This window comes from Engystomops pustulosus, chromosome 9 (genome assembly GCF_040894005.1).
Source record: "Engystomops pustulosus chromosome 9, aEngPut4.maternal, whole genome shotgun sequence".
NCBI lineage: Eukaryota > Metazoa > Chordata > Amphibia > Anura > Leptodactylidae > Engystomops > Engystomops pustulosus.
In genome coordinates, this window is record NC_092419.1 from 102958863 (window position 1) to 103213479 (window position 254617).

General features: G+C 44.8%; 9 protein-coding genes and 1 long non-coding RNA gene across 39 annotated transcripts; 6 read left to right on the forward strand and 4 right to left on the reverse strand.

Moving 5' to 3' along the window:
• Positions 1-9541: 9541 nt before the first annotated feature.
• On the reverse strand, positions 9542-20656 carry LOC140077673 (myosin-4-like). 2 transcript variants are annotated; one of them, XM_072125017.1, is made up of 40 exons: positions 20509-20656; positions 19268-19480; positions 18903-19046; positions 18663-18819; positions 18540-18567; positions 18341-18455; positions 18160-18252; positions 18007-18070; positions 17831-17929; positions 17571-17674; positions 17342-17480; positions 17102-17220; positions 16866-17015; positions 16610-16780; positions 16216-16522; positions 16065-16135; positions 15852-15939; positions 15652-15769; positions 15231-15354; positions 15020-15156; positions 14682-14937; positions 14351-14593; positions 14090-14266; positions 13857-14002; positions 13683-13773; positions 13202-13591; positions 12985-13111; positions 12743-12861; positions 12429-12625; positions 12163-12346; positions 11889-12054; positions 11607-11731; positions 11218-11526; positions 10920-11123; positions 10706-10831; positions 10450-10620; positions 10260-10364; positions 10085-10180; positions 9834-9968; positions 9542-9670 (listed from the first exon to the last, which is right to left on the reverse strand). In XM_072125017.1, exons 2-40 carry the CDS (start codon positions 19466-19468, stop codon positions 9653-9655), a joined length of 5814 nt encoding a protein of 1937 aa, XP_071981118.1. In that variant the 5' UTR covers positions 19469-19480; positions 20509-20656; the 3' UTR covers positions 9542-9652. The 2 variants fall into 2 exon arrangements, with proteins under 2 accessions (XP_071981118.1, XP_071981117.1); XM_072125016.1 differs by having other exon boundaries at positions 16065-16138.
• A 6866-nt stretch (positions 20657-27522) lies between these two features.
• LOC140077678 (uncharacterized) lies at positions 27523-122720 on the reverse strand. Of its 9 annotated transcripts, XR_011849815.1 has the most exons (11): positions 122477-122551; positions 119950-120127; positions 52217-52393; positions 29555-29647; positions 29191-29352; positions 28994-29091; positions 28486-28590; positions 28316-28411; positions 28066-28101; positions 27749-27879; positions 27523-27658 (listed from the first exon to the last, which is right to left on the reverse strand). It is a non-coding gene; the product is annotated as an uncharacterized lncRNA (long non-coding RNA). The 9 variants fall into 9 exon arrangements; XR_011849810.1 differs by lacking the exon at positions 28066-28101 and having other exon boundaries at positions 122551-122720; XR_011849813.1 differs by lacking the exons at positions 28066-28101; positions 52217-52393 and adding an exon at positions 30743-31115.
• SLC38A5 (solute carrier family 38 member 5) lies at positions 75939-110811 on the forward strand. 3 transcript variants are annotated; one of them, XM_072125015.1, is made up of 17 exons: positions 75939-75996; positions 94720-94800; positions 97211-97387; positions 97628-97709; positions 99368-99483; positions 101901-101974; positions 102401-102493; positions 104034-104115; positions 104208-104290; positions 104486-104544; positions 104864-104992; positions 105074-105153; positions 105823-105923; positions 106322-106446; positions 106525-106669; positions 109607-109710; positions 109828-110811. In XM_072125015.1, the coding sequence occupies exons 3-17, from the start codon at positions 97290-97292 to the stop codon at positions 109930-109932; spliced, it is 1476 nt and encodes a 491-aa protein (XP_071981116.1). In that variant the 5' UTR covers positions 75939-75996; positions 94720-94800; positions 97211-97289; the 3' UTR covers positions 109933-110811. The 3 variants fall into 3 exon arrangements, with proteins under 3 accessions (XP_071981116.1, XP_071981115.1, XP_071981114.1); XM_072125014.1 differs by lacking the exon at positions 75939-75996 and adding an exon at positions 76082-76226; XM_072125013.1 differs by lacking the exon at positions 75939-75996 and adding an exon at positions 90295-90441.
• WAS (WASP actin nucleation promoting factor) lies at positions 112281-120270 on the forward strand. 2 transcript variants are annotated; one of them, XM_072125018.1, is made up of 12 exons: positions 112282-112444; positions 115573-115707; positions 115892-115978; positions 116248-116344; positions 116686-116718; positions 116795-116845; positions 117081-117270; positions 117373-117415; positions 117609-117762; positions 117951-118366; positions 119689-119803; positions 119956-120270. In XM_072125018.1, exons 1-12 carry the CDS (start codon positions 112331-112333, stop codon positions 120009-120011), a joined length of 1491 nt encoding a protein of 496 aa, XP_071981119.1. In that variant the 5' UTR covers positions 112282-112330; the 3' UTR covers positions 120012-120270. The 2 variants fall into 2 exon arrangements, with proteins under 2 accessions (XP_071981120.1, XP_071981119.1); XM_072125019.1 differs by lacking the exon at positions 116686-116718 and having other exon boundaries at positions 112281-112444.
• Positions 122721-122736: 16 nt separating the features above from the next.
• Positions 122737-136909, forward strand: SUV39H1 (SUV39H1 histone lysine methyltransferase). 2 transcript variants are annotated; one of them, XM_072125022.1, is made up of 6 exons: positions 122737-122927; positions 131565-131710; positions 133224-133913; positions 135372-135518; positions 135782-135911; positions 136349-136909. In XM_072125022.1, the coding sequence occupies exons 1-6, from the start codon at positions 122900-122902 to the stop codon at positions 136480-136482; spliced, it is 1275 nt and encodes a 424-aa protein (XP_071981123.1). In that variant the 5' UTR covers positions 122737-122899; the 3' UTR covers positions 136483-136909. The 2 variants fall into 2 exon arrangements, with proteins under 2 accessions (XP_071981123.1, XP_071981124.1); XM_072125023.1 differs by lacking the exon at positions 122737-122927 and adding an exon at positions 122951-123004.
• A 1070-nt stretch (positions 136910-137979) lies between these two features.
• Positions 137980-143712, reverse strand: WDR13 (WD repeat domain 13). Of its 2 annotated transcripts, none has more exons than XM_072125020.1 (10): positions 143577-143712; positions 141462-141547; positions 141151-141388; positions 140929-141038; positions 140731-140861; positions 140318-140625; positions 139981-140161; positions 139647-139788; positions 138439-138557; positions 137980-138258 (listed from the first exon to the last, which is right to left on the reverse strand). In XM_072125020.1, the coding sequence occupies exons 2-10, from the start codon at positions 141500-141502 to the stop codon at positions 138074-138076; spliced, it is 1455 nt and encodes a 484-aa protein (XP_071981121.1). In that variant the 5' UTR covers positions 141503-141547; positions 143577-143712; the 3' UTR covers positions 137980-138073. The 2 variants fall into 2 exon arrangements, with proteins under 2 accessions (XP_071981121.1, XP_071981122.1); XM_072125021.1 differs by lacking the exon at positions 143577-143712 and adding an exon at positions 142812-142833.
• A 5734-nt stretch (positions 143713-149446) lies between these two features.
• ZWINT (ZW10 interacting kinetochore protein) lies at positions 149447-158664 on the forward strand. Of its 3 annotated transcripts, none has more exons than XM_072125026.1 (9): positions 149447-149547; positions 152343-152439; positions 153837-153954; positions 155048-155214; positions 156876-157021; positions 157234-157447; positions 157814-157953; positions 158176-158323; positions 158402-158664. In XM_072125026.1, exons 1-9 carry the CDS (start codon positions 149528-149530, stop codon positions 158471-158473), a joined length of 1122 nt encoding a protein of 373 aa, XP_071981127.1. In that variant the 5' UTR covers positions 149447-149527; the 3' UTR covers positions 158474-158664. The 3 variants fall into 3 exon arrangements, with proteins under 3 accessions (XP_071981127.1, XP_071981128.1, XP_071981129.1); XM_072125027.1 differs by having other exon boundaries at positions 157234-157396; XM_072125028.1 differs by lacking the exon at positions 149447-149547 and adding an exon at positions 149557-149642.
• A 6025-nt stretch (positions 158665-164689) lies between these two features.
• LOC140077685 (catechol O-methyltransferase A-like) lies at positions 164690-171881 on the forward strand. 3 transcript variants are annotated; one of them, XM_072125044.1, is made up of 7 exons: positions 164690-165027; positions 165241-165300; positions 166421-166731; positions 168151-168344; positions 168486-168740; positions 169695-169826; positions 171300-171881. In XM_072125044.1, exons 3-7 carry the CDS (start codon positions 166458-166460, stop codon positions 171477-171479), a joined length of 1035 nt encoding a protein of 344 aa, XP_071981145.1. In that variant the 5' UTR covers positions 164690-165027; positions 165241-165300; positions 166421-166457; the 3' UTR covers positions 171480-171881. The 3 variants fall into 3 exon arrangements, with proteins under 3 accessions (XP_071981145.1, XP_071981144.1, XP_071981147.1); XM_072125043.1 differs by lacking the exon at positions 165241-165300; XM_072125046.1 differs by lacking the exons at positions 165241-165300; positions 168486-168740 and having other exon boundaries at positions 164695-165027.
• Positions 171882-174145: 2264 nt separating this feature from the next.
• Positions 174146-178024, reverse strand: ABT1 (activator of basal transcription 1). 2 transcript variants are annotated; one of them, XM_072125047.1, is made up of 4 exons: positions 177871-178024; positions 176225-176671; positions 175459-175634; positions 174146-175377 (listed from the first exon to the last, which is right to left on the reverse strand). In XM_072125047.1, the coding sequence occupies exons 2-4, from the start codon at positions 176661-176663 to the stop codon at positions 175012-175014; spliced, it is 981 nt and encodes a 326-aa protein (XP_071981148.1). In that variant the 5' UTR covers positions 176664-176671; positions 177871-178024; the 3' UTR covers positions 174146-175011. The 2 variants fall into 2 exon arrangements, with proteins under 2 accessions (XP_071981148.1, XP_071981149.1); XM_072125048.1 differs by lacking the exon at positions 177871-178024 and adding an exon at positions 177792-177856.
• Positions 177974-241456, forward strand: LOC140077683 (metabotropic glutamate receptor 6-like). 11 transcript variants are annotated; one of them, XM_072125037.1, is made up of 12 exons: positions 177974-178031; positions 192096-192181; positions 199729-200300; positions 206413-206629; positions 206728-206863; positions 207398-207552; positions 207636-207776; positions 228181-228381; positions 229846-229985; positions 230190-231125; positions 231445-231698; positions 240224-241456. In XM_072125037.1, exons 3-11 carry the CDS (start codon positions 199818-199820, stop codon positions 231694-231696), a joined length of 2661 nt encoding a protein of 886 aa, XP_071981138.1. In that variant the 5' UTR covers positions 177974-178031; positions 192096-192181; positions 199729-199817; the 3' UTR covers positions 231697-231698; positions 240224-241456. The 11 variants fall into 11 exon arrangements, with proteins under 11 accessions (XP_071981138.1, XP_071981132.1, XP_071981135.1 ...); XM_072125031.1 differs by lacking the exon at positions 177974-178031 and adding an exon at positions 178081-178422; XM_072125034.1 differs by lacking the exon at positions 177974-178031 and adding an exon at positions 178081-178225.
• Positions 241457-254617: the final 13161 nt, after the last annotated feature.

The window sequence follows — 254617 nt, forward strand, 5'->3', positions numbered from 1 at the left end:
CATGAACCATGTTACACATGTTTTATCTATATATTGATGTGTTTCATGTCTACGGTGAATAACACTAATACTCCATCTGGAACAATACAAATGTAAGCCTCATTCTCTTCTCCCATAAACCTAACATTGGGGCCCCATTTACTTTACTCTAATGAGGTGCAGAATGTGGCCCCTGTCTCCTGATTTACTTTTGAACTAAGGCAATGCCCCACCATTCAGACTAGCTGGTGTTTGAGCAGAGAATAATTACAGGACCTGGCTGATGGTACAGTTATGTCATTACTCTGGGAGTCTCTTATTCCAGCCTTCCGCATGGTACGATTACATTCTACAGTGCACTTAGGACGTCAATAAGATAATCAGTCTGGTGATGACTATAGAACCTATCATCCTCCTCCTCCTGCAAAGATCAAAGAGTCCCAATCTGACCTTCACATTCCTCTCCACCCCGGGACCTGTCTGTAAGAAGACACGATGACCCTTCCTATGAACTTTCTATTCTCAGACTCTTAGAGGGCAGAAAAGGTTCCTTATGGGGTGGATGCAGACAATGTGGCGGTTGTGGGTAAGTGCGTTGTATTTGGACCTCTTGGTCCCAGCAATGTGATGTTACTGGGTTTGGCCTTTCCATGTTGCTCTATGGGAGCATACGTCATCACCATGAGAGCAGAGTATCGGCGATTTGCGCTCCTGACTATTACTCCATGTAAAACTATTTTAGTATTACAGGACCCTGTACAGGGATTCTTCTATGAAGCATAAGCTCAGTTTTTGTGACCTTATGATGTAAATAAACATTACTGAGGAAAGAATGTTGTGTCTGTATTTATTTCAGGCTAGTAGTATCAACCTATACCGCGGCGGAGTCTAGATGTAGAATATACACGGACAGTCGTGGAGCTCATGTCCTGTTATGTATTAAAGCTCCAGTTAAAGGGGTTAAAGTATTACATGGCATATCTGTAATCCATAAATAGCAGGTGCTACAGATATACTATATAATATTTTAATATTTTTTGAAGCATGTAAGTTGCCATTCAGCCAGAGGGTCCTGTATGTCCTTTGCTCTAGGATTAATGTGGGTCAGGACACATATACTAACGGGTACGCTGGCCTCCAAGCGCGATACTCTCAGGACCTGGAGCAAGAGAGGAGCCGCGTGGTGAGGACATGTCGGCTGTTCTGCACTCAGCATTGGGTTGGGTATTCGTTTTTTCAGGGGTAGATTTATCTGAAAAACATGACAACGCCGCCCTTCACGTCACTTATCTTAAAAGAGTGTGTGGCAGGACGAGACCTCTACTATAGTCTCCCTTTGCTTGCACCAGAATGAGTTGGCTGTATGTGCCAGTCTCAGGACCCAGGGTAGTGTTTATACTTTTTGGACCTGGACCTTTATAGAAACTGCAATGGGGTGGGGGAAGTCTGATGGTGAACATGGGGTGTGGTGACTGTTATTAGTCCTGTACCCCTTTATTTTGTGTTCTTGGTTTTTATCCAACAATAGTAGTAGAAGGGCAACTTTTGTGTTTGTCGGGTATGAATCATTATGTACCACTACCAGTAGAGGGTGCTAGTCCTGTGTGGGTAAGTACAATATTATTTCTAGTTGGAGGTGGAGGGGCAGATGACTGGCATACTGCTTATAGATATTATATATAATAATAATAATATAGAATATATATATTTTATTACAACAAATCTTGTATCCCTTTGGTACTCTGGGGTGCTGGTAGTGTTTGCAGGATATGCTCATCATGTCATCTGGCTTGTCTCCATCTGCTCCTGGGAGGGCATCCATATCCTCTCAGAGGGATAAGGTGTCCGCCACGTTCACACTCCGGCAGATAACTGCATTTGCAGATTTGTGCAGACTGGAAGCACATAGGGTAAATCCATCAGACAGTTTAGGTTCAGGGTCAGAGGTCGCCTTTGCTGGTTTTTGACAGATCCTATTGCCAGGACTGTTTTGCTGTTTTTGTAGCTGCATGTGCCAAAGTTATTTCTTGCCTTGACACGTGATTTATTGTAGCTAATAGTATAGTTACAAGATACTGTACAAGTACATTGTAGGTCTAGACTAGTCCAATAACACTACTACATTACACAATGAATTTTACAATGTTGGACTTTTTAAACTGGATATACAATGCATAGTGTGACATCCATGACACATCTGTGGTGCAAAGAATCACCTACACATGGACTGTCCTTTAGGCCTTGTTCACACTTGGGGGTAATAATAATGCCATTATTTATATAGCGCACACAGAGCTTGGCAAACCTGTCCAGATTGGCTCACAATCTAATCAACCTACCAGTATATTTTGAAGCGTGGGAGGAAACCGGAGGACCCGGAGGAAACCCATGCAAATACCGAGAGAACATACAAACTCTTTGCAGATGTTGACCTGGGTGGGACTTGAACCCAGGTCCCCAGCGATACAAGGCTGTAGTGCTACCAACTGAGCCTCCATGCTGCCCATGGTCTGTTTTGGTTTAAAAAAAAAAAAAAAAAAAAACTGATGCAAAACGGTGGTTTGGACTATGTTCACACCTGTGTTTGACAGACTCTGTTATTAGTAATGGAAAAGATAACGTAGCAGCCCATGTCTCTTCCGCTTTTAGTAATGCAGTCATCATACATTGAAGTCTATGGAGAATATTAGGTGGTGGTGGGTACAGAGGTTTGCACTGGGCAGGTGTTATTTTTAGTAGTTTATACCAGTGATCAGAGAAAACAGACTTCTGAGCAGAAAAGGGGCGCCATCCGGAGACTTCTATTGGAAATTGTAAACCAGGTCTGGCACAGAGCAGAAATATGGTGCAGCCTGCAAACCTTTTGAAGGTTCGCTAGCTGTAGCAAGGGCATGAACACCCCTTTCTGGCACCAGCCATGTCCCTCTGCATGCCCCTGCACGCACCCTTGGTGTGGAGGTAGTGTAAATAGAGAAATAATCCCAAACACTGGCATCCAATAGCTGATATATCTCCCCCCTGGTGTATACGTTGTAAGATATAAGCACTGGGATAAAAGTATTTCTTGTTATCTTAATATCAGGTAATATTCCACGTAACTAAAGAATGTACAGTACTTGTAAATGTAGCAGCTCTAAAATCCCACCACAAGTTAACCAGCATTGGGTAGGGCAACTTCATCATTTTTCAGATATAAATTTATCTGAAAAAAAAGTCACAACACTGCCCCTCACCACGCTAATATAAAAAGAGGGGGTGCTGCAGGGTAATGGCTAGGGGTTCAGCATAGGGGGGCAAAATCCACCCAAGTGGTCCCCCAACCCAGGGGGTCGCAAGACACGCACTTACATGCACCAGGAAGAAGAAGGTGAACTCCGGCGGACCTTGGCGGGGGAAGCGACAGATGCAGGAAATCGGTCGCACGATCTACGTGAATCACGCCGGACTTCATCTTCGTTGGACTTTCCCGGATTGGGGATCGTGACAGGACTGGGTAAGTAAATTTGCCCCATTTTTACCTCGCACATGTGCTCAGTTTTCCCTCAGCGGTGCTACATGAACAGGACCTTTTGATGACTGGCTCTGAGGTCCTTAAAGGTAAATAGTAGTACATGTGTGTCAGAAGCCAGCAGAGTATGTGTATAGAGAGCAGAGCAGGGCTAATCCTCAGTGGGCCCCTCAAAAGTCTAGGGCCCTTGACCACTAGGAGCTAAGCCTCTGGTGTAGTTTGACGGAGACACTTCAGCCCAATTTGTTCATTATAGCCCTAACATAGATTTCAATTTGGCACATAAGTGCTTCACCGGATTTTATTGGGTGCCAGAACCTCTTAGTATATCTGGCGCACAATGTGCCTGCTAGGTGGGAATAGTAAGACTGGGCATGATAAGTTCTCCCCGCTTTTTCAGTTTACCAGAGATCTGTCATTTTAGAGAAAAATCAGGCTTGTATGTCGTAGGTAAATGACATTGTGTACATTTTGCTGCAGTTACAAATGACTTTACCCCTCCAAGGTTACTGTCCTGTAAAATTTGCATGGAGGGGGTTTCTTAAGATGTCATATATATATATATATATATATCCTGGAAACCTGGAGGATCACACGTTTCAGTTGCTAAATTTAACCTTTTCTTTTCATAAATGATTTCCCAGCTGTCCTGAAACCCAACCCTCCACCCAAAGTGAGCAGTCCCACAGACCACAGCATATGGTGACTGGAATCAATTTTACAAGACGGGCTGGTATGGGTCCAGACATTACGTTATGGCTCAGCTGTTTACCTATAGATAGTAGATCAGTGACTGGTGTGATTTAAAGGAATCAGTATACATTATCTCAATGTCTGAATTGCCCTCTAGGCTATCTGCCTGCATTGCAGAATGGCTGATGGATTCATCCAGTTGTAATCCAATTGTTATTCTGCAAATATCAGAAACTATCCAAAATCTGTTGGATTCTGGTGTGTATAAGGCCGGTGACACGTGGAGTTTTGAAACCGTTTTTAGTCATGCGTTTTCAGATTGTAAAAAACGCATGCGTTATTGAAAACTCAGCCTTTTTTGTCTGTTTTTAATTAAGATAATTGGGAAAACCGGTATTTTCAAAGAACACATGCGGTTTTTACGATCTGAAAACGTACAACTAAAAACTGGTTCAAAATGCCACATGTGCCACCGGCCTAGTACCTCAAACTTTGTTTTCTGCACTAGGGTCCACACCAGTAAGTGACAGGTCAAAAGACTGCAATATGTTTATGGGATTGTCATAAATCGCATACACTACAATGCTACTGCATTACGCTGCGAAAATGCTGCACAGCAAATACGCCCATGATAGGTAATGTACATGAACATGGCAGGTAACATTGAGTGTAACTGTATGTAGTGAGCAGCACCCCAGTTCTGATAAATGTCTTTTTGCTGGAGATTTGGGCTGAATTGATCTATTTTGGTCACTTTATTCAATGCAGAACATTTATAATGGATGCTGACAGGGAAGGGGCGGAGCTTGCCTCAATCCTTATGTGATGAGGAAGCCAAGATGGCGGCAGTTGTGAGGTGAAGATAAGTAAGTACAGATTGTGACAGGAATTTTGTCAGATATGAGATCTAAAAGTTAAGTAACAGCCATTGGTGATAGTGGGGATATCTACCAGAGAGACCTACGCTTCCATTTTAATCAGAGTTGTGCTGTATTAACAAAAACAAAATGGCTGAGGTGAAATGAAGTAAAAATAGCCTGATACCAGAGCTGAGAAGTAAAATGTGACAGAAATTTATTGAGAATTGTTCTAGTTTTTTCCCCCAATATTGATGTAACAACTATATGGGAGCTTTACAGTGGTAGACACCCAGCTTTCTGGATGTACTGACAAGTAGGGCGGCCTGGTTATACTGTCACTTACTCTGCATGTTATTTGGCATATTTTATGTTTTGTGATAATGTCACAGTAGAAAATTCACAGCCAAAATCTTCCACTCCTTGAAATCAAGGGAGCATGTACGGATTCCACAAAAAATATAGGACATCTCAGTCAAAATCTGTTTTGAAGTTTCCTGGTGTGAACTAGCCCTAGTAGTCTATGCTCAATGCGGAAACTGGGAAAAGCTGGATTGTTAGTATACATTAAGGGTGCGATCACATGTTGCGTTTAAACCCCTTAACGCTGAAGCCACTTTTCACCTTCCTGACACGGCCCATTTTTTTAAATCTTCCCTGTGTCACTATAAGTGGTTATAACTTTCAAACGCTTTAACATATCCAAGTGATTTCGAAATTTTTTTCTTGTGACACTTTGTACTTCATGTTAGTTGAAATATTTTGGTGGTATGTTTTGCATTTATTTATGAGAAAATCAGATATTTGGTGAAAATTTGGAAAAATTCTCGATTTTCGAACTTCAAAATGTTCTACTTTTTCCACACATAGTCATAACCGTGGAAAGACTTAATAACTAACATTCATCGAATGTCTACTTTATGTGGACATGGTTTTTTATGCGTTCTCTCATTTTTGTAGGATGTTATGGGGCTTTTAACGTTAGGTGCACTGTTTCACATTTTCATAAAAAATGTAAAATCCTGCTACTGAGGGACCTGCTCAGGTTTCAAGTCACTTTCAAATAAAAGTAAAACCCCATAAATAACCCCTTTATATCAACTACACCCCTCAACGTACGTATAACAACTTTTAAAAATTTGACACCCAATCTCTCCCGAGTATAACAATACCCGATATGTGGTGGTGACCTGCTGTATGGGCACAGGCCAGGGCATGGAGGGGGAGCTGCGCCATTCAGAGCAGATTATGCATTGTCACTTTTTATTGGCTATACAATCTTTATTTTTTTGGAAATTTGGACACAAAGGCTTATTTTTTGTGACATGAGATGCACTTTACAAATATATCATTTTAGTGGGTCATTAGCTTATTGATGAGATTTTATTAAATCTTGAAGGTATGGGTGAAAAGAAAATTGTCAATTGTGGTTTCCTTTCATTTAGTATTTTTTGGGGGTCGTACACCGTACACTAAAAATACGGTAATACCTCATTTATATAGTTTTTCACTTATTTTTACAATTTTACTGGAAAAAAAACTAATATAAAGGAAATCTCATTTGAACGCATTGCAACAGCTGAAGAGAGAGTTGCCTAATTAGAAGAGAGATTTGCCTAATTAAACAGCTGTTAACACTTGCGTTTACAAAACGCAAATGTTAACACATTTGTCATATAAAACACCAAAAAGTTTCTGGAGCTACTGTACATTTAATAAAACTTACCAGATCCGACTTGCATACAAATTCGACTTAAGTACAAACCTACAGTCCCTATCTTGTACGTAACCCGGGGACTACCTGTATTGGGAAAAAATTCTAGGATAGCAAATTTGTATGAAATGGAAACCAGGCAGTTGTGATGAAATAAAATCTGTGCTTTTAAAGAGAAAAATAGAGCAGATAGAAGGGTCAGGAGTTTAGTAGAGGGACATCATATACTACATATCTGGGCACACTCCATTATGTTTGGCTACTGGTCCTGGATTATCAATTCTCTTTTTTTTCCCTAAATAAACTCATAAATAGAGCTGACATTCAATGCTACGTACAAGCTGTAGACAACTATGCCCTGGAGCCACGTCACACATAAGGAATACATCATTCCTGGGATGGAACCGAAATGCCCAAATTTGCTACATTGGTTTCCTAGAAAAATAAAAATGGTTTGTTGAAAAAAAATTGTGACCATCGCAACCAATGGGACAATTGCTTTGTTCTTATCAAGATGACAATTTGATTGTGATTGGTTGATGTGTGCAAAATCATCTACCGGTACTTTCCATTCAACCCACCATGCTGACCTAATAGCATCTTTCCAGGGGCAGTCTGGTATCTGGTGCCTGACATTGTTGCAATACTTAGAATAGAGCCATGTATCCATGGGTATGGAGGGCTTGATGCCTACTTAGATAACAATTTCATGCAGAGACTCCGCTTATATTGGAATTACCCTTTACAATAAGTTTCTCAGACTCAAACTAAAGCTATTCCTTTAAGAACTTTTTTTTTTTTAAACTGAACTGAGATTGGATCCAGACAGCGACTAGTATAAAGTTCCTTATGAGTCCTATAAAGCTCGCACATCCCAGCTATGTAGCTGCTTCTCATCTCCCAGTTTTATATGGTTTATTAGGTGGAATATTCTTGGAGATGTTTTGCGGCCCTCTATAATGATACTTAATTCTTACTATGCCAGATATTCCTGCCTGTGCTCTGCAGAAGGTCACATTTGGCAGCCGATGGGAATGCTAATAGCCCCACGCTAACGCCACATATCTGGATACTATTTCAATGAAATACTTTTATTTGGGGAGTGGTGCCATATATCGTTTATTATTATGGACAGCTCTGCCTGCGGTACAAGTTCTGTAATTAAGGCAATGAAAATGGGCATCATAATACATAACTCATCTTAGGGAGAAACTAGAGTTTTGTACAGTAAAATCCTCAATTTCCTAATTTTTTGACTATACTCTTGGATAATGTCGGTTTCACACTGACAGAGGATTTTTTTTTTTTTTTTTATATCTAGAGCAGTGGTTCTTAGCCGGGGTTCGGTGAGTCGGTCTCAGGGTTTTGGCGGAGCCTTCACCACGGAGGTCAAGACACACAAATATTTTATTTATCACTAAGGAAGGGTTCGGTGAATGTGCATATGAAACTGGTGGTTTCGGTACCTCAAACAAGGTTAAGAACCACTGATCTAGAGGCATTGTCACACCCAGGATGATAAGTGATAGTACAGAGGTAAGTACTGAAAAGCTGGGCTTTATATACAGGTGAACAGTGGTGTAACTAGAAGCTGATGGGCCCCCGTGCAAAGTCTGTGCCAGGCCCCCGACTATAATGTATGGTTTATAGTAATAGTCTTCTCATATGGGAAAGTGACACCATAAGGGCCCCCTAAACCTCTTGGCCCGAGAGCGATCGCAACCTCTGCACCCCCTCATGTTACACTCCTGCAGGTGAACTGTAAGGTACATTGTATAATAATGTGTGGTAGACCTTTTGAGAAGGCTCCATCAGCTTTCTTACTGAATCTAGTGTGTGACATCACTTACTAGACAGAGCACACAGCCGGTTATCCAAATGTCCACCTTTATATGCATATAAAGAAAAGTGGCAAAGGGCTATTTTCATTTTGTACCCTATGAATTACCTATTGGAAGAACAGGACCAATGAAGGTAGCAGTCGCCAGCTCAGAACAGATTGGGAAGATTTGTCAAATAAATAGTTTTAAAGTTGCATTTATCAGAATGTGTTTTGTAGAAATCCACGCAGAACCCTATTCATACATGAAAGGGATGTTGCCGTCACAAATATTGCTACATAAGATTTTACAAAAGGGAACTTTTCCTTGGTGGCTATGGAAATTCCCTCTCCTCTTATAGGACACTGCTTAGATAATTCCTAATCAAACTATATATATACCACTAAGAGGAATTGTTTTAGTTGATCTCTACACCATGTGCTGGAGAGTAGTTGGCCCCTTAAACATTATGAAGAAAGTAGCACTGTAAATACATTATAGTTATAGAATGTGAAACAAATAGAACTTTACTAAAAACTATGAGCCATATAGAGGAATAACGAGCCAGCAATTCGTTATTGTGTGTTAACTCTACCTATTAATGTGATACTTTCGAATTTATTTAAAGTCTGTTTTTTCAATAAATTTGGTTTTATACTCAAATGTTTGTGTTAATGTAGTCTTAGGACAACCTTGGGTGACCCGGAAAAGGTATTATATATGTGGAGATAATTTTTGGATAAATAACCAGATTCTGCATTGGGGCCCAGTTACATTCAGTATCACTTAGTATAAAACAGCGTGGATTAATATATTTGATAATACACTTTTCAGAATAAAATTAACCAACAAATAGGGGGTATAAACATACACCATAAACCTAAAAATGCACCCGTTTTTTAACCTGGGAAATCTTCCCTAATATATCTCTTTAAAGTAATAAACCACAAGATTAAACAAGACAGAGACATTTGTCAAAATCTTGCAATGGTTTATTTATACAGGTAAAGGGAAACGTAGGGGAAACTTTACAGATAAAAGAAATTTACATTTTGCAAATTTCCTAAACCTCGATTTGTCTTCATTCTTCACTGTCCTTCTGCAAAGCGGAAAAATAAACAACATATTAATATGTTATATGCAGAATTAGCATAAAGTTTACTGTATGACTGTTGATATAACTGATATTAATCTATTATAAATCTTCTATTTTCTTTTTTTTTATTAGACAACTTTTATTGAATAATTGTCAGGTCCTCTACCTTTCCACTGATGTCGCGGCTCTTGGCTCTGAGTTTGTTGACTTGAGACTCGGCAATGTCCGCTCTCTCCTCGGCTTCCTCCAACTCATGCTGGACCTTTCTGAATCGGGACAGATGGGCATTGGCCTGCTCCTCCTGTAATAAGTAGGTAACAAGTCAGATTGTTTAATAGAACAAGTTACTGTACATTTGCAGAATTAAAACTGATATTTCAGTTTGTACAAATGTCTGACGCCTCAACCCCAACTTACAGATTCCTCAGCCTGCCTCTTGTAAGCCTTGACCTTCAGCTGCAGCTTGTCTACCAGATCCTGAAGTCTCAAGACATTTTTCCTGTCCTCCTCAGTCTATGAAAAAAAAAAAGTTATTGATCATATTCCCTTTCCTCTTACACTATGAAGCTAAAGTAATGTCACAGACACTTACCTGGTAGGTGAGTTCCTTCACCCTTCTTTCATATTTGCGGATTCCCTTAATTGCTTCAGTACCACGCTTCTGTTCATTCTCCAGCTCATTTTCTAATTCTCGTACCTGTGAAAAATGTCATTCTTTAAAAGAAAATCTCTTAAAAAAAAAAAAAAAAATTAGTATGAACATAATGGAATAGAATCCTCACCCTTGCTTCCAGTTTCTGGAGCTGTTTCTTGCCACCCTTCATTGCCAGCTGTTCTGCTTCATCCAGACGGTGCTGCAGGTCCTTCACTGTCTGTTCCAGGTTCTTCTTCATTCTCTCTAGATGGGCGCTGGTGTCCTGCTCCTTCTTTAGCTCCTCTGCCATAAGTGCAGCCTTCAGGTATAAAGGAAGAATCAGAACCCAGGAATTCTAAAAGAACATATATTGTTGATATATTTACAAAACGTTCAATACGTACATCAGTGATTGCCTTCTTGGCTTTTTCTTCTGCATTTCTGGCTTCTTGTACTGCTTCCTCAACTTCATTCTGTAGTTGACTGGCATCATTCTCTAATTTCTTCTTGGTGTTGATAAGACTTGTGTTCTAAGGAGGAGAAGCATTTGCCTTATAATCCTCCGTCTTAATATTTTACACTTGATCTAGAATACAACATCCTCTTAGAAGGTTTTACCTGGGAGTGAAGAAGCTGGAGGCGTTCACTTGCATCTAGAAGCTCCTGCTCTGCCACCTTACGAGACCTTTCTGTCTGTTCCAGAGCTGAACGTATCTCCTCAATTTCAGCCTGTTGCAGGGTATTTCTACGTTCTACAACAGCCACTTGTTCCTTCAGGTCCTCCTGGCTCCTGATGGCATCATCAAGCTGGAGCTGGGCATCCTTCAAGTCAAAGGGATTGAAGGATTAAGTATGTTTAGGTTTTAACAATCTATAAGTTGTAAATCTATGCTGGAATGGGGACTCCTGGCATTACCTTCAGTTGTGCTTGTACATTTCTGAGCTGCTTCTGTGCCTCAGCTGCTTGACGATTGGCATGGCTGAGTTGGATCTCCAGCTCATTCAGGTCCCCTTCCATCTTCTTCTTGAGTCTCAGGGCATCATTCCTGCTCCTAATCTCAGACTCTAATGTGCTCTGCATGGTGTCAATAACTCTCTGGCTGTTTCTCTTCAACTGTTCAATCTCCTCGTCTTTCTCTGCAATTTTCCTGTCTACCTCAGATTTCACCTGGTTCAGCTCTAGCTGGATGCGGAGGATCTTTGCTTCTTCATGTTCCAGTGATCCCTATAAGAAGACAACATGATTTTTAGTATTCTACTTTTTAAAATGTTTACAACATTTCAAATTGCATTTTGTTTCAGTACCTCTGCTTCCTCCAAGGCGGCTTGCAGATCACTCTTCTCCTGTTCAACTTGTTTTTTGGCTTTCTCCAGCTCATTGATGGACTTGCCAGATTCACCAATCTGTTCAGTCAGATCTGAAATCTCCTCTGTAATGAAAGGGGTAGAGATTAATGTCATGAGAACCACCATTGACCATTGCTAAAGGTAAATGTTGGCTAATGAAGAATCTCCTAGAATCTCTAAGTAATTATTGGTGTATTCAGCTTGTACAATTAAACTATTCAGTTTCTGTAAAGCTCTTACGCTGCAAGTTCTTGTTTTCGCGTTTCAATGTTTCCACATGTTCTAAAGCTTCCTCATAGGCATTCTTCAGCTTAAAGATCTCTGTGCTCAGACTCCTGGCTTCTTTCTGAACTGCCTCCAACTCAGCCTGACCCTCTTCATACTTCTGTTTCCATTCAATAAGAACCTGCAGAAGAACAGATATTCAATCAGATATATAATATCTATACCAGAGTGGATGGAGCTTTCCCTTAAACATAATTCTTTTCATGTTAATTTTATTTAGAGGACTTACCTTATCAAAGTTTCTCTGTTTCTTATCAAGAGCAGCGGCTGCACTGTTCGCCCTCTCAACATCAACCATCAGGTCCTCAACTTCAGCCTGAAGCCTCTGTTTGGTTTTCTCCAGGGAGGCACATTTGGAGTTCACTGCCTCTACTTGCTCCTCAGCATCCTGGAGACGTTGGGCAAGCTTCTTCCTGTAGAGGAATAGTGGAAATGTTGTTGAACCTTTAGACACAGCATCATTTTTGTTCTATAATACTTTAGAATAGCACATACTTGGCTTCTTCCAGCTCCTCTGTGCGCTGAATGGCATCAGTTTCATATTTGGTTCTCCATTGGGCAACTTCACCATTGGCCTTGGACAAAGTTCTTTGGAGCTCAGCCTTTGCTTCTTGTTCCTCTTCATATTGCTCACGGAGCAGATCACAGTCATGGCGGGAGGATTGCAGAGCGTGGGCAAGAGCATTCTTGGCCTGTTAATGCAAAATTTTGGCTGATTTATTACTACATAGTTATGTGAATAACATCAATTTAAATCAAACGGAATCTTCAAGGGGAAAGTGGAATATCAAAATGATATTTTTATTAACCTTGGTTTCTTCCTCCAGCTGCCTCTTAAGTTCTTCAACTTGTTGTGTGAATCCTTGTTTGCCTCTGGTGAGTTGAGAAACCAGAGCTTCTTTCTCCTCTAGCTGGCGGGATTGTTCACCTGATAAGAGAAATAACAACAACCATCAGATAATAGTATAGTGTTGTGTTGAACAGTAATGTCTGTATATATCACATGTGTAAATTATGCTAAATTTAAAACTGCAACACTTTTATGATGTACCATTTTCTGTCTGGAAACGGGCTCTTTGGGCTGTGAGGTCATTGATAATACGTTGGTGTTCATCATCTTTGGTCTTAATTTCACTGAGCTGATCCTCAAGGACACGGCTCACCTTTTCAAGATTGGCCTGAAAGCAGAAGTTGTGATACAACTTTTATCCGTGTTCATTCCAGTTCTTCTCACCAATATTTTATATATCACTCGTTGTTTTTCAAACCTTAGATTTGGAGACATTCTCCAAGTTGCTAGCAAGGTCATCAATTTCCATCTTCAGCTCGCTCTTCTCCTTCTCCAGCTTCTGTTTAACTCTCTGGAGATTGTCAATCTGTTCTCCAAGTTCAGCCACACTGTCGGCATGCTTCTTGCGCAGGGCAGCGGAGGTGGCTTCATGCTGAAGAGTGGCTTCTTCCAAGTCACGTCTCAGTTTCTGGAACTCTGCCTCTCGCTTCTTGTTCAACTCGATCTGGGCTGATGTTGCTCCTCCAGCTTCTTCAAGCCTCTCACTGATCTCCTCAAGTTCTCTGGACAAGTCGGATCTTTGTTTCTCAACCTTGGCACGAGCAGCGCGTTCAGCTTCAATCTCTTCCTCCACTTCTTCAATGCGGGCCTGACATGAGATAACGGATTGTTTAATACTCAATGTATCTGATGCATGAGCCATGTTGTTACTCTAGTACTTTCCTGGTATTTCACTTTACCTGCAGCTCCTTGATCTTTTTCTGCAGTTGAGAACCCAGGGACTGCTCATCCTCAATCTTTCCTTGCAGCTGACTGATTTCAAAGTCCTTCCTGTATTCAAGAAACAACATGATTATATATGTACAATATAAATATAGGAGGGCTCCATGTTCACAATATAGAAGAACACTAACTTCTTTATTTTTTCCTCAGCTTGTTGTTTCTCATTTTCTAGATCCATAACGGATTCTTGGGACAATTTGAGATCTCCTTCAAGCTTTCTCTTGGCTCTTTCCAGATCAAGACGAAGTTTCTTCTCTTGTTCCAATGATCCTTCCAGCTATTTAACATGAATAATCATTTGAGATGACTGTACATAACTCTGTAGATATGTAAAAACATGACTTCTTTTCTGACATGGACTTACATCATCTACTTGCTGTTCCAGCTTGACCTTTGCTTTGCTCAAAGAATTGACTTTGTCCTCCTCAGCCTGCAGGTCATCGAGGGTTTGCTGGTGAGCCTCCTGGAGAGCTTTCTTTTCCTTGGAGATCTTGGCAATGTTTTCATCCAATGCAGCCATTTCCTCAGTAAGGTTTTTAACCTAAACAGAGAGGGAATTGAAATAATAAGTTTTCTATGGAGATGTATATTCATAGACTCACAGCATCGCCACAACGTTCCTTACCTTGTTTTCAGTGGCATGCTTTTCCTTCTCAACTTTGGCCAAGGTGAGCTCTAAGTCATCAATGTCTTTCTTCAGCTCCGAGCACTCGTCTTCCAGTTTCCTCTTCTTGGCTGTCAATTCAGCATTGCTTTCCTCTTCATCCTCAAGTCTCTCTGTGATCTCCTTAATCTTGGCTTCCAGTTGGATTTTGTTCTTGATGAGGCCTTCACATCTTTCCTCTGCATCAGCCAAGTTCTCTCCTTCCTATTGAAGTGAACATTTCCTATTATTAAACACCTGAATTTAAGAATACATTTAAAAACTAAAAGATTGCATAATAAAATATTCTTACGGATTGGACTTGCAGCGATAAGTCATTCTTTTCTTGCAGCATGACAACCATTTTTTCCTCCAGTTCTTTCCTCCTTGCCTCTGACTTAGCAAGAGCTTGTTTAGTTTTCTCAAACTCTTCCTTCATGTTGGCCATCTCCTTTTCAGTCTCGGCACTCTTCAGAAGAGGTTTGATCTTGAAGTACAGCTTCATCCATGGCCAGTGCTTAACATTCATGAATGACCTGACATTGTACTGGATGACAAATATAGCATCCCTAAAAAAAAAAGACATTTTTTTTTGGATAAGATAGAAAACATTTCTCTTAAGCATTAGAATTAACATTTAGAAGCAAATACCTTCTTTCTACCATTTTCTTGAACTCGACTCTTGATAAGAAACCTCTGCACAAGGCCTGAGTACGAGTGATGAGTTGTGCCAACTTTTCATCTCTCATTTCTTCCAGTGTACCCAGGAGACCGGCTTTGAAGAAAACCTAAAGAAGATTTACTTATAAGTAAGTCTATTTCTCGACCTACTTTTGTATAATGGAAAAAATTTATTTTTTACCTTTGTGTGGCCAAATTTGTACTGTGTGTGATCCACATCAATAGAGCCAAGCAGTTTCTCAGAGGCCTTCTTGCTGTCAATAAATTGTCCATCTGGGATGGCGCTAGCATTGAGCACCTTGTAACTGAAGACAGTCATAGAAAAATAATACTTAGTTTAACAGTTCAGGTATTCCAGATATTGCAACTGTTTTGAAGATATCTAATGGGCTTGTACTACTCATTTATCCCCTTTCCGTTGACTTTCCAGAAATTAATCTCTATGAGACCCAATTCATCTAATCTCAGAAACCCAATGCATACCGCCCTTTCCAACAATTTCATGGGTCACCACAGATACTGTATATACATTTTGAGTGACTTTCCTCTGAATAATAACTGCTGAAGAAATGGATATCTTAAGGAGATGAATAAGTATTTACCGTTGTTTGAAGTCAGCATAGAGGATCCTGCTGGGGAATCCCTTTCTGCAGATTCTAATACCCTCCAGCACACCGTTACATCTCAGCTGGTGGATGATCAGATGGTTCTCCATGGTACCTGGTAAGAGCAGCATAGTTTACTAAGAAATGCCAACCTTAAGTTAATTTGTTTTTCCATTATAGATTGCTGAGAATTTTACCTGGAGTCTTGGTCTCATTGGGGATCAGACAACGCACAAAGTGAGGGTGAGTGCTCCTCAGGTTAGTCATAAGCTTGTTCAGATTTTCCTTTGAAATTAAAAAAAAATTACTTGTTACTGGATTTCTCAGTCTAATCTTCATACATCTTGGGAAAGTATATTAGAATGCCCATATAACTATTTGTAGTTAGTTTAGGTAACAGCAGAACTCACTCTGAAAAGAGCAGACACGGTCTGGAAGGATGACCCCTTCTTCTTCTTTCCACCTTTTCCTCCAGCTTCAGCTGCTTTAAATGATATTGGGTAAGATTACATAAAATATATGACCCCAATGCAGGACAGGCTTTATCTGGTGTGTACTTACCATCATTCGCTGCATAACTGGAGTAGAGGAAGGAAAGCAGTTTCACAGAAGATTTCTGGTAGAGACCTACGACAGTCTCGTTCAGTGGGTCCTTATTCTTGTCCAGCCAGCCAGAGATGTTGTAATCCACAGTACCAGCATAATGCACCAGGGAGAAGTGAGCTTCTGCCTTTCCTTTGCCAGGTTTGGGCTTCTCAAAGTTCTTGCACTTGCCAAGATGCTGGTCATAGAGCTTGTTCTTGAAGGAAGTGTCGGTAGCTTTGGGGAACATGCACTCTTCCTCCAGGATGGAGAAGATGCCCATAGGCTATAATGCAGAAAGTGATAGGTCTTTAAATCCAGTGCTTATACAGAATAATCCTGAATCTCAGATTTCTATAGAACTAGTACCAACCTTCTCAATGAGCTCAATGCAAGCAGCCAAATCCATACCAAAGTCAATGAATTCCCAATCAATTCCTTCCTTCTTGTACTCTTCTTGTTCCAGGACAAACATGTGATGGTTGAAGAACTGCTGCAGCTTCTCGTTGGTGAAGTTGATGCAGAGCTGTTCCAGACTGTTGAACTGGATAAAGGAACACGATTGAGACTTTACATACTGTTGTATATAAAAAAAAGCCTAAAATATTGTCTCAGATAATTGTGCTTACATCAAAGATTTCAAAACCAGCAATATCCAGCACACCAATGAAGTACTGTCTTGGTTGTTTAGTGTCCAGCTGTTGGTTGATACGGGTGACCATCCACAAGAACAACTTCTCAAAGACGGACTTGCTGAGGGCACCAATGGAATTATAAACCTAGAAACAAGACCAATTGTTGTGGAAATTCCAGACCACTTATAGTATTATCGTAGCTTTCAATTTCACCTCTATCTAATGGATACCTGTTGAACGGTTTGTCCCTTGGTGACAAATTCATTACCGACTTTGACTCTGGGGTAGCACAAAGCCTTCAGAAGATCGGCAGAGTTGAGTCCCATCAGGTAGCCGATTTTATCAGCAACTACAAATTAAAGGCATGTCTTATTTATTCTAGGGGTAAATGTGATAGACATCCAATAGGTACAGTTTTTAGATGTCAACATGGTAAATATCGAGAACAATAAGGACTTCTGGTCAATCACCTTCAGTGCCATCGGGCTCAGCCTGCTCCTCTCTTTGCTTCTGCTTGAATTTCATGTTTCCGTGGTGCATGACTGCTCCAGTCATCTTGTAGATGCCGATCTTTTCATCTGGTGAGAATCCCAGGATGTCGATAGCTTGCTGTACATATATATATGTATGGGTTATTATCTGCTGTGAGCTTCTAACAATACACAAAGACATTAGAAAAACTAGTAATATTTATCTTACGTCTGTGGCCATCAGCTCCTCTTCATCATCAATACTCTTCACAGCAATTTCACCTTGGCTGATGAAGGGGAAGTCATAGGGGTTGGTAGTAATGAGCAGCATATCTAGGAACAAGAATACGTGTTTATTTAAAAAGGCCTCAGATTATTATTGAACTGCATTATACATGCATTAACAATTTACATAAATCTACAATTATAACTCTCTATAAGTCTCTGTTATGCTAATATCTATAATTTATATGGAAAATGCAAAGTTACCAATAAGTTCTGGCTTCTTGTTGGTCATGATCTGGTAGAAGATGTGGTAGCTTCTCTCAGCTGAAAGCTGGAAAGTTACTCTGGATTTTTCCAGCAGGTCTGTAGATGAGGGAAATCACAGGTCATTGATGAAAAGATAATAAGCAATTAACTGAAATGTTTCATCTACAACTTACAGGTCTCAATATCAGCGGAAGACAGTTTTCCTGTGGTTCCAAAGTGGATTCTGATGAATTTACCCTAAGGATTGTGTATATAAAGAAACATGGTAAGATTTCTTATATATTACAAACTAAGTATTGGTATTCTGAAATATCTTGGCCACTTACAAAACGCGAGGAGTTGTCATTTCTCACGGTTTTGGCGTTACCAAAGGCTTCCAGCAGAGGGTTAGCCTGGATGATTTGATCTTCCAATGTTCCCTGTAATGTGAAGGGATTGGGGAGTACAAGGTTAGTATATATAATGGAGTGTACTCTTGTATATAGGGCATAGACAGACACAGTTTACCTTTAGGCTGTTGCTTGGCTCCTTCTTCTTTCCTGAGTCCCCAATAGCTGCAATTGTTGCAAAGTACTGGATGACACGTTTGGTGTTCACAGTCTTTCCAGCACCAGATTCTCCACTGGTTATAACAGAGACACGTTAGTAAAACCTTGTAACGTTTATAAGAGCAATCACATTGGAATCATCTAAATCTTATACTTACGTAATCAGGATAGACTGGTTTTCACGATCTGAAATTTGAAAAGAATGTACAATATAAGTAATCAGATAATCCTTGCAGCAGAAGCCCTGAAAAGGTCGACATTTGTACCAAAATGAAAATGACCTGTTAACATGAACTGATAGGCGTTATCAGAGATGGAGAAGATGTGTGGGGGGGCTTCCATACGCTTCTTTCCTCTGTAGCCGGCAACAACTTCGGGGTTGTACACTGGCAGCCATTTGTAGGGATTGACAGTGACACAGAAAAGGCCGGAGTAGGTCTGGAATTAAAGAATTTTTTTTTTTTTTAAATCCTATGTAGCTTTACTATCTAAAATAATGTAAGAAAGGGAAAGAGACTTACGTAGATCATCCAGGCTGCGTAACGCTCTTTGAGGTTATACAGCACAGACGCCTCGTTCAAGTGGGTCATCATAGCCATATCTTCAATTTTATCAAACTTGGGGGGGTTCTGGGGGTACACCTGGCTGTCTTTAACAGTTACCTCCTGGAAACAATGAGGGGTTTGTTTAGTCAAATGTTACTTGCTGTATACCAGTAGTCTAGCATCCACTTTAGCAATGTGAGAAATATTGTGTCTATACCCTACCACAGACTATAAGTCAATAAAACTTTGATTATATAGAATCATGGTCATATGACTTGTATTTTGTGCCTGAGATGACCTATTATTTTGTAATGTAACACATGAATAATTGACATGTTTACCCGGCCATCATCGGTCTTCACAGTGACTTTACCACTGTCACGGGCGGTGATCAGACCCTTCACGTACAATTCTTTGGCATCATCTACAAAGCAATTGTTCTTGGCATCGAATGGCTTGTTCTGAGCCTCCAATCTCTCCTTCTCTGATTTCCGCAGGAAGGAAGCAGCTTCCCCAAAAACCGCCATTTCACCATCTCCCATGGCTGCGGCAGTCTGTATGAAAGGTAAGTTTAGTTATTAATTCTTGACAATCTGCAATCTGCATACTTGTGTTGTGCCATGTCTGGTAAGAAATTGTGTTGCTTTTAGGTGTTTGTTGATTTGTGGTCCAGGCATATAATGCATATTTTGGAGGGGTTGTCAGCAAATAGAAAGAACTGTTGTCCTCCAAAATGATATTTAAGTCCGATAAACCTTGTTTTTTCAAAGGAACTGATTCACTAGCTTATGTGTATGAGGGCCTCTTGCCCTCCTGTGACACATGATATTGGCATGTTACATCTTCATGCCAAAGGGGTCTACCATAAGGGGTCTTAGAGCTGCCTATTCCCAGGTCACCAATCCAAGCATGAATGTGTATGTGAGGGGGTTAGGAGGAATATCTGGTGTACTTTTGGTGAATAGTCTTTCCCTGATAGTGCTAAGATCACAGGGCGTCTTCCTACTGCTATAACCTGTGGTTTTTCTTAAGTTCGTTATCATGTAGGTGTTTGTTGGATAGGACTGTTGGTTATTACATGAATGTATGGTAAGCATATGGATTGCTACATGTGATAAACATAATGGGGGAGAATTATCAGCATTTTGAAGTAAAACTGTTCTAGTTGCCCGTGGCATCCAATCACAGCTCAGCTTTAATTTTATAGACTGCTGTGGGAAAATGAAAGCTGAGCTCTGATTGGTTGTCATGGGCAATTAGAACATTTCTGCTCTCAGGCACTTCTGATATATCTTCCCCAAATGTAACCTGGACTCATAGCACATGATATGGACATGTATAGGTGCCCAACACTGCCTTATAGTCACCATCTCAGGGACTGTAGTGACCAAGTGAATGACTACAGTAAAAGGTGCACTGTTAGGTGTGTGATAGCTACATGTACTGTACTGTAGGACCAAATTATTATACTGCATTTAGTGATCTGTAGATAGAGCAGCCATTCATGGATGTTATATATGAAATATATTGGGTTAATACCGGTATGTCATTACAGGGTATTAGTTTGTACACAGACACTTACCTCCTTGTGCTGTTTCTGATGGAAAAGATCTTATGTGCCCCTTTAAAGAAATGGAAATAGTCAGGTTATAGAAGTGAATTGATGACGCCTTATAATTCCAGTCTGGAGTCAGGGAGCAGGGAAGCCAGGACTTACCAAGAGATGACTAGTGAGGAGGCGGCTGGAGGGCTTATATACACCACTTGCTGCCCTCTCAGCAGTACTGCACTCCTGTTAAGGAATCGCCTCATTCCCATAAGTGTCCACAGAAACCCAACACTTTCTATTCTTCACATGTAAAAATAACTGGACAATTCCTGGGCATCAGTGTGTCCTTCAGTGTTATCTACTCAAGGAGGACTGAGCCATCACCAATCTCTTACAACTCAGCACACAGAGACAAAGCCTGAAGGTTTATTGCAGATTATCTATCGATCTCTATCTATCTATCTATCTATCCTTCTATCTCATATCCATCTATATCCTATCTATCTCATATCTATCTATCTATCTATCTATCTATCTATCTATCTATCTATCTATCTATCTCCTATCTCATATCTATCTATCTATCTATCTATCTCATATCTATCTATCTATCTATCTATCCATCTATCTATCTCATATCTATTTATCTATCTCATATCTATCTATCTCATATCTATCTATCTATCTCATATCTATTATTTTAGCTATCTTAGATATTTCTATCTCGTATCTATCTCTCTATCTTACATATTTCTCTAATAGCTATCTAATATCTATTATCTATATATCATATCTTTCCATCTATCAAATACATATTTAAAATCTATCTCTTTAAGCTATCTTATATCTTTCTATCTCATATATATCCCTCTATAGTATATATTTCTATCTTTCTATCTTTCCAATAGTTATTTCAAACTTTTTTATTTCATACTTTTTTATCTCGTATCTATCTTGTAACATTTTTGCTAAGTTAATCAAAAAACGACAGGTTTATTATAGAAATTATCTATCTAGATAGATAGAAATTTAGCTCATATCTATTTACCTATCCTATATCTTTCCGTCTGATGCAAGATAGATAGATAGATAGATAATAAACAAAAAAATCACAAAATCCAATTAATCACCGTGTAGTGTAATGTGTTTTGTGGTCAGCAAAACTTTACTGGTTATTCAGGATTTAAATATTGATAATCTTTATTGAGGATTAGCTGATCAATATCCAATCAGTGGGGTCTAACATCCAGAACCCCTCTGATCAGATGCGTGAAGGGACGTCAATGCACCACTTATTGCTGCTACCACTATATAGGCTAGTGACATCTTTCTGTTTGTCACATGAACTGTGTGTTGCCTATGACCCCGTTGATCCCCACGAGGAAGATTTTATTCACATATTTCAGTTGCCATCAATTTTTAATCCTCAAATCTGCATCACTTATAGCATGAGTTGTACTGATGAGTCAGTGCTGACAATGTATCCACAGCCTGCAATACTCAGTATACAGATAAATGTATAGTGATCAGTGCACTTATATATATACTACTGTACAGATATTCTCTACCTCCACATTAATATACATTGGAGCGCACTGATACTTTGCAGTTTAGTGATGTTGGTGCTAAAATGTTTTATTGTTGGCAAAAAACTGATTTTCTATAGTCGCCAAAATATAGCTGAGGATTAGGGTATTCAGATGTATAGGTGATGCTTGGGGTTAGCAGGGGTATAGCTGACTATGGGGGTCTCTAGAGTACTGTCCCCCACACCGATCACGAGATAAAGGCAGCGCTACACATGATAAATGCCCCCATCTTACATGAAAACTATACCCGTCATGTGCAATGTTATCCCGTCTAGGGCTTATTTTATCAGTGAGTTTCCTTACATAGCACTGCTGAGGACCAAGATGTGGAGCTACTACACTGTCCTCAAACACTGCACTAGAGTGAGTCCATGATCAGAGAAATGTATAAGTAATATATGTTGTGTCAGCGAGATTTCATCTCTTGTATAGCTTGGGGCGACCTTGTCAGAGGATTGTGAAACCAGGACACCTTGTTTGGAGCTTCATTAAAGATAATGTGACTCTCTCTTGTTAGACTATTATGTCTCGTCTTTAATAGTCTGAGTATTATTTCTGTACCATTATAGTAGATATCAATCATTGGCTGTGGACTGGGTTGCGCAGATTGAGTCTTTCTAGTGTGATATTGCTATAGTCATCTTCAGAAAATTCCAGTTCTTCAGTCATCATACAATGTGTGTTGCTGTTGTTTTATGTGATTTATCAGGTTGATGGATGTCTTATATTGGCATTATGGTCTGTTTTGAAACTTCCCAAGGCCATGTGTTGTAAAGTGTTCTCTTTTTGTGCTGTTTGTTTATTCATTTCCTGTGATCTCTTCCTAGTTTGGCATCACTGAAGCTTATGTCTGGTGCCAGATATTACCGACTCCTCACGATTATTATTCATGTTACGTGTTGTGAAGAGACTGCTTTACAGTTTTGGAAAATCTGCAGTGTAATGTGAATGTTATTTGGAAACAGTAATGTAGACCACCCCCCCCCCCCCCCGTTTTTTTTTTTTAACAGTGTTATTATATACTTTAACATTGTGTTTACACTATTTTGTAAATGCAAATGTTAAGAATAATGTAATTAGGCAAATCACCGCTCCTCAGCTGTAGTAATGCATTTCAAAACGCAATGGAAAGGCAACCTGTGACCGCGCCTTAAACTTCTCCAGATTTATCATCCAGCATCAGACACGCTGATAGATCTGGTGCAGCAGAAGACTGGTCTAGTCCTATGTGTGACACATAGTGCAGAAGCAGATGGAATTAATTTTCTGTAAGTTTTTGAGTTCAAATCTGTAAGACCTCTATGTTCAAGCTCCGGCTGGTGCCATATACAGGCAGTCCCAGAGTTACATACAAGATAGGGTCTGTAGGTTTGTTCTTAAGTTGAATTTGTATGCAAGTCGGAACTTTATATTTTATCATTGTAATCCCAGCCAGAACTTTTTTTTGACAATTGGATTTTAAAAATGTTTGGTTGTCATAGGAATCAGGATAAACACATCGGGGGACATTAATCATAGGGGGTCTCAGGTTCGCCTATTTTTGCGCCTGGTTTGCTCTTCTTTTTGGCTCCTGATCTATGATGGATCTAGTTCTGCCTTAGTAAATGCACTTTGGATTTGTCTCATGTCCCATTCATTTGCGCCTAAATTAGCGCCAAATTTGGCACAATTGTTAGATCTCATTTGTGAGCAATAATGAAAGGAGACTGAGAAAATGTGACAGAACGTTCAGGGCGTCATCTCTGCACAAAAAAAAACTATAATTATGATGCAAATGCGGGGACTAAAAGTTACAGGGTTTAAAAAAAAAAAAAAAAATTCTTGCTGAAATGAGTCTTTTCCTTTTTTTATTATAATTTACAGTAAATGGAGACTGATAATATTCTCAGATCTGTACAATAAGACAATAATCACTCACAGAGATGATCCCATGGAACATGATGAAGTCGTTACTGGAGAAATTTTACATTTTAAAACTGCTCCGAAGTATTTTCCATGTTGCATAGAGGTTATTCTTCATTTGGGAACCTAAAATGTATGTTTTTAGTAATGAAAAGGGAAGTTTTTTGGAAGTGCACCTGCTCAGAGGAGGTGCATTGTCTGCGACTATTTTGCGCCTTTTTAGGCACAATTTTGTGATAGATCCCGTGCAAACATCTGTATAGGACGCACTCACTATGTCAGATAAGGCGCAGGGACTCAAAACCACTAAGTGCCGAACTTTGCCGTGCGCCAGAAAATGGTGCGTAAATGCGCCTAATTAACGAGATGCGCCAGATTTTTGCGCTAAAAGACGCTCAAAACAGTCTAACAGACTATGATTAATGTCCCCCTAATGCTTCATTACAGGCGCCTTATATAACTGTTACAGCTGTTTATTGTAGTCTAGGACAATAAATTACCAATATCCAGAGGTCCGTTTGTAACTAGGGGTCGTATGTAAGTCGAGTGTTCTTAAGTAGGGGACCGCCTGTATACACAACCAATGCTTATATGGGGGAATACATTGCTATATAGGACATGGCATAGAGAATGGACTAGATCTTGACAGAATCCTGTCTCCTGTGCACATTGTGAAATCCAGTAGACCTATTACCCAATCCATTATCATCATAGGTGCTTATGATGCTGGGAGTTTGGGTGATCACAGAGTATTACATTAGTGTAAAGCTGGGGAGATCCTTTGAGCACTTCCAGAGAAGCAGCTGTGTTTTTATATTAACTTCTCAGCTGCTTATTTAGGACTCTGCCCATTCTGCTTCTCCTTTTGTCCTTTTTATCTATAAAAATGTAAGGCATCTGTAACGTAAAGTCTAAGGTTACACATGGACGGTCCTTCTGAATGTATTTCTAGTGAAAATGTGTTGTGCAGGGGATGGTTTGTGATTATTAGGCAACCATAATGGTAGCAAGCAGCGGCTATAATCCATAGAAAATCTCAGATCTGCGTTCAGTAAGGAACATGTAACAAAGTTTTTCCATCACCTGAGGGTGATGCCACACATGGCGTTTTTGGTCCGTTTTTGGCAGTTTACCATGCATTTGGCTGCTTACAACCTGTTTATCTATTAAGATAATTGGGAAAAACGGACCAAAAACACCATGGGGGACATTTACTTAAAGTGTCGGTGTCTGCATTGGCTTTGTTACCGACCTGCTCTCGGTAAGAAGATACACATGTAATATTGTAGAGCTGTGCAGAGACATTTCTGGCGCCGAGACTATTTTCTGTCCCTGGGACAAAATCTGTCCCGAGCACCAGAAATGTGTCCAACAGTCCCTGCTAGACCAGTTTTCTTTTGGTCTACTTTCCGTCAGTTTACGGCGCCCAAAAAGGGCTGCGACACATAGTAATTGTGTCTGAGTTTCCACTCCGCCAAAGCCACGCCCCTTTTCGGAGAACAGTCGGAGCAGACGGAAAAAGTCATTTTTTCTGGCGCCGCCAGATAATAAATAGGTCTGAGAGCAGAACATGTGGTGAGAGCGCCACAAAACTGGCGGAAACGCCATAGTAAATGTCCCCCCATGTGTGTCATCACCCACAGCCAAACCAGCTCCATACATTGTACTGACCCAATGTAATGGCATCAAAACAGTAATGTCTTCACTTGAATGTCTTTCCCTTTTGGAAGAAACTTAACATAACTCATTCACACGTTCCATCTGGATTTCCATCCAGACAGGACCGGAGGGGCTCAGTCTGATCGCATATGCGTTTCAGCAGAAAGGCATAGGACTGGTAGCTAGTGCCCTGCACGTGTAAATGCTTTCAGGTCACATCAGGCTTGTTGTTCTGTGAGCTACAGAACTGGAGATACAGGTAGTTACAGACATAGTTGTAAATGTGAGCTACAGATAAAAATTCAGTTGCCACTTATGTCTATGTCCCACCCTAGTAATTTAGTGGGGTAAAAGCTTGGGGCCCTTTAATGGTTTTCAGTTTATCCCAGGTCTTGTTACGCTTCCTGAAAGTCTGACTCTGATGTAGAGGGAGCAGCATGCTTGCTGTGGTGTGAACGGAGCAGTACCTTGCCTCTCACAATATTGTGCATGCCTTGAGCCGCTATAATGGAGGCTTATAAATAGCTATTTTCTGTGAGACGATTACCCTCTGCACAAATTCATTATTAATCTGTGGTGACAGCTGTGGATGGCTCTTTGGCTGGTGCAACAAGAGATCCTGAGACTTCACTATGTCATGTGTGTGTACAGCCGGTGTCAGCGCCTCAGTGTCAGATAGCTGGACAGATAGTGTAAAGGCCCCGTGCCTGTCAGTAATGGTAAAATACTCCTTGGCAGATCATGCACCTGTCTGCGTAGAGATTATCATCGGCCAACAACTCTTTCCAAGATGCTGGGGATAGGATTCCAAGGGCAGGAGCTGTCACTGTGGGCTCACACTCAGGTGATCACCAGCAGACCACTACCCCTCTAATCACATCCACTCTTTTGTGGACATTTATCAGTGACAATCCATTTGAGAGGATCAAACTATGGACATTCAGGCACAAGGTGGGAATGATATGAAGCTCCAAGCTCTTGGCGTTAAAAAGTTGCAAAGCAGAGAGTTTGACTTTTTGAACTTATTTCTACTAAAAATTTTTGATATTTACACTTTTCGCTTCATGGTTACCCTGTCTAGCTAGAGTTGTATAACATGTTAAAAATCAATTGCATTGAGAGGGTGGAGTACAATCTCAGGACACAAGTGACAGATTTATAATATACTCAGTAAACTCTTTCCTTGGAGCATACAATGATTCTCAGAGAAGTTGTATATTGAACATGATGGACATGATCCATAGCTCTCTGCTGCATATGGAGCAACATTTGAGGCCCCCCATAATGTGGCAAGTGGACCAGCATTGCTGTAAGGAAATTCTATACATAGAAAGTTGTTAAGGGCGAAGTCTTTTATGGAATGACATTTGTGTTTGCAGGAAGGAGGGGGGGCACAAATGGTTTCACAAGATCTAGATCTCAGACATAGAGATCTCTTATGAATGATACTGTAATTTACTTTTCTATATGTTCTCATCTACATAAGGCCTCTCATGTATAGCCGGTTTTCTGCCCTAATAATTATATCAGGGTGATTAATAGCTGGGAGTACTGAATAGGACTATACAGATGATGTTACTGGGGAAACACAGGCAGCAGTTTCCCCCTGCAGGGCTAATGTAACACTACATGGTGACTGCTCAGATGTACGTCTTGAGTCTGCCGGTACAAAGCAGTTTTTTGTCTTGGTTCACGGGGGAAAGAAGATGTTCTTCATATATGTATATAGATGAGGATTATCATAATAAGACAACTCGTGGAATTTATTAGTATTACACATTTGGTAATTTCTTCTCTCCTCCTCTTTCTTTCAGTTCCAATTCAGCAGATCACAACCTGAAGCTTATCTATCGCACAAGTGTGGACGATGGGTAATGTAATGAACTACAGACCCGGCTTTACTGACTGCATTTATTTATACAGGATGTTCTATGTAATAGACAAGACACTAAAGTGACAAGTCGCCAGGAAGAAAACTGCATTCTGCCGCCTTCCTCCTGAGGTTTGAGGTGAGATCAGTCGCTTTCTCCCTTCTGTAGAAGTAACAGAGGAGTTAGTATCTGTCTAGAATTGGAACAATATAATTAAACTAGTCGCATAAATATAATTAAAATTGTCTGTACCTTTCCACTAATATCACGGCTCTTTACTCTTTATTCACTCGAGACTCGGCAATGTCTGCTCTCTCCTCGGTTTCCTACAACTCTTGCTGTACCTTTCTGAATCGGGACAGATGGGCATTGGCCTGCTCCTCCTTTAAAGCAACAGAAAATAATTCATAGTCCATAACCGATATATTTTAGTAATTCTCTTGGAATAAATCATGACAAAGCTCTGATCATACAGGTATCAAGGCACAGATTCTCATGATAAGGACATACAGATCACTAGTCAGACCAAACATGGATCATCATGTACAGGTGCTAGGGGACATGCATACCACTCTGTATTTCATGACCACGATTCGGCGTCACACCTGCAAAATGAATGTCAAGTCTGTAGGCTGCTATAATCTACTTGTTAATGTGTGGCGTTACTGTATTCCTTCTAAGAAGGTTACACTAAATTAAGATCCTTGGCTCATTAAAACTATGGAAAACTTTAAGACGACATGTGTGATGTGTGTCACAGGATATATACAGAGGAATGTAGACTATGAACAAATAATACCCTTCATCTGTTCAACTTACAGATTCCTCAGCCTGCCTCTTGTAAGCCTTGACCTTCAGCTGTAGCTTGTCTACCAGATCCTGAAGTCTCAAGACAGTTTCCCTGTCCTCCTCACTCTGTGGAAAGAATTAGTGTCATTTTACTATAAGAGATCTTGTAATCACTTGTTGCTCCTCAGAGCTTCGTGTACCTGGTAGGTGAGCTCCTTTAGACGCCTCTCATATTTGCAAATGTCTTTGATGGACTCAGTTGAACGTTTCTGGTCAGCATGAAGCTCATTTTCTAGCTCACGAACCTAGAGACAAAAAATGATCATGTAACTAAACAAGAGCCATTGTTCATCTGCACATTGTGACATAATCTAGCCAGTATAACTTCTGATTGGCCCATAGTCCCTGCTGTATAGGTATAACTACTGTATTACCCCCTTCCTGCTGATGCCCTTTTTGTGTGTCCATTCTTTGCTCCCTTCCTTAAAAACAATAATTTTATTCTTCTGTGTACAGAGCTGTATGAGGCTTGTTTTCTGCATAACAAATAGTATCCTAGTGTCAGTATCCCATATCACTGAGGTGCTGGAAGATAAATATCAAACGTGGTGAAATTAACAAAACACATAAGCACCAGTTTCTTGTGGGCTCTGCTTTTAGGGCTTTAACTGTTTGCTCCAAATGAACAAATCTAGAAAAATGACTCACCCTTGCTTCCAGTTTCTGGAATGGTTTCTTGCCACTTATTCTCTATAGATGGGCGCTGGTGTCCTGCTCCTTCTTCAGCTCCTCTGCCATCATTGCATCTTATGGATATAGAAGTTTTAGAAGGTTTAGCTCTAGCTGGACAATGAAAAAAGGCATACAAGCATATATGATAACTTTCTGATGAGATGCCACCATACCTCAGCTGCTTCCAGGGCAGCTGCAGATCGCTCTTCTCCTGTTCCACTACTTTTTTTGGCTTTTTCAAACCTCTGGCTTCTTGTTGGTCATGATCTGGTAGAAGATGTGGTAGCTTCTCTCAGCTGAAAGCTGGAAAGTTACTCTGAACGTTTCCAGCAGGTCTGTAGATGGAACGATAATAAGCAAATAACTGACATAAATGTTTCATCTACAACTTACAGGTCTCAATGTCAGCGGAAGACAGTTTTCCTGTGGTCCCTAAGTGGATTCTGATGAATTTATCCTGATGATTGTGCATATAAAGAAACATGGTAAGATTGCTTATATATTACATTGGTGTTCTGAAATGTCTTGGCTACTTACAAAATGCGAGGAGTTGTCATTTCTCACTATTTTGGCGTTACCAAAGGCTTCCAGCAGAGGGTTAGGGAACATTGGAGGATCAAATCATCCAGGCTAAGAAAAAGCACATAATATGTCATCACGTGTTATATAAACTCCAAGAATAACATTTGGTGTTTCTTTTTCTAAGCGCTTTACTCCTTATTCATCAGCCTCTGTTCCCCAACCTGACTCGTCTGCTGACTACTGACATCATCCGAGGTGTGGACCACAGGTCAGTCTCTACGCAAGTCTATGAAGCACTCAATGTGAGCATTATAGAAACGACTTCTGGTCCAGACTAAAGACATTGTAGGACCAATGTATTAACACGCCAGTCTTCATAATCGGATCCCTGGTGCAACTTATTTGGTACAGGTTATAGTAAATTTGGCTGCTGCATAATTCAGGATACATTGGCCTCTGAATGCTTACAGAGTAAGAGGGCAGCAATGTGCTACAGCAGAGCAATGAAATCTAATAAAATACAAATAAAGCTCTAGGAAAAGAAATTTAACCTAAGAATAAGGGAGCAGTTCTCGCCCTGGATTAACTTAAATGAACTCTACCATTTGTTTTCATGCATTGTTAACCAAAAATATCTTGAGAAAACAAGAGCTACACTGATGCAGAAACATATCTTGTTTTTTTTTTAGCAAAACCACTCAGTTCAGGGATTAACCAATAGTAAAATTCAGGACCTTGGGAAAGCTGGGTGCTGCTGGCTGCAGTACATAAACACATTAATGATGGAGCTTTCTGAAATGTCCAGACAAGACTTGTCAACCTGAGTTGGATGACTCATATACATCGAAAAATCGATGGTGCAGCGATTGATCACTTCTGCCTGTCAGGGACCACACAGTGAATACAGTGTTATCTGAAGCAGTGCATAATTAGGGTAAGAGGAAAAGCACGGAGCAGCCACAGGAGTGAGAGAGCCTCATTATCATTAATTTATAATTGTTTTTTCAGCAAAACTTACAGCACAGGGATTAAACAAGATATGTTTCTGCATCAGTGTAGCTACAGCAGTCTCAAGGTATGTTTGCTTCATAATGCACAATAGCAAATGCTAGATATACATATTTATATACCAAATATGTTAAATAGTTCAAACTTTAACATCCGTGGTTGATCCAGCTCACAGAGGGTGATGATTATCCTCACCTGGTGCACAGGAAAAGCCTGAGGCTACTACAGGCTGCTACAGCAACTTCAAATGGAAAGAGGATCCGGCACTCAAAATTTAGGTGAAGAAATCCTTTTCTTTATTGGTTAAAATCCGACATAGCGATCACAAATACAGGTACATTGTAATATTAGCGATCGACGCGTTTCGGCGTATAGCCTTAGTCATGATCTCAGATGACTAAGGCTATACGCTGAAACGTGACGGCTTATTTTGAGCATATAATCTTTCTTTCTCAGATTTCCGCAGAAAGGGGGCGGCCTCCCCAAAAAACGCCATTTCTGAGTCGCCCTTGGTTACACTTCAATAAAAAATAAGAGGGATGAGATGAGAAGGGAAGAAGACATTTTTCTGTAATGCAAAAAACACAGTATAAAGGTCAGTGGGAAATACTACCTGATGACAAATTGTTCCCATAGTCTGTGATTATTTACTTAAAGGACATTTACCATCAGTTTTACATACTGGTGTTACATGTGTTCTACTAAGAAGTTACCAGGGAACATTGTTTCTCAGGACTTCTTTTATTATAACTATAAAGCAGGGATTGCACCAATATAGAGGTATACAATTATGCTAATCAATCTGGGGCGTTCTGGCAACATCACCGGGGGGTCACCTCAGAGCACCTTTTAATTTATACAATCCCCCTGTTCTTATACCTGCTCTTTGCACTGTGGGACCAGGCAGGACGGGGGAGAATTATTATACTATTAATTAGTAAGATTTCAGCTACAATGTGTGTTATTGCACACATTATAGTAAATCTGTCAGGCCGAGGCGTCCCTGTTCCGCTCAATAAAATGCATAATACTAAGAATCTGATGACAGGCCCATGGTACAGTCATCAGCACGTAGACATGTGGCCTCTAGGAAACTTGTGAAGAGTGAATTAACCTTCATCTGATATGTCCATGGTAGAAGAACCTACCTAGAGGAAGACCACCTTGCCCTACGCAGAGGCAGATGGGCCTCTTTTATAGCCACGTGTGGGTGAAGAGCAGCCAGTTGTTGCCCTATGTATGGCTGCTGCACGCTGAAGGCGGCGCATTATGATTTTACTTTTGTTTTATTGCTATATATAACTTGACTTTCTTAGACGGTGTGACCACTTAAAAGAACAATTTGGGATAGCTCAGTCACGTTCTTAGAGGAGTAGGTGTCTGTCCGATATGGTTAAAGCATTTCATGGGACATGTCAGGGAGATTCACGGATATCGAAATCACAAGTACTGTCTGTCTATGTGGGGGGAAAAGTCCACTCCAGGAACCTACCACTCGAATCAATGTACAAAATCATCAGCAGGGAACAAAGGAACAAACCTTGTCTGAGCTGATACTACCAGGGATGGTTTCAGCGATTGGATTCTGATCCAGTTTATATATAGAGGGTGAGAGTGAGCCGTCACACAAATAGGGCTTATCTGCATGTGCTGACCCATTGTGGCCTTACATGTAACAAGGTAGGACATTCATCATGGATCTGTCCCATGAATCCCCTGTACTAGATGTGTGTTGGCTTATATATAAGAAAAGTTAATAGCAGCACAAGACACAAGTATAGAAAAGCAATAGGGTGCACGTACAGGTTGACGTCCATCCAATGTATACTCCAGGAAAAAACAGCAATCCACAAAATTCCAAAGGGAAAAAATTGTGTTTTAAATCCATATTCAGTGCGACTTTCCAGCCCTTTGTGAGCCATTATCAAGCTAACAGTATATATCTGTTTACCAATATCACTGTTAGCTTGATAAAGGCCCACAATGGCCTAAACTTCGCATTGATTAAAACAAAATTTTTTAAAAATTTGTAATCTTTGGAGTGCTGTTTTTCTGCAACAACTGTGTTTAAAAGACATCTACAGATTTGCTGTTGGTTCTGTTTTCTAGGTGCTGGAACTTTTTTTTCTTAAATTCGGAGTCAGAGACACATGCCTCTAGGCTTCGCCACCTGATAATATATGCACGCCCCCACTATCTGAATTTTAGCCAGGTCCCAATGGTGACCCCACCTGGTTGAAAGTCTTGACTGGATACCAGTGCCGCAGTACAAGGAAAGTATGATTACACACGCAAAAGACTTGTAGACAGCCGGGTGACATCATCAATGGGATCTGGGGGTGTGCATATATACTTAGATGGTGGAGCCAAGAGATGTCCCTTTTGCTCATTTGCAGAATTTTATAAAATCTTTTTCGGAAGGATGCTAGCGTTCCAGAATATAATAAAAATAGGTTCTAGTAGCTAGAAAACAGAACCAACAAGTAAATCAGATGGTAGATGTCCTTTAAGGGGTTGTCCCGCAACAATATGTTATCAAAGGATAGGGGGATAACTTGATTGGTGGTGGCCCCGATGGTAAGACGCCCACAGATCATCAACAGCGCTATGAAGGCCCCATGTAAAGTGTCCATCCTGGATGATGCTTGTGTCCATCAGATGCCATAGCCCCTCTCATGCATCTGGTCGTGGCAGTGTCACAAGCTTATAGATTAATAATGACACCTCTGCGCAGAATAGTGTAAGGCTGGTCGTGATAATTACAAGAATATATTCTGCCTCCAGTAATCCCAGACTAGAGATGATACTCATTAGACAGATGAAGCCACAGCAGATAATCTACAGAGATCTCGGTTTCCCCAAGCCATGAGCTGTACATAAGCCTATAAGCTGTACATTAGCGACGCGTATTACACACCGCTGCCTCCTTATCAGCTCTCTGCTTGTCCCTGAGCCTGAAATTTAAAGGGAGTTTCTAGTTTCAATTACCGCACTTACAGTTAATTGTTGTATAATTGAATGTCATGCAAACTTCTAACATACCTTAATGTGTTGATGTTTTACAGTTTTCAAAGATCTCTACAAATATCAAAGGATTATCCCATTCAGCTGCGTGACCGTCATAGTCAGGTACTGTATGGACAGAGATACGCCTCATGAATAGCATAGCAAAACAGGGGCCCCTTACTATGTATGAAACAATCAGACAAAAAGTCAAAATGTACCAAAAACTAAAAGCCAACCATCAGGTCAGGTTTGGAGACCAACCCAAAATATGGTCTGAGAGATGTAACCTCCAAGAACAAAAAGCAATACAGCTATATGCCATGGTACTGGTACAACACAGATCTAAGAAAGAAGATGGTCTGGAACGCTCTCACTGGGAACACATTTACTAACTGAGGCATTTTGGATGGGTAAACTAACAATTATGGCACTGCTTTGTTCTTATACAGGGAGCAACTGTAAATACTACCACCATTGATGAATCACTCTGTGCTCTATAGATCTTTACAGGATTAACGGGAGAGCAAATTTTAGAAGTCTGAATAAATTTGGCCCCTTAAAGTAATCCTACCATCAGGGATCCACCTAATAAGGTAGATCCAATGGTAGGTTTCTTGTACCTGCCTCACCCCTATATAATCGCTGTCTAATCTAAGCATATTGCAGAATAACAGCAAAACATATCTTTATTTATGCTAATTATCAGCAGAGGCTAGTGGGGTGTGCAAGGGCTTCTCTACGCCCCCAGTAGCATTAGCCGATCCTGCCTACCAGCGTGTCCTCTCCTCGTTCCTTTCTTGACTTGCATGTGCAGGATCGGCTAAGACTACTGGGGTGTAGAGTAGCCTTTCCAAGCTGCCAAATAATTGTCATAAATAAAGAACGGGTTTTCTCTTATTCTGCAATATGCTTGGATTTGACAGGGACTGTACAGGTAGATCCGTACTGATAGGTTTCCTTTAAGTGATTAAGGAGTTGGACATTTCCCAAATTAGATCACTACTTAGTGGAGATGGGAATGCCAAGGACACTTCATAGTTGGACGCCAAGATCCTGTAATGATATTTTGCCAACAATGGTGATAGCTAGTGATAACACATGCAGAAAGCAGCCGGTGCAGTACTACTGCCCTCATTAGATTTGTATGGATTTGTCTGTGTGTGTTATAACTAAATCTTTGATCCCATTACAAGTATCATCATCACTGAGCGGATATGTCACATCTTGTGGAACGTGGCGGGGTAAGCTGGAGCAGCACACGAGTATCTTGTATCTTTCTTGGACAGTAGTCACACTGTGCTTAAACCCTGTGATTTGGGCCTGTTGGCAGCAGGACTCCATTTAATTATATAATACACAGGAACCTCAATCAAGTTCTTACCAGGAAACTAAAAACATCCTATGAAGTGTCCATGCCCTTGACGGTAAGATGCCCAGTTTTAGATCTCCTTGAAATTTAATCTGAAACGTGTGGGCTCCTTCCCCTCCTAGAACTGACACTAAGTAAATGCAAACAATCTTAAGCTGATAGCGGATACCCACCTCCCCTCCAGTGACATCTGGGCTCTATTCTTGGACTGGCATGCCTGGCAAAGAATTAAGGAAAATACTTAGCCGCCTTCTCGGCCCGTCTCATTTTATTAGAGACCTTCTTAAAACTAATCACATGTGAGATTTATGCCATGTGCCCAGGCCAGCAGGAGACCTGCACAGATATCAGGGGCTCTTCACAGCCCTGCTTCCTATTAAGAAGCCACGAAAGAAGAGTAACATCTGCTACCTGTAATGGGTAAGAAAAAGCGGAATTGGAGGTAATTAATTTCTCTTAATTAGAATTTAATATCCCCAGGCTTAGGAACAGAACGAAAACATCTGCTAGATTCCAATCACTGGCTGCACAAGACAGGATGGAGAACTACATTATATCAGTATAGTTACAGTAACAGTATAACAGAGTATAACACTTACAGGAAATCCTGACACAACCTGAACACTGGGTACCATGACCTCCAATCCCTACATTATGTTATGGAATCACACATATTGACATCTAATATTCAGATTGTTTTCTCTGCACCTTGTTTGTTTCCAGTGTGACCAGAGGTTTGGCTGTGAGACAGCAATTAGTATGGAGATTATCCCATGATACTAGGGGATTAAATGTACCTTGTATGCGGAGCCTCTTAGTGGTGCATTCCTATATTGTTCCCCAGTGGTCATCTCTAGTATTCTCTCATCACAGACACAAATACGTCTTATTCTGGAAGGAGATGTTGTGTATCTTGACTCGGTTCACACCCTCTGGAAGTGAAAACTGATCCATAAATAAACACGTAAACCTGAGAGGCTGCAGCCAGCAAAGTGCCAGCTTCTGTACTCGTCCTGTCTGCAGGGGCAGCTGCTGGGTCACTCTCCAGGAGAGGTCCCTTACTCTATGACAGATGTCACATACTAGTCTGCAGCAAAGAGAGGGTCATCACAACATAAGGTCTCATGTGACAGCCGCACTGTAAAGTGTAACCTCCGGGGGTCAAGTTGTTCTTCACCTGCAGGGGCTGTAAGGGCTCAGCTTAAAAATTATGGCCGTCAGTCACGGAGCGACAGGAGCTCAGGTCACACAATGTTTTCTTAGAGGTCACACCACACAGACCATCTAATGTAACTATTACAGAGAGATTCCACTAACCCGATACTAATACTCTGACCCGGGACATGACTGGCTGATAATCTTTAAACAAGAACAATGTTTCTTTTTTTTTAATTCTTAAATTGCATTTACATTGGAATGGTCCCAAATGGCTGACAGCAGTGGCCTAAAATATGACAGATCTGACACAAATCTCAAGGTACTTGCATCACACATTGCAACAAAAACCCAGCCTAAAATCCATTGTGAAATCCATTATTAATTATTATTATTTATAAACAATACTTTATAACTTGTTTGCATCACTGCCCCTTGCCTTACATTGACCTGCGGCTCAGAATCATTGGATAGAACATGTAATATTGGAACAATCCCTATTCTTGGGGCATGTGACATTTCAGCCCCTCTATATTGCCAGTGTCCTACAGACTATTATAGTCGTATAAGGAAGGGATTTCTGTAGAAACATTGTCATCTCCTCCATCGTATTCCTGGGCCTCCTGCGATCACACTGCTAATAATACATCAATCTGCAGTTTTATCTTTATTAGGATCTTGCCCGCTGGTCATCTGGTGTTTTCCCTGCCGCTTCCTGACATAGACAATGTGAATAAAGTAGACGGATGGAGTATTTTTAGCGAGGTATTTCCACGCTACCTTTAATGTTGTAGGATGTGTCACATAAGGTAACCAAATATTTTCACAGACTTTGTGTCACTTCTTTCCTCTTTCTAGGAATTGTACTTTGTGATTTGTATTAATGAAAATATCTGCCCTGAAATAATAAACAGTGTGATAATACCCGGCCGCTCATTCATGTGTGCAATGTAATGGATGATGCAAGTTACTGCACATGGGATGAAAGGACCTGCCTGTTATATTCATGTGCATGGGGAGTTGGGGATGATCTATGATATGGAGCAGGACTCCTGAGAGACTATGGGAGCCATGCTGACCCCCGGCCTATACACAACTCTCCTATCAATGTATGCTCATCAGGACATACTGTGCTATTCTCCACCATGCATAGAGACCTGCTAGCTTGTGTTTCAGAAAAGCACTTTTATCTATAGAGAGGGTGTAATAACTTCTTGTTTTATAAGAAAAAGACAAAAGAAAATGGTGAATCTCTGCCGTAAACTAAGACAACTAATAGGAAGTGTAAAGTGATACTAGACAGTCTTGGGGTACATTCACATGGCTTCGGGTCACGGTGCAGTGAGCACACGGTGAGTCGGGCAGCCGCGCTGTAAAGTATAGGACTTGTTCTACACTTTGGCCGATTAGAGGCGCTCACCCCTGCCGCCTCTACCCCCGGTCCTGTGCTCGCCTGGGATCTGGTTCGGGCGAGCACCTGGCCGTGTGAATGAGCCCGGATTTATCATTCAATATCGGGTGATAATTGTGGTGGAGCACAAGACTCTTCATCAAATTTAGATAAATCTGCCCCACTATGTATGGCAAGGTGTAGACCCTGCAGGGAAATATCACATGTCAGCTGGCCCTCCCTAATATGTGTGTGCTACCTATGAAGACTTTGTGTACACTTTATCCTATCAAATGGAGAAGGCGCTGAATCCACCAAATTATCAATGTCCAATCTGTATGGTAAGGGTGCTGCTGCGTTCTTGGTGCATTTTTAAACGCACTGAAGATGCACAAGTTATAAAACATATGTTTTTCCATTTTTCCAAGCATTTAGCTGGTTTGAATCTGCTTCTCATCATTTGTGTAGTTTAAGCAGCTGTGAAAATGTTACTAGCCAGCCTAACGCATGGTTAACATCCAAAAACTGATGTGTTTTATTACTCCTGCATCTTCAGGGCGTTTAAAAATGCACCAAGAACGCATTGGATGTCAGCAGCCAAAGTGTCCTGACAGACGTGATGAGTAGGGACACCATGTGCAATACACCCAGTGCATTCACAGGACTCGGCTGAAAGAGTATATAAGTCTGCAGCATGGGGTCAGTGATGTGTTAATAGGTCCTGCTCATCCTAAGCCTCCTAGTTCACATTTTAAATTTGCACAATCTGAAAATATTGGCGGCATGTAAACAAAGATGATTATTATTATTATTATTATTATGAACTGGGTTGAAAATTACAAAAAACAAAACACTGCTGCTTCCTTTAAGGTTTAGCGCCACACTTGTCCAAAGGTTGTGTCTGGTATTGCACTAATAATCTACTCACTGCAGCAACAGTAATGACCAACACTAATAATGCAGCTGCATACATATGGTAGAGAGCATAAGTAATTTTAGTAGAATGGAGTTAGCAATTAGTCCAATATTACGGACAATCTCAAAAGAAAAAAATCTAACTGCATAAAACGTATACTCTACCTATAGTGCTCTGAATCTAGTTTTGCGGTATGGCTATAACTACATACAAGGCCTATCTAGAACAAAAAAAGCCACTTTACCCGACTTGTATGTGATAATGCATCTTTGGTGTTTCACCCCCAGATGAAGGCTTGCGCCGAAACGCACGTCGGGGACTTTCTTACACCAGACGTGGGTGGACAATTGATCATGGGTATGTGCAATATACTTCCTTTTGTATTATGTATTTAGACATGTAGCAATGATACTGGGCATGTGCAATATGTTATAGTACACTACTATGCAACAGGATTAGACTTGAACATGTGTTTCCGTTCACAAGTAACATATTAAATAGTGCAATACCAGTGGATGATATCTGGGAATCACACAATTCGTGCACTTTCTTAGCACTTGATATTTTTCTGATTAAACTACAATTGTGGTATCCCAGACATCCGTCCTCATATGCACCATGCACTTTCCAAGCTGTTTCTAATGTCTTGTACATCCATTTTTATTTTCTTAATAGTCCCATGTATCACCCCGGACCACCTGGTTGTAATTCTGTATTTTTTTGTGATGTCCTTGTTTCTCTTAACCAAAATCAGCCTGCCAGCAGTTTTTAAATGTTTGTTCAATATTTGTTATTCCAATAAAGATGCATTATCACATATAAGTCGGGTAAAGTGGCTTTTTCGTTCTAGATAGGCCTTGTAGCAACAGTAATGAACAGGATATATATTCCCAATATTTCCAGGTATTCCTGCTGGTTGAAGGATTAATGCTCACTACTTCTACAAACCTCACAACTCAATGGACTACAACTCCCAGCATATACAGTCCGGGCTTTCTGGGTGTTGTAGTGCACAGCAGGTGGAGACACACTTGACTTTCAAAGCCACTCACTGGTAGCAATAAAATCCCATAAAAACAAATAACCCCCGCAGTGATTTCTTCCCGTGTTCCTGTAATGAGCCCAGGCCTCATTGTCAGTATTTTTATCTGGTGACGATGGCTGGATGGTCGGGGCTCGGGCTGCACAGAGCGGCCGCCTACTGTGCACTTCTAACACATGGGGGAAGACAATTGAAATAGCAGGAACTTTGTTTTAAATCTGATTTCTTCTGCCTGCAGGACACGGCTAAATATAGTGGTGTGTACGGCGCCTGCTGGGAGCTGACCGGAGCAATCACGCAACAATCTCTGCTCTTATCTGCAGGGCACAGAGCACGCCAGGAGCAAAGGAACATATCAAATAGTCAATGATATCCGGCACACAGGATACAGGTTATCTATGGAATATACAACATTATCTTTCTATAAAAATACTGATATACTCTAGGCCAGAAGGTTTGGTTTAAAGGGAGTGTCCTTGGATTTATATGAACTGCCCATTCTCATAGCACACTGTACTCTATACTCCTTTCCACTACACTTATGGTATACAGCCACTTCATAGAGTATGGAGCTATCCTGCTCTGTGTTGTGCCAGGCTAGCCACACACCCAGAGGGCTGATTAATGTGAGGTCATATCCTGAGGCTAGACCTTAAAAGAGGGTATGGGGATGAGGCTATAACCAACAAAAGGCTCAACACCACGAGGGAGGAACACTGACCCCTCCATTACTTAGGGCACCCATTATGTGTGTATAATACAGCACACACCCCGAAGCCTGTACTCAGCAGCTGCAGCAGCCAGGAGCCTGCAGGGCAGAAGATGCTGCTCTCTGCTCCCTCCACTGCCACCTGCTGGCTACACCTGGAACAGACCCTAAGCCATGAGAAGTACAGACATGTACACAGACATTTTATCACCCTAGAGCAGTGGTTCTCAACCTTTCTAATGCTGTGACCCCACAATACAGTTCCTCATTGCTGTGGTGACCCCAAACCATGCAACTCACAGTAAAAACACAGTAAAATTGCGGCTCCGATGGCTTTAGGCGACCCCCGGTTTTGGTCGTTCGACCCCCACTGGGGTCCCGACCCACAGGTTGAGAACCACTGCCCTAGAGCCTTCCATAGCATCTTGAACCTGTGAGGGATTTGCGGTGGGTAATCTTTATTAACGTGATATCTTCACACTTTATTCTAGGGTGGTCACATCTTGCCAGCAATATTCCCAGCAGACTTACTATGTGAGTACAGAGATCCAGAGACCCCCCAGGACAGGTATATAACCATAAAGCCTTACAGTGACTGGACCTATAACATTGTGTGTGTGTTTCCAGTGGTGGGAGCAGGTGACACGTCCTTCACATCATGGAAACATTTTAAAGGAAAAGTTCAGAAGGTAAATAATAAAAAGTCAATAGATTGTAGCAGCAAAAACACACAGGAAAGTGAGGAGAGTTAAATAAAGAGCTTGGCATGACAAGGCCGGGGGCCTCTGAAGGTCACAGCTGTCTGTATATACAAGACAAGGCTCCTGCCATCTCCAGAGCCCGGAATAGGAGAAGCAGCTTTACCCCCCTATTCTTACTGCTGTGGTGAAGAATAGACCTCACATACCAAGAGCCATCGCTCAGCCCTGAGCCAAGGAGACTAAAATAGGGCTGGAGGGTCCGGACCACCAGGGTGGGAAGATGTAGGGGGGGTCTGTTCTGGATTAGGATGGGGTAACATCTTAAATTGTACTGTGTCCCAAATGAGACAACAAGGATTCTGGGGCCAAGGTGGTTCAGAAACATAGATCCCACTGGCCCCACGTGGCTCAGAGCTAAGGCAGGGAAGTATAAATGTCTGACACATATAAGCTCAAAAGCCAAAAGCACGACTCAAACTTGTCTGGGGCAGCAATTGTTCCCACTGAGATCAGTCACAAATGATAACGGGGCTCATTTACTAAGGACCCTGCGCCAATTTTCTGTCACACTTTGCACGTTGTATCATGTACAAACTGCTTACACGTGTCAGCGCCACATATGTGTCCCATGCGACCCTTTTGTGTCACGACAGCAATATTCTTCACGCAACACAAATTTCTGCACTGAAGGGGGCGCTCCAGTGCTCAGTCCGACTGTAACGCATTTATCATGCAAAATATGATAGAAATGTTATGTGTGATGTGCGATGCACTATCCATGTTAAAGGTGCACCCCAACAAAAAAGTGGTGCACTCTGTCAGAGCAGTGCAGGGGGTGCCAAATTCATGCAGAATGTGCGCCAGAAATCCTGAAGCTGGCGCCCCCTGAAGACTACACAGGACACTGCACACAGTACACACTGCACTGTTCTAAGTAAATGTGCCCCATTGTGTCCTATGCAAGAGTGAAATACTGCCAACCAGACGGACTGTGGATCATCCTACCCCCAGCATCATCTGTCACTACAGCACTTCTTCATGTAGCCTAGGGCACAGTGAGGAAATTATTATAATCAAAATAATCATTGCTATTATAATAACGTGCCATAACAGAAGACAGAAGGAAACACTAGAAGGTGACACTAGAGACAAAGTCATTATACATGTGGGTACATATAACCAACATAATACTGCCCCCTATGTACAGGAATATAACTACTATAATACTGTCCCCTATGTACAAGAATACAACTACTATAATACTGCCCCCTATGTACAAGTATATAACTACTATAATACTGCCCCCTATGTACAAGAATACAACTACTATAATACTGCCCCCTATGTACAAGAATACAACTACTATAATACTGCCCCCTATGTACAAGAATACAACTACTATAATACTGCCCCCTATGTACAAGAATATAACTACTATAATACTGCCCCCTATGTACAAGAATATAACTACAATAATACTGCCCCCTATGTACAAGAATATAACTACTATAATACTCCCCCCTATGTACAAGAATATAACTACTATAATACTCCCCCTATGTACAAGAATATAACTACTATAATACTCCCCCTATGTACAAGAATATAACTACTATAATACTGCCCCCTATGTACAAGAATATAACTACTATAATACTGCCCCCTATGTACAATAATATAACTACTATAATACTGCCCCCTATGTACAAGAATATAACTACTATAATACTGCCCCCTATGTACAAGAATATAACTACTATAATACTGCCCCTATGTACAGGAATATAACTACTATATAGTGTACATAGTGATATGTACCTTGCATGTTTCTAATACATTTCTCTCTTTGGATAGCGGGGCAGGGATGGTGAGTATATAGTGCAGTTCTCGGTTTCCGGTATACATGTAGGGATGATGTGTGTGTAGGTTTCTAGCTGCGGTGAGTAATCAGATTTCCCAGTGGGGACATCACACAAGCCTCTCTCTCCTCACTCCTGTATTTAGGTCGCGTCACCATACACCCACTGCCAGGTTAATTAAAGAAGCAGTGTCTGACATCACACCCACAGCCGGGACCTGACAAACCCGGCATCACCTTCTGGGAGTCATTGTTAACCCCTGATCTCAGGAGGGATGGATTATTACTGGGATATTCTATGATTTTCCTGATTATGGGGGTCCTGAGGATGGATACAGCACTGATTTAAAGCAACAAAGGTTTTATTTAATTGAATAGTCAGTGTTGCAGCTTCTTGATTCTCAGGATCCATAAGGATCTTATGATGAACTATACCCTATCATGTGTGCCACCACTTTATAAGATGTGAATACCCCTTTTTCAGGTATAATTGGCTTCCAGAGGTCCCTACCTCATAGCAGGGGCTGCTCTCTGCTGCAGAGACTGGTGGGGATAGCAGCTTCCCAGCTTACATAGTATCTGTTGCAGTTGCAGGATCTCCCACTAGATGGCGGCAGTGCACCATGTGTCTGTCCAGGGTTGCCATACACTGCACAGGTCTCCCTGCTATCACACTGAGCATTCCCGCACCTCTGTGTCACACAATCACAGCCCTCACCACATAACACCTTAAAATTATTCATTCATTCTTCCACCAGAGGAAACATGTAGCGTCTGGAGGAAGCAGAGGAGATCATGGAGGCCACCAGTATAAGAGATGGACAGAAAAGTCCATTGTGCTACAGAATGCATTTATATTTCTGGAATATGTAGAGGCCGATAGTGTTTTCTCACTATCTGACGTGAAATCAGAATACGCTTTTCCAGTTTTAAGTTAATTAGGATTGTCAAAATTAATTGCAAGAATAGTGAGTGAGAAAGGATTTTAATTTTTATAGTCAAAACTTGATATACACTAAGATAACTATGCCTTTAAGTAATTTAGGACAGCCCATGTGATTTCATGTCTTTGGAAGCTTCTGATTGGCAACATCAGAGTTAATTAGACACGCACACCTGTGCATGTATTTAAAGGAACACCTGAAACAGGCTGCTTATTTGTGTAACATCATGAGAAGTCTAAAGAAATCCGCCAAAATATCAGGAAGAGAATTGTGGACTTGCACAAGTCTGCTTCATCCTTGAGTGCAATATCCTGATACCTGAAGGTTCCTCATTCATCTGCACAATCCATTAATCGCAATTACAAACAAGATGGGTGCAGACATCATAGCACTCAGGTAGGAGACGGGTTCTATGTCCCTGAGATGAATATGCTTTGGTCCAGAACATGCACATTAGCCCAAAAACAAAAGCAAAACACCTTGTGTAGATGCTGGAGCTGGTAAGAGTCATATCCACAGTGACATGAGTTCTGCATCCACAGGGGCAGGGGGCCCTCTGCCAGGAAGAAGACACAGAAGAAATGATGAAAATAAAATCAAACTCTTTGGCCATAATTACGCTGGGAGGAAAAGGGCAACACTGAATATCATCCCAACTATGACACCCGGGGGCAGCATCATGTGGTGGGGGGACTGGGGCACATCACAGAATAGATGCATCATGTGGTGGGGGGACTGGGGCACATCACACAATAGATGCATCATGTGGTGGGGGGACTGGGGCACATCACACAATAGATGCATCATGTGGTGGGGGGACTGGGGCACATCACACAATAGGTGCATTATGTGGTGGGGGGACTGGGGCACATCACACAATAGATGCATCATGTGGTGGGGGGACTGGGGCACATCACACAATAGATGCATCATGTGGTGGGGGGACTGGGGCACATCACACAATAGGTGAATAATGTGGTCGGGGGACTGGGGCACATCACACAATAGATGCATCATGTGGTGGGAGGACTGGGGCACATCACACAATAGATGCATCATGTGGTGGGGGGACTGGGGCACATCACACAATAGGTGCATCATGTGGTGGGGGGACTGGGGCACATCACACAATAGATGCATCATGTGGTGGGGGGACTGGGGCACATCACACAATAGATGCACCATGTGGTGGGGGCCAGGGGCACATCACACAATAGATGCATCATGTGGTGGGGGGACTGGGGCACATCACACAATAGATGCATCATGTGGTGGGAGGACTGGGGCACATCACACAATAGATGCATCATGTGGTGGGGGGACTGGGGCACATCACACAATAGATGCATCATGTGGTGGGGGACTGGGGCACATCACAGAATAGATGCATCATGTGGTGGGGGGACTGGGGCACATCACAGAATAGATGCATCATGTGGTGGGGGGACTGGGGCACATCACAGAATAGATGCATCATGTGGTGGGGGGACTGGGGCACATCACACAATAGATGCATCATGTCGTGGGGGGACTGGGGCACATCACACAATAGATGCACCATGTGGTGGGGGGACTGGGGCACATCACAGAATAGATGCATCATGTGGTGGGGGGACTGGGGCACATCACAGAATAGATGCATCATGTGGTGAGAGGACTGGGGCACATCACACAATAGATGCATCATGTGGTGGGGGGACTGGGGCACATCACACAATAGATGCATCATGTGGTGGGGGGACTGGGGCACATCACACAATAGATGCATCATGTGGTGGGGGACTGGGGCACATCACACAATAGGTGAATCATGTGGTCGGGGGACTGGGGCACATCACACAATAGGTGCATCATGTGGTGGGGGACTGGGGCACATCACAGAATAGATGCATCATGTGGTGAGAGGACTGGGGCACATCACACAATAGATGCATCATGTGGTGGGGGGACTGGGGAACATCACACAATAGATGCATCATGTGGTGGGGGACTGGGGCGCATCACACAATAGGTGCATCATGTGGTGGGGGACTGGGGCACATCACAGAATAGATGCATCATGTGGTGAGAGGACTGGGGCACATCACACAATAGATGCATCATGTGGTGGGGGGACTGGGGCACATCACACAATAGATGCATCATGTGGTGGGGGACTGGGGCGCATCACACAATAGGTGCATCATGTAGTGGGGGACTGGGGCACATCACACAATAGATGCATCATGTGGTGGGGGGGCTGGGGCACATCACACAATAGATGCATCATGTGGTGGGGGGACTGGGGCACATCACACAATAGATGCATCATGTGGTGGGGGACTGGGGCACATCACACAATAGGTGAATCATGTGGTCGGGGGACTGGGGCACATCACACAATAGGTGCATCATGTGGTGGGGGACTGGGGCACATCACACAATAGGTGAATCATGTGGTCGGGGGACTGGGACACATCACACAATAGGTGCATCATGTGGTGGGGGACTGGGGCACATCACACAATAGGTGAATCATGTGGTCGGGGGACTGGGGCACATCACACAATAGATGCATCATGTGGTGGGGGGACTGGGGCACATCACACAATAGATGCACCATGTGGTGGGGGGACTGGGGCACATCACACAATAGATGCATCATGTGGTGGGGGGACTGGGGCACATCACACAATAGGTGAATCATGTGGTCGGGGGACTGGGGCACATCACACAATAGATGCATCATGTGGTGGGGGGACTGGGGCACATCACACAATAGATGCACCATGTGGTGGGGGGACTGGGGCACATCACACAATAGATGCATCATGTGGTGGGGGGACTGGGGCACATCACACAATAGATGCATCATGTGGTGGGGGACTGGGGCACATCACACAATAGATGCATCATGTGGTGGGGGGACTGGGGCACATCACACAATAGATGCATCATGTGGTGGGGGGACTGGGGCACATCACACAATAGATGCATCATGTGGTGGGGGGACTGGGGCACATCACACAATAGGTGCATCACGTGGTGGGGGACTGGGGCACATCACACAATAGGTGCATCATGTGGTGGGGGGACTGGGGCACATCACACAATAGGTGCATCATGTGGGAGGACTGGGGCACATCACACAGAGGAATCATGTGGTGGGGGGACTGGGGCACATCACACAATAGATGCATCATGTGGTGGGGGACTGGGGCACATCACACAATAGATGCATCATGTGGTGGGGGGACTGGGGCACATCACACAATAGATGCATCATGTGGTGGGGGGACTGGGGCACATCACACAATAGATGCATCACGTGGTGGGGGACTGGGGCACATCACACAATAGGTGCATCATGTGGTGGGGGGACTGGGGCACATCACACAATAGATGCATCATGTGGTGGGGGGACTGGGGCACATCACACAATAGATGCATCACGTGGTGGGGGACTGGGGCACATCACACAATAGGTGCATCATGTGGTGGGGGGACTGGGGCACATCACACAATAGGTGCATCATGTGGGAGGACTGGGGCACATCACACAGAGGAATCATGTGGTGGGGGACTGGGGCACATCACACAATAGATGCATCATGTGGTGGGGGGACTGGGGCACATCACACAATAGATGCATCATGTGGTGGGGGGACTGGGGCACATCACACAATAGATGCATCATGTGGTGGGGGTACTGGGGCACATCACACAATAGATGCATTATGTGGTGGGGGGACTGGGGCACATCACACAATAGATGCATCATGTGGTGGGGGGACTGGGGCACATCACACAATAGATGCATCATGTGGTGGGGGGACTGAGGCACGCCACACAATAGATGCATCATGTGGTGGGGGGACTGGGGCACCCCACACAATAGATGCATCATGTGGTGGGGGGACTGGGGCACGTCACACAATAGATGCATCATGTGGTGGGAGGACTGGGGCACATCACACAATAGATGCATCATGTGGTGGGGGGACTGGGGCACGCCACACAATAGATGCATCATGTGGTGGGGGGACTGGGGCACCCCACACAATAGATGCATCATGTGGTGGGGGGACTGGGGCACCCCACACAATAGATGCATCATGTGGTGGGAGGACTGGGGCACATCACACAATAGATGCATCATGTGGTGGGGGGACTGGGGCACATCACACAATAGATGCATCATGTGGTGGGGGGACTGAGGCACATCACAGAATAGATGCATCATGTGGTGGGGGACTGGGGCACATCACACAATAGATGCATCATGTGGTGGGGGGACTGGGGCACATCACACAATAGATGCATCATGTGGTGGGGGGACTGGGGCAAATCACACAATAGATGCATCATGTGGTGGGGGGACTGGGGCACATCACAGAATAGATGCATCATGTGGTGGGGGGACTGGGGCACATCACACAATAGATGCATCATGTGGTGGGAGGACTGGGGCACATCACAGAATAGATGCATCATGTGGTGGGGGGACTGGGGCACATCACACAATAGATGCATCATGTGGTGGGGGGACTGAGGCACATCACAGAATAGATGCATCATGTGGTGGGAGGACTGGGGCACATCACAGAATAGATGCATCATGTGGTGGGGGGACTGGGGCACATCACACAATAGATGCATCATGTGGTGGGGGGACTGGGGCACATCACACAATAGATGCATCATGTGGTGGGGGGACTGGGGCACATCACACAATAGATGCATCATGTGGTGGGGGGACTGGGGCACGTCACACAATAGATGCATCATGTGGTGGGAGGACTGGGGCACATCACACAATAGATGCATCATGTGGTGGGGGGACTGGGGCACATCACACAATAGATGCATCATGTGGTGGGGGGACTGGGGCACATCACACAATAGATGCATCATGTGGTGGGGGGACTGAGGCACATCACAGAATAGATGCATCATGTGGTGGGGGACTGGGGCACATCACACAATAGATGCATCATGTGGTGGGGGGACTGGGGCACATCACAGAATAGATGCATCATGTGGTGGGGGGACTGAGGCACATCACACAATAGATGCATCATGTGGTGGGAGGACTGGGGCACATCACAGAATAGATGCATCATGTGGTGGGGGGACTGGGGCACATCACACAATAGATGCATCATGTGGTGGGGGGACTGGGGCACATCACACAATAGATGCATCATGTGGTGGGGGGACTGGGGCACATCACACAATAGATGCATCATGTGGTGGGGGGACTGGGGCACATCACACAATAGATGCATCATGTGGTGGGGGGACTGGGGCACATCACACAATAGATGCATCATGTGGTGGGGGGACTGGGGCACATCACACAATAGATGCATCATGTGGTGGGGGGACTGGGGCACATCACACAATAGATGCATCATGTGGTGGGGGGACTGGGGCACATCACACAATAGATGCATCATGTGGTGGGGGGACTGGGGCACATCACAGAATAGATGCATCATGTGGTGGGGGGACTGAGGCACATCACAGAATAGATGCATCATGTGGTGGGGGACTGGGGCACATCACACAATAGATGCATCATGTGGTGGGGGACTGGGGCACATCACACAATAGATGCATCATGTGGTGGGGGGACTGGGGCAAATCACACAATAGATGCATCATGTGGGGGGACTGGGGCACATCACACAATAGATGCATCATGTGGTGGGGGGACTGGGGCACATCACACAATAGATGCATCATGTGGTGGGAGGACTGGGGCACATCACAGAATAGATGCATCATGTGGTGGGGGGACTGGGGCACATCACACAATAGATGCATCATGTGGTGGGGGGACTGAGGCACATCACAGAATAGCTGCATCATGTGGTGGGAGGACTGGGGCACATCACAGAATAGATGCATCATGTGGTGGGGGGACTGGGGCACATCACACAATAGATGCATCATGTGGTGGGGGGACTGGGGCACATCACACAATAGATGCATCATGTGGTGGGGGGACTGGGGCACATCACACAATAGATGCATCATGTGGTGGGGGGACTGGGGCACGTCACACAATAGATGCATCATGTGGTGGGAGGACTGGGGCACATCACACAATAGATGCATCATGTGGTGGGGGACTGGGGCACATCACACAATAGATGCATCATGTGGTGGGGGGACTGGGGCACATCACACAATAGATGCATCATGTGGTGGGGGGACTGAGGCACATCACAGAATAGATGCATCATGTGGTGGGGGACTGGGGCACATCACACAATAGATGCATCATGTGGTGGGGGGACTGGGGCACATCACAGAATAGATGCATCATGTGGTGGGGGGACTGGGGCACATCACACAATAGATGCATCATGTGGTGGGAGGACTGGGGCACATCACAGAATAGATGCATCATGTGGTGGGGGGACTGGGGCACATCACACAATAGATGCATCATGTGGTGGGGGGACTGAGGCACATCACAGAATAGATGCATCATGTGGTGGGAGGACTGGGGCACATCACAGAATAGATGCATCATGTGGTGGGGGGACTGGGGCACATCACACAATAGATGCATCATGTGGTGGGGGGACTGGGGCACATCACACAATAGATGCATCATGTGGTGGGGGGACTGGGGCACATCACACAATAGATGCATCATGTGGTGGGGGGACTGGGGCACATCACACAATAGATGCATCATGTGGTGGGGGGACTGGGGCACATCACACAATAGATGCATCATGTGGTGGGGGGACTGGGGCACATCACACAATAGATGCATCATGTGGTGGGGGGACTGGGGCACATCACACAATAGATGCATCATGTGGTGGGGGGACTGGGGCACATCACACAATAGATGCATCATGTGGTGGGGGGACTGGGGCACATCACACAATAGATGCATCATGTGGTGGGGGGACTGGGGCACCATAGATGGATCATGAGGCAAATACTGAAGAACATCTCCAGACATCAGGAAGGTAAAGCTTTGGCTCTTCCAGATGGACAATGACCAGAAGCTGCTGCCAAACAGGTTACAGGAGAACAAAGTCAATGTTTTGGAGGGACCACCACAAAGTCCTGATCTCAATCCTATGGAAAATTTATGGGCAAAGCTGGAAAAGCCGTAGGGAGCACACAACAGCTACAAACACGGATCAGCTACACCAATTCTGTCCGTAGGAATTAACCCAAATTCCGACCAACTATTGTGAGAAAAACAGTTTAACCGTTTGAGGACCAAGCCATTTTGTTTTTTTTGCATTCAATTTTTCACTTCCGTCTTTACAAAATCTTTTTTATTTTTTGCTTATCAGAGCTGTTGTTTCCTGTCTAAAAAAATTTAACTTACTAGTGTCCACACTTCACGTTCCTTGCTGGTGACTGGGAAGCTTGAAACATTTCCAAATGTGATGGAATTGGAGAAAAAATACATTTGTGCCATTTTTACGTGGACATAGTTTCTACGGCTTTTATACTGTGCTCCAAATGTCAATTCCCCATTATTCTTTGAATTTACAATTGTGGGAATACAAAATTACTGCAATACTAAAATCTTGCAGTATATGTGGAATTTTCCAGTGTACAATGTTGTAGATCGTCGCTTCCCAATGACATCACGGGGAGCAATGATCCAAAATGGCTTTGCTTTCAGGTAATTGGTTAACACCTGAAATTGTTGTCAGAGGTGAGTACTTTCATACATAGTGGGTGTTTGCTGCATTATGTAGCAGAGGCTTTAGCCAGTGAAACTTCTGCATACATCCTTATGACCCTTACTGACCTAAAAAGGGAAAGGTTTATTCCACCAAAATAAGAATGAGAGTACAATACAACTTTAATACATCCTGGCATAAAACATAGAATAAATTCCTAGTTATATCCCATAGCTGCGCCCAGTGTGTTCCTATTTTTGTGTGTGCTGGTGTGCAACCAACAGGGATATTTTAATTGGTGTATTTTTCCTTTTTTGGATAACTAAATCTGGGGTGAGTCATATATAGTCCAATAATACGGTAAATGCATCTTAAAGGGAACCTGTCACTAGCTTTTTCACCACTAAATTATTTACCCCATCAGGTAGGATATGAAAGCTGAAAATTACATTTATCAGTAATTAGATTTCCCCCTTAACCAGGGTTACACTGAGATGCAGCCATAGCCTTGGTAGAATGAGCCTTTAATCCAGTAGGGACGGGAATGTGTATTTCTTGGCATCACAAGGAAATACAGGCGGTCCCATACTTGAGAACACCCGACTTACAGACGACCGCTAGTTACAAACGGACCTCTGGATGTTGGTAACTTACTGTATGTTAGCATTTGGCTAAACAGTTATTAAAATGTCTGTAATTAAGATTTATTGTTAATCCTGGTTCCTATGACAATCCAACATTTTTAAGATCCAATTGTCACAAAGACCAAAAAAAAATTTGTCTGGAGCTGCAATTATAAAGTTAACAGTTCCGACTTACATACAAATTCAACTTAAGAACAAACCTACAGAACCTATCTTGTACATAACCCGGGGACTGCCTGCAGCCATCTTAATCCAGCGGCAATTGTAGTTTTACTTGCTGCCTTACCTTTGTTTGCTCCCTGAAATTGTAGAAGTTGATGATCAGAGCCCCTAAACTCCTCTGTATGCTGAACATATATTAAAATGCACCTACGGACACCTGGAGTACAGTATGAAATCCCTTTCTTTCTCCGAAGTAGAGTTTGGGCAGAAGGAAGGGAGACTCACTTCTTGCTGGCACAACCTTTGGTAAAAAAAAGAAGGATGATGCTGTAGGATTAAAATTACAATCTTCTAGAATCTTACAATATGGGGCAGGAAAAAGCTTGAATCTCCCCGACTCTTCTAGAGGTAGATATAGCTAGAAGGAAGGACGTTTTAAGACTAAGAAAAGGGAGAGACACCTGTGAAGGAGGTTCAAATGGGACACTAGTTAAAACTGATGACACTACATTGAGATCCAATGGAGGAACAGAAGCTTGAACTGGAGGGTGGACTCTGTAAGCTCTAAAAACGGCAATTGGCCAATTTATAATCCAGAAAAGCACTATGGGCCGCAATAGGGTCTCTACCCCGAAGGTCCATAAGTCCCATGTCAAGTCCATTTCGCAAAATGTCCAACAACAAACTAATGTTCGGCAGGAAGGCTCGGTCCCATCTATCTTTGGAAAACTTAAGGAACACATTCCAAATTCTATTATACATTATAGAAGTTATAACCTTACAACTTGACAAGAGGGAAGATCTTACCTTCCCTGAGAATACCTTGCTTTTTAGCAAGTCATATTCAGTCCCCATGCTGCCAGATGAAGTTGGTGGACCACAGGATGAAGGACAGGACCCTGGCACAGGAGATCTTGGCACACTGCTTAATCCATGTAGTCCCCTTTCGCCATCTCCATCAGAAAAACAGGATCTCTACGGCCAAAATGGAGCGACCAGGATAACCTGAGATCAGGACTCCTTCATTCTTGAAATCACCACAGCTGACACAGAACATCTACCCCACAGAAGGAGTCTGCCCAATAAAAAAAGCGGAATCAAGATCTGCCTCAGTCTTGCTTCTTATGCCCCTGTCGATGTACATAATTGTTGCAATATTGTCAGAAATAATTTTGACATGGTTGTCCTTTTCGGTCGGTTCTAGGACTCAAAGGGCCTGGCAAACTGCATAGAGCTCAAAGATTGATCCCATCCCCCTGGGACAAGTTTTCCTTCTGAATGTGCACCCAAGCCATAGCTGCCGGCATCTGTTGTAGCTTATCTGAGGTGATGGTCTCCATGATACTCCAATCCGGGATTTTTTTGTCAATCCTTTACCAACAATGAGAACTGTTCACACTTTGGTATGGTAACCATCCTGTCCAAGGAACGACGTGACCTTTCCCAGGAAGATAGTAGGAACCCCTGAAGTATTCTGGAGTGAGCCTGCACCCATTGGACTGCCGGAAAGCTGGAAGTTAGCAGACCCAGCAAGCTCAGGGTAAGAAGCAGTAACAAAAAACAAAAAAACTGAGACAAATTCTGAGACTGATATTATCTCCCTTTCAGGAAAAATTAGCCACCCCAGATCCAGCAAGGTGTCCCACATTCAGCAGATATCGGACAAGAGCTTTCGGAGGTAGCAGTAATCACCAGACCATCCAGATACAGAATCATCTGGAGACCTTTCAGATTAAAGGAAGCAGAAACCTCGGCCATGATTTTTGTAAATATTGTGGGGGCCGATGATAGGCCAAAGGGTAATGCTGTGTTTGTATTTAGACAACCTCTATAAATACTGGATACCTCTGGAAGTGTCTGTGTATTAGCACATGATAATGTCGCCGAGATCCAGTGTCCAGGCTCCTTTCCTCTGCTCGCCCCACTACCTGCATCAGTGACCCCATCCCCTCACATCTCGTATGATACTTCTCACTAAAATCTTCAATGTCTCTTCTGGTGTCGTCCCCTCTTCTTTCAAGCATGCCGTTGTTACCCCATTACTAAAGAAACCTTCCCTGGACCCATCCAGTGCTACTAAATACAGACCAGTTTCTAATCTGTCATCTCCAAACTCCTGGGACGCCTGGTCTATTCTCTATAACCCGCTAAATCTCAGCTAACTCCCTCCTTGACCCCCTACAATCTAATTTCCGCTCTATGTATTCCACTGAATCTGCTGTAAAGTCTCCAATGATCTCCTCACTAAATCCAAAGGTGACTGTTCTCTCCTTGTTCTTCTGGATCTCTCGGAAGCGTTCGATACTGTGGACCACCATCTCCTCCTCAGGGGATTCGCTCCCATGGCCTAAAGGACCCTGCACTCTCGGTTTTCCTCCCATCTCTCTGACCGCACTTTCAGTGTCTCCTTCTCTGGAACTTTCTTCTTCTGTTCCTCTCTCTGTCGGGGTTCCTCAGGGCTCAGTCCTAGGTCCTCTCCTCTCAGTGTCGGGGTTCCTCAGGGCTCAGTCCTAGCTCCTCTCCTCTCAGTGTCGTGGTTCCTCAGGGCTCAGTCCTAGGTCCTCTCCTCAGTGTCGGCGTTCCTCAGGGCTCAGTCCTAGGTACTCTGCTCTCAGTGTCGGTGTTCCTCAGGGCTCAGTCCTAGGTCCTCTGCTCTCAGTGTCGGGGTTCCTCAGGGCTCAGTCCTAGGTCCTCTCCTCTCAGTGTCGGGGTTCCTCAGGGCTCAGTCCTAGGTCCTCTCCTCCCAGTGTTGGGGTTCCTCAGGGCTCAGTCCTAGCTCCTCTCCTCTCAGTGTCGTGGTTCCTCAGGGCTCAGTCCTAGGTCCTCTCCTCAGTGTCGGCGTTCCTCAGGGCTCAGTCCTAGGTACTCTGCTCTCAGTGTCGGTGTTCCTCAGGGCTCAGTCCTAGGTCCTCTGCTCTCAGTGTCGGGGTTCCTCAGGGCTCAGTCCTAGGTCCTCTCCTCTCAGTGTCGGGGTTCCTCAGAGCCCAGTCCTAGCTCCTCTCCTCTCAGTGTCGGGGTCCTCAGGGCTCAGTTCTAGGTCCTCTCCTCTCAGTGTCGTGGTTCCTCAGGGCTCAGTCCTAGCTCCTCTCCTCTCAGTGTCGGGGTTCCTCAGGGCTCAGTCCTAGGTCCTCTCCTCTCAGTGTCGGGTTCCTCAGGGCTCAGTCCTAGGTCCTCTCCTCTCAGTGTCGGGGTTCCTCAGGGCTCAGTCCTAGGTCCTCTCCTCTCAGTGTCGGGGTTCCTCAGGGCTCAGTCCTAGGTCCTCTCCTCTGTGTCGGGGTCCTCAGGGCTCAGTCCTAGCTCCTCTCCTCTCAGTGTCGTGGTTCCTCAGGGCTCAGTCCTAGGTCCTCTCCTCTGTGTCGGGGTTCCTCAGGGCTCAGTCCTAGGTCCTCTCCTCTCAGTGTCGGGGTTCCTCAGGGTTCAGTCCTAGCTCCTCTCCTCTCAGTGTCGTGGTTCCTCAGGGCTCAGTCCTAGGTCCTCTCCTCAGTGTCGGCGTTCCTCAGGGCTCAGTCCTAGGTACTCTGCTCTCAGTGTCGGTGTTCCTCAGGGCTCAGTCCTAGGTCCTCTGCTCTCAGTGTCGGGGTTCCTCAGGGCTCAGTCCTAGGTCCTCTCCTCTCAGTGTCGGGGTTCCTCAGGGCTCAGTCCTAGGTCCTCTCCTCCCAGTGTTGGGGTTCCTCAGGGCTCAGTCCTAGCTCCTCTCCTCTCAGTGTCGTGGTTCCTCAGGGCTCAGTCCTAGGTCCTCTCCTCAGTGTCGGCGTTCCTCAGGGCTCAGTCCTAGGTACTCTGCTCTCAGTGTCGGTGTTCCTCAGGGCTCAGTCCTAGGTCCTCTGCTCTCAGTGTCGGGGTTCCTCAGGGCTCAGTCCTAGGTCCTCTCCTCTCAGTGTCGGGGTTCCTCAGAGCCCAGTCCTAGCTCCTCTCCTCTCAGTGTCGGGGTCCTCAGGGCTCAGTTCTAGGTCCTCTCCTCTCAGTGTCGTGGTTCCTCAGGGCTCAGTCCTAGCTCCTCTCCTCTCAGTGTCGGGGTTCCTCAGGGCTCAGTCCTAGGTCCTCTCCTCTCAGTGTCGGGGTTCCTCAGGGCTCAGTCCTAGGTCCTCTCCTCTCAGTTTCGGGGTTCCTCAAGGCTCAGTCCTAGGTCCTCTCCTCTGTGTCGGGGTTCCTCAGGGCTCAGTCCTAGGTCCTCTCCTCTCAGTGTCGGGGTTCCCCAGGGCTCAGTCCTAGGTCCTCTCCTCTCAGTGTCGGGGTTCCTCAGGGCTCAGTCCTAGGTCCTCTCCTCTGTGTCGGGGTCCTCAGGGCTCAGTCCTAGGTCCTCTCCTCTCAGTGTCGGGGTCCTCAGGCCTCAGTCCTAGGTCCTCTCCTCTCAGTGTCGTGGTTCCTCAGGGCTCAGTCCTAGCTCCTCTCCTCTCAGTGTCGGGGTTCCTCAGGGCTCAGTCCTAGGTCCTCTCCTCTCAGTGTCGGGGTTCCCCAGGGCTCAGTCCTAGGTCCTCTCCTCTCAGTGTCGGGGTTCCTCAGGGCTCAGTCCTAGGTCCTCTGCTCTCAGTGTCGGGGTTCCTCAGGGCTCAGTCCTAGGTCCTCTCCTCTGTGTCGGGGTTCCTCAGGGCTCAGTCCTAGGTCCTCTGCTCTCAGTGTCGGGGTTCCTCAGGGCTCAGTTCTAGGTCCTCTCCTCTCAGTGTCGGGGTTCCTCAGAGCCCAGTCCTAGCTCCTCTCCTCTCAGTGTCGGGGTTCCTCAGGGCCCAGTCCTAGCTCCTCTCCTCTCAGTGTCGGGGTTCCTCAGGGCTCAGTCCTAGGTCCTCTCCTCTCAGTGTCGGGGTCCTCAGGGCTCAGTCCTAGCTCCTCTCCTCAGTGTCGGCGTTCCTCAGGGCTCAGTCCTAGGTACTCTGCTCTCAGTGTCGGGGTTCCTCAGGGCTCAGTCCTAGGTACTCTCCTCTCAGTGTCGTGGTTCCTCAGGGCTCAGTCCTAGGTCCTCTCCTCTCAGTGTCGTGGTTCCTCAGGGCTCAGTCCTAGCTCCTCTCCTCTGTGTCGGGGTTCCTCAGGGCTCAGTCCTAGGTCCTCTCCTCTCAGTGTCGGGGTCCTCAGGGCTCAGTCCTAGGTCCTCTCCTCTCAGTGTCGGGGTTCCTCAGGGCTCAGTCCTAGGTCCTCTCCTCTCAGTGTCGTGGTTCCTCAGGGCTCAGTCCTAGGTCCTCTCCTCTGTGTCGGGGTTCCTCAGGGCTCAGTCCTAGGTCCTCTCCTCTCAATGTCGGGGTTCCTCAGGGCTCAGTCCTAGGTCCTCTCCTCTGTGTCGGGGTTCCTCAGGGCTCAGTCCTAGGTCCTCTCCTCTCAGTGTCGGGGTTCCCCAGGGCTCAGTCCTAGGTCCTCTCCTCTCAGTGTCGGGGTCCTCAGGGCTCAGTCCTAGGTCCTCTCCTCTCAGTGTCGGGGTTCCTCAGGGCTCAGTCCTAGGTCCTCTCCTCTGTGTCGGGGTTCCTCAGGGCTCAGTCCTAGGTCCTCTCCTCTGTGTCGGGGTTCCTCAGGGCTCAGTCCTAGGTCCTCTCCTCTGTGTCGGGGTTCCTCAGGGCTCAGTCCTAGGTCCTCTCCTCTCAGTGTCGGGGTTCCCCAGGGCTCAGTCCTAGGTCCTCTCCTCTCAGTGTCGGGGTTCCCCAGGGCTCAGTCCTAGGTCCTCTCCTCTCAGTGTCGGGGTTCCTCAGAGCCCAGTCCTAGCTCCTCTCCTCTCAGTGTCGGGGTTCCCCAGGGCTCAGTCCTAGCTCCTCTCCTCTCAGTGTCGGGGTTCCCCAGGGCTCAGTCCTAGGTCCTCTCCTCTCAGTGTCGGGGTTCCTCAGAGCCCAGTCCTAGCTCCTCTCCTCTCAGTGTCGGGGTTCCTCAGGGCTCAGTCCTAGGTCCTCTCCTCTCAGTGTCGGGGTTCCCCAGGGCTCAGTCCTAGGTCCTCTCCTCTCAGTGTCGGGGTTCCCCAGGGCTCAGTCCTAGGTCCTCTCCTCTCAGTGTCGGGGTTCCTCAGAGCCCAGTCCTAGCTCCTCTCCTCTCAGTGTCGGGGTCCTCAGGGCTCAGTCCTAGGTCCTCTCCTCTCAGTGTCGGGGTTCCTCAGGGCTCAGTCCTAGCTCCTCTCCTCTCAGTGTCGGGGTTCCTCAGGGCTCAGTCCTAGGTCCTCTCCTCTCAGTGTCGGGGTTCCTCAGGGCTCAGTCCTAGGTCCTCTCCTCTCAGTGTCGGGGTTCCTCAGGGCTCAGTCCTAGGTCCTCTCCTGTGTCGGGGTTCCTCAGAGCCCAGTCCTAGCTCCTCTCCTCTCAGTGTCGGGGTTCCTCAGGGCTCAGTCCTAGGTCCTCTCCTCTCAGTGTCGGGTTCCTCAGGGCTCAGTCCTAGCTCCTCTCCTCTCAGTGTCGGGGTTCCCCAGGGCTCAGTCCTAGGTCCTCTCCTCTCAGTGTCGGGGTCCTCAGGGCTCAGTCCTAGGTCCTCTCCTCTCAGTGTCGGGGTTCCTCAGGGCTCAGTCCTAGCTCCTCTCCTCTCAGTGTCGGGGTCCTCAGGGCTCAGTCCAAGGTCCTCTCCTCTCAGTGTCGGGGTTCCTCAGGGCTCAGTCCTAGGTCCTCTCCTCTCAGTGTTGTGGTTCCTCAGGGCTCAGTCCTAGGTCCTCTCCTCTGTGTCGGGGTTCCTCAGGGCTCAGTCCTAGGTCCTCTCCTCTCAGTGTCGGGGTTCCTCAGGGCTCAGTCCTAGGTCCTCTCCTCTCAGTGTCGGGGTTCCTCAGGGCTCAGTCCTAGGTCCTCTCCTGTGTCGGGGTTCCTCAGAGCCCAGTCCTAGCTCCTCTCCTCTCAGTGTCGGGGTTCCTCAGGGCTCAGTCCTAGGTCCTCTCCTCTCAGTGTCGGGTTCCTCAGGGCTCAGTCCTAGCTCCTCTCCTCTCAGTGTCGGGGTTCCTCAGGGCTCAGTCCTAGGTCCTCTCCTCTCAGTGTCGGGGTTCCTCAGGGCTCAGTCCTAGCTCCTCTCCTCTCAGTGTCGGGGTTCCCCAGGGCTCAGTCCTAGGTCCTCTCCTCTCAGTGTCGCGGTCCTCAGGGCTCAGTCCTAGGTCCTCTTCTCTTCTCCCTCTATACAGCCCACATTGGACAAACCATCAGCAGATTTGGTTTCCAGTATCATCTCTCTGCTGATGACACCCAGCTGTATACTTCTGCACGTAACATCAGCCCGGCCTTACTCCAGAACACTAGTGACTGTCTCTCTGCTGTCTCTAACATCATGTCCTCTCTCTTCTTGAAACTTAATCTTTCCATATTTCTTGTCTTTGCACCATCCACTAACAGAGTCTATCCTGACCTCTCCATCTCGGTCTGTGGGATCACTATAGCACCGGGGCAGCAGGCCCGCTGTCCTGAGGTTGTGCTGGACTCCGTCCTCTCCTTTTCACCGCATATTCAATCTCTTGCTCACCATTGCCGCATGCATCTCAGAAACATCTCCAGATTACACCCACCTTATATTCCTATACACTTTCTCCCATCCTACAGGTGATTTTTGCATCTACCACCGGTTTCCATTTTTTGGGTGATTTGTGTTGAATGTTTATTGAAAACCCTTTGACTAAATGTTTATACACCTTACAAATTATATTCCTAGTGTTATCATTATCCAATACTAAATCTATACATTCGTGTGATTAGACCCTCAAACCTGACCCTTTTTCTTTTGATGTTCTCTAAGTGCATGTGCAACTTGGAATCAGGAATCCCCATTACCTCTGGTATCTGATAATTACCCCATAATTATGAATATTCAACATTTTCTTTAACATTGCCCAACTTTTAAACAATAGTTTAGAAAGTCCCCACTTCCTCTACCTCCCGCTGCCAAAAACCCACTCTCTAAAACCTCAAATATTGATTGAATTGAACCCGCAGTGGGGTTCATCAGCCTCCCAATCACGTGATTACTTTCACACTTTACCAATCTACTTATTTGTGCGGCCATTAAGTACACAAAAAAGGAAAAGTACTCCCCCCCAACCCCCCTCCCTCCAAAGAACGATATAAATAACTTACCTTCATGCGAGCCTTTTTTCACCCCCACATTAAATCGTTGAGCATTGCCCCAATCTCCCTGAACATTGATTCCTCTATCACATTGCTCCGGCTGATAACATTTGTGGGAGGAAGATGATTTTCTGTCTGACCTACATAACGGCAGCCTATCCTAGCAGTGAATTCTTTCTCTATTGCCCTACAATAGGGGTATCAGATTAAGTTCCAAAAACATGTACAGTTCTTTTGCTATTTGTATCCCTAAATATCTAAAGCTATTCTCGCATATAGTTACCTTTTGATCTACAAGTTTGCCCCTGACCCCTGGGTCCAGGGAAAGTTAATTTGATAACCCGACCATTTCCCAAATTCTTCTATAACCTCCATCTGCCAGCGATCTTAGATTAATCTCTACTATAATTCAAACCTCTCCCACATGTCTCCTAGACTTCTCCAGAGCTGCACCAATTCTCTGGAATGCCCTGCCCTGGACTATCAGAATAACAACCAGTCTCAACAGTTTAGGCAGCCCATAACACTCGCTAACTGCATGAAGTTTCAACTCTCTTTACTACCCCGTCCTGTGTCCTCCTCCCATCTGTTATCCAGCAATCACCAAGCTCCAGGATCGTCTGAAGTCCCATTCACCTAGGATTCTTGTATATATGATGACGGCTGATGACTGGTTGAAGCAGCAACACCTTCATTTATTATATTTTATCCTATTCCCTTATGAAGAATGGCTGCCCACATTCGCCCACATGAGGAAGAGCTGATGCAGCAGAGGAGACGCTCCCTATGACCTCCTAGCGCCTCCTATGACCTGCAATAACATCTATGACCCAGGCACAAACGGTATGTATGGAAGTGGAATAGCAGCAGTAAGATAATAGATTAGTGACATTTTTTTGTATATTATATAGATCAGAATTGTAAGTACTGCAAATTACAATAATTAGTGTCTATCAATGCTATTACCGGGCTGAATTACATTCCCAATCTAAACAGCAGCTTTCACTATAGGTCCACCCACTATCAGTACTTATCCAAGGTATATGGGGCGGATAAGTCTGATTGTTATTAGTAAAGTGACCACTAGATGGAAGCAGATTACCACCACATAGAGATCATACAGAACATCACTGTGTGCAGGTCATGGGACAAAAAGGCATATTTGACAATATGTCACAATGTAGTGAACATCATCCACATCCACACAGGACATGGCAGCTCGCTGTGTATGGGGGGTGTAGTAACAGAGAGGTCAGAGCGCCCATGCTGACCCCTGACCACTGCTGGCTATTATAGGAAGGTGTCAGGACACACAGGACATGGCAGCTCGCTGTGTATGGGGGGTGTAGTCACAGAGGGGTCAGAGCGCCCACCCATGCTGACCCATGACCACTGCTGGCTATGATAGAAAGGTGTCAGGACACACAGGACATGGCAGCTCGCTGTGTATGGGGGGTGTAGTCACAGAGGGGTCAGAGCCCCCATGCTCACCCCTGACCACTGCTGGCTATGATAGAAAGGTGTCAGGACACACAGGACATGGCAGCTCGCTGTGTATGGGGGGTGTAGTCACAGAGGGGTCAGAGCGCCCATGCTGACCCCTGACCACTGCTGGCTATGATAGAAAGGTGTCAGGACACACAGGACATGGCAGCTCGCTGTGTATGGGGGGTGTAGTCACAGAGGGGTCAGAGCACCCATGCTGACCCATGACCACTGCTGGCTATGATAGAAAGGTGTCAGGACACACAGGACATGGCAGCTCGCTGTGTATGGGGGGTGTAGTCACAGAGGGGTCAGAGCCCCCATGCTCACCCCTGACCACTGCTGGCTATGATAGAAAGGTGTCAGGACACACAGGACATGGCAGCTCGCTGTGTATGGGGGGTGTAGTCACAGAGAGGTCAGAGCACCCATGCTGACCCCTGACTACTGCTGGCTATGATAGAAAGGTGTCAGGACACACAGGACATGGCAGCTCGCTGTGTATGGGGGGTGTAGTCACAGAGGGGTCAGAGCGCCCATGCTGACCCCTGACCACTGCTGGCTATGATAGAAAGGTGTCAGGACACAGGACATGGCAGCTCGCTGTGTATGGGGGGTGTAGTCACAGAGGGGTCAGAGCGCCCACCCATGCTGACCCCTGACCACTGCTGGCTATGATAGAAAGGTGTCAGGACACAGGACATAGCAGCTCGCTGTGTATGGGGGGTGTAGTCACAGAGAGGTCAGAGCACCCATGCTGACCCCTGACCTCTGCTGGCTATGATAGAAAGGTGTCAGGACACACAGGACATGGCAGCTCGCTGTGTATGGGGGGTGTAGTCACAGAGGGGTCAGAGCACCCATGCTGACCCCTGACCACTGCTGACTATGATAGAAAGGTGTCAGGACACAGAACATGGCAGCTCACTGTGTATGGGGGCCCTGACCACTGCTGGCTATGATAGAAAGGTGTCAGGACACACAGGACATGGCAGCTCGCTGTGTTTGGGGGGTGTAGTCACAGAGAGGTCAGAGCACCCATGCTGACCCCTGACCACTGATGGCTATGATAGAAAGGTGTCAGGACACACAGGACATGACAGCTCGCTGTGTATGGGGGGTGTAGACACAGAGGGGTCAGAGCACCCATGCTGACCCCTGACCACTGCTGGCTATGATAGAAAGGTGTCAGGACACACAGGACATGACAGCTCGCTGTGTATGGGGGATGTAGTCACAGAGGGGTCAGAGCACCCATGCTGACCCCTGACCACTGCTGACTATGATAGAAAGGTGTCAGGACACAGAACATGGCAGCTCACTGTGTATGGGGGCCCTGACCACTGCTGGCTATGATAGAAAGGTGTCAGGACACACAGGACATGGCAGCTCGCTGTGTATGGGGGGTGTAGTCACAGAGAGGTCAGAGCGTCTATGCTGACCCCTGACCACTGCTGGCTATGATAGAAAGGTGTCAGGACACACAGGACATGGCAGCTCGCTGTGTATGGTGGGTGTAGTCACAGAGGGGTCAGAGCACCCATGCTGACCCCTGACCACTGCTGGCTATGATAGAAAGGTGTCAGGACACACAGGACATGGCAGCTCGCTGTGTATGGGGGGTGTAGTCACAGAGGGGTCAGAGCACCCATGCTGACCCCTGACCACTGCTGGCTATGATAGAAAGGTGTCAGGACACACAGGACATGGCAGCTCGCTGTGTATGGGGGGGTGTAGTCACAGAGGGGTCAGAGCACCCATGCTGACCCCTGACCACTGCTGACTATGATAGAAAGGTGTCAGGACATGGCAGCTCGCTGTGTATGAGGGGGTGTAGTCACAGAGAGGTCAGAGCGCCCATGCTGACCCCTGACCACTGCTGGCTATGATAGAAAGGTGTCAGGACACAGGACATGGCAGCTCCCTGTGTATGTGGGGGTGTAGTCACAGAGGGGTGAGAGCGCCCATGCTGACCCCTGACCACTGCTGGCTATGATAGAAAGGTGTCAGGACACAGGACATGGCAGCTCGCTGTGTATGGGGGGTGTAGTCACAGAGGGGTCAGAGCGCCCATGCTGACCCCTGACCACTGCTGGCTATGATAGAAAGGTGTCAGGACACACAGGACATGGCAGCTCGCTGTGTATGGGGGGTGTAGTCACAGAGGGGTCAGAGCGCCCATGCTGACCCCTGACCACTGCTGGCTATGATAGAAAGGTGTCAGGACACACAGGACATGGCAGCTCGCTGTGTATGGGGGGTGTAGTCACAGAGGGGTCAGAGCCCCCATGCTGACCCCTGACCACCGCTGGCTATGATAGAAAGGTGTCAGGACACAAGACATGGCAGCTCGTTGTGTATGGGGGGGTGTAGTCACAGAGGGGTCAGAGCACCCATGCTGACCCCTGACCACTGCTGGCTATGATAGAAAGGTGTCAGGACACAGGACATGGCAGCTCCCTGTGTATGTGGGGTGTAGTCACTGAGGGTTCAGAGCGCCCATGCTGACCCCTGACCACTGCTGGCTATGATATAAAGGTGTCAGGACACACAGGACATGGCAGCTCGCTGTGCATGGGGGGTGTAGTCACAGAGGGGTCAGAACGCCCATGCTGACCCCTGACCACTGCTGGCTATGATAGAAAGGTGTCAGGACACACAGGACATGGCAGCTCGCTGTGTATGGGGGGTGTAGTCACAAAGGGGTCAGAGCCCCCATGCTGACCCCTGACCACTGCTGGCTATGATAGAAAGGTGTCAGGACACAAGACATGGCAGCTCGTTGTGTATGGGGGGTGTAGTCACAGAGGGGTCAGAGCGCCCATGCTGACCCCTGACCACTGCTGGCTATGATAGAAAGGTGTCAGGACACAGGACATGGCAGCTCGCTGTGTATGGGGGGTGTAGTCACAGAGGGGTCAGAGCGCCCACCCATGCTGACCCCTGACCACTGCTGGCTATGATAGAAAGGTGTCAGGACACAAGACATGGCAGCTCGTTGTGTATGGGGGGTGTAGTCACAGAGGGGTCAGAGCGCCCATGCTGACCCCTGACCACTGCTGGCTATGATAGAAAGGTGTCAGGACACACAGGACATGGCAGCTCGCTGTGTATGGGGGGTGTAGTCACAGAGGGGTCAGAGCCCCCATGCTGACCCCTGACCACTGCTGGCTATGATGGAAAGGTGTCAGGACACACAGGACATGGCAGCTTGCTGTGTATGGGGGGGTGTAGTCACAGAGAGATCAGAGCGCCCATGATGACCTCTGACCACTGCTGGCTATGATAGGAGGTGTCAGGACAAAGTACATGGCAGCTCCCTGTGTATGTGGGGGTGTAGTCACAGAGAGGTCAGAGCACCCATGCTGACCCCTGACCACTGCTGGCTATGATGGAAAGGTGTCAGGATACACAGGACATGGCAGCTCGCTGTGTATGGGGGGTGTAGTCACAGAGGGGTCAGAGCGCCCATGCTGACCCCTGACCACTGCTGGCTATGATAGAAAGGTATCAGGACACAGGACATGGCAGCTCGCTGTGTATGGGGGGTGTAGTCACAGAGGGGTCAGAGCGCCCATGCTGACCCCTGACCACTGCTGGCTATGATAGAAAGGTGTCAGGACACACAGGACATGGCAGCTCGCTGTGTATGGGGGGTGTAGTCACAGAGGGATCAGAGCACCGATGCAGACCCCTATCACTGCTGGCTATGATAGAAAGGTGTCAGGACACAAGACATGGCAGCTCGTTGTGTATGGGGGGTGTAGTCACAGAGGGGTCAGAGCGCCCATGCTGACCCCTGACCACTGCTGGCTATGATAGAAAGGTGTCAGGACACACAGGACATGGCAGCTCGCTGTGTATGGGGGGTGTAGTCACAGAGGGGTCAGAGCACCCATGCTGACCCCTGACCACTGCTGGCTATGATAGAAAGGTGTCAGGACACACAGGACATGGCAGCTCGCTGTGCATGGGGGGTGTAGTCACAGAGTGGGTCAGAACGCCCATGCTGACCCCTGACCACTGCTGGCTATGATAGAAAGGTGTCAGGACACACAGGACATGGCAGCTCGCTGTGTATGGGGGGTGTAGTCACAGAGGGGTCAGAGCCCCCATGCTGACCCCTGACCACTGCTGGCTATGATAGAAAGGTGTCAGGACACAAGACATGGCAGCTCGTTGTGTATGGAGGGTGTAGTCACAGAGGGGTCAGAGCGCCCATGCTGACCCCTGACCACTGCTGGCTATGATGGAAAGGTGTCAGGACACACAGGACATGGCAGCTTGCTGTGTATGGGGGGGTGTAGTCACAGAGAGATCAGAGCGCCCATGATGACCTCTGACCACTGCTGGCTATGATAGGAGGTGTCAGGACAAAGGACATGGCAGCTCCCTGTGTATGTGGGGGTGTAGTCACAGAGGGGTCAGAGCGCCCATGCTGACCCCTGACCACTGCTGGCTATGATAGAAAGGTATCAGGACACAGGACATGGCAGGTCGCTGTGTATGGGGGGTGTAGTTACAGAGGGGTCAGAGCGCCCATGCTGACCCCTGACCACTGCTGGCTATGATAGAAAGGTGTCAGGACACACAGGACATGGCAGCTCGCTGTGTATGGGGGGTGTAGTCACAGAGGGATCAGAGCTCCGATGCAGACCCCTATCACTGCTGGCTATGATAGAAAGGTGTCAGGACACAAGACATGGCAGCTCGTTGTGTATGGGGGGTGTAGTCACAGAGGGGTCAGAGCGCCCATGCTGACCCCTGACCACTGCTGGCTATGATAGAAAGGTGTCAGGACACACAGGACATGGCAGCTCGCTGTGTATGGGGGGTGTAGTCACAGAGGGGTCAGAGCGCCCATGATGACCTCTGACCACTGCTGGCTATGATAGAAAGGTGTCAGGACACAAGACATGGCAGCTCGTTGTGCATGGGGGGTGTAGTCACAGAGGGGTCAGAGCACCCATGCTGACCCCTGACCACTGCTGGCTATGATAGGAGGTGTCAGGACAAAGGACATGGCAGCTCCCTGTGTATGTGGGGGTGTAGTCACAGAGAGGTCAGAGCGCCCATGCTGACCCCTGACCACTGCTGGCTATGATAGAAAGGTGTCAGGACACAGGACATGGCAGCTCCCTGTGTATGTGGTGGTGTAGTCACAGAGGGTTCAGAGCGCCCATGCTGACCCCTGACCAATGCTGGCTATGATAGAAAGGTGTCAGGACACACAGGACATGGCAGCTCGCTGTGCATGGGGGGTGTAGTCACAGAGGGGTCAGAACGCCCATGCTGACCCCTGACCACTGCTGGCTATGATAGAAAGGTGTCAGGACACACAGGACATGGCAGCTCGCTGTGTATGGGGGGTGTAGTCACAGAGGGGTCAGAGCCCCCATGCTCACCCCTGACCCCTGCTGGCTATGATAGGAGGTGTCAGGACAAAGGACATGGCAGCTCCCTGTGTATGTGGGGGTGTAGTCACAGAGGGGTCAGAGCGCCCATGCTGACCCCTGACCACTGCTGGCTATGATAGAAAGGTATCAGGACACGGGACATGGCAGCTCGCTGTGTATGGGGGGTGTAGTCACAGAGGGGTCAGAGCGCCCATGCTGACCCCTGACCACTGCTGGCTATTATAGAAAGGTATCAGGACACAGGACATGGCAGCTCGCTGTGTATGGGGGGTGTAGTCACAGAGGGGTCAGAGCCCCCATGCTGACCCCTGACCACTGCTGGCTATGATAGAAAGGTGTCAGGACACAAGCCATGGCAGCTCGTTGTGTATGGGGGGTGTAGTCACAGAGGGGTCAGAGCCCCCATGCTGACCCCTGACCACTGCTGGCTATGATAGAAAGGTGTCAGGACACACAGGACATGGCAGCTCGCTGTGTATGGGGGGTGTAGTCACAGAGGGGTCAGAGCACCCATGCTGACCCCTGACCACTGCTGGCTATGATGGAAAGGTGTCAGGACACACAGGACATGGCAGCTTGCTGTGTATGGGGGGGGTGTAGTCACAGAGAGATCAGAGCGCCCATGATGACCTCTGACCACTGCTGGCTATGATAGGAGGTGTCAGGACAAAGTACATGGCAGCTCCCTGTGTATGTGGGGGTGTAGTCACAGAGAGGTCAGAGCGCCCAAGCTGACCCCTGACCACTGCTGGCTATGATAGAAAGGTGTCAGGACACACAGGACATGGCAGCTCCCTATGTATGTGGGGGTGTAGTCACAGAGGGTTCAGAGCGCCCATGCTGACCCCTGACCACTGCTGGCTATGATAGAAAGGTGTCAGGACACACAGGACATGGCAGCTCGCTGTGCATGGGGGGTGTAGTCACAGAGGGGTAAGAGCCCCCATGCTGACCCCTGACCACTGCTGGCTATGATAGAAAGGTGTCAGGACACAAGACATGGCAGCTCGTTGTGTATGGGGGGTGTAGTCACAGAGGGGTCAGAGCGCCCATGCTGACCCCTGACCACTGCTGGCTATGATAGAAAGGTGTCAGGACACACAGGACATGGCAGCTCGCTGTGTATGGGGGGTGTAGTCACAGAGGGGTCAGAGCACCCATGCTGACCCCTGACCACTGCTGGCTATGATGGAAAGGTGTCAGGACACACAGGACATGGCAGCTTGCTGTGTATGTGGGGGTGTAGTCACAGAGAGATCAGAGCGCCCATGATGACCTCTGACCACTGCTGGCTATGATAGGAGGTGTCAGGACAAAGGACATGGCAGCTCCCTGTGTATGTGGGGGTGTAGTCACAGAGGGGTCAGAGCGCCCATGCTGACCCCTGACCACTGCTGGCTATGAAAGAAAGGTATCAGGACACGGGACATGGCAGCTCGCTGTGTATGGGGGGTGTAGTCACAGAGGGGTCAGAGCGCCCATGCTGACCCCTGACCACTGCTGGCTATTATAGAAAGGTATCAGGACACAGGACATGGCAGCTCGCTGTGTATGGGGGGTGTAGTCACAGAGGGGTCAGAGCACCCATGCTGACCCCTGACCACTGCTGGCTATGATGGAAAGGTGTCAGGACACACAGGACATGGCAGCTTGCTGTGTATGGGGGGGGGTGTAGTCACAGAGAGATCAGAGCGCCCATGATGACCTCTGACCACTGCTGGCTATGATAGGAGGTGTCAGGACAAAGTACATGGCAGCTCCCTGTGTATGTGGGGGTGTAGTCACAGAGAGGTCAGAGCGCCCAAGCTGACCCCTGACCACTGCTGGCTATGATAGAAAGATGTCAGGACACACAGGACATGGCAGCTCCCTGTGTATGTGGGGGTGTAGTCACAGAGGGTTCAGAGCGCCCATGCTGACCCCTGACCACTGCTGGCTATGATAGAAAGGTGTCAGGACACACAGGACATGGCAGCTCGCTGTGCATGGGGGGTGTAGTCACAGAGGGGTCAGAGCCCCCATGCTGACCCCTGACCACTGCTGGCTATGATAGAAAGGTGTCAGGACACAAGACATGGCAGCTCGTTGTGTATGGGGGGTGTAGTCACAGAGGGGTCAGAGCGCCCATGCTGACCCCTGACCACTGCTGGCTACGATAGGAGGTGTCAGGACAAAGGACATGGCAGCTCCCTGTGTATGTGGGGGTGTAGTCACAGAGAGGTCAGAGCGCCCATGCTGACCCCTGACCACTGCTGGCTATGATAGAAAGGTGTCAGGACACACAGGACATGGCAGCACCCTGTGTATGGGGGGTGTAGTCACAGAGGGGTCAGAGCGCCCATGCTGACCCCTGCTGGCTATGATAGAAAGGTATCAGGACACACAGGACATGGCAGCTCGCTGTGCATGGGGGGTGTAGTCACAGAGGGGTCAGAACGCCCATGCTGACCCCTGACCACTGCTGGCTATGATAGAAAGGTGTCAGGACACACAGGACATGGCAGCTCGCTATGTATGGGGGGTGTAGTCACAGAGGGGTCAGAGCCCCTATGCTGACCCCTGACCACTGCTGGCTATGATAGAAAGGTGTCAGGACCACTGCTGAAAGCTCTGACAACAGCACCCTAGAGCCATAGTAGGCGGCATTTTGTCAGACGGATCATGTTTAACAAGGGTGTGTATTCATATCTTACCTGGGAACATGTGGTAACAGGAGTCACTATAGGCGCTGCTGCATAATGTGGGTGACACTCTGCAGGTTGCCTTGTATCCCGGCATCATGAGAATTGTCTGTGACCAATATGATGCACCATAACATTGTAAAGACCATCAATCCCCTTAACATCAGCGGCCCCTTTCAGCAGGATGATGTCCTCTGACTACATGGCCAATGTGGGCGATATAATCACATTAAATATAATAGTGAGGAAACCCTGTAAATAATCTGCTTCCAGCTGGGATCCCCCACAGCTAGGGGGGGTCCATGACAGGGCTGCACGGTCCTAGCAGGGGGATGTGATACACTATGGCTGCAGTAGACCCCCGTCCTACACACAGGACATACAGTAGTATTAGGCTGGGGCGGTGCGGCCGCTCCAGGGACACCTGAGTTCATCTGCATTGTTTCACATTTCCTTGCTCTTATGCCAAGTCTATAAATGGGAAGAAGCAAAACTACAGGAGGTGGCGCCACAACCTGCGGAGCCCCCACACACAGGGTCACAATATTATACAGCCCCCGCTGTGCTATAATGTCCTGTACTGCAGAGCGGACTGGGTCACAGTATCATACAGCCCCCGCTGTGCTATAATGTCCTGTACTGCAGAGCGGACTGGGTCACAGTATTATACAGCCCCCGCTGTGCTATAATGTCCTGTACTGCAGAGCGGACTGGGTCACAGTATTATACTGCCCCCGCTGTGCTGTAATGTCCTGTACTGCAGAGCGGACTGGGTCATAGTATTATACAGCCCCCGCTGTGCTATAATGTCCTGTACTGCAGAGCGGACTGGGTCACAGTATTATTCAGCCCCCGCTGTGCTATAATGTCCTGTACTGCAGAGCGGACTGGGTCACAGTATCATACAGCCCCCGCTGTGCTATAATGTCCTGTACTGCAGAGCGGACTGGGTCACAGTATTATACAGCCCCCGCTGTGCTATAATGTCCTGTACTGCAGAGCGGAGTGGGTCACAGTATCATACAGCCCCCGCTGTGCTGTAATGTCCTGTACTGCAGAGCGGACTGGGTCACAGTATTATACTGCCCCCGCTGTGCTGTAATGTCCTGTACTGCAGAGCGGACTGGGTCATAGTATTATACAGCCCCCGCTGTGCTGTAATGTCCTGTACTGCAGAGCGGACTGGGTCACAGTATTATACAGCCCCCGCTGTGCTATAATGTCCTGTACTGCAGAGCGGACTGGGTCACAGTATCATACAGCCCCCGCTGTGCTATAATGTCCTGTACTGCAGAGCGGACTGGGTCACAGTATCATACAGCCCCCGCTGTGCTATAATGTCCTGTACTGCAGAGCGGACTGGGTCACAGTATTATACTGCCCCCGCTGTGCTGTAATGTCCTGTACTGCAGAGCGGACTGGGTCATAGTATTATACAGCCCCCGCTGTGCTATAATGTCCTGTACTGCAGAGCGGACTGGGTCACAGTATTATACTGCCCCCGCTGTGCTGTAATGTCCTGTACTGCAGAGCGGACTGGGTCACAGTATCATACAGCCCCCGCTGTGCTATAATGTCCTGTACTGCAGAGCGGACTGGGTCACAGTATTATACAGCCCCCGCTGTGCTATAATGTCCTGTACTGCAGAGCGGACTGGGTCACAGTATTATACTGCCCCCGCTGTGCTGTAATGTCCTGTACTGCAGAGCGGACTGGGTCATAGTATTATACAGCCCCCGCTGTGCTATAATGTCCTGTACTGCAGAGCGGACTGGGTCACAGTATTATACTGCCCCCGCTGTGCTGTAATGTCCTGTACTGCAGAGCGGACTGGGTCACAGTATCATACAGCCCCCGCTGTGCTATAATGTCCTGTACTGCAGAGCGGACTGGGTCACAGTATCATACAGCCCCCGCTGTGCTATAATGTCCTGTACTGCAGAGCGGACTGGGTCACAGTATTATACAGCCCCCGCTGTGCTATAATGTCCTGTACTGCAGAGCGGACTGGGTCACAGTATTATACTGCCCCCGCTGTGCTGTAATGTCCTGTACTGCAGAGCGGACTGGGTCATAGTATTATACAGCCCCCGCTGTGCTATAATGTCCTGTACTGCAGAGCGGACTGGGTCACAGTATTATACTGCCCCCGCTGTGCTGTAATGTCCTGTACTGCAGAGCGGACTGGGTCACAGTATCATACAGCCCCCGCTGTGCTATAATGTCCTGTACTGCAGAGCGGACTGGGTCACAGTATTATACAGCCCCCGCTGTGCTATAATGTCCTGTACTGCAGAGCGGACTGGGTCACAGTATTATACTGCCCCCGCTGTGCTGTAATGTCCTGTACTGCAGAGCGGACTGGGTCATAGTATTATACAGCCCCCGCTGTGCTATAATGTCCTGTACTGCAGAGCGGACTGGGTCACAGTATTATACTGCCCCCGCTGTGCTGTAATGTCCTGTACTGCAGAGCGGACTGGGTCACAGTATCATACAGCCCCCGCTGTGCTATAATGTCCTGTACTGCAGAGCGGACTGGGTCACAGTATCATACAGCCCCCGCTGTGCTATAATGTCCTGTACTGCAGAGCGGACTGGGTCACAGTATTATACAGCCCCCGCTGTGCTATAATGTCCTGTACTGCAGAGCGGACTGGGTCACAGTATTATACTGCCCCCGCTGTGCTGTAATGTCCTGTACTGCAGAGCGGACTGGGTCATAGTATTATACAGCCCCCGCTGTGCTATAATGTCCTGTACTGCAGAGCGGACTGGGTCACAGTATTATACTGCCCCCGCTGTGCTGTAATGTCCTGTACTGCAGAGCGGAGTGGGTCACAGTATCATACAGCCCCCGCTGTGCTGTAATGTCCTGTACTGCAGAGCGGACTGGGTCACAGTATTATACTGCCCCCGCTGTGCTGTAATGTCCTGTACTGCAGAGCGGACTGGGTCACAGTATTATACTGCCCCCGCTGTGCTGTAATGTCCTGTACTGCAGAGCGGACTGGGTCACAGTATTATACTGCCCCCGCTGTGCTGTAATGTCCTGTACTGCAGAGCGGACTGGGTCACAGTATTATACTGCCCCCGCTGTGCTGTAATGTCCTGTACTGCAGAGCGGAGTGGGTCACAGTATTATACAGCCCCCGCTGTGCTATAATGTCCTGTACTGCAGAGCGGACTGGGTCACAGTATTATACTGCCCCCGCTGTGCTGTAATGTCCTGTACTGCAGAGCGGACTGGGTCATAGTATTATACAGCCCCCGCTGTGCTATAATGTCCTGTACTGCAGAGCGGACTGGGTCACAGTATTATACTGCCCCCGCTGTGCTGTAATGTCCTGTACTGCAGAGCGGAGTGGGTCACAGTATCATACAGCCCCCGCTGTGCTGTAATGTCCTGTACTGCAGAGCGGACTGGGTCACAGTATTATACTGCCCCCGCTGTGCTGTAATGTCCTGTACTGCAGAGCGGACTGGGTCACAGTATTATACTGCCCCCGCTGTGCTGTAATGTCCTGTACTGCAGAGCGGACTGGGTCACAGTATTATACTGCCCCCGCTGTGCTGTAATGTCCTGTACTGCAGAGCGGACTGGGTCACAGTATTATACTGCCCCCACTGTGCTATAATGTCCTGTACTGCAGAGCGGTCGAGTTGAATCTCATAATTAGAAACAAGTAAGTTGTTCAGTTTCTATTGACATCCATGATGATAACAGTACAGAGCATGCTGGGAGTAGTAGTTCTCCTAAGATAAACATTGCACATGGCAGTAGTGCTGGCATAATGGGGATTTCCTTGGTGTTCCAGTAAAAAAAAAAAAATAATTTCATTACCTTTGCCCCACTGCCGGTGCCCCTCCCGGACTAAAAGTGGGAGTATTAGGGTGTACCTGGGCACACCTGGCACTGTACCCTATCCAGCTCCAGCTTCATCTTATATTTTACCCTCCCCCTTAGAAGTGTCTTCTGTGCGTCTTCGGTTTACAGTGAGGCCGTTAACGTCTGATGTCAAGGGGAGATAAGGAAGAAGTGGACAAACTGGTCCCAGCAGACTGTATACACACGGGTGCACTGGTCCCAGCAGACTGTATACACACGGGTGCACTGGTCCCAGCAGACTGTATACACACGGGTGCACTGGTCCCAGCAGACTGTATATACATGGGTGCACTGGTCCCAGCAGACTGTATACACATGGGTGCACTGGTCCCAGCAGACTATATACACATGGGTGCACTGGTCCCAGCAGACTGTATACACATGGGTGCACTGGTCCCAGCAGACTGTATACACATGGGTGCACTGGTCCCAGCAGACTGTATACACATGGGTGCACTGGTCCCAGCAGACTGTATACACATGGGTGCACTGGTCCCAGCAGACTGTATACACATGGGCGCACTGGTCCCAGCAGACTGTATATACACGGGTGCACTGGTCCCAGCAGACTGTATATACACGTGTGCACTTGTCCCAGCAGACTGTATATACACGGGCGCACTGGTCCCAGCAGACTGTATATACACGTGTGCACTGGTCCCAGCAGACTGTATATACACGTGTGCACTGGTCCCAGCAGACTGTATATACACGTGTGCACTGGTCCCAGCAGACTGTATACACATGGGTGCACTGGTCCCAGCAGACTGTATACACACGGGTGCACTGGTCCCAGCAGACTGTATACACATGGGTGCACTGGTCCCAGCAGACTGTATACACACGGGTGCACTGGTCCCAGCAGACTGTATACACACGGGTGCACTGGTCCCAGCAGACTGTATACACATGGGTGCACTGGTCCCAGCAGACTGTATACACATGGGTGCACTGGTCCCAGCAGACTGTATACACATGGGTGCACTGGTCCCAGCAGACTGTATACACATGGGTGCACTGGTCCCAGCAGACTGTATACACATGGGTGCACTGGTCCCAGCAGACTGTATACACATGGGTGCACTGGTCCCAGCAGACTGTATACACATGGGTGCACTGGTCCCAGCAGACTGTATACACATGGGTGCACTGGTCCCAGCAGACTGTATACACATGGGTGCACTGGTCCCAGCAGACTATATACACATGGGTGCACTGGTCCCAGCAGACTGTATACACATGGGTGCACTGGTCCCAGCAGACTGTATACACATGGGTGCACTGGTCCCAGCAGACTGTATACACATGGGTGCACTGGTCCCAGCAGACTGTATACACATGGGTGCACTGGTCCCAGCAGACTGTATATACACGTGTGCACTGGTCCCAGCAGACTGTATATACACGGGTGCACTGGTCCCAGCAGACTGTATATACACGTGTGCACTGGTCCCAGCAGACTGTATATACACGTGTGCACTGGTCCCAGCAGACTGTATATACACATACATACACATATATATATATATGTGTGTATGTATAGTCTGCTGGGACCAGTGCACACGTGTGTATAATATATATATATATACATACCTATAAACATACACACACACAGGTGCACTGGTCCCAGCAGACGGGTGCACTAGTGGACAAATTATGAGGATACTGACTAGTCACCGGTGTGTTCCTCCTTCATGTATGTTATAGAACACTGCCTGATTCTCAGTCATCTGTGTGATTATTATGTCAAATCCTGGGAACATCCCTAACAATGCCCAGGACACGGCTGCAGCGCGCGCACAACACACTCAGCTCTACTATGCCGCAGCAATGTGACAACGCCCGCAGCCTAAACGCTTTCTCACAGGGTCCAGAACAGGTTAGGTGACTGCATGTGGATACAGTAACACAGGATGAAAGAATGCCGCTACTTACATCAATACTGAGGAGAATGCGGCTGCAGGGGGTGTGAGATCAGACACAGCTCCACCCTTGTCCACAGGTTGTGGCTGGTACTGCAGCTCTGTCTGAATGAAGTGAAAAGCAGACAACATATCATCAATCCTAAACAGAAAAAGACTGCAAAATTGATACAGAAATGACAGATGAAGATCCCTTCCATCAGTATGAATGGGTTTGTGTTGATGGGAACTACTTAGATTACTGGATATGGAAATATAACCTCTGCAATTTATCTGCCATGTGCGACTCTCCAATTGGCTTTAAAGGATCAAAAAAATTCTAATAATTTGCCCGTATTTTGTGCGCTTTGGCGGCCTATAAGCTGGGCTGTCCGTGCTCGGCCCCTTCCCCTATGTCACTGTGATGACATCATCATTATAAGAGGTGGCCTCAGCTATAAGTGCGCCTCAGTCTAGACTGGACGGTATCACTGGGATCTGGACCAGGGACAGCTGGGGACTTCGCCTTGATAATGGTCAGTACCTTATACCTGTAGAGATTATAGCTGTAATTGGGGAGGGGGTAGAGGTTCCTCTGTACGAGTTGCTGGTTCTCTGTAAGTCCCTCCCATGTGATCAGAGCTGCGAGCACCGGTGTCACATCTGCACATACACGTATCCCCTTCTCCGGATTACTAGCATATAACTGGGAGCAGCAACATCAAGATCTGAGGCAGCAGGAGTCCAGCCCAACATCTACCTGCAGGTATTTCCTATGGGGGGAGGAGGGGGCTTATATTTAGCATCGGCTTGTATAGTCTGTGTATGTAAAGTTATGGGGAAGCTCCCAACTTCAGTTCTGTTCATTTCCACATGCACCTGCAAATCTGTGGACCTGGGGGGGGAAGTGGCAGTAAACATGGGGGTCCACGTATTTCATGCAAAAATGTTGGCGCTGCATGTGAATCCACCATTTTTCTGTCCCTTTTATTTTCCCCCAACATGTTTTTAGTGTAAAAATAGCGCAGCTAAAAGCAAGTCTAGGGAAATGTAAATCTTTTAGTCCGTACGCCAATTCCTGAATCCCTTGCATCACAAACCTACATCCCACTGAAAAATATAGCATGGCTATAGCACCACCCTGCGCCAAAATTATTAAGTGCCCCACTTGTGTATCATGATGAGCGATCAGAGGGAAAGGGTCACACAGTGAGGATTCGGGGTCCTTCATCCTCCTGTCACATGCTCTATACGGGAACTCACTGTGGCTCCTACAGTCTCAGGATCAGAGGGGTAGAAGATCCAGGTCCCCCATCAGTGGAGCCGTACCCTACTAACATACACTATAGGATCAGTCCCATGTACAGACTAGATACTATAAGATTCTGAAAACTTCTAACAAACCTTTGAGATTAAGCCCATTTCCCCAATTTCTCCTTGTGCGTAATAAATGGATACACCTTCCCTACATCCATCTAACATTACAATAATAATCTGATACAATGTATTCCCAGCAGCAGAAGCTGCAGCTGTGTGCATGTAGGAGGGGGGTGTATGGGATAGAAACAAGATTATCACACCTTAAAAGTCACTAAAAAAGTCTGTAAATGGCCGACTCCAATGGCAAAGCTTTACGTTCCTACCACGGGATAGCCCCCACATTACTCCTACTGGTAATAGACTAAGCCCACGCTCCAGGGCACAACCAAGTGCAGGAGAGATGGATAACTTTTTCTGGTGTTTTAATACATATTATACAGACTTGGAAATACATTTTTTGATATTTTTCTATACATTTAGGGAACCTGTTTAACCCCTTTGTACCCAGGGGTCATTGGTGCCAAAATCCAGTTTGCACTTCTGTTCTGCTCTTCTATCTTTGGAGCAACTTTACATTTCAAAACCATTTTTAATTTGTTTTTATGATGACATGAATCTTTCACTTTCTAGAGCCATTTTATTAACATGTTTTATAAACTTAGCAAACGAATAACTAGAAATGTGAAAATATAGGCTCTTTTGTCATTTTTTTTCTCTTGATAATTTTTTTTTAAAAAGCGGTAAAATTGTATAAACCTTTACCAAAATATGTGCAGGGTCAATCCATCACCATTTCCCAGGTTCGGAGGGTGCAAATTGCCAAGTGTCTCCTGCAGCTCCTTCAGCTCAAATGGTCATATGTCCGGTGTGGCACCTAGAAACACTAGGACAATTCTGGTGTCCTATTTAAAAGGAACCTGTCAGGAGCAGGAGCCCATCACACATGCATTACAAATGGATTTTCTGCCTTCTATAAGCACTTGCAGTACAATATAATTGAGTTACAGCTTACCTTGCACCCTGACAGAGTCATCTGTGTAGTCCCAGGGGTTGGGCTTTGGTTTGGATGCATTTCAAAAAACAACATGTGACTTGTCCATGCTGCAGACTCCTCAGCTCTCGCCTCCCACCTCTGTGCTCCTGTACAGCTCCTCCCTTCCCCACTATGGTGACCTCTGTGAAGGAGCAGGAGGGAGGAGCTATACAGGAGCACAAAGATGGGGGCTGAGAGCTGAGGAGTCTGCAGCAGAGACAAGTCACATGTTTTTTGAAATGCATCCAAACCAAAGCCCAACGTCTGGGACTACACAGAGGATTCTGTCAGGGTGCAAGGTAAGGTTATAACACACAATTATATTGCAATGCAAATACTTAGAGAGAGCAGAAAGGCAGATGTGCACTGCAGGTATAAAAGGCTTCTGTAACCCGTCTTTAGTGAAAATTAGGTCCCTGGTGACAGGTTCCCTTTAAAGAGGAGAATCTCCCCTTAAGTATAGTCATACAGAACCGGAGGTTTGTGTAAATAGGACGTATATAGCCTAAAGGCATTCGTGAAGGGGTAAAGGAAATGCTCCATAGACAACTGCTGGGCATAAGGGTGGGAATACAAGGACCACAAGAACCCATGTGTCATGCCTCACCCCCTCAAGCACAGAGTCTTTTGAGCCCAGAGGCTTCCTCCCTAATGTTTATTTTCCTGGACGTCAATGCGGTGGATGTTTGTATTTCCAGGACATTATACATCACTGCTCTGACCTGTTCCGCATGGCTGGGTGTCATGCACTGCTAGAAGAATGTGATGTATGTGAGTATGAGGATCACTCACCATCACATGTGAGAGGACAGTGTCAGGTGTCTTATCCTGAATACACATGCACCCTCAGCCAAGCATGCGTGTGGACGCAGGACATGACGTCTCAGTCCTCCCATGGTGAAGTATCTGTATGTGACAATATTGGCCACTGAGATTTGGGTCTGGATGGTGACATGCATGGTGCCTCTATACAGAGCCATAGTATGCGCCTATAGTCAGATGTATATATCAGATAATCCGTATACCATTGGAAAGCTGTAGTGTGCACCGAGGCGGACAATGGCGTCCTCCGAGGGGCCACCTCCATGGATGACATCTTGATGGTTACCTGGGCGGTTCAGCTGTATTTGATGGCTCACAGATGAGAGCACAGCCGAGTGTAAGATACACATCACCAGGATCCTCTAAATAACACATGGCATTGTCCGGAGATTGTCTATGGAGACGCACACTGGATACACTGACCTTTCTCCAGCGCTCGTCTATTAATATCCAACTATTTCAGGGAATGAAAGGCCCAAAGGATTCAGTATAAAAAATAAAACCCTCAAACTACTCAGATTCCCTTAACCCTTATTCTTCCAAAGATCCAAAATCTAAATATTAAAAATCTAAATTAATACATTTAGTGTATCTATTAAATAATCTCTTGCTACAATAGAATTGTAAACTGCACATTATCAACTTTTCATATAACATTCTTGAATTTCCACAAAATTGTGGTCTGTTATGTGCAACAAGTCTCTTCACAATCAGGTATGTGGTGCAAGACTTACATGCTGTATTATTCTTCAGAGCTGCACTCACTATTCTGCTGGTGCAGTCACTGTGTACATACATGACATTACTTATCCTGTACTGATCCTGAGTTACATCCTGTATTATACCCCAGAGCTGCACTCACTATTCTGCTGCTGGTGCAGTCACTGTGTACATACATGACATTACTTATCCTGTACTGATCCTGAGTTACATCCTGTATTATACCCCAGAGCTGCACTCACTATTCTGCTGCTAGTGCAGTCACTGTGTACATACATGACATTACTTATCCTGTACTGACCCTGAGTTACATCCTGTATTATACCCCAGAGCTGCACTCACTATTCTGCTGCTGGTGCAGTCACTGTGTACATACATGACATTACTTATCCTGTACTGATCCTTAGTTACATCCTGTATTATACCCCAGAGCTGCACTCACTATTCTGCTGCTAGTGCAGTCACTGTGTACATACATAACATTACTTATACTGTACTGATCCTTAGTTACATCCTGTATTATACCCCAGAGCTGCACTCACTATTCTGCTGTTGGTGTAGTCACTCTGTACATACATGACATTACTTATCCTGTACTGATCCTGAGTTACATCCTGTATTATACCCCAGAGCTGCACTCACTATTCTGCTGCTGGTGTAGTCACTCTGTACATACATGACATTACTTATCCTGTACTGATCCTGAGTTACATCCTGTATTATACCCCAGAGCTGTACGCACTATTCTGCTGCTGGTGCAGTCACTGTGTACATACATGACATTACTTATACTGTACTGATCCTTAGTTACATCCTGTATTATACCCCAGGGCTGCACTCACTATTCTGCCGGTGCAGTCATTGTGTACATACATGACATTACTTATCCTGTACTGATCCTGAGTTACATCCTGTATTATACCCCAGAGCTGCACTCACTATTCTGCTGCTGGTGCAGTCACTGTGTACATACATGACATTACTTATCCTGTACTGATCCTGAGTTACATCCTGTATTATACCCCAGAGCTGCACTCACTATTCTGCTGCTAGTGCAGTCACTGTGTACATACATGACATTACTTATCCTGTACTGACCCTGAGTTACATCCTGTATTATACTCCAGAGCTGCACTCACTATTCTGCTGCTGGTGCAGTCACTGTGTACATACATGACATTACTTATCCTGTACTGATCCTTAGTTACATCCTGTATTATACCCCAGAGCTGCACTCACTATTCTGCTGCTAGTGCAGTCACTGTGTACATACATGACATTACTTATACTGTACTGATCCTTAGTTACATCCTGTATTATACCCCAGAGCTGCACTCACTATTCTGCTGCTAGTGCAGTCACTGTGTACATACATGACATTACTTATCCTGTACTGACCCTGAGTTACATCCTGTATTATACCCCAGAGCTGCACTCACTATTCTGCTGCTGGTGCAGTCACTGTGTACATACATGACATTACTTATCCTGTACTGATCCTTAGTTACATCCTGTATTATACCCCAGAGCTGCACTCACTATTCTGCTGCTAGTGCAGTCACTGTGTACATACATGACATTACTTATACTGTACTGATCCTTAGTTACATCCTGTATTATACCCCAGAGCTGCACTCACTATTCTGCTGTTGGTGTAGTCACTCTGTACATACATGACATTACTTATCCTGTACTGATCCTGAGTTACATCCTGTATTATACCCCAGAGCTGCACTCACTATTCTGCTGCTGGTGTAGTCACTCTGTACATACATGACATTACTTATCCTGTACTGATCCTGAGTTACATCCTGTATTATACCCCAGAGCTGTACGCACTATTCTGCTGCTGGTGCAGTCACTGTGTACATACATGACATTACTTATACTGTACTGATCCTTAGTTACATCCTGTATTATACCCCAGGGCTGCACTCACTATTCTGCCGGTGCAGTCATTGTGTACATACATGACATTACTTATCCTGTACTGATCCTGAGTTACATCCTGTATTATACCCCAGAGCTGCACTCACTATTCTGCTGCTGGTGCAGTCACTGTGTACATACATGACATTACTTATCCTGTACTGATCCTGAGTTACATCCTGTATTATACCCCAGAGCTGCACTCACTATTCTGCTGCTAGTGCAGTCACTGTGTACATACATGACATTACTTATCCTGTACTGACCCTGAGTTACATCCTGTATTATACTCCAGAGCTGCACTCACTATTCTGCTGCTGGTGCAGTCACTGTGTACATACATGACATTACTTATACTGTACTGATCCTTAGTTACATCCTGTATTATACCCCAGAGCTGCACTCACTATTCTGCTGCTAGTGCAGTCACTGTGTACATACATGACATTACTTATCCTGTACTGATCCTGAGTTACATCCTGTATTATACCCCAGAGCTGCACTCACTATTCTGCTGCTGGTGTAGTCACTCTGTACATACATGACATTACTTATCCTGTACTGATCCTGAGTTACATCCTGTATTATACCCCAGAGCTGTACGCACTATTCTGCTGCTGGTGCAGTCACTGTGTACATACATGACATTACTTATACTGTACTGATCCTTAGTTACATCCTGTATTATACCCCAGGGCTGCACTCACTATTCTGCCGGTGCAGTCACTGTGTACATACATGACATTACTTATCCTGTACTGATCCTGAGTTACATCCTGTATTATACCCCAGAGCTGCACTCACTATTCTGCTGCTGGTGCAGTCACTGTGTACATACATGACATTACTTATCCTGTACTGATCCTGAGTTACATCCTGTATTATACTCCAGAGCTGCACTCACTATTCTGCTGCTGGTGCAGTCACTGTGTACACACATGACATTACTTATCCTGTACTGATTCTGAGTTACATCTTGTATTATACCCCAGAGCTGCACTCACTATTCTGCTGCTGGTGCAGTCACTGTGTACATACATGACATTACTTATCCTGTACTGATCCCGAGTTACATCCTGTATTATACTCCAGAGCTGCACTCACTATTCTGCTGCTGGTGCAGTCACTGTGTACACACATGACATTACTTATCCTGTACTGATTCTGAGTTACATCTTGTATTATACCCCAGAGCTGCACTCACTATTCTGCTGCTGGTGCAGTCACTGTGTACATACATGACATTACTTATCCTGTACTGATCCTGAGTTACATCCTGTATTATACCCCAGAGCTGCACTCACTATTCTGCTGCTGGGGCAGTCACTGTGTACATACATGACATTACTTATCCTGTACTGATCCTGAGTTACATCCTGTATTATACCCCAGAGCTGCACTCACTATTCTGCTGCTGGTGCAGTCACTGTGTACATACATGACATTACTTATCCTGTACTGATCCTGAGTTACATCCTGTATTATACCCCAGAGCTCCACTCACTATTCTGCTGCTGGTGCAGTCACTGTGTACATACATGACATTACTCATCCTGTACTGACCCTTAGTTACATCCTGTATTATACTCCAGAGCTGCACTCACTATTCTGCTGCTGGTGCAGTCACTGTGTACATACATGACATTACTTATCCTGTACTGATCCTGAGTTCCGTCCTGTATTATACTCCAGAGCTGCACTCACTATTCTTCTGCTGGTGCAGTCACTGTGTGCACACATGACATTACTTATCCTGTACTGATCCTGAGTTACATCCTATATTATACTCCAGAGCTGCACTCACTATTCTGCTGCTGGTGCAGTCACTGTGTACATACATGACATTACTTATCCTGTACTGATCCTTAGTTACATCCTGTATTATACCCCAGAGCTGCACTCACTATTCTGCTGTTGGTGTAGTCACTCTGTACATACATGACATTACTTATCCTGTACTGATCCTGAGTTACATCCTGTATTATACCCCAGAGCTGTACGCACTATTCTGCTGCTGGTGCAGTCACTGTGTACATACATGACATTACTTATACTGTACTGATCCTTAGTTACATCCTGTATTATACCCCAGGGCTGCACTCACTATTCTGCCGGTGCAGTCATTGTGTACATACATGACATTACTTATCCTGTACTGATCCTGAGTTACATCCTGTATTATACCCCAGAGCTGCACTCACTATTCTGCTGCTGGTGCAGTCACTGTGTACATACATGACATTACTTATCCTGTACTGATCCTGAGTTACATCCTGTATTATACCCCAGAGCTGCACTCACTATTCTGCTGCTAGTGCAGTCACTGTGTACATACATGACATTACTTATCCTGTACTGACCCTGAGTTACATCCTGTATTATACTCCAGAGCTGCACTCACTATTCTGCTGCTGGTGCAGTCACTGTGTACATACATGACATTACTTATCCTGTACTGATCCTTAGTTACATCCTGTATTATACCCCAGAGCTGCACTCACTATTCTGCTGCTAGTGCAGTCACTGTGTACATACATGACATTACTTATACTGTACTGATCCTTAGTTACATCCTGTATTATACCCCAGAGCTGCACTCACTATTCTGCTGTTGGTGTAGTCACTCTGTACATACATGACATTACTTATCCTGTACTGATCCTGAGTTACATCCTGTATTATACCCCAGAGCTGCACTCACTATTCTGCTGCTGGTGTAGTCACTCTGTACATACATGACATTACTTATCCTGTACTGATCCTGAGTTACATCCTGTATTATACCCCAGAGCTGTACGCACTATTCTGCTGCTGGTGCAGTCACTGTGTACATACATGACATTACTTATACTGTACTGATCCTTAGTTACATCCTGTATTATACCCCAGGGCTGCACTCACTATTCTGCCGGTGCAGTCACTGTGTACATACATGACATTACTTATCCTGTACTGATCCTGAGTTACATCCTGTATTATACCCCAGAGCTGCACTCACTATTCTGCTGCTGGTGCAGTCACTGTGTACATACATGACATTACTTATCCTGTACTGATCCTGAGTTACATCCTGTATTATAGTCCAGAGCTGCACTCACTATTCTGCTGCTGGTGCAGTCACTGTGTACACACATGACATTACTTATCCTGTACTGATTCTGAGTTACATCTTGTATTATACCCCAGAGCTGCACTCACTATTCTGCTGCTGGTGCAGTCACTGTGTACATACATGACATTACTTATCCTGTACTGATCCCGAGTTACATCCTGTATTATACTCCAGAGCTGCACTCACTATTCTGCTGCTGGTGCAGTCACTGTGTACACACATGACATTACTTATCCTGTACTGATCCTGAGTTACATCCTGTATTATACCCCAGAGCTCCACTCACTATTCTGCTGCTGGTGCAGTCACTGTGTACATACATGACATTACTCATCCTGTACTGACCCTTAGTTACATCCTGTATTATACTCCAGAGCTGCACTCACTATTCTGCTGCTGGTGCAGTCACTGTGTACATACATGACATTACTTATCCTGTACTGATCCTGAGTTCCGTCCTGTATTATACTCCAGAGCTGCACTCACTATTCTTCTGCTGGTGCAGTCACTGTGTACACACATGACATTACTTATCCTGTACTGATCCTGAGTTCCGTCCTGTATTATACTCCAGAGCTGCACTCACTATTCTGCTGCTGGTGCAGTCACTGTGTACACACATGACATTACTTATCCTGTACTGATCCTGAGTTACATCTTGTATTATACCCCAGAGCTGCACTCACTATTCTGCTGCTGGTGCAGTCACTGTGTACATACATGACATTACTTATCCTGTACTGATCCTGAGTTACATCCTGTATTATACCCCAGAGCTGCACTCACTATTCTGCTGCTGGTGCAGTCACTGTGTACATACATGACATTACTTATCCTGTACTGATCCTGAGTTACATCCTGTATTATACTCCAGAGCTGCACTCACAATGGTTCCACTTAGCAGCATGACATATGGGAAGTTTATGTACACTCAGCCTTGCAGTGCTATTAGATACAGTGGCTTGTATCACACGTTATATACTTAGATACACCAGGTGTAGTGTGTGCACTTTACATGTTGACTCTGCTCACACTACAATATTTTCCGGCTAAGGTTGTGTTGACACTGGGGTTGTATTTTTCCTTGGGTTGTCATGGCCTGATGACGTGCAGTGTTTTCATCCCTTCTCGCTGTCATCCCCTATGGCAGATCCCAGCCGCGGCGCAGAGGGAGGAGGCCGCACACCTGTTACATGGGGCTGATAGCACCCGGGACCTGATAACACTATATACAAGGCCACCGGAGTGCAAAACCCATGGAAAATCTACTGCAAAAATATCAGGCCTCCCCTTGTCCTCCCCTGCCAAACATTTATCTGTTCCTGGGAAAGCAGGGGACAAGCAGTCGTATTATCTACAGAGGAGGAGCAGAAAACTATGGAGCCGCAACTATATTGACCTTGCAGACAAATCCTCCTACAAATAGAATTGTAGTTACATGTATTGAGTAGATTTCGGTTGGTATATACAACTATGTGCCCCTCCCCCAAATTATTCCCCCCTCCCCCCTGCTTGGTCTCTAGGCTGTAATATGACGACTCTCGGCTCGCCTGAAACACGACAGGGGCAACAGGAGACAGAAGCAATGTCATACTGCGGCTCCCTGCTGTCTGGACAGGCCTATGGTGAACTCACACGTAGCCTGGGGGAGATGGTCTGCAGATTCCACAATAAGGAGATGCTCTGCAGATTTCCATAAATGATCACTATATACAAGGATTAGAAGAAATCGGAGGCTGATAAACTGTAAAAAAAAGTTTCCAGCCACCTGTGCAAACACGTCTGCCATGCCTTATGGCGGTGTTATGTGAGGAGATGTACAGTGCGGCACATGCTCTGCATGGGGTCCAAAAATCTGCAGAAAAAACAACTGGCCTTGTAGTCAGGAGTGTATCATAGACTGAGTAATATGGCGCCATAATAGAGCACATATCAAGGAAGGACATGCTGCTATATGGGGCACGTGTTAGGACTATGACTGTGTATAAGACTCCGCCATGTTCCACAGATATCACAGAAGGAAACTTATGTAGGTGAAGATGGAGAGAGTTATCTTTATACAATGTAAGTAGACGGTGGCCGGTGTATGTAATACAGAACACAATACAATTGTACTGTGATAATCCCCTGTATATTACACGCAGGGATCACAGGCTTCCTACCGGGCAGCCGCAGAGTATTACAGGTCACCTGGAGACACCGCTCTTATACAGAGCTTATCCCATAGTATTCCTCCCAGCAGGACATGGGTTACACTTGGCTCCTGGTTGGGGTGTTATGTACACCCCATCAGCAGATTGTACCTGAGTTGTAGTGAACACCTTCATGTAACGCGGAGGTGACCTTCTGGAATTGTTACTTTCGGTGACATTGTACATATTTTCTCGTTGTTTTGATCATAAACAAGTAAAAGATCTGAATGACGGATACTCTGTACATGTTCAAGAGGGGCCGGGATGTCTTTATATATCACATATACATGTTATAGGAATAAAACAAATGTGTTAACTTGTTATTCCAGGGAGTTATTCTAAATATTCCCTAATTTTACCTTCCTCTGGATCCACACTGCAGGATTTTAAGGTTATACTTAAAGACCAGAGTCTTTTTCCGACCTCATATACAATAAGACCTTCTCATAGTTATACATCAGCCTTCAGGTGCAATGGGGGTGGAGTTTTTATGCCTACAATACAGTACAATGTTATAAATGCCATTGATATGCTAGGTACAGGGGCGGACACTGTGCACTTGTTCTCCGATTTGCATTTAGTTCTGAATTGCTTCATTGCACTATACACAGATATCTTTCTGCTGATACAGATCAAGACTAAGGCTTTTTAGCCGAAACGCGTAGATCAGAACCTATTGTGTTTTACCCGATGCACGTCTATGCTGTATGCTGAATAAAGAAAAGTTGATTTTATAGACCAAGGAGCCTGCGCTGGAGTTTTCTTCCATTTTCTTCTTTCTGCTAATACAGGTCCTTACATTTAAACCAAGGCCTCCCTTTAATGTTGTCCCATAATATATCTATACAGGGAATAGATCTCCATGTTCTGATGCAGAACAGTTAAATGATACAATTCTGTGTGTCCGCACTGTCCACTAGGGGGAGGTGTAGAGGTAGAAGCATTTTATATATATTTGTATATTTCTATTCCCACACTTTGAGGATACAGCCGCTGCCTGAATCTTGCACTGGGCTCCTTATATTTGACTAGTCCGGAGCACTGGCAGTAGTAGTAATGTGGACAGGAGCCATAAAACCAGACTCGCTGACGTAGAGACACACAGGCCTCACCAGGGAACAGAGGCGCATGTATAAATCTGGTACAGAAAGTCCCCCATACAGTATAATGGCTGCAGACCCCTTCCTTATATCACTTGGATAAACTTGTTTTTCTTGTATAGGGGAGACCTGGTCTAGACAACTATTCTGTTACTTATGTGGGGTCCTATTGTTAATGTCAGGAAGTAGCAGATGTAATGTATAAGCGGTGTCCCCAGGATAACACTTCCTGTACTATGACAACACTGAAGCTCCATAAGGTCCCCCATATACATATATACTGTACATAGATTGGATACAGACATAGTGATTGGATCTAGACAATGACCTCATGACAACAATGAGCAGAACACAGCAGGAAGTGTTGTCATGAGGACGCTGTACATTTATTCCTTATTCGGGATGTGACAATGCTCTCAGAATTCTCCGATACTAAAGCAAAATTATATCATAATCCAAAAATATTCAAGAATGAAAGATGTTCTCTAAAATCCTCTGGAAAGTGATGACATGGATGGAAATACTCTGTGGGGTGTTTTATTCTCCGGGAATAGCTCACAGACCATCTGGAGATGTTAGAAGGATTTCCTATTCCTACTGGGAGTCCGGTCCAGAGAATTTAATGGGATCGTTTGTGATCAAAGAACCTTTACTTAAAGGGACAGTAACATTTAGACTGGGTCCTGGTGGAAGGCGCTGCATCTATGAGACATATGTCTGTGCCATAAATGTCTTAGATGTGATTGATCCACACTTGGTATACACAAAGAGGGTATAAGCCCCTGGGTCCGTGTCTGCCTCACCCAAATGTTAATGTTTCTTCTATGAAGAATAACAAAATAGCTATTCAGAGTGTCGCCCAATGTCTAGTCCGCACATAGAAGTGAAAACCCATTTCCCCTCCTAGTAGTAGGTGCACACAGGAGGAGGCAGGACAGGCCGCAATAGTTGTTACTACACATGAATGTCACCCAGGACAGGTCTGATCTTTGCTACAAGTCATGGGAACTGGAATTCTAGAGGTGAAAGGTTGATCCAGGGATTATTGGGATTGGCACATTTGGAGTCAGGGAAGGAATTTTCCCCATTATACGAGATAATTGGCATCCATCCTGTAGGGGCTTTTGCCTTCCTCTGGATTAACAGTGTGGATTTACAGGTTGGGTTTGATGGACTGGAAATACTTATCAACCATGTAGGTATTTCTGAGTATGGGACTGCACACAGATCCACTGGACTGTCTGTAGGTTTCACACAGACCCTTTAAAGGAAATCTACCATCAGCATCCATAATAAAGCAGGGACACTTGCTCATAGATCCAGGCACCGTGACTGTGGTAATCATCTTGTATATGTTATAAATGGCCTCCTTCCTAAAATCAACTTTTAACATTATGCTAATGAGGCAAAAGGGCTCTGGGATGTGTTAACAGAGTCCCTCCTGCTGTAGCTTCACATGCCGTTACACCACTCACCCCCACTCCCTCTGGTAGAGGGGGAAGTCCTTCTGCACAGTGCAATAGCCTGTGAAGCTGAAACACGGAGGAGCTCTGGTAATATCCCCAGGAACCCTTCTGTCTCATTAGCATCATTATAAAAGTTGATATTAGAAGGCAGGAGGCGATGGATAAGAAATATAAGAAGATACCACAGTGACAGTGCCTGGATCTATGAGTAATGTCCCTTCAAGTCCTCAGGTAAAACATGTCCTGTTCGGCTCCATTTTTCCCCAGACAGAAATAGCACATTTTTAAATTGCAGCCCTTAGATTTCCTTGGCCGACACACAGAGCTCCTCAGTTCTGTACATCGATGGATCATCTCACTTTCACTGGATCTCTCCCTTTAAGCTCCACTCCTTATAATGTCCATTGAAAAAGTGTTGCTTATCCTTCAGGTGCACATACGCCTTCAAGTCTGCATGATTATTCCTCTGACAGCTATTCCTCCAGGCGCCTGTATACACTTGTACACTTGGTCTAGCTGAGCATGCATGTTCCCATGGGTGGGTATAAGCCACTGACAAAATGCCTGTAACTACTTGATCCAACATGCCCAAAACTCTGTAGTCCTGGGAGAAGGATATGTCAGGACAACTGCAATAGATTTTTCCACCAAAATCCGTTCCTGATCCGTGTTCTTTGGGTAGAGAAGCCACTGCTACTTTACGTGTTCCCATTGTGTACAAGGGGTCAGGAGGAATAGCTATTGAATGTTTATGGCCATCCTTACAGCTCTACTGCTGAGTCTTGTAGTTCCACATAGGACATAACCTGTAGCCTCTCCCTGTAGATTAGGATTAAGCCTCTCTCTGCTCTCGCTGCATCATATTACTACATTTTTGCATTGAAACCATTAATCGGAGTGTGAAACCAGTTAAGAATCCTCTATGTATAACTACTTCTTCATGGTGAGAATGGCCGTCTATATAATTACAGGAATCCTGGCCGTGACTGGACACGGTGTATGTGACTGGGAGGAATTCTTAAAGGAGAACAGTGCAGCCTCTCTTCTCAGGGGCCCCCACCCACCTCCAGGGGACGATGTGAATGCTCTCTTTCCATTGCAGACCTTATTGGCAGTAAGGGGCGGTGCTGCCTGGATGTGTCACTAGCTTTGGGTTGGCCAGGGTGGGCCTTTCTGCTGTGTGTATGTGTGTGCAGGGTGACAGCATTGATCCTCCGTCCCGTGAATTCCAGCTGCAAGTAAAAATCCCCCCAAGAGTGGAGCACCCCTTTCCCTGTGATGTGTTGGGTGAGTGCTGGGCTGAGGTGGGGTGTGACTGAGGCGGAGCAGGGGGATCAGAAACCCACAATCTATGACTTCCAGATCAGCCTCGATGCAACCCCATGCTTCTCTTGCATCAGACGACACTTGATCTTCTCTCTCAAGCCGCCAGCCAACTTCAAGTGCAAGGGCCCCTCCCATTAGTATCCTGGGGGTGGGGGGGGGGAGTCCTGTAGGGAGCTGGGGTCCCCATTTAATAAGTGGAGGTAGCCCTGGTGGGTGGTGGACAAAAAAAAAAAAAAAAAAAAGGAAGAAGCTGCATTACCTACCATCTTGATGGCAGAAAGAGAAGAACACGTGTCAGGGAGGAAACATTTCTCGTCTTTCCTGCATGACTACTCTGCTCTTCGCTTTATCCCCCTATATGTGACCCGGGTAGCACTACAGGACCCAGCCGGACAGGCTGACACGGACACGTTAGGACTACTCTACTATGCAGCCCTATGAGATGCACTGCACAACAAGACCAGCTCTGCTACATCGCCACCTCCACAACAGCTGGAAACTTGCGTTGTGGGTAGGAAATGGTTAAACCTGTGTTTTGGGTAGAAACTTTCCACATCTGGCAGCAATAGGTTGCCCCCCCTTCCCTCTAGCTGCATTCATTTTTAACTATTTCATTACCAAACACTCCCCCCTCCGCCCGGTCAGGTTTTTTGTTTGGTCTTTCGCTTTGTTGAAAACGTGGCCAAAAGGAAAATACGGAAACGAAGTAAATGTAGAAGAAACAGAGAGGCTGACAGCGTTCCTTCCGCTGTAATAACACAGGCTTACAATGGCACAGACGCGGCGGGTTATATCTCCCCATACAATAAGTAGACCCCCCATCCCCCACGCACACCATGAAACATAAGGACGCTTCTTCCTAATAAGACGAACAAAAGAGCCTTTCCCTCCAGTGCTGCGCTCTCACATTCTCAGTGCTGGCAGGATATAAACTTGTTACATTGTTGCTTGTTTTATATAAATAACTATAACTAAACGACTTTTAGAAACACGTTCTTTATACATGTGTGAGGCCTACAGCAGGACGCAGGCAACATACATGGTGGTATCATCATGTCTGTAGTGGGATAAGGATCTATAGGGTCCCAGTCTTCCATAAGAGGCCGGAGAGACATCCTAGGGCCAGTATGCCGCAAACATGGGACAGACTGCTACATACAGTATACATGTATTGTATGGGATACGTCACAGGTATACGCAGGGACATTTTCCTGGCACATACATCAAATACAAACTAATATTATGTAATTATGACCTTGCTGTCAGACACAGGTCAACACACACTGGTCCCATCACAGTTTTCCCTCTAAACAATCTAAATTACCCAAAATTATAAAGTGGAAGGAGTTTGCATTGTGTCAAATTGTTATCCATACTACAACCTCATGAGTAGAGAACAAAAAACATATGTTAGTTATGTTAAATGAAATCTATCATCAAATTCCATCATGATAAACCAGGGACACTTACTCATAGATCCAGGCGCTGTGACGGTGGGCTAATGTTTGTTATCCATGGCCTCCTTCCCTCTAAAATCAACCTTCAAGATTATGCTAATGAGGCTGAAAGGCTCCTGGGGGTGTTACCAGAGCCCCTCAGTGCTGCATATTAGCAGAGAGGGGTTCTGGTAACACCTCCAGGAGCCCTTCAGGCTTAAAAGCACCATTTTAAAAGTTGATATTACAAGGAAGAGACCATGGATAACATATATAAGAAGATTACCAGTGTCACGGTGTCTGGATCTATGAGTAAGTGCGGTTTATCACAATAGATTTTGATGATAGATTTCCTTTTAAAAGGGCCTCCCTTCAGGACAATCATTTTGTTATTAAAGTTCATCCAAATTAATAAATCGAGGACATGGTCACCAACGGCTGGCACCTTCAGAGATCAACTATGATCTAAACAGAGCCATGCATCTGGTAATTCCCTGCAGTGCCCCTGCAGGAGAAAGGAAGTATTACATCGAAATTAGAGTGAGGGCGGTCACTATATGAAGCGATGGCTGATAGATAAGGGTCCTGTATGGAGCCTAGCCCTAGATCAGTGATGGCTAACCTATGACACGCGTGTCAGTGCTGACACACATAGCCATTTTCACTGACACGCGGCTGCCTGAGAGTTAAGTTTCATCCTACATGATCAGGTGCAGTAGCCGGGAGGCTGAGAGATTGCACTGAGCTTCCAGCACTCCCCCCTCTTCCCCCGGGCCGGCCCCTCCCCATGTGTGAGCTGTGCCTAGTGTCTCCAGTCAGCACAGGTATCAGCACAGGGCACAGCAGGAGAGGTGACCCGGCCGTAAACCAGGGAGACTCCTCTGCAGCTCCTGATAGTTGTGGTGGGGGTAGGGTGGCAGCACAGTCAGAGGCCACATCGCTGCTGCCCTGTGTGATGTCCCAGCAGCTGCCACCTCTACAATGACCATCTCCACAGCAGGGACCAGGGAGGACAACCACTCCCATCATACAGTGAGTAAGGTCAGTGCACTGTATGATAGAAGACAGTCATCAGGGCTTGTGTGTCAGTTTTGTGACGTACAAGCCATGAAATAATTGCAACTCCTTGCAAATCGCCAGACATTGTGATTATTTTGCTCCGCACACCTTCTCCATGCCAAGAGGGCATGAAGGAAATGCGGACAGCGGCGCCTGCGACCTTGTTATAACTTGTGAACTTTCATGACTGAAAGTTTGCAGGTTACTAAGCAATTTCACACCTGTCTGATTGTATGGCAGTACATGGTAGGATCAATCAGACAATCCACGGTTAAAGTACCCTAGAAGTTAAATAGTATACATATTTGTTATTTAAACTATAAATATCACAAAAATATGTTTTTTGTCAAGGTGACACACCACCCGAGTTATGCTCGGTTTTTTGGCGAATTTTGACACTCCAAGCTCAAAAGGTTGCCCATCACTGCCCTAGATTATTTCACAGTAACACTATTAATACTTAAACTGGTTCAGTTTCCCAACAAAACCAGTTCATCCGCTCCTTTCTGTTTGGAGGGTCTGTTCTCTTCTGAGTCTTCCCTATACACGTGCACACTCAGCTCAGCCTGCATACTCTATGGGGAGAAGTGAAGAGGGGACTTACCTCCCAACTCACTATTGTTCCAAATATCTGGCATCCAGGTAGGGGCTCGTATACCTTTTGGATGGTCACCCGTCTCCTGGTGGGTCTAATGGGTACAGCCGGTTCTATCGTAGTAAGGCTACAAGATGGAGCAGAGAACATCACTACTAGCCGTGACCTGTATGTGGCCTGTAAAGCTGGAGAAGATGTCCTCATAGTCCCCATCCAGGACCCTACGTGACAATGTGATCCATCTTTCAACAACTTCACACAATCTTTTAAATGAATCTATTTAGGAACATGTCCAGGTGTCCGAATATCTCTTTACTTTGTCACACAGCCAACAATCCCATCAGATGTGACATATTATGAGAGAAATAGATGTTGGTCAGATGAGTCATGATGTGTCTTTCTCCCAATCAGAGATTTGTTATATTGGGGAAATGGATTGGTAACTTGAGTTTTATACCAAAGATGTGGATGGCTCCCAATACTCTGCGTCAGCTCTGTAGTCACATCCATTGGCTTCCTATTACACGTATGGCAGGTCATTTGTCTATGTACTGTGTCTGCTGAGGTCATCATGAGAAAAGGCCGGCTATGTAACGCCTTGATCACATGATGCACTTAAATTGCGCTTGAGACTGGCAAAATCTGTTTTATTGGCAAACAATGCAAAATTTGCACCGCTCCATCCCAAACGGAAACATTGAGGGTGCCGTCACTCAATAGCGTTTTGATTTTGTTTTGGAAACAGACGCACGGGGGCAGATCTAAAAGCAAAATACCGGCTCCCAATTGCCTATCTTACACGTTTGCCATGGCCCACCCCTGCACTATTGTGTGACAGCACCCTAAGGTCCGAGCAGCGTGTACCCTTATTACTGGGACGTAATATAAAATCTGATACCTGGAGCACCATAATATCTCTCTGTAAATTATGTTATTGAGGGGGATGCTATCTGGACCAACAGATTTTAGGTAAAATGTATAGAAACGTAAAAAAAAAAAATCTTTCAATAGGAGGCAATAATTTTTGCACAAATCTCCTCCAGTGTCAGTAGACGTGGGCCGAGGTGTCGTATGTGTGTGACATTCGTGGACGACATGGGGATTTCACATATGCACACAAGGTGCTGACTTTACTGTTGTGTCTCACAGGATAGGATGGAAAGAGTCACCGTCTGCTGTAGAACATTGTAACGCACCCTCAGCACATCACCAGCCGGACTTCCACCACAGGTAAATACATTTCATCCTTTTCTGGGAAAGCTGGGTGACTACCAATTCCCACCAGGGTGGTCATACAAGTTTTCTAAAGCCCTTATACATCAATAGTCATACAGGCGCACGGGACACTCAACTGGGCCAATGCCCTTCAGGGGCCTAAGAAAGCTGGATGACAATATTGTATATTTCACCAAGTAATGCCCTGTTTGCAGTTAAGAAGAGGGTAACTCAAGGGCTCTCCATGAATGCACAAGCAGCGGTGATGGCTGATGAAGGCCTCCATTGACATGACAGGGTAATTGGCATCTCTGAAGACACGAGGCTTCTCCCTCCCCCTGACCGCAACACGCCCGCTGCTCCGCACATATCTTCTGTAAATGTTTATGTCTATGGCAGTGATGGCTAACCTATGGCACTGGTGCCAGAGGTGGCACTCGGAGCCCTTTCTGTGGGCACCCAGGCCATCACCAGAGATGACTCCAGGTATCTTCCTGCAGTCCCAGAGAGACCAGGACTTGCTGTGCACAGAGCTATTTTAAAGTGACAGCTCTACCTGGGACTATTTTCTGCTTTATTTGTGTCCTCAGAGCACTGGTATCAATGAAAACTGTGACAGAGAAGGGAGTATAAATCACAAATTACATTTCTGTGTTGGCACTTTGCGATAAATAGGCGGGTCTTTGTTGTAGTTTGGGCACTCGGTCTCTAAAAGGTTTGCCATCACTGGTCTATGGAATATTTCTGTGTCTTCTTGTGCAAAACTTTTGTTAAAGGGACCCTAAACCTAAAATCTGATAGAAGCAAAGCAAATGGACATTGGCTGATAACAGAGAAAAAAAGCCAATATTGCCAGAATCACCCAAACCCAGGAGAGGCAGTAAGTGAGGCCCCCTTCTAGTGGTAAGAATGGGGGTCCTGTGCACCCCGTAGAATCAGTCACTATGATTATAAGAAGCGCGGTAATAATGTAACATGTCTTAGGGATAAGTAAAGAGTGAGCGCTCACGTGCTACACATCACGCGCCAGCTTACCGTCATACACCAGGATAACACGGCCCTGTGCACCAGGATACCGTGACATCTCTTTATACGTCTCTGTCAGATGTGCTTCCAAATAGGGTTAGTGGGTCAGACGTGTTACATAAGCCGGGGCCGGACCTTTGTATCTGGACACAGCCGCTCTGTATATACCAGATTGTAATCTGCTCACTTGCAGCCTGATGCCTATAATGCCACAATGCTGTGATATAATCTGGATTTATACGATTTACTATAGTTGCTTGGATGAAAATCCTAATCTGCACCAGTGATAGAACAACTATGTGTCTGAAGGATACAATTCTCTGGTCTGTATCTGGAGGCAGCATAGGATAGAGGAAGAGATGTGGAATATGAGGATACCAGGTTTTATAGCATTTGATTTAGCATTTCCGTGTAAAAATATGCTTAGACTTGCAAACTTGTGAGTCCTGCTTCCTCCGCCCACACAGAATGATTGACAGCCCTACGTGTACCCACTCTCATACTAGGAAAGCTGCCAATCACTGCGTGTGGGCGGGGACAGAGCACGACTCACAGGCTTTTACTGCGGCAGCTCTTTACATTGAAAGCTATACATCCCTGAGCTCAGCGCCTCCTCCATCATCCCATGGTATCAGATTAGTTACTGTTACTAGTTATATGGCCGCCATGACGGTTTACACAATCTCAGCAGCATCTTATTACAAGTGGAATGGCGGCCATACTGGACGTCTACTAGAAATCCACATAGAAGTTTGGAAAATTAGAAATAGCCTGTGCTGAGTATTAGGGGATTTCAGGACACACTCTGTGGATGTGCATATGACTTCGGTATAGACCCTAAAGCCGCCGAGCAGCCTTTCTGGGAATGGTATCATGTTGTTTAACGTCTGGTTAAAAAAGTCCATGCATCGACGCAAGGGTTTATTTATAGGCGTGTAACCGTATACAGCCAGCCCGTCCTCTCAGTACATGGAGGGTAATAAGCCTCACAGAAAGCTCATGTCGCACGGCATAGATAACCACAAGAGACTCCTTCATGAACTGTGCACCCCACTGGGACCCCAGGTGCTTCTCAACTACAACTCCCAGTATCCCCCAAGAACAATTCTAGTCTTCTTGTATAAAAGGACTTAGCTATACAAAGTTGTCCGTGCTTGGAAATCATCAAGCAGGTTTGTTGCTGATGAGGGATATTATTATGGGTTGTAATACTAGCCGAGAACATCCCGAATGTCTAACAATGACTACATAATATCATGGGATATTCACAAGTTTATAAACCCAATAGTTGTAAGATCCATCTCATTGATCCATATTACACTTTGGACAGGGTAATCTAATCATTTTTGCGATAAAAAGGCATAAATAATGTTTATTCACCTCTCTCTTCGCCCTATAGGGTCCCTGCTCTACTCCTTCTGCTCTAGATTCCCACTTTGCATCATCAGTTCATAAATAAAAGGTGCCGTGGGCTCATTATGGAAATGGAGAAATTGGGGGACGGCGAAGATTCCCTGATGTTGAACGGGAGCGTGTCTGAAAGCCTGAACACAGATAGAGTGACGCTGGAGGATGGGTAAGAGAAGAGTGCGGGTTATTTTATGATATGCCACTAGTTTTCTATACAAAAGGAGAGTCAAAGGCAACAAAGTATCTGGAAGATCATTTACGGATCTCCTCCCATTGGGCTCTAACGGGCCGATCTTGTGATATTATTGGGTTGGGTCAGTGTGCTTGTTATACATGACGTGTTGGTAATGTGACATGTGTGTTGATCAGAACAGGTAAAGTCACGCACGTTTATATTTTATTTGAGGTATGATGCAGAGGAACCGTGCAGCCAGGAGCAGGAGGGCTTCCTACAACATGTCTCCAGCCAGAAAACCCAATTCACTGATGTAAGTATCAAACTCCAAACAAAATCATGCATGAAAAGTCTGCAGAAGAGCCAGATGGAAATGACATGGTTATTGCTGTGTATCCTCTTCCATGGGAGGGCTCAGGTCTTCATCCAATGGCCATGAGATAATGGCTGCTACATAGACTAGACAGCTACCAACTCCCCTGTATTGTCTAAAAGGACAATAGCTTATGGTCAGACGGGGTCCCTTCTGTAGCCTTCTTTCCATTAAGCTTGTGGGACCATACCATTAGATGGTTGGCCGATTCCACTGGCAAAGAATGATCAATATTTATCTAAAAAGTGATAAAACGCATCTCTAGAAGTCCAATTCTCCTCGGCAGAAGGGAATGTGTGACCGGAGGTTGCTCATATACTTGCCATCATTGTGGGAGCCAAATCTGTAAACCACCTACCTCACATTGTACAATCATGGACTGCTGCTGGTTTCTAATACTAATACTAATCCAATCCATTATTCATCGACATTTTCTAAAGATATTTCATGTCCTCTATTGTCTACGTCTGGCTGATCACATCACAAGCTCAAAACGTGACTAATGTCCTTGCTCTTCTAAAATGTTGTTAGATAGTAAGGACCTGCCGTATATACTCATGTTTTCAGGAATTTCATCCAAAATAGTTGCCATAAGTAGTCAGGGAATGACAGTATGATAGGGAACCCAGGTTTATCAGATGTATGGTAACAAAACTAACTTTGGGTCCTCTAAGGAAATCTTAACCAGCGGTGTAGACATTCACAGCTTCTTCTGTTATTTCATGACGTCTAAAAGTTTCCACCACTTTCAACTTTGTCAGCTAAGAATTTGAGCAGATAAGAGATGACAGCCTGACTCTATATCACATAGAAGAGTTTATAGCCATCGATTGGCGTTTTCTCGAGATGCTCCAATGGAGAAACCTCAGAGACTTGTAAATGGTATCGTTATTTCTTCATGGCCATCTTCTCCGGCTATTGAGGCTCTCAGTGTGTTACCTTCAACATCAATAAGAATATAACGACGTCTTATATCATTGTGTTATAGCTCCGCTCAGCTTGTCTCCAGGCAACTGAGGAGAAAGACATAAAGCGGCTGCTTTGCTTTGTTCCTTCTCTGAACAGCAGGCAGTAAAGGAGCATAATCCAATTTGTCTATGGCTCCCAATTCCTGCGACTACCTAGAAAGCCAGGACACTGCTATATGATGCTATATGGCGCCTCTCCTCTTGTTACACTGCTTGGGTTGGGTTGGGTTGGGTTGGGTTGGGTTGGGTCCCCCCCCCCCCCCCCGGAGCTAAGATATAGGAAGCCCTATGACGGGACCTCACAACGTAGAGTAGATCCAGCAGCTTGTTATATACAGGGGGCTCCGTGGTCACTGTCCACGTACCCCCAACAGAAGAGTCAATGCCCAGGATACTGTAGGTTATACACAGGTTTTATAGATATAGGAATCAGTTCACTAGCGATTAGCCCAAGTGTTGAGTCATGTTACGCGGTGCAGATAAATGTTTGGATTAACCCTCGCTGATTGCTATAACGACCTGATATGTACGCAATTACCTCCTATACCCATTGCTATGTATGAGCCTTCTGTAGGTATATAAATAAAACACACATATTGATCGCTGGCGTCTCCGCTGTTTCTTCCACAGTTTGAAGGAAAGACGTCTTTTGGGATGTCAGTGTTTAACCTCAGCAATGCCATCATGGGCAGTGGAATCCTGGGTCTTGCTTTTGCCATGTCTAACACAGGCGTCATTCTGTTTGTGTAAGTATTTGCTCCCCCCCAAGACTATAGACGGTCTCCTGGCTCCGGTCCAGCTCGCTATCAGTTTGGGAAAGTCTTTTCCATGAACAGCTTCTGCAAGTGGATGAGAGCGAGCAGCTGCATGCGGACAGATTGCAGGCTCACATTCCCACAGTCCTTGCTATACACGACCCGCCTCCTATAACCGGCCTGTACGAGACCCTATATATACAGGGCCCGGCCTCCTGTACGAGACCCTATATATACAGGGCCCGGCCTCCTGTACGAGACCCTATATATACAGGGCCCGGCCTCCTGTACGAGACCCTATATATACAGGGCCCGGCCTCCTGTACGAGACCCTATATATATAGGACCCGGCCTCCTGTACGAGACCCTATATATACAGGGCCCGGCCTCCTGCACGAGACCCTATATATACAGGGCCCGGCCTCCTGTACGAGACCCTATATATACAGGGCCCGGCCTCCTGTACGAGACCCTATATATATATAGGACCCGGCCTCCTGTACGAGACCCTATATATACAGGGCCCGGCCTCCTGTACGAGACCCTATATATACAGGGCCCGGCCTCCTGTACGAGACCCTATATATATAGGACCCGGCCTCCTGTACGAGACCCTATATATACAGGGCCCGGCCTCCTGTACGAGACCCTATATATACAGGGCCCGGCCTCCTGTACGAGACCCTATATATACAGGGCCCGGCCTCCTGTACGAGACCCTATATATACAGGGCCCGGCCTCCTGTACGAGACCCTATATATACAGGGCCCGGCCTCCTGTACGAGACCCTATATATACAGGGCCCGGCCTCCTGTACGAGACCCTATATATACAGGGCCCGGCCTCCTGTACGAGACCCTATATATACAGGGCCCGGCCTCCTGTACGAGACCCTATATATACAGGGCCCGGCCTCCTGTACGAGACCCTATATATACAGGGCCCGGCCTCCTGTACGAGACCCTATATATACAGGGCCCGGCCTCCTGTACGAGACCCTATATATACAGGGCCCGGCCTCCTGTACGAGACCCTATATATACAGGGCCCGGCCTCCTGTACGAGACCCTATATATACAGGGCCCGGCCTCCTGTACGAGACCCTATATATACAGGGCCCGGCCTCCTGTACGAGACCCTATATATACAGGGCCCGGCCTCCTGTACGAGACCCTATATATACAGGGCCCGGCCTCCTGTACGAGACCCTATATATACAGGGCCCGGCCTCCTGTACGAGACCCTATATATACAGGGCCCGGCCTCCTGTACGAGACCCTATATATACAGGGCCCGGCCTCCTGTACGAGACCCTATATATACAGGGCCCGGCCTCCTGTACGAGACCCTATATATACAGGGCCCGGCCTCCTGTACGAGACCCTATATATACAGGGCCCGGCCTCCTGTACGAGACCCTATATATACAGGGCCCGGCCTCCTGTACGAGACCCTATATATACAGGGCCCGGCCTCCTGTACGAGACCCTATATATATAGGACCCGGCCTCCTGTACGAGACCCTATATATACAGGGCCCGGCCTCCTGTACGAGACCCTATATATACAGGGCCCGGCCTCCTGTATGAGACCCTATATATACAGGGCCCGGCCTCCTGTACGAGACCCTATATATATATAGGACCCGGCCTCCTGTATGAGACCCTATATATACAGGGCCCGGCCTCCTGTACGAGCTCCTACATACAGGGCCCGGCCTCCTGTACGAGCTCCTACATATAGGGCCCGGCCTCCTGTACGAGCTCCTACATATAGGGCCCGGCCTCCTGTACGAGCCCCTACATATAGGGACCGGCCTCCTGTACGAGCCCCTACATATAGGGCCCGGCCTCCTGTACGAGCTCCTACATATAGGGCCCGGCCTCCTGTACGAGCCCCTACATATAGGGCCCGGCCTCCTGTACGAGCCCCTACATATAGGGCCCGGCCTCCTGTACGAGCTCCTACATATAGGGCCCAGCCTCCTGTACGAGCTCCTACATACAGGGCCCGGCCTCCTGTACGAGCTCCTACATATAGGGCACGGCCTCCTGTATAGAGAACAGTATGTTGATCTACAAGACCTGTGCACTATAAATATATATTCCTCCGATGAGGGTACACATAATCTAATGCACAAGGGGCTTACTACGTTATTTATACAGAGATACATAATTATATGTACAATATCACCCAATGTATTGTATGCAATGACTTGTTACCTAAAGAGGCAGCTGTCATCCTTCAGCATTGGCGCCAGTTTCCATCCTTTTTCCCAGAAGACACTGCCTCACATAACTGCCCAAGCCATAGGAAGTGTCCATTATGAGCAATGTCTATACATTGGAATGAATGAGACTTCAGCCACATGATTCCCCCTTATCCTGTGATTTCATCCCGTTTGTAGGATCCTTCTGATATCCATCGCTTTACTGTCCTCTTACTCCATCCACCTCCTCCTAAAGTGCTCCGGGGTTGTTGGTAAGTGACCATTGTTCCTCTTTTTTTGGTGTTTGGCATTTATTTTTGTCTCTTGATTCTGTAACCAGTAGCCAGGAGGCAAACATTGCACTTCCTATCCTATTAACCCTTCCCATATGCAGCACATACAGTGTAAAGTCAATGCACTACAATGGTGCAGCGCCTTATAATACCTCTTGTCCCAAGATATCAGGTTATCCCTTATCCATAGGAAGCGGCTTAAACCCCCATTAATCAGTAAAATCGGGGGTCCCATTCCCCGTTTGCCCCCTCGAACAGTGTCATAGACAATGAATGGAATGGAAAAGCACATCACCAAGAGGAAGGATAATGTAGAGATTGTCTCCTGTGCTCACTGCTGCCCCCTGTATGTAGTAACCAGATAACTCATAACCTGTTGGTTTTGTTCACGCTTCTCCCCGGCAGGTATCCGGGCCTATGAACAGCTGGGGCAAAGAGCATTTGGATCTGTAGGAAAGATTCTTGCAGCACTTATTATAACAATTCATAATGTGGGAGGTGAGTGTACATTTCATTCGCTCAGTTCCTGACTGTTACTTCCACATACTGAAACATTAGATAAGTTAGCAAAAATCACTTTTGTGCTGTGCTGAACCATTGGTGGTGTACTGGATAAAAGGAAAGGGAACAATCATGACAACAATGCAATCTTATCTGCTGGTAGTATGTTATAGAGCAGGACAAGCTTGAGCTGTACATAGTGTCTTATCTGCTGGTAGTATGTTATAGAGCAGGACAAGCTTGAGCTGTACATAGTGTTCTATCTGCAGACAGCACATTGTAGAGCAGGACAAGCTTGAGCTGTACATAGTGTCCTATCTGCCGGTAGTATGTTATAGAGCAGGACAAGCTTGAGCTGTACATAGTGTCCTATCTGCCGGTAGTATGTTATAGAGCAGGACAAGCTTGAGCTGTACATAGTGTCCTATCTGCCGGTAGTATGTTATAGAGCAGGACAAGCTTGAGCTGTACATAGTGTCCTATCTGCAGACAGCACATTGTAGAGCAGGACAAGCTTGAGCTGTACATAGTGTTATCTGCTGGTAGTATGTTATAGAGCAGGACAAGCTTGAGCTGTACATAGTGTCCTATCTGCCGGTAGTATGTTATAGAGCAGGACAAGCTTGAGCTGTACATAGTGTCCTATCTGCCGGTAGTATGTTATAGAGCAGGACAAGCTTGAGCTGTACATAGTGTCCTATCTGCAGGTAGTATGTTATAGAGCAGGACAAGCTTGAGCTGTAAATAGTGTCCTATCTGTAGGTAGCACATTGTAGAGCAGGAGGAGCTGAGCAGATTGTACATAGTGTCCTATCTGCAGGCTGCATGTTATAGAGTAGAAGTTGCTGAGCAGATTGTATACAGTGTCCTATATGTAGGCAGCAGGTTATAGATCAGAAGGAGCTGAGCAGATTGTATACAGTGTCCTATATGTAGGCAGCAGGTTATAGATCAGGAGGAGCTGAGCAGATTGTACACAGTGTCCTATCTGCAGGCTGCATGTTATAGAGTAGAAGTTGCTGAGCAGATTGTATACAGTGTCCTATATGTAGGCAGCAGGTTATAGATCAGAAGGAGCTGAGCAGATTGTACACAGTGTCCTATCTGCAGGCAGCATGTTATAGAGCAGGAGGAGCGGAGCAGATTGTACACAGTGTCCTATCTGCAGGCTGCATGTTATAGAGTAGAAGTTGCTGAGCAGATTGTATACAGTGTCCTATATGCAGGCAGCATGTTATAGATCAGGAGGAGCTGAGCAGATTGTACACAGTGTCCTATCTGCAGGCAGCATGTTATAGAGCAGGAGGATATAGTGTTGTATCTGCAGCCAGCATATAGGCAGTCCCCGGGTTACATACAAAATAGGTTCTGTAGGTTTGTTCTTGAATTTGTACACAAGTCGGAACTGTATATTTTATCATTGTTTCCCCAGCCAAATATTTTTTTTTAGTCTCTGTGACAATTGGCTTTTAAAACTTTTGATACTGATAGTGTGTAGGATTGGAGTAGTTACACTATATTGTTTTCCCTTTTCCAGCGATGTCCAGTTATTTATATATTATTAAATATGAGCTTCCCCTTGTGATACAAGCTTTCCTAGGACTGACCGAACCGACCGGGTAAGATAAGAAAGGTTGTACAGCCACCTGTGTGTATGTGCCCTAAGGGTCAATGCCATCGCCCCATCATATGTTCCAATTCTTCTCCGCAGGGACTGGTATCTCAATGGTAACATTCTCATCATCATTGTCAGCATCCTCATCATTCTGCCCCTCGCACTCATGAAACATCTGGGTAAGACCATTCATCATACCTAACGAGGAGGGAAATTCACAACCTTTTTAGGTTGTAATAAACAGTAGGGCTTCAAGACTCTCAGCATGAACTAGCATGAGGATACAGTAGTAAATGTGGAGCTACTGGTTGGTAGTAAAACATGCCCTGCTTTATTATGTAAAGACTGTGTCTATGTGTCACAATGTCTTTCAGGTTATTTGGGATACACAAGCGGCTTCTCTCTCAGCTGTATGGTGTTCTTCCTGTGTGCGGTAAGTTGTAAGACACAAGTTCAAGTATGGCTTTAAGGGCACGTCTGGCTGATGTTCTCCTTCCTATACACATCCTGTGGATCACATCTTCTAGGAAACAGTAATACCAGTGACGGCCCACAGATGGCACCGCAACAAATTGTACAGTTATAAGGTTGCAGATACTGTGATCATTAATAATCTGGGGTGACCTCATGACAATGGGGCCGTAGCATTTATTCAGGGATACATCCCCTACACAATAACAGCAGCCAAGTGTCAGTCTCATGTAGAGGTCACTATTTTTGTATTGTTTACCCGACACTTGGTCCTTGTCTAGGTGATCTATAAGAAAACGGTGATCTCCTGTCCTCTGAACGCCACACACACAGAGCACCACGTCTACACCAATGGTAACAGCACCACAGAGGAAAGCTGCACCCCAAAGTTATTCACCGTCAACACGCAGGTGTGTATGTGCCCGATCTACAGCGGGGGGTCCCATGCACTTCCCACTGTCAACATCTAGTGACTTGTACTTTTTATTTAGACCGCATATGCCATCCCCATCATTGCATTTGCTTTTGTGTGCCATCCCGAGGTCCTGCCCATATACACAGAGCTGCGCAGGTATGAATCGTATATATAAAGAGACCATGTCATGTGATGTCTGGTGTAAAAGATAAAAAAGAATGCAACCTTGCATGATTACATATCTCCATGGTAACAGACTACAAACAAACTGGTGTAGTCTGATCCTATTACATTAATAAATGTAAAGCCATTTAATAATGTCACTTAAATGCTGCTTAAAGGGGTTATCCGGGTTTTAAAAATTACTGAGGGTTGGGCTGGGGTGGACTAGTTAAACATAACAAACATGTACTTACCTCCACCGGCGCCGCCGATGTCCCGCGCCGCGGTCCCTTCGATCCGTACCCCTGTTTGTTTACAGGGGCACAGAAGCCGCGCACAGAGAGCTTCCGGTCCGCGATGTGGCCGGCTCCTCCCATCCATCCCTATCTCTCAGCGCTGTAAGCTCTGGGAGAGCATGTTTATAATTTTTAAATAGCCCTCCCCAGCCCGGCCCCCAGTAATTATTAACACCTGGATAACCCCTTTAAGTATCTGGCTTCCAGGGCTTTTCACTGGTGTCCAGAAAGTTACATTAGTTGTTGTCCCCAAGAAGTCTTTCCAAAAACGTGCTTGTATACGAGTCCATACCCCATCATTATTACATCAGTGCAGATGAGACGGCACAACTCACGTAACATACTTATGTCTCCTTTATGTATCCAGAGCCACCAAGAAGCGCATGCAGAACGTGGCCAATGTCTCCATCTTTGCCATGTTTGTCATGTACCTGATGACCGCTCTGTTCGGCTACCTCACTTTCTATGGTAAGGGTCACACAAAGCCTGGCGTCCTAAAATATGGCAGAGTAACATCCCACAGGAATCATAGCATAGCATATCATACAGTCAAGCAAATGTCTAAAAATTCTGGCTGCATGCAGCCACCACTAGAGGGAGCTGACTACAACCTTATATAAACACGTATGCAGTTTGCAATAAGGCTCCCACTTATCACGGTCCCTTTAAGCAACAACAATTTCTTCCTTCAAAGAAATTAATAGGAATTTACTGCTTCTACTCATCCTGTACTGTATAGCACATAGAGCTGCACTATATTACATTACTACCGGGGTCACAGTGTACACAGTTTAAATGTAATGTAGTAATGTATTGTGTCCTACTACCCGATAATGATGTGTATATATACATGCCCCTTCTGTTAGGTGAAGTGGACTCGGAGATGTTGCACACTTACAACAAGGTGGACCCTCTGGACAAGCTCGTGCTGAGTGTGCGTCTTGCAGTCTTAGTCGCAGTTACACTCACTGTGCCGGTTGTTCTATTCCCGGTAAGTGATTGAACTGAACATGAATGTTTTTGTTTTTCATACTTTGTCTGAATTTTTATGTCCTCTCTGTGTCTTCAGATCCGTAGAGCTATTCAGCAGCTCCTCTGCCCCGGACAGGACTTTCGGTGGTGGCGGCACATCCTTATTGCTGTGTGTTTGCTGATAACGGTTAACCTGCTGGTCATCTTTATCCCCAACATCAAGGATATCTTTGGCGTTATTGGTAAGAAAGTCTTCAGATGTGATTCATCTAATCAAATGCAGATATACTTCATTTATAATACAGGACGGAACTCAGGATCAGTACAGGTTAAGTAATGTCATGTATGTACACAGTGACTGCACCAGCAGCAGAATAGTGAGTGCAGCTCTGGAGTATAATACAGGATGTAACTCAGGATCAGTACAGGATAAGTAATGTCATGTATGTACACAGTGACTGCACCAGCAGCAGAATAGTGAGTGCAGCTCTGGGGTATAATACAGGATGTAACTCAGGATCTGTACAGGATAAGTAATGTCATGTATGTACACAGTGACTGCACCAGCAGCAGAATAGTGAGTGCAGCTCTGGGGTATAATACAGGATGTAACTCAGGATCAGTACAGGAGAAGTAATGTCATGTATGTACACAGTGACTGCACCAGCAGCAGAATAGTGAGTGCAGCTCTGGGGTATAATACAGGATGTAACTCAGGATCAGTACAGAATAAGTAATGTCATGTATGTACACAGTGACTGCACCAGCAGCAGAATAGTGAGTGCAGCTCTGGAGTATAATACAGGATGTAACTCAGGATCAGTACAGGATAAGTAATGTCATGTATGTACACAGTGACTGCACCAGCAGCAGAATAGTGAGTGCAGCTCTGGAGTATAATACAGGATGTAACTCAGGATCAGTACAGGAGAAGTAATGTCATGTATGTACACAGTGACTGCACCAGCAGCAGAATAGTGAGTGCAGCTCTGGGGTATAATACAGGATGTAACTCAGGATCAGTACAGGATAAGTAATGTCATGTATGTACACAGTGACTGCACCAGCAGCAGAATAGTGAGTGCAGCTCTGGGGTATAATACAGGATGTAACTCAGGATCAGTACAGAATAAGTAATGTCATGTATGTACACAGTGACTGCACCAGCAGCAGAATAGTGAGTGCAGCTCTGGAGTATAATACAGGATGTAACTCAGGATCAGTACAGGATAAGTAATGTCATGTATGTACACAGTGACTGCACCAGCAGCAGAATAGTGAGTGCAGCTCTGGAGTATAATACAGGATGTAACTCAGGATCAGTACAGGAGAAGTAATGTCATGTATGTACACAGTGACTGCACCAGCAGCAGAATAGTGAGTGCAGCTCTGGGGTATAATACAGGATGTAACTCAGGATCAGTACAGGATAAGTAATGTCATGTATGTACACAGTGACTGCACCAGCAGCAGAATAGTGAGTGCAGCTCTGGGGTATAATACAGGGTGTAACTCAGGATCAGTACAGGATAAGTAATGTATGTACACAGTGACTGCACCAGCAGCAGAATAGTGAGTGCAGCTCTGGAGTATATGCAGGATGTAACTCCGGATCAGTACAGGATGAGTAATGTCATGTATGTACACAGTGACTGCACCAGCAGCAGAATAGTGAGTGCAGCTCTGGAGTATAATACAGGATGTAACTCAGGATCAGTACAGGATAAGTAATGTCATGTATGTACACAGTGACTGCACCAGCAGCAGAATAGTGAGTGCAGCTCTGGGGTATAATACAGGATGTAACTCAGGATTAGTACAGGATAAGTAATGTCATGTATGTACACAGTGACTGCACCAGCAGCAGAATATTGAGTGCAGCTCTGGGGTATAATACAGGGTGTAACTCAGGATCAGTACAGGATAAGTAATGTATGTACACAGTGACTGCACCAGCAGCAGAATAGTGAGTGCAGCTCTGGAGTATATGCAGGATGTAACTCAGGATCAGTACAGGATGAGTAATGTCATGTATGTACACAGTGACTGCACCAGCAGCAGAATAGTGAGTGCAGCTCTGGAGTATAATACAGGATGTAACTCAGGATCAGTACAGGATAAGTAATGTCATGTATGTACACAGTGACTGCACCAGCAGCAGAATAGTGAGTGCAGCTCTGGGGTATAATACAGGATGTAACTCAGGATCAGTACAGGATAAGTAATGTCATGTATGTACACAGTGACTGCACCAGCAGCAGAATAGTGAGTGCAGCTCTGGGGTATGATACAGGATGTAACTCAGGATCAGTACAGGATAAGTAATGTCATGTATGTACACAGTGACTGCACCAGCAGCAGAATAGTGAGTGCAGCTCTGGGGTATAATACAGGGTGTAACTCAGGATCAGTACAGGATAAGTAATGTATGTACACAGTGACTGCACCAGCAGCAGAATAGTGAGTGCAGCTCTGGAGTATAATACAGGATGTAACTCAGGATCAGTACAGGATAAGTAATGTCATGTATGTACACAGTGACTGCACCAGCAGCAGAATAGTGAGTGCAGCTCTGGGGTATAATACAGGATGTAACTCAGGATCAGTACAGGATAAGTAATGTCATGTATGTACACAGTGACTGCACCAGCAGCAGAATAGTGAGTGCAGCTCTGGGGTATAATACAGGGATGTAACTCAGGATCAGTACAGGATAAGTAATGTCATGTATGTACACAGTGACTGCACCAGCAGCAGAATAGTGAGTGCAGCTCTGGAGTATAACACAGGATGTAACTCAGGATCAGTACAGGATAAGTAATGTCATGTATGTACACAGTGACTGCACCAGCAGCAGAATAGTGAGTGCAGCTCTGGAGTATAATACAGGATGTAACTCAGGATCAGTACAGGATAAGTAATGTCATGTATGTACACAGTGGCTGCACCAGCAGCAGAATAGTGAGTGCAGCTCTGGAGTATAACACAGGATGTAACTCAGGATCAGTACAGGATAAGTAATGTCATGTATGTACACAGTGACTGCACCAGCAGCAGAATAGTGAGTGCAGCTCTGGAGTATAATACAGGCTCAGTACAGGATAAGTAATGTCATGTATGTACACAGTGACATAAATAATTTATGGAGTGACATATTGGTTTCTATTTATTCGTTATAGGATCTACTTCGGCACCTAGTCTGATTTTTATCCTTCCGAGTATTTTCTACATAAGAATTGTTCCCAAAGAGAAAGAGCCTCTGTTTTCACGAACAAAGATTCAGGTTTGTATTTCCTTATGTCTTGCACCCATATATTTCCCTGGTGGGTGGTAAGTAGAGTACACTCATGGTCCACACCCCTCCTCTATGTCTTACCTGTCTCCATCCCTCTCTCCGCAGGCTGCCCTCTTTGCCACACTGGGTTTCGTGTTTATGATAATGAGTCTGAGCTTCATGATCGTTGACTGGGTAACCACAGGAAGAAGTAACATGGGGGGGCACTAGCCTGCCCTTGGCTCCCTCTCCCATGGTTAAGGACAATAGGCCAGAGCTCCCGAGACCTGTGCACAACACAAAGGACAGTCGCTGCTGACACAGGAATTTGGGGAGTAACTGGCCGAGGGGAGAGTGGGCCTACCAACCAATGCTGGACAGGATGTTCTAAGCCATAAGTGCCCCCCCAGACAGTCCCACGCCCCCCAGCTGCTGCAAGGCCTCACATCAATCACCTGACGCATTTGCTTTATTTTTGTCTTGATCATCGGAGGCCGTTTTCCTCGTCATCGGTTCTTGGGACAATCAATGGTTTTCCTTATATCTTATCAGGTGCCTCTTCCCTGAACACTACCAAAATGTCAATGAATCACAGTGTATCTACCTCAGCGCCCCCTGCTCAGCAGGGGTATCAGTGTGCTGCACTCAGGGGGTCAGGTAACCTCTAGAAGAGAGGACACGGCAGCAGCAGAGCATTACAAGGTGCCATGTTGCACTGTAGAAAGTATCTTTACATGTTACAACCTGGCATCTTCACTAAGCAGCTCGACACAGACTCGCTGTGTTACCCCTAGACGGATGCAAAGCATTAGGTCAGTATAGGGCCCCCCGCTCTACGGTTGCTTAATGTGCCCTACACTCACTGTTACATGGCTGTAGTCAGGGCTTTCTAATGGTTCCCTAATAGAAACACTGTGATCAGCCAGGTCACTTCTGTCTGTTATGTTTCCCTCCATCCTGATGGCTGTGAATTGTGCGGGACCCCTCCCTATTATCTGCCGTCACTGCGGTGACCCTCCTGGCATGTTACATGTGTGGAGAGCAAGGCATGGGTTATATGTGTGCAACAAAAAACATGGAATGAATATTTTAATAAATTTTTAAACAATGTTTCCCCTTTCCTTACACTATGTTGCTGCTGGGTGAGCGTCCTGTTACCCAGCTAGATTAATGGCCATAACAAGTGCAGATCAATGAGTTATTAAAGCTCATTCTCTCCCTTTTACATACGGCAATCGTGGGATTATACACTTGATGTCAATGGCAGGTGATGTCCTTAGGAAAGAAGTTACCATAATTATTTTGTACGCGAGGTTTAGACTTAAGAGCAAAGGCAAGTTGCCATTGTGTCGCAACATTGTATCCTCTGCATTAGATTTATACAAGTTATTATTACATATCACTTTGTATAAGTCACCAAAGAGGGACTGGACCTTCTTAAGGTGTAAGTGACTGGACCTTCTTAAGGTGTGAAGCAAATATGGCCACATGTTTTGTAGAAGAGAACTATGCAACATCTTCCTACAAAAGAAACTGGAAATGGTGGTGTCATTGTATTTGAAGAGATCAGCTGCGTCCCTCATCTCGCTTCATTGCTGCGTCTGTAAGACAACTGGCTGCAGCAGGACCCCCCTCAGTGTACTGAGCTGGCTATAAGACAACTGGCTGCAGCAGGACCCCCCTCAGTGTACTGAGCTGGCTATAAGACAACTGGCTGCAGCAGGACCCCCCTCAGTGTATTGAGCTGGCTATAAGACAACTGGCTGCAGCAGGACCCCCCCCCCCCCCTCGTAGTCTTGAGCTGGCTATAAGACAACTGGCTGCAGCAGGACCTCCCCCCTCATAGTCTTGAGCTGGCTATAAGACAACTGGCTGCAGCAGGACCCCCCCCCCCCCCTCATAGTCTTGAGCTGGCTATAAGACAACTGGCTGCAGCAGGACCCCCCCCCCCCCCTCATTGTCTTGAGCTGGCTATAAGATAACTGGCTGCAGCAGGAGTCCCCGGTCACTGCCCGGTCTCTAATAGCTATAACTATTATAAATATTTATAATATTTAGCCCTGCTCCTTTCCATTTTGGCTACCAGCATTACGGACCTGTAACTTATTAAGCACACAGATGCCATTTAAGAATTGAACAACTTTGAGTAGATAATGTCAGTGACAATCTAGATGCGGCTGTGAGAAGCATGGTGCACATGATGGCCATATTTTCCATCTGATGCAGTTGGTCCAGCTCAGCCGGAGATGCCATCCCCCACACCACGGACCCCACATCATTCACGCCAATCTGAATAGGTCCTTCAGTCTTCCTCCTGGCTGTCTTGCCACTGAAATAGTTTGCTTATAAATTGTCTGCTCACAAGGAGGAAAATTTCTAGACACATGGCAAATTCCCTACAGTGAATATGTCTGACGCAGGGGAATCCTCCACAGGGAATCAGGGTAATTGTGGCACCTACATAACAACGGCTGGGGCAAGTCTTTACTCCCGCCCAGCACCTCAGCAGTCTGTATATCCTGGCTGCACTCTCTGGTGGTTTTTCTGCTTCCGTTCGCTGGTATCTATGTAGTGCGGAAGTTCCCTTTTTTAACTTCACACTCACGACGACGGCGGCTGGGTTCTTACAATGAGCAGAGGGCCCTCCAAAACCGGGGGCCGCGCCCAGGAGAATGTCCCCTCTGTCCTCCTCCAGGCGCAGGAGAATCAGAAGGTGTTCCAGATGCTGGGGAGAAAGTGCATGGTGAGAAGTCGGGTACCTGGGCGGGCGGGGGGTGTAGGGTCCATACTAGTGCAGCTCATCACTGCCACAAGCAAAACCGTATCCAGAGCACAGGATTAGCTCACGCCCCACAGTCCTGTACACGTATGTGCTCAGGCACTGAACATACATGTGCCACCACCTTGATCAGATGTTGCTGCACTTTAGCAGTCAAGTGGCAAAGCTAGAAGCTTAAAGGGGACATCCAGTTTTTAAAACCCAATTCCATACCCCCAGTTAGTTTATAGAGGGGGTGTCTTGTAGTCACAGTGGATTGCTGATAATGAAACGTACTATGAAGTTCTTCATTACAGCTTCACATGTAAATCACTGTGAGGTGGGTTCCCAATTACTGTGAAAAGCCACAAAATTGGTGCCACCAGACCAGATCTATACAAAGATCCCAATATTAAGTAACAATAAGGAGGCCATACACATTAGGCTGAATACTCTCATTTTCAAGGAAATCTGCCATCACATTCCCTCATGATAAACCAGGTCATTACTCATAGATCCAGGCCCCGTGACTGTAGTGATCTTCTTATATTTGGTATCCATGACCTCCTTACTTCCAAAATCAACTTTTAAAGGTATGTTAATGAGCCTGGCGGACTCCTGTAGTTGTTACCAGAGCCTCTACCTGCTGTAGCTTCACAGGCTGTTACACTGTCTCTTCTCCCTCTGCCTGATGTAATCTCACACAGTGGGAGGGGGTAGTGCTCCTGCACAGTGTAACAGTCTGTGAGACTAGCCCAGAGGGGCTCTGGTAACAAACCAAGGAGCCCTTCAGACTCATTGGCATATTTTAAATGTTTATTTAAAAAGGAGGAAGGTCAAGGAAACCAAATATAAAATGAGGAGAGAAGAGGTAATCGCTAAAATCATACTCAACTTATTCGACTATGATGGGGGTAAGGAATACAGTGTGGATGGGCCATTATTCAGCATGGGGGGGGGGGGGTCATCCGAGGAGGCATCATCCAGCATGGGGTGGGGGGTGTCATGCGAGGAGGCATCATCCAGAATGGGGTGTGGTGTGTCATGCGAGGAGGCATCATCCAGCATGGGGTGGGGGGTGTCATGCGAGGAAGCATCATCCAGCATGGGGTGTCATGCGAGGAGGCATCATCCAGCATGGGGTGTGGGGTGTCATGCGAGGAGGCATCATCCAGCATGGGGTGTGGGGTGTCATGCGAGGAGTCATCATCCAGCATGGGGTGTCATGCGAGGAGGCATCATCCAGCATGGGGTGTGGGGTGTCATGCGAGGAGTCATCATCCAGCATGGGGTGTCATGCGAGGAGGCATCATCCAGCATGGGGTGTCATGCGAGGAGGCATCATCCAGCATGGGGTGTGGGGTGTCATGCGAGGAGGCATCATCCAGCATGGGGTGTCATGCGAGGAGGCATCATCCAGCATGGGGTGGGGGGTGTCATGCGAGGAGGCATCATCCAGCATGGGGTGTCATGCGAGGAGGCATCATCCAGCATGGGGCGTGGGGTGTCATGCGAGGAGGCATCATCCAGCATGGGGTGTGGGGTGTCATGCGAGGAGGCATCATCCAGCATGGGGTGTCATGCGAGGAGGCATCATCCAGCATGGGGTGTGGGGTGTCATGCGAGGAGGCATCATCCAGCATGGGGTGTGGGGTGTCATGTGAGGAGGCATCATCCAGCATGGGGTGTCATGCGAGGAGGCATCATCCAGCATGGGGTGTGGGGTGTCATGCGAGGAGGCATCATCCAGCATGGGGTGTGGGGTGTCATGTGAGGAGGCATCATCCAGCATGGGGTGTGGGGTGTCATGCGAGGAGGCATCATCCAGCATGGGGTGTGGGCTGTCATGCGAGGAGGCATCATCCAGCATGGGGTGTGGGGTGTCATGCGAGGAGGCATCATCCAGCATGGGGGTCACAAGAGGAAGTATTATACAGCAAGGGGGGTCTTGAGAGGGGTCAGTACACAGGGTGGGAAAGGAGAAGATGAAGCTCTACACAATGTAAAGGCACCATAAAGTGAGGGAGTATTGAGCAATGTGGGGGCCATGTGAGGGAAGGCGCTGATGGGGAAGGTTAGGGGAATTATATGGTCATATGTATTGGCATACTGCACGCACTACGGGGTTTGTCCTTCTAGAAGTTGAGATGTAAGTGGCTATAAATGTGTTCATCTCCAGAGACATGTGACATAACTAATGGTTCTTGGGGCCTGTGAATATCTTGTCAATCCATCAATAGACATTAGCAATGTCATGGTGTGATATATCTAGTAAGAAGTGTAGATGATCTTACCAGCTCATCCCCTATGTTCTGTTACAGTGATGCTGTAGTATTCAATCAGAATACTGCTACACCTTTTACTCAGAGCAGATGGGTGGGGCATTGGAACAGTTCAATGCAGCCATTTAAGAGCGGTGTGAGGAGAAGCTCCCTGTGCACAGGGCAGCATGGTGGCTTAGTGGTTAGCATTACAGCCTTGCACCTGGGTTCAAGTCCCAGGGTCAACACCTGCAAAGAGTTTGTATGTTCTCCGTGTTTACCTCCGGGTCCTCCGGTTTCCTCCCACACTCCAAAACATACTGGTAGGTTGATTAAATTGTGAACCTCATGGGGACAGGGACCAATTTGGGAAGCTCTGAGCAGCATTGTGCAATCTGTGTGTGCTATATAAAGAATTATTACTATTATTATTACAGATCCTACACAAAGGTATGATTACACAGCTCTCCAGGGACAATGCCCAATACTGGCTACAGTCTTGCATTATCAAAACAGCTTACACATTTTCCTCAATTTACCTAAAAATCTAGCAAAACCCTACAACTGGAATAGAAACTGCATTCACTTCCTTCTGATAAATATAGAAGTGAATCTTAGTGTCTGCTCCAGTGCATAAAGCCTGGGGACAGACAGCAGTGCACTGAAACATACTACAGCGAGTCACACAAGGGGGAACCATAGAGGAGAAGTGGCCTATGTGTTATCCTGATCAGCAATCACTTACAGGGGTTGTCAAAGATGGGATAAACACTTTTCATTTGCAATAATAATAACTATATAAACGCCAATGTGTTTAACCCTATGCTTTGTTTTGTTTTTTTTAACTCTCAGACTTTGGCAACCACTGTGGCCCAGCTTCTTCTCTCCCCTAACAATGATCACTGGATAAAGCAGGGCTGTGGCGTTGTGTGCATAGTGAAAGACAATCCGAAACGCTCCTATTTTATCCGTTTCTATGACATCACGGTATGTATCACACAGAAGACTAGAATTGTTATTATTAACCTACACCAAAATGTAAGCTCATGTCTGATCTTTAGGGGTCTGACTGCTGTAACTCCACCAATCATATGATCCTTTACGGGCGCTCTGTACTCGGCAGCCTCATAGACTTTCAGGTTTTCAGCTGGTATCGCTTCTTATTTTGCAGGAAGAAAAGCTGGTCTGGGAGCAAGAGATATATCAGCAATTTGCGTATTCCTCTCCCCGTCCATATTTCCACACCTTCCCGTCAGATGTAAGTCAGCCTGATAACTAGTCTTGGCTGCTGTGATTGTAGGTAACTAGCACTGACACATGACCGCCTTCTGTAAGAGGCTCGGCAGCCACATATGACATGCCATCAGATGAAAGTCATCAGTGACTGGCATGTATACAGAAGGAGGATGTAGTTATAAGGATATACCCATCTCAGACTCCTGCACATGTCCCTTCTTGTACTTTACCAAGTGAAGCATAGCTTCATCCCAAATGTGACTAACCTAACATTGCCCTCTCTACTCCAAGGAATACCAGGCTGGTTTGAATTTTGCCAGTGAAGAGGAAGCTGAAAACTTTCGAGCTGTTGTTGAGGAAAAAATGCAAAAAAGACAACACAGACAAGGTATAAAGTCATTGTAATACCACTGCATAATATGTGTATACGACACATGTACCTGATCCATGCAGAATAAAGGTGATGGCAATGGGCGTCTAGTGGCACAGTAATGACTGGATAGACAGCAAGGGGTTATAACAGCATGGGTGCACACACAGACTAATTGCCATTGGTAGCACAACTGCCACCCTAGCACCCTAAAACAGAGACATATTGATTGCCTCCCATCCTTCATAATGTAATCACTATGGGTGGAGCTGGTTGGAGCTCCATTTAGTTCTTGTATATGGGGAGATGTATTTAGAACAATACAGTGCAGTTTACAATCATATTTCTTCTCCATTCAGAAAAGCGTCCACCGCCCCCACCAGTATCAGACGGTAAGTGGTCTTCATGTATCGGAGACTGTGAGCGTGCAGATAGCTACTAACAAATCACTTTTACTACTGTTTTCAGAAAGAAGAAGCACCCTCCCTCTGCCACCACCCCCAGGACAATTCACCAATGGTACGTTATATGGGGAAATATGAATAATATATTCCTGATATAAAGCAGATTATTTTATGACAAAGAGGTTTCATTTTGCAATATTAAGAAAATGGAAGAGGGTTTTAGGGTGTCGCTTTCACAGTCACAACTGCTGGAAAATAGGAAATGTTATATGGACTTCTCTACAACTATAGGTTACTACCGTATTATGTTGTGCCTTTCCGCGATAACACATACATGTAAATCCCAACAGGCCCTCCAAGCCCACAGACTCATCTACCAATACCCCATTCAGGTCTTAACATGCCGGCAGTCAGTATTCAAAACCCAGATATCACATCGGAAAGATACAGAGCCCTTCCTATTCCCAACGATAGGTCCAAGAGCAAAAAGGGAAAGAAGAAATTCTCCAAAGCGGATATCGGGGCACCGAGTGGCTTCAAGTATGAATTATACATCAGAAACTTTATCGTTATCAAAGCCATGGACTACATTCCCTTTACAATCACTGTACATAATATAACACACATCTTGCTTCATTACAGACACGTCTCTCACGTTGGTTGGGATCCAAATAATGGGTTTGATGTAAGTATCCTGAACAATACCCTTCACATCCCAAATATACATTTTCTTTATTTTCTAATAATTAAAGGGATGATCACTGTTGTGTCGATATAATATTGATGAAATGTCAGAGCCCCACTATTCTACAAGCCCTTTAAGGCTCTTGTCTACCTCTTCAGATAATGCTTTCCCCCATTCTTTGATTTAAAAATAGGTAAATGCATTGGACCCCGAACTCCGTGACCTTTTCAGCAAAGCAGGAATAAGCGATGCACAATTGAAAGACGCAGAAACCTCAAAACTGATCTATGACTTCATAGAGCAGCATGGAGGGGTGGAGGCGGTAAAAGAAGAATTAAGAATGGGAGGTGAGGATCTGGGAGGGGGTGTATTTGTCCATTATTTATGATCTCTTATACAGAGCTGACATTTTCTACTATGGCCTAAGGACAATGCCACTTGTTTCCAGTAAGGCAAGTCAGACAGAAAGGATCAGGAATATCTACTGAAAATAAGAAGCTATTCTTTGATTGCTAACCATATTTTCTCCCTGCAGATTCCTCTGCCCCACCACCACCACCACCTTCCCGCTATGCTCCATCTCCCACCCATCCAACACAGGGAAGAGGCAGATCAGGCCCCTTACCCCCACCACCAACCCGAGGTTCTAGTGTCCCTCCACCACCTCCTCCATCTCGCAGTTGCCCTGCTCCACCACCTCCCTCTGATTTCCACAGAGCTCCACCGCCTCCACGAAGTGCTGCTCCACCATCTCCACGAGGAGGAGTAGGTGGTCCACCTCCTCCCCCACCACCACCTCCACCACCACCAGCCCCAGAACACGCTCATGGTGGTCCTCGTCCTCCTCCCCCTCCAGCTTCATCATCAGGCCAAGTGCCACAGACCTCTTCTACTCCTGTTGGTCGTGGAGCCCTGCTAGACCAGATCAGACAGGGTATCCAACTCAATAAGGTGAGCCGTCAACAAATCAACCCTCAACATGACCAAACTATGATCCACCAATAGACATGATTCTGATAAAATTCTATTGCTGCTATTCAACTGGCTGTGACACATGTCGTGCAACCAAAGACTGTCAGATCGCAATTCAAAGCCGCAGCCAATGCAAATCAATAGGTCAAGTCACTTTAATTATTGTGACTCAGGGATCTGTGTAGCCCTAGCCTAATGCTCTATACCCATCTGTTAATATATTCTATCACACAGGCCCGGCGCCAGCACCCGGCCAACCCGGGCAAGTGCCGGGGCCCCGGGGTACTGGAGGGGCCCACTCGGGCCCCCGGATCAATTGTACCAGTGTCTCTATGAGACACTGGTACAATTGATCACCATCCGGATCGATCATTTTTCTGCCTCTATGCTGCGCTGGTCGGGAGCGCAGCATAGAGGCAGAATCTAAAACTCACCTGTCCCGGTTCCCACGATGCGGCGCTCCGCAGGGTATGCGACGGCTTTGAAGCCGGCGCACATGATGACGTCATCGGGTCACGTGTGCCGGCTTCAGAGCCGGCGCGTACGGGAGGCCCAGGCCGAAGACAGCTGCAGGTGCTGCGCCGGGGGAACCAGGACAGGTAAAATACTTCTTTCCCGGAGGGGGGGTTTCAGTGTGTCCGCAGGGGGAGGGGGGAGGGATGGGGTCAGTGTGTATACAGGGGGGAGAGGGGGGGGGTCAGTGTGTCCGCGGGGGTTGGGATGGGGTCAGTGTGTATACAGGGGGTGAGGGGGGGTCAGTGTCTCCGCGGGGGGAGGGATGGGGTCACTGTGTATACAGGGGGAGAAGGGGGTCAGTGTGTCAGCAGGGGGGGGGGGTTCAGTGTGTCCGCAGGGGGGGGGGGGTGAGGGGGTCAGTTTGTCCGCAGGGGGAGGTTGGGGGGGTCAGTGTGTCCGCAGGGGAGGGGGGGTGGTCAGTGTGTCCGCAGGGGAGGGGGGGTGGTCAGTGTGTGGGGAGGGGGGGGGAAGTGTGGCCACTGGAGGGCGGCCCACGGAGGGGCCCACTAAGGCTCTGTCGCCCAGGGGCCCACTAAAACCTGGAGCCGGCCCTGCTATCACATTATGATCTGGAAGTAACTACCTCACCCTTTTCTACCATCATAGTGGTGATGCAGGTCACCTTCATTTAAGATGGAGACTGGTCGCTGCACAGATGAATGGTCAGACATGTCACAGTACAAGATAAAACAGATCCTTATCATCAACAGTAGTTTTATGAAGACAAGACGCCCACTAATTCATAAAGTGAAGAGAACACTGCTTCAAATTATTTTGTTTTCCAGGTGACAGAGCAAGGTGATGTGCCCAGCTCCCCTCAGACTAGCGCCTGCTCAGAGGGGTTAGTGGGAGCTCTCATGCATGTCATGCAAAAGAGAAGCAAAGTCATCCATTCTTCAGGTAACTCTCCCCATCCAGAAGCCCCTCATTACATCCACTGACCGCAATTATGTATTTTTTTTTGGGGGGGGAGGGGGTGCATTCATATTTAGCAACATTTCCCATGCTTTGTACATTGTTGTTGATACTCCCTGTGTCTACTGTACCTGTAGATGAGGATGAAGATGACGGAGGAGATGAGGATGATGATGATGAGTGGGATGACTGAGACGTCTTCGGTACCCTGGATCTTCTATCCCAGCGCCTGCTCATTACTCTGCAGTAAATGTGAACGGTTTGCTGGTTTTGACGTCCGATGGATACAATCTTTGGATTTCATGTTCCCTGATATAAACAGATAAAAGAGAAAAGTTATTTGTTATGGAAATAAATTATGAGACTGTCATTATTTTCTATACATGGCACATGATGTTCTTACACAGTTTGCCTCCAGAGAGAAAACAATAAAAAAAAAAGTCAAATTTTAACATTTTTATTGCAATGTTTATGCTGGTTGATGAGATACTGCTACCAGGAGATTCTTCTAGATTGGTTAGAGCCTAAAATCTAACGTCTAATCATCCATCACTTTACTGTGCAGCTGAATACAAACTATTGTTCTCTGTTATCAGTTTCAGGAAGTTTAATGAAAGTCTGCAATGACTGGTTTACAGTCCTATCATCTCTACATTTGCACAGTTGTCCCATGACTAGACATAGGAGTGACCGAGATCCACGGTGGCCCCCAATACACATTAGATAACTTTTGGACAATGTATTCCTTACATATACAGAAGTGACACATGCTGACTAATGGTGATTGCCCAAATCCATAAAACAAACTCGTACACAACCAGGACGATACTGGAACTATAAAAACGGACGGTCGGATAGGAATTTTTGCCACTTCAGGGGATTTCAGCATTGTTCAGTGGAGGAGAGGCCTAATGATTGGATACTTAAGACACATTTGGGAAAACTTCTTAGGCCGGTGCCACACGTGGCGCTTTTGTCGGCGCTTGCAAACGCAGACAAAGTCGCGCCCACCGGGGCGGGCCTCGGCCCGATCGCATCGGCGTTTCTATGGAAACGCGAAACACCGGCGGCTCGTTCCCGATCGGTCCGAGGCCCGCCCCGGTGGGCGCGACTTTGTCTGCGTTTGCAAGCGCAGACAAAAGCGCCACGTATGGCGCCGGCCTTAGGGTGAAGACACACATGGCGTTTTTGGGCCGTTTTTAGTTAGTGCGTTTTCAGATCGTTAAAAACGCATGCGTTAAAAAACGCATCCGTTTTTGACAGTTTTTCCGAAATTGCGCAATGAAAAACGGTTTTTAGCGCATGCGTTTTTAACGATCTGAAAACGCACTTAGTAAAAACGGCCCAAAAACGCCATGTTTGTCTTCGACCTTAGGGTGAAGACACACTTGGCGCTTTTGGGCCGTTTTTAGTTTGCACGTTTTCAGATCGTTAAAAACGCATGCGTTTTTGACAGGTTTGACCAATTATCTTAATCCAAACTGGTCAAAAACGCATGCGTTTTTAACGATCTGAAAACGTGCTAACAAAAAACGGCCCAAAAACGCCAAGTGTGTCTTCACCCTTAGGCCGGCGCCACACAGGGCGCTTTGTCTGCGCTTGCAAACGCAAACAAAGTCGCGCCCACCGGGGCGGGCCTCGGCCCGATCGCATCGGCGTTTCTATGGAACGCAGACAAAGCGCCCTGTGTGGCGCCGGCCTCAGGGTGATGGCACACGTTCAGTTTTTCAGATGCAGTTTTTGATGCCAAAAGCAGGTGTGGATCATAATGGCTGAGACAAATAATTGTAAGCTGCTGCTCCTCCTCCTACTTATACTACATTCCTGGTTTGGGCATCAAAAACTGCATCCAAAAAAATTGAACGTGTGACATCACCCTTAGGGTGAAAACACATGTGGCGTTTTTAAGCCGTTTTTAGTTAGTGCGTTTTCACATCGTTAAAAAACACATGCGTTTTTGGCAGGTTTGACCAATTATCTTAATTCAAACTGGTCAACAACGCATGCGTTTTTAACAATGTGAAAACGCACTAACTAAAAACGGCCCAAAAACGCCACGTGTGTCTTCACCCTTTGGCTGCGTCCATACGTGATGTTTACAACACCTAAGGAGAGGAGTGACCATGTGGTAACATTACGCTGTGTAAACACAAATGTTAACCGTAGAAATGAGCGGACCCTGTGGGTTCCACTCATCTCCTCTGGTTAGCTATTCTACTTCTTTTCAATACACAATGTGAACAATGTCTAAGGCTGGAGGTTAACAACATTATTGGTCGGGCAACGACTGTGGTACACTCATGACGCTATTGATCGCCCTGCCGCTAAATCTATTACAGGGCAAGTGACCCGCCATTTTGGTTGGGACTCTCACCCATCAGCTTCTTGATTTTCCTCCATTTATGTAAAAACTGGTGGCCATTTTTTCCGTCCTCACCACCTGCGACAAGCATTTTTCTAGCATTTTGTGTATTTATACAGCCTCGGCACCACTTTCTCCATCAGACCCATTGTGTAAGGCTTGACATAACCCTGCGGCCTGGTGGTTGGCACAATCCAATGCACTTTATGTAATAACAATTAAAACAACAACAATTAATAGAATTGGATTAACAAAGTGACAAGTTCATCTCCAACATCAGGACCCTGAGCACTTACTGCAGCTCACACCCTAGCAGCCAGTAATAGCCACAGGCCAGAAACTATGAACTGACAGAAAGTCCTACATTTACCTCACACGCACTAGAGGGTAATACGTATCATTACATTGATTTCCAAAACGTCCTCAGCAGCGGATATAGAATATACACTTTATTAGCAAAAGACCTCAGTAAAATGGCCGCCGCGGCTGAGACAGTGCGACCTCTTGTAACCACGTGAGGTAAATGCCGAGCACACACGCCCACTACCCCGAGTTTATTGAGAAATGGCGCGCAATTTTAGGATCCAACCTAGAGGCTGACGTCAGGCCGCTCTCAACCAATCCCGGTATCGCCATGCTGCCCGCGCCGGGTCTGTCCGGCCAATCAGAATAGAGCCATCAGGAGAGAATTCCAGAGCTCTTCACCTATCCCGCGCAACATGGCGGAGAATTTAAACTCTGTGCGAGGTAAGTGACCCGATCCGGGTGAGAGGGAGATAATCCGGGGGTGAATAGCGCAGGAAGGAGCAGAGAGCTGATGACAGGTGCAGAGAGACAGAGGAGAGGCCGCCCGGAGATCAATCACTGCCTGCTCCAGATAGACTGTCATACAGACAGTGCGGTTTATGTTATGTATCCTGTTTTATACTCCAGAGCTGCAGTCACTGTGTACATACATGACATTACTTATCCTGTACTGATCCTGAGTTACATCCTGTATTATACTCCAGAGCTGCACTCACTATTCTGCTGCTGGTGCAGTCACTGTGTACATACATGACATTACTTATCCTGTACTGATCCTGAGTTACATCCTCTATTATACCCCAGAGCTGCATTCACTATTCTGCTGCTGGTGCAGTCACTGTGTACATACATGACATTACTTATCCTGTACTGATCCTGAGTTACATCCTGTATTATACCCCAGAGCTGCACTTACTATTCTGCTGCTGGTGCAGTCACTGTGTACATACATGACATTACTTATCCTGTACTGATCCTGAGTTACATCCTGTATTATACCCCAGAGCTGCACTCACTATTCTGCTGCTGGTGCAGTCACTGTGTACATACATGACATTACTTATCCGGTACTGATCCTGAGTTACATCCGGTATTATACTCCAGAGCTGCACTCACTATTCTGCTGCTGGTGCAGTCACTGTGTACATACATGACATTACTTATCCTGTACTGATCCTGAGTTACATCCTGTATTATACCCCAGAGCTGCACTTACTATTCTGCTGCTGGTGCAGTCACTGTGTACATACATGACATTACTTATCCTGTACTGATCCTGAGTTACACTGTGTATTATACCCCAGAGCTGCACTCACTATTCTGCTGCTGGTGCAGTCACTGTGTACATACATGACATTACTTATCCTGTACTGATCCTGAGTTACATCCTGTATTATACTCCAGAGCTGCACTCACTATCTGCTGCTGGTGCAGTCACTGTGTACATACATGACATTACTTATCCTGTACTGATCCTGAGTTACACTGTGTATTATACCCCAGAGCTGCACTCACTATTCTGCTGCTGGTGCAGTCACTGTGTACATACATGACATTACTTATCCTGTACTGATCCTGAGTTACATCCTGTATCATACCCCAGAGCTGCACTCACTATTCTGCTGCTGGTGCAGTCACTGTGTACATACATGACATTACTTATCCTGTACTGATCCTGAGTTACATCCTGTATTATACTCCAGAGCTGCACTCACTATCTGCTGCTGGTGCAGTCACTGTGTACATACATGACATTACTTATCCTGTACTGATCCTGAGTTACATCCTGTATTATACTCCAGAGCTGCACTCACTATTCTGCTGCTGGTGCAGTCACTGTGTACATACATGACATTACTTATCCTGTACTGATCCTGAGTTACATCCTGTATTATACTCCAGAGCTGCACTCACTATTCTGCTGCTGGTGCAGTCACTGTAAACATACATGACATTACTTATCCTGTACTGATCCTTAGTTACATCCTGTATTATACTCCAGAGCTGCACTCACTATTCTGCTGCTGGTGCAGTCACTGTGTACATACATGACATTACTTATCATGTACTGATCCTGAGTTACATCCTGTATTATACCCCAGAGCTGCACTCACTATTCTGCTGCTGGTGCAGTCACTGTGTACATACATGACATTACTTATCCTGTACTGAGCCTGTATTATACTCCAGAGCTGCACTCACTATTCTGCTGCTGGTGCAGTCACTGTGTACATACATGACATTACTTATCCTGTACTGATCCTTAGTTACATCCTGTATTATACTCCAGAGCTGCACTCACTATTCTGCTGCTGCTGGTGCAGTCACTGTGTACATACATGACATTACTTATCCTGTACTGATCCTGAGTTACATCCTGTATTATACCCCAGAACTGCACTCACTATTCTGCTGCTGGTGCAGTCACTGTGTACATACATGACATTACTTATCCTGTACTGATCCTGAGTTACATCCTGTATTATACCCCAGAGCTGCACTCACTATTCTGCTGCTGGTGCAGTCACTGTGTACATACATGACATTACTTATCCTGTACTGATCCTGAGTTACATCCTGTATTATACCCCAGAACTGCACTCACTATTCTGCTGCTGGTGCAGTCACTGTGTACATACATGACATTACTTATCCTGTACTGATCCTGAGTTACATCCTGTATTATACCCCAGAGCTGCACTCACTATTCTGCTTCTGGTGCAGTCATTGTGTACATACATGACATTACTTATCCTGTACTGATCCTGAGTTACATCCTGTATTATACTCCAGAGCTGCACTCACTATTCTGCTGCTGGTGCAGTCACTGTGTACATACATGACATTACTTATCCTGTACTGATCCTGAGTTACATCCTGTGTTATACTCCAGAGCTGCACTCACTATTCTGCTGCTGGTGCAGTCACTGTGTACATACATGACATTACTTATCCTGTACTGATCCTGAGTTACATCCTGTATTATACTCCAGAGCTGCACTCACTATTCTGCTGCTGGTGCAGTCGCTGTGTACATACATGACATTACTTATCCTGTACTGATCCTGAGTTACATCCTGTATTATACCCCAGAGCTGCACTCACTATTCTGCTGGTGCAGTCACTTTGTACATACATGACATTACTTATCCTGTACTGATCCTGAGTTACATCCTGTATTATACCCCAGAGCTGCACTCACTGTTCTGCTGCTAGTGCAGTCACTGTGTACATACATGACATTACTTATCCTGTACTGATCCTAAGTTACATCCTGTATTATACCCCAGAGCTGCACTCACTATTCTGCTGCTGGTGCAGTCACTGTGTACATACATGACATTACTTATCCTGTACTGATCCTGAGTTACCTCCTGTATTATACTCCAGAGCTGCACTCACTATTCTGCTGCTGGTGCAGTCACTGTAAACATACATGACATTACTTATCCTGTACTGATCCTTAGTTACATCCTGTATTATACTCCAGAGCTGCACTCACTATTCTGCTGCTGGTGCAGTCACAGTGTACATACATGACATTACTTATCATGTACTGATCCTGAGTTACATCCTGTATTATACCCCAGAGCTGCACTCACTATTCTGCTGCTGGTGCAGTCACTGTGTACATACATGACATTACTTATCCTGTACTGAGCCTGTATTATACTCCAGAGCTGCACTCACTATTCTGCTGCTGGTGCAGTCACTGTGTACATACATGACATTACTTATCCTGTACTGATCCTTAGTTACATCCTGTATTATACTCCAGAGCTGCACTCACTATTCTGCTGCTGCTGGTGCAGTCACTGTGTACATACATGACATTACTTATCCTGTACTGATCCTGAGTTACATCCTGTATTATACCCCAGAGCTGCACTCACTATTCTGCTGCTGGTGCAGTCACTGTGTACATACATGACATTACTTATCCTGTACTGATCCTGAGTTACATCCTGTATTATACCCCAGAGCTGCACTCACTATTCTGCTGCTGGTGCAGTCATTGTGTACATACATGACATTACTTATCCTGTACTGATCCTGAGTTACATCCTGTATTATACTCCAGAGCTGCACTCACTATCTGCTGCTGGTGCAGTCACTGTGTACATACATGACATTACTTATCCTGTACTGATCCTGAGTTACATCCTGTGTTATACTCCAGAGCTGCACTCACTATTCTGCTGCTGGTGCAGTCACTGTGTACATACATGACATTACTTATCCTGTACTGATCCTGAGTTACATCCTGTATTATACCCCAGAGCTGCACTCACTGTAATGCTGCTAGTGCAGTCACTGTGTACATACATGACATTACTTATCCTGTACTGATCCTAAGTTACATCCTGTATTATACCCCAGAGCTGCACTCACTATTCTGCTGCTGGTGCAGTCACTGTGTACATACATGACATTACTTATCCTGTACTGATCCTGAGTTACATCCTGTATTATACCCCAGAGCTGCGCTCACTATTCTGCTGGTGCAGTCACTGTGTACATACATGACATTACTTATCCTGTACTGATCCTGAGTTACCTCCTGTATTATACTCCAGAGCTGCACTCACTATTCTGCTGCTGGTGCAGTCACTGTGTACATACATGACATTACTTATCCTGTACTGATCCTGAGTTACATCCTGTATTATACCCCAGAGCTGCACTCACTATTCTGCTGCTGGTGCAGTCACTGTGTACATACATGACATTGCTTATCCTGTACTGATCCTGAGTTACACTGTGTATTATACCCCAGAGCTGCACTCACTATTCTGCTGCTGGTGCAGTCACTGTGTACATACATGACATTGCTTATCCTGTACTGATCCTGAGTTACACTGTGTATTATACCCCAGAGCTGCACTCACTATTCTGCTGCTGGTGCAGTCACTGTGTACATACATGACATTACTTATCCTGTACTGATCCTGAGTTACACTGTGTATTATACCCCAGAGCTGCACTCACTATTCTGCTGCTGGTGCAGTCACTGTAAACATACATGACATTACTTATCCTGTACTGATCCCGAGTTACATCCTGTATTTTACTCCAGAGCTGCACTCACTATTCTGCTGCTGGTACAGTCACTGTGTACATACATGACATTACTTATCCTGTACTGATCCCGAGTTACATCCTGTATTATACTCCAGAGCTGCACTCACTATTCTGCTGCGGGTGCAGTCGCTGTGTACATACATGACATTACTTATCCTGTACTGATCCTGAGTTACATCCTGTATTATACTCCAGAGCTGCACTCACTATTCTGCTGCTGGTGCAGTCACTGTGTACATACATGACATTACTTATCCTGTACTGATCCTGAGTTACCTCCTGTATTATACTCCAGAGCTGCACTCACTATTCTGCTGCTGGTGCAGTCACTGTGTACATACATGACATTACTTATCCTGTACTGATCCTGAGTTACATCCTGTATTATACCCCAGAGCTGCACTCACTATTCTGCTGCTGGTGCAGTCACTGTGTACATACATGACATTGCTTATCCTGTACTGATCCTGAGTTACACTGTGTATTATACCCCAGAGCTGCACTCACTATTCTGCTGCTGGTGCAGTCACTGTGTACATACATGACATTGCTTATCCTGTACTGATCCTGAGTTACACTGTGTATTATACCCCAGAGCTGCACTCACTATTCTGCTGCTGGTGCAGTCACTGTGTACATACATGACATTACTTATCCTGTACTGATCCTGAGTTACACTGTGTATTATACCCCAGAGCTGCACTCACTATTCTGCTGCTGGTGCAGTCACTGTAAACATACATGACATTACTTATCCTGTACTGATCCCGAGTTACATCCTGTATTTTACTCCAGAGCTGCACTCACTATTCTGCTGCTGGTACAGTCACTGTGTACATACATGACATTACTTATCCTGTACTGATCCCGAGTTACATCCTGTATTATACTCCAGAGCTGCACTCACTATTCTGCTGCGGGTGCAGTCGCTGTGTACATACATGACATTACTTATCCTGTACTGATCCTGAGTTACATCCTGTATTATACTCCAGAGCTGCACTCACTATTCTGCTGCTGGTGCAGTCACTGTGTACATACATGACATTACTTATCCTGTACTGATCCTGAGTTACATCCTGTATTATACCCCAGAGCTGCACTCACTATTCTGCTGCTGGTGCAGTCACTGTGTACATACATGACATTGCTTATCCTGTACTGATCCTGAGTTACACTGTGTATTATACCCCAGAGCTGCACTCACTATTCTGCTGCTGGTGCAGTCACTGTGTACATACATGACATTGCTTATCCTGTACTGATCCTGAGTTACACTGTGTATTATACCCCAGAGCTGCACTCACTATTCTGCTGCTGGTGCAGTCACTGTGTACATACATGACATTACTTATCCTGTACTGATCCTGAGTTACACTGTGTATTATACCCCAGAGCTGCACTCACTATTCTGCTGCTGGTGCAGTCACTGTAAACATACATGACATTACTTATCCTGTACTGATCCCGAGTTACATCCTGTATTTTACTCCAGAGCTGCACTCACTATTCTGCTGCTGGTACAGTCACTGTGTACATACATGACATTACTTATCCTGTACTGATCCCGAGTTACATCCTGTATTATACTCCAGAGCTGCACTCACTATTCTGCTGCGGGTGCAGTCGCTGTGTACATACATGACATTACTTATCCTGTACTGATCCTGAGTTACATCCTGTGTTATACTCCAGAGCTGCACTCACTATTCTGCTGCTGGTGCAGTCACTGTGTACATACATGACATTACTTATCCTGTACTGATCCTGAGTTACATCCTGTATTATACTCCAGAGCTGCACTCACTATTCTGCTGCTGGTGCAGTCACTGTACATACATGACATTACTTATCCTGTACTGATCCTGAGTTACATCCTGTATTATACCCCAGAGCTGCACTCACTATTCTGCTGCTGGTGCAGTCACTGTGTACATACATGACATTACTTATCCTGTACTGATCCTGAGTTACATCCTGTATTATACCCCAGAGCTGCACTCACTATTCTGCTGCTGGTGCAGTCACTGTGTACATACATGACATTACTTATCCTGTACTGATCCTGAGTTACATCCTGTATTATACCCCAGAGCTGCACTCACTATTCTGCTGCTAGTGCAGTCACTGTGTACATACATGACATTACTTATCCTGTACTGATCCTGAGTTACATCCTGTATTATACCCCAGAGCTGCACTCACTATTCTGCTGCTAGTGCAGTCACTGTGTACATACATGACATTACTTATCCTGCATGATGGACAGTGACATCTCCGGGTCCCCCTCCAGCAGAGCAGAGGTCGGGGACGTTGCATCTGCTCCGCTGAGTGCATTATGTTGCTCAGCAGGAGGTTCCAGGGTGGAATGATGTAACTTGCTCCTTTTGTCCTGTCTTTTCCGTCATACACTTTCCTGACATAGATGCTGAGTGTATATTAAGCACGTGATGTGAGCCCTGCTGTACTAGCCCCAGAATACCACAAAATTCTGAGATTATTAGGGCTGAGCAGGAGTGTTATAATTATTTTTCCTCACTTCTGCCGGGCACACTGCTGCACATAGTACAGTGGTGATGCTTGGTATTGCACCTGCACACAGACCACATAATGTGTTATTACACTTTTGAGGTGTTGAATAGGCAACTTTTAAAAGGGTTTTCAACAGGATGGGGCAGAGGCTGGCGTTTCTTACAGGGCGGTAATAATTGGTATTTTTAGCTGAGGTGGAATATGTAATTATCAGTAATAGTTTAGTCTCCGTTCACATGAATGTACGCTCTCCTGGGCGGGCACATGGCAGCGCGCTGCTCACCCCTCTCCATAGGAAACGCGCTGCCCGGCCCTTCTTATGGCCAGATGGAGCCTGCTCTATTTTTTATGGCACGGTTGTACTTAGTGCACCGCGACCTCATGGCTGGATGTACGGCCCCACAACGGTGGTGTGAATACGGCCTTAGTATGTATGTGCAGCGGCTGCATGGTGTGACACATCCTCGTGGTTGTATGTAGCTCCGGGTGCAATTTGCAATCTGCATGGTGTAATCTGCCATTGCATAAATGTTATTTCCTCAAAGAAAAGCGACTAATATGGAGGATCCGGCTGAAGAAGTTCTGTGTCTCTATCCGGTGGATGTATTCACACGGCTGATGTATGTGGCGCCTTCAGATATGATCAGTAAACTATAGCCTGGCATCACCCTGCTGCGCTGTTGGCATAGCTGAGTCATTGGGCAGCTGGGGATGAATAAGGAGCTGCTGGGACAATATACATACTGGCACGCTGACCTGCACACACCTTCTGTACTGACCGCAGGACCTCACAGCCCTGGGGGCGGGTCCTCACACCTCCCCCATCCCCCTCTCCTGTCGCTGCAGTCAGACTCCATAGCCCCCAAAATGTATGTGTGGCTGGGATATTCCAGAACTGTCAGGGATGTGACGCCTCTGTGGTCTCTTCATGGATTAGGAACCCCTGTGTCATATCTGAAAGGCCTAGCTGTGCTATTTACTGCACCTGGCAACTTTCACGTGATTTGGGAGACCCCACTGACCTGTGCCACGGATGCCGGAAAAGTATTTATCAACTATCCTCCAGATACACCCCTCAGGGGTCCCAGGGGCACACATCCAGGTGATTTATGCTAAAGGTTTTGTAATATACATTCGGCTCCGACGCTCTACAAAACCGCTGGAAACCTTCCATGTGACTCCTCGGGAAACATTTGGAGTTTGTTCTCGTAGGAAAGCAGTGACTTGAGTATAATTGTTCTCAGGATTTATGTTTAATACGTCTTTAAGGGAGAGCAAAAAGGGAAAACGGGGATAAGGGCGACATATATAGTCATGTAACAAAAGCATTGAAGTGGACAATATACAAAACAAGTGTTACTATAGCATAAAGGGGAGAGCCCCAAAAATCTCCTCCAAGAAGTAAGAAGAGGGAATGATCTCAAGATTTATGACGGGTAAAGGATATTTTCTTGTGTTTTGCAGGTTGTTCTGTGCAATGTCTCTCCTCTGAATCTCATCTTCAGGAACTTTGTCGGATTGAGCACGTATGTTGTGCACCCCTCGGGGTGAACCGAAAGAACATCTGCAACTTTGAGGTGGAATATCTGTGTGATTACAAGAGAATACAGGTGGGAAATACAATGCGCACACAATAACAGTATTACATGGCGTTATCTTTCATCATTTATTTTCTGACAGTAGCAAAGGATGAGGCTTTTATAACAATAACACAAACTAATTGTCCATATGCATTAATATAAAATCTTCCTCCTACGTTCCACTGCACTTGACGAGAGAGTGTAATCCTCAAACATGCAAATGAGTTTCATAGGCTGCTGGGGTGTGGAGTATCCTCGGACAGCTCCGGGGGCAAAAGCTACTCCACGTCACTGCAGACCCGCCTCTACGCACTTCTGGCGCGCTTCCGGAAGACAAATGGGAGCTACTGTGTAGATTTCCCCATGGTATAATGGTATATTTCCTTTAATTTATTTATTTTTTAATATTTATGCAGAACACATCTACCTGATTTTGAGCCCCTCTATGTAGGTTATGAGTGTTTGACGTTTATGTGGCTTATTTATGACCTGTGAATGAAACTTACATTGACCAGGCGTGATTGGGTAGATGGAGAGGACTCATGGACTGAGCCTTTTCCATAAACGTCAGGTGTCTGCTGTATTATGTACAGTAGATTTACAATGTATTAAAATTAGGGTTGCACAATGCATCGAAACCTTGGATTTCGTACTCAGGGCGGTTCAGTACCGGGTTTGTCATTTTTGGTACTGAATGACTGGTGTCGTTCTATAGACTCCTAGTAGCTGTCTGCAGTGGAATCCTCAAAGGAGACATCAGCCAGGGTATCCATTGAATAGATGTGTCGGGCCATCAGCAAAGCAGGAACCAGGTCATCAGAGGCATATCAAGAACTGTCCATTTATGCTGTTCCTACATCTCCCAGGGCTTACCCAGACACAAGTTCTATAAATTAATTCATGGTACTCATTTAAATATTTTTCCCACCCGGGATTTGTACTCACAATCTCCACTACCATGCCATAGAGATACAGAGCCTCTATCCAGGGGTGCGCAACCTTTTTTCGGTCCCAGAGCCGCATAGTCATACCCGTACCCTTCAGGGGACCACACTTTTAACCAAAACCCTAGATGTTCCAAAATTCCCCCCAGAAACCACTTCTGCATTTGTCCAATAGACCCCAGAGCAGACTACAATAAAGTGCACAAACAAGACGATAATAAAGATGGAAATTGTCTAAACCCATGCAGCAGGTAATAATTGTGAATAACTGGCTGCACACAGGGGCTCTGATAGACCCCAGTAGTGATCCTTACCTGCCAGTCCCCCCTGCCCCCTGGTCTAGTCTGGGGGAAAAATGCAACCCTCCCCCTTTATAAAAAAAAATTTCCCTTCTGGTTGATGGCCAAAGTATAAAAAGGTTACAGGTTTCAGAAGTGTTAAAGAAAGTTATAAAAGTTAGAAATTTTTTTTTTTTAAGTTTTATGATGCATCAGAGCTATATAAATTTGATATCTCTTTGCTCAAACTATGCTAAACCTTTTTGTCTTGTATACTTGTTTACGTGATATTTGCTTTACTCTGTGACTTCTTGCCCTTAGGATGAGGAGTTATACCTTGTGAAGTGGAAGGGATACCCCGACTCTGATTGTTCGTGGGAACCGCGTCACCACCTCAAGTGCTTCAACCTCCTCAAACAGTTTCACCGAGATTTGGAGCGCGAGCTTCTCCGACGCGCTAAGGCTGCAGGAAACACGCCTAGTAGAAAATCCATAGCCCGGTGCCCACGCAGGCTGGACTCCAGCCTCTCGCACCACGTCGTTTTAAAAGCCAAACAGAGACAACGGCTTCGTATGTGGGAGCAGAAGCTGAATAACAAGCATGCCCATCCTGGCTTCATATTAGTAGAGAATGAAGTGGATCTGGAGGGGCCACCAAAAGACTTTGTGTACATCAACCAATATAAGGTGGGGGAAGGTGTAACCATTACCCAGTCGGCTGTAGGGTGCAAGTGCCGAGACTGTTTTACAGATGAGGGAGGCTGCTGTCCAGGTGGATTTCAGCACAAATTAGCTTACAATGAATATGGACAGGTGAAGGTCAAACCAGGCTTTCCAATTTACGAGTGTAACTCTCTGTGTCGGTGTGGCCCCTCCTGTCCTAATCGCGTGGTACAAAAAGGAATTCAATACAAATTCTGCATCTTCAGGACCTCTGATGGAAGGGGATGGGGGGTCCGAACACTGGAAAAGATCCGCAAGAACAGCTTTGTGATGGAGTATGTTGGAGAGGTGAGATGCCAAATTATGCTCTACTGTCATGTCCTCCTAATTTGTCATCAAGAATTAATCCAGAAAATGGGCATTGGACTAGCACACGCCTCCTGTGCTGCATAACACAGGGATGGGGAAAGTAGAAGTAAATGAAGCCAAACCCTCCTGACAATCTTTCACCTAAAGAATACGCAGATAGCTGGGTCTCTCTCAGCCCGGTCAGAGTAGGGATCCTGTAACATTCATAGGGTGTGATCAGAGGCCATGCAACATCTGTAAATATTCTGAAACCTAAATTACATTACACAAAAAAGAGAAAACCCGTTAGGTATGGGCATGTAGACAAGATACCTTAGGGTAAAATAGGATAATACCAAAAAAAAAGAGGTTCAAAAGAACACAGAAACAAATAATAACCATAAATATACTTTATTTCAATCAAAATAGATGTTAAAAACCAAACATAATACAGCATACATGAACGGACACCAATGATATAAAATTGTGTGTATACCAAATAACGATAGTAACTAGCCAGTACAAAACATATCACATTATAAATGAATAATAAGTGAAAAGTAAGATGGGACAATGCCCAAAAGTAAGTTAACTAAGAGTGTACAACGCAAAGCTGTAAACCAGTGGCTGTAATACTATACCAAGAAGAGGATCACACACAAACAATGCCCCGACACGTGTTTCGCGTATGGCGCTTTTTCCCCTTGAAAAAGCGCCATACGCGAAACACGTGTCGGGGCATTGTTTGTGTGTGATCCTCTTCTTGGTATAGTATTACAGCCACTGGTTTACAGCTTTGCGTTGTACACTCTTAGTTAACTTACTTTTGGGCATTGTCCCATCTTACTTTTCACTTATTATTCATTTATAATGTGATATGTTTTGTACTGGCTAGTTACTATCGTTATTTGGTATACACACAATTTTATATCATTGGTGTCCGTTCATGTATGCTTTATTATGTTTGGTTTTTAACATCTATTTTGATTGAAATAAAGTATATTTATGGTTATTTGTTTCTGTGTTCTTTTGAACCTCTTTTTTTTGGTATTAACCTAAATTACATTGCAGAATATTTAGAGTATTTACAGATGTTGCATGGCCTCTGATCACACCCTATAAATGTTTCATGATCCCTACTCTGACCACCCTAATCTGCCTAATTGAAACCTAAATTACATTGCAGAATAATTAATTAGGCAGATTTATCAAGCTGTCTAAAAGTCAGAATCGTTGCCATGGGCATCTAAGTGCAATCACAGCTCCCCTTTAAAATATTCATGATTACTCGTAATATGAAGGCCGGGCTGTAATCAGTTGCCATGGGCAGCTAAGAACATTCTGACTTTTAGACAGCTTGATAAATCTGCCCCATTGTCTTGGAAATACTAGTGAGAGGTTATGTATATGTGAATGACAAGCCACATGTGTAATGTATGCTGTGACTGTAATCTACAGATAATCACCTCAGATGAGGCTGAGCGGAGGGGACATATCTATGACCGGCAGGGGGCCACCTACCTGTTTGATCTGGATTATGTGGAGGATGTTTACACTGTGGACGCTGCCCGCTATGGAAATATCTCGCACTTTGTCAACCACAGTGTAAGTATTAGTATCCGTGTGTGACATACGCAACACAAGAACCTCTTCTTCTCCGCTGTATAGTTGTAGCCTTGCACTTTGGTGTGACCCAGTAATGGCCTCGCTAATAGACTGGGGCTTCATTCATCCTGCGGTATAGCGGCTTTGTGTGAAAAACAGCTATTAATGCATATAACTGGATTAAATCCAGTATCTACAGTGCTGTACACCGGGCGGTTTTGGTGATGAACACAATGTGAATTATTCTCTTCAATTTCTTACAGTGTAAGCCGAACCTCCAAGTCTACAACGTCTTCATTGATAACCAAGATGAGCGACTACCTCGCATTGCGTTTTTTTCCACCCGTACAATACGTACAGGCGAGGAGCTGACTTTTGACTACAACATGCAAGGTAAAGTTCATGGATTGCTTTCGTTTTCAAGTTGGATGTGTATGATTTGTATGAATATTGTATAACTATGAGTTCTGTAATGCTAGAAACCAGTACTCCGCCTGTTCATGAGTTGTTTCTAGTATTCAGGCCTGTGCCATAGGGCCCTTTTTAAAGTTGTATTTGTATAATGTAAATTTGATGCTTGAGGGGTCTCCAATTTTTTTAAGCACCCTTTTAAAGTTGTTCCTGCACTAATTCCGCCATAGTTGGAATTTTCTCAAGTCTGATCTGGTAATCAATGTGATTACTTGGCTGTATGGCGTCAGATGGGTGGAGCCTTGCTGTGGCCTAGGACCACCAGTCTAATTAGCATATTGCATAATTAAACTACCCTGAAGCTGTTACATAAACTATTGGTGATGAGGACTGCTTCATCTTTTTTTCTTTATTTGTAGTGGATCCAGTCGATGTTGAAAGTACAAAAATGGATTCCAATTTTGGCCTGGCCGGACTTCCTGGATCCCCGAAAAAACGAATCCGTGTGGAGTGCAAATGTGGCGCAGCCCAGTGTCGTAAATACCTCTTCTGAATGGAGCCTGTGATTAACTCCCCCAGCACTTGAATAACTGTTACCAGTGTTTACATCCAATGTTATGAATTTTCCTGGGGGAGGGGATCCCACTCCACTGCCTTCCACCCTCCTCCCCCAAACATATGGTGCTATGTACATGAATGTGTTTTTATTGCTTTTTATGTAACTATACCGAGTGCCTCCTGGGTGCACCTGGTCCCTCGTATGGCCTTGTGCATGATGTGCAACACTCGATACTTGAATTGTCTCCATTCAGTCTGCGGCCCGGCTCATTCAGGGTTTCCGTCTTTCTGTGTAATGAAATATTGGATGATATATTTTTTTTTTTAGATTATTCAGAATCCTTCTATTAACTTTTTCTGTTTTACTTTTTTAACCTTTTTATTCTCATCCTTGATTGTAAATACACATGATATAATCTCAACACTGATGGATCCTTTTTTTAATTTGTTATAGAATGACTGTATTTGGAAATGAATGGATCAAACAGAACCCAATTCCCACCCCCTCAACCACATGTCGATCTAAGACAATACCCCTGGATTCTGAAATTACAACAATAACATTTCCTATTTGGTTTTGCTTGAGGTGATTTTTGACCCCTGAACACAACTCTGTTCTGATTTCTCAGTTTGCATTTTGTTATCCTCAGCATTGGCCTACAGTGTAGCAAGGGTGGTGTAACAATACTCTACCACCTATTCTTACACTCAAGAATGCACATAACTACCATCATTTTTGGCTTTTAGACTATAAAGCAAGTTTTTAATGGGGATTTCTGCACATAGATTGGTTCATCCATGTCGGGTCAGAGGAGATGCAACACTTGCACCCTTTAGCAATCGGCTCTTTATGGCAGCCAAATAGTAGTAAAGCTGCAGTACTGCTACACCTGTTCTATGATGGATATTGCCGTCTTCATCTATCCACTGTATACGTACGTAAACTGTCCAGGATAGACCGTGGACCCCACTGATCTATTACCGATGATCCATCCTACCTGCAGACAAATGTTTGCAGCCGTGTGTCATCGGCTCAAGCGCCAATGACAGTAGAAAAGAGCAGGTCCTAGCCTGAAATTCCCTTAAAGGCAATCTCCCACCAGATTACTGGTGGTACACTGCCCACACAATCATGCTCGTACCCCCTTATGGTCGATTGCAGGCTTTGTTTCCTAACTACCATGAAAGATAACGGAAAAATATGTAAATGAGCTTAAGGCGCTGGGGCTGACGTCACCTGATCGCCTCATGGCTCTGCCGGGTGCTAAGTATGCACACCCTCGCCACTTAGTATTCACTCACTTTACATATTGGTAAAAGTTATTTTTCATGGTATTACGAACCCCAGAAAGTCAGAGGGGATTGATTGCAGGCTTTTTCCTAAGGTAACGCGCATGATTGTGTGCACGGTCTACCTCCTGGTGTTAATGTCTTTTAGCATAAACTCACAATGACTGGCTCTGGGAGAGGTATGTCAGTGGATTACAGCGTCCAGGATCATAGTGTTTTATTGCAGGGGACACATACAGGAAATATAAATAAAAGGGGGGAGGACATTACACATGGTTAATCGGGGTGACATGAATTCACTTCTGCTCTCTTCTCCAGATGATAACCATCCCCTTAGCATCACTGGAGGCCAGGAGACTTTCATCACAGTTAAAGCTGACTCCTAGAACAGCCGCACTGTGTCCTTGAAGCTTGTTCACAATGGCCTTGGTGGCCCGTTCCACATCAAAAAAGTACACGCACATATCTTCACTGCCGGTAACTAGAGGGAGATAATAGACACAGGTGACACTGGGTAAGTATACAAGGTATGTTATGTAAGACCTTCTCCCTGTCATATGTGCAGCATTCTCCAGGAGAAGGGAGGGCTAGAAACATGCTGCACGCTATAGACAAGGTGTGAGATAATAAGCAGTACCAGGAAGGTATAACCTATACGTACCGACACAGGCTCCCTGCCTGAAAGACATGAGCGGGCAGAAGATGCTTCCTATGGCGTGGCTCGTTTGCTGGATTTGAAACGTTCGCTTTAACTGCAGCGTTCCCTCATTATCCGTAACCCTACAGAGGCAGAAGTCACCATGAATCGGATGCTTACATCGTGTTATGCGCACTGTGCTTCAGACATAACAGGATTGGCTTTGTCATTTTACTTTTTTTTACATTTATATAGTATTTTTGTTCCAATAAAGCAATAGCTTTTGTAGATTTTTGTAGTTTTTCTGTCCCCGGCCAAGCACACGTCTGCTTACTGAGAATGGAACGGAAACATGATTCTATCTAGAAACTGAAAACCCTAATTGACATGGTAAAGGGGGTGCTCCACACAGAATATGGTTGGCGGGTTTGACTGCGGGACCCCAAGTCTTATTATTAACTTCTACAAGGCTCCCAGTACACACACTCTGGGGGCTCTTGTTTGTCTGAACACTACAGTAAGCTAGGTTGTCCAGGATAACCACCTCTGGTAGGATGCAGAGGCTGCACTGTGACCTGAAACTGAGGCCAGTGCTGGGCTGCAGCGGGAGCGCAAAGTCGAGGTGACGCCACTGCTGCAGCCTCTGCTCCCTAGATAAAGAGTAAGTAGGTGCACAATAACTTTACAGGGCTTCCACCTGAACTGATTGATGAACACATATGTTTGTTGTGTTCCATCCAAGTCTAGAACTGCTATACTTGGCAGACTCAATGGGAGGAGATTTCTGAAAGTGTCAGTGAATAGACCAGTGCAGAGTCAGGCTGTGTTCACACGATGTGTTGCGTTTTTTTTTTAACATATTCCAAAAGCTTTAACTGTGATCATTTGCTAAAACGCAATGTAACCTCAACATGTGAGTCCTACTTTTCTGTCAAATTGTACAAGTCTCATTCATAAATGTGGCACACAGCATTTCAGATGCAAATTATTCCAGAATTGGGGCAGAGACAGATTGATATACCTCCTCTTAAAATGAGCATTTTTTTTTTTTTTACACGAGCAGGCCCCATGTCCTCAATTGTAAATCTGACACTTATGGACAATGAAAGTTTTAAATTCACTGTGGGCAAGGAAAGATCTTGTGAATTGTAGAAAAAAAAAATAATGGAAGAGAAAGCTGAACTGAATGTATGACGCGCTTGATGTACATCAGACATTTTATGCCTCCTTACCTGTATAACAGCAGCTTATTAATACAAGCATTAACCAATAGCGATGGGTCCCGGGCTTCACGACTGATCCATGAGCGGGCGGAGAGGCTGGTGATGGCGCTGCCTTCTGACACAACTAGGCGCTTAGCTTTGGTCAGCTTACCTGCAAGTCACATGTATAGACCGCTTATGAATAACATGTCTGGGGACGGCCAATCACAGCACAAAGCATTGGCAGAGCCGTTCAGTATTTGCTACAACTCTGCTATAGCCAAAGTAATGGACAGATCTAACAGAGATGGCAGCACTGCCTCATCAATAAACCATCAATCAGTGAGCCCTATGTCCCCCTCACCTGTGGCCATATCGAACAGGAATGAGAAGATGCTCCCACGGTCATCCCCTGCCCACAGGATGCGTCCGGCTGAGTCGAAGGACAATGATAGCACCCGGCCGGTCAGCTTACTGCTGCCTCCCTTCACCTTTTTACCGGTGGAAATATTCACAACGTGGATGTTGTGTTTACTGTTACCAACCTAAAAAAATTCCATATGGGTGTATCAGTGGATCTCATCTACATGTAACACTACATACAGCTACTGGGGAACTACAAGTCCCAGTATAGAAACCCCTTCCCTCATATATGTACACAGTGTACAGACAGACACCAACTGTATATCAGAACCACTCACCACAGTGAGATTGTTATTGATTGGCTGGAAAGTGCAGCACAGCATCTGGGCCGAGTCCGGGTCTGGAATCTGTCGGATGCAGCGGCCATCTTGGGTGTTCCAAATACGCATGCTGCCATCCAGAGAGGTGGAGACAATTATATCATTGGATAGAGACCAAGCAAAGTCGCTGACGGGACCGATGTGTCCTCGCAGGGTCTGCAGGACGGTGGGGGGAGTGGGAACCAGCTGACACACTGATATAGTGCCATCCAGAGAGCAGCAGGCCAGGAGGTGCTTGTCATCATTGGCAAATTGTACCTTGGGGACTACAAGGAAAACATGAGTTTGTAAATTCCTGACAACTATTTTCCAAAGCTTCAGGTGTCAGAGAGATCTAGATCTTTATTGGTTGTCAGTAAATTGCTACTTACCAGCTTGATCCACGTGTTGGTCGAATATGTGGTACATCCCAGCGAATGCATAGTTCTCGCTCAGAGTGGTGTCACCTGCCATTGCCCTGCTGGCTTCAGCCAATGGTGTTGGCACCACACTGCCAGGAGCCCTGCGGGAGAGCCCAGTGTTACCAAGTCACCATACAAGTGTCTATCCCCTTTGACTCATATCCTTACCTTTCTTCCTGCGCCACGCGGTTCATTTGTGCCTGAAGTTGGTAGGAGCCTCGGCTTACAGAACGCCTGTGACCTCGTGACCCCTGAGACCGTGGCTCCTCTTCCAAATCCTAAAGGAATAACAATAATCATCATAAACAACAACCTAAAACTGTTGGGTCCAGAGGTGGCTCTTCAGATTCTGTACATCTGAGAATAATGTGTTTTCTGCGAGGCGCTCACCTCCATGCGGTCCAGGGTAGTGCGAGAGCTGCGGATGCTGTTACTGTGTGCACGAAAGCTGCTCTGCTCAGACAGGGGTCCGTATCGCTGGGCAAGGAGTTGGCTACGAAGTTTCAAGTACTGTCGTCGCAGCTGCGGATCATACCCGGCCTTGGCATTCTCCCGCAGGAGCTGGCTGCGTCTCCGGATGTACTGAGTGCGGAACTGCGGGTGCGCAGGAGTGCGGTATGCGTTGTACCTGGTGAAGGATCACTTGGTTACAGTCACCGTAAAGAGTAGGATATACTGACACATTGTAACGCAGTCTGTACCTTGCGTCAACTGCCAGGACCTGTTGCCAGACAGCAGCCATTCCACGCACACTCCAAGTCCCTCAGCTCAAAAGGAGGGAGAAATCCTAACAGGAGACAACAGTCAGAAAGTTATTCTTATAAAATAGATACAAGGGGAAAGAGGAGGAACATAATATACGTCACTACTTGCTGTCAGTGAATGAGTACTAAATGGCTTATAGAGACCTGCATATGGTATCCAATGACACATGGCATACGGTAATACAGTGGACAGCGCCGCCCTGTGTTCATCTCGCTTAATTAACCTGCAAAGAATCCTTTGCAAGTCGCAAGAACATAATCAGGACTGTAGAGTCAGAGTCGTGACAAAACCTAGACTCCACAAATATGTAATAAGTTCTGTCCCTGATTTAGGCCAGGGGTGAGCAGAGCGTCAGGAGTGGACCCAGGAGCAGTGAGGACACAAAGCATAGCAGCAGGAGAGGAGCCGGGAGCAGTGAGGACATAGAGCGGTGCGGCAGGAGAGGAGCCGGGGGCAGTGGGGACACAGAGCGGTGCGGCAAGAGAGGAGCCGGGAGCAGTAGGGACACAGAGCGGAGCGGCAGGAGAGAAGCCGGGAGCAGTGAGGACACAGAGCGGTGTGGCAGGAGAGGAGCCGGGGGCAGTGAGGACACAGAGCGGTGCGGCAGGAGAGGAGCCGGGGGCAGTGAGGACACAGAGCGGTGCGGCAAGAGAGGAGCCGGGAGCAGTGAGGACACAGAGCGGTGCGGCAGGAGAGGAGCTGGGAGCAGTGGGGACACAGAGCGGAGCGGTAGGAGAGGAGCCGGGAGCAGTAGGGACACAGAGCGGAGCGGCAGGAGCGGAGCTGGGAGCAGTGAGGACACAGAACAGAGCAGCGAGGACATAGAGCGGTGCGGCATTAGAAGAGCCGGGAGCAGTGAGGACACTGAGCGGCACGGCAGGAGAGGAGCCGGGAGCAGTGGGGACACAGAACGGAGCAGCAGGAGAGGAGCGGCAGGAGAGGAGCGGCAGGAGAGGAGCCGGGAGCTTTGAGGACACAGAGCAGTGCGGCAGGAGAGGAGCCGGGAGCAGTGGGTACACAGGGCAGAGCACCAGGAGAGGAGCCGGGAGCAGTGGGTACACAGAGCGGAGCACCAGGAGAGGAGCCGGGAGCAGTGAGGACACAGAACGGTGCGGCAGGAGAAGAGTCGGGAGCAGTAGGGACACAGAGCGGAGCGGCAGGAGAGGAGCCGGGAGCAGTGAGGACACAGAGCGGAGCGGCAGGAGAGGAGCCGGGAGCAGTGAGGACACAGAGCGGAGCGGCAGGAGAGGAGCCGGGAGCAGTGGGGACTTCTCATCTACACTCACCACTACCTGCACCATTTAGCGCTTCTATCTGTTATGACTGTCAGCAGGGTGCGGCTTTGCATGTTGCAGGTTGTGCATCCTCTTCTAGGCTTTTAGTTAAGATGAATGTGGCTGCACTTTATGTACATGCTCAGGAGTTGAAGCTCTTCTGCTACAGATTAGAGGAATAAGGCACTGGGAAGGAATGACCACATTAATCTCAGCACTGCTAGAGGGACCAGGAAAACAGGACGGTGGAGTCATGATGATTTTGGTGCAGTTTGAGTTGAAATTGGGGAAATTGAGTAGCTGGAGGTTTATCTTTACCATGAAATTGGCCTTATGATATACATCTCAACTACAGTCACCATGCAGCCCAAGTCTTAAAGGAATTATCCACCTACAACAACCCCCATAGGTACAGCTTAGAGAAGAGCGTGTGTTATTTCACTGGGACGTGATAAGTAGCTGCCATAAACATGTCACTGCTTATCTCGTCTGAAACACAAAGAGTTAAATACAACCTTGGAGCATGTAGTGTATGATATGTATACATATCACTGAATTATTATATGTATATTATCATTTATGGAGGCCCCTATAATGGAGCCATGCTGTGACACATATGTGACCCCCTGGATATTCCTCTATATGAGACACGTATAGAAGATATACTGCAGTAATAAATACATATTATATCTATATATTACAGCAATAATGTACACACATCTAATAGAGCAGTAATGTACATAATAATAGATAGATATATATAAATAATGCAGGTACCTGCCCCGCCGGAAGACCCATCCGCCCTGACTCCACCGGTGACGTCATCAGTGAAGTCTCTACCTGCCATTGGTCAGCTGGCTGTCAAACGCTCCACCAACCACAAAGCATCTTCCTGGATTCACACCAATAGCTACGAGGAGGAGACGGGATATTGTCAGCCTCAAAACAATAGCATCATCCGAACACTAGGGGGAGGCTACGTGTTATATTTCTGTCGGGAATTTACTCGCCATGTTGTTGTAGTCTCAAGTTAGTATTTCTTTTTGTGGAGCTTCTTTAAAGCCATTACTATGACCCAGAAGGAACAGGCACTAATTCCACAAGTTGCATTCACACTGTCACACTAATACCAGTCATTATCCCTGCAACAGTCTGTCACACTGAACCTAAAAATCCCAGTTTTTACACAGAAAGTGTCAGTCATTAATCCTATAAATTATTACTAGGAAAGCCACAAAACCATGAACTGGACAGAAGTCCTGGATACTGGCATCTATAAAGGGCCCCATAACCCTTTAGTTATGTTCGTATAAAAATGCCGGTCTCTAATGGGGCCTGTAGAAAAGAAGGGCCATGGGACTACAACCGATTTCATTGTAGCTCATCCCTATGGTTTTCCCCCATACAAGCACTATGACAACTATTCCAAGATGGACAGGTTTATGAAAAAAAATTGAAGACATTGAGCGGACTTATAATTGGATAAAATAAGAAAGATAAATGAGATAAGAAAAACATGGCGGCTTTCATTCAGAACAAGCACTCCTGGTGTCCATGGGCTTTGTTTGGTATTACAGGTGACATTTACTGAAATGCAATACCACACATAGCCCATAGACAAGAGACATCCCTTTAAGCAATAGGTTTAGGACCTTGGAAGAAGAAATCCTAGCTGAACGGAACTGGTGAATATAACAGAATAACACCGGCTTTGCTTTACCAGTCTCATAGAGACAAAGTGCATGGCAGCACTATTGCATAACTGCTTCTCCATTTAACCCATGAACCAAGGACCCTCCTTTATCTGATATTTGGGGGGTGCCAGCAGTCAAATCACACTGAAAATAAGGAGACCTCTCATGCTGCGTTCACACATTGGGGCACATTTACTAAGGGCTTTGCGCCACTTTTCTGACAGACTTTGCACGTCCTTTTAGGTGTAAAGTACTTGCACAAATATTTAAGAAGTTTCCACGCCACGATTGTGCCACACGTGACCGTTTTGTGGTGCAGCTGCATTAACCTCCATGCGACACAAATTAAGCGCATTCTGGTGCTAAGTCAGACCATGCACCAGATTTATCATGCAAAGTCTGTTGCACCCCCTATGTTAAAGGTGCACCACAAAAAAGTTGATAACTCTGTCGGCACAGTGCAGGAGAGCGCCAGATTCATGATTTCTAAATAAATATCTAAATGATATCTTAATAAATCTGCACTTTACACAAGCAAACCACATTTAGTGCAGTTTCTGACATGATTCTTAGTAAATGTGCCCCATTGTTTTTGAATTGTGTTTTGAAATTCAATTCAATCGACGTGGTAGGAGCTTCCCCGGATGAATGTAGACCTGAACGCTAGCATTTGGGAAACCGACACATGTGTTGGATTGTGTACCAACAAAATTTTGCTTGTATGCAAGTATTTAGGTTTGGGAGTAACGTCAAAACGATTCAAGGGCAACTTAACCCCTTCACGCTCCGTGGCGGTTATATCCGCCACGGAGCGCAGTGACTTAGCGCTCAGTGGCGGATATATCCGCCACGGCGCTTATGCCGGCTCGGCTCTGGATCAGAGCCGAACCGGCATCGGGAAACACGGGGTGCCGGCTGTAACTAATAGCCGGCACCCCAGTGTAACACCCCCGATCGGAGTTGTCTCCGATCGCGGGTGCTTAACCCGTTAAATGCCGCGGTCAGTGCGACCGCGGCATCTAACATGTATCTGGGGGGTCTTTCCCCCACGATCGGCCCCCACGAACCGTTTTCGGGGGGCGCCGATCGTTGCTATGGCAACTCTGGGGTCCGATCTGGACCCCAGAGTTACTTGCAGGAATTGCCGGTAAGATGGCGTCTGTGACGTCATCTTACTGGCACAGTGCCAGCCTATGCAAGTGTATAGGCTGACACTGATAATACTCTGCAATACATCAGTATTGCAGAATATTATCATGAAGAAGCAATCAGATGATTGCTTGTTCATGTCCCATGGTATAAAAGTGAAAAAGTAAGTATCACCGCGTCCGTAACAACCCGTAGAATAAAAGTAAATCATTATTGAACCCCCACGATAAACGCCGTAAAAAAAAACCCTCCAAAAATTATGATTTTTACCTTTTCAATCCCACAAAAAATGCTATAAAATGCGATCAAAAAACCATATGTACTCAGACATGATACTGGTGCAAAGTACAACATGTCCCGCAAAAAACACGCCATCAACCAGCTCCGTAGCCAAAAAAGTAACAATGTTATGCCACTTGAAAGACGGCAATACATAAATGATAGATTTTTCCCCAAATTAGGGTTTTGTTTGACAAATTTAGTAAAACGTAAGAAAATATATTCATGTCTGGTATCCCCGTAATCCTATCAACCCATAGAATAAAGATAACATGATTATTAGTCTATACGGTGAACACCAAAAAAAAAAAAGTAAAAAATCCAGTACAGAATTGATGCTTTTCTACTCCTGCCCTCCAAAAAAGTTCCTAAATTTTCAACAATAGGTGATACCAACCCCAAAATGGTAACAATGGAAAAAGCATCTCATCCCGCAAAAAAAATGCCATCACATGGCCCCAATAACGAAAAAGCGAAAATTTTATAGCCTTCAAAGGGGGCCAATGAGGAAACTAAAATCCTGGCAGCTGCAGCGCCCTCCTTCCCTTCTGCGCCTCGCCGTGTGCCCATAAAACAAGTCACAGCCACATGTGGGGGGTCTTTGTACTCAGGAGAAATTGCAGAACAAATTGTATGGTAACATGATTATTAGTCTATACGGTGAACACCAAAAAAAAAAAAGTAAAAAATCCAGTACAGAATTGATGCTTTTCTACTCCTGCCCTCCAAAAAAGTTCCTAAATTTTCAACAATAGGTGATACCAACCCCAAAATGGTAACAATGGAAAAAGCATCTCATCCCGCAAAAAAAATGCCATCACATGGCCCCAATAACGAAAAAGCGAAAATTTTATAGCCTTCAAAGGGGGCCAATGAGGAAACTAAAATCCTGGCAGCTGCAGCGCCCTCCTTCCCTTCTGCGCCTCGCCGTGTGCCCATAAAACAAGTCACAGCCACATGTGGGGGGTCTTTGTACTCAGGAGAAATTGCAGAACAAATTGTATGGTGGGTTTTCTCTTTCTATATTTTGGAAATGTGTAAATTTTAGTGCTAAATGAACGTATAAGGGAACAATTTGACCATTCTAAATTTCACCTCCATTTTGATTCAATTACTATGAAGATCTCAAGGGGTTAACAATCTTCGTAAAAGCTGTTTCTGATAGCTTGAGGGGTGCAGATTTGAAAATGGGTAGATTATATAGGGGGTTTTGATGCTAAATATGTAAAATTTCATTAAAAACTGTATTTATCCCCAAAATAGTCAATTCTGAAAATCCGGAAAAGCGATATTCTATTTGTAAGCCGCGTGACATCAAAATAAATTATCCAGACATTTCAGAAATTATGAAAATGTAAAGTAGACAAATGGGAAATGTTATTCAGCAACTTATTTAGGAGGTAAATCTATCTGCCTGAAAACGCAATGATTTAGAATTTCGAAAATGGCAAATTTTTCAAAAAATTTATCATATTTTCTTTTTTTTGTAAATAAACGCAAAACTTATCTGCCAGAATTTACCACTAAAATGAAGAACAACATGTGGGGAAAAAACAATCTCAGAATCGCTTTGATAAGTAACAGTGTTCAAAAGTTATAACCATATAAAGCGAAGCAAGTCAGAATCCAAAAAATCGGGCTGAGCCTTAAGCTACAAAATGGCTGCGTCCTTAAGGGGTTAAAGGAAACCTACCACTTGAAGTGGCAGGTATAAGGGGGAACTACCGAGCACCAGCTCAGGGTGAGCTGGTGCCGGAGCTTAGTTTTGTTAGTGTTTTAAACCGCAGTATCGCGGTTTAAAACACTTTTTAAACTTTATGGCCGAAGCTGCTTTGGCGCAGGGAGGTACGCGCTCGGCGCACCATGCGCGCGACCGTGCCCGCGGCTACATAGGAAGTGAAGGAGAGCCGCGGGCACGGTCGCTCGCATGGTGCGCCGAGCGCGTACCTCCCTGCGCCAAAGCAACTTCGGCCATAAAGTTTAAAAAGTGTTTTAAACCGCGATACTGCGGTTTAAAACACTAACAAAACTAAGCTCCGGCACCAGCTCACCCTGAGCTGGTGCTCGGTAGTTCCCCCTTATACCTGCCACTTCAAGTGGTAGGTTTCCTTTAAGAACGCGGCCTCAGAGTCTTAGAAAAAAAGGAAAATCTACCAAACTCTGCAGAAGGCTCCTGCATATGTAATTTTCATGTGACATAATTTTATGTGGTGATTATTTGTCCAAAAGGGGTGTGCCTGGAATCTTAAAGATGGTCTCCTTTTAACTTGAGAAATCCTTGGCTAGTCATATAGATTTTTATCTGGGGCTCAAACCCCTAATCATTGTAAGGTGACTTTCAAATTAAATGAGTCTGTGTCCAGCGCTGAAATTTGACTAACTTGAAAGAAAAGACAAGACCTGTCCTTGCAGGAAGTTAGCAAACAACAAGACTGATAAGTTTATTGAGGGACCGACATTTATAGAAAACCATAAGGCACTTTACATAAGGCGTGTAATTAGGAAAGCAGCAACTATAATTGGGTGTTCTCACCCAGGAAATGTAACACTACTGGATGTAAGCACACAAAGGAATGTAGAACCATTGGCTGTCTTCACATAAACCAAATGTCCAGATGTTCACCTGGACACCTTCCACTAGGTGGTGCTAGCGAGCACTAAGTCTTTGTGTGCTGAGGGAGACACCCAAACTTAGTTATCACTACACAAAGTTATATGAAATGAATGCTGAGTCTTTAAAATGTCCGACAATACGTAAGATGGCGTCTGAAGTGGGGATGGAAAATAAAAAAATGGAAGCCATTGACCTCCAGTGACTAGTTGGCCAGAAGGGTCGTGGTGACCTGTTGTAGCCAAATGGTGGCAGCAGGGGTCATATAAGGAAGAAGGTTGTAATTGTTCTCCATTCTGTAACCATTACAATGTTCAGCTCCAACGTTCACATGGAGGCCAACGCTTTTGGCCAAGCTGGATTTGTCCAGAAGACAACAGAGGAACATATTGCATGAATGAGGAGCCCCAGAGAGGTAGGAAACCTTTATTTTCACTTCACTTGCCATTTCCTACTGGTCAGGAGCCTCCATTTAAGTGGAATATCCCTTTAAGTGTCACGTCACCCCCTTATGTGTACTGGTCTCTTGAATGAGCGATCATTGGGTGATATTACAGTCCTGTGTGAGCATACAGCAGGGGCACAGCATGTATTACTGTGGGAGACCCCTAGGCTCAGGGACAGATCCAGGAAACAGCTGCAGTCTCCTGGTGGACATGTTTTCAACAAGAATAGAACCTTTAATAATTGAATATGGGGGAACTACAAGTCCCAGCAGATGAATGTAGAATTCATCTACCTACAAACACTACAAGGAGTCTGTGATAAGAATCATATGGCCTGCACCAAACACACAGAGACATAGGACTGTTATATGCAAAGTGTTTGGCTCCACCAACATGGCGTCCTGAAAAGCCGAGTGCTGTCTCCAGGACAACGCGCATGGCTTTCTGGGTAGAGGCGGGATTCTGATAATCTTATCCAATAAGGATGCAGAAGTGGGGTAAACATTGACCAATAGTATTTGTAGTTGGGGAGCGGGAAGCTGTGACAGGATGGCGGAGGCTGCACAGCGGTGAGTGCACGAGCGACGGAAAAACAAGAAGTAACGATGGAGTAGAAGTGTGTACAGGGTGACAGGAGAGCAGCGGGGGCGTCATGTAGCGGCCGGTATAGCACCTCACACAGCGCTGTACAAAAAATATACACAGGGGGGGGGCGCTGTACAAATAATATACACGGGGGGGGGCGCTGTACAAATAATATACACAGGGGTGCGCTGTCCAAATAATATACACAGGGGGGGGGCGCTGTCCAAATAATATACACAGGGGGGGGCGCTGTCCAAATAATATACACAGGGGGGGGCGCTGTCCAAATAATATACACAGGGGGGGGGCGCTGTCCAAATAATATACACAGGGGGGGGCGCTGTCCAAATAATATACACAGGGGGGGGGCGCTGTCCAAATAATATACACAGGGGGGGGCGCTGTCCAAATAATATACACAGGGGGAGGCGCTGTCCAAATAATATACACAGGGGGGGGCGCTGTCCAAATAATATACACAGGGGGGGGCGCTGTCCAAATAATATACACAGGGGGGGGCGCTGTCCAAATAATATACACAGGGGGGGGCGCTGTCCAAATAATATACACAGGGGGGGGCGCTGTACAAATAATATACACAGGGGGGGGGCGCTGTCCAAATAATATACACAGGGGGGGGGCGCTGTCCAAATAATATACACAGGGGGGGGCGCTGTCCAAATAATATACACAGGGGGGCGCTGTCCAAATAATATACACAGGGGGGCGCTGTCCAAATAATATACACAGGGGGGCGCTGTCCAAATAATATACACAGGGGGGGGCGCTGTCCAAATAATATACACAGGGGGGGGCGCTGTCCAAATAATATACACAGGGGGGGGCGCTGTCCAAATAATATACACAGGGGGGGGCGCTGTCCAAATAATATACACAGGGGGGGGCGCTGTCCAAATAATATACACAGGGGGGGGCGCTGTCCAAATAATATACACAGGGGGGGGCGCTGTCCAAATAATATACACAGGGGGGGGCGCTGTCCAAATAATGTACACAGGGGGGGGCGCTGTCCAAATAATATACACAGGGGGGGGGCGCTGTCCAAATAATATACACAGGGGGGGGGCTGTCCAAATAATATACACAGGGGGGGGGCGCTGTCCAAATAATATACACAGGGGGGGGGCGCTGTCCAAATAATATACACAGGGGGGGGCGCTGTCCAAATAATATACACAGGGGGGGGCGCTGTCCAAATAATATACACAGGGGGGGGGCGCTGTCCAAATAATATACACAGGGGGGGGCGCTGTCCAAATAATATACACAGGGGCGCTGTCCAAATAATATACACAGGGGGGGGCGCTGTCCAAATAATATACACAGGGGGGGGGGCGCTGTCCAAATAATATACACAGGGGGGGGGCGCTGTCCAAATAATATACACAGGGGGGGGGCGCTGTCCAAATAATATACACAGGGGGGGGGCGCTGTCCAAATAATATACACAGGGGGGGGGCGCTGTCCAAATAATATACACAGGGGGGGGGCGCTGTCCAAATAATATACACAGGGGGGGGCGCTGTCCAAATAATATACACAGGGGCGCTGTCCAAATAATATACACAGGGGGGGGCGCTGTCCAAATAATATACACAGGGGGGGGGCGCTGTCCAAATAATATACACAGGGGGGGGCGCTGTCCAAATAATATACACAGGGGGGGGCGCAGGCACTGAACATGGGGGGGGGGGGGGGGGCGCTGCGCACACTCTGTGTTAACCCAGTAATCTGTATGGTCTGATTGTATTCATATACGCAGGGATTCAATGAAAATGGAAGCAAAATTACATATTTACATTAAAAAAAAAAGGGTTAACTGCGCAGCGGTGGCCGGTCATGGGCTCGGGTCTGGTGTGAGGATAATGGTCCTGTCAGTCTTGTCTTGGGATTTCCTTTGATCTGGGAGATGGAGCCTAAGCTTCAGCCTCTTCGCTGTCACGTTATATTGTGGCCTGTACATAGTTACTCGTTCACCTGAGGTCACGTCACTGCAGGACTAGGAATTATACACACTGCCTCCCTAATACACGGGAATATCTGATCACTGGGACCCAGTCACATGATTAGTGGCTCCCTGAAGACCCCATTCTGTTCCCCCAGGTACCAGACACTTTCCTGACACTTGCAGGGAGGTCCTGAGGGTCGGAGCTCAGCCCCTTATTCCCTGTCCTGTAGATGAAGATTCCCTTTACTAACAGAAGTCTGCTCTCTGCTGTACAGTGCCCTTCAGATATTGGGGTACACTAGAGGAGTCTCTATGGGGCTGTACCCTGAGTGCACTAATGTTTTTTCAGGATTAGGATTGTATTGTAGCAGAATTCATTGTGCCTACAGCTACCAGACAGTAGGCTGCATGATCACACATCCTTAGAGCTTACAGTAAGACGGAAGAACTTCCTAGTCACCCCAACAATGTTTCTGTTACTTAAAAATGCCTTTATATAGGGCACACAGATTACGCAGCGCTGCACAGAGCTTACCAAATCAGTCCCTGTCCCCAATGGGGCTCACCGTCTAATCAACCTACCAGTGTGTTTTGGAGTGTGGGAGGAAACCGGAGGACCCGGAGGAAACCCACGCAAACACAGAGAGAACAGACAAACTCTTTGCAGATGTTGACATGGATGGGACTTGCAGCGCTGGGGTACTGAGTTCAAGGCTGCAGTGCTAACCATTGATCCGCCGTGCTACCATGAATACAGCAGCTTCTGAAGCCATTCTATCTAAGGGTCTCCTATCTTACATTCTCCTGCAGGCTGCTGGATTCCATATCAAACCTCCCCTGTCTAGATGTGCAACATAAAGAAGGAGATGGAGGGATCCCAGCTAAAATCCTGGTGGATTACTCCATGGTGAGGCTCTTCTATTTTGGCTGGTGTAGGGCTGTCCTGGTCAGCTTCTGGGGGGGGACGTGTAGTCACCTGCTGCGGCGCTCCCAGTGTCCCACTTTGTAGTCTGTCAGCAGCCTAGCACACCCACCCATCACCATGTCCGTGCCCAGCTCCCCAGAAGTTGTCAGAGCAGAGCTCCGGGCTGCGGCATGGGCCTATGGCAGTGATGGCGAACCTTTTAGCGGCTGAGTGCCCAAAAAGACACCAAACCCCCCCCCCCCTTATTGATCGCGAGGTGCCAACCAAAAATTAAAGCAGTAACTTACTGCTCCCTGTTATTCAACAATCATATTGGCCTCCTGAGGACAGCAGAAAGATGGAAAATTTGCATAATTTTAGCTTCTTTCCAGTGTCCCTCTGTAGACCTGTAGGGGCCCGCAAGAGGTCCTCCAAAGATAATTCGGCCCTGTCTATTCAGTCTCCCTCTTCCTACAGTCCCAAGTAGTGAAGTAAGTATCAAAATATATCTTTTAAATTGCTTGGAACTGCAGGAAGATTCTTTGAGTCCTTTCTGGTGTGCTGGGGTGATGGCCCGGGTGCCCACAGAAAGGGCTCCGTGCCATAGGTTCACCATCACTGGCCTATGGGAACGAGGGAGGATGTGAATACACTTATTTTTTTTAGAAAAGCCCTTCCGGCACGTACATTTTTATTACAGTTGTACAATGGGAACCTGTCTGCACTTGTGACCATATAGAATACAGCCAGTGTTATCTCTTGTCCCTGGAGAGATATGTAATCAGACCTTTTACCATATATACTCGAGTATAAGCCTAGTTTTTTCAGCACAAAAACATTTGCTGAAAACCCAAACTCTGCTTATACTCAAGTAAAAAAAAAAATAGGTTTTACCAGGTTTTTATGGTAAAATTAGGGGTCTCTGCTTATACTTGGGTCGGCTTATACTCTAGTATATACGGTATATATGCTGTTAGTAGCCACAGGACTGTGAAATATTGATTTATATTCCATGATGATGCATCAGGGGTTTGTCCTCACACCACTGCACTCCCTGCAGCCAGTGTTGGGTGTTGTCTCTGGAGAGATATGCTGTTAGTAGCAGCAGGACTGTGAATTATGCATTTATGTTTCCGGATTTTAGCATCTCTAAGTACAACAGTATGAGGAAATGCACTTGGAGTGGACTATAGAGAAACTCAATACAAAGTGACCACAGTCTTCATGGTCACAACTGGTGACACATTCCCTTTAAACCATGGGACTAAAAACCTTAACAGACCTCCTAATTTTAACTGGGTTTTTTTTTTCCTTTTTTCATTACTGATCCTTTAAGATGGGAATGGTCACTATGGGATCACTTTATATGTGTAGTGGGCATCATGTAATGTGTTCCTCAGGAACGACGCAGAAAGCAGAAGATGCTGTGCAGTCAGCTGCAAGTCCTGCAACTCCTCCTTGGATTCCTACAAGAAGCGGACACTGCTAACTGGGAAGAGACGAGCCCGGAGTTACTGAGTGAGTACCGAAATGCGGTCTACACAGCTGACCCCTTTTCATATAGAAGCCCCCCAGACTTTAGACAACCAATGTATACAGAATGAAAAGCTGCAAAACCTGTGTAATAGACAAGTGGCTCTAACATAGGGTCACACGTGGCGTTTTGAACACATTTTTAAGCAGTCAGTTAAAAAACGCATCAGTTTTGGACCTTTTTTCTCAATTCTCGTAATTAAAAACAGATGAGTTTTTTTTTAAAACGCATGTGTTTTTTTAAAGAAAGCTTAAAAACAGGCCAAAAATGGGTTAAAAACACCACATGTGACCGCAGCCTTATTCTAGACGCATTCATTTAATGAGTTTTGTCAAAAAAGCATTTTCGATCAGGGTGTGGTCACACTTACCGCTACGGTGGGTTCTGGTTACAGATTGCTTGCATTTGCATAGGAACACTTGTGCAATTTGGACGAGGCCCGCCCCCGTACTCTAGTGCTATGTGTGATGGCACCCTTTAAGCAGTCCGTTACAAACGCATGCATTTTTGAAAACGCATCAATTTTTGACCGTTTTTCCCAATTATCTTAATGAAGATAATTGGTAAATGGACAAAAACAGTCATGCATGCATTTTTTTAGACTTTTAAAGCGGCCTAAAAACGGGTTCACCACCCTGAGGGTTTGGTCTCTGGAAAAACTGACATTTTTCGGTTCGATCCACTTTCACTCAGAGGTCATTCAGTATGTCGGATTTTCATGCATGTGTTTGATTAGTTTTCAAAGCGCTTTTCATGCACATTCAACTTGTGTGATAAAAGGCTGATGTCTCTTTTCTATGGGGATGGATCAGTGAAACACCAACATTGAACTTCCTTGTGCCTCAGAGTGCAATGCGTTTTTGATGTTTCCCCTTAGACATGTATAGGGTGAGTTTCACAAAAAAAATAAAAATGTGTGTGCATAAAGGAAAAATGCTCGTCTGACAACGATATGAATACAATGGGTCAGTGTTCAGTGCAAGTCCTGCATGCCAGAAACACACACGTAAAAAATGTGTGAAAGAGGCCGATGATGTGGTGAATGGAGCAGCTAACTTGTACACTTTTCTTTATCAGGTCAAGAGGTAGAAGAGATGAAAAAGAAGTGGAAGTCTCTTAAATCTGAGTACAAGAAGACAGTGACTGAAGTGGAAGAGCTGATCCCACAGCTCCTGGAGAAGATCCAGCTCGTACAAGAGAAGAAGACCCAGCTGGAGGTGGCTCTGCAACAGTACCAAATACAGGTCAGGGAACGGCAGCCTCATCCTCACATTTTGCACCTTAGGGTGATGGCACAGGTGGCATTTTGAACCCGTTTTTGGTCCGTTTTTAAGCAATCCGTCAAAAGGCGGCTTTTGACGGATTGCTTAAAAACGGACCAAATCCGTTTTGGACTGGTTTGACCAATTCTCTTAATTGAAAGTGGTCAAAAATGCATGCATTTTTTGACGGACTGCTTAAAAACGTGTGCCATCACCCTTTGGATGCGGTCACACTGTGCATTCTTGGACAGTCCTTGGTTTTAATCAGTTTCACAGCTTCTTACACTTCTAGAAATGAAGATAAACAGGTTCAAACCAGCCAAACCCATGGTAAACATACAAAAACTCATGCGTATTCAGTCCATTTAAAAACAGTCCAAGAACACACCGTGTAACAGCACCTTTACCCAGAGAGTTGAAAGGCTGTACATAAAATATCTTCAGTAGAGATCAGTTTCCAGAAGTGGTCATATCTTGCACCTACATTTATGGTCTATGAGCGTAGCTGAGATGGCCAAGTGTCCTCCCAATGCTTCTATAGTATTGAATGAAGCAGCAGGACCGGTCATGAGAATGGGACACCTGTTTTCATGATCAGTGGAGGTTCCATTCTCGTGACCCTATCAGTTACATTGTTATCCCATCAAGTTCCTAAATAAAGTAAGCATGCAGCAATCTCTGCCTTGATTAAATTATTTAAAAATTCTTAATTTTTCTGAAATTGGAGTTGGTACATTTTTCCTGACAAACAATAATGGTTATTATTGTGACAAGTTATCAACAAGATTGATGGGGGCTGTATTCAGGTGTGGCACTTACATTGAGTTTTGAAATGCAAAAAACAGCTGAGGCGAGGAGATTTGCTTAATAAGATTTCTGTTAATATTTGCATTTACAAAACGCAATGTAAACAGAATGACATCACATTAACATTTGTGTTTTGAAAATGCTAATTTTAACAGCAATGTAATTAGGCAAATCTCCTTGACTCTGTAGCTGTCATATTGCATGTGAACACAGATCAGGGAAATGAGACTGCTTTTTCATGAACTGTGTCCTCCAGATCAGCAGGTTATTCCATTCACACATTAAGTCCCCTTGCACATGGCAATGTGCTCACCTGGGCAGTAACCTGTGCGTAGCAGATGGCCAGGTTGAGAAGGGAGATGTATGAGCATTTCTCCCATCTCCAAAGAAAGCCAAGCACCCATGGTCTGGCAAAATATAGGACATATATAGGTCTGTGTGCAGTGAGATAGTGAGCAGTTTATCACACGCCCCTATATGGTTGAATTCAATGACATTTAGGGACAACCTCTTTAAAGGGGGTTTTCCCACAAAGAAAAGTAAGGCCCTATCCACAGGATAGGGCCCAACTTGCTGATCAGTGGGGGTCTCAGTGCTAATGGAGCAGACTGCCGCGCATGACCATTCTGCTCCATTATTCTCTATGGAGCTGATGGAAATTGCCGAGCGCTGCGCTCAGCGATCTCAGTTCCCTCCATAGAGGTTGATGCAGCTGAGGAGTTGGACAATAAGACAGCGGAGAAGCTCCTTTTGTGTTCAGTTTTACATGAAATTTTTTTTTCTTCAGTTTTTCTCGGGGCTCCACTGGTTTTAATATTCTTGTGATTCATTTTCAGGCCGCAAAAAGGCAGCAGCATTTGAAGGAAGTTTTCCAAAAGCAGCAGCTGGTAATACAGAAATGTCAGATTCATATAGAGCAGCTAAAGGATGAAATCCAGAAACTGGAGCAGTCGGCAGATTGCTGGATGCAGACTGTGAGCAGGTGAGAGCGGAGCATACTGCTTAAATAGCTGGAAATTAAACCTTGCTAAGCTTTGGTCCCAAAACACTGATCTCCAACATTGGTCTGATGTGGCAGGGGACATTGGATACATGATGCTGTGAAGGAGTACAATGCATTTAGTTTCTTTGATCACATTGACTAAATCCTAGAAAACCCAATACATGTGATGTATCTCCTTTATTTCTTTTCAGGGATACCACACTTGCAAGTCTCCAGAATACCCTGCAGGGAATGTCCTTGGTGTCTGTCGGAGACCAGGAACTTGTTTTAGATTTAAATGTCAGAAACAAATGTGAGATTGCACCATTAAGGGTCACCCTACACTGGACTTCTGAGGGAGAATTTCAGGTGGAGGTGAGAGAAGATATGGACTATGTGGGCTCTGTTAACCATAACAGGCTAAGGGTGCGTTCAATTTATAAATGCATTGTAAACCCAAACCAATTATGTTTACACTAAGTAAACATTAAGTTAATTTTTTGTTTACCTACCTTTCATCTGGGTGGAAATTCTCCCTCAACTGGGATCAACTCTGCTTTACACTCTAAGGCACCTGCAGAGTAAACTAGTGATCCATATAAGTAAAAAGTTCATGCATCGCCCTCCTCGAGAACTTCAACAGAGCCGATAAAGTGGCACTGTACTTTTATGTCTTTATTTTAGGGGATTTGAACAGAGCACCCTTTCCCTATCCCCCCAAAGACGATATCATGATCATAACGTGTCAGATGTTTTCTGAATCTTTATTGTGAATGTCTGATGTTTCTGCAGACCGTAGACTCCATGCTTAGGCTCCCTCCAGAACTGCAGCGTGGGGCTACATCTCATATCACTCCTATCATCCTGGAGCTGCAGTGTTGGTACCAGAGCTATGCCAGTCTTCTGAAGGAGATGAAAGACCTACACGAGCGGTACTATTACATAATGGATTGGGGTGATTTGTGGGTAATACTGCATGCTCTCTGCAAGCATTGGGTTTCCAAGCTATCATTGGGTGTTTGGTAGCATGTGATTGGCCATGATCAGCGGAACCGGCTCCTTCTAACATCTGTCCCATAAATGTATTTCCTGCTAAAATATGTGCAGATTGGATCCACCTTCCTTACATCATTACTGCTTCCTGTTATATTTAGGTTTGCCATTGACTGGCTCCCTACTGAGAGAAAGCTTCTCTTTTTGAAAGGGAAAAAGCAATACAGCCTGGCGATTGAACCAGGATACCCAACAAGCGGGGGCATCAGTCTGCTAGGAGCAGAACCATGTAACACATCTGACTTTAAGGTAAGAGGCTTTCTAGATTTTTTTTTTTTCTAATTATTACTATGGAATTGCAGTTAACATTTTATATTTGCTTTTCAGCCCCCCCTGGAGAAGCCATCACTGAGCGACTGGCTGGAATACCTACAGAGCTGTCCTGACGTCATTGGCTGATGAGATCTGGGGAGTCTTATGGACCAACCTTGGACTGTTTTTATGATTCAGAAGCACTCCACATTACCCCACCATTACCAATGTGTGTGATTTATGACTCAGGTCAGGAAAGACTGAAATGTCAAATGTTGTGTCATCTTGTGAGGTTATATTTAATATATCAATGGAATAAACCACTTTGTGTTCTGTAATTTCTACTCTATTGTCTATGCTACCTTAGTGATGACCATTTGTTACTTATTGCCGTTAGAGATACATACAGGAGGAGTCGTTTAAAGTTTACAGTTTTCCGTGCATCACTACTGGCTAGAAGATCTGCAGTCACGGTGCATGTAAGAGACTCTTGTTCCATTTATCGCTTCATTAAAACTCTATTTACTTCCACAGCCTGAACAGAGCTGCACAAATGGGCAGCAAGAGGGCAGATCTGCTCCCCCTTTACTGCTCCACTTCCCCAAAATACAGGGAGCAGAGACTGACAGGGATGTGCCAGCTCTCTTGACATATAATGTATTCTGTGCCAGGCAGGAGAACTCGCTAGGCTGGTTTCACATGCTCATTGAATGTGCCTGACTGATCAATCGGTGTGACACATGACCGCTAAGCCCCACTGTGTTCCTTCTGTGTTACCACCCAAAAGTAAGTCTGGAATGTCTCTGGCATAGAGGAGTTAATCCGGCACAGGGGAGCAATCTCTAACAAATTGGATTACTGGTTGTAAAGATGGAGGAGGTGAAGACTGAGATTAATACACTTGGGGATTAAGATCCAGATAACAAAGAGCCTCGGGAGAGAGAGGATTCTTCTAAGTTTATTAATGATCCTAATTTGTACAGAGAAATGTCAAGTAGTTTTTCCCTCTTGATGTCAGTAATGGACTTGGGTTTTATTGCTTCACAGCCCCTTGTGCCTTCCTGTACTTTCTGTAATGCAATAAAGGATAATGCAACACAACAATTACTGGGTAATGCCTGGATAAATGTAGTGTCATTCATTCATCTAGGGCTGCATGGACATGGAGGTAATAAATCTGCAGTTACCCGTATATGCCGGCGTATAAGACGACTGGGCGTATAAGACGACCCCCAACTTCTGCCCTAAAAATATAGAATTTGGTATATACTCACCGTATAAGACTACCCCTCTCCCAAATGAAAAAAAGTCTGCTTTGATTTCAACATGTTAATTTTAATTCAAATGCATATGACATGCAGGTACTGTATATAGCAGCACTATAAACACTTATAAACATAAGGTTGTTTCAAACATGTACGGTAAAGCTAAAACTTTGCAAAACAAACAAGAGAGCAAGTGCCTGGTGATCATAACTGTAAGCTGCGATATTGTAACAGGTCTTGCTGGCATGACAGTTTCCCTTTAAAAGCCTTCAAAATCCTCCTGTTCGTCATCTGATATCATAAGTACATCAATGACATCTTGTGATACATTTGTAAGGCAATCATCATATGGATCAAATTCCGTATCAGATGGTACGCTCTCAGCTCCGGCTTCTTCTACTTCCTCTTCATCTTGCCACAAGTAGTCGTCCTCCATGCCATCTAATGAATTTGATATGCCACACTTCTTGAAAGACTTGATGACGGTTTCTTCATCAATATCATTCCAGGCTTTTATGACAAACTGGCACAAAACATCCAGCTGTGGAGCACGCATGTTTCCTCCTTTTGTGAATGACTTTTCGCCGCTAACCATCCACTCATTCCATTGTTCTCGAATGCGATCTTTAAATGGCTTGTTTAGGCACACATCCAGCGGCTGTACCAGCGATGTTAATCCTCCAGGAATAACTGCGGCATGGGTGTTTAATCTTGCAAGCCTCTGCTTGGTGCTTGGAGTTAAATGAGCCCTGAACATATCCCACACCAGCAGACTAGATTTTTTAAGAAGTCCACCTGGTCGCCTGCTCCACACATTCATAAGCCATAGCCTTACCCCTTCTTCATCCATCCAGCCTTTTTCATTCACATGCACATAACAACCAGGAGGGAACTTGAGCTTTGGCATTGTTTTTCTTTTGAAAATGATCATTGGTCTCAGTTTGGCGCCATCAGCTGTGCATGCTAATACGACTGTGAAACTGGACTTCTCATGCCCTGTTGTTTTAATTAAAACAGTTTTTTCACCTTTCTGATGAACGGTTTTATTTCCAACCATGTCAAAATTCATTGGAGTTTCATCCATGTTTCCAATGCTACTTAACGGATAGCCGTGTTTAGTGCGCTGTTTTATTATGTAGCGATGAAAACTATCCACTTTGGCATCAAGATCAGCAGGCAACTTTTGGGCAATTTTTGTCTTTTGCCTCAGCACCATATTATGTCTTGCCATGAATCTAGTACACCAGGATGCAGTGGCCTTAAATCTGTTGCTGTGATCTGGGTTAGATTTGGCCCACTGAAGTGCAAACAGGCGTATTTGATTGCGTGTCACTACATAACCGCTTTGGCAATGCTTATCCACCATAGCGGCTACAATTTTTTCAAGTTCTGGCCAGTGTGCGGTGCCTCTTCTTAATGCACACTTACCTCTTGGCATACTCTCTTTAAAGCTTTTTCATTTGCTTTCCAGTCCCGAACCATCTTTTCTGTAACTCCATACTGTCTTGCAGCAGCACAGTTATTATGCTCCCTGACAAAATTTATAACTTTAAGTTTGAAACTGGCTTCATATTTCTTTCTTCTTGCTGGAGCCATGATGGGGTTTTGATTGTTGGACATTTTTATACTGTACTGTGTGTACCGTACTGTTGCTACTGTGTAAACAGGTACAGATAATACTGCCACTGTAATATTACTGTATGTGGTACCCAGTGTTATTACAGTAATTACAGTTTAAGAAAGATGGCTGGGCAAGCAGGGAGAGCTGACCAACCCAAGCAGGATTTATACAACAACCAGCCAATCGCTGCAAGCTATGGTATGTACAGTGCTATACCAGTGATTGGCTGCTTGTTGTATAAATCCTGCTTGGGTTGGTCAGCTCTCCCTGGTTGCCCAACTTTTTTAAACTGTAATTACTTAAAGGGATACTGACATGGCCAAATTGCTATATGGTGGGTTAAAAACCGCTTACTAAACGATAGTAGTCTGTTGTTAACCCTCCATATAGCTTAGTAAAGTGATTTATCATATTCTTTACATATTTTTTTTTTCTGACCGGGAGAAGGGGGCGGGGTCGGCACTTATTGTGTTGTATATGCATGTAAGCTCTTCATTAATGTCCCTGCATGGATGCGAGGGGAATCTGGCGTTACTGCACCGCCAGCTTTCCCCTCGCATCCATGCTGTGATATTAATGAAGATGACCCCCAGCTCTGTGACGCCGCCCCGTCAGCGCGTAGTAAGCCTCTTCTAATGAAAGTGAGAGGCGGACTGCCGCGCATGCGCAGCGGTCCGAGGAAGCGGCTCTACCTAAGACAGTGCGGCGTATAAGACGTATCCGGCGTATATGACGACCCCCCACTGTAGCCCTTATTTTAAGGGGCTAAAAAGTCGCCTTATACGCCGGTATATACGGTATATGTGTGGCTGGGACGTGTAGATTACTATTATGATCATGTAAAACCAACCTGAGGCTAGGGATACTATATACAAATTCTAAAGTGTACGGCCAGTTATGGGATATTAGATATAATGTTAGATGCACACGACTGATACAAGGAGTCCCTGCAGGTCAGGAATACAGTCTGGTGCTGCTGTTTTGTGGTCAAGAATGGACACATTGGGGGTCATTTACTAAGGGCCTGATTCGCGTTTTCCCGACGTGTTACCCGAATATTTCCGATTTGTGCCGATTGTACCTGAATTGCCCCGGGATTTTGGCGCACCGGCATGCATGCGAAGGAAATCGGGGGGCGTGGCCGAACGAAAACCCGACGGATTTGGAAAAACTGCCGCATTTAAAAAAGGAAATTGTGTCGCGGAGCTTGCACTCGCCTTCATCCAGGATAGGATCGTGAACTTCAGTGCATTTCAGGGAACTTCAGCGCAGCAGCGCCACCTGGTGGACGTCGGAGGAACTGCCTTGATGAATCCCGGCCAGACCCGAATCCACCGCAGAGAACGCACCGCTGGATCGCGAACGGACCGGGTAAGTAAATCTGCCCCAATGTATCACATTGTTACTATGATGTGTTGGGTCCCATCCTTCGCACTGGGGTTGGTCCCTGATGTATTGGTCACACATGATGTGTGATCCATAAACTGACCATGATCGCGTGTCTGTAACCTACAATGAGGAAACAAAATCGAATGTTCTCCACTCCGTCCAAACTGAGGTATCCATAAAGGGTCCATACAATGCTGATTATATATACACACTGCATGTAAACTGTGTAGTATTCATAGTGGACGTTCGCTTTGATGCCTGCATGTATGTTGCTGCTGTGATGATGAGAACTAAACCTCGATAACCTTCATTGTCTGTACATGAATTTACACGTGCAGCCACACACACAAATAACGATTGTAACAAGTGGGAGAAAACTATTAGCTGGGGATGCAACTGCAGGGGAATGTGAGCATCACATGGTTATGGCATGATCTCCATACATCACATTCCACAGCTTATCCGTTCTGATGAATTCCTTTATTATTAATCAATATGTCTTTTTGGGTTTTATGGTCTTTTAATATCTTGACATTTTAATTTTGTATTCATTGATGAACATAGAAGCTTAATACTAATTCCCTTTAAAAAGGGGGTATCCCAGTTACAGGACACTGTCCCCTATCCACTTTGGTAGGGATTCCAATGACCCGGCACTAGGGGGTACCATGTATCCTACCACGCAAGGAGTTACTGGTCGCATATGCTCCATTCATTCTCTATGCCACTGCCTAGAACATAATGGAGCCTCGGGTAATGGGAGTGCAGTTACTCCATTTATTAAGGGGTACATCTCCTTTTGGGTATGTCTAAAGCTTATTTTCAACTGCAGATCATCAATACCATAGTAACCTAGAAATGTCACTGAAACCTTGAGACAATCACTAAGGTTGGTTTTGATGAGGCCCCTGATGCTTGGGCCATGTTGGGGTCTGCTCTTGATACATAATATATAATACCGGTTAGGGGATCATCTGACTGTTCCCCTCTAATAATAGAGCATTGTAAATCCACAGCTGCTTTTACTGTAAATAATCCTTTCAATCCTTCCATTCCAGGTGTCCTTGTATTTGTAATTGGAAATCTCCTGTAAGTTCTGTCATCGCTTTCACCTTGACTGTATGTGATTGAATGATTTCCTCTCCTGAAGAGCCCCCCCCCCCCCCCTTCTGTTCTATCTCTTTGTGTCTTTTCTGCCCCTAACAATAACAGGCAGTATTATTCTCTGCTCTTCAAGGCTGCTGCAGTCTCGCTGTGACAGATGGAGGCTGCTGGTGATGAATGAATGGGTGAAGATCAGGGCTAAGTATGAAGTATAGGCGACATGTTTCATTAGAGAGCGCAGTTGTTAGTGTGCTATTTAGTGTCATAGTGCTGTTTTTGTGTACATTAAAGGGGGCTCCTACCTTCAGGAAAAGGATAAGTATCTGATCACATATCCCAGGCTGTTGTATATGTAAAGGCCGACATCCTTGGCCGGAGCTCTAACCCCTTCTATGCCGCCATTCTTCCCAGAGGTCTCGTAGAATAGGACGGAGCATTGACATGTACACTTGTGGGGTCCCCGCTCTCATGATGACTGGTGAGCCAACATCAAATACTGTTCCCACAGATGGATAGACACTGGAGGCAGAATTATGGAGAGCTAAATTTGTTTTTGTTTTGTTTTTTGGATTCTTGGAGTTTTCAGGTTGCGTTCACATTGCATTTTTATTGGATTTATATTAACAATGTAATTGCAGCCTCATAAATGTAGCATTGGTATAATGGTTTCTATAGAAATATTAACTGAAAAAGTACAATAAAATAATAAGTGGGTTTTTTCTTATCCTACAAAAAAAAAAACTGAGCAGTGACTGTGCGACGGCTGTGTTCGCTTTTTGAAACGTGACGTCGAGGAGATACTTTCGATTGCAGATGCGTTTACGCTGAAATGCAAGCGATCAAGAGCAAGTGACACGTTTTGTTGGTTAACAACGCAAATAAGCTGTGGCATCAGGAAACGTCTAATCCCTGGGCTGCACGGTCAGCTGCTCCGATTGTTGGAATTTGCTGAGAGTTGTAGTTTTGGAGTGTCCAAGCCCAGAGCCCTAGTAGATTGCGGTGGTAATAATACATTAACAATATGCACAGAGAGATGTGTCGGTGCATGCTGGGAGTTGTAGTTTTGGGGGTTCTAGACTATACTACACCTCACATTGGTTAATGGGAGCAGCCATTATGAGTATACAGCCCTCTGGCTTTCTTGTGGGGGTCTGATGAAGGAATATTGCTTTTCCCTGTCTCCATAAGGAGGCTGCAGTCCTGCTAGAGGGAAGGCGGGGTGTGAAGATCTGGGCTTCTCCTCCTCCCTCTGCTAAGATCACATACACAGCTCAGCGCTGAAGACTCCAGGATCCCAGAGCCAGGAATATCCACATATCCCAGTAAGTGTCTGTATGTAGTGATGTTATGTAGCATGGTGTGTCCTGAGAGGGTGACAGCAAGCAGTGGAGGGGTCTGCCCCCACATCTCTGTGTAGGATGTTGCAGAAAGTTCCTGTTAGCAGATTTCCTGTGTCCATGTTGCTGTATTGTGTGTATCTCAGTCCATACTGATCCCTTTATTGGGCCTCTCTACCCTTCATGATTTTCCTTTAGAACTCAGGACTTTCAAACGTCACCAGATTTAATCGCCTGATGTAGATGACACGGAGCATGGTATGTGGCATCACAGGGTATGGGGCTCAGACTTCACAGTGACCGCTTGTTACTTTCTCTCTGAGGGAGAAGTTGAGAAACAATTGCAGAAGTTCTAAACATGTTGCAATCCTCCTGCTGATGATGATGTGCCTCCCCCTCCTGCCAGAAGACAGTGAAGTTTAATGAAACTATTGTGTGCTGTTCATGGGCAGATGACATACCCGTGCTCTGATTTTTGGGGCGCCATGTGTGTTCCTTTTGAAGAGCTGTGTATCCGCAAACTTAATTTTTCATCCGTTTTTAAAAATCTGCAAATAAAAAAGGGTCACGTGATGGTGTTGCCTAGCAACTGATCTGAAAATACAGACTGTACGTGAATGACGCCTGTGTGTCATCTACGGGAAGGTCCGGGCCGCCAACACGGGCAGGAACAGGACCTGCTCTGAGTTTTCTGCAGCCGCCACACGTATCCGTGAAAAACACGTTTATGGACATGGGTTTATTGAAAATGTATAACGCGCTAAAGAAAATACATGGAATAGTACACAGATGTACAATGCAACAAAAATTTAAAGTGACTCTCCACCTAGAAAATGTGATTTGACTATACAAAGGGCAGTAATAATCCACTTACCTGGTGCCCTCTGTCCTGCTCCCTATGCCCCATTACACACCTTTGCTGTCGAGTGATTTAAAGGAAGCTTCCCCAGTCACGCCCCCTATATTTCCTGGTTTAGGAAGGGGGCGTGTCTGTGACTTACAAGCAACTTCGCTGCAAATGGCAGCCGCCACTTTCAGAATCAAACCAAAAAAGCTTCACAAATTGTTTCGGAACTTATCTTTAGGCCACGTTCTCACGGACTCCTCCCGCAGTCACCTATTGAAGTGAGACTGCGTTTACTAAGTACAAGGCAAATGCAATCTCCAAGGTGATCGCAGGAGGAGTCTGCGGCTGGTGTATGGAAATGACACATGAGAACGCAGCCTTAATATTTTTATTTGAAATGTCCTGATCTCTGCTTGCTTTAAATGCTTGAGGATCTACACATAAAAAAGCAATTGTTAATGTTATATACAGCGTTAACATAAACATGCTTAATTGTAATTAATATGAATATTTTGACATTGACCTCCTCAGGCTTGTCCTGTAATTCGTGTCCGCTGCTGGTCACGTGATGCTGGCCACGGTCCTGTCTGTAGTGGCCGTACTGGTGGGTATTGTCCTTCTGATCGCCTGGCGGGTGCGTACCAATGGTGAGTGGGCGCTCTGGTGGCATGATAACTATCTGGAACGAATACGAGACTTTCTCTCTGGAACCACTCGTCCTATACGGATCCTGCAGTATGTACAGCACAATGCCAAACACGGAGACCCCCTCAGCGTTATCACTGCCATAGACTCCTACTGCTCCAAGGTGGAATGGGCCATGAATGTTGGAGATAAGAAAGGTAAGTAGTCATTTCAGCTATTATCTGATAATAGATAGAATAGTTATAGAATTATAGTTATTATAGTAGTTATATTCTTGTACATAGGGGGCAGTATTATAGTAGTTATATTCTTGTACATAGGGGGCAGTATTATAGTAGTTATATTCTTGTACATAGGGGGCAGTATTATAGTAGTTATATTCTTGTACATAGGGGGGGGCAGTATTATAGTAGTTATATTCCTGTACATAGGGGGGGGGCAGTATTATAGTAGTTATATTCTTGTACATAGGGGGCAGTATTATAGTAGTTATATTCTTGTACATAGGGGGCAGTATTATAGTAGTTATATTCTTGTACATAGGGGCAGTATTATAGTAGTTATATTCTTGTACATAGGGGGCAGTATTATAGTAGTTATATTCTTGTACATAGGGGGTAGTATTATAGTAGTTATATTCTTGTACATAGAGGGCAGTATTATAGTAGTTATATTCTTGTACATAGGGAGCATTATTATAGTAGTTATATTCTTGTACATAGGGAGCAGTATTACAGTAGTTATATCCCTGTACATAGGGGGGCAGTATTATAGTAGTTATATTCTTGTACATAGGGGGCAGTATTATAGTAGTTATATTCTTGTACATAGGGGGCAGTATTATAGTAGTTATATTCCTGTACATAGGGGGCAGTATTATAGTAGTTATATTCTTGTACATAGGGGGCAGTATTATAGTAGATATATCCCTGTACATAGGGGGCAGTATTATAGTAGTTATATTCTTGTACATAGGGGGCAGTATTATAGTGGTTATATTCTTGTACATAGGGGGCAGTATTATAGTGGTTATATTCCTGTACATAGGGGACAGTATTATAGTAGTTATATTCTTGTACATAGGGGGCAGTATTATAGTAGTTATATTCTTGTACATAGGGGACAGTATTATAGTAGTTATATTCTTGTACATAGGGGACAGTATTATAGTAGTTATATTCCTGTACATAGGAAGCAGTATTATAGTAGTTATATTCCTGTACATAGGGAGCAGTATTATAGTAGTTATATTCCTGTACATAGGGGGCAGTATTATAGTAGTTATATTCTTGTACATAGGGGGCAGTATTATAGTAGTTATATTCCTGTACATAGGGGACAGTATTATAGTAGTTATATTCTTGTACATAGGGGACAGTATTATAGTAGTTATATTCTTGTACATAGGGGGCAGTATTATAGTGGTTATATTCCTGTACATAGGGGGGCAGTATTATAGTAGTTATATTCTTGTACATAGGGGGCAGTATTATAGTAGATAGGGGAAGTATAATAGCAGTTATATTATTTTCAATATGGGCAGTAATAATAATAATAGTAGTTATATAGATGTAAATGTGATGCGGCAGTAAAACCTCTTGTCTGTATTTTGCCAGGTGAGATCCTGGATGCTGTGGTATTGGAGACGCGCCCTCGTTATGTCTTGGAGCTTGGCACGTACTGTGGATATTCAACTTTAAGGATTGCTCGTCTGTTGCCCCCTGGAGCTCGACTTATTACTATAGAAATGAACCCACACTATGCCCAAGTGGCTAAGGAGCTGTTTCAGCATGCAGGACTGGATACACAGGTGGGAAGCAGTCGCATTGTGCCAGGGACTTTTACATTTTACATTTACATTGAAATTTTACATTTCAATCCATGTCTTATACATCTCTTTTTTTTGTCACACGCTGCCCCCGATTGTCCCTTTATCCTCGTCCACCTATAGCTTTCCCCTATATCTGATTTTACACTCCCTACCAACCCTCCCTCCCCTTGTGGTGAGGCAGAGCAGAACGCCATGCAGTCCATATGTCAGCAGCGCAAGTGGCGTCTCCAAGAGGCTCTCCTGTATACCACACTACAGTGTCTGCAGCTGCCACTCCAGCTGTTTTCCCGCACTCCTCAATGCCCATTGAGTCCTTCCTCACTCCCTGCACAGGAAAAATCTGCAGAGAAGCGGCCAACAGGTCAGACATGCAAGGTGAGATCCCCAGGCCTGTAGGATCACTTCATGGATTCTTAGGATTTGCTAACTTTTGGGAGTTTCGCAGAGCAGAACACATAAGCATGAGATTAAGGTAATGATCATGGGGAGTTTTTTCGGTCTTCAGTTCAGTCCCATTCTTCTTGTGTTCTAGTTGTCAGGAGTAATCGACAGACGCCAGATAAAAGTGTCTCTGTAAGAGTGCCAACATTACAGCGTATAACCAAATACGTATATCCAAACCTTGCCCAGCCATGAATGCCTCAGATGCCATCATAAGATGGGCACCTACAATTTCCAATGCGATCTGGACTACAGTGTTATCTTGGCACCCAAAACAACTATCCTATATTCATACCGGCCACACAACCAAAAAATGTCCCTGTAAAAGTGCCCGCCATGCACGCCTCTATTACTGTGGCACCCAAATCGATCCTCCTATACGAACAACTTTGATGAATGCGGTCACAGGAATCACCAGTGCACTTTTTTCGCTGTATGGCGGTGTGTATGTATAACACGGGATGGGGCCTGCTATTCTGTATCTATGTGAGTAATGTGGAGGTTATCAGTGTGGATTGGAACTATCTGCTAAACATTTGCAAGTCATAGTTTTGGTTCCCACGAGAATACCCGGCTCACTAATCGGTGCTCGTCCTAATAATGCCTAGTCCACAGACCGGCAGATCTGCTCTTCCTACTTACTAATTTCCTCTTAGGGACATCATTTTCTCATACTGTATCTCTGTTTTGAAAAGGCCCTTAGGGAAAATGTATCTCCGCTATCTGTAAGAAGAGACTTTGCTGTTCCAGCAGGATGCAGAATACTCTGCTTTTAAATTTAAATGGGAGGAATTTGAGGAATTTGCCTTTTCATGACTCTTTAATATTCAGCTTTTTCAGGAACAGATCAAAATGAAAATAGTTTTTGACATGTTTCTTAAATCGTAGGTAGAGCTCTTGGTGGGATCCAGCACAATCCTGATTCCTCAATTGAAGAAGAAGTTGGATATAGAGAAGTTTGATCTCGTGTTTATCGACCACTGGAAGGTCAGTTACCTCCCGGACACCAAGCTACTGGAGGTAAGTACCTGGGATATGTGCTGATGTCTCATCCACATATTACATGCTATATGCTTGAACGGATTCATCTGTCTTCAGTTTGTTACCGCTGTTACAGGAGTATTAAAAATTCTGCATATTTCAAGATCTTTGTTTGCAGTCAGTGAATGAAATTGGTTAAGGAGCTGTCCCGGATTTATTCTATTGACGGATTTTCAGTACATGAACAGCAGGGGTCTGCCATAGATGATCCCAGCCCAGTGACATGACATTCAACATCATTCATCCTGTTTACAGCTCATTTAAGTAAATGGAGTTGAGCTTCAATACCAAACACAGCCACTATACAATGTATGGTGCTGTGTGACTAGGGTCCCAGGATAGGTGAGTATGCAAAAAAGTATTTTAACAACACATTGGGGGTCATTTACTAAGGGCCCGATTCGCGTTTTCCCGATGTGTTACCCGAATATTTCCAATTTGCGCCGATTTCCCTGTATTGCCCTGGGTTTTTTGGCGCACGCGATCGGATTTTGGCGCTGGCATACATGCGACGGAAATCGGGGAGCGTGGCCGAACGAAAAACCCGACGGATTTGGAAAAACCGCCGCATTTAAAAAACCGAAAGTGTCGCGGAGCTTGCACTTACCTTCATCCAGGATAGGCCGATGTACTTCAGTGCGTTCCGATGCTCTTCAGCGCAGCAGCGCCACCTGGTGGACAGCAGAGGAACTACCTTAATGAATCCCGGCCGGACCCGAATCCACCGCAGAGAATGCGTCGCTGGATCGCGAACGGACCGGGTAAGTAAATCTGCCCCATTGAGTAATTCGCATCTACAGTCTGAATACCCTACCCGCAACAACAGACAAAAAACATGTAATTTAATAGATACTCTCTTTATTCAATATCGATAATAACCTACCTGACCGTGTTAAGGAAGACTTCATGCGCTGCTAGGCCTCATTCACACATCGGTGAATATGTCAGTAAAATACATTCAAAACATTGCTAGCAGCACTCACAGACTGTGCACTGGCTAAATTACATGGATCGATAAAGGTTGCGGAGGACGGGACTTCGACTATCAACAGGAAAGAAGGGAATCCTTGTATCCCCACCATGCACCATGTCCATCATACTCAGTCTGATTCATGGATCAATCACATCTGTTTCTTCTAGCCTTGCAAATATGTGCCAGGCACTTCCTATGATAGCGGATAGACTCCCAGTAAGCAGCAATAGAACGTGTGATCCCAATGTCTATCCGTTCTTGCATACTCTGCAGCTGTTCTCCTGCCCCCCCCCCCCCATCATCATATGTCTGTGTTCTCGCGGGCACGCTGCAGCTTTATTTTGCTTCATTGCTCCGCCATCTGTGTCTTGCTTCTGTTGGCTTGTTATTCCTTCTTGGCATTATACCCTTGCCTCACTATACTGTATGGTAGCCCCTTGCCCCTGGTATGCCCGCTAACCTTCTTCTCTCTTCTCCAGGAATGCGGCTTGCTTAAAGCTGGCTCTGTTCTCCTGGCCGACAACGTCATTTGTCCTGGAACTCCAGATTATCTGAAATATGTAAGGAACAGCCCACACTACAAAAGCCAATACTTCCCATCACAGCTGGAGTACCTGCAGGTGGAGGATGGCGTGGAGAAATCCACCTTCTTAGGATGATGGACTTGTCTGTATAGAGAAGACCTGGGTCATCCTGGCCAGAGGAGGTCATTGGACTAGTGACAGGACCACATCAAGAACCACAGGGGGTATTTTAGTTGGTTGGAAGTTTCCACTTTGATGCCCCCTCATTAGATTAGATTGGGACCTGGAGCCAATGTGACTCTATGGGTGGTCTGGCTGTTTATTGAGATACCATGATGTACGTGACTGCTCACTTTTGGCAAGAATACCTGTTCTTCTGGCATCTGGTCATATAATGGGCCCATATAGAGAGACCCCTATCACCAGGTCCGCTCCTTGGATATCGATATTTTATTGCCTGCCAATATCAAACTGGAAAATGTAAGAATGATAAAATAAAAACATCAGTGAGCCGCTCTCTCACTTTGCTTCAATATATCTCCTGGTTCACGTGGCACAAATTACTTACAGATAATCTCCAGTTCTTTAGTAATTGGCATAGATGGGTATGGGCTTGTTTTTCTCATTCCTACAAACTCCCTGTACACATGAATGCTGTCTTAGACACCATTCACATGACCGTCGAGGGGACGAATATCTGCACAAAAATTTACGGCCCCATAGACGGCTATGGCGATTTGCCAGAGGTACGGTGCCACACGTACACAGGGAAAAGATGGAGCATTCTCTCCCTTTCCTTATGGAGAGGGAAAACGGTGAGCCGGACAAGCAAACATAAGTGTATTGAGTGTTCCCACAACATCCACAGGTTTAGCCAATGAGTATTGTGTCGGGTCATTCTGAGAAATGGAAACCTCCCACAGAGATTCTGATAATACCCCTCTAAGCCACTGGCAGCCAATAGTTGCTGCCAGTGTAGAGGGCACAAGCACAGGGAAGTCCACGTATTCCGGTATAGGACAAAAGCCACCGCAGCAGCACCTCAGCTAATAGGCTGTAATTAGAATAATGACAGGGGACTCAGGAATTTAGGTCACGCTGCAGGAGGGGGCTGCAAGGATTAGGGTACGACTTAGAGCTGGTATAATGAGGAAGGACACAGCCTAATTTAACTCTCCCTCCTCCAGTCTCATCATTAATATTCATCTTTCCTGCAGCCGTCTCCTAATGATTGATGACGTAAGCAGGTCTGTGAATGAAGGATGAGATCTGGTCAGGTGCTTGCAGTTGGATTGCTCTGGGGCTGAGGGGCTTATTTGCATATGCAAATCTACCCCGACCATCAAACCGCAGAAGCAAATGGAGCGGGACAAGTAGATTTCATTTACACTGAACTTCTTTGACAATCTGCGTCATGACATGTTTTTCTGTCTTGGCGTGCCATATCTCATTCATATTGCTATAAAGTTTGATGTTATTATACTGCTGTGGTACAATCAGATACTCTCCAGGTATTGGAGCGGCTGTGTGGATTGCACTGTAATACACTCTTGTATTGCAGAATAGAAGTTGCACTCCATCTAAACAGTCTGTGTCTCCACTGTACAGTGACATTGGGGAGATGTCACTCATGTTATACTTGTCACAGGAGAGATGAGCAGCGAATGTAGAATATACCTCATCTCTGCAAATGTCAAACTATGTCCACACTGGAAATCTGCCACTCCTATGAAAAACTGTAATAACATTATCCAGATAAGTTCTTTGGTTAGTAATGTGGACGCATTATTTGTTAAGGACCCCAAATTTTACATCTGTATTTCCAGGGTATGGGGTATCCACAAAGAGCATCTCTCCCACTAGAAGTTCCAGCAGGTTGGAATTGGGCACTTCATATTCACCACCAGTGTGTAATACTGTTATGGATGATTGACTTGAGGTCTAAACACCAGCTGACAACTATTTTCCAAGAGGTCACCTGGTACATCAAATTCCTGCACGGACATTCTGGAGCCTTTAGAGAGGGGACAGACAAACAATCTGCTCTCTACTATGCATAGACCTCTGTGCCTCCCGCCTGAATATTTCATACAAACTAATTTCTCTTTATTACTAAAGGGGTTGTCGGTGACCGTAAAAAAAACCTTGACGGCTGGAAGGGGGCTGTTAAAAAAAAAAAAAAAGTACTTACCTCTGCGGTCCCTCCTGCCATCTCTCCAACCAACAGAGGCACAGAAGCTACACTGTGTCCAGCTTCCAGCAGGCCACCCTCACCTGTCCCAATTCCCAGCGCTGTATAATGTGGGATGGGTGGAAGTGGTCGGTGGGCCGAAAGATGAGCGCAGCATGGGGTGTTCGGAGGGACCGCAGAGGTAAGTGAATGTTTGTTTTTTTAAGCAGCCCCCCATCCCGGTCACCAAGGGTCTTGGACAACCCCTTTAAATCTCAACACACATTGGCGGGACCTGGAGAACGTCAGCTGGATAACGGGGATAACTATTGTTATCTGCCAACACTGAGCTAAGAGTCCAACGAAACTCATGTTGAAGATTGAGTCCATTCTGTATGTAATGAGCGTAGTTGGAGTGTTATTGTATAGCATTAATGGGGTTTACTCATGAAAGAAAATGTGTTGTAGTGATGTTTACACAATAAAGAACATTTTAACTCCTTACTTTTCAAATTTACCCAGTTGTATTGCTGTTTTAGTGTGTGACAGGGGACTCTCTAAGAAGACACTACATGATTCCTCTGTGCTATGAGATGCTGTGTGCTGACAATGTGCTTAGATTATCAGGGTACAAGGTTTATATTCACTTTAATGTAGCTTCTAAACATTGTACTAATAAAGAACACAGACAATATGAGACATCAGATTATGAGATCCATATGATACTATTACATTCTCAGCTACATCTGAGACAAAACATACTTCCCCTTGGCCTAATAAATCACAGATTTAACTCCTTTGTGATCATGTTTATTGCATGGTCCGTCATGATTTTCTATATGATGCTACCAACTCTAAAGGGGTTTTCGAGACTAATTAAAAAAAAAAAAATAGTGGCCGGGAGCGGGCTGATAAAAAAAAATAAAGATGTACTTACCTTCCTTCTTGTAAACAAACATGGCGGCGGGAGCAGTGCTGGACTCGGCTTCCGGTCAGCCGTGGCAAACAACACCCACACGTCCCTATTCGCAGCATTGTATATGAGGGAGGGATGGTTGTCGGGTCCGGTTGGAAGCCGAATCCAGCACATGCCCCCGCAGCATTGTTTGTTTACATGGCGTGCGGACCGGAGCGTCAGCAGCGCGGGACTCCCGGAGGGCGCCGGAAGGCAAGTACATCTTTTTAATTAGTCTCATACAATTCCTTTAAAGTGAGCTGAAAATTAGAAGTATAAAGTCAAAATCTCCTCACCTTAAAATGCCCCCTACTGCCTACTGTGAGGCCCATGGGCTACACCAGGTAATGAAAGATACTTATGAAATGTCCAGATGTGTGACTTGTGTGTGTTTGCATATCCCAGTCTCTTAATACATAAAGATATTACTTTAATCCAAAAAGTGTGATGGTGTGAGTTGTCTTGTTCTTTTTCGGACTTGCTGTCTCATCATCCATGTTGGAGGGATAGCCAATACAACAACCCTGTACATCATCCCATTCTCAGGAGGTGTTGAAGATTTTCTGTAGAAGTGAGACGTTGGTGCGCGATTGTTCCTGCTCCAGCTCTGCCCGTTTCTGACGTCTCTGCATACGTTTCTTTCCAGCGTTTGATTTAAGCGCCTTTATTTCTTCTTCTGTCTTGCGTTGCAAGTAGCCCCATTGTTTTTTGGGCACAGTGCTGCCACCAGGTTCTGCAGCATTCTGGCGATCATGTTTGTCAAACTTTTTGCTGCGTTCCACATTGCGCACATAGAAGTCTGTCTCTTTCTTAACCTGCGAAACTTCTGCACGCATCCGCTGCCTACGCACCTGCCTCTCGATGGCCAGCCTTTCATGCAGATGGGACCACTCAAAGCGGTGGAGATACTGTGAAAGCATTAGCCGAGGGGTTACTAAGAGGACACAACAGACTATCAATAGAGATAAAAATCGCAAACCAAAGCTCACCTTCATACACCACAAGTCTTCAAAGAACCGACTCTTTTTCCGGTTACCCATTTGGGTTCTGTTCAGACTAGCTGCCACTCGCTTCGCCACACGTTTGTCTCGAAATTCCACCCATCCTTCAGTGAAGTCACGGGATCTGGCACCAGCTTTCTTCTTCCTCTTTTTAACAAAATGTTCTGAAAAAGACAAGTTTGTCAAATATATATATATATATATATATATATATATATATATATATATATATATATATATATACACACACACATTTATAAATTTCCTACTCTTGAAGGCCCATATCTTCTGCTCCCATATTTAAAGGCAACCTCTCACCACATTTTTTCACAAACACAGCAGGCTCTCATAGAGCTCTACGCCACTAAATGCCACCCTCTCAGCGAAAAATTGTTTCCCTTACATCCTAGGTAAGACTTACATACGCTAGGCAAGATAAAGTTGATTTTCTGGGGATGTGAGATAACAATTTTTAGCTAGAAGAAGGGTGGCAGTCCTATTAATGAAATGGACAAGTACAGCATAAATAGCTAAACGTTGCGTAATTAGAAAATGTGTACATTTTATGGTGAAAATGAAAAGCTGGGGTAAGCTAAGAGTTCCATGGCACAAAACAAAAATTTACAGCAGACTGGAAGTTTCCTCGGGAAACCAGAATCTCCTTGAATCTACAGAAGTTACTGCAGGTGCCTACATCTCCCTCTGTCTGGGGTAATCTCGTGCATATTCTCCATTAATAAACTTTAATTCTTACTCTCGGGCTGCAGAAAAATCCTTCCCACTTCCCCATAGACGCTCAACATGGTGCGGACGTTACGTGGCCGGAGCCGGGGAGGGATGTGGCCCAGGTATATAATTCCGGGGATAGTTTTCTTCTTTTTGCTTTCTGAATCCTTCTTCTCTTCTTCCAATATGCCTTCATCATATTCTCCCTGGATGCTTTCCCCTCCATCCTCCACCATGTCAGTATCAGCTTCTCCTTGAGACCTCTCTCCTCCGTCCTCTACCACCTCATGTTCACTCTCTTCCTGTGAGCTCTCTCCTCCGTCCTCTACCACCTCATGTTCACCCTCTTCCTGTGAGCTCTCTCCCTCGTTCTCTTCCACCTCATGTTCACCCTCTTCCTGTGAGCTCTCTCCCTCGTTGTCTTCCTCATCATCAGTTATGGTCATTTGCTCTTGTTTGTCTTCCATATTGTTCTCTATAATAGAAGAATATAAAGAAGTTTTGTTTTTATAAATATTTTTACATTTTCCCTACTTACTGGTAACAAAAAAAAATAAATATCAGACTGAACTGCGCCGCCACTGACTAGATGTTGTGAACTGCCACATAGTGAATCAGGTTGTAGTATGGTACCTAAACTGCCACATAGTGAATCAGGTTGTAGTATGGCACCTAAACACTTATACCGGTACTCGCCTAGTCCCTCGGTGCATGCGCGTTCAAGCAAGTTACAGCGAACCTGTCACCACACTTAACCCCCCTTATCTACAAACAGGGCCTTCTTCTGGAATATGTATGACTCCTAGAGGTGTTTTTAGCATATTTCTAGGTTGCAGCATGAATGAAAAATCATCCTATTTTCTTTTGTAGGATGCAATTAGACAGTCAGGCAACCCCCCCGCCTCCCGCAGCCAGGCAACCCCGCTTCCTGCAGTCAGTCTGCTCTGCCTAACTGTGATGTCATTCTTTGACTACTTGGAGATCTAGGGGGGCATGACTGGGCCAGATGCATATATTGGGTGGGGTTGCCCAACTGCTTCCTACAAAAGAATAAAAGATTTTTAATTTATGCTGCAACCTAGAAATATGCTAAAAACACCTCCAGGGGACATATTACAGAAGAAGGTACAGTTTGTAGGTTGGGTGACCTGCTCCCTTTAATCCATTGTATTACAACACAGTTTTAGTTGCTGCATCATGAGAGGAGGGGTTGGTGCAGTATATGCAGTTGTGAGTCAAACATGCCTCAGACTCTAGGGGAGAAGAAAGGTTTTTTTAAATTATTTTTACCCATCTACAGTTATTGATACATGTCAATTTGGGACCCTACACCATAGGTCCATAAAGACCAGTAGTTGGTTTAGGGTCCCAACTCGATCTGTCAGGTCCTCTTTGGAGTCTTTCTAGGAATAGCAGAAGCAGTGCCAGCCACTCATTATGCCCCACTGCCTGCCTATTGAACAGATTTTTGATATAAATATGCTATATTACGGAAGTCAACCTTTGGATACATTTGTAAAGCATATTGTTATGTAAAGCCCCTGGATTGTAAAACAGCTGGTCAGTACTGAGTTCCCTGCAGAACAACACTTGACCTGCTCCACAGAAATGCCGTGGTCACACCGTGCGGTATCTGCTCTGCACACAGCCGAAGCATATAGAACCCGTACATACCGAGAACCAGAAACGACGCGGCTCCAAGATCCGTCACTTCTCAACACGCAGCGTGCGCTTCACGTCGCAGAGCGATGGCGTCACACGGCGTCAGCAACGAACGAGGGCGGAGTCTGAGTCTGGTAGAAAGGCGGGACGATTCGGAGGAGACCATTCACGTGGTGGGTGGGGACAAGTAAAAGGGCGGGAAAAGTGAGCAATTGGAAGACTCTGGTAGTTTATGTGGTTCTCTGTGGTAAAGAAGAGGTTGTGATTACATGCGCGGGTTTATGTGACGGAGACGGCTTCATGTAGTCCCTGTACACACAGAAGTGGGGCATTAGGTCTGTTAAAGTAATACCAGTGACTGGCTGTGGTAAGGGACCGAGGCAGATGGTAGAGAGCACTCCAAGTTTGTCACGTTACAGTAATATCAGATATCAATCAGAAATCTGAGCGGAGCTGCCAGGAAATATTCATGTAAAAAAATGAAAAATCGCTAAACTGAGGTAAATGTGGACTAGAAAACCAACGCGAGCGCCATGGATGGACAAATCCTAGGAAATAGCTGAGGTATATCATGTATACAGGCGGGAAAACTACCAGGACTGCCATTTATTATAGTGCCAAGAAGTGCTTAGCTAGCAGTGTCACACAATGTCACATAAGTTTAGATAGGATTAGATACACAGCCCTGCAGGCTTATTACACATGATGGGATTAGATACACAGCTCAGAAGACAGTATCACACATGATAGGATTAGATACACAGCTCAGCAGGCAGTATCACACATGGTAGGATTAGATACACAGCTCAGCAGGCAGTATCACACATGATAGGATTAGATACACAGCTCAGCAGACAGTATCACACAGGATTAGATACACAGCTCGGCAGACAGTATCACACATGATAAGATTAGATACATAGCTCTGCAGACAGTATCACACATGATAAGATTAGATGCATAGCTCTACAGACAGTATCACACATGATAAGATTAGATACACAGCTCGGCAGACAGTATCACACATGATAAGATTAGATGCATAGCTCCACAGACAGTATCACACATGATAGGATTAGATACACAGCTCAGCAGGCAGTATCACACATGATAGGATTACATACACAGCTCAGCAGGCAGTATCACACATGGTAGGATTAGATACACAGCTCAGCAGGCAGTATCACACAGGATAGGATTAGATACACAGCTCTGCAGGCAGTATCACACATGATAGGATTAGATACACAGCTCAGCAGACAGTATCACACAGGATTAGATACACAGCTCGGCAGACAGTATCACACATGATAAGATTAGATACATAGCTCTGCAGACAGTATCAAACATGATAGGATTAGATACACAGCTCGGCAGACAGTATCACACATGATAAGATTAGATACATAGCTCCACAGACAGTATCACACATGATAGGATTAGATACACAGCCCTGCAGACAGTATAACACATGGTAGGATTAGATACACAGCTCAGCAGACAGTATCACACATGATAAGATTAGATACATAGCTCTGCAGACAGTATCACACATGATAAGATTAGATACATAGCTCTGCAGACAGTATCACACATGATAGGATTAGATACACAGCCCTGCAGACAGTATCACACATGATAAGATTAGATACACAGCTCAGCAGGCAGTATCACACATGATAGGATTAGATACACAGCTCAGCAGGAAGTATCACACATGATAGGATTAGATACACAGCTCAGCAGGCAGTATCACACATGGTAGGATTAGATACACAGCTCAGCAGGCAGTATCACACAGGATAGGATTAGATACACAGCTCAGCAGGCAGTATCACACATGATAGGATTAGATACACAGCTCAGCAGGCAGTATCACACAGGATAGGATTAGATACACAGCTCAGCAGGCAGTATCACACATGGTAGGATTAGATACACAGCTCAGCAGGCAGTATCACACATGATAGGATTAGATACACAGCTCAGCAGACAGTATCACACAGGATTAGATACACAGCTCGGCAGACAGTATCACACATGATAAGATTAGATACATAGCTCTGCAGACAGTATCACACATGATAAGATTAGATGCACAGCTCGGCAGACAGTATCACACATGATAAGATTAGATGCATAGCTCCACAGACAGTATCACACATGATAGGATTAGATACACAGCCCTGCAGACAGTATAACACATGGTAGGATTAGATACACAGCCCAGCAGACAGTATCACACATGATAAGATTAGATACATAGCTCTGCAGACAGTATCACACATGATAGGATTAGATACACAGCCCTGCAGACAGTATCACACATGGTAGGATTAGATACACAGCTCAGCAGGCAGTATCACACATGATAAGATTAGATACACAGCTCAGCAGGCAGTATCACACATGATAAGATTAGATACACAGCTCAGCAGGCAGTATCACACATGATAAGATTAGATACATAGCTCTGCAGACAGCATCACACATGGTAGGATTAGATACACAGCTCAGCAGGCAGTATCACACATGATAAGATTAGATACACAGCTCAGCAGGCAGTATCACACATGATAAGATTAGATACACAGCTCAGCAGGCAGTATCACACATGATAAGATTAGATACATAGCTCTGCAGACAGCATCACACATGTGTGATCACATCAGCACATTGTAATGAATGAGGATGAAAATCCCCATTTACTGCCATACTATAGTATAGCGGTATATGATAGGATCAATCAGACAACAGGGAGTCGTAAAAATTTTAAAAAAAGTTATAGTTAAAAAATCTAAAAATTCAAACCACCCCCTTTCCCTAGAACTGATATATACACTCACCGGCCACTTTATTAGGTACACCTGTCCAACTGCTCGTTAACACTTAATTTCTAATCAGCCAATCACATGGCGGCAACTCAGTGCATTTAGGCATGTAGACATGGTCAAGACAATCTCCTGCAGTTCTCCCGAGCATCAGTATGGGGAAGAAAGGTGATTTGAGGCCTTTGAACGTGGCATGGTTGTTGGTGCCAGAAGGGCTGGTCTGAGTATTTCACAAACTGCTGATCTACTGGGATTTTCACGCACAACCATCTCTAGGGTTTACAGAGAATGGTCCAAAAAAGAAAAAAAATCCAATGAGCGGCAGTTCTGTGGGCGGAAATGCCTTGTTGATGCCAGAGGTCAGAGGAGAATGGGCAGACTGGTTCGAGCTGATAGAAAGGCAACAGTGACTCAAATCGCCACCAGTTACAACCAAGGTAGGCAGAAGAGCATCTCTGAACGCACAGTACATCGAGCTATGAGGCAGATGGGCTACAGCAGCAGAAGACCACACCGGGTGCCACTCCTTTCAGCTAAGAACAGGAAACTGAGGCTACAATTTGCACAAGCTCATCGAAATTGGGCAGTAGAAGATTGGAAAAACGTTGCCTGGTCTGATGAGTCTCGATTTCTGCTGCGACATTCGGATGGTAGGGTCAGAATTTGGCGTCAACAACATGAAAGCACGGATCCATCCTGCCTTGTATCAACGGGTCAGGCTGGTGGTGGTGGTGTCATGGTGTGGGGAATATTTTCTTGGCACTCTTTGGGCCCCTTGGTACAACGCCACAGCCTACCTGAGTATTGTTGCTGACCATGTCCATCCCTTTATGAGCACAATGTACCCTGTAACATCTGATGTCTACTTTCAGCAGGATAATGCGCCATGTCATAAAGCTGGAAGCATCTCAGACTGGTTTCTTGGACATGACAATGAGGTCACTGGACACAAATGGCCTCCACAGTCACCAGATCTCAATCCAATAGAGCATCTTTGGGATGTGGTGGAACGGGAGATTCGCATCATGGATGTGCAGCCGACAAATCTGTGCAACTGTGTGATGCCATCATGTCAATATGGACCAAAATCTCTGAGGAGCTTCCAGCACCTTGTTGAATCTATGCCACGAAGAATTGAGGCAGTTCTGAAGGGAAAAGGGGGTCGAACCCGGAACTAGCATGGTGTACCTAATAAAGTGGCCGGTGAGTGTATATATATATAAACAGTATAAATCATAAACACATTAGGTATCGCCGCATCCAAAATGCTCGATCTATCAGAATATAATAACGTTTTTTTTCGCTGCATTTAACCCAGTACCAGAAAATAGCGCCCAAAGTCGAAAATGGCACTTTTTTGCCATTTAAAAATTTGTTAAAAATTCTATAAAAAGGGATCAAAAGGTCGTACAGTCCTAAAAATTATATCATTATAAACGTCATCAAAAGTCGCAAAAAATGACACCACCCACAGCTCCGTTCACTAACGTATGAAATAGTTATTAGTGGCAGAATATGGCAAAATAATTTTTTTTTTGTACAGGAGGTTTTAATTTTTGAAATTAAAATTTTGAAAACATTATAAAACCTATATACAGTCATGGCCAAAAGTTTTGAGAATGATACAAATGTGAATTTTTACAAATTCTACTGCATCAGGTTTTATAATGGTGATTTGCATATACTCCAGAATGTTATAAAGAGGGATCAGCTTAACAGCAATTCATTGCAAAGTCAATATTTGCCTAGAAAATGTACCTTTTTCTCCCAAAACACATTTCAACTTCATTGCAGGCGCCTTAAAAGGAGCAGCTAACATGGTGTCAGTGATTGCTCCAGTAACACAGGTGCAGGTGAGGACAGGGCTGGGTATCAATCTGTCAGAATTAAGTAAGAATCACACCCCTGGACACTTTACAAGGAGGCTGGTGCTTGGCCTCATTGTTTCTCTTCTGTTAACCATGGTTATCTCTAAAGAAACACGTGCAGTCATCATTGCACTGCACAAAACTGGCCTAACAGGGAAGAGTATCGCAGCGAGAAAGATTGCACCTCAGTCACCGATCTATCGCATCATCAAAGAATTCACGGAGAGAGGCTCCATTGTAACCAAAAAGGCTCCAGGAGCCCAAGAAGGACCAGCAAGCGCCAGGACTGTCTCTTACAAGTGTTTCAGCTTGGGGATGGGGCTCCCAGCAGTGCAGAGCTTGCTCAGGAATGGCAGCGGGCAGGTGTGAGGCATCTGCACGCACTGTGACACTGCGGAGACTCCTGGAGCAAGGCCTGGTGTCCAGGAGGGCATCAAAGAAGCCACTTCTCTCCAGAAACCATCAGGGACAGACTGATAATTCTGCAAAAGGTACAGGGAGTGGACGCTGAGGACTGGGGGAAAGCCATTTTCTCTGATGAATCCCCTTTCCAATTGTTGGGAGAAGACAAGGTGAGCGATGCCACCAGTCTTGTCTCATGCCACCTGTAAAGCCTCCTGCAACCATTCATGTGTGGGGCGGCTTCTCAGCCAAGGGAATCGGCTCTCTCACAGTCTTGCCTAAAAACACCTCCATGAATAAAGAATGGGACCAGAATGTCCTCCAGGAGCCACTTCTCCCAACCGTCCAGGAGCAGATGGTGATGAGCAATGCCTCCTCCAGCATGATGGAGCACCTGCCATAAAGCAAAGATGAGAACTAAATGGCTCAGGGAACAAAACATAGAGATTCTGGGTCCATGGCCTGGAAACTCCCCAGATCTTACTCCCATTGAGAACTTGTGGTCAATCATCAAGAGACGGGGGACAAACAAAAACCGACACATTGTGACAGAATGCAGCAGTGATTGTGCAGGAATGGACGGCTATCAGTCAGGATTTGGTGCAGGAGGTGAGTGAGAGCTGCCAGGGAGAGTTGCAGAGGTCCTGAAGAAGAAGGAGAGGTCCTGCAGATTCTGACTCGCTGCAGTAACTCCTCCTACCTGACAATAAAAGCTTCTGTTCCCCATAATATGATTGCACTTGTATGGGGCGCACAGTGAAATCCGTAAAATCCTGGCCTACAAGAAAGCACCGCAAATGCGTTTTTTTCATTAATTTCGCTGCATTCGGAATTTTTTCCCTCTTCCCAGTACATGACATGCCATCGCACACCTCTGTACATGGAAAAATAAAAAAGTTTTAGAATTTTGAAGGTGGGGAGTGAAAAATGAAAACGAAAAAGGGCCTGGGCGGTAAGGAGTTAAGTATCCCCATGTGTCTTAAAAAAAGAAGTTATGGCCCTTAAACTGCCATGTATGAAAATTCACTAATGCCTGGGTCATTCACACGTGGTGTCCTGACAAATCTTTCTTTCTTTGTTACTATGCATTTTCCAGCTTTGATAGAGTTTTTCGTCATTGCAGAAGTGTAAGGCTGATGTCACACATGGCGTTTTTGTTGCATTTATTTTCATTGAGTTTTTGCATTCTTGAAAAACGCATCATATTTGCGTATTGGCTTTTTCAATGGGTTTTAGGTTAAAGTGTCTTAACTTGGAGTTTTCTCCCCTGCGATTTTTTTGTCTGCATTTTGGAGGTGCATTTTCATTGCGTTTTTTGCAAAGCAGTCGCGTTTTTGAAAACACATGCTTTTGGGTGAAGACACACATGGCGTTTTTGGGCCGTTTTTACTAAGTGCATTTTCAGATCGTTAAAAACGCATGCATTAAAAAACGCATCCGTTTTTTTAAAAACGCATGCGTTTTTGTCCGTTTTTCATTGCGCAATTTCGGAAAAACGGACAAAAACGCATGCGTTTTCAAAAAACGCATGCGTTTTTTAACGCATGCGTTTTTAACGATCTGAAAACGCACTTAGTAAAAACGGCCCAAAAACGGCCCAAAAACGCCACGTGTGTCTTCACCCTTTGTGGTTTTCCTTTTGAAATGCATGCAATTACTTTCACAAACTGCAGGGACAACAAGATCGCTGCATTTTTACAAATTTCAAGAGACACATCTACCTGCACTTACTGCACTTAATATCAGAAAACATTTAAAAAACGCGGGTGCATCCGTTTTCAATGCTTTTAAAAATGCAACAGAAATGCGACAAAAACGCCACGTGTGTCACCGGGCCTAAGGTTGTGTTCACACATTGCGTTAACACACACGTTTTTAAATGCATCACAGTGGCTGAGAAGATCTGTCAGCATTGTGTTTTAAAAATCGCATGCTTTAACGCCACCTGTGAACGCACCCTGGGGGTGATGTCACACATGGCGTTTTTGGTCCGTTTTTAAACATCCGTTTTCAGTCCGTTTTTGGCAGTTTACCATGCGTTTGACTGCTTACAACCTGTGAATCTATTAAGTTAATTGGGAAAAACGGACCAAAAACGCTGTGTGTGGCATCACAGTAAACGCTTTTTCACACTTTGTTGTCCTTTTTGCGTTTCCAGAAGGAATGTGAAAGTAGTCTTCATGATCCAATATAGCAGGGCAGCTATAATACGGCAGAGCCATGGTCTGCAGTCCCCTGTGTGAGCAGTCCCCTCTCCTATTGCCAAATTAAAAAGCTTCCTATTAATTATAAGCAAGATCTACTGGTGGGGGCCTGTGTGGTATCGTGCAGCCAGTAGGGTATAATTAATGTGAATACACAGCCTCAGATGGGAGGGAAAGGGATTTGGGGGATGATAATCGGGTGCGGACAGCTGCCTCCCATCCAGGGATTATAGGCACAGATCGGTACTGCTCACATAAAGCCTCCATCCATTATACATTATTACATGACCCTGTGCTGGCACCACCTCCACAGCCTGTGCACCTCTGCTATCACACACGCTGCCTGCATTCTGCTGCTCAGCTGTTACCTCTGAGCTGAGCACCTGCACCCTGGAGGATCACAGCAGCAGGTGATAGGCACAGTGATCAAGGGGTCTACCTGGTCAGAAAGCCCTTCTATTAGCCAAAAAGTGTAGCAGTCAGGATACAGTATACATAATAACAATACCGATCTGACCACTGCGGTGCTAGTGAGCCTTCCTCTGTAAGGTGGGAAACCGAGACTCACCGACTAACTGACATCTTTATATTTAGTATCTCCGAGGACACTAAAGTGAGCGCCAATCTTGGCTTGGAAAAACACATTTTGAGTCCCCTATGAATGGTGTCAGAGTGAAAAGAAGACGTCACTCAATCTTGAACATTTTCTTTAGTTTCTTCAAATTATAGTGTGGTGAGCTAGATTATAGCAGCTGACTTTTTGATATGAAGTACAGCTGCTATCTATATATATATATATCTTTGACTATTTGGTTTGTGGGGGTCTGGAGAACTAACCCTCGTTGGATAGCTATGGCCCTTGAAATCCTTAGGTATATTTTATTTGGGACATATTACAAACTGCACGGCTAAATAAAACAGTGCTAGCCTATCAAATGCATTGATCACTGTATCTGCACCCACTGTTCTTCCCATTTCAGGGACACAGCTAGGTGTGGGTTAAATGCAGAATGCGGGAACATCAGTGGGTGCAGGCACTACACCGAGTATGGGAATGTAAATAAGAAAATCTGCAGTACTGAGTGTGAAAAATCCAGCGTAAAAATATTAGTAGATGAATGTTCCCTACTCAGCACTGTACCCACACCCACTAATGTTCCCCTACTCAGCACTGTACCCGCACCCACTAATGTTCCCCTACTCAGCACTGTACCCACACCCACTAATGTTCCCCTACTCAGCACTGTACCCACACCCACTAATGTTCCCCTACTCAGCACTGTACCCGCACCCACTAATGTTCCCCTACTCAGCACTGTACCCACACCCACTAATGTTCCCCTACTCAGCACTGTACCCACACCCACTAATGTTCCCCTACTCAGCACTGTACCCGCACCCACTAATGTTCCCCTACTCAGCACTGTACCCACACCCACTAATGTTCCCCTACTCAGCACTGTACCCACACCCACTAATGTTCCCCTACTCAGCACTGTACCCACACCCACTAATGTTCCCCTACTCAGCACTGTACCCACACCCACTAATGTTCCCCTACTCAGCACTGTACCCACACCCACTAATGTTCCCCTACTCAGCACTGTACCCGCACCCACTAATGTTCCCCTACTCAGCACTGTACCCACACCCACTAATGTTCCCCTACTCAGCACTGTACCCGCACCCACTAATGTTCCCCTACTCAGCACTGTACCCGCACCCACTAATGTTCCCCTACTCAGCACTGTACCCACACCCACTAATGTTCTCATACTGAGTACTGTACCTGCTGCACCCACTAATGTTCCCATAATGAGCACTGTACCTGGTACCACTAATGTTCCCATACTCAGCACTGTACCTGCACCCACTATTGTTCCCCTACAGAATACTGTACCTGCACCCACTAATGTTCCCTTACTCAGCACTGTACCTGCACCCACTAATGTTCCCCTACTCAGCACTGTACCCACACCCACTAATGTTCCCCTACTCAGCACTGTACCCACACCCACTAATGTTCCCATACTCAGCACTGTACCCGCACCCACTAATGTTCCCCTACTCAGCACTGTACCCGCACCCACTAATGTTCCCCTACTCAGCACTGTACTCGCACCCACTAATGTTCCCTTACTCAGCACTGTACTCGCACCCACTAATGTTCCCCTACTCAGCACTGTACTCGCACCCACTAATGTTCCCTTACTCAGCACTGTACTCGCACCCACTAATGTTCCCATAATGAGCACTGTACCTGGTACCACTAATGTTCCCATACTCAGCACTGTACCTGCACCCACTAATATTCCCATACTCAGCACTGTACCCGCACCCACTAATGTTCCCCTACTCAGCACTGTACCCACACCCACTAATGTTCCCCTACTCAGCACTGTACTCGCACCCACTAATGTTCCCCTACTCAGCACTGTACCCACACCCACTAATGTTCCCCTACTCAGCACTGTACCCACACCCACTAATGTTCCCATACTCAGCACTGTACCCGCACCCACTAATGTTCCCCTACTCAGCACTGTACCCGCACCCACTAATGTTCCCTTACTCAGCACTGTACCCGCACCCACTAATGTTCCCCTACTAAGCACTGTACTCGCACCCACTAATGTTCCCTTACTCAGCACTGTACTCGCACCCACTAATGTTCCCATAATGAGCACTGTACCTGGTACCACTAATGTTCCCATACTCAGAACTGTACCTGCACCCACTAATGTTCCCTTACTCAGCACTGTACCCGCACCCACTAATGTTCCCCTACTCAGCACTGTACCCACACCCACTAATGTTCCCCTACTCAGCACTGTACTCGCACCCACTAATGTTCCCCTACTCAGCACTGTACCCACACCCACTAATGTTCCCCTACTCAGCACTGTACCCAAACCCACTAATGTTCCCCTACTCAGCACTGTACCCGCACCCACTAATGTTCCCCTACTCAGCACTGTACCCGCACCTACTAATGTTCCCTTACTCAGCACTGTACCCGCACCCACTAATGTTCCCTTACTCAGCACTGTATCCGCACCCACTAATGTTCTCATACTGAGTACTGTACCTGCTGCACCCACTAATGTTCCCATAATGAGCACTGTACCTGCACCCACTAATGTTCCCATACTGAGCACTGTACCTGCAGCCACTATTGTTCCCCTACAGAATACTGTACCTGCACCCACTAATTTTCCCTTACTCAGCACTGTACCTGCACCCACTAATGTTCCCTTACTCAGCACCGTACCCGCACCCACTAATGTTCTCATACTGAGTACTGTACCTGCTGCACCCACTAATGTTCCCATAATGATCACTGTACCTGCACCTACTAATGTTCCCATACTGAGTACTGTACCTGGTACCACTAATGTTCCCATACTGAGTACTGTACCTGGTACCACTAATGTTCCCATACTGAGTACTGTACCTGGTACCACTAATGTTCCCATACTCAGCACTGTACCCACACCCACTAATGTTCCCCTACTCAGCACTGTACCCAAACCCACTAATGTTCCCCTACTCAGCACTGTACCCGCACCCACTAATGTTCCCCTACTCAGCACTGTACCCACACCCACTAATGTTCCCATACTCAGCACTGTACCCGCACCCACTAATGTTCCCCTACTCAGCACTGTACCCGCACCCACTAATGTTCCCTTACTCAGCACTGTACCCGCACCCACTAATGTTCCCCTACTAAGCACTGTACTCGCACCCACTAATGTTCCCTTACTCAGCACTGTACTCGCACCCACTAATGTTCCCATAATGAGCACTGTACCTGGTACCACTAATGTTCCCATACTCAGAACTGTACCTGCACCCACTAATGTTCCCTTACTCAGCACTGTACCCGCACCCACTAATGTTCCCCTACTCAGCACTGTACCCACACCCACTAATGTTCCCCTACTCAGCACTGTACTCGCACCCACTAATGTTCCCCTACTCAGCACTGTACCCACACCCACTAATGTTCCCCTACTCAGCACTGTACCCAAACCCACTAATGTTCCCCTACTCAGCACTGTACCCGCACCCACTAATGTTCCCCTACTCAGCACTGTACCCGCACCTACTAATGTTCCCTTACTCAGCACTGTACCCGCACCCACTAATGTTCCCTTACTCAGCACTGTATCCGCACCCACTAATGTTCTCATACTGAGTACTGTACCTGCTGCACCCACTAATATTCCCATAATGAGCACTGTACCTGCACCCACTAATGTTCCCATACTGAGCACTGTACCTGCAGCCACTATTGTTCCCCTACAGAATACTGTACCTGCACCCACTAATTTTCCCTTACTCAGCACTGTACCTGCACCCACTAATGTTCCCTTACTCAGCACCGTACCCGCACCCACTAATGTTCTCATACTGAGTACTGTACCTGCTGCACCCACTAATGTTCCCATAATGATCACTGTACCTGCACCTACTAATGTTCCCATACTGAGTACTGTACCTGGTACCACTAATGTTCCCATACTGAGTACTGTACCTGGTACCACTAATGTTCCCATACTGAGTACTGTACCTGGTACCACTAATGTTCCCATACTCAGCACTGTACCTGCACCCACTATTGTTCCCCTACAGAATACTGTACCCACACCCACTAATGTTCCCCTACTCAGCACTGTACCCACACCCACTAATGTTCCCATACGCAGAACTGTACCTGCACCCACTAATATTCCCATACTCAGAACTGTACCTGCACCCACTAATGTTCCCATAATGAGCACTGTGCCTGCACCCACTAATGTTCCCATACTGAGCACTGTACCTGCACCCACTAATATTCCCATACTCAGAACCGTACCTGCACCCACTAATATTCCCATACTCAGAACTGTACCTGCACCCACTAATGTTCCCCTACTCAGCACTGTACCCACACCCACTAATATTCCCATACTCAGAACTGTACCTGCACCCACTAATATTCCCATACTCAGCACTGTACCTGCACCCACTAATATTCCCATACTCAGCACTGTACCTGCTCCCACTAATGTTCCCATACGCAGAACTGTACCTGCACCCACTAATATTCCCATACTCAGAACTGTACCTGCACCCACTAATGTTCCCATAATGAGCACTGTGCCTGCACCCACTAATGTTCCCATACTCAGAACCGTACCTGCACCCACTAATATTCCCATACTCAGAACTGTACCTGCACCCACTAATGTTCCCATACTGAGCACTGTACCTGCACCCACTAATATTCCCATACTCAGAACCGTACCTGCACCCACTAATATTCCCATACTCAGAACTGTACCAGCACCCACTAATGTTCCCCTACTCAGCACTGTACCCACACCCACTAATATTCCCATATTCAGAACTGTACCTGCACCCACTAATATTCCCATACTCAGAACTGTACCTGCACCCACTAATGTTCCCATACGCAGAACTGTACCTGCACCCACTAATATTCCCATACTCAGAACTGTACCTGCACCCACTAATGTTCCCATACGCAGAACTGTACCTGCACCCACTAATATTCCCATACTCAGAACTGTACCTGCACCCACTAATGTTCCCATACTCAGAACTGTACCTGCACCCACTAATATTCCCATACTCAGAACTGTACCTGCACCCACTAATGTTCCCATAATGAGCACTGAGCCTGCACCCACTAATGTTCCCATACTCAGAACCGTACCTGCACCCACTAATATTCCCATACTCAGAACTGTATTTGCACCCACTAATGTTCCCATACTGAGCACTGTACCTGCACCCACTAATATTCCCATACTCAGAACTGTACCTGCACCCACTAATATTCCCATACTCAGCACTGTACCTGCACCCACTAATGTTCCCATATTCAGAACTGTACCTGCACCCACTAATGTTCCCATACGCAGAACTGTACCTGCACCCACTAATATTCCCATACTCAGAACTGTACCTGCACCCACTAATGTTCCCATACGCAGAACTGTACCTGCACCCACTAATATTCCCATACTCAGCACTGTACCTGCACCCACTAATGTTCCCATATTCAGAACTGTACCTGCACCCACTAATATTCCCATACTCAGAACTGTACCTGCACCCACTAATGTTCCCTTACTCAGAACTGTACCTGCACCCACTAATATTCCCTTACTCAGAACTGTACCTGCACCCACTAATGTTCCCATACTCAGAACTGTACCTGCTCCCACTAATGTTTCCATACTCAGAACTGTACCTGCACCCACTAATGTTCCCATACTCAGAACTGTACCTGCTCCCACTAATGTTTCCATACTCAGAACTGTACCTGCACCCACTAATGTTCCCATACTCAGAACTGTACCTGCACCCACTAATATTCCCATACTCAGCACTGTACCTGTTCCCACTAATGTTCCCCTACTGAGTACTGTACCTGCACCCACTAATGTTCCCATACTCATGTACTTATGTACCTTTCACTGTATCCAAACTGCACTGTTAATCCTCTTCCCCCAAACACAGCACTTGCTGCTGACCTATATTATATTCACAGTCTTTACAACAATGTTCCCTGCACATCTGTTGGCAATATATATATATATATATACTATGTACCTATCTTGTTTTATGTTGCTCTCTACTGTCCCTTGCCCTGGGGTCTGCTTTCTAAGTAATTATGTATCTTCTTATTCTGGCTGTTTGCAGGCTCATTTATTCCACACAATAAGAAGCCACTCAGAGCGGGAGTCTACAAGGCCAGGGCCGGGGGCTGCTTACAGCCTATTAATTCTGGCCCATCGTCCTGGCTCTTATCACTGCCTCAGTGCCTCCTATAGGAACCGAAGAAAAGGCAGTTCCTCCCCTTGGTCCAGACACCTCTTGAATGTTTTTTATTTAGTGACTTGTTCTTGTTTCAGACCACTTTAGGCAGAGGAGTGGAGACCATCAGTGTGCGCTAAAAGTGACCAATTAGACCAAACGCCCATCAGTTTTAAAGGAAAAGGTATTTAATTGTATTTCATTTTAATTCTCTGTATTTCACTCAGTCCAGTCCCCCTCTTCACTCACTATTCTTTCCACTTCTCTCTAGTGACTATACTCATCTGTCCCCATTGTAGTCCCTATGGTTTTATGGTGGCCCCCTGCTTTTTATATCATCTATATTTTGTTACTTGTGCTTTTCTGTTTCCACTCCTCTTGCCTCACATGTCCTTGTACTTCTTTCATTTTGTTCAGTATGCTTCCCTCTTCCAGTGCCCTCATTAATCTATGTACATTATGTTCACCTGTTACTATCTCTGCTTTAGACTCCACGTCTTCTTACTTTCCTCACCTGAACAGTCTGTATTCCTCATTTAAAGCCATGACTTCAGAGATCTTTGATTCTCCATCATACACCATTTCTGGTTGCTTCATCAGAGTCTGCTCCCCCTTTATACTAGACAGTGTAATAACGCTTGGCCTGTCCTATACCTGGGGCCATTTCAACGTGTGCTTCACCATCACCCACTTCCTTCTTGTGCATTGTACTATCCCCCCCATCTCTTTGCTGTCATCAGTGTCTGTGCTCCAGGCTGGAATATAATGGAAGAACAGCAGCTTTTGCCCATGGTAAATCTGTGCAGCTTTTAAAGGATTTAGTGGCACTCAAATCGTAAAGTGACCTCAGAGGGAAAAGGGGGGAGAGTGTGCGCTCACATCCACGGCGCAGAGTGTCAGCACCACTCAGATGCATGAGAGACATTGTAAGAGGGACCCAGAACACTGGCATGAGAGGGGCAAAAAGCAGGATACAGGGGTGAGCTAAAATAGACAGTAATGGAATCAACAACATAGGACAAGATTGAAACCAGAGATTTGGACTGCTGGATATGGAAAGGGGTTGCATTAATACAAGAAAGTAAGGGCCCTATTTTTAAGAGGGAGTTATAATGTTAATTAATACCATTCACTTATTGCCTGGCTGAGAAATTACAAACTTTCCCTAAACTTTCCACCATCTCCTGTAAGTAACTTGCATTCCTGTTGTGTTTGTTTTGTTTATTTTGCAATCCAACATTTTTGTGAATTTAATATTAATGTATAATGATATTGCATGTTTTAGAATGTCACTTAGATTGTGTCTTTACAGGACCGTGTTTATGCTGTAATGTGTGTATGTGTTGTATGCATCCCAAGCATGTGATATGTTTACTTGTGATGTATAACCTCTGTGAAAACTGCAATATTTCAAAAGTCATTATGAGCAAATAAAAGCTTCGTGTTGAAAATTAGGCAACTTTTCCTATTAATTTTCTGCATCAGTTCCTCAGTTTTTTAAGATTTCTTCTGGCTGTTCAATAGAAAACTTAATTAAATAATAACCTGTCCTGGTCATAGACACATAGGTTCTTGGATTTTTGCAAATAATTGTATGCAGGACCAGGCCAGATTATAATTTTCAGGATGTAAACAGTGAAGGTTACATTGAATGACTGCATTCAAGATTTTGAAAACTGTGACGAATTTGATATAGAAACTATAACGGAAGATTGCATTCATTTTCATTAAAGGAGACCTACCATCAGGAATACACTAGCTGAGGTATTCCTAGTGGTAGTTTCATTTCTCTGTTCTAATCCCTACACTGTCTTTATCTAATCATTGTGCCCCAACTAAATACAAAATACACCTCCTCTGGATCATCTGCAGAGCTCCAGAAAAGAGACCAAAGTTATTGCGCATGCGTCAAATCACTTTATTTACAGAAATATTATACCCATTTTAGACTGGTTGTCCCACCAAAAACTCTTATCCTCATACCTAACGTCTTACTGAATTCTCCTTGTGATGAAGGGCCAGTTCACATGTGTGTGTAACTCCATTCAGATGTTTGGTGCTTCAGGGACATTGGGGGACATTTACATGAGGTGTTGGTGTCTGCACTGGCTTTCAGAAAGAAGATGCACATGTAATATTGTAGAGCTGTGCCGATACATTTCTGTCGCCGATACCATTTTCTGTCCCTGGGACCAAAATCTGTCCCGAGCACCAGAAATGTGTCCAACAGTCGGAGAACAGGCAACAGCAATGTTTTGTGTCCCTGCTAGACCAGATTTGTTTAGGTCTACTTTCCGTCAGTTTACAGCGCCCAAAAATGGCCGCGACACATATTAATTGAGTCTGAGTTTCCACTCCGCCAAAGCCACGCCTCCTTTTTGGAGAAGAGTCGGAGCAGGCGGAAAAAGTCGTTTTTACTGGCGCCGCCAGCTAATTAATAGGTTGGAGAGCAGAACATGCGGTGAGAGCGCCACAAAACTGTCGGAAAACGCCATAGTAAATGTCCCCCATTGAGTGGAGCACAGGTCACTCATGTGCACTGGTTGTTAATTGAGAGGGAGGATTCAGTGTGACTTTTGGTCACCTGTTCTCCATTGTCGGGTCTCCTAGCAGCTGAGCCTCCAGCAATCACGTACATAACCTCTATCCTAGTTTGAAAACCCGTTTAAGGGCGCGTTCACATGGTGCGTTGGTTGCGTTTTGAAACGCATTACAACAGCTGAGGAGAGGTGATTTTCCTAATTACATTGTTTACAAAATGTATCAGTTAACATAAATTTAATTAGGCAAATCTCTCTTCAGCTGTTGCATTGCACTTTGACATGCATGCATTAAAGGGGTATTCTCGCCTGGGCATTCGCATTCAGTTTCACTAATCTTCCATTTATAAACATTTCTTCAATTGGATGTTATTAAAAAAAATGTTCCTGTGTGAAGATAATTTCTCATAAATGAAGCCATGTTGTCCCTTAGAAACGAGATAGCTTCCTCGGATACGACCACGTCACACTCTGGCAGCGGTGGCGAGACATGCGCTATTGAGTCCTGTCTGACCTCCTGGATTCAGCGATCATTACCACAGGACGGCTGTGGGTCATGTAGTAACTCCCGGACATTTCATATACAAAAACCTTTTGTTTCTTTGTGCAATCCCTCCAGCAGACGTGGCCGTATCCGAGGAATCCATCTCGTTTCTAAGGGACAAAATGACTACATTTATGAGAAATTATCTTCACACAGAAACATATTTTTTAATAACATCTAATTGGAGAAATGTTTATATATGGCAGATTTATCAAACTGAATGTGAATACCCAGACGAGAATACCCCTTTAAACGCCACATGTGACTGCACCCTGAGGGCGCGTTCACACGTTGCACTTTGATTGCGTTCTCATTGGGGGACATTTACTTAAAGTGTCGGTGTCTGCATTGGCTTTGTTACCGACCTGCTCTCGGTAAGAAGACACACATTTAATATTGTGTAGCTGTGCAGAGACATTTCTGGCGCCGAGACCATTTTCTGTCCCTGGGACCAAAATCTGTCCCGAGCACCAGAAATGTGTCCAACAGTCCCTGCTAGACCAGTTTTCTTTTGGTCTACTTTCCGCAAGTTTACAGCGCTGGCGACACATTAATTGTGTCTGAGTTTCTGCTCTGCCAAAGCCATGCCACTTTTCGGAGAAGAGTCGGAGCAGGCGGAAAAAGTCATTTTTTCTGGCGCCGCCAGCTAATAAATAGGTCTGAGAGCAGAACATGTGGTGAGAGCGCCACAAAACTGGCGGAAACGCCATAGTAAATGTCCCCCCTTGTGTTTTAAAACGCATTACAACAGCTGAGATGAGGTGATTTGCATGCGTTTTGTTAACGCAAACGTTATCATAGCGGTAACAAATGTAAATAGTAATGTAATTAGGCAAATCACTTCTCCTCAGCTGTTGTAATGCGTTTTATAACACAATGAGAACGCAATCAAAGCGCAACGTGTGAACGCGCCCTCAGGGGATTGATCAATAAAAACAATTATCACTTATCCACAACATAGATGTTAAATCTGTGATCACTGGTGGCTCCCACAGGATAGGCTTCCCCTGCCCTCCCTTTGAGTCCAGCAGCCGTCATACATGACCCTTCCACTCCATTTAATATCTATTTTGATTACTAAAGATAGCGGAGTACAGATTTTGACAACCACCAATAGTCCCAGCGGGATTGAATGGAATGGTAGTGCACAACTCTAGAGAAAGTGGAAACAGGTGTAAAAATAACCAAATTATCTTAAATGATGTCAGGTTCCAATAGCCTCTGGCATGTTGATTTAAAAAATGCCTTTTTTTGTGCTTCTTAATACGGCCTGCGGCACACTTGGCGTTTTGACGCCGTTTTTGGGCGGTTTTTAAGCAGTCCGTTAAAAAAAACACATGCGTTTTTAAAGACGCATCCGTTTTTAAAATTTTTGTCAGTTTTTCCCAATTATCATAATTATCATAATTGGGGAAAAACTGACAAAAAGGAAAAAACGGAAGCATTTAAAAAAAAAAACCACATGCGTTATCACAACCAATGCGTTTTTTTAACAGACTGCTTAAAAACGTCCCAAAACGGGTTCAAAACGCCAAGTGTGCCGCCTGCCTAAATCCACAGCTTTTTAATTGTTTCTTTAACATTACCTGGCTCCCTGCCAGTAGTGTCTGGTGAGTCCCTGGGGCAATTGTGTTCAAATGGCACAAGTCCCCTCCCCCTCCCTCATCGCCCTCCTCCATCATCGTCCTCCCCCTCCCTCATTGCCCTCCCTCATTGCCCTCCTCCTCCCTCATCGCTTTCCTCCTCCCTCATCCTCCACCCCACTTCTGTCAGTTCTCCGCCACAGGGGGGTAATTTTTGGCCGTGTTCACAGGTTGCATTTTGAAACACAGCTGAAGAAAGGTGAATTGCCTAATTACATTATTGATAAAAATTGTGTTTACAAAACACAACTGTGAGGCTTATCAACGCATGCGTTTCCCTGAAAACGCATGTGTGTTCGGGCCGAGGACCGCCCCCCTGTGCGCTAGCATCCCGTTATGCATCATTAGTGCGCATTAAGTAGTCTTGCGTCGCATTGTGTTTTTGACGCATTCCACTGGCTTCAGCCTTGATTACATGCTAAGGTTACATTGGGGGACATTTACTTACAGTGTCGGTGTCTGCATTGGCTTTGTTACCCACCTGCTCTCGGTAAGAAGACACACATTTAATATTGTGGAGCTGTGCAGAGACATTTCTGGCGCCGCCAGATAATAAATAGGTCTGAGAGCAGAACATGTGGTGAGAGCGCCACAAAACGCCATAGTAAATGTCCCCCATTGTGTTTTAGCAGATGCAGTGGAAACACATTGTAACCTTAGCATGTAATCAAGGCTGAAGCCAGTGGAATGCGTCAAAAACACAACGCGACCCAACACATGTTAATGCGCACTAATGATGCAGTCACATGCTGCGTTTAACGCGTTTACAAGACACAACTGTAAACGCATTGTTAATGCATGTGTTTGTTAACTCTATGTTAACGCAATCGTTAACACTAGTGGTTTTTAAATGCAAGTGTTAACAGCTGTTTAATTAGGCAAATCTCTCTTCAGCTGTTGCAAGGCGTTTTTAAACGCATGCGTTAAATGCAACGTGTGACTCCACCTTTAAGGGTGGTGTCACATGTGGCGTATTGAATCCAATGCGATATGTAATAATGTAAATAGGTAAATCGCCTTTCCTCATCTGTTGTAAAAAAAAACGCAATGTAAACTCAACTAAAATGCAACATTGCCCTCAAAGAAACCATTAAAAAGCAACAATTTACTGTTGAATAAGATCATATAAGAGTTTACTGTTACTCTGTTGCTGCTAGCCTGTATTCACACAAACATGGCTGATTGTTGGTCATGTGGTTTAGTAACCCTCCGCTGTTTAATCTGATTTTTTCACTGACCCATTCACTTGAGTGGGTGAATTGGGTCAGTGGAAATAAGTCTGAGTGCCCCGATTGTGAAAAAAAATAGAGCATGTCTTATTTGTTCATGGATCAGAGGCCCCACATGTCTGTGAAATATGTTTGTGTGAATAAAGCCTTATGAATTTTGAAAATACATCAAAATGTGGTTTTGCTGTTGTTGTTTTTTTTCGATCCTTTTTTTTTTTTTATTACTGGTGAAACATATATTTTGATGCGTCACCTGTAAAAAATAAAACTTTTTTAATGTGACCGTTATAAATTACAGCTACATTGCCTTTACCATGGCATACTGTTCTGAATAGGCGTTTGATTGCTTCATTCACCCCTTGATACGCCCTGGGCTAGACATATTTATATGGAATACTATTTTTGATGATCCATTGCCGGAAGGACCGTAGTCACAGATTGTGATTTGTTTATTAGAGTGCTCTGTGTTTTAAGATCATCTGTGTCCTTTCCAGCCATAATTCTTCTTATGTTCCTAAACACGTGCTGTCTTAATCCACTATATCTGGTACAGCATCCTTTATACAAATTTTTGGCAGCAGGTCAGTAATTCAGTGGTCGCTGTGTACATGGTGAAATGTTTGTTTACACTTACAGAACTAGATATGTATACCGCATATACTCGAGTATAAGCCTATCCAAGTATAAGCTGAGGCCACTAATTTTACCACAAAAACCTGGTAAAACCTATATTTGTTTTTACTCGAGTATAAGCTGAGTTTGGGGTTTCAGCACATTTTTTTCTGCTGAAAAACTAGGCTTATACTTGAGTATATATATAATATAGACATTTTATCCAGTACATTATACAGGCAGTCCCCGACTTACAGCCCGACCTTAGTTACAGATAGACCTCTCTGCCCCCTGTGACCTCTCTGGATGCTTTATTTTAGTCCCAGACTTCAATGATCAGCTGTAAAGTGTCTGTAATGAAGATTTATTGATAATCCTTGTTCCCATGACAGCATAAAATTTTGAAAATCCAATTGTCAGTGGGACAAAAAAAATTTGGACACCCTGTAGCGCACATATAAAAAGAAGATTTTTGCATGAAGAATATTCCCCCATAGGTATAAATGTTATATGACATTGGTGTCTGTACTGGGCGGCAACACTGCGGTGACATTGTAAATCATCACAGAGCTGCATACGTCCTCTATAACATTGGTCATCCTATCAGAGGCTATATACGTCCTGTGTCACATTGCTAGACTCGTCAGGGGCTATACATGTCCTTTATTGCATTGGGATGTTGATCTTGAAATGTGTATATTCAGAATCTCATTGGTGTTTGTTGTAGTGGATGCATTGTGTTCTCTAGGAGATGTACAATTTTGTTAGTTACTAGATGTCAGATGAGCGCTGTGTAGGAAGCTGTGCAGTCTGGGGTTCTCTTAGTTAAAAATAGGATTTAAAGAATAGATGCAGAGATGGCCTGGGGCACACTGTCACTGGCAGGACTCTGAGCTGACTGTACGGCTCTCTCTATTCCCCTTCATTCTGTATCCTGTGAAGGTTTGGATAAAATCATTTTCAGATTTTTCTTCCTTTCCCTTTTTTCTCATCTCTGTATACTTCCCTCTGTCCAGTCATCCCTTGACCTCTACAATATGAATAATGATAACCGGTCCCCGTCACATCTCCCTATCAAGTCCATTTCCTCATTTAGCTTAAAACCCCTTGTTGTTGGAATGCATGGACCTTTATTCACTGCCTTATCTCTTTGTTCTTCTTAGAGATCTCCCAATCAAACGTTTTTGGATATAGCCTGAATGACACAGACAACAAGCTTTTCAGTCCTCCTTGGAGGGGATCTCAGAAAGATATGGGACCGCCGCCATCGCCAAGAGCACTCTTCTTCTTCCTCCTCTTGCATAGAGGGGTTGAGGCCCAGCAGAATACTCAGCCTCACTCAATTAAGATAGATGGGGACATTACTTTGGGAGGTCTGTTTCCAGTCCATGCAAAGGGACCTGCAGGAGTCCCATGTGGGGAAGTAAAAAAGGAAGCTGGAGTTCATCGAATGGAAGCTATGTTATATGCGCTGGATCAGATTAATGGCGATCCTGAACTCCTTCCCAATTTGACACTTGGAGCGCGTATTTTAGACACATGCTCTCGGGACACCTATGCTCTGGAGCAGTCACTGACATTCGTTCAAGCTCTTATCCAGAAGGACACGTCCGACATTCGATGTTCAAATGGAGAACCTGCCATTCTCAGCCGCCCTGAGAGAGTTGTTGGAGTTATTGGAGCCTCTGCTAGTTCAGTCTCCATCATGGTGGCCAATGTGCTGAGACTGTTTGCTGTAAGAAATTCTTTATCATATTTTCTTTATAAACCGTTTGCAACCGATTTAAAAGGAATCTGTCAGCAGTTTTGACATTGTTAGGTAGCAGCCCAGAAGATCTGTGTATGTTAATAGTGAGACTGAAGAGCTTTCTACTTTCTGCACTGTGCTGCTACCCAGATCCCCTCTCTACTAAGAGTAGTAGCTGTATCAGGATTATGGTTGGATACTTACAGTGTCTCTTCATACCTGATTTCAGCATCGGTTTGAGACACTGCATGGAGAACCTGCTAACTAAAGATATAACCTGATATAGTACTACTGGTTGTGCTAGTAGGGGCACAATTCTATTGCTCGCCTCAGTCAGCAGAGAGTTTAGTTTCACATTTACCTCCTTCCTTATAAAATCAACTTTTAAAATTATGCTATTGAACCTGAAGGGCTATGGGCATGTTGCAGTTCTTCACTGGCTGTTGTTACACTACAGCAGGGTGTCTTAGTCTCAACCTCCTTCCTACAATTCCTCTACTGTTGGCAGCAGTGAGCACACAATGGAAGGGGGAAGGACTCCTGCACAGTGTAACAGCCTGTGAAACTGCTGCACAGAGGGACTCTACTAACACGCCTATATCCTCATTAGCATAATGTAAAAAGATTCTTTTAGAACGAAGATTACACACTGTCACAGTGCCTGGATCTATGAGTAATGTCCCTGGTTTATTATGCAATCTTTACATAAACATTCTTTATCCCATCTGCCTTGTTCACATGGTAGTCATTTGTTAGGGTGCATTCATACTGGGGCACATTTACTACGGACTGTGCGCCAGTTTTCTGTCAGACTTTGCACATTCTCTCAAGTGCAAACAGGTAATTAAGAAGTCTCTGCACCACATTTGTGTCACACGCTACCCTTTCATGACTACCTCCACTAGTCATCATGTGACTCAAATTTATGCCCTAAAAGGGGCGTTCCTGTGCTCAGTCATACCGTGCGCCAGATTTTACATGCAAATTCTGACTGTAATATGTCGCACTTTGTCGGGGCAGCGCAGAGTGAGCCAAATTCATGCAGAACGGGCGCCACAAATCATGTATCTGGCGCCCCTTGCACTATACAAAGGCAAATTGCACATAGTACAGAATGCACTGTTCTTAGTAAATGTGTTTTTAGAACATGGGAGAGGTGTAATCAGAAGGTTTTTGGCTACACATGAATACACATGTTGTTTTGTCCAGGAGCTTTCCCAGCATATACAGGAAACTTACATTGTTCTGTGAATGCCATTGCCTAGTACTTGCTATGTTACCTGCATGTTGGGTAGATAATACCTAAATGTAACTCTTGGGATTCTCTGCTGTTAATTAACTCAATTTCTGGCATATGTTTATATATATTATAGTCTTCTCACGCTGCATTTAGAAATCTCCTGTGCTGCTGTATTATTAATAAGTTGTAGACAAACCAGACTAACATTTTTTCCCATGTTGAGTTTGCAGTTTGGTTGTATATATTCTCAGTGCATATTAATGGCCATTTTAAATTTGGATTGTTAAAATAAGGCGCTATCAGATATGCATAGAGAAACATAACAGTGAATAAACATAAATAGTCCAGGGTTACATATCAGTGTACAGTAGTATATGCCTAGCCATACAAGAGAAAACTAAGAGTACAAAGAGACCACAGTGGCCAAATATTATGCGCTATAGAAGGTAGCGATGCCCACGAGCAAGCAGCAGATACAATATATAGAATAGACATTCGACTGAAAGGCATCTAACACATAGAGGTGTGGAAGAGTCAGAGAGGAATGGAGGTTTTACCCTCCAGGTCTGGAGAGAGCAGAAGCCAAGGAACTTCAGAATGCAGAGTCTTAAAATCCCCCTGCTGGTGCACCGGCGCCCATATTCACCAAGAAGCTCTGACCTCTTAGTAGATCGGGTTCAATCTCAGCCAGTTCACACCTAACACTAGGTCTGACTGAGTTTTCTGCTACAGGTTCTGGTGGTTTTTGGGCTTCAGGTGCATAGGCTGAAGTAGTATGGGGCATTAATCAATTTTGGTGCAGGATTCATGTTTTTGGCGCACAAATTGTGCTACAATTTAAACAGGGATGTTAGATTGTGGCGCAAGGGGTTGATGAATTGGCGCAGGACCGAAAACGTTTTGAACAAATTCCACATTCATGACGGTGCAATAGAACTCCATAGTCCAACTTGCCGTAAACTAGAAGTGCAGGAAGAGTGTTGGATTCCCAAATTGTGCACTCAAAAAAAAAACAATTTGTGAGTGTCAGAAAAGCAATATTTTGGCGCTGACACTTCATAAATAAGGCACAACTGGCGCAGCAAAGGTAAAAAGAAATCAACAATTTTCTGTCAGTAATGAATGTATTTCTGTAAGGTCCTGTCTGTGACAGGATCTTACAAGCATTTACTATGGACAGCCATGGGGGTCTTAGATCACACCTTTGGGCTGCCATAGCAATGTAACCCTGGCCAAATTTATTGATGGTTTTAGACCATTTTTATGCAGTTTTCAGTTTTTTTTTAGGCTTGTCCAAAACAGGGTGTGTCCTCTGTTAAAAAGGGGTCGTGGCATCTCAGAAAATAGTCTTGCACCAGAAAATTCTAAATTGTGGCGCAGCAAACTAGACCAACTAATGGGAGGTGTAAAGTACGACTCGCCGGTCCTATACTGCACCAGAATAATCCAGCATCAGACACAATAACGAATCTGGTGCAGAGAACGGTCTATTCTATTCTAGTCTAAAGACTGACACTTTAATACATCTACTACAATGTATTCAGCAGAAAGCAGGTTATAGAGCAAGAGTAGCTGAGCAGGTACTATACAATACAACAGCTGAAGAAAGTTTTTCCTAATTCAATTGATGTCAACAAATGTGTTTACAAAATGCAACTGTTAACACATGTGTTAGCTGAGTTAACAAACACATGAGTAAACAGATAAGTTTCATAAATGTAAATGTTGACATCATTTTAACTAGGTAAATCTCTCTTTAACTGTTGCAGTGCGTTTCGAAATGCATTTGTTTAAACATACCGCTTTGACTCTGTTTAGAAGTGCAATGAAAGCACACAAGGGCGTACCACTGCCTGATCGCATATGCATTTCCATGGAAACGCATGCGATAGGTAACCAGCACCCGGTGCCTTGCATTTAAACAATGGTGCTGGGCAGATTGTACATAATGGGGCTCATTTACTAAGGGTCCGCAGACGGCACAAACGTCGGTTATTCCAACGATTACCAAATTGCGCCACATTTAAAAGGGTATTGTGGCACACGCAATCATTTTTTTTTGGCGCAATCGCCCCGGCATTCATACAACATAAATCGGGGTGGCTGGCCGTCGGATGGTCCGAAGGATTCGGACTGCGGGATTTAACATTTAAATTGTGTTGCAAGACAATGCGCTTACATACACTAGGAAGAAGAAGGTGAACTCCGGCGGACCTGACAGGGGAAACAACACATGCAGGATATCCTGCGCATGATCTTAGTGAATCGCAACAGAATTCATCCTCGTCGGACCGTCCGGATCGGGGATCGCACAGGGAACGGGTAATTAAATGTGCCCGAAAGTATCTGCAGGCTGCATGTTATACAGCAGGAGGAGCTGAGCAGATTGTACAGTATCCTATCTGCAGGCAGCATGTTATAGAGCAGGAGGAGCTGAGCAGATTGTACAGTGTCCTATCTGCAGGCAGCATGTTATAGAGCAGGAGGAGCTGAGCAGATTGTACATAGTGTCCTATCTGCAGGCAGCATGTTATAGAGCAGGAGGAGCTGAGCAGATTGTACAGTATCCTATCTGCAGGCAGCATGTTATAGAGCAGGAGGAGCTGAGCAGATTGTACATAGTGTCCTATCTGCAGGCAGCATGTTATAGAGCAGGAGGAGCTGAGCAGATTGTACAGTATCCTATCTGCAGGCAGTATGTTATAGAGCAGGAGGAGCTGAGCAGATTGTACATAGTGTCCTATCTGCAGGCAGCATGTTATAGAGCAGGAGGAGCTGAGCAGATTGTACATAGTGTCCTATCTGCAGGCAACATGTTATACAGCAGGAGGAGCAGATTGTACATAGTGTCCTATCTGCAGGCAGCATGTTATAGAGCAGAAGGAGCTGAGCAGATTGTACATAGTGACCTACCTGGAGGCAGCACGTTATAGAGTAGGAGGAGCTGAATAGATTACCTTACATTAACTTTGTAATCCTACCAGTGATTGACTAGCAGGTAGCAGTCTCTGTACTTTTAGCATTATATATATATATATATTACCCGTATATACTCGAGTATAAGCCGACCCGAGTATAAGCCGAGGCCCCTAATTTTAACACAAAATACTGGGAAAGCCTATTGACTCGAGTATAAGCCGAGGGTGGGAAATGCATGGGTCACAGCCTCCCCAGTATATAGCCAGCCCCTGCCCCAGTGTATATAACCAGCCAGCCCCTGCCCCAGTGTATATAGCCTGCCAGACCCTGCCCCAGTGTATATAGCCTGCCAGACCCTGCCCCAGTGTATATAGCCTGCCAGACCCTGCCCCAGTGTATATAGCCTGCCAGACCCTGCCCCAGTGTATATAGCCTGCCAGACCCTGCCCCAGTGTATATAGCCTGCCGCACCCTGCCCCAGTGTATATAGCCTGCCAGACCCTGCCCCAGTGTATATAGCCTGCCAGCCCCTGCCCCAGTGTATATAGCTTGCCAGACCCTGCCCCAGTGTATAAAGCCTGCCAGACCCTGCCCCAGTGTATATAGCCTGCCAGACCCTGCCCCAGTGTATATAGCCTGCCAGACCCTGCCCCAGTGTATATAGCCTGCCAGACCCTGCCCCAGTGTATATAGCCTGCCAGCCCCTGCCCCAGTGTATATAGCCTGCCAGACCCTGCCCCAGTATATATATCCTGCCAGCCCCTGCCCCAGTGTATATAGCCTGCCAGACCCTGCCCCAGTGTATATAGCCTGCCAGACCCTGCCCCAGTGTATATAGCCTGCCAGACCCTGCCCCAGTGTATATAGCCTGCCAGCCCCTGCCCCAGTGTATATAGCCTGCCAGACCCTGCCCCAGTGTATATAGCCTGCCAGACCCTGCCCCAGTGTATATAGCCTGCTGCAGCTGGCGGACAGATCGCACAGAAGATATGCAGGGGTATTTATTTTTTTGACTCGAGTATAAGCCGAGTTTGGGTTTTTTTCAGCACATTTTTTGTGCTGAAAAACTAGGCTTATACTCGAGTATATAAGGTATTTCACAATTACTATCCGGCTAAGGCAGCGTTCAAACATTGCATTTTTTTGCATTAACATCATGTCACACTAAACATTATGTTCACCATATATTCTCACATTGCATGTAACACAAGAATACAGCCGTGGAAGCATTTTGTGTCAGGTTTTAGATTATCTATGTGTGCCAGGATTGAGACCTAGCGATGATTTAGGCCAGGCGTTCTCATGGTAATCAAATTAAATGTGTAAGGCTTGCTCGGGCTTCACTGGCAGTATGCAAGGTTAGAGATTATGTGGGTAGTTCATGACACCCACCCTCCATGTGCTAAACTAGGGATTATGTTTGTGTGTCAGAGATGAGATATACATGCAGATGCTGAAGTCTTGTTTTGCATGGGAATTATTTTAGGATAAATATAAACAGACAAGATTATGGTTCAATTACAAAAAGACCATAAGAAATGTAAATGTTTGCTTGATTTGTGTGGTGTGCATGCTTATTACATCACTTTACATCACAGTTGATTACTAGATTTTATCCCTTTTTGTTACATAGGCTACATACACTGCTAACAGGCTGCCTCCATTTGGGAAGGAAGCAGTGTTTACATGCACCCTGGACCACCATAGTGGAAACAAAGGGTCACTTTCTTTTTATAGAAGTAATTTGATTTAACATGGATTATATGACATTTGATATTATGAAGACAAAGTTAATTTTCCTGCTTCAGAATGAAAGACTTCACGCCTGATATGTGTTACAGAGTCTATCAGAAGGGGACACCATGTGATCAGCTTATTGGGGGACCGAGTATATGACATATGTTGTCCCTGATTGTCAGATGCATCTCCCATCTCTTTCAGATTCCACAAATAAGCTATGCTTCCACGGCTCCAGAACTCAGTGACAATAACCGGTACGATTTCTTCTCTCGTGTGGTGCCACCTGACTCTTACCAGGCACAAGCCATGGTGGACATTGTAAAGGCCCTTGGATGGAACTATGTGTCCACACTGGCGTCTGAGGGCAACTATGGAGAGAGCGGAGTGGAAGCCTTTGTGCAGATCTCTCGTGAAGCTGGTGAGTTCCTACTTGCCACACGTTGACTGACAACATTTTTATCCTCAAAAATAAACATATATTTTATAATAATTGATGAACATAATTTTTTTTTGCAGGGGGTGTTTGTATTGCTCAGTCTATCAAGATTCCCAGGGAACCTCGTCCTGGAGAGTTTGATAAAGTCATACGAAGGCTGCTGGAGACGCCTAACGCCCGAGGAATCATTATCTTTGCCAATGAAGATGACATCAAGTAAGCATTTAAGCCTCCTCTGCTCCTGTCAGGTTGTAAACTCTTGACAGCGTTATTTCAGAGGCCATACACTAAAGAACAATGGCCAACAATGTGATGTGTATTGTGATGTCCTCTGTCCTACGACTCTTATCTGAAGGGGCGTTGAGGATACTTTCATCTTGCTGCCGGAGGTGTTTGAGAAAAGATTATTTGCCTTTCTCATTTATAATACATTCACACTCGCCTGTGTGGGGGTGAGGAAAAATAGCTGTTGTTTTATTGACTGGTGCATTGCCTCCATATTTGTTGGCAAATTATGTGACTCCTTTGTGACTGTTGTTATTGTATCCAGTTTTCTCACACTTCAGAATAACACAATTGTCTGTGAGGGGATATCATCCCAGATACTGCCAGTTAGCAGGTTTGTAAGCCATGTCTTTACCCTCTATGGTACCCTGAGAATTCCTAGTCTTTCATTATTTCCTGTGTGTTCTGCCTTTTATTTGATAAAATTCCTGATGACTGATTAAAAAATGTATCTTCTTTCATCAGACGTGTTTTAGATGCAGCCCAGCGAGCCAATCAGACAGGTCATTTTTTATGGGTGGGTTCCGACAGCTGGGGATCGAAAACATCTCCTATTTTGGGCCTGGAAGAAGTAGCTGAAGGTGCTGTAACGATTCTGCCAAAAAGAGCGTCTATTGATGGTAAGTAAATGGTATTCTGATAGAGTTGCCTTTAAATGTTTTTCTCATGATTATTTTCTTTACACATGGGCTTTTCTTTTTAGGATTTGATCAGTATTTTATCAGCCGGACACTGGAAAATAATCGACGCAATATATGGTTTGCAGAGTTTTGGGAAGATGATTTTAAATGCAAATTGACTCGTTCTGCAGCTCAACCAGAAGAGGCCAGACGAAAGTGCACTGGTATTTTGATATGTTTTGTGAGAGCCTATGATAGTCTCCTAATGGTCTATTAGTTGTGCTTAGTCTCTTAAGGCATTACCATATTAACAGACGAAAGAAAACGTTTAATTATACTATTGGGGTGACAGGTAATTGGGGTCCTCAATGAAAGCCAGAAAGCATTTCTGTTACAATGGCCTGGTAATAAATATAATTGTGGGAAAAGGTAGTAAAAAAACATCAGAACCCATGGGGTCTATGTTGCAAACTCACCTGAAACAGAAGAGATCTTTTACTGCTGCCTTCATATTTTTATGATCTAAGTCTAAGTATCAGTAACACCAAAATTTATGGTGCACTTAGAAGTTGATGTATGCATGTTCTATTATACTAGGCAGTAACATTTTCAGATTTGTCCCACCAGAAAATTAAAGACCTAATTAGCCTTTTCAAAAATTATGGTTATTATGCATATGAAGCACATACACAAAATTAGATTAGGGGTCTATTGTCTGTAGTGATGTAATGATGGGTCAGTGTTATCTATATAGGGGTCATTGTACAGGGAGGAGGAGGAGATAAGCTGTGACATCATCTATTGTCAGTAGTGATGTAATGATGGGTCAGTGTTATCTATATAGAGGTCATTGTACAGGGAGGGGGAGGAGATAAGCTGTGACATCATCTATTGTCAGTAGTGATGTAATGATGGGTCAGTGTTATCTATATAGAGGTCATTGTACAGGGAGGAGGAGATAAGCTGTGACATCATCTATTGTCTGTAGTGATGTAATGATGGGTCAGTGTTATCTATATATAGGTCATTGTACAGGGAGGTGGAGGAGATAAACTGTGACATCATCTATTGTCAGTAGTGATGTAATGATGGGTCAGTGTTATCTATATAGAGGTCATTGTACAGGGAGGGGAGGAGATAATCTGTGACATCATCTATTGTCAGTAGTGATGTAATGATGGGTCAGTGTTATCTATATAGAGGTCATTGTACAGGGAGGGGAGGAGATAATCTGTGACATCATCTATTGTCAGTAGTGATGTAATGATGGGTCAGTGTTATCTATATAGAGGTCATTGTACAGGGATGGGGTGGAGATAAGCTGTGACATCATCTATTGTCAGTAGTGATGTAATGATGGGTCAGTGTTATCTATATAGAGGTCATTGTACAGGGCAGAGGAGGAGATAAGCTGTGACATCATCTATTGTCAGTAGTGATGTAATGATGGGTCAGTGTTATCTATATAGAGGTCATTGTACAGGGAGGGGGAGGAGATAAGCTGTGACATCATCTATTGTCAGTAGTGATGTAATGATGGGTCAGTGTTATCTATATAGAGGTCATTGTACAGGGAGGAGGAGGAGATAAGCTGTGACATCATCTATTGTCTGTAGTGATGTAATGATGGGTCAGTGTTATCTATATAGAGGTCATTGTACAGGGAGGAGGAGGAGATAAGCTGTGACATCATCTATTGTCAGTAGTGATGTAATGATGGGTCAGTGTTATCTATATAGAGGTCATTGTACAGGGAGGAGGAGGAGATAAGCTGTGACATCATCTATTGTCTGTAGTGATGTAATGATGGGTCAGTGTTATCTATATAGAGGTCATTGTGCAGGGAGGAGGAGGAGATAAGCTGTGACATCATCTATTGTCAGTAGTGATGTAATGATGGGTCAGTGTTATCTATATAGAGGTCATTGTACAGGGAGGGGGAGGAGATAAGCTGTGACATCATCTATTGTCAGTAGTGATGTAATGATGGGTCAGTGTTATCTATATAGAGGTCATTGTACAGGGAGAGGGAGGAGATAAGCTGTGGCATCATATATTGTCAGTAGTGATGTAATGCTGGGTCAGTGTTATCTATATAGAGGTCATTGTACAGGAGGGGGTGGAGATAAGCTGTGACATCATCTATTGTCAGTAGTGATGTAATGATGGGTCAGTGTTATCTATATAGAGGTCATTGTACAGGGAGGAGGAGGAGATGAGCTGTGACATCATCTATTGTCAGTAGTGATGTAATGATGGGTCAGTGTTATCTATATAGAGGTCATTGTACAGGGAGGGGGAGGAGATAAGCTGTGACATCATCTATTGTCAGTAGTGATGTAATGATGGGTCAGTGTTATCTATATAGAGGTCATTGTACAGGGAGGAGGAGGAGATAAGCTGTGACATCATCTATTGTCAGTAGTGATGTAATGATGGGTCAGTGTTATCTATATAGAGGACATTGTACAGGGAGGGGGAGGAGATAAGCTGTGACATCATCTATTGTCAGTAGTGATGTAATGATGGGTCAGTGTTATCTATATAGAGGTCATTGTACAGGGAGGGGGAGGAGATAAGCTGTGACATCATCTATTGTCAGTAGTGATGTAATGATGGGTCAGTGTTATCTATATAGAGGTCATTGTACAGGGAGGAGGAGGAGATAAGCTGTGACATCATCTATTGTCAGTACTGATGTAATGATGGGTCAGTGTTATCTATATAGAGGTCATTGTACAGGGAGGGGGAGGAGATAAGCTGTGACATCATCTATTGTCAGTAGTGATGTAATGATGGGTCAGTGTTATCTATATAGAGGTCATTGTACAGGGAGGGGGAGGAGATAAGCTGTGACATCATCTATTGTCAGTAGTGATGTAATGATGGGTCAGTGTTATCTATATAGAGGTCATTGTACAGGGAGGAGGAGGAGATAAGCTGTGACATCATCTATTGTCTGTAGTGATGTAATGATGGGTCAGTGTTATCTATATAGAGGTCATTGTACAGGGAGGAGGAGGAGATAAGCTGTGACATCATCTATTGTCAGTAGTGATATAATGATGGGTCAGTGTTATCTATATAGAGGTCATTGTACAGGGAGGTGGAGGGGATAAGCTGTGACATCATCTATTGTCAGTAGTGATGTAATGATGGGTCAGTGTTATCTATATAGAGGACATTGTACAGGGAGGGGGAGGGGATAAGCTGTGACATCATCTATTGTCAGTAGTGATGTAATGATGGGTCAGTGTTTTCTATATAGAGGTCATTGTACAGGGAGGAGGAGGAGATAAGCTGTGACATCATCTATTGTCTGTAGTGATGTAATGATGGGTCAGTGTTATCTATATAGAGGTCATTGTACAGGGAGGTGGAGGAGATAAGCTGTGACATCATCTATTGTCAGTAGTGATGTAATGATGGGTCAGTGTTATCTATATAGAGGTCATTGTACAGGGAGGGGAGGAGATAATCTGTGACATCATCTATTGTCAGTAGTGATGTAATGATGGGTCAGTGTTATCTATATAGAGGTCATTGTACAGGGAGGAGGAGGAGATAAGCTGTGACATCATCTATTGTCAGTAGTGATGTAATGATGGGTCAGTGTTATCTATATAGAGGTCATTGTACAGGGAGGGGGAGGAAATAAGCTGTGACATCATCTATTGTCAGTAGTGATGTAATGACGGGTCAGTGTTATCTATATAGAGGTCATTGTACAGGGAGGAGGAGGAGATAAGCTGTGACATCATCTATTGTCAGTAGTGATGTAAGGACGGGTCAGTGTTATCTATATAGAGGTCATTGTACAGGGAGGAGGAGGAGATAAGCTGTGACATCATCTATTGTCTGTAGTGATGTAATGATGGGTCAGTGTTATCTATATAGAGGTCATTGTACAGGGAGGAGGAGGAGATAAGCTGTGACATCATCTATTGTCAGTAGTGATGTAATGATGGGTCAGTGTTATCTATATAGAGGTCATTGTACAGGGAGGAGGAGGAGATAAGCTGTGACATCATCTATTGTCTGTAGTGATGTAATGATGGGTCAGTGTTATCTATATAGAGGTCATTGTACAGGGAGAGGGAGGAGATAAGCTGTGACATCATCTATTGTCAGTAGTGATGTAATGATGGGTCAGTGTTATCTTTATAGAGGTCATTGTACAGGGAGGGGGGGGGAGATAAGCTGTGACATCATCTATTGTCAGTAGTGATGTAATGATGGGTCAGTGTTATCTATATAGAGGTCATTGTACAGGGAGGAGGGGGAGATAAGCTGTGACATCATCTATTGTCTGTAGTGATGTAATGATGGGTCAGTGTTATCTATATAGAGGTCATTGTACAGGGAGGAGGAGGAGATAAGCTGTGACATCATCTATTGTCAGTAGTGATGTAATGATGGGTCAGTGTTATCTATATAGAGGTCATTGTACAGGGAGGGGGAGGAGATAAGCTGTGACATCATCTATTGTCAGTAGTGATGTAATGATGGGTCAGTGTTATCTATATAGAGGTCATTGTACAGGGAGGCGAAGGAGATAAGCTGTGACATCATCTATTGTCAGTAGTGATATAATGATGGGTCAGTGTTATCTATATAGAGGTCATTGTACAGGGAGGTGGAGGAGATAAGCTGTGACATCATCTATTGTCAGTAGTGATGTAATGATGGGTCAGTGTTATCTATATAGAGGACATTGTACAGGGAGGGGGAGGGGATAAGCTGTGACATCATCTATTGTCAGTAGTGATGTAATGATGGGTCAGTGTTATCTATATAGAGGTCATTGTACAGGGAGGAGGAGGAGATAAGCTGTGACATCATCTATTGTCAGTAGTGATGTAATGATGGGTCAGTGTTATCTATATAGAGGTCATTGTACAGGGAGGGGGAGGAGATAAGCTGTGACATCATCTATTGTCTGTAGTGATATAATGATGGGTCAGTGTTATCTATATAGAGGTCATTGTACAGGGAGGAGGAGGAGATAAGCTGTGACATCATCTATTGTCTGTAGTGATGTAATGATGGGTCAGTGTTATCTATATAGAGGTCATTGTACAGGGAGGAGGAGGAGATAAGCTGTGACATCATCTATTGTCAGTAGTGATGTAATGATGGGTCAGTGTTATCTATATAGAGGTCATTGTACAGGGAGGAGGAGGAGATAAGCTGTGACATCATCTATTGTCTGTAGTGATGTAATGATGGGTCAGTGTTATCTATATAGGGGTCATTGTACAGGGAGGAGGAGGAGATAAGCTGTGACATCATCTATTGTCAGTAGTGATGTAATGATGGGTCAGTGTTATCTATATAGAGGTCATTGTACAGGGAGGGGGAGGAGATAAGCTGTGACATCATCTATTGTCAGTAGTGATGTAATGATGGGTCAGTGTTATCTATATAGAGGTCATTGTACAGGGAGGAGGAGATAAGCTGTGACATCATCTATTGTCTGTAGTGATGTAATGATGGGTCAGTGTTATCTATATATAGGTCATTGTACAGGGAGGTGGAGGAGATAAGCTGTGACATCATCTATTGTCAGTAGTGATGTAATGATGGGTCAGTGTTATCTATATAGAGGTCATTGTACAGGGAGGGGAGGAGATAATCTGTGACATCATCTATTGTCAGTAGTGATGTAATGATGGGTCAGTGTTATCTATATAGAGGTCATTGTACAGGGAGGGGAGGAGATAATCTGTGACATCATCTATTGTCAGTAGTGATGTAATGATGGGTCAGTGTTATCTATATAGAGGTCATTGTACAGGGATGGGGTGGAGATAAGCTGTGACATCATCTATTGTCAGTAGTGATGTAATGATGGGTCAGTGTTATCTATATAGAGGTCATTGTACAGGGCAGAGGAGGAGATAAGCTGTGACATCATCTATTGTCAGTAGTGATGTAATGATGGGTCAGTGTTATCTATATAGAGGTCATTGTACAGGGAGGGGGAGGAGATAAGCTGTGACATCATCTATTGTCAGTAGTGATGTAATGATGGGTCAGTGTTATCTATATAGAGGTCATTGTACAGGGAGGAGGAGGAGATAAGCTGTGACATCATCTATTGTCTGTAGTGATGTAATGATGGGTCAGTGTTATCTATATAGAGGTCATTGTACAGGGAGGAGGAGGAGATAAGCTGTGACATCATCTATTGTCAGTAGTGATGTAATGATGGGTCAGTGTTATCTATATAGAGGTCATTGTACAGGGAGGAGGAGGAGATAAGCTGTGACATCATCTATTGTCTGTAGTGATGTAATGATGGGTCAGTGTTATCTATATAGAGGTCATTGTGCAGGGAGGAGGAGGAGATAAGCTGTGACATCATCTATTGTCAGTAGTGATGTAATGATGGGTCAGTGTTATCTATATAGAGGTTATTGTACAGGGAGGGGGAGGAGATAAGCTGTGACATCATCTATTGTCAGTAGTGATGTAATGATGGGTCAGTGTTATCTATATAGAGGTCATTGTACAGGGAGAGGGAGGAGATAAGCTGTGGCATCATATATTGTCAGTAGTGATGTAATGCTGGGTCAGTGTTATCTATATAGAGGTCATTGTACAGGAGGGGGTGGAGATAAGCTGTGACATCATCTATTGTCAGTAGTGATGTAATGATGGGTCAGTGTTATCTATATAGAGGTCATTGTACAGGGAGGAGGAGGAGATAAGCTGTGACATCATCTATTGTCAGTAGTGATGTAATGATGGGTCAGTGTTATCTATATAGAGGACATTGTACAGGGAGGGGGAGGAGATAAGCTGTGACATCATCTATTGTCAGTAGTGATGTAATGATGGGTCAGTGTTATCTATATAGAGGTCATTGTACAGGGAGGGGGAGGAGATAAGCTGTGACATCATCTATTGTCAGTAGTGATGTAATGATGGGTCAGTGTTATCTATATAGAGGTCATTGTACAGGGAGGAGGAGGAGATAAGCTGTGACATCATCTATTGTCAGTACTGATGTAATGATGGGTCAGTGTTATCTATATAGAGGTCATTGTACAGGGAGGGGGAGGAGATAAGCTGTGACATCATCTATTGTCAGTAGTGATGTAATGATGGGTCAGTGTTATCTATATAGAGGTCATTGTACAGGGAGGGGGAGGAGATAAGCTGTGACATCATCTATTGTCAGTAGTGATGTAATGATGGGTCAGTGTTATCTATATAGAGGTCATTGTACAGGGAGGAGGAGGAGATAAGCTGTGACATCATCTATTGTCTGTAGTGATGTAATGATGGGTCAGTGTTATCTATATAGAGGTCATTGTACAGGGAGGAGGAGGAGATAAGCTGTGACATCATCTATTGTCAGTAGTGATATAATGATGGGTCAGTGTTATCTATATAGAGGTCATTGTACAGGGAGGTGGAGGGGATAAGCTGTGACATCATCTATTGTCAGTAGTGATGTAATGATGGGTCAGTGTTATCTATATAGAGGACATTGTACAGGGAGGGGGAGGGGATAAGCTGTGACATCATCTATTGTCAGTAGTGATGTAATGATGGGTCAGTGTTTTCTATATAGAGGTCATTGTACAGGGAGGAGGAGGAGATAAGCTGTGACATCATCTATTGTCTGTAGTGATGTAATGATGGGTCAGTGTTATCTATATAGAGGTCATTGTACAGGGAGGTGGAGGAGATAAGCTGTGACATCATCTATTGTCAGTAGTGATGTAATGATGGGTCAGTGTTATCTATATAGAGGTCATTGTACAGGGAGGGGAGGAGATAATCTGTGACATCATCTATTGTCAGTAGTGATGTAATGATGGGTCAGTGTTATCTATATAGAGGTCATTGTACAGGGAGGAGGAGGAGATAAGCTGTGACATCATCTATTGTCAGTAGTGATGTAATGATGGGTCAGTGTTATCTATATAGAGGTCATTGTACAGGGAGGGGGAGGAAATAAGCTGTGACATCATCTATTGTCAGTAGTGATGTAATGACGGGTCAGTGTTATCTATATAGAGGTCATTGTACAGGGAGGAGGAGGAGATAAGCTGTGACATCATCTATTGTCAGTAGTGATGTAAGGACGGGTCAGTGTTATCTATATAGAGGTCATTGTACAGGGAGGAGGAGGAGATAAGCTGTGACATCATCTATTGTCTGTAGTGATGTAATGATGGGTCAGTGTTATCTATATAGAGGTCATTGTACAGGGAGGAGGAGGAGATAAGCTGTGACATCATCTATTGTCAGTAGTGATGTAATGATGGGTCAGTGTTATCTATATAGAGGTCATTGTACAGGGAGGAGGAGGAGATAAGCTGTGACATCATCTATTGTCTGTAGTGATGTAATGATGGGTCAGTGTTATCTATATAGAGGTCATTGTACAGGGAGAGGGAGGAGATAAGCTGTGACATCATCTATTGTCAGTAGTGATGTAATGATGGGTCAGTGTTATCTTTATAGAGGTCATTGTACAGGGAGGGGGGGGGAGATAAGCTGTGACATCATCTATTGTCAGTAGTGATGTAATGATGGGTCAGTGTTATCTATATAGAGGTCATTGTACAGGGAGGAGGGGGAGATAAGCTGTGACATCATCTATTGTCTGTAGTGATGTAATGATGGGTCAGTGTTATCTATATAGAGGTCATTGTACAGGGAGGAGGAGGAGATAAGCTGTGACATCATCTATTGTCAGTAGTGATGTAATGATGGGTCAGTGTTATCTATATAGAGGTCATTGTACAGGGAGGGGGAGGAGATAAGCTGTGACATCATCTATTGTCAGTAGTGATGTAATGATGGGTCAGTGTTATCTATATAGAGGTCATTGTACAGGGAGGCGAAGGAGATAAGCTGTGACATCATCTATTGTCAGTAGTGATATAATGATGGGTCAGTGTTATCTATATAGAGGTCATTGTACAGGGAGGTGGAGGAGATAAGCTGTGACATCATCTATTGTCAGTAGTGATGTAATGATGGGTCAGTGTTATCTATATAGAGGACATTGTACAGGGAGGGGGAGGGGATAAGCTGTGACATCATCTATTGTCAGTAGTGATGTAATGATGGGTCAGTGTTATCTATATAGAGGTCATTGTACAGGGAGGAGGAGGAGATAAGCTGTGACATCATCTATTGTCAGTAGTGATGTAATGATGGGTCAGTGTTATCTATATAGAGGTCATTGTACAGGGAGGAGGAGGAGATAAGCTGTGACATCATCTATTGTCAGTAGTGATGTAATGATGGGTCAGTGTTATCTATATAGAGGTCATTGTACAGGGAGGAGGAGGAGATAAGCTGTGACATCATCTATTGTCAGTAGTGATGTAATGCTGGGTCAGTGTTATCTATATAGAGGTCATTGTACAGGGAGGAGGAGGAGATAAGCTGTGACATCATCTATTGTCAGTAGTGATGTAATGCTGGGTCAGTGTTATCTATATAGAGGTCATTGTACAGGGAGGGGGAGGAGATAAGCTGTGACATCATCTATTGTCAGTACTGATGTAATGATGGGTCAGTGTTATCTATATAGAGGTCATTGTACAGGGAGGGGGAGGAGATAAGCTGTGACATCATCTATTGTCTGTAGTGATGTAATGATGGGTCAGTGTTATCTATATAGAGGTCAATGTACAGGGAGGAGGAGGAGATAAGCTGTGACATCATCTATTGTCTGTAGTGATGTAATGATGGGTCAGTGTTATCTATATAGAGGTCATTGTACAGGGAGGAGGAGGAGATAAGCTGTGACTTCATCTATTGTCAGTAGTGATGTAATGATGGGTCAGTGTTATCTATATAGAGGTCATTGTACAGGGAGGAGGAGGAGATAAGCTGTGACATCATCTATTGTCTGTAGTGATGTAATGATGGGTCAGTGTTATCTATATAAAGGTCATTGTACAGGGAGGAGGAGGAGATAAGCTGTGACATCATCTATTGTCAGTAGTGATATAATGATGGGTCAGTGTTATCTATATAGAGGACATTGTACAGGGAGGGGGAGGGGATAAGCTGTGACATCATCTATTGTCAGTAGTGATGTAATGATGGGTCAGTGTTATCTATATAGAGGACATTGTACAGGGAGGGGGAGGAGATAAGCTGTGACATCATCTATTGTCTGTAGTGATGTAATGATGGGTCAGTGTTATCTATATAGAGGTCATTGTACAGGGAGGAGGAGGAGATAAGCTGTGACATCATCTATTGTCAGTAGTGATGTAATGCTGGGTCAGTGTTATCTATATAGAGGTCATTGTACAGGGAGGTGGAGGAGATAAGCTGTGACATCATCTATTGTCAGTAGTGATGTAATGATGGGTCAGTGTTATCTATATAGAGGACATTGTACAGGGAGGGGGAGGGGATAAGCTGTGACATCATCTATTGTCAGTAGTGATGTAATGATGGGTCAGTGTTATCTATATAGAGGTCATTGTACAGGGCAGAGGAGGAGATAAGCTGTGACATCATCTATTGTCAGTAGTGATGTAATGATGGGTCAGTGTTATCTATATAGAGGTCATTGTACAGGGAGGGGGAGGAGATAAGCTGTGACATCATCTATTGTCAGTAGTGATGTAATGATGGGTCAGTGTTATCTATATAGAGGTCATTGTACAGGGAGGAGGAGGAGATAAGCTGTGACATCATCTATTGTCTGTAGTGATGTAATGATGGGTCAGTGTTATCTATATAGAGGTCATTGTACAGGGAGGAGGAGGAGATAAGCTGTGACATCATCTATTGTCAGTAGTGATGTAATGATGGGTCAGTGTTATCTATATAGAGGTCATTGTACAGGGAGGAGGAGGAGATAAGCTGTGACATCATCTATTGTCTGTAGTGATGTAATGATGGGTCAGTGTTATCTATATAGAGGTCATTGTGCAGGGAGGAGGAGGAGATAAGCTGTGACATCATCTATTGTCAGTAGTGATGTAATGATGGGTCAGTGTTATCTATATAGAGGTCATTGTACAGGGAGGGGGAGGAGATAAGCTGTGACATCATCTATTGTCAGTAGTGATGTAATGATGGGTCAGTGTTATCTATATAGAGGTCATTGTACAGGGAGAGGGAGGAGATAAGCTGTGGCATCATATATTGTCAGTAGTGATGTAATGCTGGGTCAGTGTTATCTATATAGAGGTCATTGTACAGGAGGGGGTGGAGATAAGCTGTGACATCATCTATTGTCAGTAGTGATGTAATGATGGGTCAGTGTTATCTATATAGAGGTCATTGTACAGGGAGGAGGAGGAGATAAGCTGTGACATCATCTATTGTCAGTAGTGATGTAATGATGGGTCAGTGTTATCTATATAGAGGACATTGTACAGGGAGGGGGAGGAGATAAGCTGTGACATCATCTATTGTCAGTAGTGATGTAATGATGGGTCAGTGTTATCTATATAGAGGTCATTGTACAGGGAGGGGGAGGAGATAAGCTGTGACATCATCTATTGTCAGTAGTGATGTAATGATGGGTCAGTGTTATCTATATAGAGGTCATTGTACAGGGAGGAGGAGGAGATAAGCTGTGACATCATCTATTGTCAGTACTGATGTAATGATGGGTCAGTGTTATCTATATAGAGGTCATTGTACAGGGAGGGGGAGGAGATAAGCTGTGACATCATCTATTGTCAGTAGTGATGTAATGATGGGTCAGTGTTATCTATATAGAGGTCATTGTACAGGGAGGGGGAGGAGATAAGCTGTGACATCATCTATTGTCAGTAGTGATGTAATGATGGGTCAGTGTTATCTATATAGAGGTCATTGTACAGGGAGGAGGAGGAGATAAGCTGTGACATCATCTATTGTCTGTAGTGATGTAATGATGGGTCAGTGTTATCTATATAGAGGTCATTGTACAGGGAGGAGGAGGAGATAAGCTGTGACATCATCTATTGTCAGTAGTGATATAATGATGGGTCAGTGTTATCTATATAGAGGTCATTGTACAGGGAGGTGGAGGGGATAAGCTGTGACATCATCTATTGTCAGTAGTGATGTAATGATGGGTCAGTGTTATCTATATAGAGGACATTGTACAGGGAGGGGGAGGGGATAAGCTGTGACATCATCTATTGTCAGTAGTGATGTAATGATGGGTCAGTGTTTTCTATATAGAGGTCATTGTACAGGGAGGAGGAGGAGATAAGCTGTGACATCATCTATTGTCTGTAGTGATGTAATGATGGGTCAGTGTTATCTATATAGAGGTCATTGTACAGGGAGGTGGAGGAGATAAGCTGTGACATCATCTATTGTCAGTAGTGATGTAATGATGGGTCAGTGTTATCTATATAGAGGTCATTGTACAGGGAGGGGAGGAGATAATCTGTGACATCATCTATTGTCAGTAGTGATGTAATGATGGGTCAGTGTTATCTATATAGAGGTCATTGTACAGGGAGGAGGAGGAGATAAGCTGTGACATCATCTATTGTCAGTAGTGATGTAATGATGGGTCAGTGTTATCTATATAGAGGTCATTGTACAGGGAGGGGGAGGAAATAAGCTGTGACATCATCTATTGTCAGTAGTGATGTAATGACGGGTCAGTGTTATCTATATAGAGGTCATTGTACAGGGAGGAGGAGGAGATAAGCTGTGACATCATCTATTGTCAGTAGTGATGTAAGGACGGGTCAGTGTTATCTATATAGAGGTCATTGTACAGGGAGGAGGAGGAGATAAGCTGTGACATCATCTATTGTCTGTAGTGATGTAATGATGGGTCAGTGTTATCTATATAGAGGTCATTGTACAGGGAGGAGGAGGAGATAAGCTGTGACATCATCTATTGTCAGTAGTGATGTAATGATGGGTCAGTGTTATCTATATAGAGGTCATTGTACAGGGAGGAGGAGGAGATAAGCTGTGACATCATCTATTGTCTGTAGTGATGTAATGATGGGTCAGTGTTATCTATATAGAGGTCATTGTACAGGGAGAGGGAGGAGATAAGCTGTGACATCATCTATTGTCAGTAGTGATGTAATGATGGGTCAGTGTTATCTTTATAGAGGTCATTGTACAGGGAGGGGGGGGGAGATAAGCTGTGACATCATCTATTGTCAGTAGTGATGTAATGATGGGTCAGTGTTATCTATATAGAGGTCATTGTACAGGGAGGAGGGGGAGATAAGCTGTGACATCATCTATTGTCTGTAGTGATGTAATGATGGGTCAGTGTTATCTATATAGAGGTCATTGTACAGGGAGGAGGAGGAGATAAGCTGTGACATCATCTATTGTCAGTAGTGATGTAATGATGGGTCAGTGTTATCTATATAGAGGTCATTGTACAGGGAGGGGGAGGAGATAAGCTGTGACATCATCTATTGTCAGTAGTGATGTAATGATGGGTCAGTGTTATCTATATAGAGGTCATTGTACAGGGAGGCGAAGGAGATAAGCTGTGACATCATCTATTGTCAGTAGTGATATAATGATGGGTCAGTGTTATCTATATAGAGGTCATTGTACAGGGAGGTGGAGGAGATAAGCTGTGACATCATCTATTGTCAGTAGTGATGTAATGATGGGTCAGTGTTATCTATATAGAGGACATTGTACAGGGAGGGGGAGGGGATAAGCTGTGACATCATCTATTGTCAGTAGTGATGTAATGATGGGTCAGTGTTATCTATATAGAGGTCATTGTACAGGGAGGAGGAGGAGATAAGCTGTGACATCATCTATTGTCAGTAGTGATGTAATGATGGGTCAGTGTTATCTATATAGAGGTCATTGTACAGGGAGGAGGAGGAGATAAGCTGTGACATCATCTATTGTCAGTAGTGATGTAATGATGGGTCAGTGTTATCTATATAGAGGTCATTGTACAGGGAGGAGGAGGAGATAAGCTGTGACATCATCTATTGTCAGTAGTGATGTAATGCTGGGTCAGTGTTATCTATATAGAGGTCATTGTACAGGGAGGAGGAGGAGATAAGCTGTGACATCATCTATTGTCAGTAGTGATGTAATGCTGGGTCAGTGTTATCTATATAGAGGTCATTGTACAGGGAGGGGGAGGAGATAAGCTGTGACATCATCTATTGTCAGTACTGATGTAATGATGGGTCAGTGTTATCTATATAGAGGTCATTGTACAGGGAGGGGGAGGAGATAAGCTGTGACATCATCTATTGTCTGTAGTGATGTAATGATGGGTCAGTGTTATCTATATAGAGGTCAATGTACAGGGAGGAGGAGGAGATAAGCTGTGACATCATCTATTGTCTGTAGTGATGTAATGATGGGTCAGTGTTATCTATATAGAGGTCATTGTACAGGGAGGAGGAGGAGATAAGCTGTGACTTCATCTATTGTCAGTAGTGATGTAATGATGGGTCAGTGTTATCTATATAGAGGTCATTGTACAGGGAGGAGGAGGAGATAAGCTGTGACATCATCTATTGTCTGTAGTGATGTAATGATGGGTCAGTGTTATCTATATAAAGGTCATTGTACAGGGAGGAGGAGGAGATAAGCTGTGACATCATCTATTGTCAGTAGTGATATAATGATGGGTCAGTGTTATCTATATAGAGGACATTGTACAGGGAGGGGGAGGGGATAAGCTGTGACATCATCTATTGTCAGTAGTGATGTAATGATGGGTCAGTGTTATCTATATAGAGGACATTGTACAGGGAGGGGGAGGAGATAAGCTGTGACATCATCTATTGTCTGTAGTGATGTAATGATGGGTCAGTGTTATCTATATAGAGGTCATTGTACAGGGAGGAGGAGGAGATAAGCTGTGACATCATCTATTGTCAGTAGTGATGTAATGCTGGGTCAGTGTTATCTATATAGAGGTCATTGTACAGGGAGGTGGAGGAGATAAGCTGTGACATCATCTATTGTCAGTAGTGATGTAATGATGGGTCAGTGTTATCTATATAGAGGACATTGTACAGGGAGGGGGAGGGGATAAGCTGTGACATCATCGATTGTCAGTAGTGATGTAATGATGGGTCAGTGTTATCTATATAGAGGTCATTGTACAGGGAGGGGGAGGAGATAAGCTGTGACATCATCTATTGTCAGTACTGATGTAATGATGGGTCAGTGTTATCTATATAGAGGTCATTGTACAGGGAGGGGGAGGAGATAAGCTGTGACATCATCTATTGTCTGTAGTGATGCAATGATGGGTCAGTGTTATCTATATAGAGGTCAATGTACAGGGAGGAGGAGGAGATAAGCTGTGACATCATCTATTGTCTGTAGTGATGTAATGATGGGTCAGTGTTATCTATATAGAGGTCATTGTACAGGGAGGAGGAGGAGATAAGCTGTGACATCATCTATTGTCAGTAGTGATGTAATGATGGGTCAGTGTTATCTATATAGAGGTCATTGTACAGGGAGGAGGAGGAGATAAGCTGTGACATCATCTATTGTCTGTAGTGATGTAATGATGGGTCAGTGTTATCTATATAAAGGTCATTGTACAGGGAGGAGGAGGAGATAAGCTGTGACATCATCTATTGTCAGTAGTGATATAATGATGGGTCAGTGTTATCTATATAGAGGACATTGTACAGGGAGGGGGAGGGGATAAGCTGTGACATCATCTATTGTCAGTAGTGATGTAATGATGGGTCAGTGTTATCTATATAGAGGACATTGTACAGGGAGGGGGAGGAGATAAGCTGTGACATCATCTATTGTCTGTAGTGATGTAATGATGGGTCAGTGTTATCTATATAGAGGTCATTGTACAGGGAGGAGGAGGAGATAAGCTGTGACATCATCTATTGTCAGTAGTGATGTAATGCTGGGTCAGTGTTATCTATATAGAGGTCATTGTACAGGGAGGTGGAGGAGATAAGCTGTGACATCATCTATTGTCAGTAGTGATGTAATGATGGGTCAGTGTTATCTATATAGAGGACATTGTACAGGGAGGGGGAGGGGATAAGCTGTGACATCATCGATTGTCAGTAGTGATGTAATGATGGGTCAGTGTTATCTATATAGAGGTCATTGTACAGGGAGGTGGAGGAGATAAGCTGTGACATCATCTATTGTCAGTAGTGATGTAATGATGGGTCAGTGTTATCTATATAGAGGTCATTGTACAGGGAGGGGAGGAGATAATCTGTGACATCATCTATTGTCAGTAGTGATGTAATGATGGGTCAGTGTTATCTATATAGAGGTCATTGTACAGGGAGGAGGAGGAGATAAGCTGTGACATCATCTATTGTCAGTAGTGATGTAATGATGGGTCAGTGTTATCTATATAGAGGTCATTGTACAGGGAGGGGGAGGAAATAAGCTGTGACATCATCTATTGTCAGTAGTGATGTAATGACGGGTCAGTGTTATCTATATAGAGGTCATTGTACAGGGAGGAGGAGGAGATAAGCTGTGACATCATCTATTGTCAGTATTGATGTAAGGACGGGTCAGTGTTATCTATATAGAGGTCATTGTACAGGGAGGAGGAGGAGATAAGCTGTGACATCATCTATTGTCTGTAGTGATGTAATGATGGGTCAGTGTTATCTATATAGAGGTCATTGTACAGGGAGGAGGAGGAGATAAGCTGTGACATCATCTATTGTCAGTAGTGATGTAATGATGGGTCAGTGTTATCTATATAGAGGTCATTGTACAGGGAGGAGGAGGAGATAAGCTGTGACATCATCTATTGTCTGTAGTGATGTAATGATGGGTCAGTGTTATCTATATAGAGGTCATTGTACAGGGAGAGGGAGGAGATAAGCTGTGACATCATCTATTGTCAGTAGTGATGTAATGATGGGTCAGTGTTATCTTTATAGAGGTCATTGTACAGGGAGGGGGGGGGGAGATAAGCTGTGACATCATCTATTGTCAGTAGTGATGTAATGATGGGTCAGTGTTATCTATATAGAGGTCATTGTACAGGGAGGAGGGGGAGATAAGCTGTGACATCATCTATTGTCTGTAGTGATGTAATGATGGGTCAGTGTTATCTATATAGAGGTCATTGTACAGGGAGGAGGAGGAGATAAGCTGTGACATCATCTATTGTCAGTAGTGATGTAATGATGGGTCAGTGTTATCTATATAGAGGTCATTGTACAGGGAGGGGGAGGAGATAAGCTGTGACATCATCTATTGTCAGTAGTGATGTAATGATGGGTCAGTGTTATCTATATAGAGGTCATTGTACAGGGAGGCGAAGGAGATAAGCTGTGACATCATCTATTGTCAGTAGTGATATAATGATGGGTCAGTGTTATCTATATAGAGGTCATTGTACAGGGAGGTGGAGGAGATAAGCTGTGACATCATCTATTGTCAGTAGTGATGTAATGATGGGTCAGTGTTATCTATATAGAGGACATTGTACAGGGAGGGGGAGGGGATAAGCTGTGACATCATCTATTGTCAGTAGTGATGTAATGATGGGTCAGTGTTATCTATATAGAGGTCATTGTACAGGGAGGAGGAGGAGATAAGCTGTGACATCATCTATTGTCAGTAGTGATGTAATGATGGGTCAGTGTTATCTATATAGAGGTCATTGTACAGGGAGGAGGAGGAGATAAGCTGTGACATCATCTATTGTCAGTAGTGATGTAATGATGGGTCAGTGTTATCTATATAGAGGTCATTGTACAGGGAGGAGGAGGAGATAAGCTGTGACATCATCTATTGTCAGTAGTGATGTAATGCTGGGTCAGTGTTATCTATATAGAGGTCATTGTACAGGGAGGAGGAGGAGATAAGCTGTGACATCATCTATTGTCAGTAGTGATGTAATGCTGGGTCAGTGTTATCTATATAGAGGTCATTGTACAGGGAGGGGGAGGAGATAAGCTGTGACATCATCTATTGTCAGTACTGATGTAATGATGGGTCAGTGTTATCTATATAGAGGTCATTGTACAGGGAGGGGGAGGAGATAAGCTGTGACATCATCTATTGTCTGTAGTGATGTAATGATGGGTCAGTGTTATCTATATAGAGGTCAATGTACAGGGAGGAGGAGGAGATAAGCTGTGACATCATCTATTGTCTGTAGTGATGTAATGATGGGTCAGTGTTATCTATATAGAGGTCATTGTACAGGGAGGAGGAGGAGATAAGCTGTGACATCATCTATTGTCAGTAGTGATGTAATGATGGGTCAGTGTTATCTATATAGAGGTCATTGTACAGGGAGGAGGAGGAGATAAGCTGTGACATCATCTATTGTCTGTAGTGATGTAATGATGGGTCAGTGTTATCTATATAAAGGTCATTGTACAGGGAGGGGGAGGGGATAAGCTGTGACATCATCTATTGTCAGTAGTGATGTAATGATGGGTCAGTGTTATCTATATAGAGGACATTGTACAGGGAGGGGGAGGAGATAAGCTGTGACATCATCTATTGTCTGTAGTGATGTAATGATGGGTCAGTGTTATCTATATAGAGGTCATTGTACAGGGAGGAGGAGGAGATAAGCTGTGACATCATCTATTGTCAGTAGTGATGTAATGCTGGGTCAGTGTTATCTATATAGAGGTCATTGTACAGGGAGGTGGAGGAGATAAGCTGTGACATCATCTATTGTCAGTAGTGATGTAATGATGGGTCAGTGTTATCTATATAGAGGACATTGTACAGGGAGGGGGAGGGGATAAGCTGTGACATCATCGATTGTCAGTAGTGATGTAATGATGGGTCAGTGTTATCTATATAGAGGTCATTGTACAGGGAGGAGGAGGAGATAAGCTGTGACATCATCTATTGTCAGTAGTGATATAATGATGGGTCAGTGTTATCTATATAGAGGTCATTGTTCAGGGAGGTGGAGGAGATAAGCTGTGACATCATCTATTGTCAGTAGTGATGTAATGATGGGTCAGTGTTATCTATATAGAGGTCATTGTACAGGGAGGGGGAGGAGATAAGCTTTGACATCATCTATTGTCAGTAGTGATGTAATGATGGGTCAGTGTTATCTATATAGAGGTCATTGTACAGGGAGGGGGAGGAGATAAGCTGTGACATCATATCTATTGTAAAGGGTATAAAAATTAAAAAAAAATTATTAAAAATTGCAATTTTATTGCTTCTTACCGCCCAAAAAATGTAATAGAAAGTCAAGTCAGTTGTACCCTATAATAGTGCCATCACCTTTTCCTGCAACAAACAAGCCCTAAGTAGTATACAGCCAGCATTCCCCCTGTAGTATACAGCCAGCCTGCCCCCACTAGTATACAGCCAGCCCCATGTAGTATATACCCAGCCCCAGGTAGTATACAGCCTGCCAGCCCCCTGTAGTATACAGCTAGCCAGCCCCCAGTAGTATACAGTCAGACAGCTCCATGTAGTATACAGCTCGCCAGCCCCATCTAGTATACAGCCAGCCAGCCCCATGTAGTATATAGCCAGCCCCATGTAGTATACATCCGGCCAACCCCCAGTAGTATACAGCCAGCCCCATTAGTATATAGACAGCCAGCCCCCAGTAGTATACAGCCAGCCCCAGGTAGTATACAGCCAGCCAGCCCCATGTAGTATACAGCTCGCTAGCCCCATGTAGTATACAGCCAGCCAGCCCCATGTAATATACAGCCAGCCAGCCCCATTTAGTATACAGCCTGCCAGGCCCCTGCCGTATACAGCCAGCCAGCCCCATGTAGTATACAGTCAGCCAGCTCCATGTAGTATACAGCCTGCCAACCCCCAGTAGTATACAGGCCTGCCAGCCCCCAGTAGTATACAGCCAGCCAGCTCCATGTAGTATACAGCTCGCCAGCCCCGTGTAGTATACAGCCAGCCCATTTAGTATATAGCCTGCCCCATGTAGTATAAATCCTGCCAACCCCATGTAGTATACAGCCAACTCCCAGTAGTATACAGCCCGCCCCATGTAGTATACAGCCAACTCCCAGTAGTATACAGCCAGCCCTCAGTAGTATACAGCCATCCAGCTCCATGCAGTATACAGCTCTCCAGCCCCATGTAGTATACAGCCAGCTAGCTCCATGTAGTATACAGCCAGCCAGCCCCATGTAGTATACAGCCTGCCAACCTCCAGTAGTATACAGCCAGCCCCAGGAGTGCACCTGCCATGAGGCCAGTTGAGCATGGTGCTCCCGCGGACCGACACCGAGCACCCCGACCGCCGCCGCCACTGATTGAGAAATAATAAAGTTATATATTATAAAATAAGTAGGAAAACCTGTTTTATTCTGTTCCATTGCAGGAAAGAGTTAATACGTATGAATAATCATGGTATTGGTATTATTGATGTTGGTAAAATAATCATGCTATTAACCTATTGGTAAAATAAAATTTTTACCACAAAAAACAAGCCCTCACATGCCCATGGCAGATAAAAAAATGATGTCCTGTGTCATGATGCCAATTTAAGGTCCTTAAAGTGTTAAATTCCCTTTTTAAAGGCCAAATATTCCCCAGAATTGAGCACAGTTTTTTCTGTCCTCATTGTCAACTTCTAAAATGCTTTATTACAATGTGTAAAACTGGAGTAGGGGATGAGAGAATTTGGGGCCCTGTCATTATTTTATCAAGCACATTCAAGCTGTGGCATAACTTAAAATTTTATTTTATTTTTAGGAGAGGAGAGGATCGGCAGAGACTCCATATATGAACAAGAGGGAAAAGTCCAGTTTGTAATTGATGCAGTGTATGCCATGGCTCATGCCTTACACAACATGCACATGGACCTTTGTGCTGGAAGCCTTGGAGTCTGTGACAGGATGGATCCTATGGATGGACGGCTGCTCTTACAATACATCCACAGAGTTAATTTCAATGGCAAGAATCAATCTTTCATTCATTCATTTCATTTCATTCACACCTTTATAGGAAATCTACCATCAAAATCCATCATAATAAACCAAGGACGCTTATTCATAGATCCAGGCACAGTGACTGTGGTAATCTACTTATATTTATTATCTATTGCCTCCTTCTTTCCAAAATCAACATTTACAATTATGCTAATGAGAATGAAGGTCTCTGGGGATGTTGACAGAGCCCCTCCGTGCTGTAGCTTCATGGGGTGTTACACTGTGCTAGAGCACGTAACCCCCTCTTACTGTGTGAGCAAAGGATGGGAGAGCAAGGGGCCTGTGAGGCTACAGCACCAAGTGGCTCTGGTAACACCCCCAGAGAGCTTCACGCTCATTAGCCTAATTGTAAATGTTGATTTTGGAAAGAAGGTGGCCATAGAAAATAAACATGAAATGATTACCACAGTCACGGTGCCTGGATTTATGAGTAAATGTCCCTGGTTTATCATGCTTCATTGTGATGGTAGATTTCATCTAACTCTCGTTGGTCATTGCTCTGTGTGATTGCTTGGATGGCAAAATTTGGCCCATGGGAGATGGTAATCAGTTGTTATCCATCCAAGATACTGCATACTTACAATAGAGGGCTCTTATGGGAAGACATTAGATCATGTCTTGACCTTACAATATTGGGTTGGTTATTAGCACAGAGGAAGCTCCTGGCAACCTGTGATTTACCAGCCATTATTTGTAAAATTAAGAGGGGCCCAGCGGGCAAATGGCTTCTTGAGTATTGTGCCATTTATTTGACAGATGAGTAATAAAGACAGGTCCTTCTGATTGATATGAGCAACAGTATCCCATAGGACAGAGTTCAAGCTAAAATTAGAGCTTTTCTTGCAAATATTGTAAAGAAAGCAACCAAAGAGATACCTTCATGATGTATCAAAATTCCATTTATATGTGTGAATTCACAAGAGGGTTTCGCCAAACTTTCCAAATGCATCTTCATTCAAATATATAATCTAGCCGAAATAGAGCTGCGCAGATTATCTGATCAGGGCTGGTTGATAACAAATGTGCAGGTCTCATTTTGCTGACATTTAAAGTATTTGTCACAAATGTTCCAAAATGTATAACCTTAATTTAAGCCGCTGTACATAGCAAATGCAAACCATTGACTCTGATCGTAAAAGAATAACCTACAAGCAGTAAACCATTTTGTTGTGTCCCTCTATAAAAGAGAGCACAGGCAGTCCCCTACTTAAGGACACCCGACTTACAGACGATCCCTAGTTAAAGACGGACCCCTCTGCCCAATGTGACCTCTGGTGAAGCTCTCTGGATGCTTTACTATAGTATCAATGAAAATTGTATATTGTGTGACGCATGCAATGACCCTTTTCTTTAATGCACTATGTATTTCCAATGATTTCTATGCAGAAAGACATTTTGATCCTGTTTGATCTCCTCCTTCTCTGCACAGGCAGTGCAGGAACACCTGTGATGTTCAACGAAAATGGGGATGCACCAGGGCGCTATGACATCTTCCAGTATCAGATGACGAACACTTCTGCTCCATCCTACAGAGTGATCGGACAGTGGACAGAGTATTTACGGCTTAATGTGAGTGGGATTTTATTATAGTCATCTAAAGCATATACATTCTGGAATAGTTTTTTTTATTATTATAGCATCTATATATGTATATAGCATGTATAATAACTTCTATAAATATTATGAATTTGACATAGGGGTAATATGGTGGCTCAGTGGCTATCCATGCTGACAATAACTGGGTGTTAAAAATACAACTTTTCAAACTCACAGATTGAAGAGATGCAGTGGTATGGCGGACAGTCAGACATCCCATCCTCCGTCTGTAGCCTTCCCTGTCAACCAGGAGAGCGGAAGAAGATGGTGAAGGGAGTGCCATGTTGCTGGCATTGTGAGCTTTGTGATGGATACCAATTCCAGCTGGATGATTTCAACTGCCAAGCTTGTCCCTATGACATGAGGCCGAATCTTAACCGAACTGCCTGTCGCCCAACACCTATTGTCAAACTGGAGTGGCATTCTGCTTGGGCGATTCTGCCTCTTTTTTTGTCTATTTTGGGCATACTCAGCACCCTTTTTGTTGTGGGAACCTTGATACGTTTTAACGACACTCCAATTGTCAGGGCATCTGGACGAGAATTGAGTTATGTTTTGCTAACGGGAATCTTTTTGATGTATGCAATCACTTTCCTGATGATGGCAGAGCCCGGTGTAGCCGTTTGTGCCCTTCGGCGGCTCTTCCTGGGTCTAGGCATGTGTATATCATATGCAGCCCTTCTGACCAAGACCAACAGGATCTATCGCATCTTTGAACAAGGAAAACGTTCAGTGACTCCTCCTCGTTTCATTAGTCCTGCATCTCAGCTGGCCATTACTTTCAGTCTCATTTGTGTGCAACTAGTGGGGACATCGGTATGGTTGGCTGTATTACCCCCACATAGTGTAATTGATTATGAAGAACAGAGGACACCCAACCCTGAGCAAGCCAGGGGGGTATTGAAATGTGACATGTCTGATCTGTCCCTAGTTAGCTGTCTAATGTACTCTATCCTGCTGATGGTCACCTGTACTGTCTATGCAGTGAAGGCCCGTGGGGTGCCCGAAAACTTCAATGAGGCAAAACCTATTGGTTTTACTATGTATACCACTTGTATTGTATGGCTGGCATTTGTCCCCATCTTCTTTGGTACGGCCCAGTCTGCTGAGAAGGTGAATTGGCCATTTTTATTATTTGATTTATTGATTAACACCGTGTTTGTTGAAATATCATTCTGTTTTTTTTGTCTAACATGATCATCTATATGTCACACCTATTACCCCCTGTGGTCACGGAAGAAAACCCATTGTTTAATATTTTTGCTCTAATTACCACCTTTTTTGGAGGCTGTTACTAACACATACATCATCCATCTCTGTCTTGTTGACATTCACTGCTTGGGACCATCTCACTTCAGTCACAATTCAACTTTCAGTAATGGAGTTTCATAGTTTATACGGTTGACTTTCTTATTTCAACCTATTTACTTAGATCTACATCCAGACCACCACGTTGACAGTGTCGATGAGTCTGAGTGCATCAGTTTCACTAGGAATGCTTTACGTGCCCAAGGTTTATATCATCCTCTTCCATCCTGAGCAAAATGTGCAGAAACGCAAGCGAAGCTTCAAAGCAGTGGCAACAGCAGCAACAATGTCCACTCGTCTGTCACAGAAAAACACGGCAGGCCAGAATGGAGAGAGCAAACCACCTGAAAAAAGCCTTCCTGAGAGCAAAGGCTAAAGGTATATATACAAATGTACTGCACGATCTCTCCAGAGACATACAGGTATATACAAATGTACTGCACGATCTCTCCAGAGACATACAGGTATATACAAATGTACTGCACGATCTCTCCAGAGACATACAGGTATATACAAATGTACTGCACGATCTCTCCAGAGACATACAGGTATATACAAATGTACTGCACAATCTCTCCAGAGACATACAGGTATATCCAAATGTACTGCACAATCTCTCCAGAGACATACAGGTATATCCAAATGTACTGCACAATCTCTCCAGAGACATACAGGTATATACAAATGTACTGCACGATCTCTCCAGAGACATGCAGTTATATACAAATGTACTGCACGATCTCTCCAGAGACATACAGGTATATACAAATGTACTGCACGATCTCTCCACAGACATACAGGTATATCCAAATGTACTGCACAATCTCTCCAGAGACATACAGGTATATCCAAATGTACTGCACAATCTCTCCAGAGACATACAGGTATATACAAATGTACTGCACAATCTCTCCAGAGACATACAGGTATATACAAATGTACTGCACGATCTCTCCAGAGACATGCAGGTATATACAAATGTACTGCACGATCTCTCCAGAGACATGCAGGTATATACAAATGTACTGCACGATCTCTCCAGAGACATACAGGTATATACAAATGTACTGCACGATCTCTCCAGAGACATGCAGGTATATACAAATGTACTGCACGATCTCTCCAGAGACATACAGGTATATACAAATGTACTGCACAATCTCTCCAGAGACATACAGGTATATCCAAATGTACTGCACGATCTCTCCAGAGACATGCAGGTATATACAAATGTACTGCACGATCTCTCCAGAGACATACAGGTATATACAAATGTACTGCACGATCTCTCCAGAGACATGCAGGTATATACAAATGTACTGCACGATCTCTCCAGAGACATACAGGTATATACAAATGTACTGCACGATCTCTCCAGAGACATACAGGTATATACAAATGTACTGCACGATCTCTCCACAGACATACAGGTATATCCAAATGTACTGCACAATCTCTCCAGAGACATACAGGTATATCCAAATGTACTGCACAATCTCTCCAGAGACATACAGGTATATACAAATGTACTGCACAATCTCTCCAGAGACATGCAGGTATATACAAATGTACTGCACAATCTCTCCAGAGACATACAGGTATATACAAATGTACTGCACAATCTCTCCAGAGACATACAGGTATATACAAATGTACTGCACAATCTCTCCAGAGACATACAGGTATATACAAATGTACTGCACGATCTCTCCAGAGACATACAGGTATATACAAATGTACTGCACGATCTCTCCACAGACATACAGGTATATCCAAATGTACTGCACAATCTCTCCAGAGACATACAGGTATATACAAATGTACTGCATGATCTCTCCAGAGACATACAGGTATATACAAATGTACTGCACGATCTCTCCAGAGACATACAGGTATATCCAAATGTACTGCACAATCTCTCCAGAGACATACAGGTATATACAAATGTACTGCACAATCTCTCCAGAGACATACAGGTATATACAAATGTACTGCATGATCTCTCCAGAGACATACAGGTATATACAAATGTACTGCACGATCTCTCCAGAGACATACAGGTATATCCAAATGTACTGCACAATCTCTCCAGAGACATACAGGTATATACAAATGTACTGCACAATCTCTCCAGAGACATACAGGTATATACAAATGTACTGCATGATCTCTCCAGAGACATACAGGTATATACAAATGTACTGCACGATCTCTCCAGAGACATACAGGTATATACAAATGTACTGCACGATCTCTCCAGAGACATACAGGTATATACAAATGTACTGCACGATCTCTCCAGAGACATGCAGGTATATACAAATGTACTGCACGATCTCTCCAGAGACATACAGGTATATACAAATGTACTGCACGATCTCTCCACAGACATACAGGTATATACAAATGTACTGCACAATCTCTCCAGAGACATGCAGGTATATACAAATGTAGCATTTTCTACATACATTATTAACCCCTTAATGACCGCCCTATCGGGAATCTACGTCGGTCATTAAGGGTACTTCTTCTGACGCGACGCCTTTCTACGGCGCCGCGTCAGAAGAAGATTTCGGGACATCGGGTCAGTATAGTGCCGGTGTCGGGCTGTGATATCACAGCCCAGACCCGGCACTAACACCCGGGATCGGAAAAACTCTGATCCCGGGTATTTAACCCCGTGTGTCCCACATGGATCGGACCCCCTTGGTGTGCTTACCGGGGGTTCCGATCCCTCCTGCCGCTGCCCCCAGTGACCCGGGGCTTCCTGCTCCTCTTCTCGCCGGGTTCTGCCTTCCTGGCAGGACCCGGCTGTATGTAACTGAGCATGCGCAGTATGCTCAGTTACTTACACTATACACCACAATACAAGTGTATTGCAGTGTAGAGGCTTGAATAAGTGATAGGATGATCGCTTTTTCGAGCCAAAAGGTGGAAAATATGTGAAAGTAAAAAAAAAAAGATTAAATCATTTTATAATAACAATTAAATAAATAAATAAAATAAAGTCCCATAATCTCCCCAGTTACACATATAATGCAAATACAGTATATAAAACACAAAAACACACGAAAAATGTACATATTTGGTATCACCGTGTCCGTATTAATCTGTACAATAAATCTAAATTAATATTTAACCCGCTCGGTGAACGACGAAAAAAAAAACTACGAAAAACTTCCCGTAATATACAATTTTTCATCAAACACCATCACAAAAAATGTTCTAAAAAGTGATCAAAAAAGCTACGTTCCCTAATATGAAACGACTGAAAAGAACAACTCTTTTCGCAAACAATAAGCCCTCAACCAGATCTGACAACAGAAAAATACAGAAGTTATGGCCCTAAAAAGTTGTCAATAGTAAAAACAATGCAATATTCTCCAATATTGGTTTTGCTCAGTAAAATTGAGCAAAGATAAGAAAAACTATATAAATGAGGTATCAACGCAATCGTAGTGAACCAGAGAATAAAGATAAAATATTATTTTTATGTTACGGTGAGCGGGGGGAAAAAAGGGGCTAAAAATCCAAAATAAAAATTGATGATTTTGTTTGTGTCCCCCTTGAAATAGTTAATAAAATCTCATGAATAAGGTATAGACCCCCAAAATAAATTATCTATACATTGTATCTGGTCCCGTAAAAAATAAGCCTCATATGTTTGCATTACCAAAAAAAATAAAAATGTATAGGTCGTACAAGTGACAATACAAATCTGCAGTGAATGGCGCCTCCATTCATTCTATACTCGGCCATGCGCCCGTACAGAAGTTTACCACCACATATGGGGTATCAGTACACTCGGGAGGAAATTGGGCATCAAACGTTGCAGTGCGTTTCATCATTTAATTTATTCTGAAACTGTCAGTTTGGCGTAAATGAATGTATTTTCCAAAAAAATTCCATAGTTTCTAAATCGCAGGTCCATATTTTTTAACCCATGTGAAACACTTAAAGGGTTAATAGACTTAATAGAAGTTGTTTTACATATGTTGAGGGGTGAAGTTTCTATAGTGGGGTCATTTATGGGGTTTTACTATTATTTAGGCCTCTCAAAGTCACTTGAAAGCTGAGTTGTCCCTCAAAATGTGAGTTTTGGCAATTTTCATGAAAATAAGAAAAATCGCACCAAAAGTTCTGCACCTCATAACATACTAGAAAAGTGAGAGGATGCATAAAATATCATCCCAACATAAAGCAGACATTCCGTAAATGTTAATTATCAAATTTTTGTGGGTAGTTTTACTTCCTGTCTGGAAAGCAGAACATTTCAAACTTGGAAAATGAAGAATTTTTACAAACTTTTGCCAAATTTTCACTTTTTTTCAGAACGAATCGCAAAACGTATCACTTAAATTTTATAACTAACATGAAGTACAATGTGTCACGAGAAAACATTCTCAAAATCACCTGGATATGTTAAAGCGTTCCGAAGTTATAACCAATTATCGTGAGACATGTCAGATTTGAAAAATCGAGTCTGGTCATTGAGCTGAAAACTAGTGTCGGTGATAAGGGGTTAAGTAAACTTTAAAGGGGTTGTCCGAGCGTTAGAAAAAAATAGTGAGGTAGTCGGGGGGGCTGCATAAATAAATACTTCCTGGTGTCCCATGACACAGTTCCTCCACTATGCTCCGACAGCTTCCTGTTGGCCGGCCTAACAGCTTCCAAATAATCCTAAAGGGCATCTACCAGGCTCCATAGGTGTTAGATGTCCTTTAACATCGATCACTTATACTAAGGTCCCAGAAAACCCTTAAAGGGAATCTGTCAGCCCTTTGGACCATGCGGGCTGTGGCCATTGTTATTGTCTCTGGAGAGTTGTGTGGTCAGACCTTTGTGTATGTTGCAGTAGCAACAGGATTGTGAAATATGGATTTCTATTGCAGGATTATGATTTCTGCAAGTGCACTGATGATGTGTCCTTAGATCTGTGCACTGAACAGCTGCAGGGGCCCTCCCCTCTGTTCTTAGTGAATGCTATTTATTTTTGCTATTTTGCCAAAAGGTTGCTACAGCTTTTACTTAGAGCAGAAGAAGGATGCTGATTAGCTCAGTGTAGAGAGCACAGCCTTATGGAGACACGAGCCCAGTGTGCTCGCACAAGTAATCCTCAAATATAAATAGATTTTCTGCTATGATTAACATGCACTGAAGTACTGTATGCTTACACATCTCTCCACAGACAGTGGCCCAGATCTATTAAAGCCCCTGCGCCAGTTTTCTGTCAGACTTTGCACATTCTTTGGAATGCAAACTGCTTACACACGTATTAAAGAAGTGTCCAATACACATTTGTGTCGCAGCTGAACTATACCGCACTGAAAAGTCTGACTAAAGTGTGTTGCACGCTCCAGTTAAAGGTGCACCAAGAAAAAGTTGGTGCACTCTGTCGGAGCAGTCCAAATCCTGAATACACAGGGAACTGCACACAGTACACTGTTTTTAGTAAATGTGGGTAATATCTTACGTCCTTAACCTTTCGGGACTTCAATGTAAAAGTGATGTAAACACAATATAAATTCAGTGTTAATGCAATGTGTAAATGTGGTCTGACAATGCAGCTCATCAAGGGCAGAGAGACCTGTCACTGATCAGATAATCAGCCTGGATGGTCAATTGTAGTATACGACAACCACTTTAATTCTATGTACTGACTTGAAGACCTGTCAAGCTTCTTCTTGCACATGAACATTATTACACTTGTGGCCTTCACCCATAAAAAATACATGGATTTCCTCAGGAAAACCAACCAAACCCGCTTTTTTAAAGCTGTATTTGGCCCCAGGGCAGCCTGTTGGCCATAAGTGACCTAAGAAAAGATATTACATCTAATGTGTATTCAGACTTATCATGTAGACCCTGGCAGTGACATTTCTATTTATTACACAGTGGAAAGGGTCACTTTTAAAATTGTCAAAGGAACATGCTACCGAAAGAAACTGCTTGTCTTCATATACTTCCTACATTTTATGGTCTGATTCACAAGACACTTTACTCAGCATTTACAAATATTCACACTAAAATAATGCATCTGTTTTGTCAGCTCTCTGCACAATCTTGTCTTTGTTAAAATGCTTTCCCCACAAAGTCATTGAGTTGCCCTCTACAGCTGCATTCGTGTCTGGGAAAATTAGGTGACACCTAGGAGGGCGTTGCAAAAAACACTGTCCGTTTACATTGCATTAACAATATGTTATTATGTTTACATTGTGATATCATTGAATTTAGTGTAAATGCTATGTAAGAAGCCTAGAAAAGTTTTTAGACATTTTGGAATATTTATCTGTGGTTATATTACATGTCCGAGCAGTTTACACAAAAGAAGACAATGGGGCAAATTTACTAAGGGTTTGTGTTGTACTTTTGCCGGACTGTGCACGTTCTTCTAGGCCAAAACGCAGGTATTTAAGAGGTGTCTGCGCTGATTGCACAATGCATTGAAATCACGATACTTGTGCGATAATTTCAAAGCCAGAAGGATTAATACCAGGTTTCTGTTACATGCGGTACTGAACTAAAGGCATCGGGCAGGGAATCCTTTTTGAGAGCGGCAGAGCAGGGACCACGTCATCAGGAAGATATCAGCATCCGCCCATATGTGGTGTCAACATCTCCCAGGGCTTCCTCAGACATAATAGGGGAGATTTATCATTAGTCTTATGTAGCTTCTTGGCGTATAATTGTCACAATTTTTTTTCGCAAACATCGATTTTGCGGGGCTTTTTTAGTGAGGAAAAAACACAACTCTAAAGCCACGCAATTGTGGAAAAAGTACACCACAGAGTGTGCAACACCACATTTATCAACAGAGAATTTTCAAAAGAATGCAAATTTAATCGCAAAACGACATAGGAGGTGGTGTATGTGGGTCCATTGCTACTACAGGGGGGAAGTTTTTGCTAAATTTTGAAGTTTCTGCTCAATTCTAAAAATTTTTGCTCAATTTTATGTTTCAGGTATCTAAGAATTTCCTGTGCAAAAACATTGCAAAAAGGCAGAAATTGAGCAGATGTTAAACATACGTGCGACTGGTGAAGTTTATTCGCATAGAACACACACTGCTGAAGGCATTTAACACTGCACATACACCAGACTATAAATCTGACTGTTGGAAACCTGCCAGTCTAACACATAGACAACTGCTCAAAATCCTGCCTAATGATAAATCTCCCCCAAGGTCTCTATTTAATTTAATTAAACAATTTATTGCCCAGCCCGGGATTTGAACCCACAACCTCCTCACTCCACCTGCCATAGAGAGACACAGGGGCAAATTTATCAGGACCTCTGCGCACCGCCAGTGGCGCAGAGGCCCTGAAATAATCGCAAATGCTAGCTTATTGCTAGCTTTTGCGGTTATTTTCCCCAATCCGCCATCTTCACGCCAGTGGGGCGTGAAGGAGGGGCGCGGCCGGCCGAGCGGGGGGCGCGGCCGGACGGGAGTGGGCCGGCGCGGGGCGTTACTGTCCCCGCGCCTGCGCACTCGCTGCTGCCGGCGACTTTTCATAGGCCCTGCCTGGCGTAGGATAAACACTGCGCAACTGGCAGCCCGATACATCAAGAGGCAGAAGCCTCTTGATGTATCGGGTTGCGAATTTGCAGCGGCGGGGCGATCATACGCTGGCGCACGAGCGCCAGCGTATGATAAATATCCCCCACAGCCTCTATCCACTAGGCCAGTGATGGCGAACCTTTTAGAGGCCGAGTGCCGAAACTGCAACCCAAAATTATTATTATTATTATCATTGAGATTATTATTATTAAGGAGATTAACATTATTATTAATGAGATGATTATTTATTATGGACATAATAATATTTTAAGCATATAATACAGTTAAATTAAATGACAAAGAGACAAAAATAAGGGGTCATTCCGACTGGCGTGATATCAGACCATATTGTATGTTTTTTTCACAAAAAATACTGATGGGTATCTACTTCTTGCCCTGCCCTGTTGGTTGCAACATTTGAAGAAAAACTCTCTGCATACGGATGTCATGTATGTGCCATCCATTTTCTTTCGGATCCATGCATATCAGTGAAAAAAAATGGACATGTGAACAGACCCATAGGAAACAGTGGGTCCGTTTGCCATCCGCAAAAAAAGGATAGCATATGGTCATCAAAAACACCCATCTACATGAGCCCTAACTTATTACCTGTTAATATAGTACATGTTAAAGATGCACCCCAAAAAAGATGGTAATCCCTGTCGGACCAGCGGGGAAGCAACACTTTCATTAATTCTAGCGCACGATCTTAGGGAATCGCCGCACAGTGCATTATACACGGAATTAGTACATAGTGAATTTTCCAATTTTCTAAGTAAATGTAAACAAAATGCTGGGGTGTTGGAGTAAACATTAGGGGTAAAACATATGCACCGAGCTATAGAGTCTATTTACAGGGGGGAGCAAGGTTTGGTTTCTTCATATGGGTGCAATTGTATCTGTTGTATCCATTAATTCTGCATCAAAAGAGTAAAGAAAAAATGTTCATACACAAAATTGTCATAAATGTATAACCCAGGGATACATCACAGAGCTCACTGATTAACATCCAGGCACGGACTTAAATATTTATTTCTCCTTTATAAATAAAATCAGGTTTATTAGGCAGTTCCTGAGTGTGATAACATTGTAATTCTGCATTCCTCTTGCTAGTTGCTTAGCAACTGTTAGTTTCTGTTCAGCCAAAGCTTCACCAAGTTGGTCCCTGTCCTGCTTCCATGTGGGTAAGGGAATAGTGGGGAAGCGGTTCCAGACCTTCATGCACAGGAATAAATATTTCAGTGAAAATAAATGAAATAAGGAAGCTAGATTTTATGGCCCAATGCAGGACTGCATAAGACAGAACGCTGCTTCAATAACGCTTGACTTCCTTGTGTGCCTACAGGTATATGCCATGGGTCCGACCCGTCCTCCATTGCTGTTTGTCAAGTGAAATCGGTACTGCAGGATTCACTGGGGCTACACTACAGGACCTGAATGTTGCCTCATCCAGGTACATGAAAGCAGACGGGGATCCCACCGGAGCGCTCGTCAATGTGGCAGAACGCAAATGAACCTCGAAAATACTCCAGTGAGAGCTCTGCGCAGTCTTACTTAACACCGCTTGTCTTGACAGAGCCGCGCACAGCAATTAAGCCCTCTCCTGATAAATCTATGCACGGCAGCACTTAATATTTTTCCCAACCAGCCTCTTTTTCGTACCCTTCACCTGTCAACATCCTTTCTAGTCTTGCTAAACTCCTATCCTGCCAGAACCCTGCCGCATCCCTTTCCGATTAAAACAACATGCATTAAATGACTTGGTCCTGCTCTTCCTAGAAAACTCATTTACACACTGCTCGGCAAATAACATGCTGCAAAATAATTCAAAGAGCATCTCCCCTCAAAAGCCACCAGTTTATATCAGCCACTGAGTTATATTTAGCCATTTCATAATTATAGCCGTTTGGTGACAACCCATAAGGCCATCATTATAGGCTCCATAGGTTTACTAACGAGCTTTATAGGAATCTTTAGTTTCCATGACCAAAAATAATGACAACTCTGTGAGAACTGTATAGGAGAAGAATATGACAACAGCAGCAAATACAATATATGTTGTCTAAACCATTTCCTTAAATCCTAGGGGTTACTTATCAATAGGAGCTTTCAACATTACCAATTCCAATGTTTTGAATCCTTTAATTAAGTGCTGCTCCACTGATTCTGGCACGGGAATATATGTTTTTTTCTATCTCCCTCCATTCATAAGAAATCATTGCTGTTACTGCTAATTAGGCTATTTACTATTGGGTAGGCAGTTCTAGGCTGTTAGGTTCAGCCCCGAGCTGCTGATCTGACAGTAGGGAGCCCAGTTAGCATATTGGTTGCTGAAAATAAAGCCAATGATTGCTTGAGAAGGTGAGGGTTGCAGAAAAATTATAACAGCTCCAGAATCCGTTAAGCGATGCATATTAAATGATTTATAGAGTTTACGTTGGTGGGTAAGGTGAAAGGTCGTCTTTAATTAACCCCAGCAGCAAAATCCCCACCATTCAGTGGTGCCAGTGATAGTCTGCAGCATTTAAAGTGAACCTGTCACCAGGAGACCCATTTTTAGCACTCCCCCAGTCCCCACAGAGCATAGTACATACACTGCCAAAGTGTTTTTGTATAAAAAATAGGTTTTATAGAAAAAAAGATATGTTATATTGTACCTTTCATTAGCACCTGCTGTGTGACTAGGCAGTTGCCTTTTGGGAGGGGCTGGAAAGGAGCAGTTTCCCCCCCCCCCCACCCTTGGGAAACATGTGACCTTTTCAAATATATGAATAACTCCCCTCACTTTGGATTGGCTGTAGAGGAGCAGGGGGCGTCGCTAAGCCAAGTGATGGGTGTTTTCATATATTTGAAAAGGTCACATGGAGAAGCTGTTCCCCAAGGGTGAGGGGGAAACTGCTCCTTTCCAGCTCCTCCCAAAAGGCAACTGCCTAGTCACACAGCACATGCTAATGAAAGGTACAATATAACAGATCTTTTTTTCTGTAAAACCAATTTTTTATACAAAAACACTTTGGCAGTGTATGTACTATGCTCTGTGGGGACTGGGGGAGTGCTAAAAATGGCTCTCCTGGTGACAGGTTCCCTTTAAATGAGGGATATAACAGGTGCTGTTTACATACTTAGGTATTTTTTATCAACCCCTTTACCCCATATCGTTCTAACGGCAACCAATGGGGCCGAAAAGGTTTTGTGAGCCTTGACATACAGTAATATCACATGGATCACACAGGCCCAGAAGCTTTGCTCCTGTAATAAGCTCCTGCTGTGATCCATGGAGCCGCATCTATAGAGTTTAATTGAAGGAGGGGGCTCCCCCTGTTTTTCCATGAGATAGGTAAATTGTTATTTTATGCTGCACATATGACACAAAATAACAGACATAATGACGTGCAATCATTCATTGCATAGAGAGGAGGGTACCAATCTTGGACAGGCAGCACGGCTTCTTTATGGTTAATATGTAAAGGGAAGCATTCACATAGGTGAGTCTTCCTCATTGAGAAGGGGGCTGTTTGCTTCTTCCTCATAGACCCCCATAGCTTCCATTTAAAAGATCTCTTAAATGATTTTGTGGTTTCACTACACTGTTATTTAGAGATGGAGGTAACATGCAAATTATATTTGATAACAACTGTACCTAAATAGTTAATTTAATGCCTTGCTGCAATCACTGAAGAAATGGACTTGATAGCATTGCCACCACTTAGAAGTTATTTCTATAGGTAAATGCACATCCCCTTCTTTCCATTTCTCAGAATCGTTCTGCATTATTAATATAACAGTGGACAGTGCCCCCTCAGGACATCAGTGGGTACTACAATACCCTTGAAGGTGAATGGGCTATGTGTTTTGGCATCAGAAGTTGTAGTGTTTCAGCACATGGTAAATGACAGATCGTAGAATACTGACACCCGCGTGCATTCCATTCCCATTATGTTCCCTTTATCTGTTTTACAGGTATACAGTTACTTATCTATTTCAATTATATCTTTAGCCTCTTATAAAATGGCCCCCTGGCATAGAAGATGACTGCTACAAAATAAAGGCCTTTTCTGTTGGAAATGATCTCCCAGTGATATATGATGAATAAACATACTTTCTTCACATGTGTCTTTTGTGATGGGATGCAACAGTATACTGTAGTGAGAAAGTCGTATCCATGTGCAGTGACGTAGCTAAGGACAGCAAAGACTCACCTCAACTGGTGCATAGTGATGCTAATGACTTCCCTGTGGTAAGAAGTCTTTTAAAATGCTATGTGATTTGGCAAAGGGGGCTCTAGGAAGTTGGAAGTTTGCATCTGACATCCTGCGTACGACTTCGCAATGATCGCCTTTATTTATTTTTATTTACTGTTACCGTCCCTTTAAGAAACATCTCAGAAATGTAGTCTGATAACTAAGATGTTGGATTCAGGTATTTGAATTCTGCACACGGCCATTAATTTGGCAGAGAAAGCCATCAAAACGGTACATTTTGCACATTTAAATGACGTTTCCGTCTCATTTGTGCGCTTTTTACGTCTCAGCGGTAAATTCAGGTGTGAACATTTGCAGGGTAATGACTTATTAATGGGCATACTTATTAGCTATGATTTAGATGAATGGACTGTAATGTTCCTGAATGATTTCAAGGCATTAAAAAGAAGATTTTTTTTTTTATTGCAGTGACATTTGCGCAAAATGACTCAAATGCAGATCACCCATCAGCCTCATAAACAAGAGGTTGCTCTGGAGTTAATACATCAAGGCTGAAAGAAAAGCTGCAGTCAGAGGTATACATGAAATGTCTTATAGCACAGCCCTGCATTTGTTATAGTGGACAGGAAGGTCCCCCCACCAGGCATGTGTCCCTCTTTCCTGCCATTCTTTGTAGGAAAGAGTAGACTTGAGCCTTGAGCTGTAGAGGGGCTTATGGAGTAGGTGAAGAATCAGCGCCTCGTCTCCATAACGTGCAGCTATGGCAGGAGGCTACTTCCATGATGCATAAGGCCATGGTTGTAGAACCAGTTAAAATCTACCATGAAAAAATGAAAAAGGTTGTCTTGTACCCCACTGTCAGTAGAAATTGACCTAATAAACCACTACCAGTATGCTGTCAGGCAGATTAACTCCTTTGGGATCATGTTTCTCTCATGGTCCAACAGGTAGCATCATCCCAAAAAATCTACTTTGAAGTGAGATGAAAGTTAGATGTATAAAGTCAGAGTATAAAGTGGAGAGTTTAGTACTGAAGTCAAGCTCTCCCCATCTCAAAATGACCCCTCTTCTGTGATTGACACCCCTGCATTCAAGAATAACATAACCAGCTCTCCTGGTTATTCATTCTGGTGAATGATGTCTCACAAAAGCGGGCAGAGAGAGCTTGAGTCAGTGCTGAGCTCACCGCCTTCATGACTTTATCCAACTTGCTGACAGGTTCCCTTTAATAATTTTCTGCAGGATAAGTCATACGTATCAGGTCACTGGGGGTTTGACACATGTGATCAATTGTTCCAGGACCCTACAGTGCTGAAATATATACACTGGTTGAAGCCAGTAACACTTTATTTAAAGGTGCTTCCAACTCACTTCAATGCATAGGGATCAAGGCCATGAGAGAGTTGTTACATACAATTGGTGGAGGTCCCTTCAGCAATCTGATACAGATAACCTAGCCACAGGAGACGAAAAACGAGTAAGAGGCATTTAAAGGGAATCCGTCAGTAACACAGGTGACATAGAACTAAACATTGAAGTGCCCAGCATCATAAATATACCTTGCTTGAGAAAATCTGTGGTTGGAGAGCATAGAATTATATGCGAATTATCATTTTGCTGCACCATGGTTGACAATCAAGGCAGAGACACCGGATTGTCTTTAAAGGGAACCTCTCATCAGCTAAACTAACAGCACATCAGGTAAGGTATGAAATGTCCTTTCTAGAATTCAATCTCCAACACACACAAAAAATCACCTGCAAAGTAATTTGCAAATGAACTAAGATGAGTGACTTTCTGCCTCAGATGTGTCACTTTTAGAGGCTGGAGTGGGAGCATCATTTCAAACATCCATATAGGGGGCTCTACAGTACCTATAAACACGGTTCTGGTGTCATTGTAAAGATGAGAATATAATATTTTAGAAGGCATCATGGTTTTAGTTTGCTATAGAAAATATAGACATAGTTGGGAATGAGAGCCGCAGACAAAGATATAATTTTTGCTTTGAAGGAATAGATACTGGTTGCTGCCCCTCCAGCCTATAAAAACTTATCAAAGGCAAAAGTTATGGTTGAACCGAGTGAGTTTTAACTTAAAAGGTTATTTCTTTACATGAGGAGGGATGTTGGGTCCCTTTTCATACTATAAATAGTACATTCAATTGTCTAATTTTCCAATTCCACCCAACTTGATGACGTCACATGACAAGGGAGAATCAGCTGGGCAATGGTCTATTTTGGACATTTTCTGGGGGAAAAATATAATTGTATTTTCTAATGGGGTCTATTTATGGTAGCAACAGCTACGTGGAGACAACATGGTCAATGGCAGGTCCTTAAAGGGGTTGTCCACTTTCACTAGATAATTGATATGGTTTGTGTAAGGAAAAGTTATGCAATTTTCCAATATGCTTTCTCAGCATTTTCAAGATCTATGCTTGCTGTCCTGCTATAGAAAGCTTCTATGTTTACTTCAGGTGGATTGAAATCTTTCCATGATCATGTGATGGACACACAGGTGCACTGCTCATTATATCTCACGGCTCTGATTACTCTCTGTAATAATAACCAGAGCACCTGTGTGTCCATCACATGACTATGGACAGATTTCTATGCACTGGAAGCTTTCTATACAATGACAGCAAGCAGAGATCTAGAAAACTTTCAGGAACTGATACAGAAAGTATATTGGAAAATTGTATAACTTTGAATTGCACAAACAATAGTTGGACAACCCCTTACTACCCTCAGCAGTGTACTTATGTGATTGACAAAATATCTGTATCTACCTGGAGGATAAAAAATATACTGACCATATAATAAAAAACACTACGGACACTCTCAATAAAAAGTGTAAGCTGACACAAGTGTAAACTTGTCTGACAGATTTTACATGTCTTCCAAATGTCTCCATAAGTTTTATGTGTCTGGTTTCCTTTTTGTTCTAGCAAGACGTATCCTTATAACACTGCAGGGAGTGGTTTATTCTTTTTATTTGTCTGGAAAACAACTGAGCTCTGTGCTGTTTGTATTGTATATTACAGCTGACGGAAAAGAGAACAGTTTTGTTTTGTCTTGAAAATAGGAAAATGGGAAGAAACAAAACGAAAAGGAATGTTTCCAATACATGGTCAACAAGGAGGAATTAGCTTTATGGTACCGCTTATACAATTTTTATATTAGGTAGCTTTAGAATGGAGCTAATAAATAAGCTAAAATAAAACAGAAGTTAGAAAATATATTACCACTACAATAATGCTCCCCCTATGTACAAAACTAAAACTACTATAATACTGCCCCCTATTTACAAGAATATAACTACTATAATACTACTCCCTATGTACAAGAATATAACTACTATAATACTGCCCCCTATGTACAAGAATATAACTACTATAATACTGCTCCCTATGTACAAGAATATAACTACTATAATACTGCCCCCTATGTACAAGAATATAACTACTATAATACTGCCTCCTATGTACAAGAATATAACTACTATAATACTGCCCCCTATGTACAAGACTATAACTACTATAATACTGCCCCCTATGTACAAGAATATAACTACTATAATACTGCCCCTATGTACAAGAATATAACTACTATAATACTGCCCCCTATGTACAAGAATATAACTACTATAATACTGCCCCCTATGTACAGGAATATAACTACTATAATACCGCCCCCTATGTACAAGAATATAACTACTATAATACTGCTCCCTATGTACAAGAATATAACTACTATAATACTGCCCACTATGTACAGGAATATAACTACTATAATACTGCCCCTATGTACAAGAATATAACTACTATAATACTGACCCCTATGTACAAGAATATAACTACTATAATACCGCCCCCTATGTACCGGAATATAACTACTATAATACTGCCTCCTATGTACAAGAATATAACTACTATAATACTGCCCCCTATGTACAGGAATATTACTACTATAATACTGCCCCCTATGTACAAGAATATAACTACAATAATACTGCCCCCTATGTACAAGAATATAACTACTATAATACTGCCTCCTATGTACAAGAATATAACTACTATAATACTGCCCCCTATGTACAAGAATATAACTACTATAATACTGCCCCCTATGTACAAGAATATAACTACTATAATACTGCCCCCTATGTACAGGAATATAACTACTATAATACCGCCCCCTATGTACAAGAATATAACTACTATAATACTGCTCCCTATGTACAAGAATATAACTACTATAATACTGCCCACTATGTACAGGAATATTACTACTATAATACTGCCCCCTATGTACAAGAATATAACTACAATAATACTGCCCCCTATGTACAAGAATATAACTACTATAATACTGCCCCCTATGTACAGGAATATTACTACTATAATACTGCCCCCTATGTACAAGAATATAACTACTATAATACTGCCCCCTATGTACAGGAATATTACTACTATAATACTGCCCCCTATGTACAAGAATATAACTACAATAATACTGCCCCCTATGTACAAGAATATAACTACTATAATACTGCCTCCTATGTACAAGAATATAACTACTATAATACTGCCCCCTATGTACAAGAATATAACTACTATAATACTGCCCCCTATGTACAAGAATATAACTACAATAATACTGCCCCCTATGTACAGGAATATAACTACTATAATACTGCCCCCTATGTACAAGAACATAACTACTATAATACTGCCCCCTATGTACAAGAACATAACTACTATAATACTGCCCCCTATGTACAAGAATATAACTACTATAATACTGCCCCCTATGTACAAGAATATAACTACTATAATACTGCCCCCTATGTACAAGAATATAACTACTATAATACTGTCCCCTATGTACCGGAACATAACTACTATAATACTGCCCCCTATGTACAAGAATATAACTACAATAATACTGCCCCCTATGTACAGGAATATAACTACTATAATACTGCCCCCTATGTACAAGAACATAACTACTATAATACTGCCCCCTATGTACAAGAATATAACTACTATAATACTGCCTCCTATGTACAAGAATATAACTACTATAATACTGCCCCCTTGCTGGGAGGTTGTGTGTGAGCAGAGCTCCTGAGTCTCCTGATGCCTGGAGACAGCCCAGGGCGGGGCCACCCTGGGTGGGGAACTTCCCCAAGCAAGGCCCAGGCTTCCAGGCCTACACCGGGAGAAATCTCCCTCACTAATTCTGATGGGGATGTAAATCCCATAGTTATCCGCCAGCAGAGCAGCAGCCAGTTTGTGAGTGACGTTAATGTTATGAAGAAAGAAGAAAAGAAATTGAGTGAAAGTGAAGCCAGATCCCAGCCCGGACAGCATGGAGCACAGATAATGAAGCAGCTGAGTACAGGTCAGGCAGCAGGTGCACAGCCCCCCACTCCTGCACCCAGACAGAGGAGAAGATCTCTGGAGAGACAAACCCTGCAAGAGAACCTGCAGCAGAGAGAGGTTGTGTCCAGCATGGCCGCTACAGGCCGCACCAGGTCAGCAGCAAAGCCGCAGAGTGTCTCTGCACAGAGTGATCCAGCCTCAGGCTCAGGCCCGGCCATTACAGGCAGCAAACCTGAGAAGCCAAGCCAGGAGATGGTTACACCCAGGCAGCCTGGAGGACTACAGCGACCAGCACGGCAGCTGAAGGAGAGCACACGAGCGCCTGAGCTGAAGATGGCGGAGGAGATCCCGGCACTGGTAAGGAGGATGGGGGAGCTAAGTCACCACAAGCAGATGCTGCAGATGCAGATAGACTGTATGTACAGCCTGAGGACTGCGCACCCTGAGAGCAGCGCCCTGTATAATAGTAAGCTGCAGGCGCTAAGTAAGGAGCTGGCGGTGGTGGTCAGGGACATGGACTGTGTTCTGGAGAGGATGGGACCCCTGGCCGAGTCCTATAAGAACAGGGAGCGCTTTGCCCAGCAGAAGCAGAGCTGTAACCCTGGACCCCGGGCCCCTGCAGCACAAGCAGGACTTGATGCACCCCACAAAGTGTCACCCCAAGTATTGAAACCTGCAAGTTTCTCATTCCAGAAGGGACAGACACAAGAGCAGCCGCAGATCCCCGCAGCAGGCCTGAATAAAAATGCTGTAGTACCACAGGTCCCAGCAGAGACTGTGCAGCAGGACAGTAGACTTCCATCCATGCGTCATGGCGATGCGGTGACCCAGAATTGTGCTGTAGTGACAGAGACTGGGGACAGTGCTGGACGTATTGATGTGGCTGAGGGGTTGGGGGATGGAGGGGACCCTCAGTCTATCTGGGAGGTGCAGCCACCGGTGGATGGGGGGCAGGGGGTTGTACAGGATGATGTTTGTGACTTCCCCCCTTTAACATCGAGCCCCCCAGATGAGTCAGGTCCCTCTACTTCAGACCCTCCGCCCAATACCCAGAGTGAGCCCCGTCAGGAGCCTCCTAAAAACGCCTGGAGCCGCGGCGCTCCCTCCTTCACCTCTGGCGCACACTACTCAGGGCAGGCGTTTAAGAGGAGGAACGTGGTGCGCTTTAAGATCAGAGGCGCTAAGGAAGATCTCCCGGATAGGAGGTTTGTGGTCCGGGATCTCCTGTGCGGCCAAATGGGGTTCTCCCCAGATGACATCCTGGCGGTCATAAACCTTCCAGACAGACAGGGCTATGATGTCAGCTTCAAGCTCATGTCTAGTCTGGACAGGTTCTGGGATAAACTCCCCCGGTTCAGGGACAAGGATGGCTGGTGTAAATTCACGTTTGTCCCCATATCCAGGCCAGGTACCGTAGTGGTGAATATCATCTTTTGGAACGAGTCGGTTCCTCCCCAGGACATTCTAGTGTGGCTCAGGCGCCATTGTGATCTTGTGTCTGACCTCACCAAGAATAGAGACGCCGACGGTATCTGGACTGGAGGGTGGAAGGTTCTAGTAAAGCTGAGACAGTACAATAACATCACCCTACACCTCCCTAACTCCTTCTTCATTGGTAGAGAGAAAGGCGTCTGTTTCTACCCAGGGCAGCCACGGAAGTGCTTCAGATGTGGTAAGATCGGGCATGTGGCTAAAATATGTACAGTGGTAAAATGTAATCTGTGCGGGGAGGTCGGCCATCTCAGTGCCAGCTGTGAGAAGGTCAAGTGTAATCTATGTGGTGAGATGGGCCACCCACACAAGGATTGCCCGGAGGCCTGGCATAACATTGCTAGAGACTTCTCAGATGATGAGATAGTCCAGGAGGCAGACGCCTTAGAGGAGGAGGCCATGCTGTCAGGACAAATTCTGACTAGGCGGGAAGTACAACAGGGCTCAGGTAAAACTGCTCAAGAACCTCAGCGGTCAGGGAGCACTCAGGGGAGTATGGAGGTTGTCATCCAGGAGCAGCCTCCGGCAGCCACCTCTGTAGCACCTGGTGATTATGAGGAGGTAAAGAAGAAAAAAAGAAAGAAAAAAGATAAATCCTCCCGTAAGCCTGAGGAGTACGGTGCGGAACCTAAGACCAGGAGGAAGTCCAGTGGTGATACTGGGGTCATGGTCCTTGGCAACCGGTTTGATGCTCTGTCAGAGTCAGATGGGGATTATGAGCGAGAGCTGGAACGTATTGACAATGAGTGTGAGGTGGACATAGGGGACCCCCCAACTAAAAAGAAGCCCCCTCCTGAAGATACCGCTGTAGAGTCAGACATGGAGACAGGTGGTAGACAGGGGGAGGATGACTCTGACACATGATGATGGGGGTCACTGCTCTGCTCTTTATCGTTGTAATGGCTGGATTCTCTCTAAAAGTTGCTTCCAGCAACGTCAACAGCATTAAAGTAAGAAGGACCAGACACGCCGTGTATGACCACCTGAGATATCTGGGCGCTGATGTCATCTTCCTGCAGGAGACCCGTCTGACCACCTTGGGGCATCTCCGTGAGGCTGAGCGTGAGTGGCGGTCTGGTCCTTCTTACTGGTCACTGGCTGTGGAGCCGTACGCCGGGGTCGCCATACTGTTTAACACCACAGACGTGACGGTGCACAGGCTGACGGAGGTCGCTATGGGGAGGTGCCTGGTGCTAGAGGTGACCATCCATGGTAGGCGGCTCCGGCTGATCAACATCTATGGCCCACAGACAGTGACAGAGAGAATCCAGCTGTTCAATGAGGTGAAGCAGTATCTTTTTACCTCTATCCCTGTGATAATGGCGGGTGATTTCAATGTTACCATGACATCAGGTGACAGGTCCTCGGGCAGAGCAGTGGTCAGAGACTCCAAAGTCCTAAAGAGCATCATATCACAGGCCGATCTATGTGATGTATTCACCCTGGATGGTAGGACACCTAAGTACACCTACTCCTGTGCTGACAGACACAGCAGGATCGATATGGCTTTTGTGAGTCCCTCGGAGACTGTTAGTGGGATGAGCGAGAGAGTCGTCCCATATTCTGATCATCTGGCGTTATTTTTTTGTATGGGAGCCTCTAACCGCTCGGACATTGGTCGGGGGTTATGGAGGCTCAATTCTAGCATCCTGGATGATGTATATGTCCAGAATTGTATCCACTCCCTTTTTCAGGACCAGCTCCAGAGACAAGACTTCTACGACAACATATCTGACTGGTGGGAGAACGTCAAGGAGGAGATCCGGTCCCTCTTGAAGAGACTGTCAGTGAAGAAGGGGAAGAGTAAATACAGCCAGTATCTCAAGCTGCGGAGAGAATTGGAGTCACTGTATTCGGTGGGAGGGGGGGACAAACAGAAAATTGACCGACTGAAGTCTGAAATAAAGCAGTATCAGTACAGCCGCTACACGTCCCTGGTAATAGAAAGAGATTACGGAAAACTGGGTGTTCCCGATCCGTATGAAAATTGCCGGGAACGTGTGGCCAAGAAATCGATCACAGGTCTCACTGACTCCCAGGGAGTTTTACAGGAATCTCGGGAGGGTATCCTGGGGGTGGTGAGATCCTACTATGCTGAGTTATTTCAGAGGAAGGTTTTGGATAAAGAGAAAATGGCTCAATTCTTGGAGGCAACTCCAGGCCCTGACACTAAAGATTTGGACTTTTCTCCTTTGACAGCAGGAATAACAGAGGAGGAGGTTAAAGAGGCCATTGATAAGTTACACCTGAAGAAGGCACCAGGTCCTGATGGAATAACATGTGAATTCTATAAGAAATTTAGAGACCTCTTGGCTCCAATCCTTGTGGATGTGTTTACTAATTGTTTAGAGAATCACCTGATGCCTCCATCCATGAGAGTGTCCTCCCTTATTCTGCTGTCCAAAGGTAAGGAGCCTAGTGACATCAAGAACTGGAGGCCGATCGCCCTCTTGAATGTCGACCGGAAGATTCTGGCAAAGATTCTGTTTTCTAGGTTAGTCTGTTTGTCCCCGGCACTGTTGGCAGGCTCTCAGTACGGCACAGTAAGAGGGCGGAACATCTCTGGAGCAGTTATCTCGATAAGGGAGATGTTTGAGAGATGTAAAGCTCTGAGGTGTGGGAGATATGTTGTAGGTCTGGACCAGGCTAAAGCCTTTGACAGGGTTGACCACGATTATCTATGGGCCACTTTGTCAAAGTACGGTATTCCGGGACAATTTATAGATTGGCTGAGAACTTTGTATAGAGAGGCGAAGAGCTTTCCTCTGATCAATGGTTGGCAGGGGGACACTTTTGAAGTAGAGGCCGGGGTGCGACAGGGCTGCCCCCTGAGTCCACTGCTGTATGTGTTTGCCATAGACTTGTTTCTGCGATCACTGCAGTGGTGCGATTTTCGGGGGGTTCCGGTCCCCCAGTGCTTGCCTTTGAAGGTAGTCGCCTACGCGGATGATGTGACTGTGGTGATATCTGAACCTCGTGAGGTGGAGATGTTGTCTGCAGCCATCAGAAGTTACTCAGAGGCCTCCGGGTCTCTGGTTAACCTTGAGAAGAGTCAAGCTTTCTGGACATTGGATACTGCTCCTGGCTTTGATCTGCCACAGTTCGCCAAAGCCTCCACCCATATTAAGATCCTTGGGGTGAAATTTGGGAGGGAAGATAATGCCAAGCTAAATTGGGAAGAGAAGTTGGAAGCCGGAAATGCAAAGGTTCAGCGATGGAAGAACTGGAGGCTGACCTATAGAGAAAGGGTTACTCTGATGAAGACTTACCTGGTCCCTGTCTTCCTCTACGTCTCTGTTGTCTTTCCTTTGCCAGAATCTTTCTCCGCTAGGCTCTTTAGCCTGTTCTTCCAGCTTTTATGGGGGAACAGGTTGAACCCAGTAAAAAGAGGGATCACCTACCTGCAGAGGAGAGAGGGTGGACTGAATATGTTAAATCCAAGGGTTTTCTTTGACTCCATGTTTTTGAAAGTTAATTTTGGTTGCCTGGACTCAAATAACAGTCTCCTGTGGGTAAGTAGTGTCAGGGACTGGATATTGCCTTTTGCAGAGTCTTGGGTGCGAGGCGGCAGTCTCAAGAGGGGCCGATGGACTCCTGGCTTCCTCCCCCAGTACCTGGAGTATGGTCTCAGGTGCATGAAAAAGTGGAGGCTAGACAAAACATTATTGGAGAGTAAGACCAGGAGGGACCTCTATACCAGTGTCTGTAGGACCTTTTATTCGTTACAGCCAGCTCTGAGGGACTGCACAACGGCCACCCTGCAGGAGAGCCTGAAGTTCCTTAATGGACCGAGGCTTCCAGCCAAATTCTTTGATATCGCCTGGTTGTCTCTGCATGGGAAGCTTTTTGTTAGAGGAAATTTAAAATTCCTGAGTCTTTCTGATCGTTTGTGCCCCCTAGGATGTCAGCAGGAGGAGACTATGGAGCACTTTACTACCGAGTGCCAGGGAGGGAGGCAGATATGGCAGGAGGTGTCCCGCAGGCTGAATATACCACGTCTACAGTCTCTTAGATACCCTGAGATCATCTATGGGGTAACACCACATATAACGGACATTGACCGGGGGACCATGTACCTCATTATCACCATCATTAAGTATTACCACTGGCACAACAGGACCCGAGTCTCCATCCACAGCGAGACCTTCCACCACGTGGCCGCAGTCACACTTATTATGTCTGAGCTCAGGTGGATCAGATCCATAGAGATTGGGAAAAGTGATGGGAATAGAAAGTTTTGGAGGAACATAAGTCTATACTGATTGATCATGTTATTTTGTTTATTTCTGACTTTTTTCCCCTTAAACCAGTGATGGACATTTAAGTTATTATAAATGGAATTATGATTTCTTGTAAATTCTGATAAGAATGTAAAATGTATTTTGTTTGTTTTTTACTAATAAAAATTGCCCCCTATGTACAGGAATATAACTACTATAATACTGCCCCCTATGTACAGGAATATAACTACTATAATACTGCCCCCTATGTACAGGAATATAACTACTATAATACTGCCCCCTATGTACAAGAATATAACTACTATAATACTGCCCCCTATGTACAAGAATATAACTACTATAATACTGCCCCCTATGTACATGAATATAACTACTATAATACTGCCCCCTATATACAAGAATATAACTACTATAAT

What these genes read in the sequence shown, in the direction of transcription:
- WAS (XM_072125018.1), top strand. Translation starts at nt 112,331, where the DNA reads ATGAGCAGAGGGCCCTCCAAAACCGGGGGCCGCGCCCAGGAGAATGTC. An exon ending in TGCTGGGGAGAAAGTGCATG is followed by an intron (nt 112,445 to 115,572) that starts GTGAGAAGTCGG and finishes TTTAACTCTCAG; the next exon opens with ACTTTGGCAACCACTGTGGC. An exon ending in AAAAAGACAACACAGACAAG is followed by an intron (nt 116,345 to 116,685) that starts GTATAAAGTCAT and finishes TTCTCCATTCAG; the next exon opens with AAAAGCGTCCACCGCCCCCA.
- WDR13 (XM_072125020.1), bottom strand. Translation starts at nt 141,502, where the DNA reads ATGGCTGCTGTCTGGCAACAGGTCCTGGCAGTTGACGCAAG. An exon ending in CGCGTGGCGCAGGAAGAAAG is followed by an intron (nt 140,862 to 140,928) that starts GTAAGGATATGA and finishes GCTCTCCCGCAG; the next exon opens with GGCTCCTGGCAGTGTGGTGC. An exon ending in CCAACACGTGGATCAAGCTG is followed by an intron (nt 140,626 to 140,730) that starts GTAAGTAGCAAT and finishes TTTTCCTTGTAG; the next exon opens with TCCCCAAGGTACAATTTGCC.
- LOC140077683 (XM_072125037.1), top strand. Translation starts at nt 199,818, where the DNA reads ATGGGACCGCCGCCATCGCCAAGAGCACTCTTCTTCTTCCTCCTCTTG. An exon ending in GCAGATCTCTCGTGAAGCTG is followed by an intron (nt 206,630 to 206,727) that starts GTGAGTTCCTAC and finishes TTTTTTTTGCAG; the next exon opens with GGGGTGTTTGTATTGCTCAG. An exon ending in GGCCAGACGAAAGTGCACTG is followed by an intron (nt 207,777 to 228,180) that starts GTATTTTGATAT and finishes TTTTATTTTTAG; the next exon opens with GAGAGGAGAGGATCGGCAGA.
- SLC38A5 (XM_072125015.1), top strand. Translation starts at nt 97,290, where the DNA reads ATGGAAATGGAGAAATTGGGGGACGGCGAAGATTCCCTGATGTTGAAC. An exon ending in TATTCACCGTCAACACGCAG is followed by an intron (nt 104,993 to 105,073) that starts GTGTGTATGTGC and finishes CTTTTTATTTAG; the next exon opens with ACCGCATATGCCATCCCCAT. An exon ending in GGATATCTTTGGCGTTATTG is followed by an intron (nt 106,670 to 109,606) that starts GTAAGAAAGTCT and finishes TATTCGTTATAG; the next exon opens with GATCTACTTCGGCACCTAGT.
- LOC140077685 (XM_072125044.1), top strand. Translation starts at nt 166,458, where the DNA reads ATGCTGGCCACGGTCCTGTCTGTAGTGGCCGTACTGGTGGGTATTGTC. An exon ending in GAATGTTGGAGATAAGAAAG is followed by an intron (nt 166,732 to 168,150) that starts GTAAGTAGTCAT and finishes GTATTTTGCCAG; the next exon opens with GTGAGATCCTGGATGCTGTG. An exon ending in ATGCAGGACTGGATACACAG is followed by an intron (nt 168,345 to 168,485) that starts GTGGGAAGCAGT and finishes GTCCACCTATAG; the next exon opens with CTTTCCCCTATATCTGATTT.
- LOC140077673 (XM_072125016.1), bottom strand. Translation starts at nt 19,468, where the DNA reads ATGGGAGATGGTGAAATGGCGGTTTTTGGGGAAGCTGCTTCCTTCCTG. An exon ending in TGAGCCCGATGGCACTGAAG is followed by an intron (nt 17,221 to 17,341) that starts GTGATTGACCAG and finishes TTTAATTTGTAG; the next exon opens with TTGCTGATAAAATCGGCTAC. An exon ending in CTGGTTTTGAAATCTTTGAT is followed by an intron (nt 16,781 to 16,865) that starts GTAAGCACAATT and finishes TCCTTTATCCAG; the next exon opens with TTCAACAGTCTGGAACAGCT.
- ZWINT (XM_072125026.1), top strand. Translation starts at nt 149,528, where the DNA reads ATGGCGGAGGCTGCACAGCG. An exon ending in GACGAGCCCGGAGTTACTGA is followed by an intron (nt 153,955 to 155,047) that starts GTGAGTACCGAA and finishes TTTCTTTATCAG; the next exon opens with GTCAAGAGGTAGAAGAGATG. An exon ending in TGGATGCAGACTGTGAGCAG is followed by an intron (nt 157,022 to 157,233) that starts GTGAGAGCGGAG and finishes ATTTCTTTTCAG; the next exon opens with GGATACCACACTTGCAAGTC.
- ABT1 (XM_072125047.1), bottom strand. Translation starts at nt 176,663, where the DNA reads ATGGAAGACAAACAAGAGCAAATGACCATAACTGATGATGAGGAAGAC. An exon ending in GATTTTTCTGCAGCCCGAGA is followed by an intron (nt 175,635 to 176,224) that starts GTAAGAATTAAA and finishes TGTCTTTTTCAG; the next exon opens with AACATTTTGTTAAAAAGAGG. An exon ending in AAGACTTGTGGTGTATGAAG is followed by an intron (nt 175,378 to 175,458) that starts GTGAGCTTTGGT and finishes ATGCTTTCACAG; the next exon opens with TATCTCCACCGCTTTGAGTG.
- SUV39H1 (XM_072125022.1), top strand. Translation starts at nt 122,900, where the DNA reads ATGGCGGAGAATTTAAACTCTGTGCGAG. An exon ending in GAATTTAAACTCTGTGCGAG is followed by an intron (nt 122,928 to 131,564) that starts GTAAGTGACCCG and finishes TGTGTTTTGCAG; the next exon opens with GTTGTTCTGTGCAATGTCTC. An exon ending in GTGATTACAAGAGAATACAG is followed by an intron (nt 131,711 to 133,223) that starts GTGGGAAATACA and finishes TCTTGCCCTTAG; the next exon opens with GATGAGGAGTTATACCTTGT.